This window comes from Mesoplodon mirus (assembly GCF_964341445.2).
Source record: "Mesoplodon mirus genome assembly, chromosome: 15".
Lineage (NCBI taxonomy): Eukaryota > Metazoa > Chordata > Mammalia > Artiodactyla > Ziphiidae > Mesoplodon > Mesoplodon mirus.
This window is the reverse complement of record NC_138991.1, coordinates 22,754,760-23,040,725: the sequence shown is the minus strand read 5'-3', so window position 1 is coordinate 23,040,725 and position 285,966 is coordinate 22,754,760. Positions and strand designations below refer to the sequence as shown.

General features: G+C 48.6%; 6 protein-coding genes across 21 annotated transcripts in view; 4 read left to right on the top strand and 2 right to left on the bottom strand.

Annotated features, from left to right (window-relative positions):
* Positions 1-47,835: 47,835 nt before the first annotated feature.
* DLGAP4 (DLG associated protein 4) lies at positions 47,836-148,081 on the top strand (the record flags this gene model as incomplete). Of its 8 annotated transcripts, none has more annotated exons than XM_082645043.1 (11): positions 47,836-48,834; positions 51,909-52,150; positions 54,856-54,970; positions 57,636-57,686; positions 60,727-60,967; positions 103,017-103,378; positions 105,857-105,945; positions 106,466-106,878; positions 144,661-144,752; positions 145,700-145,855; positions 146,706-148,081. In XM_082645043.1, the coding sequence occupies 11 exons, from the start codon at positions 47,836-47,838 to the stop codon at positions 146,922-146,924; spliced, it is 2,979 nt and encodes a 992-aa protein (XP_082501169.1). In that variant the 3' UTR covers positions 146,925-148,081. The 8 variants fall into 8 exon arrangements, with proteins under 8 accessions (XP_082501169.1, XP_082501171.1, XP_082501170.1 ...); XM_082645045.1 differs by lacking the exon at positions 105,857-105,945 and adding an exon at positions 105,523-105,602; XM_082645044.1 differs by lacking the exon at positions 57,636-57,686.
* Positions 148,082-160,512: 12,431 nt separating this feature from the next.
* On the top strand, positions 160,513-168,284 carry MYL9 (myosin light chain 9). The gene is made up of 4 exons (XM_082645066.1): positions 160,513-160,643; positions 163,796-164,005; positions 166,448-166,609; positions 167,503-168,284. The coding sequence occupies exons 2-4, from the start codon at positions 163,822-163,824 to the stop codon at positions 167,673-167,675; spliced, it is 519 nt and encodes a 172-aa protein (XP_082501192.1). The 5' UTR covers positions 160,513-160,643; positions 163,796-163,821; the 3' UTR covers positions 167,676-168,284.
* Positions 168,285-202,078: 33,794 nt separating this feature from the next.
* On the top strand, positions 202,079-218,903 carry TGIF2 (TGFB induced factor homeobox 2). Of its 5 annotated transcripts, none has more exons than XM_082645059.1 (3): positions 202,079-202,151; positions 205,861-206,086; positions 216,101-218,903. In XM_082645059.1, exons 2-3 carry the CDS (start codon positions 205,895-205,897, stop codon positions 216,620-216,622), a joined length of 714 nt encoding a protein of 237 aa, XP_082501185.1. In that variant the 5' UTR covers positions 202,079-202,151; positions 205,861-205,894; the 3' UTR covers positions 216,623-218,903. The 5 variants fall into 5 exon arrangements, with proteins under 5 accessions (XP_082501185.1, XP_082501184.1, XP_082501188.1 ...); XM_082645058.1 differs by lacking the exon at positions 202,079-202,151 and adding an exon at positions 202,220-202,373; XM_082645062.1 differs by lacking the exon at positions 202,079-202,151 and adding an exon at positions 202,229-202,280.
* A 9,202-nt stretch (positions 218,904-228,105) lies between these two features.
* Positions 228,106-237,630, top strand: RAB5IF (RAB5 interacting factor). Its single transcript, XM_082645065.1, has 4 exons — positions 228,106-228,440; positions 230,336-230,439; positions 235,500-235,629; positions 237,083-237,630. Exons 1-4 carry the CDS (start codon positions 228,327-228,329, stop codon positions 237,122-237,124), a joined length of 390 nt encoding a protein of 129 aa, XP_082501191.1. The 5' UTR covers positions 228,106-228,326; the 3' UTR covers positions 237,125-237,630.
* SLA2 (Src like adaptor 2) lies at positions 237,343-257,983 on the bottom strand (the record flags this gene model as incomplete). Its single annotated transcript, XM_082645057.1, has 7 exons — positions 237,343-238,804; positions 239,213-239,345; positions 240,106-240,255; positions 251,476-251,579; positions 253,315-253,401; positions 253,786-253,885; positions 257,893-257,983. The coding sequence occupies 7 exons, from the start codon at positions 257,981-257,983 to the stop codon at positions 238,639-238,641; spliced, it is 831 nt and encodes a 276-aa protein (XP_082501183.1). The 3' UTR covers positions 237,343-238,638.
* A 5,698-nt stretch (positions 257,984-263,681) lies between these two features.
* Positions 263,682-285,966, bottom strand: part of NDRG3 (NDRG family member 3) — an 87,298-nt gene continuing 65,013 nt past the window's right edge. For 2 of the 5 annotated variants that reach the window (XM_082644634.1, XM_082644635.1), the window contains 8 exons: positions 276,018-276,121; positions 274,803-274,868; positions 274,631-274,682; positions 270,898-270,945; positions 267,714-267,749; positions 267,577-267,628; positions 266,345-266,383; positions 263,682-265,266 (listed from right to left, as the gene is read on the bottom strand). In XM_082644634.1, coding sequence (XP_082500760.1) covers positions 265,085-265,266; positions 266,345-266,383; positions 267,577-267,628; positions 267,714-267,749; positions 270,898-270,945; positions 274,631-274,682; positions 274,803-274,868; positions 276,018-276,121 — 579 coding nt within the window. In that variant the 3' untranslated portion in view covers positions 263,682-265,084. The remainder of the gene's footprint in view (positions 265,267-266,344; positions 266,384-267,576; positions 267,629-267,713; positions 267,750-270,897; positions 270,946-274,630; positions 274,683-274,802; positions 274,869-276,017; positions 276,122-285,966) is intronic. The other 3 variants (XM_082644636.1, XM_082644638.1, XM_082644637.1) reach the window with 2 other exon arrangements.

Here is a 285,966-nt window from a genome sequence, read left to right as displayed (position 1 = left end):
CAGAGTAGCCACACATTCTTTCTTTTCATTTGTTTTCTATTATGAATAATGGTAACAGCACCATAAAAGCCTGCAAAAGGATAACCTTTGTGAAGAAAAGAGGATATAAGGATTGAGAGTGGGGCAGGAGGGGTTTCTGAGGGGTAAGCGGTGTTCGATTCATTGACCCAGGTGGCTCTGTGATCATTTATTGCAGTCAACATTTTTGCTTTGTGTACTTTTCTCTATGAATTAGGTTTCACAGTAGAAAGGCTGAAGAGCAGCGATAACAATAATAGTTAGTACTTCTTGAGCACTTACTAAATGCCAGGCTCTTTGCAAAACATTTTACCTTATTTCATCGAATTCTCACAGAGTCCATTATTCTACCCATTTTACAGAGGAGGAAAGTGAGGCTTAGAGGGGTAGAGTTATTTATCATGTTGTCGAAGAGCGCTCGGGTGGGAGAGATGGGATGAGAAACAGGACAGACTGACTCAGGCCGGCATCACTGTCCCGTGTTCGAGATTGGGGGCCAGGAAGTTCCCCCCAAAGGGCAGGGGATCCTCCATTTGTCTCTCAGATGTGTGTCGGCGCCACTGCGTTCTTAAGGCTTGGGAGGCCAGGCAGGTGTCTGTGGCCGTAACACATGAGGCATCTGAGAGTGTGACAAGGGGTCAGAGCAGAGCATTTAGCCATCTAATGTGTTGACGGATAGGAATGGGACCTCCCTAGGGACAGGCCAGGGGAAGAGGCCAGGGCTCACCCAGGAATCACTCAAGGTAAAAAGAGATCATCCAGGTGAGACAGGGTCAGACCCAACCTCTGAACTAACTGCACGTGGGGCCGACCTGCCATTTCCTGAGGACCCACTGTGTGCTAAGTATGTCCATTATCTTCCTCAGTCTTTAGAACAACCCTGAGGGTCAGTGGTATTGGCCCCATTTTATAGATGAGGGGACTGAGGCCTCCAGAGAGGAGATGACTGGCCCAAGTCCACACAGCCAGTGAGGGGTGGAGCTGCTCCACCAACTCTGCTGTCCCCAGGGCCCTGTGTCCTGTGTGTGCAGCAAGCACTGCTCGGGGCTGGGGTCCCGGCCCGGCAGGCACCTGGCACGGAAGCTCCAAGCAGCCATGACTGGAGTCAAGTTCTAAGGCAGACCTGTGGGTCCCCAAACTTGTGCTGGGAACATGGCCTGGAGGGTGGCACGGCAGAGGGTATCTCCAAGCCCCAAAGCAGAGGCGCCTGCTTTGCAGACGGCACCAGCCCCAGAGGCATTCCTGCATTCCCGGGACATTTACTGAGTGCTAGTCCCTGCTAGTCTGTGCCCCTTGCAGAGCACACAGCCTTAGGGAGGGACAGATATTATACAAACACCCCAGCAAATAAACTGAATACGCAGCGACTCCATCGGTGCTTCGAAGGAAATTAATGGTGACGTGATAAAGATGAAGGGGGAAGGGGGCCTGAGTGACACAGAACAAGCATCAGAGGGTGGTTGTGGTGCATCACTGAGTTAAAACACGTAGAGGGCTGGAACAGTCCCATTGTTGCATCACTGGTGGGTGGCTGCTTTCACCACTGTGACCTCCAGAGGTGACACCTACCTGCTGCGCGCTTGTCACGTCCTGCCAAGACCCTCAGTGCCAACTGGTCCCCCAGACTCGCCTTTCCCCTCGTTACTGAGAGTCAGACCCAGTTGGGGATGAGGCCCAGGGAGGAGGGCAGCTTAACTGGGTGCACATGGCTGGCTGGACCCCAGGCCAGCACCACCCCCCGCCCCCATCCCCAAGCCCCAGCTACATTCCCACCAACTCACTTGCGTCTTCCAATAAGCACTCTTGCCAGAAACACTGCTATGGAGACACCCTGGATTTGCTTTTTTTTGATAACCATTTACCCTGCCTGGGAAGACAGATGCTACCTTACAGACACTCAGAGAATCTTAATATCAGGCAGAGAAACTTATACTGGTGAAGTCAAACTCTTCCAATCACGGAATCTTAGTCATAAATAATCCAGCAAGAGCAAACATACGCGTTTTACAAGTAAGTTCACTGCACCTTTCCTGAAGACAGTGATAAATTAGAAACTATCCAATTATCTATCAGCAAGAGATGGTTAAATAAATTACGGTCCAGCCAGACAATGGTGTTCTCAGCGGCAGTGGAGGCAGCGCCATAGATCTATTCTTGTTGACATGGAAACACGTCCGTGGTGCATTGTTGAGAGAAAAATAGGAGGTTATAAAATGGTGTATGTTGTATGATCTCATTTTTGTTAGGAAATGTATATATAAATATATACATGCTCCTGCCCAGAAGGACAAACATTATACTGTTCGTAGCATTTTCCTCTGGATGGTGAGATATGGACAAGCTCTATTTTTATTTTTGCTTGTATCATTCAGGTACTTTTCAGGTACAAGTGACAGAAAACCCAACCCAGACTGGTTTAAACAAAAATGGAATTTATTGGCTCGTAAATGTAAAGTCCAGAGGCAAGTCCAGCCTTAGGCTCAGCTGGATCCAGGGGCTCAGACCTTGTCACCAGGACCTGATTTTTTTTTCTACCACTGTTTTTTTTTAAAGTTTATTATTATTATTATTATTATTATTATTATTTTGGGCACCCCGTGCAGCATGCGGGATCTTAGTTCCCCGACCAGGGATCAAACCCATGCCCCCTGCAGTGGAAGCATGGAGTCTTAACCACTGGACTGCCAGGGAAGTTCCTAGGACCTGATTTTTATTTTTTTTTTTAACACACTTTATTTTTTTTCTATTTTTATTTATTTTTTTTTTTTAATTTTTGGGTGCGTCGGGTCTTAGTTGCGGCACGCTAGATCTTCGTTGTGGCATGCGGGATCTTTCATTGCGGTGTGCAGTCTCCAGAGCGCGTGGGCTCTGTAGTTTGCGGCACACGGGCTCTCTACTTGAGGCATGCGGGCTCAGTAGCTGTGGTGCACGGGCTCAGTAGTTGTGGCGTGCGGGCTCAGTAGCTGTGGTGCGCGGGCTTAGTTGCCCCATGCACGGCATGTGGGATCTTAGTTCCTGGACCAGGAATCGAACCCGAGTCCCCCTGCATTGGAAGGAGGATTCTTAACCACCGGACCACCAGGGAAGTCCCCCCAGGACCTGATTTTTAGTCACTATTTCTCAACTCTGCTTTCTCTGGGTTGTTCCTGTGTTCTCATAGGGCTTTCTCATACAGGTGATAAGATGCCTGTCCAGAGGAACATGCAAGACTTCTTCCCAGATAGCTCAGACACAAGTCCCAGAACAGAGTCTTGGCACTGATTGGTCAAATTTATGGGCACGCCCATTCCTTAATCAAGTGCTCTGATTGACAGCCTGGGCCTATGTACCACCCCACAGCTGGAGGTGGAGTTGACACCCAGAACTTTACCAGTGGAAAGTGGGGAAGAGTAGCTTCCCCAAAGAAAATATAGGGCTGTGGCCTAAAGTAGACCCAACAATAGCCAAACACAGCAAATTCCCCCTCCTGTACTTATCTGAATTTCCCAAGATGTATAACTTTCATAATCAGAAAAAAACCATACAACTATTGAAAGGAGTCCTGATCCCAGACCTTACAATCAGAAGCTCCCTGAGGCAGCTTTAGACTCTCTTGGAATCAGAATGTCAGAATCTCTGAAGTGCCAGTTCAGCTCAGGAGACATCGGCTCTCTCTGTGTCAGAGTCCACTCTGGGCCCAAGGGGGAGGGGCGGGGGAGGGGAGCCGTCCTGGCCTCCAAAGGTCTTGTAGTCTTTGGAGGAGTGAGAGGAGCCCACAGATGATTCATCTGGAATGTGGGCGTGCATACCAGGGCTGAGGGAACACAAGGGCTAGCATGGGAGCAAAGAAGGCTTCCTGGAGGAGGTGACACCTAAGCTGAGTAGCCAAGAATACAGGAAGAACATTGTAGGTGGAAGAAACAATGAGGCATATAGAGGCACATGTGGTGGGAGAACAACCAGTGGGTGAGCAGCAGCAGGCCCTGATCACAGGGGCTTTGAATGCCAGGATAAGAGCTTGGCCTTGTTGCTGAAGGCAGTGGGGAGTGTTTGAAGGATGTTGTGGAAGGAGGAAAGTGTCAGCAAGCTCACTCTGGCTGGTGCTGAGAGTACAACTGTGGAGGGGTCAGGTTGAAGCTCCATGTGGGGAAGGAGAGAAGAGACCCAGTGGCCCCTTAAGAGGGGGCCTTAGATATCTACTGGTCTAAATTCCTCCCCACCCTGGGTCAGAATTCCTGTCCCGATGTCTCCAGCCACTGCTTGCATACCCCCAGAGATGGGGAGCTCACTCTCTGTTCCCTCCACCTCTAGTTAGAAAACCCCTGCACAGGATCAAGTCCACAATCCTGCCATTGCCTGAGGCACACCCAGAACACTGCCCACCCACCTGCCACTGAGGTCTTTCTCCCGAATGACCTGCTGGGAGGGCTGCCAGGGGCCTGCATTTTCAGACCAGAGGGTTCCAAAGCCATGGAGCCCTGAGTGTCTGCACAGCCTGCTGGGAGCTTGAAGAGGGACAGGCAGAAATTGTCACATCAGCCCGACAGCAGAGCAGTGTTTAGGCCTTTGGACGCACATCTGCCTCAGCAGTTCTCCAAATGCCCTTTGCATTTTACAAACAAGAAACTAGGCTCAGAGAGGCCAAGCCACTTATACAAAAGCACAGAGCAAGTAAGAGGCAGGTCTGGGACATGGACCTAGTCTCTTCCACCCCTGCCCCCTCCAGGGCCCTCCGACCATCCTCTGGGTGAGCCCTGGTTACTTCATCTACTTGGACAGCTTTTTTCTTGGAAGCTCCAGCTACCTCAGATTGTCCCCTGATACCCTTCTAAATTCGGAAGCAGCCAGCAAAATCTTCATTAACCAAAATTTTTGTGTCTGTTTATTTTGACAGCAGCAGTTTTTGTTCCTGATACATCAAAGCTGTGATACACATGAGCCATGTTTTATGGGTCGTCTCTAACACTTCATTGCGTCCCAGGGTCCCCATTTAATCATTCTCTCTCACACTCCACAGATATTTATTAGCACCTGCCATGTGCCAGGCACTGTACTAGACACCAGGCTACAAAGATGCATTAGAGCAGCCCCTGCCTGGTGGGGAGTTCACAGTTCAGACGAGGAGAGAGGCGCCTCCATCACCGATGGCAGGTGACACATGGCAGATCAGAGGGAGGTGCTGATCACTTGGGGATCTCTGGGGCCAGAGCAATTGATTCCGTCCCTCTGAGCGCAGAGTCTTGAAGGATGAATAAGCGTTCTTCATGAGAAACAACCGGGAAGGTTACACCAGATAGAGGAACTGGGCTACGCAAAGATCTCGCCAGCTTCCTGCTAAGCGTTTAGTCCACCGGGCATGAGGGGTTGGGGGGAGAAAGGGCTGGAGAGGTCAGCCCAGGCCAAAGCTTGGAAGGCCTCAGCTGTTGGGCCAGGGAGTTTGCATTTGATCCTTGGAGTAGAAGGGAGCCAAGGGCAGAGCAGGTTTGGGTGTTAGAAAAACCGGCACATTGGGCTGGTGACAGTTGGGGGTGACAAGAGGCTGGGCAGGACCATGGGAATTGCTCAGAAGGGCGCTTAGCAAGGAGGCTTAACAGGACTTGGGGACTTAGTGGGTGCTGCAGAAGGGGAGGGGGAGGGTTGAGTTCGATCCTGGGAGGGGGGTGGTGTGGGCTCAGGGGCCCTGTGGACCAGATTTGAGGGAAATCCTGGCAAAGTCTGGCTCAGTGTCAGTGAGAGGATCCCCAGGTGGGGCCAGCAGGAACCTCTTCCGCTTTCATGAGACTTAGAGCAGCAGCCCAGTGAGGCCTCCAGGGTCCCCATGTCCCCGCTGAATGACTGAGATAAGTCCCTTCCCCCCATGGAGCCTCATTTTGCTTCTCTGTAAAATGGGGTGATGATTCTACCTCCCCAGGAATTGTGGGGAGGGTCAGACTTTGCAGAGAACCTGGCACACATTAAGTGCTGGTGACTGGGGGCTGCTCTGGTTATCATGGTCACGGGTGCAGAGGTGGGCAAGGGAACTGGGGTGTGTCACCTGCAGAGGGGAAACCAGAGACCTTGAGGGGGCCTTGCTCCCTGCCTTTCTCTCTCTGTGGCGGAAGGCAAGGGTCTTCCAGACCCTTGGGTCTGGCACTCAGACCCAGGGGGAAAGCTCCAGGGAAGGAAATTCCAGCTAAGGCTAGGAAAACCATTTGGATACAAAGAATTCTCTGCAAATGGGCTAACTTGGTGATAATGAGCTCCCCATCACTGGGAGTATTCAAGCATCAACTGCATCACAACTTGACCAAAATGTCTATAGAGTATTTGTAATTCTGCTGAGAATCTGGAAGGTCCTTTCTAGTCCAGAGAGTCTTTGACTTCATGTTTTTCCTTCTCTGAGCCTCAGTTTTCTCATCTGTAATATAGGGAAAATAGCAGCCCCTGTCTTCGAGTTGATTGTAAAGTTTAAGTGAAATCATCCAACTAAAGTGCCTAACCCAGATTTGGCAGAGCAAGTGCTCTATGAGTGGTTTTCATCACTGTTGATGTTTTACTAAATTCCTGGGTGTGTCACTTCCATCTGAGGACCTCAGCTTGCTGTGTTTGTGGGTCAGATGCTCCTGCCCGCCCACCCTTCAGGAACCAGTCTCTGGCCTTCTCCTTGCCACTGTCTCTGTCTCCAGCTCCTCCCCTCCCCCCACCCCCCTGGAGGTGGTAGGAATTCCAGACCCTTCTGGGCCCCTTTTAGTTCCTGCTTGAGGGAGAGTTGGCAGGTTGGGGCGGCGGGCGCCATCCGCCTCCCATATGCTTCCTGCTATTTAGAGGAAAACTCTCCCCACGTTCCTGCAACCACACGGGCTGACATTTCCAGACAGACGCTGGAATCAGCTCTTCGGGGGAGTGGCAGATAAATTTGGCTCTGGCTGTTGGGAAAATCTTCAGTCTTACCGGGGAGGTGGAGCCCAGGCTCACTGACTTCCGTCCACCCCACGTCTCCTCAGGCCTGGCCCTTGGCGGGGCTAGAGCACTGTTCTACAGCCTTGCAGATTAGGGTAAGTCTTACCAGCCCAGCTCTCCCCCTGGAGAGCCCCAGGTCAGGAAGGGTGGCTTCCAGCTTTGCATTCAGAGGCAGCAATAGTTTGCAAGTGGAAGCAGTGCGTCCTCCCCTACGCCAAGGCTCCTGGGTGTTGCCAGATCAGCCTCACAGAGGAGCAGGTTTTGGTTTAGAGAGACCCGAACGCAAGACTACTTAGGGGCTTCCCTGGCAGTCCAGTGGTTAAGACTCTGTGCTTCTGCTGCAGGGGGCACGGGTTTGATCCCTGATCGGGGAACTAAGATCTGCATGCCTTGCGGCATGGCCAAAAAAAAAAAAGAAAGAAAAAGAAGACTACTTAAGTGTCTGTGACCTTGGACAGGTGGCTGTACCTCTCTGAACCTCTTTTTCTCCATCTGTAAAATGCGGATAATAACAACATCTGTCTGAGTAAAAGCCCTTAGGATGGTGTCAGACTCGTGCTAAGTGCTCAACAAGTACTAACTGCTGTCATCATCATCATCATCATCATCGTCGTCGTCGTCATCATTATTATTTGGCTTAGAACAACGCCTGGCACATAGTAGAGGCTTAGTAAACATTGCTGTTTTTCTCTTCTTCTTTCTTACAGTGGCAGCTACCTAGGGCATATCGGAGCGTTTCAAAAAGAGCTCCCATAGTGGTGACCAGAGGCAGAAATGCAAGAAAGGCACATACAGAGGCTGCCATATCCAGGGTAGAGTGTAGGTGGCCAGACACTCCAGCACGTATGCACATACACACACAAACACACACGCACGCACACACGCTCTCTGTCCCAAAGTTTCATTCACCCCCGCTGGAGTCTGGAATGCCCATCTGCTTGAATTCTGTTGGTGCTGAGATATAAGCAACATCCTGAGGACATGAGACACAGAACAGCTTGGTTTTGATGGACGGAAGGGAGAGGAAGGCCTGGCTGGAGGCGGAGTTGGGGGGAAGCTCTGGGCATTGACAGCAATAGGAGGGTTCAGGAAGCCTGAGTAGTGCTGTTCGGCTGGAGTAGAAAGGGGGAGGCGGGAAGGCGTGGGAAGCAAGTCTGAGCTCCATTCAGCACCTCCTGATTGAGCCTGAGTACTGGGCCTCATGCCAGGCATGGGGAAACGGGTGGAAAAGATGGGCCTGCTTCCTGCCCTCAAGAAGCTCTGGTTCTTGTGGGGATGGGGGGAGGTTGTAGATGGCAAACAGCAAACTAACAAGATTGTAGGCTGTGCTCAAATTGACCAAGGGGCTGAGAGAGGAGGTGGCATGGGCTGGTGGTGGTGGGTACCTACTCGAGGCAGGGTGGGCAGAGGGGGCCTCTCTGTGATCTGAAGTTGGAGCTGACCCTGCAAATGCTGGTCAGGGTAAAAGGACAGGGGGCAGAGGGAGTGTAGGGAAGGAGACAGGAGCTAGATCCTGGAGGCCTTGGATACCAGGTCCAGTCAGAACTGGTCTTGCGGACGGTCATTCTGGTGGCGGGGGCAGGAGCCCGGTGGGGAAGAGATGGGAACCAGGACACGCGTCTGCAAAGACTGATTGACAGCCCGCTATGCACACTGTTCTGGGCCAGGTAGAGGTGGGTGAGCAGAGAGGAGGGAGAGAGCAGTTCACTGGGGTCAGGAGATGAGCAGAACCCTGGGACTTGAGACAGGAACGTTTGCAAGGGAGGATCTGCACCTGGGTGTACTTGAGAGATGAAGTCAGGTGAGAGAGGAGACATGGGGGAACTTAAAGCCAGACGCCAGAGTGGTCAGGAAGAATCTTAGACGAGAGCCAAGTGCTGGGTGTGGGGTATCAGGCCCGGGACTGACAGCATACAGGTGAGGGAGTGGGCACAGGCTGAGGCACTTACCTGCACTAGACCTAGAGGCCAATTCCAGATCTGCTTACCTGCTGTGTGACTTTAGGAAAATCACTTGACTTCTCTGAGCCTCACTTGTTATAATACTGAATCCACTGGAATTGAATTTGGCTGCATTTAACAGAAGAAAAAAAGAAAAGAACAGTGATACAAACACCCAGGAGATTATTCTCATGTAACAAGGACCCCAGGGGCAGGCCAGGGCCAGTGCAGCACGTCAAGCAGGTGATCAAGGGCCCAAGCCTCTGTCATCCTTAGCGTATGTCTTTTGCTCTCATGGCTGCTCCACCTCCAGATGCATCTGAATTCCAGGTGGAACGAAGGAAGTAAAGACTGCACGCTTTCTGAATCTGCCCTTCTTAAAATCCGGAAAACAATAGATTTCCTAGAAGCCCCACTCAGTGGACTTTTGACTACATCTCATTTATCAGATGTGGTCACGTGGCCATCCTTGCTGCAAGGGCAGCTGGTGAGGTGAATATTTCTAACTGGACACTTCTGCTAATTAGGCAAAAAGAAACAACGGCTAGCAAGATAGCCAGCAGGATCCACTTTAAAGTGCCCACCTCACAGAGGCTGTTGGGAAGATGCTGTGAGATTATTAATGTGTATAAAATATTTAGCACCTGGAATAGAGCACCCTCTCAGCATACGGTGGCTTCCTTCATTATACTGCTCTACTGTATTCATTCACTCATTCATTGATTCAGCAAGCATATATTGTATTCTGGGCACCGTATACAGTCCTGGAGACATGACAGGGACAGTGTTTGCCCTTTCCACAAAAAGTAGGGAAAACAGGCAAGGAAACAGGCAGATTCACTGCAGTCCAATCAGTGTCACAGGAGGATTGGAATGTCCATTTACTTATGTCTGTTTTTTCTTACTGCTGTGGTCCCACAACCTAGAACAGTGCCTGATACACATTAAGCACTTAATAAAGAGTTCTGAATGAATGAAATCATTTAAGAAATACTCATTAGGGGCCTACTGTGTGCAAGGCTCTTTGGGCTGGATAGAGAAAGCGGGTGACACATCGCCCCTCCCCATAGGAGAAGTGGGGAAAGACAACTGCTGCAGGCCAGGCCTTGAGGTGGGTGCTGGGGACCTAGCAGTGAACAAGAGTGTTGTGGCTCCTGCCTCCATTGAGCCCACAGTCTAGGGTCAAGAGCGCTGGAGAAGGAGTCTGGAGTCCTGAGATCACATCTGTTCATGTATCCTGGAGTAAGTCCCGTCCCCTCCTTGGGCCTCAGTGTCCTCATCTGTATGACAAGCGTGAGGGGCCCTAGGTGGGATCTCAGTGATGCTGGGTATGTAGGCAATACGTAGGCAGGTGGGCTAGTGCCAGCTTGCCATGTTAGGAGAGGGTGGGGAGGGGACTGCATCTGAGCCCCTTGAAATCTGCTGGGGGCCTGAGAGGGCAAGGGGTTTGGGTTCTGCTTCCATCCTCACCTGCTCCAGTATCTGGGCCCAGCAGCTTGACAACAGCCAAGTAGCTGGGCATGGAGCTTCCAACATTGTATGTGGGCAGGTAGCAGATGGGCTGTGCTGAGTCCCCCAGGTGAGAAGTAGGATTGTAGTTATCAGAGATCTCCTGGAGGTAGGGGGAAGCAGCCTGGAGTTTGAGGGTGGAGATCTGGTTCTGTCATTTGGTTGGTTATGTGACCTTCGGCAGATTTCTTGACCGCTTTGAGCCTTGGTTTCCTTATCAACAAAATAGATATAATAATCCTTGCCTTTCCTGCCTCTGATGGCCTTGATCCAGCACCTGGCCTGTAGTAGGCACTTAATATTGGTAGTGATCATCATTACCATCATTATATTTTCCTTCTTGGGAAGGGGGAATGGACACTTACTAAGCCCCTATTGTACGCCAGGCTCAGTGTTGGACACACCACCTCATTTTATCACAACTCTGAGAAGGTGGCCTCCTTCCCGTTTATCAGAGGAGGGCACTGGTGTTCTTTTGTGGCCTCATCTTCCCCTTCTGCTGTCTCAGAAGGACTGAGTTTCTGGCTTTTCTTGGGTCCCTGCTGAACTGAAACCCTGCAGATCTTTGAAGAAGGGCCCGAGGCAGCTCATGATGCTTGCTCTGAGACCATGTAGGTGGCCTATGAGGTCAGAGATGGAGGTGGGTAGGGCAGGAATCTAGCCCTCATCAAATGGACAAGGAGCTCATAGAAGGTGACCTCAGAGATGAGTGATGGAGTGGGATCCATTCCACTCAGAAGTGCTTTTCCTCTTTATTCAGTATCTTGAGAGCAGATCAACGAGCCCAGCCCTTGAGATGAGGTGGCAATGGGCCTGGCCCTTGCTACCACCCTTGACCATGACACTCTGCCTGGTGGCCATCACTACTTGTGTCTGAAATGAGGCCAGGAGTGAAAAAAAGGAAAGGCTTGGGAGGCTCTCCTGGCCTAGGGAGATGGGTTTTCCCAGTCGAATACCCCTAGAAAGCCTTCCTGAGGTACCCCAATCACTGGGTGAGAAACAGGAAAACAGGCCATTGGCATACATGACTACAAATGGAAATAGAAAAAGAAGTAGCCTGTTCTGGGCCTTACAAATTCCGGAGCAGATAACAAGCTGGAAAACAGAGGCTTTCATTGCCACCCCAGCATGGGTGGTGGGGATTTTGTCACTGACCTTGGCACTGGGCTGTCTGGAGTGCATACGATATGGTTGCCTCGTCCCTGATATGGATGGCAGGAGTGTTGTCCGTGGTGCTGAAGAGAGGGGTTGGCCCTGTCCCAGCGTTTGGGGATGCTGTCCATGGTCCTGCCTTCAGAGAGTTCTCATGAATCATTTCCAGGACTGGTTTTCTGGGAGCCCAGTTGGGACATCAGAGGCTTTGGCCTTGGCATTGATAAAATCCAAGCAATATCTGAGGTAGGATTCGGGACCGTGTTATTGTCTACCAAGCACTCTTTTAAGAACTTAACTGTATTATGCTGTTTTATTTCTAAACATCAAACTGCAGGAAAGGTACTAATATGTATCCCCATTTCAGACGTGAGCTAACTGAATCCTAGAGGATTTAAGTGAGCTGAGGACTCTGTCTCCCTCTAGCCTCTGTTTCCTCAGTCACAATAGGAAGGTTGTTGGTAGCCCTACACAAGCTAATGGGTGGGGCTGGGCTTTGTAAACTGATGAGTGGATGGGGTGACCTTAGTCATACCCACAGAGGAAGGCAAGAAGGGATTGTTAAATATATGCTTTTAGAATCTTACGGGGTTTCCTTAAAGGTGTGAGATTTGAGCCAGATCTGAAAGAGGGTGTGAGGGGCTCAGGGACTGTATGGAAAAGAAGGGGATGCCCATTTACTGAGCACCTACTACGTGCCAGGCCCTGTGCTGGGCACTTGACAAACCCCCACAAGCACACCAGGGAGAAGTGACTGGTTCTATTTTACAGCTATAAAAGCAGAGAGGAGAGACTTCCCAAGATTACTTAGCTAGAAAGTGATACAGCTGCAAAAAGCCTTGAAGACCAGAAACCACACACTTGAACATCAAGGCTGGAAAGGATTCTGGGTGTCATCTGGTCCAGCCCAGAGAAGGGACGTGACCTGCTGGGGGCATAAGGTCGGCAGCAGGACTCAGATGATATTTGGCATCCTTTAGTGTCTTTCCTTTCCCGGGACTATGGCACCACCACCCTCCCCTCACCACTGGCCTAGGCTCCAGGGAGGGCATTGTGTCACAAACAGGGACTAGATGTCAAAGAGGCCCAGAACTCAAGTCCTGAATCTGCCATCTGTGAGCTGTGTGGCTTCAGATAAGTCATTTACCCTCTCTGGGCCTGTTTCTCCATTTTTAGCAGAGCAAAATAGTGCTGTAATCACTGCCCTACAGGGTGGTTTTGAGAATCAGAAGAGACAGTGGGTAGGAAAGGGCTGACAGGTTAGTTGTTAGTAGAAATTAGACCCAGAGAAGGGAGAGAAGCTCCCCCCGCCTCCAGGCAGCACAGCAAGTATCAGAAGATACTCACAGAGAAGGGCCTAGAACTGCCACCCCGAACCACCAGTGCTACTACCCAGCGGGACTGGCAGCCAGGCTGGGGCAGCACCTGGCAGCCCCAGCTGATGGACATTCCTTCAGGCAAGCAGACTCGAGCCCCAGAGCCAAGTGTCCCTGGGGGGTTCTGTGGCTGGGCCAGCTCTGGCTGTTCCTCCACCAGCCACCCTAACAGCTCCAAGCTTAATACACCCACAGGGCTGCCGTCATGCCCAATTAGTCCATCCTCCGCCACCCTCTCTCCAGGGCCCTATTGTGGCCATCTGAGGCCCTGGATGTGACCATGGCTGCTGTCCTTGGCACCTGTTTGGCTTTTGGGAAGAGGTGGCCACCTGCTCTTATGGCCACCTATGGCCTTAGGGATCTAATTCCCCAGCCCAGACAAAGAGGCATTTAGCTCCTAGGCCCAGAGATTTGGCTGCACCCTCCACCTACACCCTCCCCTGGCTCCAAGGCATTAAAGCAAATGAAGAAGGAAAGAAGGGAAAGATGCAGGAATAACAGAGGAGGACAAGGTGGTGGAGGAAGGGAGGCAAGAAACTTAGCACCGGGCTTCCCTGGTGGCGCAGTGGTTGAGAGTCTGCCTGCCGATGCAGGGGACACGGGTTCGTGCCCCGGTCCGGGAAGATCCCACATGCTGCGGAGCGGCTGGGCCCGTGAGCCGTGGCCGCTGGACCTGCGCATCCAGAGCCTGTGCTCCGCAGCGGGAGAGGCCGCAGCAGTGAGAGGCCCGCATACCACAAAAAATAAATAAATAAAATAATTAACTAATTAATTAAAAAAAAAAAGAAACTTAGCACCACCAGCCGCTCTCCTCGGTGACTCTGGTGTCAGCTGGTGCCCTTTATGAGACACAAGCCTGCCTCATCCACGCGCTCCTGTGAAGCTCTCAACAGCCTGGGAAACCAGCAGGGCGCAGGATCATGTCCATGTTACAGCCCCCGAGAGATGATGTGACATGGGGTCTGAGGTGAGGGTTTAGTCTGGGGCCAGGCTCAGGGGTCATGGTGGGATGCTTTTCATGGCAAGGGTACAACCTGGGGCCTTGGCCTCATCTCCAGCACCTGCCAGCACAGGGCAAGCATGTCAAGGGAAGGGAGGGAGGGAGGGATAAAAGAAGGAAAGAAGGAGGGAAGGAAGGAAGGAAGGGAAGAAGGGAGGGAGGGAGGGAGGGAGGGAGAAATGCTGAAAGTCTTCCCAGGTACTAGAGGGAGCTTTCACGGACCCAAACTCATGGGTGTTATTTGAATGATTTTCTTACATAAATTATGTCATAATAAGTGAATTATCTTTGCATTTTGCTTTTTTCATTGTCCATGTTTTTGACATCTATCCAAGTTCAAGTGTATCTGTAGTTCATTCATTCTTCTGCTGCGCAGGGTTCCATTATATGTTGTTTCCACATTTTGTCCATCCTCCTTCTGGTGGACATTTCAATGTTTCCAGCTCTTCACCTTAAGCAGTGTTGCCATGAACTTCCTTGTAGATGTGTGTTAATGTTTCTCTGGAAGCAGGATTTTCTGTTTTAGCAAACACTGCAAATTGCCCTCCGAGGTGGTTATGCCACTTTGCACTCCTGCTAGTGATGTATCTGAGTTCCCATTCCCTCAGCATCCATTGATTTTTCACTCTTCAATTTTGCCAATCTGCTGGAAGAAAACATCTCATCTTCATTAGCATCACCCGACTATCAGAGAGGCTGAGCTTCATTATATGTTTAACAGTCATCTGAATTTCCTCTTCTGCAAAATGCCTGTTCATATACTTTGCCCAGTTTTTTACGGGTCACTTATCTTTTTCTCATTAATTTGTTAAAGAGGTTTATGTATGTGAATCTCAGTCCTTGTTATGTTTGTTGCAAATATTTTCTCCCAGTGTGTTGCTTTTCTTTTAATTTTGTGTCTCTTTCATTCAGAAGTTTAAAATTTTGATGTAGCAAAGCATCATTTCCCCCTTTATTTGCTTTTGTTTACAACTCCCCCACCGAAGGTCAGAAAGATATGCTATATTTCCTTCTAATAATTTTAAAGTTGGTTTTTTTCGTGTTTCACATTGAGGTCTTTCATCTATATCTGGAATTTTATCTTTGCATGTGGTAGGAGGTAGAGAATCTAATTTCATGTTTATATGGATACCTTGTCCCAGCAGCCTTAGTGAAATACTCCATCCTTTTCTTGCTAACTTGAAATACCATCTCTGTTTAATGTTTAAGTGCCCATGTATTTATGAATCTATTTCTGGGAGCTCTGCTGTGTCTCATTGATCTCCTTGTCTACTCCTTTGTCTATTTTAATTCTACACTAATTACTGTATCCATTGTTTTTTTAACAGGGACTTGTTGGTATTTGGGGGTAGAACGATTCTCTTTGGGGGCTGGACTATCCTGCTCATTGTAGGTTCTTTAGGACCCCTGATCCAGTCCTCGGTACTCAACGCCAGTAGAACCTTCCCCTCGTCCCCCTCAGTCATTGTTACAACTGAAAATTCCCCGATCGTTTCCAAATATGCCCTGAGAGGGCAGTTCCACCCACTGTTGAGAACCACCGCAAATAGCTGTCTAATGTGGTTTGATATCTGATCGGACAAGCCCCTCCCCCACTTCTTGATTCTTCTTCTTTTTTTTTTTTTTTTGCGGTACGTGGGCCTCTCACTGTTGTGGCCTCTCCCGTTGCGGAGCACAGGCTCCGGACACGCAGGCTCAGTGGCCATGGCTCACGGGCCCAGCCGCTCCGTGGCATATGGGATCTTTCCGGACCGGGGCACGAACCCGTGTCCCCTGCATCAGCAGGCGGACTCTCAACCACTGCGCCACCAGGGAAGCCCTGATTCTTCTTTTTCATGATCTCTTTCCACTCTGCTTTGCTGTCAAGGATGGAATCCATAACATGACATTCTGTCAGGCACCTCTGGATTTTTGTTGGACACACTGGGTTAGAATTCCTGCCCTCCTACCTATTAGCTGTGTGACCCTGGGAAAGTCAGTTAACCTCTCTGTGCCCCATTTGTTAAATGGTGATAATAGGTCCTCCATTTCACAGGGTCACGAGAGATATAAATGATTAGAAGCATGACAAGTCCTGGGCCTGGTGGGACTGCTGAAGAAGTGATAACTGTTAACATCGTTCCTGTGATTATTCCTTCTCTGTGACTCTCATGATAGTCACTGTCCCATGCCCATCCATCAGGAGAGGTGCCCAGAGCTGAAAGGAGTACCTAGTTAGGCTCTGGCCAGGGCAAAGAACACCATTGCTTCCTCTGTCTGGGAAACGAGATGGCAGGATTTGCTGCTGGGCTCGTTGTGTGGATAACAAAGCAGAGTCAGGGCTGAATCCAAGGTTTGGGTCTGATCAATTAGGAGGGTAGAGCTACCAGCAACTGGGGTAGGGAGACTGTGGGGAGAGCAGGTTTGCGGGGTCAGCAGTGCAGGTTTGGACACGTCAAGTTAAAGATGCCAGTTAGACATCCAAATGGAGATGCTGCGTGGACAATTGGATACATGAGTCCAGAGTTCAGGGGAGGGATCCAAGCTAGAGATATAAAAAGACCTTCCTAGGTCTTTTTCACTGCAATTGCATAGATGTTTTATTTTGTGTGCTTTTCTCGTAAATGGAACCATGCTTTAATTGACCTACAGCCAGCTTTTTTCAGGTATCCTATGGTTTGGAGATTTCTTCTCGGGTCAGTACATAGAAATGGACCTTATTCTTTTTCATGGCTGCATAATATTCCACAGTATGGCTCAATGGAAATTATGTTCCCAGTCTCCTACTGTTGGACACTGGGTGTCTCTGCCATCTTTTCTCACTCACAGTACTGTAAGCAACCTCACAGAGGTCTCTTTGTGCAGGAAGGGTGGAATTGCTCTGGCTGGCCTCAGGGCTGTGGAGCTGCTGATGGCAGCTCCAGGCTTACCCATTTTTAATATTTGGCCACTACCCAACGGTTTATTTTTAAAGTTTCTTTGGAAAGTTTGAAAGCAAATATTTATTGAGTCAGGCCTTGAACTGGGCCTGAATTCACAGCTGTGGACACACCTGAGGACCCCTCCAACCTAGAGATCCCAGTGTTCTGTGGCTGGGGAGATAAGAAAACACAGTGGTTAAGCAGGCTGGTTTTACCTCTTCCTTATGGGAGTGGTGGGGATTGCAGGAGATAATGAATGCCAGGTCATGGGCTTCACTAAGGCCTGTCACGGGCAAAGCACTCTTACTGTATGAACTCAGTATTTATCATGTACAGCTATGAGTCTAAGCCGTGATCTCCCCGATTCATTCCTTTGTTCCTTTTCTTCCTCTCTTCTTTATTTTTTAAATTCCCTTGTATAAGTAAGAAAAAGAATAAATAAGAGATCAGATGAAGAGTAAATAGAGACAGAAATGAGATAATTCCAGGTTATACTTTGGAAATATCCAAAGTATAATTTTGGATAATTTTTATAGCAAAACTATAAATTTGCCTCTGAGCTTCTTAATAGACAAAAAAGAGAAATACAAGAAGTATCATGACTCACAGTGCCCTTGAAAGGGAAAGAAGGCAATTAATTGCTCAGGTGTGTGCAGAAGGACCAAGTCTGCAGTGCCATTCATACAGTAACAGTGGGAGCTGCTACAGCTCTAGTTTCCGAAGGAAACATGGGTATCCATGGGCAGGCCTCAAACCCGAGCACCCTGCCTCCCTGCCCAGGGCTAGTTCTCCCCCTCCCCACACCCTTACCCACCACGGCACCTTCTCTGGATTCTGGCTCGCCTCCTACAAGGTCTTTAACCACCTACTGCCTGTCACGTGGTGTCCCCTTATATTTAACTCCCACGCTGTGACTTACAGAGGCCTGGAATAGCAGCCCCAAAAGAGGGGGGCTACCTCCGCTGCCCTCCCCTCTAGTCTAACTGAACTTCTCACAGTCACAGCTCCTTCCCTAAGACAGAGCAGAGTCCTGGCTCCTGGGCCTCTGTGTCATTGCAAGAGAACTGACTTGTCCCTAAGTAAGATTCAGGTATCAGAGGTGAAGTACCCACCTGGGGAGTCCTGGATACACACTGAGGCCCAACTTTGATCCCAGTCTATATCCTGACCCTAGCCCCACACTGGGCCCTGACCCCACTCCAAGACTGAATCCTGATCCCTTCTCCAGGCTGAGCCCATCGATAGCTGGGGTTGGCCCTTCCCCCCGAAACTGCCAGAAACTCAGCTGAGGATACCCCCCCAATGAAGGCTAGTGGTTCCTGACTCAGACTGTGTCCTAAGGGTTCTGTCTCAAAGACCTGGCCCCCACTCCCTGGCCTTGGCCTCAGTGGCGTGGGCACCAGTATCCATGGGTAATGGACAAGCCATGCAGTCCCGCCTGCTCTGTGAACTCTGCACCCCCAAATGGGCTGTCAGCACAGCTGAAACCCTCCCTCCCCCTCATCCCAATTTGCCTCCAAGCTAATTCCCCATGCCATGTGATCCATGGTGAGGGCTGAGATATTTATAAAATCTGTGTCCTTCATGACAAAGCCAGCCCCAGGGACCAAGGCCAGAGCCACTCTATTCATCCTCTAAAGCCCCCAAAACTTCAAACCACATCCACCGCGAGGGCCCTCATCACAGTCCACCTGAAGCCACAGCTCCTGCATTTCGGAGCTGCCCCCTCTCTTGGGCCCTACCAGGCTTAGAACACTGTTCCCAGCAGCAACCAACCTTGGCAGAGCAGAAGGGGCCGGGCGTGGGGGGCGGGGAGCAACTCCCCTTCAGCCCGGGTGCACCTGCCAGTGAGTCACTACCCATCTCTAAGCGCAGGTCTCTTTGTCTTGCAACTAGAACAATGGCCCTTGTGTCTGTGGGCTGGGAGTGCGATTCAGTGAGGGGCAAAGTGCTCAGCACAGGCCTGACAGAGGGGGTCTTCTCGGTGTTAGAACTGTTCCCACCTTAACCAGTGCCACGTGAGCAAGTGGGCAGGCCCTACTATCCCTTTCCCACAGCCTGTCACAGGGCCTGAAGGTGCACCATTTGGGTTGTCTAGAAATCTCAGTTAAAATACAGATCGCCCCGGGAAGGAGGCAGCTTAAGGCTGTCCTTCCGATGAGTTGCAAAGGCTCCATGGTGGGCTTTAGGGCCTGGGTGATAGGCAGGGAGTGACTTGGGGTCATACCCCTGAACGGTCCCCTGTACTAACACCACCTTCACCAGTAGGTCAGAGACCTCAGAGGTCTTCCAGGCCACCTCTTCCTGGGGCAGAACCCCCTCCTCAAATTCTTCCAGCATTCCTCTGGCCTCTGCTTGCATTCAAGTTCACCATCTCTTGGGCAGCTCCTTGCACTGTTGGGATTTTTCTTAGATTGTGCCAAAATCTTTCTCCTTGTAATTTCTGCCCTCTTATCCCAATGCTTCTGCTTGGAACATTGATTGTTGAGCCCAGTCCTGTGTGCTGGGCTCTAAAGACCCAGAGGAAAAAAAGCCTAACGTGATCCCTGCTGTCTTCACATCCACTTTTAGAGTTAGATGGACTTGTATCCTAATCCCAACTCCACTTGTTATTTGCTGTGTCCTTAACCTATGTCCTCATCTGTAAAATGGGTTGCCGTGCAGATGATAAGAGGTAATACATGTGAGGCTCTGAGAACAGGGCCTGACGTGTGTTTGGAAAATGATGAATGGTTGGGTTGGAGGAAGCAGGCTGAGGGCAGCATGGCCCAGGGAAGGGAGAGTCAGCCCACGCTTGCTCAGGAGAACTGCTCTGAGAAGCTGGGGCAAGCCAGGATGTGATCAGCCAGGCAGACAGAGGGGAAGGCTCTCCTGGCAGTGGGCACTGCTGAGTAGAGGTCTGGAGGCTTGACGCCCACAGGCTGTCATGGTGTCAGAAGCCTGGGTGTGTAGTGGCAGTTGATGCTGGAGAAACTGCCTGAGTCACGTCACATGTAACACATGTCACGTGTTGTTATTGGGCCACAGAGTTTGGGCTGCACCCTGTGGCCACCATGGAGGCTATGGGGTGGTTGGGAGGCCTGACCAGGGGGGCATGGATTGAAGGGGCCGGGCTGCTGTGACCCTCCTGACAGGTGATGGTGGCCAGGTCCAGGGCTGAAGCAGCAGGGGTGGAAAGAAACAGGCAGAGTTGATAGTTGGCTCAGAGGTGGAACCACCAGACCTGGCCAGTGGGCTACAGGGAAGGGGGGCTATTGGAGTAAGAGAGGGGGAGCAGGGACACCGCAGCATCCAGCCCAGGTGCTGGAGGCTGGCCCTAGGATGGGGACACGGAAGGAACAGGTTTGCCAGAGGAGATCCGGATTCAGTTCAAATGTGTTGAGTCTCAGATGCCTGCCCACCCGCCCCTTCTCCCGAGCTCTGGTCACCGCCGTCACTTTCATCCATCTGTGTAGTTATGTTTATGACCTCTCATTCCCTGAGAGACTGGTTGTCCCTAAGGGTAGGGGCCACGTTTCTCCTGGTTTCTACGGAGCCTAATGCAGAATAGGGCCACTGGAGCTCTGACGGGGGAGTTGCCCAGCACCTCTGCCCTGTGCGGGTGTGGGGCTGCAGGGAAACAGAGGAGCCCTGGCCCTGCTGGTCCCCCTGGGCTCCCGTCCCCCATCCTCCTCCTAAGACAGACTCCAGGCCCCCATCTCCTCCGGGGCGTGACGTCAATCATTAATTGCTTCTGAGATGTGCTGGGATTGCGTGGGTTCCAGGGTACACGTGTGTGCACGTGGCCCTGGGTGCACATACGTGTGCACACGGGCCTCCGTGAGTAATTCCAGTGGTGCTTCCAAGTGCTGTCTCCATGGAGAGGCCTCCGCCACCGCCCCAGCCCAGGTGGGTTGCCTCTCCACCCCCGCCGGCTCCCCTCCTGGCTTCTCCATGACCCATATTCGACCCTCCCACATCCGCAGGGCTCTGGCTTCTGAAAGCTTGGGGTTCAGGGACCTTTCCCCAGACACGCCTCTCATTCAGGACCAGCCGCGCTCGTGGAGGCCATGTGGAGAGTGGGCGCTGGCCTGTGACTGCCTGGGCTGCAACCCGCTTCCTCCACCCTGGTGTGCGGCTGGAAGATAGTGGTGGCTCATCCGGGGGACCCAGTCACGGGACCCTGCAGGCTCTGGCGTCCTCGGCACACTCCGCCTCACTCCTGCGCCAGCCACGCTGGCTGCCTCACCGTAAGCCCCTCAGCCAGTACACACTCACGCGCTCTAACACCCACTCTCTTACACACTCATGTTCTGACACGCTCCCAAGTACTCACGGTCTCGCACACGCTCACACGCTCTCTCACACTCACAGCCCCAGCTGCACACCCGCTTAGGCACCTGCCATTCCTCTACCTGGAATATTCTTTCCCCAAGTATCCACAGGGCTCACCCCTCACTGCTGCCCAAACATTGCTTTTCCAGAAAGCCTGTCCTGACCACCCATCACACCTGTTCTTCTTCACCTGCTCTAATCTGCTTCCAAGTAGGTGTCCTTACCTGACGTTACATTATGTACATTTCTATGTTGTCTGCTCCCTATCCCCCGCCCAGAATGTGAGCTCTGTGAGGACAGGAGCTTGGTCTGTGCTTCTGTACCCCAGAGCCTTGATTGCCTGGCACATAGAAGGTGCTCAGTCAATATCTGTTAAAGGAACGAATGAATGAACCTACAGCCCATAGGCCAGAGCCCGGCCCCTGGTGGTGGGTACTGTAGTTCTCACGGTTGCTTCCATTCTTCACCCTGAGCGAATGTTAGTCAGCTCCGTGCTGGGCACGTCCACACACCTTATTGTCTGTGAGCCTCCCAGTCGGTCCCGGGAGGAAGGCACAGATATGATTATCCCCACTTTCTAGAGGAGGCTGTGAGGCTTCGTGAGTTGCCAGGGGTCCCTGAGGCTGGCCAGGCTGATGAAGTTGGAGCCCAGGCCTGCCTAGTCCCAGCTCCAAGCCAGTGCTTCCTGCCAGCTTCAAGATCACCACCTGCAAATGCAGCAATCTTGGGAGCCCCACTGATACAGTATCCTGGCAGCGGGCACTCCAGCCCACTGAGGAAGGAGGCGGCTCCGTGTCGGGAAGAAAGGTGGGCCCCAGAAATGGGAACCCCGAGCTCCCATCCCAGGTTGACTTCCTCGTTGCCAGGTGACCTTGGGCCAGCATCTGCCCCTCGGCACCCCGGGAGGTCACTCGGCCAGCTCGAGACCTCTTTCAAGTCTAAGAGAATGAACAGAAAGCCTGGGGCCAGGGGCCTCCCAGCCCTAATCCCCTCCTCCAGCACACACATGCGCACACACACACACACACACACTCACACTCACCCCAGGACCCCACGAGCAATAGGGACGGCGAGGTTTGACCTCCTTTGGGGGTAATTCCAGGGACCCATTGAAGACCATGCACCTCAAAGCCAGCCTTAATCAGCCTCAGTTTCTTCATCTGTAAAATAGGGACCCTAATAAGCACTGCCTGCCCTCCCCAGGCTGTTGTATTCAAATGATTCAGAGGAATGAGGACGGCCTTTGTGAGCCCTTTTTTTTTTTTTTTTAAATACTCTTCTGTAATGTGATTATTTATTTATTTATTTATTTATTTATTTATGGCTGTGTTGGGTCTTCGTTTCCGTGCGAGGGCTTTCTCTAGTTGTGGCAAGCGGGGGCCACTCTTCATCACGGTGCGCGGGCCTCTCACTGTCACGGCCTCTCTTGTTGTGGAGCACAGGCTCCAGACGCACAGGCTCAGTCGTTGTGGCTCACAGGCCTAGTTGCTCCGCGGCATGTGGGATCTTCCCGGACCGGGGCACGAACTCGTGTCCCCTGCATCGGCGGGCGGACTCTCAACCACTGCGCCACCAGGGAAGCCCCTGTGAGCCCTTTTGAAGAATGACAACTTACCAGCAGTAACCACGCCCTTCCCCACCCCACCCCAATCCCTACCCCACTGCCCCATGTTAGGAAATTGACCTGTGCCCCAGGGAAGATTTGTTAGGAAGAAAAATCCTGAGGCTCTGGAAGTGTAGGGAAGTAACCATCTTTATTCCCTTATTATAGGCAAGTAAACTGAGGCTCGGATTTGGGGCATGATTTCTCTAAAGTGGTATAGAGCAGGTTATGAAAACATCACTGGGTGGAGGGTCCTTAAGGGAAGAGCAGGTCCCCTTGACAGACACACCTGACCTCACATTTTTTCCTGAGGCTTCCCTGCTCTCCCTCACCTTGGGGCTCAAGGTCGATACACATGGGATTGCCCAAAAGCTTGTTAGGAAATGCAGGTTCTAGGGTCTCTGCTCATTTAGACTTGGGTGGGCCCAGGTGATCTGATGCAGTTTTCACGTTGGGAACCCAACCTGAAAAATACTGACACAGAAAATGGAATAGTGAGAAACTAAAACTGTTGTACCCACAGCATGCATTCAGCTGACACTTAATACAATCCTTCAACACGGAGCCCTGGGCCATCCTGTGCTGGGGACCCAGAGATGCCCCCCGTGTGATCAGGGGCACAGATGTGGACACTAGCAAGCATTCCCTCCCTTCCACCTTCTTTGGATTTATTCTGGTGTTCTTTCTCAGCTTCTCGAGTTGGATGTTCATCATACTATTTTCAGTCTTTTTTTCCTTTTCTAATATAAGCGCTTAAGCCTATACATGTCTCTCCAGGTACTGCTTTAGCTGTCTCCCACAAATTTGGTATATTGTATTTTCATTATCATTCAGTTCTAAATATTTTCTCATTTCCCTTTTGGTTTCTTCGTCAACCCATGAGTTATTTAGAAGTATGTATTTAAAAATTTTCAAACATACGGGTGATTTTAAGTTATCTTTTGTTATTGCTTTATGGTTTTTAAAAAATGTATGTATGATACTGTTTCTTTGGTACTTGTTGAGACTTGCTTTATGGCCTAAAACATAGCCAGTTTTTGTAAATGTTGCATACATGTTTGAAAAGAACATGTATTTTCTAATTATTCGGGTCAGAGTTTTCCACGTGTTCTAAAGGTTCAGTAGTAGTTCTGGTGCATTCGAGAGAAGAACTGGGGGTTGTGGGAGCCAAGAGGAAACTCCCGACGCAGCCTGTGTGTCTCAGTGAAAGCCTCCTGGAGGAGATGCTACGTAAAGATGTGTTAGCCTGGTAAGCAAGACAGGAAGAGCATTCCACCTAGAGGGAACAGCGCGGGCAAAGGAATGGAGGTAGGAAGTAACTTGCAGAAAAACATGGAGACACTGATAGAACGTGCTAGGAATCCAGGGGAGATAAGATGAATCTGGTTGCGGTGGCAGGGTCAGGGAGTGATGTTTCTTGGAGGACATATTTACCCTAGGATGGTGGGATGAGTCCAGTTTTAACTAACATAGACATGCAGAAGGGCATGTCCAGTGGCAGGAACTGTGAGAGTAATAATACTAATTCCGGTTGACATCTGTTGAGCTCTTACTACTTGCCCAGCACCATGCTAAAAGTTCTATATAAATTCACTCATTTAATCCTCTCAATAGCTCTGTGAAATACACACCATTATCATCTCCATTTTACAGATAAGAAAACAGAGGCCAGAGAGGTTAAGTAACTTGCCCCAGGTCACTCAGCTCCAAGTGGTAGAGCCAGGATTTGAAGCCAGCCAGATAGTCTGACTCTAGCTCCCATGCTCTTAGCCACTACACTGCTGTTTCCCAGGTATGATGGGGCTGTGGGGAAATGACCTGCGGCCCACTGTCACTGGGCTTGGATTACCTGAGACAGGATGGAGAGAAAAGCACAGGCTGGACAAGGTGAGGGTTTTACACTCATGAGAATGGGGTTCCATTGCTGACTACTTCCCGGCTCTGTGACCTTGGGCAAGTCACTTCCACTCAAAGAGCCTTGGTTTCCTTATCTATAAAATGGGCCTGCCCTCCTGCCCTGCCTGCCTCACAGTGATGTGTAAGGACCAAATAAGATCCTGTGTGCTTTGTAATCTCTAAAGTCCTCTGCACATGGATGTCATTGTTGAACCAACTCAGGGAGAACTTGAAATGTCAGGCCAAGGGAGCAGGGCTGTCTTCTGTCAGTGGTGGGAAGCCTTGGGTGGGCTTGGAGCTGGGGATGGGCAGGGAATGCTGAGCCTGAAGCTGAAAAGAACCTCTCAGATCCTCTATCCGGCTCTGTCAATTCAGTAAATATTTGTAAGAGCTGAAGGTATTTCTACGCTGAGCCAAGTTTCAGCTCATGAGCAAGTTCCAGTGGGTTGCACAGAGTGCCAATTTGAGGTTTCGGGGAGGAAGTGAGCTTTTGATTAGCCATGTCTGCCACGGGTGCAAGAAACAGCAGTGGCGGCAAAGCTTTATATCTGCCATTCAGGCTGTAGTCCAGAGGTTCTCAACGGGATGGCACTGCCCTTCAGGGACCATTTTTTTGTTACCACAGTAATTGGGCAGACACTACTAAGCACATAGACGGCAAAGACCTGGAATGCTCTGGCGAGCCCCTCACAATGAAGAATTGTCCCACGTGCATCCCACATGACTTTCAAATGTCCTACCAGTCATTCCAGCAGACAAAAAATCTGTTTCTAATTCCCCGAGCCTGTCCCCTCAGTATATTTCATATACATGCATGAAGTATTTTCTGCACAGTTTTAACATACCCTGAATTGTCCAGGAGCATAGCTATCACATATACAAAGGAAATGATAGGTTTTGCTTGTTTGTTCAGAACTTTACCAAGTGTTGGTTGCCGTTTTGGAAAAATCACACCCTCTTCTAACTTTTGGTTCTTGTGGTATTTGAGTAACTGATTCAACAGCACATCTCTGTCTGCATTCACAGCTGTCACTGACTATGTGTGTGTAGGGGCCAGCATCCGATTCCTTCATTATGCTTTCTAGTGGAGTTGTGGCCCAGCATTTATGCTTTATAATATACTCTATTATAAATTACTTGCCTTTCACTTCTCCATTATATTTCAGTTAGGGCATTGTATTTTTTTAAAATTATGTGTAGGTAGGTAATATTATCTATGAATTTCATTTCGGGATAGTAAAGGGGGACATTACCAAATATTTGCTATAAAAATGGGAATTGGAAGGAATTCCCTGGCAGTCCAGTGGCTGGGACTCGGCGGCGCATTCACTGCTGAGGGCGCGGGTTCAATCCCTGGTCAGGGAACTAAGATCCCACAAGCCGCGTGGTGTGGCCAAAAAAATAGGAATTGGGGTCTGATGGGTTTGGACGGGGTTGAGAATTACTGCTGGAGCCCAACCCCTTCCTTTCATGGGGAAACTGAGGTCCAAGGAGGGAAGAGCCTCGCCTTTGTTCATATGGCAAGTGGGAGGCAGAACTTGAAGCTTATGTTTTAGGAAGATTTGTCTCATCTTACAATGGGGGGAGCATGGAGGCAGGAGATCAATGAAGTGCCTGAGACAGAAGAATGGGGGTGAGAGGAGGGGTTGGCTGGGGCAGTGGGGATGAAAAGACGGTGCAGAGTTGGGAGATGAGTTGGAGGCCAGGCAGGCATGTGTCATAGGCCCTATGACATAGGGCACTGGGCGGGGGCGGGGGTGGGGAGTGGAGGGGGCATGTGCCTTTAGTTCTTTCTTGAGGAATTTCTCCCTTTGCTGGAAAAGCTGGCCATCTCTGGCTGGGAACATCAGAGGAAATCAGGCCACCCCACAGAGAGGCAAGACAGATCTCCTGCCATCCACGCCCAGAACAATCTGAGACTCAAACTGGGTCCAGCCAATCAGGCAGCCTGAGGCCAAACCAGCTCCCACCCAATCCTGGGTGGCAGAGGCTTCCGTTCCCTGGGAAAATGATGTGTCTGTTCCAAGAAATAAAATATCCTACAATGAGTTCAATTAGATTTCACAGGCACATGAAAACGCAATCCATCTCAAATAGCCTCTGCAAACCTCCAGCCACAGATAAATATTTTATTCCATTCCAAGCGGTCCCAGGCAGAATATCAAGCAGCATCTAGCCACCTCCCTGGTAGGTCCAGACAGTCCCGGCCAAGGAGGTGGTTCTGAGCAGAGAAACGGAGCCCTCAGTCTGTGCCGTGTGCTGCTGCTTTAGCCCTCAAGTGACCTTGAGCAGGTTGCTTTTCCTTCCTGGGAATTGCACAGCCTCACTTGCAAAATGGGTTTGCAAAAACTCCTGTCCTGCTTCTCTCCTCCCCACACAGTGCTGACCAAGGTGCTAGGCACACTGGAAGCTCATGTTCATCATCAAATAGTCACTAAGTAGCTGCTGTGGCCAGCATCGTGGTTGGTGTAGGGACACTCAAGACAGGCCAGTCCTCACCCTTGCAGAGCTCATGATCAGGGAGGAAATCAACACGTAAACAAAGACTGCTTTTGAAGGAGATGAGTTTTGCAAAGAACATAGGCTGCTATGTTGGAGAAAAACAGGGAGCACATACTGTAGACTGAAGGGTCAGGGCAGGTCTCCTAGAGGCCCAGATCTGAATTGGGAAGAGTATTCCCAACAGAGGGCTCAGCAAGTGCAAAGGCCCTGAGGTGGGAAACTTTCCTTGGTGAGTTTGAGGATCAGGAAAACCAGTGTGGCTGGAGCCAAGTGAGTGATGGGGAGAGAGGTATCAGGGCCATGCTACATCTCTGTTCAACAGATGAACTGTGAAACCGTTCACAACTGTGAATGAGCAGGGCCAGGAAGACACGCATCACCCCAGTGGGAAGAGCTCTGAGTCAGTGCGGTTCGGGTCCAGGTTCCCTGCTGCAGCTCTGCTGATGAGAACAGGCTGGCAGAGTGGAACTGGCCCTTACCCAGGATATCTCTCGACCTGGGCAGTTGTTTGGGGTTCAAATCTCAGCTCCACCACTTACCAGCTGGGCAAGTTACTTCACTTCTCTGGGCTTAGTTTCCTCTGAAAAAGGAGGCATGATCTCACCTCCCCTGCAGGACTGTTAAATGGGCTAATATGTGTCAAGGGTCTGGTGGATCACATGTGCCCAGTGAATGAAATAGTTGGTGTTATTATGCTGTCATCATCATTACATTACTCACATACTCCTCCTACTGACCCATGGTTACCCCAGAGTCCCCGAGGGGCACCAAGGTAGGCTGCAAGATGTTCCCCCAGAAGGCGTCATCCCTAAGCATCAGGCCACATCTTATGAGGCACAGCCAGAGTCCTAGGGGCACGTGGGCTGCAACTGGCGCATCCCTCTGCTCCCCCAAAAATCCCTCATAGATCAGATCCTATATCATCTGTCTCCTCTTCCAGTGCTCTTTTTCTGAAAGCTTCTCCAGAGAGATGGCATATGAGGGGGTGGAGCGGAGTGAGGGTTGCAGAGGGGATGGACATACGCAGATGGACATACGCAGATGGACATACGCAGATGGGGCTCTGTGACGTTGGCCTCCCCACGAGGCAGCTCTGCTGGTAAGCACTGGCCTAGCTCACAGGAGGTGTTTACAAATGTTTGTTGAATGAATGAATGAGCTACAAAAATGAGTACGCTGCCACCCCAACTTGTGGGGAGCCCCTGGTCCAGTGAGGACCCTGACAGCTCATTCCAGCACATGCAAGATGCTCCAGCAGCCTGGAGCAGGAGGTCCTGGAGGGAGAGACAGCTGACCGGCTGCAGACGAGAGGAGTGGTGGGTGAGCAGATCAGGGAGTGCCTCTGGAGGAGGTGATGTGTGAGCCAGGCCTTGCTCCAGGTCCAGGGGAAGGGAAGGGCATTCAAGGCTGAGGGAACAGCACACACAACAGCCTGGAAGGAGTGTGTCTTGGGAAGTGTGGATGGCGTGGGATGGAGATACTGCCGCAAAAGTGGGCAAGGACAGGTTTGCAGAGGGCCTTGAATGCCAGGGGAGCAGGCAGGGAAGGGTCTTTCTTTGGTAAAGGAGGATGTGATTGGAGTCAGGAAGACATGTAGAGTCATTAAGAGCAAGGATTCTGGACTTAGATGGCCTGGGTTCAAATCCCAACCCTACCACAGACAGGCTCTGTGACCTTGGGCAACTTCTCATCTGTAAAATAGAGATGCTGATAGTACTTAAGTGCCACGTGGGGCTGTCAGAGGTTAAAATGAGTTAGTATATGTGCTTAAAGTGCTTGAAACAGAGTCTTAACACATGATGAGGCTGTTTAAGGGTTCATTACTATAAGTATTATATACACATGTGAGAGAGACGTAGGCCATTTCTGAAAGACCGCATGAGAAATTCCTTGGGGAGGTCAGGTGGGAGGGAGACTTCCTAACTTTTGAACACATCCTGGGCATGTGCTATTTTAATAATGATGGTGGTGGGGGCTTCCCTGGTGGCGCAGTGGTTGAGAGTCCGCCTGCCGATGCAGGGGACACGGGTTCGTGCCCCGGTCCGGGAAGATCCCACATGCAGTGGAGTGGCTGGGCCCGTGAGCCATGGCCGCTGAGCCTGCGCAACCGGAGCCTGTGCTCCGCAACGGGAGACGCCACAGCAGTGAGAGGCCCACGTACCGCAAAAAAAAAAAAAAAAAAAAAAAAAAAAAATTGATGGTGGATGGGCCAGGGAGGCTGGAGGGGCCTGGGGATTGTTGGACCAGAGCTGATGAGTGTCTAGTCCTGCAGGGGATGTGGGGAGGGATGCAAGGGCTAGACTCGGGTGTTGGGTGCTGCCACCCTAGAACGGCCTGATGACCTGTTAAATGTGGCAGACAGGGAGAGGGTAGAGTGAGGGCACTCCAAGTTGGCACAGCCACGTTGGAACATCCAGACCCAAATGGACACCAGACCAAGGGCCTCCATGGAGGGGAGACCAAGAAGCCATGCCAGGCTGGTCCCTGAGAGAAGGGCCCAAGGCAAGAACAGTCCATGGGGCCCAGGGATGCTTCCTCGAAGGTGCTGAGAAAACGACCAAAGCAAATTATTGGTGTCCATGGGGAGGCTGGGGCCACTGGCCCAGGTCACGGAGGTCGCTATTGGGAGCTGGAACCACAGTGGGGAGCTCACCCCTTGTCCTACCTGTTCAGCCCCTCACCTTGGCGAGGGACTGGGTGGGGCTGAAAGGTTCACCACTGAAGTCATGTTGGATGAGTCACCTCTGCTCTGCAGGGTGCATATGCCCCGTTTCTCTTGGTCTCAGAGCTGGAAGGGGTGACGGGGCACCTATGGGGGGAGTATGGCTCATTGCAGGATGTTCGGATACCACAGATGGATGGTTCTTGACCCTGGAACACAGCTTTGTAATTACCAAGTCCTATACCTGACCCTCTCTTCCCATCCCTCCAAGAGGAGGGAACAGGGCTGAGTCCCCTTCACCCAGGGCAGCCAGCTGGCAGACACTAGAATCTCAGACTGTGAGCTGTAGAGACCTTGAAGACTTCCTATTCCAGCCAACCCCTGTGTTGCGCAGATGGAAAAACTGAGACCCAGAGGCCAGCAGGGGGCCAGCCTGAGCTCACATCGTGGGTTAAGAGCCCAGCCAGGACCAGGTGGCAGGCTCCGTGCTCCAGCTTGCTGGAGTTGAGGGGGGGCAGTGGAAATCCTTCAGGAGTCAAGTAGACCCCAGTTTGAATCCTAACTCTGCTACATACCAGACAAGCCCCTCACCTCTGAGCCCCAGTGTCCTCCTCTTTCAATCAGAATTAATGATGCCTCAGCCTTAGAGTGGTGGGAGACCCAAGGATACCATGTCTTAAAGAGGCTGGTGATAACAACAGGTCCGACAGTATAGCACATGGAACTATATTCAATATCTTATAATAAACTATAGGGGAAAAGAATATGAAAAAGAATACACACACACACACACACACACACACAACTGAATCAGTCTGCTGTACACCAGAAACTAACACAACATTGTAAATCAACTATACTTCAATAAAAAATATATATATTAAAAAAAAATTTTTAAGAGACTGGTGCACAGCAGGCCCTCAGTGAGTGCTGTTCCCCCTTAACATGTGGTCCTAAGTGGTTGTGCACTTCTTCCTGAATTGATCATTTATTACGCACCTGCTGTATACCAGGCTCTGGGAGGTAGGTCAGACTCAGGAGCATCTTTGCCCTCAAGGAGCTCACAGTGTGTAGGAGAGAGGAGTCCAGATTTGCTGGAGGGGTGACTAAAGCATCATGTGCCCAGAGGAGATGGCATTCGGACTGGGCCATTGGCATGAGCAGGAGTTTCCTGGGCAATCAGGGGCAGTGGGGGGACACTCCAGGCAGAGGAAACAGCAGGTGCAAAGTCGTGGACATCTGAACCTCTCGTGTTCGGGGAGCCCCAAAGGACCCTTTATGTGTGGCTTCCGGGCGGGAGGTACGGACTGGGGCACAGGCAGCCTAGGAATCAGGCCGAGGGGCTTGGGTTTTATCTCAGTTGGTGTTTTCCTGGAGATCTAGAGACAGGGATTGCAGGGAGATCTTTTGGGGGGTGATCCCAGGAAAGCCTCACTGGGGAGTGGAGAAGGGAAGAAAGGGGAGTCGGTAAAGGATTGCTATCTAGGCAGGTACTGCTGTGGACAACGGGGGAGCCTGGGAGACGGAGTAGAACACAGAACTCACAGTTACCAGCACCCAACGGCTAAGGAGGCTGGGGGGGTTATCCACTAGCTCCCCGTCCATCATGGGTTGAGGGCTACTTCTGGGGGCATCAGCTCCCGGATATTTCCTGCTTGCCTTGTGCCCGGGCTGAACTTGCTCCTATAGACAGAGTCACAGTCTTTGCAGGAGGCAGCCTTTGGTGGGTGGAGGTGAGTGTCCAGGGGATATGGGCAGGGCTCTGCCAGCATCTGCTACAGGTTTCGTCCTTCAGTTGTCTTTTGGGGAAAAGGAACCAGCAGATCCCTGTGCCGGGAAACCCAGTCCCTGTGTGCTGCTTGTACAGCCCCAGCTCACCTTCCCGCAGGCATCCAGTGCTGAGGCTCTGTCTGCTTACCCTGGGTCAGGTCATGCCAGCTCAGAAGCTTTCAAATGACTCCTAGGAGCTGCAGTTTATTATTGTTTTATAAACTTTTGGAATAGATAATATACTCGCCTGGATCAAAATTCTAAAGACTAAATGCAATGTGATATCCTGGATTGGATCCTGAAACAGAGAAAGGACATTAATGGAATTGGTGAACTACAAATAAGGAAGTCTGGAGTTTCATGACTAGTAATGTACCTACGCTGATTTCTTAGTTTTGACAAATGTACTATTGTTATGTAAAATGCTAACATTAGGGAAAACTGGGTGAAGATTATACAGGAACTCTCTGTACTCTCTTTGCAACCTGGAATAATCTAAAGTTATTCCAAAATAACAGGCTTATTTTTTCTTAATTCTAAAAAAACATAGTAGAAAGGTCCCCCTCCTACCCCGTCTTACATCCACCTCATTCCTAGAGTTTTGGTTACCCTTCCACAGATAAGCGAAGATGAATAATATTCTTTTGCCCCTTTTTCAGATGATTGGTACCCCTCTGTGGCAGATGCCATAGGGGCCCTTCCCTCACCTCACTGTCTTGTTCACGTCAACTGCTTCCTCCTGGAAACACCTGCACCTCTCCAGCTGAGGGATTTCTTTCAGCTTGCACAGGGAGGGCGGAAGTGCTGAGAGTTCATGCCCCCAGGCAGCCCTCAGCCTGTGCAGGAGGAGGTGGAAAGTAAACACCCCTGCTCCCTTGGCCCTTGGAGGGAAGACCCTGACGTGTGAGTTCTCCCTGCCGCGCAGAGCTCCCCCGTGGGCCTGAGCTCAGTTGCCCACAGCTCAGGAACGCATCCTTTATCGCCTTTCCTTGCTTCCCACTCCTTCACTGTGCTTCCTAGAATCACCTCCCAAATAGACCCAAATCACTGGCTAGGGGTCTTCTTCGGAGAGAACTCAAGCTAAGGCCCTTGCTGTTTCCACTTACTGGTGCATTTCAGAGCGGTTTTCATGTCAGTACTTAGAGCTGCCTCATTCTGCATGGTATTACATAGTGTGCTAGATCATAATTTGCTTATCCAGTCTCCTAATGGACATTTGAGTTGTCTTCAGGCTTTTGCCAGTACAAACAACGTTTCAAGAAGAACCCTGTGGGGAATTCCCTGTTGGTCCAGTGGTTAGGGCTCCGCTCTTTCACTGCCGAGGACCTGGGTTTGATCCCGGGTGAGGGAACTAAGATCCTGCAAGCCACATGGTGCGGCCAAAAAAAAAAACAAAGAAGAAGAAGAAGAACCCTGTGTACCACCCTCATTTCCTGTGCCTAAAGGTAGGCTGCTGGATAATTCCTGGAAGTGGAATTGCTGGTGGCAGTGGCCTTTGGGGCCCTGCTCTGTTTTTTGTTTTTTAATTTTAATTTTATTTTATTATTATTTTTTAACATCTTTATTGGAGTATAATTGCTTTACAATGGTGTATTAGTTTCTGCTTTATAACAAAGTGAATCAGCTATGCATATACATATATCCCCATATCTCCTCACCCTTGCGTCTTCCTCCCACCCTCCCTGTCCCACCCCTCTAGGTGGTCACAAAGCACCGAGCTGATCTCCCTGCGCTATGTGGCTGCTTCCCACTAGCCATCTATTTTACATTTGGTAGTGTATATATGTCCATGCCACTCTCTCACTTTGTCCCAGCTTACCCTTCCCCCTCACCGTATCCTCAAGTCTATTCTCTAGTAGGTCTGCATCTTTATTCCTGTCTTGTCCCTAGGTTCTTCAGAACCATTTTTTTTTTAGATTCCACATATATGTGTTAATATACGATATTTATTTTTCTCTTTCTGACCTACTTCACTCTGTATGACAGTCTCTAGGTCCATCTACCTCACTACAGATAACTCAGTTTCATTCCTTTTTATGGCTGAGTAATATTCCATTGTACATATGTGCCACACCTGCTCTGTTTTGGTGGCGGATGGTCTACAGTCTAAATCTAGAGTCCCTGGGGTTCACCAAGGCCCCCCATGATCTGGCCCCAGGCATCTGCCTCACCACCACACGGACAGCTTGCTGTTTCCAAGATTTGACTACGCTTTTCCCTTCTATGAAATGCTCTTTCCTAGTTTCATCTGTTGAAATCTTTCTGGTCCTCAGAGATCTGGCTGAAATGCCACCTCTTCCAGGGAGCCTTCTGGTGCCCCAGTGAGTATGAATCCCTCCTTTCACTGGGCTGTACACTCTGGCTGTGATGCTTCTTGGAATCTATTTTTGTGTTGTCTGATTGCCGTGTGTTTATGCCTCCTTGGCCACATGCTCTTTAGGGCTGGAACCGTCTGAGTCACAGAGCAGGCTCCATAAATGTTGAAGGAAGGTCCCTCAGCAGGGCCCAAAATGAAACAGGCTGAGGCAGGTGATCTCTGGGGCCCACCTGCCCACAGTCAGACCTCTGAGGCTGGAGAACAGGGCAGTGTGTCCCTTGGATGACCTTCCCCTAATAGACCTCTCCCAGGAGGGCCATGGTGAGCAGGCAATTAGAGGTTGTGTCCCCTGATCCAAGCTTGGGGTTCTGTGAGCTGGTGGCAGACAGGACGTTGTTACCTGAAAGCTGAGAGGTAGCCCAGGGAGGTGACCGGAGGCACAGGCTCTGGAGCTAAACTGCCTGGGTTCAGATCCCAGCTCCATCACATCCTACCTATGTGACCTTGGACAAGTCACTTCTTTCCGTGCCTCTGTAAAGTGGGACTAACAATGGGATGCCCTTCCTAGGGCTTACTTGAGGATCCAATGAGACAATTCATATAAAGTGCTTATGCATGTGTAGGAAGCACTTGATAAATAAGCTTCAGAAAGGTTTTGAAAGGCTTTGGTGGGGGTGGGGGTGTCCCTGTAACAAGCACCTACCAAAAACTTTCCTGGGTGCTCTGTGGCACGCTATTGCTGAAGCTCACACGTACCCTACAAGTGAAGTATCTTAATGTTTTGAATTGTGGTAGGATATACATAAAATTCACCATTTTAACCATTTAAGAGTGTACAATTCAGTGTCATTAAGTCCATCCACCATGTTGTACAGCCATCACCACTACCTATTTCTAAAACTCTTTCATCACCTCTAAGAAACATCTTGCACCCATTTAACAGTCACTCCTCACTCACCCCTCCTCCTAGCCACTGGCAACCACTAATCTACTTTCTGTCTCTATTAATTTACCTATTCTGGATATTTCATATAAATGGATTCATACAGTATGTGGGCTTTTGTGTCTTGCTCCTTTCATTTGGTATAATGTTTTCAAAGTTCATCCATGCTGGAACGTGTATCGGTACTTTGTTCTTTTTTTCTTTTTTTTTCTTTCTTTTTCCTTTTTTTTTTTTTTTTGCAGTACGCGGGCCTCTCACTGTTGTGGCCTCTCCTGTTGCGGAGCACAGGCTCCAGATGCGCAGGCTCAGCGGCCATGGCTCACGGGCCCAGCCGCTCTGCGTCATGTGGGATCTTCCCAGACCAGGGCACGAACCCGTGTCCCCTGCATCGGCAGGCGGACTCTCAACCACTGCACCACCAGGGAAGCCCAGTACTTTGTTCTTTTTATGGCTGAATAATATCCCATTGGATAGCAAGTGAAGTATCTTATCCATGCTTCCCAGGTGAAGAAACTGAAGCTTGGAGAGGCCAGCTGACCTGCATAAGGTCACACTGCTGGGAAGAGGTGGAGCCACATTCAAACTCAAGTCAGAGGGGATCCGACACCTGCTTTCTTCCTCTCTTAGCACCTCCTGGTGGACAAACGCTTTCCTATCCAACTAGTCCCATTTGGCCCTTCACAAGGGCCCTGCACAGTTGGGATAATCCTCTCCATTTTCCAAATGAGAAAACCGAGGTGGGGAAGGAAGGTGACGTGCCTGAGGTCACACAGTGAGTCAGCCAGGACTGAGGGTCCCAGCCCCAACGAGCACAAGTAATGCTTTGACATGACAGCCAAGGGGGTTATTGAGGTCCCTCCATACTCTGATAGAATGGGAAGGGGAGCCTTTGCCCCCTTCTTAGCCCTATAGTCATCCCAGAGTGACCTTGGGGGCTGTCCGTGGTGCTGATGGGCACCCTCTCTGCAGCTGTGGCCAGCTGTCCCCCGCCATCCATCCCTGAGTGGTTTTTCGGCTTTTGTTCATCAGCAAAAAAACCCATTTCTGTTGACCAGCACCTCAGTCAGACTGCTGACTGTCCCACCTGAGCAACAGGGTGCTGGGGCACAGCAAGTACAGAGTCAGGAGACCTGAGCCCCTGGAAGCTTCCACCTGCTGTGTGACCTTGGGTGAGTCCCAGCCCCTGCCTGAACCCAGTCAGCAAAGTGTATCATGATGAGGTTGGACCAGATATGACAGATTCAGTGCTGAACATGCCACGATTAGTAGGCTTTAGAGAGGCTTCCATGGGCACTGCAGAGGGCGAGACCCCATCCCTATCCCCCTCCAGTCCCAGGTAAGCATCATGGGCAACAACCACATGCAGTGATCCAGTTCCAGGCAGTGCCGTCCCAGCTGTCTGTGCTGGTGGAAATGGTCTCTATCTGCACTGTGCATATGGTAGCCACCAGCGAAATGTGGCCATTGAGCAGTGGAAATTTAGCTAGTGAGACTGAGAAGCTGAACTTTCATTTTGATTTAATTCTATTTAAGTTTAATTAAACGACTAGAGCTGGTCTAGACACTTGGGCTCTGGGGACACGAGGAAGGGAGAGGGCCACTCAGAAAGTGCCCACAGCACAGAACACACCCAGCCCTTGTTGGTTCTCGACCTCCAGAGTGCACTGGCTTAGGAGTCCAGAGGCCTGGGTTCAAATCACAGCTGCCACCAACATGCTGTGTGATCCAGGCCAAATCTCATTCCCTCTCTGAGCTTCTAAGTAGCTAAACATGGATGGTGTCCAGCCCCGTCTGCCTGTGGGTATGTCTTGTTGATAAGGATAGCAATAGTGAATGCCAGCTGTAGTGCCAGGCCATCTGGCTATATTAACTCAATTATCTCTCCCAACAACGCTTTTAGGATGCTGGACTCAGGGAGGTTCAGGAACCAGCTCAAGGTCACACAGCACCAAGATTCAAACTTAAGGAGTTTGCCTCCGGAGCCCACATTCTCAGCCTCCTTATTGCACTGCATGCAGGGGGAGGGCTGTACTCAGTCCTCCCTAGGGCCCCTGCAGGGAGTGGCTGGAGCAAGGCAGTGAGGCTTGGAGTGCCAAGTGGTAGCCCCCGGTGAGGCCTGGAGGTGGAGGGGAGGGGATAGTCATGACCATCACCCTCTCCTCTCCCCAGCTCAGGATTTTCCTAGGTGAGGGTGGGCTGACCTATTAATTCCCCTAGGATTGAGGGGGTCCTGGCTTGGAAATTTGGGGCAGAAGCTCAGATCAGACCTCATTTACTCCATCTCAGCCACAGACACCTCTTCCTTTGCCTGTGTCCCCATGTTCCCTCTTGCATGGGGTGAGCATATGATTCATCCTTTAAACCGTGACACTTATGAGAATGAAACAGGGACTGGCCATCAGAGATTTAGGATAACGGCTAGAATCCGAGTAAACCACGATGTATGTCATCCTCTTCATGCGTGAACATTTATGAGTGCCAGCTCTGTGTGGGGTCCTGCTTCTGGTACAGAGGAACACTCAGGACGGCCTGTGACTACTTAGGGTGGTGGCTCCCATCTTACCCCCCCCCCGCAAGGTCAGGGAGGACTTCCTGGAGGAAGAGCTGTCTCTTCTGAGCTTTGAGGATATCAACTAGGGAAGGAGGCTAGGGACAGAGCATTTTTCAGGAAGGTTCTAGGGAAGAGAAATGAGCCAGCCCATCTGGGACCCAGACATGGAGAAGAAGCAAGAAAGGGGAATGGGTTAGCCCAATAGTCGACTCCCTTCTCTCCCATTGGGCAGCTCCAGCTCTCTCCAGCTGCTCTCCCTCTGAGGCTCTGTCTATCCGACTACCTCATTCGTTTAGCAACTGCTTATTGTGCACCTGCTATGTGAGGATTCTGCCCTTGGTACTGGGGATACAGTTGAAAATGAAACAGACGTGGTCGTGCACCCATGTCTCAGAGCCCAGAGAGAATGGAGAGACAGATATTAATCAAGTACACAAGGCATCAAGCAGGATAACTGGAAGCCCTGTGAGTGCTTTGAAGGAAATCAAGAGGAGGGTCAAGAGAGAGGAGGGTGGGACACAGGAACCGTCTTGGACACAGGGGTCAGGGAAGGCCTCTGAGGAGGTGATGTTTGAGCAGAGATTCGAATCAACAGAAGTAGCCAGATATGTGAAGAATTGAAAGGAAAAATGTTCATTCAGAGGGAACAGCATGTGTAAGGCCCTGTGCCAGGAAAGAGCTGGGGGTGCCGGAGAAATGATGAATGAGGGGGCCAGTGTGGCTGAGTCAGGGTGCGGAGGATGGGGTTTTGCCTGAGGGCGAGGGGAGACCTTGAAGGGGTTTAAGGGAACTGGGTGAAGCGATTCTATTCTATTTGGGTTTCTGAAAGGATGACTCTGTGGTTCTGCCCCTGTAGTCCCTTTGCTCTGAGGGTCTGGGTCTGTTTCCTTCTACCTTTTCTGTGTCTGAGTGCTGAGTGGAGGGTGTGCCTGTGACCTCCAAAGCCCCTGCTGAGGACAGGCAGTTTAAATGGGGTGTGGTTTCAGAGAGGCCCGGGAAGCAGCCCTGTCTGCACAGAGCCCCACAGAGCCCCTCAGCCCGAAATCTGTGCCCCTTACCTCAGAGGAGCTGCAGGACCCGCATCCTGGGCCCCGTGTCCAGAGTTCACCAACAGGATGGGCAGCCCAGGAATTCAGCTTTGAGCAGAGGAGGGGGCCCAAGGTAGGGATAGTGTCAGCCACATGTCCTGAGCAGCCTGATCCAGGGGTGTCTGCTGGAGCCCTTGCCTGCTCTCTTGTTGACCAAACAACCCGTTGATTGAATGTCATGCTTTTCAGACAGTTGCTATGGACACAGACTTAGGCTGGAGACAATTCAGACCTTGAATCCATCAGGATAATGGAGGTGTCATAGATGGGAAGGATCCTGGAACCTCAGCCTGGAATGTGGGCTCAGGAGTCAGATTGATTTGCACCAGGCTCTGACCCCTACCAGCTGTGAGGCCTAGAGCATGTGACTTTAGCTATTTGAGCTTCTCTCTAACATGGTTGTATCCGTTACCGATTTCTGCATAAAAAAAATTTTTACCGAAACTTAGCAGTGGCTTAAAACAACAGACATGTATTCTCTCACACAGTTTCTGAGAGGCAGGAACCCAGGAACAGCCGCAGTGTGTGGTTCTGGCCCAGGGGCTCTCATGAGGTTATAGTCAAGTTGTCAGCTGGGGCTGAAGCCACCTGAAGTCCTAACTGGGGCTGGAGGATCCACTTCCACGTGGCTCCCTCATGCAGCTGGTAAAGGAATGCTGGCTGTCAGCAGACTGCCTCAGTTCCTCCCCACATGGACCTCTCCTTAGGGCTGCTTGAGTGTCCTCACAACATGGCGGCTGACTGCCCCCAGGGCCGATGATCCAAGAGAGCAAGAAAGAAGCTGCAGCGTCTGTTCTGACCTACCTCAAGTTATACTCGGTCATTTCCACAACATCCTGTTGGTTATACAGTCAACGCTGTTCATGACATGAATATCAGGAGGTGGTATCACTGGGCTGTATGTTGGAGGCTGGCTACCACAGTGGGCTCATCATCTCCACCAGGAAGAGCTGCAGTGAGGATTAAATGAGCTCACAAATGGGAAGTGCCTGGTATCCAGTAAGCACTCAAGAAAGGGTCACTTTGATTAGCGTGAGCTGAAAACGAACCACCCCGTGGCTGCCTCACTTTCTTCACTGTTTCTGGGCATCCCCAAGACCTTCTGCCACTCTTTCATTTAGCAAAAGCTTGATGAGTCTCTACTGAGTCCAGGCCCTCTGCTGGGTGCTAGTGACACAGCAGTGACAAAGACAGATCCTGTCCCTGCTATCCCAGGTTCCACTGGCATAAATCTGGGTGATACAGAAGAAAGGGCTGGCAGGTAAGGGGCTGCTTTGGACGGTGGTCAGGGCCGGCTTCTCTGCGGAGGCAGCCTGTGTTGCTGAGATCTGGATGAAGCGAAGGAGGAGACACGTGGTCAGAGGCGGGCAGAACATTTCAGGCAGATGCACCCGTAAGGGCAAAAGCCCCAAGATGGGAGTTAATGATCCGTGTTCAAGGAACAGAAGGGAGGCCCAAGGGAGTAGGGGCAGGAAATGAGGTCGGAAAAGCAAGAAGAAGTAAGAAGAGTAAAAAGATTGGCTTTGAGTCTAAGGGCCATGGGAGTTTAGATCGTCTTGGTGAGATCCAATGGGGGCCTGGCCCCGGGCAGGGCAGTGGAGGTGGGGAGAAGTGGTGGGATTGCGGGATATCTTGAAGGTGGAGTTGTTTTTGAAGGATTTGCTGTTGAATGGGATGAGGGGATGGGGTGAGAGAGGAGTCAAGTATGATTCCAAGGTTTCTCTTTTTTTTTTTTTTTTTTGGCCGCGCCACACAGCATGTGGGATCCTAGTTCCCCGACCTGGGATCGAACCTGTACCCCCTGCAGTGGAAGCGCGGGGTCTCAACCACTGGACCACCAGGGAAGTCCCGATTCCAAGGTTTCTGACCTCAGCAAGCAGGAGGATGGAGTTGTCACAAGCTGAATTGGGCCAGACTGTCAGAGGAACAGATCAGGGTGGGTGAGAGATCAGACATTCGATTTTGGACCCATCAGACCTCCAGCGCGAGATGTCAAGGAGGCGGTTAGAGATATGAGTCTGGTGTTTGAGACAGAGATAGGGCAGAAGCTGTAAATTTTGGAGTTGTCAGATATAGGTGGTGTTTACAGCCACGAGTCTGGATGCAATCAGCAGGAGAGGGTGTGTAGAAAGAAGCAAGGAGCACCCAGCTCCTCTAGCATTTAGAGGTCAGAGGAAGGGAAGCCAGCAAGAGATAGAGCACGTGTGGCAAGAGAGGTGGGAGGAGAATGGGAGGGTTACCCAGAGGTGAAGTCACAGTGTAACACAGCCTGACTCTCTCTACCTCCACCCCTACCCCAGGTAGCGTCAAGGTCCTGGAGGCCCCACAGAGCCCGTCCTTCCCTTCCACACATCATCCCTTCAGAGGCCTAAGGCAGTGCCTCTACCCTCCACAGACTTCTGTTTGGCCAGAATGTTCGGCCATACCACCCACATCACTGCCAGCCTTTCATCACTCCACTCACTGTCCCATGTCCCACTCTAGCTGTCTCTCTCTCTCTCTTAACAGCAGGGCTCAGCATTGAACAGGACTATCCCCTCCTTTCATTTAGACTCTTTCTCTGTTAATGCGACCTTAGACAAAACCAGCCTTTTGGGTAGCACCAAATTCAGATATAGGTAAGAAATAGTAAGAGATCTGGGCTGGTTAAAGGGAGGGGCTGCGAAGAAGGGAAATGGGATTGGTAATGTCTGAAAAGGGGTTTCAGCTTAGATCAGCAAAGGGTCTTGAATTAATCGCCACACCAAGGAGTGTGGACTGAGGAGGGAAGAGGATCCAGAGAAAGTTCTAGATTAGGGAAATGGCTCAATCAAGTGAGTTTTGCTTCAGGAGGGGCCACGCTGGGTTGTGTTCTTGACCTTGACCCTGATTAGTTCTCCCATGCTCACTGGCCAACTCTGGCTCCAGGATGAGCTGGCGTAGGGCAGGGAGGCCCCGCTCTGTGCAGATGGGGGTCGCGGCTGCAGACACAGAGGCTCCGTGGAGCTGGGAGGGCTCTTGGGGAGGCAGCTGCTGGGCTGGTTCCTCCACGTTTCCATGAGGGCAATGAGGCCTATATTAATGAGAGGTAATTATGGGCACCCGGCTGGGCCTAAGTATAGCTCAGAGACAAAGACAGTGCAAGGCAGCCAGCTGCTTCCCCTGCAAGGCTGAGGCCTGCCTATTTTAAGATTTCCCCAAGGTGAGGCTCCTGCCACCGCTGGGTGTTGGGTGACTTAGGGGTTGTCACCCAGAGTTCTAGGAATCCTGACCGAGAGAGCTCAGAGGGCATCTGTGTAGCCAGATGCCCAGACCACCCTCATGCAGACCCTCTACCGCCTAGAGGTGGAAACTGAGAGGGAACAGAGAGAGGGACCAGTCCAAGGTCACAGCAAGTACAGAGCAGAGCCAGAGTTTGAATCCAGGTGCAGTTGCATGCACTTTCCACTAAGCTGTGCAGCATCCTACACTGGACACCTTGGTCTGCCCCCAAGAAGCACAGTGAGGTGAGGACTGGAGCATGACTGATATTTATCTAAAGGCTTTCTGTATGACGTCACAATTCATCCTCATCATAATCTTGAAAAGTAAAGATCCTCATACCCACGTTATAGAAGAAGAAACTGAGGCTTGGGAGGAGTAATTAAATCACCGAATGTCCCACAGTAAGGAGAGAGAGAAGTAGAACCCAGTTACACCCTGTCTTAGGGTCAGATTCCCCAGGAAACAGACTCTGAGGTTTGCATGGGAAGTCTCTTGGGAACACCTGTGACAGGTGAGGAGTGCAGGATCGGGCAGGGGGAGGAGATGAACGGAGATGCAGTTACAACAAAGGCCTCAGTAAATCCCAGGGGAAGCTCTGGAGCTGGGATGGCCCTTTTTTTTTTTTTTTTTGCGGTACGCGAGCCTCACTGCCGTGGCCTCTCCCGTTGCGGAGCACAGGCTCCGGACGCACAGGCCCAGCGGCCATGGCTCACGGGCCCAGCTGCTCTGCGGCATGTGGGATCCTCCCGGACCGGGGCACCAACCCGTGTCCCCTGCATCGGCAGGTGGACTCCCAACCACTGCGCCACCAGGGAAGCCCGGGATGGCCCATTTGTTCTGAATTGGACAAGGAGGCCAGACCTTGGGGCTGCACATCAATCAATTACTAGACACAGGCTGCCCCTGGGAAGAAGCGTCACCTTGGGTGAGGCATCTTCCTTTGGCTGAGAGCAAGTCTTAACAGGTACCCGGCTGTGAACTGTCAGCAGCCAGTGCCCTTGGCAGCTGGAGACGTGAGTGCCTCAGTCCTGAAGCGAGGCTGAGGCTGGAGAAGCTGGCAGAAACCAGAGCACGCTGGGTCTTTTGGACCTCCACTCTTCCCTGAGGCACCTCTTCATGCTGCCCCACCCTCCTCACCCTCTACTCCTCAGCTGGCAACGCAGCCCCAACGTGGTCCCCTTCCTTTGCACACCCTCTAGTTCAGGAGGGCCAGCGGGGTTAAGAGCCCTGGGTTCCAGGCTGGAGCGACCTTGCTGTGAGGCCTCGTGCTGTCCCTTCGCCAGGATGACACTCTTTGTCTCGCAGTTCCTTTAGCTCCAGTAGGCCATGTGGCTGGAGCTGAAGTTTAGAGGTCTGCAGAGACCAGCTCCCCAATGGCCTTGAATGCCAGGCTCAGAGTCGAGCGTTCGTCCCAAAAGCCACGGAAAGCCACGGAAGGAAAGAACACTATTGCTTTGGCATTTTAGAAATATCACTGCAGCTGCAATTTGCAAGCCGGATTGTAAGGGTCTTAGAGTGGATGCAGAGAGACCAGGCTGAAGGCTGGTGTGATTTTCCAGGTGAGCAGTGGGAGTGACATAGGCAGAGGGTACAGAGAGGGGATGGCATCAGGAAATATAACTGAGGCAGAATCGCTGTGGCTGTCATAGTTGGGGTTCCTCAGAAGCATGACCAAGATAAAGATTCAAGTGCAAGTACTTTATTTGGGAACAGGCAGCACGGTGTGGGAGGGGGGAGATAAGGCAGGGAAGGGAGGTGGCCAATGGAGGGAACATTATCAGGCGAGTGATCTCTGCATAACTGGGGCTCCATCCCACTGAGGACTGTAGAGCCCACTCCTCAGTTGTCCCACCTAAGGGGGGAAGACCTGGGGTATTTATACACAAACTCCCCAACAGTCAGTGGCTGAGAGCTGCAGCCTGATGGCATGGGGCAGATGGGTAGGGTGGGTAATTCTCTGGCAGTTCCTGCCAGCCACGTGTGAGCAGAGCACACTCCAGCTGCTACAGAAAGCACCCCCTCCCTCCGGCAGGGATGCAGGTGGTGACAGTTGGAAGTCAGCCTGTTGGGCCCTGCAGTGATGAGGCCACAGGAGATATGGGTGGGGTACCCACAGCCACTGCTGTAGTGACCAATTGGACATGAGGTCTGTATCAGGCTCTTGTTGAAAGACACAGAAGCCAAACTCAGACTTAAGCAAAAAGTCTCTTAACTCTCATGTCGGAGACGTCAGGCAATATCTTGACAGAGGACTCAAGGCTGACACTCAGACAAAGATAGCAGCCCTAACAGGAAGGAGGGCACTTCTTTCCCAAGAGTTCAGCCATAATCCCAGGGCCGACTCTCATTGGCTAACAACGATCCTGTTCCCATCTCTGAGCCAGTCAGTGCTCAGGGATGCAGGGCTCTGATTGGCCAGGCCTGGGTCATATGTCTACCCCTGGGCTCTGGCATAGGACTGGCTCCACCTGGACCACAGGAACTGAGCCTGAATCATTTTCCAGGCACAGTGGGAGCTGTTACGAGGGGAAAGACAAGGAAGGTCAGGAGAGGGAAGAATTCATGGAGGTGCCAAGGTGTCTGGCTTGAGCCCCTGCTGGGCGACATTGAAGCATTTTACTGATAGGGGGATACTATGGGCCTTCTCAGAGCCCTGGGACGCACGGCATTCAAGGTGGAGTAGAAGGATAGACACGCAGGGCCCCAGAAGTCAGAGACTATTTTAACAATGAGGATCCAGTCCCAGGAAGAAAAGCGGGGTCGTGTGAGGTCATTAAAGTTTCTAGCTGGTATCTAGAGGTCTCCCTGAGGCTGGCAGCCCCCACTCGCCCTCCTTTAATCCCAGAGGCACCTCCAAGGCAGGGGCCTGTCTAACTCTTCCCCCCACACGCCAGGCAAGGGACCTCATCATCAAGACCACCAGGACTGAGGGCAGGGTTTGTCCCCCAGGGAATGAGGATATGCCAGCACCTCACAGTTCACCAAGCACTTTCCTACCCCCTTCCTCACTTCCTCCTTTGGCCCCAGTTGGCAGATGCATAGTCTGAGGCTCAGGGCCCAGGTTCCCATGGTCCTCCTGGGTCAGCTCTGGATTCCTGGGGTCGGGAGTGCCTGGCATATGAAATGGAAGCCAGCTTCTCCCTGGGAGGGCTGGAGAAGGTGCCCCGGTCTGGGAGGAGAAGTGTTGTGTGCACTTCTGGGGCAGGGCTCTGCAGCTATCTTCTGCTCCTGGGCACCAGCCCTCTCCACCTCTGGTATTTCTAGGGAGTCAGGCCCCTGCCAAGCCAGCGAGCCAGAGGGCTGTGTTTGCAAACTCTTCTGAGTTTTCAGTATCGTTGGCCTTACTTGAGTGGGCATCAAGGACATACTGCTGCACACACAGTTCTCCAGCTGGAGAGCCAAGGAGGCTGGCCTCTGAGTCCAGGGACACAGCAGCCCTGAGGGGATGCAAGGAGGCCAAGAAAAGGCCAGGAGCAGGAGAGATATGAGGGTGGTTTTGCATTTGCCTGAAATTGTCTTCAAGAAGAGGTTTGCCCAGAGGGAGCTGCTGCGGGCTGGAGTGGAGGAGGATACTTGACAGTCTGGGACACTGACAGGGTGGCTGAAGTCTGAGTTACCTATTTCACCTTGGCTAGAACTGCTTCTCTCAGGCTCAGTTTCTCCATCTGTAAAATGGAGATAATGGTCCCCCACCACGTGTGGCTGTTGTAATGAAGGTAAAAATGTGAGTCGGCAGACTCCCTCTCCGGGCTGGGGATAAATGCTCTGACAAGTCGCCTGGTGGAAGCAGAGATGCTTCCGATGTGGCTGTTCAGCTACAAGGACCATTGCTAAAATGCTGTGGACTTCAGGAGTGGGGTCCATCAGGCTCCCAGGGACAGGGAGAGGCTCTGGCAGAGAAGGGGGAGAATTCCAGCCAGTGGACTCTGCAGAAGTCTCAGGGCTTAGGAAGCCTTGGGGCACATTTGGTCATGAAAACGTCTAGGTCCAAGGAAGTAATCCTCAGATCCCTGAGGGTCTTAGGGCCAGCAAGCTCCAGGTGATAGTTGCAAGGCAGCTGTGCAGAGGGGTAGGAAGAGCTGTGGGTCTCAGCCCCGCCTCAGCTACTGAACCCACTATGTGATCTTGGGTAAGTTCGTCCCCTCAGAGGGCCTCAGTTTCCCCATCTATAACATGGGGGTTTCACCTAGGCCAGTCTTTTTTATGCAGTGTTTGGTGGGGTCTGGGCTTTGCCTTAAGAGCTGCCCTGTGGGGTGGGAGGGTGTCTCAGACACCTAAACTTATGCTTGGTGTATGAGTTTCCTATTGCTGCTGTAACAAATTACCACAAACTTAGTGGCTTAAAACACACAGGTTTATTATCTTACAGTTCTAGAGATCAGAAGTCTAAAATGGGTCGCAGGGCTGCATTCCTTCTGGAGGCTCTAGGGGAGAATCTGACTCCTTGCCTCTTCCAGCTTCTAAAGGCTGCCCACATTCCTCGGCTCATGACCCCACATCACTCTGACCTCTGCTTCCGTCATCACATCTCCCTCTTTGACTCTGACCCTCATGCCTCCCTCTGACGAGGACCCATGTGATTAGGTTGTGCCCCTCCAGATAATCCAGGAAATCTCCCCATCTCAAGATCCTTAACCATATCTGCAGTGTCCTGTTTAACATGTAAAGTATCATAATCACAGGTTCTGAGGATTAGGACTGGGCATCTTGGGAGCCATCATTCTGCCTCCCGTACCTGGCTTCAGCCAGAGCCTGTCCACTCTGGCCCAGCCCCTCTGAGATATCCTCTGTCCCCAGTGCCCTTGGCCTCACTTGCTCTGTTCCAGCTGTACCACCAACTCCTTGCATATCCTCAGCACACCAGGCACACAGGCCAGACCAATCCTTGGGACTCCTCCAAGCATGAGTAGTGGGGTCCAGGGCTAAGAAAGCTTGCTGACCTCCCCCTCTGCCCCATGGTACAGATGGGAAGACTGAGGCCCAGAAAGGAAAGGGACTTGCCTAAGTTTGAGACTGGCATTTCCAGGATGGTTCTGGCTGGAAGGCCCATTTTACAGTAGAGAAACTGAGGCACAATGGCTCCACCTACACGCCATCCTAAGGCTATGCTTCTGCTATTGACTTGCTGGGAACTCTGTCCCAGGCCAGGTGTCATTGATTCATCCCAGTAGGAAAGGATGGGCTGATGGGCTTGTTGGCCTGTCTGATGGCTGCAACCCCCAGCCTCTAGCCCAGGGGTCACACTCAGTAGACTTTTGTTGAGGACAGAGTGGGTTTTTACAGAGGGTTTACATCTGACGTAAGGATTCTTCTGCTAAAATAGAGTTGGACAGTACTGCCCTCAGACCTGGGGAAGAGGGGCCCCGGCCCCAGGCCCCACTCTTTAGAAGGCCTCTCTGGCCCTCTCTCAACCTTGTTGTACCCCTCGAGGCAAGGAATGTTCAGAGGCCAAGGGAATATGCCCACCCAGAGCCTACATCCCCCTTTCGACCACACTCTGCACCCTGGGCACACCCCAGCCTGGAATTCCCTGCCCCAAAGACCCCAGGCCTGCCTCCAGGGCCAGCACAGACCCTCCCATGGTGGCCTACACTGCCAGTGGGACCAGCCCTAGGGCTGAGGGGTGGCTGTTTGGGGGGCATGTGGAGTGAGCTGGGGGTGCACGCATGGGTGGGGCTTCTCGTGGCGAGGAACAGAGACAGGAGGAAAATGGAGGGCAGGCAGCTTCCCCCTGACCACGTGCTGCCATGGAATTCGGAGGAGACCAAGAAGTCTGAGTTCGAACCTGGCTTTCCAGGTTATTGTGAAAATATGTTCGTCAAGGTAGGAGAGTAGAACATACTTTGTTTAAAGTCTCGCTAGCCTGAAATGTTGCTTTTATTTATCCGTATGGTATGTGGGTCTCCATTTGTACTCGTGATTCCCGACCCACAGTGTTAAGGGCAGGCCAGGAGTCTTCAGAAATCCTTCCAACCTTGAGATCTGCGGGGGTCTGGCTGACCTTCCCAGCATCCTATCCCTTCCAAATCCAGCTGACGCCTGTCTGTCTTCTCTCCCCAGATTAGCTGCTGCCCGGGAGAGGAGACCCGGGCAACGCGCTAGGGCGACGGCCCCTGCCCCGAGGGCCGGGATCATGAAAGGCCTCGGTGACAGCCGCCCCCGCCACCTGTCCGACAGCCTGGACCCACCACACGAGCCCCTGTTCGCAGGGCCTGATCGCAACCCCTACCTGCTATCGCCCACGGAGGCCTTTGCCCGCGAGGCTCGCTTCCCCGGGCAGAATGCTCTGCCAGGGGACGGGCTTTTCCCGCTCAACAACCAGCTGCCACCACCGAGCAGCACCTTCCCCCGCATCCACTACAACTCCCACTTCGAGGTGCCAGAGGAGAGCCCCTTCCCCAGCCACGCCCAGGCCACCAAGATCAACCGGCTGCCCGCCAACCTCCTGGACCAGTTTGAGAAGCAGCTGCCTATCCACCGCGATGGCTTCAGCACTCTCCAGTTCCCCCGCGGGGAGGCCAAGGCCCGGGGCGAGAGTCCTGGCCGCATCCGCCACCTGGTCCACTCAGTCCAGCGGCTCTTCTTCACCAAGGCGCCCTCCCTGGAGGGCACGGCAGGCAAGGTCGGCGGCAATGGCGGCAAGAAAGGTGGCCTGGAGGACGGCAAGGGCCGGAGGGCCAAGAGCAAGGAGCGGGCCAAGGCTGGGGAGCCCAAGCGGCGCAGCCGTTCCAACATCTCGGGCTGGTGGAGCTCCGACGACAACTTGGATGGTGAGGGTGGCGCCTTCCGCAGCAGTGGCCCAGCCTCTGGACTGATGACACTAGGCCGCCAGACAGAACGCAGCCAGCCACGCTACTTCACGCACGCCTACAACACCATCAGTGGGCACATGCTCAGAGCCACCAAGAACAACACCGCCGAGCTGACCGCCCCACCACCTCCGCCGGCACCCCCGGCCACCTGCCCCAGCCTTGGGGTGGGCGCTGACACCAACTATGTCAAGCGGGGCTCCTGGTCCACTCTGACCCTCAGCCACGCCCATGAGGTCTGCCAGAAGACCTCAGCCACCTTGGATAAGAGCCTGCTAAAGTCCAAATCCTGCCACCAGGGTCTTGCCTACCATTACCTGCAGGTGGGTCCCTGCCAGGGTCAGGGTAGGGTGAGGGATGGTGGGGAAGGCACCAGTTTGAGGCCCAGCTCTGTCACAGATTGACTTGGAAAGTTGTTTCACTCAGGCCTCTGTTGACTTGCCTAGGAAATGGGTGGCTGATGGTATCTTGCTAGTAAGAGGATTCCTTCCACTGGTCATGCTCTCAGCAGACATTGATTAGGACCCTTTTGAGACCGGCCCTGAGTAGGGACCAAAACACGTCCCTTCCCTTTAGAAGAAAAATATGGAAGCTGTGCCTTCTATCCCCTCCGAGGACCAATTGCATGGCATTCTGCTTGCCAGCCCCCAGACTGGGGGCTCCTTGAGGATAGGGACCATATCTGGTGCAGCTCTGTGTCCCCAGGGCCCAAGACAGGGTCTGTCATACAGGAAGTGCTCAAGAAACATGAGAGGAGAGAAGGGTAGATGAACAGATGGACCCTTGAATGAATAGAGTGAGAAATAAATGACATAATCCTGATTATCAGGATGCTGGGAGAGAAAGACACATGAGCAGACATTCCTGTCAGCATGAGCGGAATGTGATGGAGATGAGCAGGGGGACTGCAGGAGCCCCGAGGCCCTAAATCGGTTTGGGGGACTAGCTTTTTTCTTTCAAACACTAATGTTTATTGAGGCACTTATTATGCACCAAGGCTGCACTCCTGGAAAGTGGCAGAAGGCTCAGAGACATCTCTGCTGCTACACTTGTGCTGGGTCTCTCAAGGGCAGGGTGAGTGGCTGAGAACTGGATGGCTCCCGGGACCAGAGCCCAAGCTGTGGGTGAAAGTTACAGGAAGTAGATTTCGGTTCACCTGCAGATGGAAGGGGCTGCTTCAGTAGGTAGTGAGTCCCTCATCCTGGAGGGCGTGTCAGCACAGGCCTGGCCAGCCTTTGGGAACACATGAGATGCATTTTTTTTTTTTTTTTTTGTACACGGGCCTCTCACTGTTGTGGCCTCTCCCGTTGCGGAGCACAGGCTCCGGATGCGCAGGCTCAGCGGCCATGGCTCACGGGCCCAGCCGCTCCGCGGCATGTGGGATCTTCCTGGACCGGGGCACGAACCTGTGTCCCCTGCATCGGCAGGCGGACTCTCAACCACTGCGCCACCAGAGAAGCCCCATTAGATGCATTTTGAACCAGATGAACATCAAAGTCTGACCTGAGTTCTTGTCATTCCATATAAAATTCCAAAGACAGTGAGACTATGGGGGGAGAAGGCTGTTTTTTTCAATAGGAGGGAAATGAAATCTAGGCAGTGTTTTATATATTTAAGGCTTTTGTGGCTCTCAATCTACTTCCTTTGCTTAGAAACATCAGAGGGGGTGGGGTGTGACCTAGCTCCCTCTCAAATGATATGGTTTGGTCTGATCACGTGAAAATGCTTCAGAAACACGGTGAAACGGTGGCCCTGCAGGCCCTGGAGTGGTGCTGCCTGCTTGCTCAACAGGAAGTAGGTGGGTAAGGGCTGGGGAAGCAACAGATGTTGAGCAGGGATATACAAAGCCACCTTCCCAAGGGACAGGTGGAGGTAGGAAGGGTGGACTAGCAAATGGTTTGGGGTGGAATGTGCAGGTCCTGGTGACTGGCTGGGCAGTCAGTTGGGGAGGAAGGTGTTAATGGGAAAGCTGCAGGCGGGGGGGACCTGGGATGGGAATCCCAGGCAGGGACCCTCCCTCAGCCAAGAATCAGCCACTGGCAACGTGGGAACTGAGAAGAACGTGGTCTCTCTGCAGGCGTGGTGATTTGGGGGGTGTAGTGTGCATGGCGAAGAATGGGTGTGCTGTGTACACTGAGAAACGTGTGCCTGGGTGTCCGCGGTGACATAGACCCAGTGAAGGTGTGTGCTCTGTATGTGTTGAGGCGGGGACACGGTGAGGAGGGGCAAGTTGAGATGTGTCCGTGGCGCAGTGGTGGCTGGTGTGCACGTGAGGAGGTGTGTACGCTCTGTGTTCACATCGTGCACTCACTGAGGGGCGGGCACATGATGAAGTGGCTGGGGTGCATCCCTGGGGACAGGGGTGTGTCCTTGGGGAGAGGGGTGTGCGGGGAAAGGGTATGCTTGCTCTCTGAGGTGCATGTACATGGCACAGAGTGTTCACCCTGTGCTCGGGCTGAGGTACGTGTGAGTGCTGAGATGAGCATACTCCATAAGGAGGTGAATATCCACTGCGTGGACACATCGGTGGGTGTCAAGTGAACAAGAGTGTAGACAGTGTGTGCTGCCCCAGAGCAGCTGGCAGAACCTGGCCTCAGAAGGGCAGGGGAGGTCCCCTCAGTTGGTCTCTGCCACTGTAACCACTGAGGACCAGGGCTGCCCTCACAGCTGTGACCTTACTTACCCTTATCACAGCCCCCTTCCACAGATGGGGTCCCTGGAGTCCAGATGGGAACACTGAGCCCTTTTTCCAGCTCACCACATGGCTGCCAGACCCCACAAAGCCCTAGTGCTCTCTGTATCTCAGTTTACCCACCTGTAGGATGAGGAATATTGTTTGGCCCCAAAGACCTCACCTCCGTACTGATGTGCTAGGGTCCCCTGACTCATCCTCCCCCACCATCCTAGGGTCCAGGGACCTCTCTCAAGCCTGCTGTTCTTATCTGGGCAGTGGGATCATAAGCCATCCACTGAGATAGCAGGGGAAGTAATGGGAACACAGGGGTTGCTCAGAAGGGTAGCTGCAGTGGAAGCCATTGTGATCCTTCTGTCTGGGCGGTTTTGCTGGGGCACACTCAGCCTGGGATCCACGGAGATCTGAGGCTGGAGAAGGCCACATAGTGAAGCTGCGGCAGAACTGGCTCTGGAACCCAGGTATCCTTCTCAGCCCCGGCTCTGCTGATGGGTGCTGATGGATGCCTTTAGTGGCAGTACCCAGCACCGAAGGCCGAATTCCCCGAAGTGGGCAGCGAGAGAGCTTCAGGGTCCTGGAGATGGGGGTTCTAGCGTGCAGCTCACGCCTCAGGTGATGAGCCCGAGGCTGGATGGCCGGCGGCGCGCTGGGGGTGTGCGCTGCCCCCCGAGCCACCCTTGCTGATAGCTGTCCGCCCATCCCCAGGTTCCCGGAGGCGGCGGCGAATGGACCACCTCGCTGCTGTCCCCGCGCGAGGCGGACTCCACGGGCGAGGGCCCCATCCCGTGCCGGCGAATGCGCAGCGGCAGCTACATCAAGGCCATGGGCGACGAGGACAGTGACGAGTCCGCCGGCAGCCCCAAGCCCTCCCCCAAGACGGCGGCGCGGCGCCAGAGCTACCTGAGGGCCACGCAGCAGTCGCTGGGAGAGCAGAGCAACCCCCGCAGGTGAGCGCACAGTCCCGCCCCCTAGAGTCGCGCCCGCAGGCCAGCCCTGCCCCCAGAAGCCCCACCGTGGGAGAGCCTCTCCGAAGTCCAAGTCCCGCCCCAGGAAGCCTCTGCTCACCAGTGAGTCCTGCCCTCTGGGAACCCCGCACCAGAAGCCCTGGTCACCTGTGAGTTGTGCTCCCTAAGGGGACCACTCCCTTAAAATGAGCCACGCCCGCAGGCTTACCCAGCTCCACTGGGGCCCCGCCCACTTGCGAGCGCTCCTCTGGGAAAGCCTCTTTACACTCGTACCGCCCTGGCTCACAGGCAAGCTTTGCCCTCTAGGTGAGCCCCTCACAGGTATGTCCCACCCCTGGGAACCTCGCCTTCCTCCTCTTCAGCCGCCCGCCCGGAGATCCCAGCCCCACAGATGAATCCTGCCCTCCAGCCTCAGACCCAGGTGAAGCCCCGCCCCCAATGATCCAGGCCCCCTAGGTGAACCCTCCTTCCGGTTAGCCCCCTTCCTGAGCTCTTCGTCCTTAGGTTGGCCCCTGCACTTTGATGAGTTGACTCCGGAGAGCCCCGCCATTTGGTGAACCCACCCCATAAGCCCCCCACAGCTTAAGTCCTCACCACAGGTGAGCCTTATCCTTTGGTAAATCATAAGGGGAGTCTCTCCGGAGTGATTGGCCCAGGTAAACCCCGCCCACGGGAGCTACACCCCCAGATGATTTCCACTCGTACAGGGGAACTGCCCCAGGAGACCCTCTTCTTCAGGTTAGAGAACCCTGCCCTTAGTGAGCCCACCCCTTGTGCCAGCACTGCCCAGGGAAGGCCAGAGCCCCCTCTGCCAGTGCCCCTGTAATTGACCCCTGAGTTGAGCTCCGAGATTGGGGATGAGGGAGGATCCAGAAGTCAAAGGGAGATAGACAGCCTTCACCTGTCCCATCACCCGGCCCGGCATTCCACCAATGGAGCCCCATCCTGTTGCTTTAAGACTGGGAAGAGTTAGTGAAAGTGTGAAAAATGAAACACGTGCACACAGGAAGCAACAATTAACATGTTAGAGAGAGAAGTGAGCCTTTCACATGCAGAAGTCACTGTGGGGATTAGAACAGAAAAGAACGAGTGCAAAACAGGTGAAAGTTGGTATAGGTGATGCAGAACCCACTGAGGAAGAGAAACAAAAGCAAGTCAGAAACAGACAAAGGACTTGGAAGAGTTAAAGGAAACCAGCTTAGTCCTAGTTCTTCTACTCCTGGGGGCAAGAGCCAAAGCTTCACTGGAGGAGGTAGCCTGGGAGGACTGCAGCAGAGGGAATAGAGCAGGGCAGGTGACAGTAGGCTGAGGCAGGGAGTCTCACTGGCTGGGACAGAGGCAGGAAATGGCCTCCAGGTGGGAATTCAGGACACCACCAGCCATTCCTAGGTCTCACCCTCTCTGAGCCTCAGTTTCCCTAGCTTTAAGTGAAGGGGGCTGAGCTAGATGATCTCTAAGACTGCTTCTCCTCCTGAGATCCTGCAATTCCTTGAATGACCTGTGGGCATGGAGGTGGGAGAGGTGGGCAGGACCAGGGCCCAGGCCTTGAATAAGAGGGAATTGATAATAGTAGTACAGGCATACCTCAGACCACTGCAATAAAGTGGATATGGCAATAAAGTGAGTCACACGAAATGTTTTTGTTTTCCAGTGCATGTAAAAGTTATGTTTACACTATAGTCTAAGTGTGCAATAACATTATGTCTTTTAAAAAGTACATACCTTAATTTTAAAATGCTTTATTGCTGAAAAATGCTAGCCATCACCTGACAACTCCGGGTTGACACAAACCTTCAATTTGTTAAAAAGAATAGAAAAGAAAAACCAAAAAAAGAATATCTGCAGAACGCAGCAAAGTGAAGTGCAATAAAAGGAGTATTCCTGTAGTAACAGTTGGGGGCCATCTGTTAGCCATTGCTGCGCTCTGGGCTCTCTGCCTGCCCCAGTGCCCTTGAATCTGCATCACTGAAACCTCCTTACAGCCCCAGCAGGCAGGCACAGTGACATCCCCCACTTTATAGGTGAGGAGACTGAGAGTTAAGGGGTGACGACTTGCCCAGGGTCACCCAGTGAGGAAGCTGGATTCCAATCCAAGTTTGTCTATGTCAAGACCCTGAGCTATTGGAGGCTTGGACCTTATTTCCAGAGCGGGGGAGTTGGGGAGGCGGAGGCCCAGGGTCAGGTAGATGTGAGAAAGATTGAAGAGCCAGGGCTATGGGGAGAAGTGGTGAGTCTTCAGGGGCCTGGTGGAGGCTACCTGGACATTGTGTCAAAACTGATGACCTTTGGGCAGCCCTGGCCGGAGGTCAAGGCTGTGGGCCTTGACCCATCTCCTCTGTCCAGCCCCTGGAATTGCCCCAGGCCTGCAGAGGAGGGGGCTGTAGAATTGAGCTGGTGTCGCCCACCCCTGGTTTGAAACAGTCAAGAGCAAGCTTGTGCTGCCACCTCACGGTTGCAGTGGACATAACAGGTGAGGGCCACCGGCACCCTCCAGACTCACAAGGCCTCCAAAAGCTGGGAGCAGCTCTCCCCTTGCTCATCACCCCCGCTACGACCCGGGATGGCAGTGACTTCCATTTTACCCTCTGCCGCTGGATAACCTTGGCCCATTTTTCCCCCTCTGGGCCTCAGTTTCCCATGCTGAACAAAGGGTGGGCTGAGCCCCATCTGCTCCCCATCCCCACCAGGAGTCTGGACCGCCTGGATTCAGTGGACATGCTGCTGCCCTCCAAGTGTCCGAGCTGGGAGGAGGACTACAACCCCGTCAGCGACAGCCTCAACGACTCCAGTTGCATCAGCCAGGTAAGGGTGGCAGGCAGCCAGAAGGTCAGTGGGCTTGGGAGAGCCGCAACTCCCACCCAGGAAAAGGACAGATGTCCAGGCCCAGCCTCTGTTGAGTGGTCCCTGAATATCTGCCCTGTGCTTCTGTTCGGTCTTTGGTCCTGAAGCTGCCTGTGTGTGTCTCTTCCCCACTGACTGTCCTGCGGCTGGAGAACAGTCACAGGGCCTCACGTTGATGGCCTAAGCTGTGGGCCCAGAAGAAGGGGCCATACCACTGCCTTAGACCCAGGAGCCCTGAGGATAGGGTACTGGGGACCTGGGTTTGAGTCCCAGTCTTGTCACTGACAGTATGAACCCAGGACAAAACACCCCCTCCCTGAGCCTCAGTTTCCTGATTTACCACCGGAGGGTGATAATTCCTGTTTCAAAGGGTTGTGAGGAATCAGTGAGATAACAAACATAATGTGCTCAGCAAAGGGTGGCTCCCTTGATGGTTAGCATTGTCATCTTGCTGTGTGACTTCGGGCAAGTTGCTTCTCCACTCTGGATCTCCATGTCCCACCTGATCAGTGGATAGTTGGACTTCCAGTGCCCAGCCAGCTCTGCCACTAACAGCGGTAAACATGCTGTGCTATACTATTAATTCTCTCAACCATCAGCTAGCTCCTTGATCCCTCACAGCCACCCCCAGAGGGGGCCTTATCATCCATATCCCCATTTCATAGATGAGGAAACTGAGGCCCAGATAGGTGGGGTCACAACAGCTAGGAAGAGGCAACAGCTAGGAAGAGGCAAAGCTGGGCAGAGATCTAGGGCTGTCAGACCCAGACCTGGACCTCAGCCCCTACCGTCTTGTGCGCAGTACTTTACAGTTTGCAAAGGGACGACCAGTCAAGGCTTGAGGGCTCCCCCCATGGTGTGGATGGGGAGACGAGGCCCAGAGAGGGCAGACATCTGCCAATAGTAGCACAGTGAGGCAGTAGAGGCAGCCAGGTGCAGACCCAGCCACCTCTCTGGGCAGGAACAGACCCCAGGTCCCACCGTCTGCAGCCCCACGGCCTGGGCTAACGGACTGCTTAAAACTTTCGGATCCCAGCTCCTCACCACCCCATATTCCTGGCCCGGCCAAGCCCCCACACCCCAGCCCCCATCCTCAGCACTGTCGTTCCCACGCTCCAAGGAGATTGACCTCAGATGTGGGGAGAGGGAGAGCCCCCCACCCCCGGCCAGGGGACCCTCCACCCCACCATCCTCATCCAGGCCCCACCAAGTCTCACCTGTACCGTTGTCCTGGCCTCCGTGCCTGCCACCCTCCAATCTCTTCTCAGCGGCCAGAGGGAGCTTGTAAAAGACAGAAGTCAAATCACGTCACCTGCTCCAAAGCCTCCCATGGCTCCTGCCTCGCCCTAGTGGAAGCCAGACCTGTGAAGCCCGGCCTCCCTCTCAGATGTGCTCCCCGACTTGCTCTGTCACTCACTCTGCTCCAGCCACTCTGGCCCCCTTTTGCCCCTCACACACCTCATTCCTGCCCCAGGCCCCCTGCATTTGCTCCTGCCTCTCCCAGGAGCATCTTCTCTCAGATCTTTGCACAGCTGGTTCTTCTCCGTGTCCCAGGTCTTGGCTCAAATGTCACCTCAGAGGGACCTGCCCTATTACTTGCCTCAGGGGGTCCCCGGGGCCCTGTTTCCTTACTCTGCTTAATTTTTTTGACAGCACTTCTCACTATCTGGAATTATACTTGTTAGTTGATGTCTGTCTCACTCTTAAGACTGGGAGTTCCCTACAGACGGGGACCTTGCTGTCTTGTCCCCACAGAGTCCCCAGCACATGGCACAGGGCACGTAGGTTTGCTGAATGGACGGCGTCCCTCCCTGTCTCTCCCATCCTGCCTGTTCTCTCATCCCTCAGTCTCCCTGTCGGTCTGTGTCTGTCTCCCTCTGTTTTGCTCTCCCCTCATTCACATTTTTCTCTGATTCTCTCCAGTGTGTCTCATTTCCATGTTTCTCTCTGGGTCTGTCTGTCTCTCTCACACCCACTGTCTCTATCCCCTGCCTGGCCCTGGCACCTGGAACAATTTTGTCCTTTGGCTACACGAAAAGGTACACGGAATCAGCCAGGCTGGGGACCCCAGCAGGTCTCTCCCACTACCCCCTGCCCAGCCCCAGCTCTCCCCTAGCCCAGGGTCCTCTGAACCCCCAAACCCTCATCCCATGAAGCTTGAGTGACCTGAGCCACATATGTCGCCCCAAAGTCAGAGATGTCCAGCTCTGTCTGTGTCTCTGAGGCCTCAACTCCTGCCAGAAGAAACCCCACTCCCACCAGGCACTGGACTGTGTAAGCCCTGACCAGGGAAGAGAAGTCTCTGGGCTCTGTCCCTAATCTGTACATCCTGGGAGCTGCCTGCCCAGGTGAGAGGCAGCAGACAGGACATCCATGGTCCCAGAAGCCAACCCAGGAGAAAGACTTATAAACAGCAGATTAGAAGTCTGCAAGAACACCCGGCCCCAGAAGGAGTGAGCCTCCCACCCCTGGAGGAAGCCAAGACCTCCCAGCAACTGGGCCTCAGCCCGTCTGGGGAGGAGGTTAGACCAGCCAGCCACAAGTTCTCTTGCAGCCGGGCCTGAATACCCAACCCTAGCCCCCAGCCTCGGTCTCCCCATAACCCTCCCCCATCTCTTTCCTGCAGATTTTTGGACAGGCCTCCCTGATCCCCCAGTTGTTTGGCCACGAGCAGCAGGTCAGTATGTTTGCCATTCTCTTGTCCCCCAATCCCAGAGGCCAGGGCTGTGTCTCAGGCACCTCAGTGGTGCTGGCCCCTGAGCTGGGCAGATGTAAGCAGAGCCAGCACCAGGAAAGCCCCCTGCAGTGAAGATGGTGTCAGGGATCACGTTGGTGCCTGGACCTTCCACTCTTTGGCCCTATCGCTTCACTTCTCTGTGCCTCAGTTTCCTCTTCTCAAAAATGGAAAAGAATGAGCTAGGATCTAGGGATGGGGCAAGAATAACCCCAGGATATTGGCATAACATTGTAAATCAACTATACTTGAATTAAAAAAAATGGTTTTTTAAAGAATAACCCCAAGGTAAAGGAAGGTGTACCCTGAGAGCTTCTAGCTCCCTCCTTCCTCTCATCCCCCAAAGCCTGGGAAAGGCCTGGGGAGACTGTTCCATTTGGACAGATCAGGGGCTGGGGGCATTGGCCTTCACATCCCAGCCCCCAGATCCCCTGACTTATCTCCTTTCTTGGGTTCCAATAAGACCTTTAAGGATGTTAGGGTTCTGGAATGAATGCAGAGACTTTTCAAGCTTACCAAAGGTGGTGAAGATGACGCCAGTCCTGGCACTGTCTGCCTGTCCTAAGGGTGCCCCATCCCACGCACACCCATCCTGCCCCTGGAGGTGGTCCTCTCCTCCCCCCCAGGCCCCAGCCCCGAGGCCAGATAGAGAGGCAGGGAAGGTGCTCTGGGCCCAGGTCCTCATTGTGGCCAGGAGTGGCAAGGGACTGATCCAAGGCCACACGGCCTACAGGGCAGAACTGTGACTGGCTCCACATCTCCTGATTCCAGCCACGGATGCCTCATGTGCCTCCCACCTTCATATCATAATTTTTCTTGAGCACATTGTTGCAGAGGGTCTTTGGGGAGCCCACAGTGGGCCAGGTGACCTCTTCCTTCCTTCAGCAGCCTCATGATAAGGGTGTGATATGTTCACATGTAAAACCCCCAGGGCAGTTCCCTGCACATAGTACATCCTCAATGATATACATACCAACAGCACTAACCAGCTGGCCTCTCCCTGGGAGCTTGGGAGCATATTAACTGACACTGACAAATCTTTGCACTTGCCCCATAAAGTTGCCTGTAATAACAGGTACAGGTTATCAGGTGCTTAGTGATTAAGCATGTGATTATGAATGATCTCATTTCATCTTGATCACAGTCCTGTGAAATCTGGTCTCTAATTAGCCCCCATTTTACAGATGGGGAAACTGAGGCACAGAGCAGTTAAGTGACTTGCCCATATTACTCTTGTGAGAAAATGATGGAGCCGGGAATGAAACTCTGGCAGTCTAGCTCCAGAGGTGGGCCATTACCGTGCAGTCCCTAATCAAGGCCTCATCGCCCTTGGCAATCACAGGGGCCTCTCAATATACCTCAGGTTGCAGCTTTGGAGGATAAACACCTATCTCTTTAATACCCTCTCCAAGTGAATTTTGGGTATGTCACATGGCCTACGTTTTAATTTATCAGTGCTGTCTGATAGAATTTTCTGTGATGATTGGAAGTGTTCTATAATCCATGCTGTCCAATAAGGTAACATGAGCAAGTGAAATGTGGCTAGTGTGACTAAGGAACTGAATTTTGTTTATTTTAATTAATTTAAACCTAAATAGCCACGCATGGTTAGTTGCTACCATATTGAACAGAGCAAATTTAGACCTTTCCAAACATATACTCCAAATTGGGTGATGATCAGGAATTCCCTGGCAGTCCAGTGTTCAGGACTCCGCGCTCTCACTGCCGAGGGCCCGGGTTCAATCCCTGGTCGGGGAACTAAGATACCACAAGCTGTGCGGTGCAGCCAGAAAAAAAATTGGGTGATGATCCATTCAGTCATTTTACCTGATGCAGTGCCAGACGAGTCCACAGGCATTCTATTCCATTTAGATAGGGAAACACTGATCCAGGGGATAGTGCTGGCCTGCCTGAGGTCACACAGCCAGGTCCAGGGCACAGTGGCCCCATATCCAGCTTCATCTTTTCCTCCACATGGTGCTCAGTCAACTTTTGCCCCATCCCGTGTAGCCCAGGTGTCTTCCCGGACCCCCACCCAGTGTCCATCTTTAGCCAGCTGACTCCTCAGCTTATACTCTGTGATCCCCAGGTACCAAGATGGCCTGAGACATGGGTCAGACAGACCCTTCCAGAACCATTGGAGAGTGTATGTATGGTGAGCCCCCTCTACACTCACACCCCCAGCTGCAGATTTGTAGGATCTTGTTTCTAGAGGGACACTTAGAAACCATCCAGATGAGGTTGAACTAGACGTGAGATGGCAAATAGCATATATACCTCCATTCTCCATACTGTCCATGGCAGATGTGACTAATCAGTCCTCACTGCCACTACCCTCATTCCAGTATTATTTTCTCTCACCAGACTATTGCATCAGCTTCATCTCTGGCCTCTGCCTCCATTCCAGACCCTATATCCCACATCCATTCTGTACACCAGGGCTAGATTAATCTTCCTTAAATATACATTTGGAGTATTGATTCTGCTACTTCTTCACTGGGTACAACTGGCAAGTATCTTCCCCTCAGTAGCCCTCAGTTTCTTTGCTTGTAAAAATGAAGGAATTGGACCATAAGATGGTAAATATGTAACACACCTACTGCCACCTCCCCATTCCAACCTTCAGGGCAGACGTTACTGATTATAGCCTTCTTTCTGGCTGAATTCAGATATGACCTCAAAATCTATTAGTTAATCATTCTGGACACACAAGATATAACCTAGCTAACATCCTAGAAAGTATGTTTACTAGTTTCTCCTCCATTGTAGAGATGGGAAAATTGAGGCCCAAAGAGGTGAGAGAGTCTGTATATTTCTTAAGGGCTCCATCTGCCCGTCCTGTGTCCTGAGTGAGACGGGAGCAGGAGGGTGGGCCGAGGTGAGGCCCCACAGACTCCAGCTCTGCAGCTGAGCTGACCACCAAGCACCCCATCCCTCCCCAGTGGGCACAGCCGGCCCCTGATGCCTGCTTTTGCCCTGACAGGTACGGGAGGCAGATCTGAGCGACCAGTACGAGGCAGCCTGCGAGTCGGCCTGCAGTGAAGCAGAGTCGACCGCGGCAGAGGCTCTAGACTTGCCGCTGCCCAGCTACTTCCGCTCCCGCAGCCACAGCTACCTGCGCGCCATCCAGGCGGGCTGCTCACAGGAGGAGGACAGTGTTTCCCTGCAGTCCCTTTCCCCCCCTCCCAGCACCGGCAGCCTCAGCAATAGTCGCACGCTTCCGAGTGAGTACCGAGATGGGGGACCCCTGGGACCGTTCCTGGTGGACCGGAGGTGGGGAGGAATCCATGGTTGGTGAGCCAGGATTGGAGGGGTGGCTAGCAAAAGTAGGAGGCCTTGGGGCTGGACTTCCCACCAACTGGTGAACTGGAGTTCAAATGGCAGCAGTGGGGTGGGGGTGGGGCTGTCACAGAGGCAGAAGTCAACACTCGGGGTGGGGTGAGGGGGTCGTGAGGGCTGGAGCTTGTGAGATACTTGGTTGCCCCTGACTCTCTAGACCCTGGCTCTTACTGAAGCCCTACTTACCTGTTAGGATTAGTTCAGGTAGGCAAACCTGTGGGGAGGGTGGGCCCCTGCAGGGAAGAGGATGGGATCTGCATTGAGCCTTCTCAAAGGGGTGGGTTTGCAGGTTTCTCTCATATTCACAGTCAGGGACAACCTATCCTTTCTGATACTTGTTCTAAGTTCTCTGACAATAACCCAGGCATGATGAGAGAAAAAGGGGACCCTGTGTCCCAGAGCAAGCCATGACCATCAAGACCCAGGAAGATCATAGCACAATTTCTGGCTTAGTAGAGAGAACCTTGATCTCACTCTGACTAAAGAGTTTTCCTCCCTGAGCCTCAGTTTCCCCATGTGTAAATTGAGGCATAAGCCAGACCCCAGAGAGCTCTTGGGGGAGATGAAATAAGGCTGTGCCTGGAGAGGTTTAGGCGGGCCCTTGCACATGGTAGGAGCTGACAAGTGTAGCTGTTATTACTGGTTCTCAGACTTGACTCTGAGCCTCCTGACAATCAAAGGCATTGAGGTTGGATTATTGTAGGAAAACCACGTGTTTCAAGCGCTCAGTTGGTGTTTGATATAAGTAACTGAGCCTGAATCTTATGGATATTCTATACACAAGAAACCAACTTGTTGGCTGAATGAACTGCAAAGGCAGGGGGCAGAGCAAGAAGCCACTTTGTGTCACTATTGCCTTTCAAATCGTGGCTGGTATCTGGGCAGATCCCCGAGCTTTTCCAGTCATTTTGACACCTTAAGGAACAGTCTCATTTTCAGGTCTTGAGAGTCTGGTCTCATTTCAAAACATCAGTCTCATCTACTTCAGACCTCACGCACCTGCAGCTAGGGCCTGACTGGGCTCAGAAGCCCACAGTGGGGAGCTGGGCGTGGTGGTGTCTTCTCTGTCCCTTGTTCATCAGTGGCCATTTCTGGTTCCTCCCGTGGGAGGGGAAGGTCGCTATGTTGTCTGGCATCAGGAGTATCTGTGTGACACATGCCACTTGCTAGCTCTTTCTCTTAGGTGGTGCTTTCAGAGTTTCTCCTATCTTGCAGGGCCCTTGTGGTGTCTTCTTTCCTAGCATGGGCAATCCCCCTCCAGGCCACTGCTGCTTATTCTGCTTCAGCTTCTCCAACCAGTGGTCCCCCTCCTCCGCACTCAGCCTCTGTTTGCCAGGGGACCTGGCCCTGCCAGGCAGGCATCTCGGGCAGACTCCTCTGATGACGACTCCAGCCGTACTGTCTCCCTCAGCTCCCGCTTCACCCATGTGAAAACGAGGCCTGTGCCTTGCAGAACTCTGAAAGTATAGGCTGGTCTGCTACAGCCTTCCTTCTAGACCTGCTGTCACAGCTAAGCCTGCCAGCCTCTCCACGTTAGAAGTCTCCAAAGCAGGTGTCGGGGTCCAGTTTCTTTGGCCTCCAAATCCAGGGTATCCCTGCCAGGCTCTCCCAGGCACTCTGTTACAGTCTTATAAGAGTCTCAGGTAAAGGATCAGATTCCCCACGTCATCAGGCCCAAGGAAAGTTCTCTAAGCAGGAGGTGGGCCTGGGGAATCAGATAGCACGTCAACAATTTTCTTCAAATAAACCTTCACTCACCAATCTCCCCTGACCCCAGTCACTCATGAATGGACTGAAGATGGGTGGTGGGCTACACGTCCCAGAACCGTCTGGGTCCCTGTATTGGTCAGCTATTGCTACAAGAGTGCTGCAAAGCAAACAACTACAAAATCAATGTAACAACAAGTAACGTTTATTTCTTGCTCCCAAGTTTGTGGATCAGCTGGAATGGCTCTGTTCCACGTGTTTCTCACCCTCCTCCTGGGACCAAAGTGTCCTCCTGGGAGCAGTGGCTTTAGCAGGGCATGTTCTTCTCATGTTGATGGCAGAAGCACAGAGAGCAAGCCTAAGTACACAGGTACATTTCAAGGTCCCTGCTTGCATAATATCTGCTAAAATCCTATTAGTTAGAGGAAGTCATAGCTCAGAAACAAGGGATGGGGAACTCTCCTCCCACCGTGTGGACAGAGGAAGGGGTGAAGAATCAGGGTCAGTAATTCAGTTTACTGTGGTCCACGTTCTTGGCCACATTGATTTGTGTCCCTCTCACAGAAAATACCCTTATCCCAAAGATCCTGAAAAGACTCATCAATCATAACATCAGGATCTCATGGTACACCTGAAACGAATATAATATTGTAAATCAACTCTCCTTGAGTAATAAATAAATACATAAATACATGCATACATACATACATTTTTTAAAAAGGAAAAAAATATCTCATGATCTGTGTCAGATAGGGATGTGGCTCCTCTTGATCAAGCAACCTAAAATCTAAAATTAAAAAAAAAAGATATCTACCTCCCACCTCCCAACCCCCCCCACACACACCCAGCATACATTGGTAAAATAGGACTGCAGTCCACACTCCAGAAAGAGGGAGAAGGGGTTCAGAGACTTACTGATCCATGGCCATTCTGAAGTCCTTCTGGGCAGATGTTGGGCAGATACTCTGGGAAAGGGAATGTCTCTTGACTAGGCCCAAGCTCTACGCTCTGGGGTCGATTCCCTAAGCCATGGTTTTCCGTAGCTCTTGGCTCTGCTCTCTGAAAGCCCTTCCTTTTCCATTAGCCTTGTTGGCCACGTCTAAAGAAAGCATTGGAGAATAGGCCTTTGGGCAGCCAAAGAGCCTTCTTTGTCTGCTTCCTGCCTGAAGAAAGTTAGGGACCCAGTGGTCTTTTTACATCTTGAGTGGTCTCAGTCCCTTGAGCCTAAGCTGATCATAGTTTTGGCCACATACCTCCCTCAAACACTTTATGGGTTTTCTATGTATTTGATTCCACTTAACCCCATGTACCAAAAAGCACACCCACAATTATTTTTGAGTCACGTCAGTCTCTCTCAACTCAATTATGATGACTTTGGGTGCATCAGGCTTCTGTGGGGCCATGCTCTTAAGCTTTCTAGAAGCTCTTTTGAGCAGCTGAGAGCATCTACTGAATGGTACCTTATTATTTTAGAGTATTAATAAAAGATGCTGTAACCACATCCTCGAGTTGATCTGACCCACACGCTGTATCTTAAGGCCATGACCTTGGTCTGATCTTTGTCCCCAGACTGTATATTAATTTGAAACTGATTTACTGGCTGGAGAAGCTGGAGTTGACTGATCTCTTGTCCAACTCAGCGAGTTCTGGGCTCTCTGTATTCCCTCTAAACACTCCCTGTGACACTCCCTGTTTCTTTTATGAATTCCTCTTTCTTCTAAGTCCTTATCAAATTCAGCCCAAAGGAGCCAGCTCTTGCTTTCAACATTTTACCTGGAAACTCTCTTGCCCAAATCCATTGGTTCTCTTCAAGTTACTGTAGATTGACAGTTTTACCAAGCATTTTGTCTCTGCAGAGTATGGGTAACCTTTTTTCAAGCCTCCTCTAACAGTTTGCTCACTGCTCAGCACTTGGTCCCAGAGCCAATGCTACATATTTTTGTTTTTGTTGCTTATACACGCCACTCTTGGTACCAATTTCTGTATCTATCAACTATTATCACAATAATGCCGTGTAACAAACAAGCACATCTAATTTCAGAGGCACACAATAATGCGCATTTGTTCTCATTCATGAGTTTTTTGGTTGTCTGGTTCTGCTCTGCATGTCCTATATTCTCCTCCTGGAACCAAAGCACACTCCTGGAATCAGTGCCCTAGCCAAGGCATGTACTTCTCATGGTGGTGGCAGAAGTATAAGAGGGCAAATCCCATGGTACAAGCTCATTTCAAGTCTCTGTGTCACACCTGTGAACATCTGGTTGGTCAAAGCAAGTCACATGAGCCCAAAGCCAAGGTCCAGGGAAATACACTCAACCTTTTGTGGGAGAAACTGCAGTTACATTGCAAAGGGCATGAACACGGGGAAGGGTTGAGAATTGAGGCCAAATATTCAATAATGAATAATCCAGCATTTCTGGCTTTAAATGTAGGGATGTGGGGCTCCAATTATTCTCAGTTTGGGGGCTTAAGCCCAAACCAGGATACTCAAGAAAGTACTGGTAGCAACATCTGACACCTACCCAGACATGTGTGCACATATATACCTACTTATGGACATATATTCTGTACCCTTAGACCTCTCTCTCTGAAAACATATAAAAACACATGCACACTGATATTCTCACATGCACAAACATACACCTAATCTCTACATACAGTTGCACATGGTCTCATATATGTGTGTGTCTCCTCCAAGGCTCATGCCACCTCCACACCTGTGAGGAAATCATGCCCCTAACAGACTGGAGCCACCAAAACAATTCCCCCTACCCCATGTTTCCCCACTCAGCCCTCCTTCCAGGTCTCCATAGTGACCACTACATACGTGCTCCTCTCTCCTCCAACCCCTGATCCCCTCATGCTCAGCAGGTAAACTCACCTGCCTTGCAGGGAAAACCAAAGCCACCAGATTTTTCAGACCTGTGCCCAGAGCTGCAGTTGGTCCCTACAGTACCTTAGTGCTGGGTTAGGAAAGACACTTAACTGTCATCTATTGGAAAATTATTATGATGCACAATTTTTATTCGAATAATGTCCTTTACTGCCATCTGCTGCAGATGTGTCATAATAAATATACAATTCGATTATGTCTGTGTTGTGAACAGCACCCCCCTTATACGTGGCACCCTTCATCAGTGTAAAGCTTGCACCACCATCTATGGCATTCTGGCCCGTAACCACCTCCCTCCTCACAGACACACCCCACCACCCACAGGTACACCCTCCCTCAGACACTGTCTCCCTGCAGGGGTCGCCCCTGCTCAGAAGGCTGCCCCCTGTCCTCAGCATATGTCTCCAAGAAGTGAGCAGTCTGGGGCCTGTCCCCCACCTAGGGCTGTTCTGAGCCCCCAGTCACTGAGGGGCATGAAAGCTCTTTGTCACCCTCACACGGGTACATATGCTCTCAGGTCATATGCCAGCAGGTGGGTGGATGTGGAGGCCACTTACTGAGATGGTGAGAGCCTGGGAGGGGCGGGCCCCTCCGGAGTGGCCCTGGGCAGGGCATGGAGCTTGCCCACCCCCCACCCGCTTGCTGGGGGCTGGCCAGCTTCCCAGCTGTCAGCACCCCCTCTGTCCCTCCCCTTCTCTGACCCAGATTCCACATTCCAGAAATAGCTCTGGCAGGTGACTGGCAGGCAGGGTCAGCCCCAGCCGGGATGGCGGGGGAAACAGAAGCTTCGCTACATACACATGCCCCTCCCCAGCCAAAGGACCTACCTGGGAGGGCCCACGGGGGTGCCATTACCCCCTCAGTCTGCCCCATCCTGCCCCCTATCTCTCCACTTCTGAGAAAGAAAAGAAACAGAGAACGCGCTCGTCCCACTCCTCCCTTCTCCGACGCTGCCCATCCCCCATTAGCGCTCATTCTCCTCTTCTCCCTCCCTTCCTCCATCCCTTTCTTCCAGCTTCCCCTCCCCTCCATCATCTTAGCCTTCTGTCTGCCTGTCACCCTCAGTCCCGTTTCTCCCCGCCACCAGCCTCTCTCCCTTTCTTTCTTCTCAATTTCTGGCCCTTCTCCCTCCCCAGCCTCCCTTTCTGTGTCTCTCCCACTCACTCTGACTCACAAGGGAGGCTGTGACAACACCTAGGAGCGGTGGCTGCTGGGTGGTACCTGCCACCTACCCCTGCCCAGCACCAACTGCATTCCCTGCAGCTGCACATGGGTACACGTGTGTACACGCGCACATGTGCACACGCGCACATGTGCACACACCTGGAGTCACTCTCTGGCAGTGCTTGGGATAGGTTTCTGGACTGGGAAACACCCTTGCTCCTTGCTCAGGGGCCCTGAGTTCTAGATTCAGCTGTGCTGTGTCACTCTGGGTGGGTCCTGACCCCTCCCTGCGCCTCAAATTCTCCATCTATGTTGTGAGGCTTGGGTTTGGGGACCCCCAAACACCTCCTATCTGAGTCACAGAATGCTCTGTCCTCCCTTCTTTGTCCCCTCTCCCCTCCCCCAGAACTCTCCCAGTTTCTTCTCCGATTTACTCTCTCCTCCATAGACACAGGAAGGGAGGCTGACAAAATTCCAGTAAGCAGCCAACCTTCCAGGCAGCCTTGTCCCCCAAGCCCTTTCCCAGGCCTAACCCTCCACAATCTCCGGTTATTACACTACAGGTTCCTTTCAGGTTGGACAGTCCAATCCCCAGAATATCAGGGCTGAGAGGAACCTGAAAGACCATCATGTCCAGAGATGCAAATAGACTTCAACTCACATGTCATCTCTGATCCCTGGAGCTCAGGACTGAGATTGGGTTAAGCAGAGAAATGTGCCACCATCAATTAGTGATGGCTGCTTTGTCCAGGAATGTTGCACTTATCTGACGGTCCTTATTTAGCCCAGTTAAACACACACACACACACATATACACGTTTACAGATATTTTACAAAGAAACTGTAGCCTAGAGGAGGTGAGTGTCAAGTCAGGGTCACCCAGTTAGAAGGTCAAGGAGCTGTTTCCCACCTCGGTCTGCCTGGCTTGAGTTCCCCATTATCCTGTGTTGGGGGGGCCATCCAAGGTCCTGGTAAAGAGATGCAGTGTGGTCACAGGAGTTTCAGGGAGAATTATCTGGCCACATGGGCAGGATGGATTGGAAGTTGTGCAGTGGTCCAGGCAAGGCACAGTGAGGCCTGGGCAGGGGCCATAGAGTCAGAGAGTAATGGGAGGGTCCAGGAGGCCTTCCTAGAGTGAGTGATGAGGAGCCAGAATTCCCACCTCCTGAAATAGGCACCTCTCCACAGAGGGCACTGGGCAGAAGGTGGGCTTCCTCCCACAGCCCTACCCAGCCGTGGACCAGGAAGTTCCTGGTTAACTGAGTTACTCTCCTAAGTCCCATTTTTAGGCAGACCCACTGAGCCTTCTGGGGGAAATAGTGATTGGGCTTAAGAACTGGTGGGCAGGCTGGGAACCCCAGCTTTGAGATTCTTGAACAAGAATAATTCCTTACTCGGGGGTAGAGAGGTCAGGCCAAAGGAGGAGAGACTAAGGTGCTTAAGTTGAATCTCGGAGGCCCTGAGGCCATGGTTAAGGGCAAGAGCCTTGCAGTGAGGCAGCCCTTTCATTGAATAGATGCTTACTGATCACCTCAGTGGGCCAGGCTCTGCTCTAGGCACCAGGGACACATCAGTGAACACAAGGGAAACCTCTGCCTTCACAGAGACTACATACTTTTGGGGGGGGGCATATGGGGGGAGGCAGACAAAACAATAAGCATAAATAACTCAAGTAAGTATATGGTTTATTGGCAAGTAGTGTAGGGCGAGGAGTACTGGGAGTGCCAGCAGCAGGAGAAGGGTGCTGCGGCATAAACAGGGTACCACGATAGAACTCATTGAGACAGATGTTTGAGCAGGCACTTGAAGGAAGTGAGGGAAGGAGTAGTGCTGGGGAGGTACTCCAGGCAGGGAGAAGAGTGGTACAAAGGCCCTGAGGCAGGAGGGTGCCTAGTGCATTGGAGGAGGAGCAGGGCTGGTGTGGTTGGGATGGAGCAAGACAGAGTCAGGCATGTGCTTTGGGGCTTCCTGAATTTTCCTAAGTAATCAATCTAAAGATAAAGACTAAGTGAATGGTATAGGTGTAGCATAGTGACTGTGAGAAGGGCAAAGTAAGCTAATATTTTCAAAGTGCTTAGTACAGTGCCTGGCATCAAGAAAAGGCTCAATAGCCCTCAGTTGCTTTTGTTACTATTATACCTTTATGCAAGACAGTGGTATTGGAAAGACTGTATCATCTTCTTGAGTAAGATGCTTTTTTAAAAAAAATTAATTTTGTAATTTATATTTTTGGTTGCGTTGGGTCTTCGTTGCTGCGCGTGGGCTAGAGAAACTAGTTGTGGCGAGCGGGGGCTACTCTTCGTTGCGGTGTGCGGGCTTCTCATTGTGGCGGCTTCTCTTGTGGAGCACGGGCTTCAGTAGATGGGGCACGCGGGCTCAGTAGTTGTTGCACATGGGCTTAGTTGCTCCGCGGCATGTGGGATCTTCCCCAACCAGGGATTGAACCCGTGTTCCCTGCACTGGCAGGCAGATCGTTAACCACTGCGCCACCAGGGAAGTCCCTTGAGTAAGATTCTTTTCTCCACTTTACATTTGGAAAAGAGCTGGAGAAGGGAAGGGACTTGCCTAGGTCACCCAGCAAGGCAGGTGGGGGAGCAGAAGCTGGATCTGCAGGTAGGCGCAGATGAGGGATGAGACCCCAAGGACCAGGACTGTGAGTAAGGGGACTCGCAGGGGAGAAGTGGGGAACTGGGAAGGCCATGAGCCGTGAAGGGAGTGACATTAATTTAGGCAGCTCCTACTGCACTTGGCTCTCCAAGGCATCCTGGATGTGATGGTTTTTACTACGGAGGAAACGAAGGCTTAGGAGGTTGAATGAGTATCTTGTCCAAGGTCACACAGCCCTCCGGAGGCTGAGCAGGGATTCTAACCCAACCCGGAGGACCTCAGGTGAGCACAGCAAAGCGAGGATGGAGTAGAGAGGACAACCAGAAACACTTAGGACGTACAGTCGATAGTACCTGGGGGGCTAATTTGACCACACAGAGATGAGAAGACCACCTCAGACTGCTTGTTCTGAGCCTCAGTTTCTCCCGGGAACAGCGAGGTGACGCCACGGTAAACTGGTGCAGACTCTCCTGGTCCCTCTCTCGTCAGGGAGCATGCGTCTGGTTCCAGCTGGAACCGGTTTGGTGGGGGCGGCTAGAGGGGCGGAGTCCCCCGTGCCTAGGCATGCGCGTGCTGACGTGGGCGCGCGCTCCCTCTCGGGGTCGGGCGGCCTGGGCGTAGGCTGGACTGAGCGCCCCGCGCGCTTGCGCACCCGCCCCTCCGCGCGCGCTACGGCCACGTGCCGAGAGGGCTGCGCGCGCCCCCGCTCGTCCCGGGAGTCCCGAGCGACGAGCGCGCGCGTGACGTGAGGGGCGGGGCGGGGCGGGGCCGGCGTGGGGCTTTAACCCAGAGGCCCCGCCCCTCGGGCTTACAAAACCGGAGCCTCGGGCCGGGCCGCGTGAGGGAGGAGGGTGAGTGCCCGCCGCTGGCCGCAGCTGCCGCCAGCCCGTCCGTCACTTCGTCGGTCTGTCCGGTCCACGTCGTCGCCGCCGCCTCCTCAGCCCGGACGCCTGGGGCCCGCCCAGCGCCGCCCGGAGCAGCCGCGGCCCCGCGAGGAGACGGGCGCCGCCCCCGCCCGGCCCTGCCCTGCCCCCGCCCTCCTCCCCTTCTGTCCGTCCGTCCGTCCGTCCGTTCCCCCGCCCGCTCGCGCTTCCGTCCTTCTGTCCGGCCACCAGCCCTCGGGCCCGTAGCCCCGCTCCGCCCGCTTTGTCTCTCCCTGGCTCGCTGTCTCTTTGTCTCTGCCCTCGCGCTGCCTCCCAGCCCCTCCCTCGCTCCCCGATCTCGGGTCCCCCTCAAGGCGCTCGTCTCATCCCTCAGAGCCTACCCCCTCTGAGCGCCCCTCATCTTTGGGGACCTTTTTTTTCAGAACACCTTCCACACTCCCCCAAGGCTCTCCTCTGAGCTTCCCGCACATCCCTTGAGGGTCCTCCCTTCCATCTGTCCCCCCAAATCCCGGGGGTCTTGCCTCCTCTTAGCCCTCATTTCTTCAGGGTTTTCCCTCTTTTGGTGTCCCCCGTATACGCTGATACCTCCTAGATCCCTTGGGGTCTCTCCTTGGGACCCCCAAAGCTCCCCAGCTCCCAGACTTAAGCGCCCCTCCCTGCCTTCCCTTGGTTTGTCCCCTGTCGCTGTCTCTCCTTGTTCTCTCTCGGGCCTCCGCGCTCCTCATTCCTCTGGGTCGGGGGCCCCTGCTTTGCTCTCCCTGCCTCACTCTGCCCCCGCATCTGTCTTGCTGGTGTCACCACTCGATGTCTCTTGCGCTGCAGACCCCCTTTTAAGGCGACTCCTTTGCCAGGGCTCTTGCCGCTCCCCCTTGCTTTCTCTGCCCCGGTCCCCTGTCTCCCCTTCTCTCTGCTCCTGTGTCTCTCCCTCTCCCCTTTTCTGTCTTTGCCGGTCTCTGGGTCTCTGACCCCCATCCGGCCCTCATGGCTTTGTGTCTGGAGCTCTTGAAGCAATGTGAGTGGTGGGGTGTCCGGGTCTGGCTGGAGTCCGCCCGCAGGCTGGCCGCGGCCGAGGCTCCATGGGGTTGGCGCTGGGGCGAGGGCTGGCGCTGGGGCAGGAGGCTCTGGGGCCTCCCCACAAAGGGGGCAAGGAGGGAGGGGCCAGGCTGTCTGGCAGAGGTGGGAGTGGGGAGCCTTCCTGCTCTGAGGCTTCTGCTTTAGTTGCTTGTGTGTGTGGACGGTGCCACGGGCTGGGCATCCCTGCCCGCTTGGCCCTGCATGGCCTGGCATTTTGTGATTGCTTGTGGGCAGGCCTGGGCTATTTTGGAGCCAGCAGGATGTGATATCACTTGGGCGTTTATTTAGACCCGATTGGGGGTGGGGACTGCGTTCTTGCCAACTTGAGTAATCAAATTTTGCAGGGGGCGGGGTGCGGCCTCCTAGGCAGCTGGGCTGTAAGGTTTGTGGCCAGAACTTTGCCAGCCACCAGACTGGGCAGGTGAACCAGGGTCTGTGCTGCCTTGGTCTTGCTGAGACTGTCAATCAGGGTGAGGGGAGAGAGGGGTTGTTTTTAACCTGACCACCCTTGAGGATTGGGTTTGGTGGTCTAAGACCTCTGCGGCCAGCCTCAAGCTGTGTGACCTTGAATGAGACCTTCAACCTTTCCAAGTCTCAGTTTCTCCATCTGTAAAAAGGGAATAATTATGGCAGCCTCACAAGGTTGTCGTGACAATCAAATGAAATATCTGTAAAGACACTTCGGGAACTGTCAGCCTGTCCTTAAACTGAGCCTCACAGAGGGAAAGCAGCTTGCCCGGGGCACACAGGCTAGTTCATGGCAGAGTTGGGACAGGGATCCAGGCCTGGGACTCCCCAGCCCAGAGTTCTTTACCCTCCCCCCCACTCCATTGCCACCTGGTTGTTCAGAAATGCACCTGCCCTTCCAATAGGGCAGGGGGCAGGCTGCCCCTTTTTATGCCCCCATTCCTGGTTGCTCTTTGCCAGTTTGTAAAGATAGGTGGGTGTGCCCAGCTGGATGTCTGTGCGGGAGACAGTTGGATTTTCCATGTTCCATCCCATTGTTGTTTAAGGGTGGGCCCTGCTTGGCCAGTGGCACTTGGGAATAAAGTCTGTCAGTTTGTAGTTGTGAGCCCCACCTGCTTTTCCAGCTTCCTGTAGAGTGGGGGAACACAGGCTCCAGCTGAGAGATGCTCCACAGACAGCTGGGGTCTGCTGTCAAGGAGCCTCAGATGTCCCAGAACTTTGGAGCAGGAGATAAGATCAGCTATTTTAGCCCCCTCGTCTTACAGACAGGGTCCAGAGAGACCAGGGACCCACAGAGGATTTCAGCCAGGACTCCTGTGTCCTCTGCCGTAGCACTGCCTCTGAGGAGGTTGCTCTCTGGCTGGTGTCACCTGCCCACTGGTGTATAATGACAATTTCCAACATCCGTTGACCTTTTACTGTGGGCCCTGAGCTTGACACGCTACACAGACTACTTGCAGCAGGGAGGAGAAAGGGCTTGGTCTCTGGCCTGAAAGTGGAGGGAATCAGGGTTGTGGTCACCACATCTTACCTCTCAGGGAGGCTGCTTTCGCCTGGGCTTCAGCTTCCTTATCTGTAAAGTGGGAATGATAATCCTTGTCCTAAGGCTGATTCTGAAATCATGGAATCCCTAAAGAAATTCTGTGAGGCAGAATGCCAAGGTTCTATTCTCGGCTCTGATGCTAAGATGCTGTGTGACTTCAGACAAGTGTCTTCCTCTGTCTGTATTTTTCCTTCGAAAAAATGAGGAAGCTGGTTGTTGTGCTCTCTTAGGTGCTTCCGGCCCTGACATTTGAGGATTTTAAGGTAACTGAAATGCCACCTATTTGCACCTACATCTCATTTCACCTGTTAAAAAAGTGTGCTTGATCACAAAATAAGAGGCAGAATGTGTTGAGTGCTGCCAGATGTGTGCTGATAATGTGCTGTGGGGTTTCATCGGAGACATATCTTGTCCGGGCAAAGGGATCAAAAAGGCTTCCAGAAGGAGGCAGTGCTTGAGCTGGGCCCCTATACCAGACATGTTCTGCCTCTTATACAAACTGTTCCAGAGAAAGAGTTCGGGTTTTCGGGCCGCAGACACCTGGTCTTAGTTGGTCTGCATCACTCGCTGCCTGTGTAATCTTGGGCTAGTTACTTTCTTTGAGCTTCAGTTTCCTCGTCTGGACGCAAGATAATCATAATTACACTGCAGGGTTGTGGTGAGGATTAAGTGAGATTCTACATTAAAAAATAACTGGTACACAGTAGGCGTTTAATAAATGTGAACTTTCACCTCCAGATAATATCTGGATCCCTTTTTGCTTTGTGGGAACAAGGCAGAGGCCCAGCCTCTCCCTCTACCCGCTGTGGCTGGGGTTCAGGTAGCAAGAAAAGCACCTCCTGGCTGTTCTAATATGTAACAGCAGTGATCCTCTAACCTCTCGCTTGCTGTGTGGGACATTGTGTAATCTGCCAGGCTCTTTCCTTTCATAATCTGCCAGGCTCTTTCCTTTCCATTGTTCCTCACAACAGCCCTGGGAGGAAGTCAGAAGCCTGTGGAGTTCTCCCTGTTTCACGGGTGAATGAAGAATAGGGGCCCAGGGAGGGCTTGCACCCAGGCCTCTTGACTTGGCTCCCCCTGCAACCCACAGCGTTGCTCCACATTTATTGCTGCTGCCCGGTAGCCTACCGCTCGGGCTGCCTTCTCTGGATCCGGCGTCTGTTCTGCAAGGAGGGTTTGTTTGGCATTTCCCCAGCCTCTGAGCTCATCTCAAATTTAAATAGGACTAGCTTGAGGTTGGGTGGGGACTGAGTCACCACCTTCCCTGGCTTTCTCATCCTGAGCAGCAGCCAGTCACACCCAGAGGGCCACTGCCGTAGACCTGCTGGTTGTAGACCCTGCACACAACAGGCTTTCCTCCCAGAAGCTCGGATGGCTCAGGAATGTCTCCCTCTGGGCTCTCAGGGGAAGGCGGCAGTGGTGGCTCCATATGTATTTCTTCACCTCAGGGATCTGGAAGCACAAGCCACACTGAGCTGTTGTTGCCTGGCCTCTCCTGCTCCAAGCCTTTATTTGTGCTGTACTGTCCCCCGTGGTGCCGTCTCTTCCCTTTGAGGCCCACATTGTCAAATGCCACCTCTTCCAGGAAGTCTCTGATTGCTGCCTCTGGAGTCAGACTGTGAATTCGGTCCCAGGTCCATACTTGCTGAAAGTGTGACCTTGGAGATCACTTTACCTCTCTGTGCCTCAGTTTCCTCATATATAAAAATTAGGCTCCTCATCTTTACAAAGTTCAGGTTCCTGAGCTCTATCCCCAAAGATTCTCATTTGGCAGGTCTGGGGGCAGGAATCAGCTTTTTAAACCAGCCCTCTGGAGGAGTCTGATGCTGAAAGCCTGTGGGCCGCACTCTGGGTAAAGCTGAACTGAGAGTTTCTTGGGTTGGTGTCACAGTTTGGCTTGTCCCTGCTGTGTGACCTTGGATTGATCGACTTTCTGCACCTCAGTTTTCTTCCCTGTCAGACTGGGATGGAAATGCCTTCCTCACAGATTGCTCTGAGGATGCAGACTCGTGTCGTAAAGGCCCCTCAAGAAATGGGAACCTGTCTGCTACACTGCCGTTCACTGGGTGTCGGGGACTGTGCTAAGCACTTTCTGGCATTATCCCACTGCACTATTGCAACAATCCTATGATACAGGTCCCAATATTATCCCCATTTTACAGGTGAGGAGACTGGCCCCTCATCATGGTCTTTGTTTCAGGCAGGATTGGTTGTTTCCAGAAGCAGATTACCCTTCCCCTGCGCAGTCCCAGCAGCAGACACTGTCAGACCTGGCCAGGGTGAGGGCTGTGGAATTGAACATCTGGGCAGGAATGCAATCCAGTCGTCAACAGGAATTTAATGAGGCTATCGAGGTGTGCGGTGTGAGTGCCTCTCAGGTTCCCAGGTTTCCCCGTCCTGGCTGTGGCTGCCTCGCCTCCCTCAGCCTGTGTTGGAATCAGCTGATTCCTCACCCACCCACTCCTGGGAACCAGGGCTACCTTAAAGACAAATAAAATCCATATTCTAGAGCTAAAAGGTTATTGTTTCTTGTCTCACTATAAGAAGCGTGCTAAGGGAGGAAAAGGGACAGGGATGTGCCTCGGATCCCAGAAGAAGACCATGTCAGGGCCAGGTGAGAGCCATAGCGCTGTCTCCCCACCCAGGTCTCCCTCATTTCTCTGTCCCTGGCCTGGGTCACCCTGGGGAGAGCTGGTGCATGGAGGTCTGGTTTGGCCAGTGAATAGGACAAAAGCAAGAAAAGTGGTCCCAAGTGGTTGGAGCTGGACTTGGCTCAGCTTGGAGCTGAACTGGGCTTGGAAAACACTTTCTGTCCAGGGGCCTGCCCTCTCAGCCCTGGGCCAGGCTCTGAGAGGATGGGAGAGATCAGACAGACAGGGCCTCTGCCCCTGGGAACTTAGGATCTGACAAGGGAGACAAGGCCTACAATTATGAGAGACTGTGTGACAGTCTGTAATTAAGCATCTGCTGAAGGAAAGCATCGTCTGAGAAGGAAGAAGTGAGCATGAGCCAGAGGAAACAAGAGCCCTTTTGAGGGGGGCTGGATTCACAGAGGCCGACATTGGGGCTGATGTTCCTGGGAATGGTTTCTGCAGAGGCACAGGTGTGGAGGCTAGACAGGGTAAGTGCATATTATGGAAACAGTGAGTAGACTAGTTTTGCTGATGCATCAGGGCTCGGGGAGGAGCCAGGAGATTGTAGGCAGCATAGAACGTGAGCTGAAGAGCAGAGGCTTTGGAGAGCCATGGAAGGTTTTAGAGCCGGGATGGCACAGCTGGAGGATTTTTTCAAGATGAGTCAGGCTGGGTGAATTGGAATGAATGAAAGTGACAACAGGGAGGAGCTTTGTAGGCAACTCGGAGAAGGGAGAGGGCAGGGTTCGGGTGGGGCCCGTGCGAGTGGGAAGGGCCAGTTGGGGTAGCAGAGGATGTTGTGTTCCCTGAGGAGAGCCTGACTGGGGGGCCTGATGGGCCAGCGGGAAAGATGTTGGGTGTTGCTACTTGGAGCAGGAAGTAACAGTCTGAGCACACTGCTCGCACACCTGCTCTATGCCAGGCTCTGTGCCAGGGCCTCCATGGATGCTCTCATGAAATCCTTACAGCAAGCCCGAGGCAGGTGGACTTAACCGTCCCCATTTTACAGATAAGGAACATGTGGCTCAGACCCAAAGCTGACTGTCTGCAAATGCTGGCTCTTCCCACAGTTCAGCTCTGCTTCTTGGAAAGGAACCTCCTACTGTTAGGGTCCCAGGAATCTGAGCCTTCTTGCCCCTTGGATTGGGGGCACCTAATACATCCCCTAAAGGCCAGAACCCCCTACTTTCTAAAGACCTGGAAGATTGGGGCTGGGTACCAGCTCAGAATTTCCTCAAGGTGGGAGAGTCAGGGAATTGAGGGGCCTTCACATCAGCAGTTTTACTCGCCAGGCTGTGAGCAGCCTCCAGAGCTGGGCCTCGTGTGTGTCTAGTGCAACAGTGGGCATGTCCATGACTGGGCCCACTGGGATTCTCAGCCAGCCCCCACCGGAGAGGGTGGGCCCTGGCCCAGCCACAGAGGCAGGGAGGGACTTGTCTGAGGTGCTCTCAGCACAGGAGAGCCAGGTGATGAAGCCTATTTCCCAGGCTGCAGCCAGGGATAGCCACTGGGCAGAGGGAAGGGGAAGGGGACTGGTGCTTAAGAGCGGCTAGCGGGGGAGGCAGCAATGGTTGGCGGCGGTGTGCAGCTAGGAAACGTGGCCAGTCATTCTCGGTGTGCCGCCCTGAGCAGGGCCTTGTCCTGGGGTCGTGAGGCCACATGACAGGCACAGCCTCTGTGTTCCGCTCACCCCACTCCTCCCTTGTCTCCAATAAACACCCCCAGGATCCTTCTGCCAGTCTGCTTTGGCAAATTCATACCAAAATCAGGACAAAGGTTTTGATGAGGGATTTTTGTGCTCCTTTGGAACAGACACAGCCTGAGAAATGTTCGGCTATCGGAACAGTGAACTAGACTGACCTGTGCTGTCCCTTTCAATTGTAGCTATTCACTTGATTAATGCTTTACCGTTTGCCAGGTGCTTTCTTGTAAATGTGATCATTCTCATACGTATTCATTCTTTTCATTTCGTTTTTAGCACATTGTTTCTGGATCCTTAATATTTGTGTAGCCTGTTTTTTAATTTCAAAGCACTTACATCTACTTTATCTCAGTAGGTTCTTATACAACCCTAAGAGGATTGCTATTCTTGTCATCATCATTTTCCAGAAAGTGACTCACCCAGGGTCACTCTGGGATTCACTGGCTGAGCTGTTGTTCACTTATTCAACAAATATTTGTTAAGTGCCTGCTGTGTGCCAGGCGATGAGCTGGCCCTGGGGATACAGTGGCAAGCAGAGCCGTCTTAGAGACTTAGCTTCTGACCTCCCAGAGTCCACAGAATCATCAAGGTCTAGCCAGGATCCACCCTAGCGCTCCTGACCCCCATCTTGGGCTCTTTCCACTGCAGACCCCTGGAGTTTGGGCCTGAGGCTTAGATCTAGACTGTTGTAGCCTGTGAGCCTTCAGCCTGGAGCATCACGGTAAAGCAAGCCAAGGCAGCAAGTGTCTGCAAACTGAACTTCAAAAGTGACAGAAGAGGTCTTCGGTAATGACTTAATTATTAACGAGAAGGTGAGGAAGGGCATCTCTACAGAAGGCCATCTGCTCCTCCCCAGGGGGGAGGAAGTCGCGCAAGGGCTGCTGTACCTAAGATCCGGGCCTGAATTTTCTGCAGGCTCCAAATATTTGATTACAGTCTGCACAGGTGTGGAGCCCTGTGGCCATGTGCTAAGCTGGGGACCCTCCTTGCTTCCTTTAATATTAAATGAGATGAAATAAAGGCATATCTTAGGATATCAGTCTGGAAAGGACTCTCCCAGCCCCCTCACTTCCCATGAGTGGGAACCAAGTATTGGAGGGGACGGGATCCCATATTGAGAGAGACATTATTCTTTCCCTTCCCCTGTCTTACCAGCCTGACTTAATTTCCCCAGTCCTTCCTGTAGGAACCCTCCCCGCTCAGCTGTACCTACTGAGCATTCAAAGCCCTCTTGAAATCCTTCTTATGCCGTAAGGCCAAGTTTTTCTGAGTCTTCCCTGCTACTTTCTGCCCTGCCCAGAGGCCTGTGCTGTCCAGGCTGCCTCCATCTACTGTCAGAGGCTGACCACCTGTTCTGCAAGACCAGACCAGCAGCCCTTGAGGAGACTTCAAAATCCAGGTGTCTGGGCCTTGCCTCCAGGGAGTCTGATGCCTGAGACCTAGAGGGAAGCTTCTTTGGGTGCATTTTGCTGGAGTTATTTTTTTATGTGCAGAAATTATGCTTTTATTGAGAAAGCAATACATGTATGTGGTTAAACATTTCAAACTTTGTAGGAGAAAAAAGGGGTCCAGTGAAAAATTAGTCTCTCTCCCACCTAGGCTCCTAGATAATGACTGTGAACAGCCTTGATGTTTCCTTCCAGAGATACTCTGCATACACGGGCAGCTGTGTCAGTACATCCCTTTTTATTACCCACTGCCTGTTGTTCTGTACCTTGTCTTCTTCATACAAGGATGTCTCTTGTCGGTATTCCCTGTGGGCACACACATGGCTGTGTGGCAGTCCACTGACAGATGGACCACCCGTTGTTTGTCCAGTCCTCTGCTCAGGGACATTTAGGTGGTTCCCAGCCTTGCTGCTACGAGCAGCGCTGTAGCCAGCACCCTTCCCACCTGGCTGTATACATGTGGGTAAGCATCACTGTAGGAGCCATTCCTTCCTGCAAGTGAAATTGCTCTTTTGAAGAATCTGTGCACCTAAAAGTTTGTTACCTTCTTTTGCATTCTGAAAATCTATATGTATATATTTTAACATCTTTATTGGAGTATAATTGCTTTACAATGGTGTGTTAGTTTCTGCTTTATAACAAAGTGAATCAGCTATGCATATACATATATCCCCATATCTCTTCCTTCTCGCATCTCCCTCCCTCCCACCCTCCCTCCCTACCCCACCCCTCTAGGTGGTCACAAAGCACGGAGCTGATCTTCCTGTGCTATGCAGCTGCTTCCCACTAGCCATCCATTTTACATTTGGTAGTGTATACGTGTCCACGCCACTCTCTCACTTTGTCCCAGCTTACCCTTCCCCCTCCCCATGTCCTCAAGTCCATTCTCTACGTCTGCGTCTTTATTCCTGTCCTGCCCCTAGGTTCTGAAGAACTTTTTTTTTTTTTTCAGATTCCATATATATGTGTTAGCGTACGGTATTTGTTTTTCTGACTTCACTCTGTATTGACAGACTCTAGATCCATCCACCTCACTACAAATAACTCAATTTCGTTTCTTTTTATGGCTGAGTAATATTCCATTGTATATATGTGCCACATCTTCTTTATTCATTCATCTGTCGATGGACACTTAGGTTGCTTCCATGTCCTGGCTATTGTAAATAGAGCTGCAGTGAACATTGTGGTACATGACTCTTTTTGAATTGTGGTTTTCTCAGGGTATATGCCCAGTAGTGGGATTGCTGGGTCGTAGTGGCTGTATCAATTTACATTCCCACCAACAGTGCAAGAGGGTTCCCTTTTCTCCACACCCTCTCCAGCATTTATTGTTTGTAGATTTTTTGATGATGGCCATTCTGACTGGTGTGAGGTGATACCTCATTGTAGTTTTGATTTGCATTTCTCTAATGATTAGCGATGTTGAGCATCCTTTCATGTGTTTGTTGGCAATCTGTATATCTTCTTTGGAGAAATGTCTGTTTAGGTATTTTGCCCATTTTTGGATTGGGTTGTTTGTTTTTTTGATATTGAGCTGCATGAGCTGCTTGTAAATTTTGGAGATTAATCCTTTGTCAGTTGCTTCACTTGCAAATATTTTCTCCCATTCTGAAGGTTGTCTTTTTGTCTTGTTTGTGGTTTCCTTTGCTGTACAAAAGCTTTGAAGTTTCATTAGGTCCCATTTGTTTATTTTTGTTTTTATTTCCATTTCTCTAGGAGGTGGGTCCAAAAGGATCTTGCTGTGATTTATGTCATAGAGTGTTCTGCCTATGTTTTCCTCTAAGAGTTTGATAGTGTCTGGCCTTACATTTAGGTCTTTAATCCATTTTGAGTTTATTTTTGTGTATGGTGTTAGGGACTGTTCTCATTTCATTCTTTTACATGTAGCTGTCCAGTTTTCCCAGCACCACTTACTGAAGAGGCTGTGTTTTCTCCATTGTATATTCTTGCCTCCTTTATCAAAAATAAGGTGTAGGGCTTCCCTGGTGGCACAGTGGTTGAGAGTCTGCCTGCTGATGCAGGGGACACGGGTTCGTGCCCCGGTCCGGGAAGATCCCACAGGCTGCGGAGCGGCTGGGCCCGTGAGCCATGGCCGCTGAGCTTGCGCGTCCGGAGCCTGTGCTCTGCAACGGGAGAGGCCACAACGGTGAGAGGCCCGCGTACCACAAAAAAAAAAAAAAAAAAAAGGTGTATTTTTTTTTCCAGGGCTACTGATTTTTTTTTTAATTTTTTAAAAATTTTATTTATTCATTTTTGGCTGCGTTGGGTCTTAATTGCTGCACAAGGGCTTTTCTCTAGTTGCGACGAGCGGGGACTACTCTTCGTTGCAGTGCGTGGGCTTCTCACCGCGGTGGCTCCTCTTGTTGCAGAGCACAGGCTCTAGGCACACGGGCTTCAGTAGTTGTGGCACACGGGCTCAGTAGTTGTGGCTCACGGGCTCTAGAGCGCAGGCTCAGTAGGTGTGGCACACGGGCTTAGTTGCTCCGTGGCATGTGGGATCTTCCCCGACCAGGGCTGGAACCCATGTCCCCTGCATTTGGCAGGTGGATTCTTAACCACTGTTCCACCAGGGAAGCCCAAGGTGTATATATTTTTAAAAGCACCTTGCCCCCACCCCTGGATTCAAATTCCTTTCCTTGGTTAAGTACTGACAGTACTAATACAGCCCAGCTGAGAGAGGGGAAGGAGGCTGGCCAGTCTTTGCTCAGAAGCCCTCAGCCAATGAGATCTCTCCAGAGTAAGGTGCAGATGGGAGGAAGTGAGGGATGAAGGGAAGAAATGGGCTGGAGGAACATCAGGAGTGGAGCCAGGACTGGGGGGAGGGGATTCTGTTACAGGTACCTGGGGACCTGTTTGTGACTTGGTCTCCAGGGAGGGATGCCCCCCCCCCACACACACACACATACACTGTGTCCTCCTTCCTGTGCTTCTCAGGTGTGTGCCGCACCTGCTTGGCAACGGCTGGGCCATTGAGCTCATTCATCCAGCAAATATTTACTGAGCTCCTGAACCCAGTGCTGGCTTGGCCACAATGTCCCTGTGCCTTTCCTAGCCTCAGTTTTCCTCATCTGAGAGGTGGGGAGGCTCATCCCTGCCTCTCTCATGTCACCAGCCTAGAGGAGAGATTTGGTAAACCAGCCAGTGGGTAAACACCATAAAACAGATTACAGTGGTCTTAGCTAGACTGTGCCAGGCACCCTGGGGTCAGCAGAGAGTGAAGTTTGGACCAGTCCCGGGTGGGATGCTGTCTTAGTCCTGGGTCTTAGCAGATGGCCTGGTCGGCCCTCAGGCGGGGAGTTTTCAGGCAGCTGTTGGTGGCTCCTCTTGCTGTGCTAAGACCAGATCAAGCTCATCCCTGTGGTCTTCCTGAATTTTCTCTGCCCCAGGGGCTGCTCAGGATAAAGGAGTTGAGTTGACAGGCTGGGGAGAGGTAGTTAGAGAGACCAGGAAGGTCTCCACACAGCGGCCAGAGTTTGCCTCGTCCTCCAAGCCAACAGGAAGGCCCTTTTGGGTCCCCCTCTGGTCATTTCTGCAGCTCCTTTTTAGTCCTCAGTGGTGGCAGGGATGAGGAAGGGGAAGTTCCATCATTTTTCTAATTTAAAATGACACTTTAAAGCACTAGCCGAATTCCTCCCTCCTATTTTATCAATGGAGAGACTGAGGCAGGGGGTTGAGGGCCTCCTCCCACGTTTCCCAGCGAATCAGCAGCCTCACTGGGATGAGAAGCCAGGTGTTCAGGCCTTAACTCTCACCATCTTTCCCACATCGTCCCAGTCTTTAGTTTCACTTTGGGGTTAAAAACCAAAGTGAAAGAAAAAGGTAAAGCAGGAAGCAGCCGCTTCAGACCCAGCCCAGGCTGGGGTGGGCCCTAGGGACCTCACTAGGCCTCACTAGGAGAGGAGCAGGCCTCTTCCCCACCGGCTCCCACCCTTGTTCTGGAGGCCTGGCTGGGGTCGGGGCCGGGTGGGACCCCGCAGGGAGAGGCGCCAGGCTGCAGACCGGCGGTGGCCTTCTGGCTCGGCCTGCCCCTGTGTGGGAGACAGCCAGTTCCACGGGTTCCCCGGTAAAGTCAGCCTCACCTGGGTGTGGCCCCAGGTGGGGAGCTACTGCCTTTGAAATTCCTGTCCTTCTGGGGCAGGGCTGGGCTGGAGGTGGACCTGTGTTGGCCTGGGACATCAACCCTGGCTTCCCGAATCCAGCTTTCACAGAACAGTTCCACTCTCCCTGAAGGTAAGAGCTAACGTCCTGTCTCCACTGAGAAAACTTTTAAACTTTCTGTCACTGTAGGCACTTACCTCACCCCCTGGCGGTTTCTTCTTAAGGACGCAGATGGCCTGAAAGCCTTCTGTCCTGGTTGCAGTCCCAGGGTCTTGGAGAGCACAGGGCGTAAGGGAACCGGAGCCGTGCTTCTCCAGTTGATAGGTGGCCTCCGACAAGCTCCTTCCCGGCTCTGGACCTCAATCCCCATTTGTTTCTTGGCAGGAGCTCTAGCTCCTTCTAGCTCTGCTGTTCAGCCGAATAGACTTTGGTCCCCCAGTGAGACCAAAATCATAACACACGTTTGGTTCGCCTGTGTACTTCAAAGACTAGCCGTTGCCTAACTAGCTGGAGTCTCAAGTTCCCGTTTCTCTGTGCTTTTTCTAAGGAAATTCTCAGCCTTGCCAAAGCAGATAATGGTAGCAATTTTGTTGCTTCAATGAATAGGATTTTCGTCTATCTCTCCTCTGCTCTACATAATCCCAAGGTCCCCAGGCGCAGAGCTGTGTTCGTTCAAGTCCACTCCCTGACGGCACATGCTGAACACACAGTAGGTGATCTGGAAGTTGTGGCTGAGTGACTGCACTGATGATCCACACCTAGCCACGCTGCTCCCCTGGGGGGCAGAACCTGGCACTTACAAAGCCCGACTGTGTACGAAAGCCCACACACCAATGGTCAGGCAGCCCCGTAGTTAAGAGCATAGCCCTGGAGTCATGCTGCCGGGGTTCAGATCCTGAGCTGCCACCTGGAGCTGTGAGGCTTTAGCAAGTTGCCTAACCTCTCTGGGCCTCCGTTTCTTCACCTGCAAAATAGAAGTGATGATATTACCTGAGTCACTGTGCGAGGACAAGAGAGAGAATGTGTGTGTGTAAAGCACTCAGGACAGTGCCAGGCACAGAGGAAGCACTTAAGAAATGTTTGCCCCTGCTCTTCTTGATATCCAAGGGGAGACAGAAGACTTGAAATATTTAAAGACTGTGCATGTCCCATGTCTGGCAAGATGCAGGTGCACTTGGTATTTGGAGAGGAGTTAATCATTCGCTGGCTCTTTGTTGAGTGTGGGGCTCTGATGGGGAAGATGCAGCGAATCAAGGCAGGCTTTAGAGAGGAGGTGACCTTCAGGACCTCAAAAGCTGGGTAGGCTCCAAGTGGATGGAGATTTTTAGGGGAGGCTTCCCTGGAGACGGGAGGGGAGGCAGGGGCTGGTTGTCCAGGGGCCTGGGGAGCTGAGATCAGGCTAGAGAAGCCTGCCCAGGGCCGTCAGAGTCCACCAGGCACTCAGAGTCAGGGTTTATCTCGGCAGGGTCATCACTACCTTGGGCAGTATCCTGCTGGGGACTGCAGTGAAGAGTCCGCTCTTGAGTGTGTTGTGAATACAGAAATAGTTCAAGGCTCTCCTGGAACTTTCTTGCCTTCCCAAGCTTCCCACGCTTCATGACGTGCCTGTTGGCCCTGCACAGAGCATGGTAGCAGTGAGGAGGTGTTTGCCTGTGGGGTAGGGGGAGCGGGGCTTGTCTGACAGCACCTGTAAAGGCAGGGCTGCCACTGCTACTGCTGCCCCAGCAGTCTTCTCAAAGGGGGTGCACGCCGCAGTGCGTGGGAACAGCCCAGGGGAAGAGGACTTGGGTTCATCCGCCAGCTCATCCCCACCCCGCCTCCACTTTCTTCCCAAACAATCAGCCATTCATCCCCGGTGCTGAGCCAGGGGAAGGAGAGGGAACAAGACAAACCTGGTCTCTTTCCTCATGGAGCTTGGAGACCTCATCCAGCTTGGAGACCCCATTCAAGCAGGTACAGACACACAGCATACTGTCTAATTGGGATGAGTCCTGGAGGAAACGTAGTTGCCGAGAGGGACTTTATTCGGAGAAGATGGGGAAGGCATCTCAGGGAAGGTGGGGTGGGGGGTGGGAAGGAGGCAGTTAAGGCAGACTGGGAACAGCAGGGGGCAAGACCCTGAGGTATAAAGTGTTTGGTGTATTTAGGGAACTGGGAGAGGTTCGGCTTATGTCTGGAAGGGTCTGCAAGGTCAGGCAGGGCCTGGCTGGGCTTGGTGAGCCTGGGGAGGTCTGAGGCCAACAGCTTTGCTCACCCAGAGGTGTGATAACGAAAGTATTACAAGTGATTTTTGTTTTAAAATTAACATCAGAGCTTCTGAATACTTACATCATCATCATTATTATTATTATCATCATCATCATCGGGTTTTCATACTGATCATTAGTCATCAAGAAAAGGCTTATTCAGCACTCCCTACTTATTGCTAATGCCCTTTCACATACTACTTCACAATTCACAAAGCCCTGTTGCTTCTGTTGCTGAGGGAGGCGGGTTGCAGTTATTACTGCTGTTTTTAGAAATGATGGAACAGAGAGGTAAAGTGACTTGTCCAGGGTCACACAGCTTAATCAAGATTTGAAGTCCTGATTCACTACTCTTTCTGTTCTACCAACTGCTTTTGTTTAAGAACGCCAATGCAGAAGTTGCTATTTCTTTTTAGCCAGATTGCCATTCCAAAATGATGACAGTTTAAAAGTTTGGGTATAGAATGATGTAACAGTAATTGTGTTAGGGCAGTGGGATTAAAATCACTTTTTAACTGTTTTCTATAATGTTATACAATATATTTATAGTTCTTTTTTAAGTTTTAATTTTTTTAACCTCCACACAATCTCCCATCCAACTCCCTTCCAAGGTTCTAACACATCCATTTCTACCCTTGTAGACCTCCAGTCTTTGTGATTTTCTATTTGAATTCTTTCTTTTTCTTTTATTTCTATTCCCTGAATCTCAGGAAAGAGATTGTAGCAGATTATAAATCAGCCCCTGCTCACAAATACATTTAAGTCAAACCAGAAATCAAAAAATTCATGCTTAAAGTAGCTTTCAATATTTTATTTTGTGACTTCTGGATTTGGGGTGAACAATCAGTTTAATAGCTGGGGCTCGTTTGTAGAGAGTTCCTCAGTAGACTCCGCACTAGCCCATTTTTTTAAACACCGTGTTAAAGTGCACATAAAAATTTACCACATGGACTTCCCTGGTTGTCCAGTAGTAAAGGATCTGCTTTCCACTGCAGGGTTCGATCCCTGGTTGGGGAAGTAAGATCCCGCATGTTGCATGGCATGGCCCCCCAAAAAATTACCACTTATACTATTTTTAAGTGTGCAGTTCAGTGGTATTAAGTACACTCACATTGTTTTACAACTATCACCACCCTCCATCTCCAGAACTCTTTTCATCTTGCAAAACTGAAACTCTGTATCTATTAAACAACTTCCCATTCCCTCCTCCCCCACCCCCTGGAAACCACCCTTCTACTTTCTGTCTGTATGAATGTAACTACTCCAGGTAACTCATTCATTAGTCCATTTTAAGGAGGTATATTTGAAAGGGAGAGTAGGTTTCATCTGTAAATAATGAACTCTTGGTTAACTCTCCCCCAAGTTAATGCACACTGCAACTCTCAGCTTTATGTGGCTGTGTTCCAGCAGAGTTTTTAAAAGGCTGCTCATCTCCCAGGAGGGCTTTTCCCACAGAGGCAGTGTTGGTTCCAGCACCCATGGTGGCTGCGTGGAGCCTGGACACAGCTTCAGGATCCTTCTTAACACAGGCAGGTACTACCAATTAACCAGAAGTAGCACACCTGTTGGAACCTGTGCCGTCCACAACCTAGTGCAGTGCCCAACTTTTACAGATGGGTGTCAGTCCTAGGAGGGGAAGGGACCATTTGAGGGGCAAGTGATGTCACAGGTCTCTTTGTGAGAGAGGAAAAGGGCCTGGTAGGACAGCCCGAAGCCTGGGGAGGTGATCAGTATGCTTATAAAAACATCAGGGGCTTCCCTGGTGGCGCAGTGGTTGGGAGTCCGCCTGCCGATGCAGGGGACGCGGGTTCGTGCCCCGGTCCGGGAGGATCCCACATGCCGTGGAGCGACTGGGCCCGTGAGCCATGGCCGCTGGGCCTGCGCGTCCGGAGCCTGTGCTCTGCAACGGGAGAGGCCACAGCAGTGAGAGACCCGCGTACCGCAAAAAAAATAAATAAATAAAAATAAAGTGTGGCACAAATTGTAAGCGATCCTAAATAAACTGGGGGAATGGAATGTTTTAAAAAATAATAATAATAAAATAAAATAAAATAAAAACATCAGGGCAGAGCAGCTCCCAGAGGGGTAGAAGTTGTCAAGGTAAAGTCCGCTTTCTTCAGATGCTCTTTGGGATGCTGGCTTGGGCTTGAGGTCTTTTCTAGGGCTTCCCTGGTGGCGCAGTGGTTGAGAGTCCGCCTGCCGATGCAGGGGACACGGGTTCGTGCCCCGGTCCGGGAAGATCCCACATGCCGCGGAGCGGCTGGCCCCGTGAGCCATGGCCGCTGAGCCTGCGCGTCCGGGGCCTGTGCTCCGCAACGGGAGAGGCCACAACAGTGAGAGGCCCGCGTACCGCAAAAAAAAAAAAAAAAAGTGTATTCTAGTCAGAGTCTGCCAGCAGAAGGGAGAGACCAAATTTGTCTTTCTATGGTGATTTCTAAGCTTTGTAGGAATGTGTGTGTCAGCCTCCTTGTCAGCCAACTTGTATTTTTGTTGTGAGACTGGATGCTGTGAAGGTTGGGTTCTGGAGACTGAAACCTGGAAGGTTTGCACTCACTTAGCAGATAGAACACTTGCTGTGTGACGCTGAACAGATCCCTCAAACTCTCTGAGCCTCCATTTCCTCAGCAGCACAAGGGGCGATGGTGAAAACATCTCCTTGTGGGGATCAAATATAAGGACCTCGGACAGTGACTGGGCCAGGTCAGTAGCCAGCGATGCCTGAGCAGGCAATAAACGCCGGTAACTATGACGATTAGTCGCTAATATTCAGCGAGTCCTTACAGTTGCGGGGTGCTGGTGACTTTCCCTTGGGGAGGTCTTCCTTTAAAAAGATCTTCCCAAATGTCACCGTGTGTGCTTTTAGAGGTGGTTGGGAGAAAACTCGAGTATGGAGGGTATGGAGGCGTGAGGGGTAGGCCTATAGTCCCTGCTTGTCCCTGCACCTCTGTCTTTTGCTTGCCAGGTCGCCCCTCACAGACTTCCCTACTGCTGCATTCTCAAGTCTTCCAGGGGAAGGCCCTGCAGACCTGTCTCACTTTTGGGGTGAAGTCAGAGACAGGGTCCCACGTCGTAAGTGGCAGGAGGCATTTGCCTGGGCACCCCTTCTGGGTGCCACAGGCATGGGAACCTTGCAGTCACTGCCTTCAGGGGACTCAGGGTCTAAACGGAGAAGGAGAAGAGTAAACAGACCTGTAAAACAGTGTGACGACAGGGGCCTGTGGTACCTCTAAACCTGGGGCGTGACCCAGTGAGGACAGTCAGGGAAGGCTTGGAGGGAGTAATGCTGGAACGGAGACCCGGGAGAGGCGGTGGGATTAGGGAGGAGGAGGGGCATTGCAGGCAGGGAGCAGCCTTGCAAAGACCCGGGTGCTGGAAACATGGGGCGTTGCCATGAAGAGGGTGGCACAGAGAAGTTAGAGGGGTGCTTGGCAAGGCAGGGACACCAGAGGTCACTACCCTAAAATATTAGAATAGTGATACAGATGCGGCATGGGGTGGGGGTTGGCTGCGGTCCCCAGGGCACTGAACTTTCCTCACCTGCCCCAGGCCAGAAACCCCCAGCTTCTGGCGCGTGGAGTCCTTGGAAGGCCTAGAATTAGGCAGCTGCTCTGTGCGCCCCTTGCTCAGATATTTGGGCCCCTCAAGTGACTGTAATGATAGTTCCTCACCTGCCAAGCCCTTTCCCGCCTGTCTTCCCAAGAGAGTCTCACAGCAGCCCTAGGGCAGTGAACAGGGTGAGTCAGTATTGTTCCCATCTTACAGATGGGTGAGAGTGAGGCCCAGGGAGCCTTAGTCATACAGTGAGTGAGTGCAGGAACAGTGCTCACTCTCAGGGCCTCCTGACCTACAGGCCACTTCTGTAACTCAGCAGCAGGTACGGCGGGGGGCGGGGCGGAAGGGAAGCCAGTGTCAGCTGGTCTCTTGTTCTGAGGATGGGTTTATCATCTCAGGTGGGAGCTCTGTGCTGCCTGACTGTCCAGAGGAAGGTGTGTCAAGCCCTGACCGTGCTGCCTTCGACCTTAGAGTTAGTCCTCCCGTCATTTCCCCGGTAGCTAGGCCGTTTGAACCTCCTCCTCCCTCTCCTCTGCTAGTTGGTAACGATTCTCTGGAGGCAAAAAAAAAAAAAAAAAGAAAGAAAGAAATTGAACTGTGAATGTCACACACACAAAAATGATGTCTGATGTCACCTCCATTACTGAGTGTGAAGTAGGAAGGCAGAGAAAGAGCAAACATCTCAGGCCTGGAAGGAATCTTAAAGGTCACCCGCGGGGGCTTGAGTCCCTCCCTGCATCCGTCGTGCCTGTGTCTAGCCTAGCTGATCGCCTCCTAGGCAGCTCTGCCCCTTAGAAACTGCCTCCTTATAATGAGGCAAAACCTGCTCCCCCTTAACCCCCACTTTCCTGTCCCCCCTCTGGTTGTGCTGTAATGACCTGGACCACATGGACAATGTATGTGACAGTCTCCTAGGTATTTGAAGACAGTAGCCATGCCCTTCTGAATCCCCTCTTTTCCAGGCTACTACTCCAGTCTCTCTAAGCACCTCCTCCCTTGTGTTAGACTAGGCACGGCTCATGGCGCACGCGTGTCACACCCCATCTGTGGCAAATCTGTGACAGACGTCACCAATCAGTCGCAGCACTCTTGTTCAGTCAGTCCCAGGCTTTCTCCTGCAGTAGTCTATGCGGCTATGCCCAGTTGGTGGAGTTTTACTTTATTGTGAGTTTCTTGAGGTCTGAGGACTACGAACACTGGCTGGGTCCCTAGTGCCCACCCAGAGCCCAGTGTGTGGCCTACTTGTCGTAGTGGGAGGATGGATTAGAGACTTCTCCCTGTGCGACTGCCCCTTGTCATCGGGCTCCAGTTTGGCAGTGTCCCTTGTCCAGAATCGCCAACAGTACCCACATCATTGTCCAGAGTTCAGCGGGGCTGCCCCCTCCCTGGTCCTGCACCTTCTCTGTCAGTGTAGCCTCAGACCGTGTCTGTGATCAACTAGAGTCGCTAAGACATTTTCCCACGTGTCTGTTTTCTGTGTAGTTGTCCAAGTTGGGATCCTGAACTCAAAATCTTAATATAAGCTCTGAGGACGGGGCCCTTGTCCCTGTCCCCAGGCCTGGCACCAGGGAAGGCGGCCTGTCCTGTGCTGACCTGAGCTGAACTCACGGCTTTCCCCATTCACTTCTGCTCTGTTCATTTCAAACCATCTCTTGGCCGCGCAGGGTTCTTGGCTCCAGGTTCTGACACCTGATATGCCACCTGTCACTGCAGGCACAGTGAATGAGCCTGTTAACACCGTCTTTCTATTCTGGGATCCGCTTGGTCATTCACAACAATGAAAGAGGCCAGCAATCGAGGTGCACAGGGCCTGGCAGTGTCTGGATGTGGGCCCCTGTGACAGCTTGTAAAAAGCCAGGCTTTTGTGACCCATTACTAGGGTTTGACATCAGCCCTCCAGAAGGGAGGGTGGTTTTTGAGGCTCTTTCTTCGAAGTAGTGCTTCCCAGGCTGGGCTCCTGGCACCTTAGGGCTTTGGAAAGACCACAACAAGGTCCACATGCTAGAGCCAGTATTTGAAAAGCCAAATCTTGGATTCTCCACCCCCGCCCCCCACTCCTCCACCAAGCCAGACAGGAGCTGTACACGTCAAGTTTTTGTGCTGGACTGGAACCACCGTAACAACCCTGTAACTCTGGCCATCTTCTCCTCATCAGCTCTCCTTAGTAGTGTTTATAGCTTTAATGTACGAGAAAATCATGATTCAGGAACTGCTGCTTGGAAGCTGGCGTCTCTTTCAAGCTTGGACTCCCAGGGGTGGTGGTACTAAGGTATCCTGAGGGGTAGGGTAGGGGCCTCAGCAGAGCTGCCGGCAGAGTTGGCTCTGCCGGCAGGTCTCTGGGGATAAGTAAAAGGACATTTGCAGCAGATTCCAGCACAGGACGGGCGGCGAGGGGTGAATGTTGCCTGACAGGTTGCTTACTGGATATGGTTGCAGTATTCGTGGAAATGTTTTTTGAGAAACAGCATGCCGTCTGGGGTCCCCTGGTCAGGGGCTGGAGGAGGTGGGGCTCAGCCACAGGTGGGTGCCTCCCTGAATGCCTGGAGCTGGTGGTCTCCAGGCTGGGAGTCAGGGGGGCAGAGGGAACACACCCACACTCAGAGCCCCAGGCAAGGTCCCTGCTTGCCACCTGATCCTCAGGGAGTATACATTTGCCTTTCTGATCCTCAGTTTCCTCATTTGTACTATGAGGAGGTTGAATTAGTCTAGTGGATCCCAAAATACCATATGGAGGGAAAAAAAGAAAATGGAGGTGCTCTGAGGGCCCTGGCGGGGAGTAGGAGTCAAAAAGCCTCCCCAGGCCCTCTTGAGGGCCCCCCGAACCTGGTTTGAAAGTCACTGGAATTACTATCTCCTCGGACCCTAGAATTCGGAGGTTTTCACATCCTCGTTCCAGTCCCAGTATGCCATCAGCCAGCTGTGTGACCTGGGACAAGTGGCCTCACCTCTTTGGGCTCTGCCTTGAGGCTGCAGTGAGATTTAGCCAAACTGGGGAAGTCCTGAGTTACTGGGAAACCACGTCAGGGGTTCTGGTGTTTCTGGTGGAGGGTTAGAATGTCCAGAACTGCACATCCAGAAGAGAAGGGCCTGAGGAAGGGCGGTGGGTGGCAGTGATCACAGGCAGGGCGGGCCGCCTTTTTCTTCCACGTGCTGGGGTTCTGGTCCAGGGGCACCAGGCCTCTGACCCCATGGCCAGCAGAGCCAGAGGCAGCCACCATCTAACCCACTCAGAGGATATCGCCAAACCCTGCGTGAGGACCCAAGATTAGGGTCCTGACTGGGGAACTGGCCTGGCCAGAATCTCAGCCAGGCCCTGCTAAGTGCACCTAACTCCAGCCCTGGTCAGTGCGGTGAAGCAGCAGCTACAAGTGCTGGCTCTGGAATCAGAAAGCCTGAGCTCAAATCCTGGCTGTGTGACCTGGGGCTGTTCACTTCTCTCTGGGCCTCACTTTTTTCCTCTTTGAAGTGGGAGTGATAGGCCTGGTGAAGAGTTGATGAGCCAATACAGTTCAAGCTTTTCATGCTAGGCCATTTCACGGCCAGCCCTCAGTCAGGGGAGATGCCCGGGAGCTTGTGAAGTCTCCTGACCGGCAGCTTCCTGTCCTCAGAGAATCAGCTGACCTGAACTGTGGGTCTGGAGGGCATTGCTTAACCCCGTCCTCCAGCACCTCTGGCCTGAACGTGTCAGGACAGAGCCACCTCATACCTTTGACCCCAACTGGTGTGTGAACAGGGCTTCTAAGGAGCAGCTGTCTCTGGAGGGGGTGAAGGGTGTTGTCCCAGCAGCCAAGCTGGTCCCTCTCAGGCAGCTGCTCCAGGCCCATGACGGGGGGCGGCCATCTGTGCTCTGGATGGGGCTCTTCCACCACCTGCGCCCTGGTGCCAAGAGCCTGCAAGCAGAACTGGCCTGCCGACCAGAAGGGGCTTCCCTGCTTTTGCCCAACAGACCTGAGACACCACCAGAAGGGCCTCCTGCTGCCTCAATTTCAAGGTTCCCAAGGGTCTCCTGCCTTTCCAAGGGGGGGGGGTTCTTGTGGACCGGCTTCCTGGGGAGCAGGGGGAGAGGGTCTGGAGCTTCAGAAGGAGCAAGGAGGTCTGAGGACAGCTGTTCCAGCAATCACAAACCTGTGTGCCATGGGCCACGTTAGCAGGCAGGCACGTACCTGCCCAGTGTTTTTTAAAACTTAGAATTAACTAACTCCACTTTTAAATTTAGAGGTTTTATTTATTTATTTATTTTTTTTTTTTTTTTTTTTTTTTTTTTTTCCCGGTATGCGGGCCTCTCACTGTTGTGGCCTCCCCCGTTGCGGAGCACAGGCTCCGGATGCGCAGGCCCAGCGGCCATGGCTCACGGGCCCAGCCGCTCCGCGGCATATGGGATCCTCCCAGACCGGGGCACGAACCCGTATCCCCTGCATCGGCAGGCGGACTCTCAACCACTGCGCCACCAGGGAGGCCCTATTTATTTATTTTTAAGGCCAGATTTCTGGCTTCTCTCACCCAGGTCTCCACATGACAGCTGTGGGCCAGAGGGGTTAGATGCATGGTCTCCTGTAGACACTTAAACTCGTGACGCCCATTCAAGGCCAACCCACTTAGCTGGGGAAACTAAGACCCAGAAAGGATTAGACCCTGTGCAAGGTACACAGTCGACCACAGCCTCACAGAGCACGGCCACTGTTAAAAGCTAAAAGCCTGTTCTCTCATCTATAAAACATCAGTGATGATTATCTCCCCTCCCAGGCCTGTGTCTGGAATAAAGTAGTACCTGGCCCAGGACTCACTCAGTCATGATTCCTTTAAATCTGTACATATGATATGCCTTGCCTGAAGATGTTGCCGGAAGCACTGCTTACTTTCTTTCTCTGCCACCTTTCAGAAATGGTTATTTTTCAAATTGTTTCTGATTTATTGAGCTCTCTCGTTCCCACAGCTTCATTGCTGAACTTCAAGCAGAGCTGCTCCAAGCTCTACCTCCTACCAGATTATGCTCCTATAGAGAGAGAGAGAGAGAGAGAGTGTGTGTCTGTGTGTGTGTGTGTGTCTGTGTCTGTGTGTGTGTGTGTGTGTGTGTGTGTGTGTGTCTGTGTGTTGGAGGCTGACCTGAGGGAGCTTTTCAAAGCGCCATTAGATTCCGACTCAGAGTCAGGAGTAAATCATTCTTCCCTGAGCTTCAGTCTACCCAACTGTCGAATAGGGGGTTGTTCATTAATTCAATAAATACTTACTGAGCCCAGTCATGTATCGGGCCTGGTGCTGGGAAAGCATCTTAATTCTATAAGGTATTCAGGATCCCCACCCTCAGGAATCTATATTAGATACTCAGGATCTCTGTCTGGTAGGGGAGAGAGACAAAAGACAAGTGAACCAGTAAGTTGATCAGTGCTCGATGAAATAAACAGGATCCTCAAAGGAAGAACAGCAACTTTAGACAGGGTGGTCTGGGAGGCCCTCATTGAGGACATGACCCCTGAGCCGAGACCTGAGTGGGAAGCAGAGATGAGAGCAGGATGGGAAGGAGTAGGTGTCAGAGGTGGGGGTGGGGATCATCTCAGACAGGGAAACAGCAGGTTCAAAGGCCCTGAGGTCTGCGCATGCTTGGAGTGTTTGAGGAATAGCAGTGTGACTGGAATGGAATCAACAAGGGGAAAGTGCAGGAACTGAGGCTGGAGAAGGGGGCAGTGCCTGTAGTAGGCCAAGGTGGGCAACTTCATGGAGTGGGGAGCCTTTGAAAAGCTTTAGAAAAGGGAAGCATTAATCCAATTTGTACTTTTAAAAAACTCCTCTGGCTGCTTTCTGGAGAGTGATTGTGGGTGAGTTGGGTCACCGACAAAGCAGGGAGGCCAGAGGGTAGAGAGTGGAAACCTAGACCAGGGTGGTGGGGTAGAGAGAAGCCCGGCTCTGTGACATGCGCTTTTGGGGGGGAGGGGCAAAGCCTTACAGATGGGGGAGGCCTGGGAAGCAGGGGGCAGGACTCCCCAGGCTTCTGGAGTGTGTAATGGAGTGCATGGGGATCCCCTCTCTAGGAGAGCAAGGCCGACGGTGGGGAGGAGAGGCTCAGATTCATTCTGGACACACTGAGCTTGAGATGGCCTTGGCACTTCACGCAGAGCTGCCTGGTGTGCTGGGCTATTGAGAAAGGAGGCGATACGCCCTTCCAGCTGCAGTCAGGTCTGCGCGCTGTAAATCCTCTGACTGCAGGCCAGTTTGGAGGGACTTTGTGAGGGATGCTGTGGGCAGGAAGAAGATACCACCGTTCCTGGTGTCCAAGCGGCCCCAGGAAGCCACGGACCCTGTCCGAGAGGAGGCAGCCCTCTCTCAGGCCTCCCTGGCTTCCCTTCACGAGCTAAATTACCTAAATGGCCACTTTGCCAAGCCATGCCCTGCTCAAATCTGTCCTCCCGTGCCTTGGGCTGTGCTGCCTTGCTCCTTTGCTCGGAGCGTCCCTCCACTTGAAAGCCCTGCATTTCCTTGCCCCTCAGTGACTCTGGTCCATCCTGCTGGACCCAGTCAACCTTCATGTCTTCCAGAAAGGTCCCTAGCTGTCCCCCAAAAGGTGATCACTCTCTCCTTCATCGAGAAACCGTGGTAAATGGAATCATAGGGGCCACCCCAGGATTACAAACATCTTCATGTCTGCCATCTCTTTGAATTCTACCCAGAGCACATTGGGAGTCACACCCCATTTTCTGGGTGAAACAGTTGACATGTTCAAGGCTGTTGCCTCTACATGACCCTTATGGAGTTGGCACAGTGGGTGGGGCATAGGGTAGGGGTCAGGCTTCAGGCAGCCTGGGTTCAAGCCCTGGCCCCAACACTGCCTGGCTAGAAGGTGAGCTTGGGCGAGTCTCCCCACCTCTCTGAGCCTCATCTGGAAAACAGGGCAATGAGAAACCTACCTCACACATCTGTTCTGAGGGTTCATTTGGCCAAAGTACAATCCATTCTCGTTATTCACGGTGCTTACATCCATAATGTCTCACAGACACTGAATTAGCGAATACTGAACCATTGCTCCTATGGGAAATGCAGAGTCACTGCGTTTCCACCCGCTACCAGCACAAACCACCAAGGTTTCTGTTAAAGATACCTTATTTAATATATTGTTGATTTATTAACACTGATCTAGGCACTGTAACTCAAGCCCGAGCAAAGCTTATCTGACACACGTGTTTTCTCCATAAGGCACATCACAACCTTCTTGCACTTAGGAACACTGGACAACACTTCAGCACTATACTTGGGGGCCATTTCAAGCAGAGAAGTCACCACCAACAAAAAAACACACAAAAATGTGAAAGCACAGCACTAAATAGACCAGGAAAAGGGTGCTTGTTTACAGTATGAGCTGAAACAAGAAGGCAGTGTTGCCTTGTTCAGCCTCAGCTGGGAACCTGTGTGTTGGGAAACTCAGATTTTCAGGTTCTGCTCATGTCTGCAAGTGGCTGCAAAAAAAGCCCCACGAGTATGAGTCTTAGTAAGTAGGCAAATTCGCAGATACAGAATCATGAAGAATGAGGGCTGAGTGTAGCTGGAGTGCTTGCTCAGTAGCACTGTTAACTTTGGCACTGATACCAACAGGAGGGCATCCCGAGGGCACCCCTTCTGGGCAGGGCTCCAAGGGTGTGGCCGGACTCCCTGAGCTTTGTGGCTTTGTCTTTCCCAGACACCTTTGTAACCTCTTGGCTCCTATGGACTTCGGGGTCTGAGGCAGGTGCAGATTCTGGAAGCCCTGAGTGCCCCCACTGAAGGGCTTGTTCCACTTCCACTGGGTGGGTGGTGGCACCATCGGAAGGTTTCAATGCAGTGGCGTGATTGGATTCCTCAAGTGGCCCATTGGCCAGGGTGGAAGAGGGACAGGAAAGGTAAGATAGGAGGGTGAGGGGCCAGGGAGCAGCGGTGTGGGGCGTCTAGGGGAGGCTGGCTCTAGAGGAGGGGAGAAGGGAAGGATGGGGAGGCAGGTAGGGAGCCCCTGGTTGTGGGCAGTGGGGAGGAGCCCCAGGAGGATGCTGGGGTAAGAGGTGCTGCCAGTCTCTCTTGCTGGCGTTTGAAATTGAAGTTTGATGTTGTTACTCTTTTTTTCCATAATTTTCTTTTTTTTATTTATTTATTTGTTTGTTTTTATTTATGGCTGTGTTGGGTCTTGGTTTCTGTGTGAGGGCTTTCTCTAGCTGTGGCAAGCGGGGGCCACTCTTCATCGCGGTGCACGGGCCTCTCACTATCGCGGCCTCTCTTGTTGCGTAGCACAGGCTCCAGACGCGCAGGCTCAGTAATTGTGGCTCACGGGCCCAGTTGCTCTGCGGCATGTGGGATCTTCCCAGACCAGGGCTCAAACCCGTGTCCCCTGCATTGGCAGGCAGATTCTCAACCACTGCGCCACCAGGGAAGCCCCCTGATGTTGTTACTCTTAAGGTACAGTGAGGGCGGTGGGTTCCAGGCTGGCAGAGGGGGAAAGTAGAGGGCACATGGGCCGTCAGCAGGAAAGTGGCTCTGAGAGGTCAGTCTGTCCCCGATCCTGACTTAGCTGCTTGGAATTCTCTCCCAGCTTCCCCTGCTTTGGGGGAAGAAACAGGGAAGGAGGGAGGAATTTGAGGCTAGGTGGGCGGGAGCCGTGAGTTCTGCTTTAACCGTAGCACACAAGTGAGCTCCCCGATTTAGCTGCGTGGTTTGACAGGTTACTTGTCAGGTGAGAGAAGGAGGGCTCTTATAGGCTCTCAGCCCTTCCTCCGACAAGCCGGGCAGAGCCAGCAAAGGAGTTTAGGGGGTTCTGGCTCTGAGGCCAGCTCCATTCACGTGGGGTCTTGCATGGGTCCGCTGCCTCTTTTGTAAAGCCTGCAGCCATGGCTCATACACTGTTTAGGCCGCTTCTCCTTCAGCACCCCTGCCAAGCTCGGGCCCTTGGGAGCCAGCAGACGTGAGGACTGGGCTGGGCCTCCAAGGCACTTGCAGGAGGCTAGCATGCTGGGGCTGCTGGGGAAATGGAGCCACAGCCAGTACTCTGAGCACCTGAAGCTCTGATTGGCCATCTTACACACCTTGACATTAAAAAAACAAGATGTGGAAACCAATGCATTCTGACCTGAAAAATAGAGTTTGCAGGATAAAATCTAGGGCAGAAGACGGAAATGAGACAAAGGGAGCTTCTACTTAGAAGAAGCAAGGACTTGTGCACAGTGGGGCAGGGAGGCTGGGCTGGATGTCTGGGGCCGGGGGCAGGTGGCATCACACAACCAGCTTCTGTCTGAGCCTTGGCGTGAGGGACCGGCATGGCCAAGGTGAGGGCAGAGAAGCACGCGGCCCCCGGGCACAGCTGTGCAGTGTGCAGACAATGCTTTGTCTCAGCGATGTTTCACTCAGGATCTTTAAAAATATGCACAAGGACCAGCTGGAGGAGACAGTCACCCTGGAGTGACTGTCACCCCCAAGCTTCCTGGGCAAATCCGAAAGTTTTCCAAGAGTGATTGGACAAAGAATTGGACCCATATGCCATTTTGGTGTAAATTGTGGCACATAGAATGTCTCCCCAGGGCAGGGAGGACCACAGTTACATCCTGGCCGGGCCAAAATCTTGGGTCTCGGGGGCACTTGCTTCCCTCTAAGGTTTAATTGGCAAATGATGGTTGTGCACCCTCCAGACTGGGGACCGGCTGCTGACCTGCATGGGACACACGCTCGGTCGGAGACCTGGCCACAGCCCTGAGTGCTCCAGAGGAGAGGGTCAGACTGTGCCTGGGCCAGAAAGGGCTGAGAGTGGAGGGACTGGCCGGAGGACGGGAAGCATGAAGGATGCACGGAGGGGTTCTGGCAGGAACGGTGCATGTGCAAAGGCTTTGGCGCCTGAAGAGTGTGGTGTGTTTGCACAGGGTGTGTGGGTTCTGTGAAGCTGGAAGGGGCATGCTGAGCGGGTGGGAGGGCAGGAGGTGAGGCTACAGGGATGGGTGGGTGGGACCAAGCAGAAAGGGCTCCACATTTGAGATGGGACTAGAACCTTGGGTTCTAAAGTGCTGGGAGCCTTCACTATGGCTAAATCTTGATTTTTGGCAACCGAGGGGTTTTTGTAACAATGATGAGGTTCTTCTTCTTATTCAACAGATATTTATTGAGAGCTTTCTATGCTTGAGATATTACCCTGGGCCCGGGACACGACCTGCTGTGCCAAGACAGACAGAGCCCCCAGCCGCCTCAGGCCTGTAACCATCAGCAAGTAAACGCCTCGCTGAGCTGATGACAAATGTGATGGGCGCTCTGATGGAGATCCTGGGTGATGGGAGAGTAGGGAGCAGTCAGGGGAGGCCTCCTAGAGGAAGTGACACTTGAAACATGTGAGGTGCTGAGAGAAGCCTTCCAGGCAGAAAGAACAGCTTGGGTAAAGGCCCCGAGGTGGGAGGAAGTGTGGTGGGCGTGAGGAACACAGACTGCCTGGATTGCCACGTTGGAAGGGGCTGGGGGAGGTGTTGGCCTATATTTCTTGGCATTTCATGCCTGTGAAATGAGAGCTGTCCTGTAGATTTGGGCCCCATCCCCCTGCCCTGGGGGGGACAGTGCTTATAGCTGAGAGATGCCCCAAAATGCTCTCCATTAGTCACACCACTTGTCTGGCTGTCACCTGTGCCCCAGGAGACATAGAGAATCCAAGATGAGTTCACTTTTTCTTCTTTCACATCTGGCCATCTGGCCAGGCCTCCCTCTAGTTCACTTTCTCTCTAATGAGTGGCTGCGTCAGCAGGACTCTGGCCTACACAACCCTGAGAGAGAGGCTGGAGGGTCAGTCCTCTGTCCAGGCCCTTGGACAGTCCCATTATCTCCTGGGTGGGGCAGGTCCCTGCACAGACTGACTCCTCCAGGCCAGTGTTAGCCCCACCACAGGTGGGGACAAGGACCCTGACTGGGGTCACACGGGCTCTGCCAGGCTTAGAGCCCAATTCTGGGTCCTCATGCTCACTGCCACCCCCTTTAGGGGCATATTCCCCCACTTAAACATTTTGAGCAGATTAGGACTTCACTTTTCTGATCTGGGGCAGAAGACTGCACTGAAGCTTTCTTGGGATATTTAGGCCAAACAAACAACCAAATCCTGAAATCCCCAATGAGTCGTGTCTCTGCTGGGCTCTGGTGGTCATGGGCTTCAATGGGCTGCTCTACGTGTCCAGCTCTTGGGGGAGACTGCCCCTGGCTGGTCAGAGAACCAGTCCAGCCTCCCCACCAGTGGCTGGGGAGTGTTAAAATTTTGGCTCACCCCCTGTTCTCCAGGCCTGTCTCCCTCTGTACCAGAAACTAGTCAGAGCCATGCCAGCACTGGGCTGTCTGAGCCTTGACCTCTGTGATGTAGCCTATGTAATCACTCCCTGTGGCCACACAACTGGTATATGACAGAGCTGGGGTCTAAACTCAGGCTTGTCTGGTTCTCTGCTGCCTTCTGGCTTTTGGATCCTCACTACCAAAGGAATGACTCTCAAATGGTAGAATTTCAGGCAATGGGGAGGAGGGATTCCTAGCAGGAGTCTCCCTTTCAGTCACAGTGAGGGGAGCCTCCATACTTACCCTTAAATGAGAGCATAAATGGGAAAATGCTTTGAGTTAGTCAAGAGCTATGTGAATACGGTGTGCTGTTAGAACTCCTCCACCCCCACTGAACAGATAAAGGTACTAAAAAGTTCACTGGGGGACAGGGACTTCGGTGAGGCATTGTCGGGGCCTGGAAGCCAGGCCTCTGCCTTTAGTCTAGGCCTCTCCTCCTCCAGCAGTCAGGCCTCAGCTTGGATGTGCCCCTGCACACTGGCACCAGAGTCCAGCAGGATGCTGAGGGGCACAGTGGTCAGTGAAAGCCTCAGACACCTGCAGCCCCAGCCCAGCAAGGGGGCGGGCCTGAGGCCTGGGGAGTGGAGTGTGGTGGGCTGTGCAGCCGAACAGATGTGGTTGTCACTTGCTGTTAGCAACTCTGGGCAAGTTTTCTAACTTTCTGAGCCTTGCGTGCCACATCTTTAAAATGGGCACAATCATATCCCCACCTCACAGAGTCACCGTGGGGTGTAAGTTACAAAGCCATAAAGCTGCTGAGCACAGCTCAGTAAGCCGCCCAGCTTTCGGCTGTCAGCCTGTGCCTTACAACCAGCTGAACACAGGAGCTCATCTTCCAGAGCAGGCCTGTCCCTTTCCACGGGGCAGGGCCCTGGAGGGTCCTCCCACAGACCGAAGCCCCGCCTCCTGCCCCTGCACCACCCTTCTTGGGTTGGGGAGTCAGAGACTGTGGGTGTGTCTGTCTGGGGGGATCCCTGAGCAGAACTGGGAAATTTTGAACAGAGGAAGAACAGTGCTCTGAGCTCCCAGAGCAGTTAGTCACCTAGACTAGGTCAAGCACAAGACACGGCTCCCAGCTCCCGGGCTTTTTCTACTGTGGCCTCTATTGCTGTTGAAGTAGTTGTGTCACGGCTGTTCCTCTGCTGATGGGGGCTCCTAGCTTTCCTGGACCCCAGTACAGGGCCTGGCTTAATACATGTCTATCAGGTGAACAGACAGACGGATGGGCTTTTTATATTACATTTTTTATTGTTAGGTAATTGTATATAATTTACATACAGTTGTAGGAAGTAATACAGAGGGATCCTGTGTACCGTTTACCCAGTTTCCCTCAATGGTAAAATCTTGCAAAACTGTAGTATAATTATCATAACCCGAATATTGACATAGGTACAACCCACCAGTCTTACTCAGATTTCACCATTTTCACTTGTATCACCTTGTGGTTTTTTAGTTTGATGCGGTTTCACTGCATGTGTAGGTTCATGAATCCACCACCACAGTCAAGATATAGAATTCCCATCACTTTGTACACACTGGGGTCCTCCCTGTCGCCCCTGTATAACCAAGTCCCTCCAGCCTCCCCATCACTCTCTCCCCCTAGTCTCCCCACCAACCACTAATGTGTTTCCATCTCTATAATTAGGTCATTTCAAGAATGCTTTATAAATAGAATCATGTGGTTTGTAACTTTTTGAGATTGCTTTTTCCCTCCTCGTAATTCACTTGAGATTCATCCAAGTAGTTGCTTGTATCAGTGGTTCATTTCTTTTTGTTTCTGAGTGGTGTTCCGTGGTCTGGGCGCACCACAGCCATTCACCCATTGAGTGGTAGGTCTCTCGGTGAGCTTGTTTCCACTTTTGGCTTATATCAAATAAAGCTGCCATGAACATTCCTGTATAAGTTTTTTGTGAATGTGTTATCATTTCTATGGAATAAATGCCCAAGGTGCACTTGTTGGGTTGTATGGTAATTGCACGTTTAGTTTTCCATGGTTGTATCATTGTATATTCCCACCAGCCATGAATGAGTGATTCCATTTTTCCACATCCTCGCCAACATTTGGTGTTGTCACCGGTTTTTATTTTGGTCATTCTGATGTTTGTGTAGTGATATCTCACAGGAGCAGATGAACGGATTCTGCTGTGCCTTGTCACTGCCCCTGTGGCACTGGGCCTCATTTTGAGGGTTTCCATTGAGCCATCACCGTCACCGTGATTGGCAGTCCCTTGAAGGCAAGGCTTAAAGCCACTCCTCTGGCTCCTCTTCAGGCCCGGGCCTCAGCCGGGGAGAGGCTCGTTTCAGTCCTCACTGGGGAAAGGGCAGTTGGAGTTAAGATGCTGAGAAAAGCCGCTGGATGTGACCCAGCCCCTCACAGCAAGTAGCTGCTGCTGTTTGAAAAGCACCTCCTGTTTCAGAACAAAAAGTTCAGCGTTTACGAAGCCAGCTTTGAGCCAGCCCTGGGACAGATTCAGAATGGGACTCTGAGACACCAACTCCCACCTGTGGCGGGTCCTGGTTCCCTGAATCGTGGTGGAGAACAGAGAGTCTAACTGGGCGTGATGGAGTCTTGGGGGAGGTAGACTGGTGTGTGGGGTTTTCGCATAACAAGGTGAGGGGTGGGGTGGGAATGGCAAGATGTGGGGAAGGACAGCTGAGCCCTGAAGGATGTGTTGGTCTCTGACCAGACAGGGAGAGGGCATCCAGGCAGAGGAAGCAAGGGTGGAGGGAAGGTAGGGAAGGAGGAAAAGACCTGGGCAGGGGAGTGGTAGGTCTCTCGGTGAGCTTGAGGACAAGTGAGGTTAACCGTTCCTTAGCTGTCCTGACCGTCACCATCCAGCCCATGCCCCGGATGGATACGACCTTTGTGTGGGACTCAGGTGGAGGGTGGTGGGCATCCCCCACTAGACTTGGCCTTGGCTCACCATGAAGGTGGGCAGGGCCTGTGTCTGTCTGTCTTGGTCATTGCTGTGTCTGACCCCCATTCTCCTGCTCCAGAAATCCTCACCGACACCTAGGCCAGAGCTAGGGTCGGGTCAGGTAGGGCCTCAGCCCTGAAAGGGGCTCGAGAGGGCTGGGGCCTCACCTTCTCCCCTGCCCTCCTCTCACCCATCTGCAGGTTCATCATGCCTAGTGGCATATAAGAAGACCCCGCCACCGGTCCCTCCTCGCACCACATCGAAGCCGTTCATCTCTGTCACGGTCCAGAGCAGCACCGAGTCTGCCCAGGACACCTACCTGGACAGCCAGGACCACAAGAGCGAAGTGACGAGCCAGTCTGGCCTGAGCAACTCGTCAGACAGCCTGGACAGCAGTACCCGACCGCCCAGTGTGACACGGGGCGGAGTCACCCCAGCCCCCGAGGCCCCTGAGCCACCCCCAAAACATGCAGCTTTGAAGAGCGAACAAGGGACGCTGACCAGCTCCGAATCCCACCCTGAGGCCATTCCCAAAAGGAAACTGTCATCTATAGGAATACAAGTAGGGGCCCCTTTCGCACTCTGTCCTCGGCCCACGCCGTGCACCTGCCTGCGTGTAATTACATCTGGTGGAGGCCCACTAGGTCTCTTGGGCAAAGGTGGTTTGTCTGTTTTGGGGGGTCGGCCCCAAGTGGCCAGACCAAATTCCACCCGTAGTCACGTCTTCCTCACGTTTGCCCAAATATGCTGTGGGCTCTGCAGCTGCGGGCAGGTGTCCCTGCTCCAACGATGGGTTGTCCCAGTGAATGTAGTTACACTCAGCCAGCCATCTCCTGTCCACTGTTTGCCTGTCCACTGTCTGTCTGTTCACTCCACCCTTTGCCCTGGCAGCCGACGCGTGGGAGGCGGGACTGGCCTAACAGTTCTCTGATCCAAGGTCAGCTCCGGTGCGGAGGCCACAGCCCCGCCTGGCGGTGGGAGCAGCATGGAGCGTAGACGCCGAGGGCCAAGGGCCCAGGACTCAGGGCCCTGGAGCCTTGGGGGTTGCTCAAGGGGAACTTTGCCCAGAGCCCTCTCGGGCCTTGGGGACAGGTAGGTTGCTTGAGGTGCCAGGCCCATGTCAAATTGAGAAGTGGGATGTCGGTCCCAATGCATCCCTCTGTGAGAAAGGATCCAGGCAGATAATTCCCTGGGACCAAGTGGCCAAAGCCAGCAGACCCTTCAGGAAGCCAGGCTCACTGTGCGCCCATGGCCGGGGCACACAGCAGGGCAGGGTGCGCCAGCTTCCCCTCCACTGCTTCACTGCACCTCCTGCATGCACTTAACCTCAGTAATCTGTCTGCTGTTAGCTGAGCGGGGAGAACTTGGGCCCTGCCTTGCAGCTTTCAAGAGTTGCTCTAGATCTAGACTAAAGTGGAGCATACTCAGGGCAGGGAGGGAGGGCAGCTACAGTGAGCTAAGAGCCTGGGGGAGGCAGAGCCCCTCCAAACCCAGAGGGCGATCAAGGAGGTCCGGGTGGTGTGCATTGTGGCTTAGATCGGACAGGATCTCCGTTTCCCCAGCCACCCCTGCGCAGTTGGGCATGGCTGAGTACATGACAAAGCACCAAAATTACAGAAGGAACATGGGACTCAAAGGGGGGCAGAATGGACCAGAGATGGCTCACTGGCCGATTTCTTGCACTTGCCTCTTGGAGAGGAAAAATTTTGGCACATATACAAGAAGAAAGTCGGCCAGGAGACTATTCTGTTTTCTGGGCTCCTTCATAAGGGGTCCAGCCCCTGTCCTGTACAGCTCTCAGGAGAGATTCTAAGGAATACAGAAAATAGTCTAGTCTCGAGGTCTTTGTTTGGGCAGCCCCTCCCTCTCCTTGGCCAAACCGGATGTTCTTATCTTTCCAGAAGACCTGAGAGAGAGTTAGACTCACCCTGATCCTTTCACTCAGAAGTTCACACGGGGCTGAGTACTCTGGCTCTTGGGCCCATCCAGGCTTCTCCCCCGGGTTCACCCCACCCCCACTCCATGCTCTCCAGGCAGCTTCTTGAGATCCGGTGATGCTATATCCTCTGAGCTGGGTCTTGCTGAAAGAGAAATGCAGTTGCACCCCCATGGCAAGGAGGAGCCTGGTGCTCAGTTCCTACCGGGGAAAGCCTCCCTGGCCTCTGTGAAGCCAAGAGACGAGAGTCTCCTATTTCCAAGGACACCCCTACAACTCTCGTCCCACCCCTTGGTGCCTCGAGCCCTGGGTCAAGTGTGTGTTCTCCCTCATTCATGAGTGGTGGCGGAGGGGCTGACCTGGCTGCTCCGTGGCCACGTACCTCTGTCCCAGAAAAGGAAGATAGGCCCAGGGCATCACTGGTATAGAGAAAGAGTGCCAGCTTTGCACGTGGCTCCCCTGGCCCACCCAGTGCCGAAGGTAACCTCAGCCAAGTGTGATCGAGGCCCAGGGCTGGCATCCCATAGGGCCCAGGGACTTGGCCAGCTCTTGCCTTGGTTGCAGCTTTCACATTCAGAACTGCTGTCCAAGGTTTGCCCGTAGTGCAGGCGCCTCCAGCCTGCCCTTCACCTGCAGGGTTGGGGGAGTGACCTTTGCCTCGAGACAGCCCCGCTTCAACTACACCAGATAACGGCTGTGGCTTTGTGTGTGTGTGTTTTCTTTCTCTTTCGTTGTCCTTTTTTTTTTTCTTCTCTCTGATGCGTGTGAAGGAGAGGACTAGAAGGAACGATTCCCACCTCTCGGAGGACAACGGACCCAAAGCGATCGATGTGATGGCACCCTCCTCAGAGTAGGGAAAGCCAGTCATCTCCACCCCATCCCACCTCCCACCCACCTGCCCGCCCGCCTCCGCGCGAATGAGCAGTGCCCGGCTTAACCTGGTCCGGCCTCGGGCCCACGTGCAGTGTCCGCATGCCTCGTGTCTATCTGTCCACACGTCCGTTTGCGTCGTCCCACTAATGTGAATTTCAGCAGCAAGTGTGGTGTTTGTTCTTTATTTTTGTCTTTGTCTCCGTGCCGTTGCTGTCGTTGTCCTTCAATAAGGTTGACTGCATTCAGCCAGTGCCAAAAGAGGAGCCCAGTCCCGCTACCAAATTCCAGTCCATCGGGGTTCAGGTAGAGGACGACTGGCGGTAAGTGGCACCGAGGTGTTGGCTGCCTCTCCCCTCTCCTCTCCCTCCCTCTGCTCTCCCCTCTCCTGCGCCTTCTCCTCCTGCTCTCCCTAACCCACTTCTCCTTGCTGGATTTCTAGTAACCGAGCTGGGTTTGGGGTGCGGGCACTGGCCCAGGTGTGGGAGGCTGGGCGGGCGGGCGTGCTCAACGAGCGCTTGCTCTGTGAGATTAATCAGCCGCGGGGGCCGAGGCCGGGTGGAGACATGGCCTGGCACCCCGACGTTGGTGGGCGTCCTGGCCCCAGTGCAGTAAACAGGCAACCTTATGACCTTGTCTGTGTGTGCGTGTGCGTGTGGGCGGGGCGGGGGCTGAGCAGAGAATGAGACGGGGGCTGTGGGACCCGCTTCAGGCGCATGGTGAGCAGATGATGCATCCGTTTCTCTGTCTCCCGTGTGTCCGGGTCGGGGTGGCCTCTGGTCTCTGGCCCTCTGGGTGACTCACCCCTTACTGTCCCCACCCCACTCCACCCCGCACCCATAGAAGCAGCGCCCCCTCTCACAGCATGTCCTCCCGACGGGACACCGACTCGGATACCCAGGATGCCAACGACTCGAGCTGTAAGTCATCTGAGAGGAGCCTCCCGGACTGCACCCCACACCCCGACTCCATCAGCATCGATGCCGGCCCCCGGCAGACCCCCAGGATTGCCCAGATCAAGCGCAACCTCTCCTATGGAGACGACAGCGACCCTGCCTTAGAGGCATCCTCGCTGCCCCCGCCCGACCCCTGGCTGGAGACGTCCTCCAGCTCCCCTGCGGAGCCAGCACAGCCAGGGGCCTGCCGCCGGGACGGCTACTGGTTCTTGAAGCTGCTTCAGGCAGAAACGGAGCGGCTGGAAGGCTGGTGCTGCCAGATGGACAAGGAGACCAAAGAGAACAGCCTCTCTGAAGAAGGTGGGTGCTGTGAGGCCGGCCCCGGGGGCGGGGCGGGAGGGGTGCGGGTGCCAGCCCCAGCCTCCGAGGTGGGGGTGGGGGGTTCTTAGGTTCTCTTCCTGGGTCGGTTGTGATTCCACCCCTTACTCTCATTCTTTCCTTTCTTCCATCCATGCACCGACCTAACCAAACCTTTTTCCAGAAAGGATTTACGGCAGCAGCTGCTAGTTGCACTGGCTGTGGGGTCAGCAGCCCCCGGGTTTGAATCCCAGCTCTTCCCTTACTAGTGAAGTGACCTTGGGCAGGTTCCTTGAGCCTCAGTTTCCTTACCTGTAACGTGGAGATAATCCTACCCTCTGATGCGGCGGTGCATGTTCAGGGCCCGACGAAGTGCCAGACACAGAAAGTTGGCACCATAATTATGCCTTTGGCGGCTCCTTATTGAGCATCTACTGTGTGCCAAGCACCAGGGATCTTAACTGTGAACCTCAGCAGGGTGTGAAGAACTATGAATGGGTTAGAAGTCATCTACTTTCCCACTTAGGCTTCCTGTTTCCAAAAATTCCCCCAAGAAATTAGAGAATAGTTCTAGAAAGAGCTAGAAATATGTAGGGAGCTTAGATTCACAGGTGTTTGATACAGGGGAGGGGTGGTTTGGAGGCAGGCCCCTGGGAAGCTCCGGCCCCTAGATGGCTCCCCTTCACAGACCGTGCAGGAAGGACAGGTCTCCGGAGTATCCAGAAGGGATGGAGCCAGCATCCCACCGACCCCTGGTGGGGCAGGGCCTGAGGAAGCCACCCCTTGATGACTCAGAGGCCCTGTTTTCACTCTCTCTAGGCCAGTCCCCAGCTTTGATGTCACACCCACTGGTGTGCAGGGCACTGTTGTGAGGTATATACCTAATAACCTTTTACAATACTAGTATTTACAAAATCAGAACAGAGGCAAGGATCAGAGAGAGCACTAAATGGCTTCTAACAGAAACCACCCGGCCTTCTGCCCTTCCTCAGCCTTCCCCACTGGCAGCTCTCATCAACGGTGTATTCTGGTATTTACCTTCATGTTTCTTTTTCATTTTTAAATGGGATTACCTTTTATTTCCTCTCAAATTAATCATCACTATGTATTGATCTCTACTATAATAGCTCAGTATTTAGCTCTGTCACCTCCACTTCCTGTGCCCCACCCTCCGTATATTACATCAGTTTGGGGTTAAAAAACAACCAACATTTCTGTTTGCTATGAGTATGTAAATGATGTTCACTGCAGAGCCTTGTAGTATATTAATGATTTCATTTTCTTATACATTTTGTTTTTCCTAGAATGAATGGCTGCCTCATTTTTTTTATACACTTTATTTTCTAAGCCCTTATTTGTAATTTTTTTCACATGCTCCACCAGATCGGCCAGCCCCTCATCAATATTATTTTCCAGGTGTGCAAACGTATCAGATAATGTCATGATCTCCTATTTTTCCTGGTGCCCTCTGCCCTCTGCCCTGATCTGGCCAGCTTGCTTTCTGGGCCTGCTGCCAGGCTGCTGTCCAGCGACTTCCCTTTTCGTCACCTGGGACTGCCCTTGGCTACTTTACTGTGATGGACACCCTGCTTTTTTGGACAACATGGTCTTCCGCTTTCCTGGTTTGTTTTTTTTTTTTTTTTTTTTTTTTTTTGCGGTACGCGGGCCTCTCACTGTTGTAGCCTCTCCCGTTGCGGAGCACAGGCTCTGGAAGCGCAGGCTCAGCGGCCATGGCTCAAGGGCCCAGCCGCTCCGCGGCATGTGGGATCTTCCCGGACCGGGGCACGAACCCGTGTCCCCGGCATTGGCAGGCGGACTCTCAACCACGGCGCCACCAGGGAAGCCCTGCGCTTTCCTGGTTTTAGCCCCTCACTTTACGGGAGCACACCTTCAGTTGGAGATAAATTTTTGGAAACTGTATGTCTTTATTCAGACCTCATATAGTTTGGCTGGGTGTAAAGTTGAAAATAGTAAATACAAATTATTTTTGTATATAAATATAGATATAATTTATATATAAATATTAAAATAAAGTTGAAAGTAACTTTCCCTCAGAATCTTAAAGAGGCCGTATTATGTTTAGCTTCCATTACTTGTGCTGAAAAGTTTGAGGCCATTCTAGGTCTCAGTCCTTTGTATTATTTTATCTCTGGAAGCTGTTAGGATCTGTTAGAATCTTCACTTTACCTCTCTTACGAAATTTCTCAGTGATGTGCCCTGGAATGGGTCTTTGTGCCAGTAGTTAATAGGCCACTTTTATGTGGAGACTCAGGTCTTTTGTTTCTTGCAGAAATAGTCTTGCATTAATTTTTAAAAATAATTTCCTCACTGCCACTTGTTCTGTTTTCTCTCTCTGAAATTCCTGTCACTCACATGTTGGATCTGCTGAGTTGATCCTGTCTCTGATCTTTTCTTTCTCTTATCTTTTTTTTGTCTCTCTTTCTGGAAGGCTTTCTTTCTTTTTTTTTTTTTTTTTTTTTTTGATCCTGTCTCTGATCTTTTCGTTGTCTCTCTTTCTGGAAGGCTTTCTTTCTTTTTTTTTTTTTTTTCTTTTCTTTTTTTTCCACGCTATAACAACTTTATTGAGATATAATTCACATGCCATAAAATTTACCCTTTTAAAGTGTACAGTTCCGTGGCAGTTCATACACTCATAATGTTGTGCAACCATCACTGTTATCTAAATTCAGAACATTTTCATCACTCCAAAAAGAAACCCCATGACCATAAGTAGTCACTCCTCATCCCCTCCTCCCCACTAGCTCTTAGCAACCACTAATTCTGTCTCCGTGGATTTGCCTATTCTGGACATTTATGTAAATGGAGTCATACAGTGTGATTGTATGACAGGTCTTTTGTGTCTGGCTTCTTTTGCTGCATGTTTTTAAGGTTCATCCATGTTGTAGCATGTATCAGTTCTTCATTCCTTATTGTGGAGTAATATTCCATTTTATGGATAATACTACATTTTATTTATACATTTATCTGTTGATGGACATTTGAATTGTTTCCACTTTGGGGCTAGTATGAATAATGCTGCTGTGCACATTTGTGTACAAGTTTTTGTGTGGATCTATGTTCATTTCCTTTGGGTATATAAGTAGGAGTGGAATTGCTGGGTCATGTGATAATTCTGTGTTTAACTTTTTGAGGAACCTGCTAAACTCTTCCACAGTGGCTGCACCATTTCACATTCCCACCAGCAGCACACGAGGGTTCTGATTTCTCCACATCCTCACCAACACTTGTAATTATTGCTCTTTTTGATTATAGCCATCATGGTGGGTATAGTAGTACCTCACTGTGGTTTTTTTTGTTTGTTTGTTTTTTGCGGTACGCGGGCCTCCCCGTTGTTGCCTCTCCCGTTGCGGAGCACAGGCTCCAGACGCGCAGGCTCAGCGGCCGTGGCTCACGGGCCCAGGGGCTCCGCGGCATGTGGGGTCCTCCCGGACCGGGGCACAAACCCGCCTCCCCTGCATCGGCAGGCGGACTCCCAACCACTGCGCCACCAGGGAAGCCCCTCACTGTGGTTTTGATTTGAGTTTCCATGGTGGCTAGTAAAGTATAGCATCTTTGCAAGTGCTATTTGTGTATCTCTTTTTTTTGGAGAAATCTGTTGAGTTTGGGAGGTTTTCTTGACTTTATCTCTAAACACTGTATGTCAAATGTTTACTACAGCTATTCGTATAAGAGCTCTTTCTTACTTTGTTCCTTTTTTCATAATATTTTGTCCTTGTTTTATGGATAGAGTATCTTCTCCTACCTTTCTAAGATTTACATATATATTTAAGTTTTCATGTGTCTCTGTGTTGTCTCTATTTCCTTTAGGCTCCGTTTTTCGATGTGTCTTTTTGGGTTGGAGTCTTTCCTGGAATGTCCAGTGATCTTCAGTTATTTATTCATATTAAAAGTGAGGAACTAACTCAGGGGTAGGAAGGGATGGAGTAGAAGATTTCTGGTTTTGTTGTAAGCCTAGTCGTTCCACTTTCTGTTTTTTAATTTTATGATTTAATTTAAAATAAAACTTTGGAATTCCCTGGCAGTCCAGTGGTTAGGACTCAGCGCTTTCGCTGCTGTGGCCCAGATTCAATCCCTGGTTGGGGAGCTAAGATCCCGCAAGCTGTGCGGCGCAGCCAAAAAGTTAAAATTAAAATTAAATAAAGGACTTACCTGGTGGTGCAGTGGTTAAGAATCCGCCTGCCAATGCAGGGGACACGGGTTCGAGCCCTAGTCTGGGAAGATCCCACATGCTGTGGAGCAGCTAAGCCCGTGTGCCACAACTACTGAGCCCACATGCCACAACTACTACAGCCCGTGCTCTGCAACAAGAGAAGCCACTGCAATGAGAAGCCCACGCACCACAACGAAGAGTAACCCCCATCACCGCAACTAGAGAAAGCCCACGTGCAGCAGCGAAGACCCAAAGCAGCCAAAAATAAATAAATAAAATAAATTTATAAATTGCATGTTATGTTCTTTTGAAAAAAATTAAATATAATAAAATAAAACTTAATTTTAGAGTTAGCAAAAGCAAACTATATAATATAAAAATAGCAAAAGTCATGGTAATATACTGGTATGTTGATAATATATGGTAATAACATCAAAGATGAAGAAATAATTATTTAGCTATCATGATAAAAACTTTCTGGGACTTCCCTGGTGGCGCAGTGGTGAAGAACCTGCCTGCTAATGCAGGGGACACAGGTTCGAGCCCTGGTCCGGGAAGATCCCACATGCTGTGGAGCAACTAAGCCCGTGCGCCACAACTACTGAGCCTGCACTCTACAGCCTGTGAGCCACAACTACTGAAGCCCACACGCCTAGAGTCTGTGCTCCGCAACAAGAGAAGCCACCACAATGAGAAGTGCGCGCACCTCAACGAAGAGCAGCCCCCGCTCACCTCAACTAGAGGAAGCCTGCGCAGAGCAACGAAGACCCAATGCAGCCAAAAATAAATAAATAAACAAACAAATAAATAAAATTTATAAGGAAATAAAGAATAGCATTATTAAAAAAAACCTTTAATAGCAGAATAAAACTCATAATGTACAAGATTTTGTTTGAATACCTCTGTTCAAGTCTTTTGAGTATATACATAGGAGTGGAATTGCTGGATCATGTGGTAATTCTATGTTTAACTTTTTTCCATTTTTTTATTGTGGTAAAATATATATAACATAAAATTTGCCATTCTAATCACTTTTAAGTGCATAATTCAGTGGCATTCCTTATATTCACGATGTTGTATATTACCAACATCTATTTCCAAAACTTTTTTTATCACCCCAAATTGAGATTCTGTACCCGTTAAGCAATAATTCCCCATTCCCTTCTCCATCCAGTCCCTGGTAACCTCTAATCTACTTTCTGTCTCTATGAATTTCCCTATTCTAGGTCTTTCATGTAAGTGGGAAGATACAGTGTTTGTCCTTTTGTGTCTGGCATGTTTTCAAGGTACATCCATGTTGTAGCATATCAGAACTTTATTCCTTTTCACAGCTGAATAATATTCCATTGTATGTAAATACCACATTTGTTTGGTCCATTCATCTGTTGATGGACACTTGGGTTATTTCCACCTTTCAGCTACTGTGAATAATGCTACAGTGAACACGATATGAGAATCTGTTTCAGTCCTATTTTCAGTTATTTTGGGTTTAAACCTAAGAATGGAATTGCTGGGTCTCGTGGTAATTAATTCTATGTCTAGCTTTTTGAGGAATTGCCAATGTTTTCCACAGCAGATGCACCATTTTACATTCCCACCGGCAATGCATAAGGGTTCCCATTTCTGTATATCTTTGCTAACACTTGTTATTTTCTGTCTTTTAAAAAAAATTATAGCCATCCTAGTAAGTATAAAATGGTATCTCATTGTCATTTTTTAAAAATATTTTATTTATTTTTAAATTATTATTTTTTTACGGCTGTGTCGGGTCTTAGTTGTGGCATGCGGGATCTTTCATTGCAGCACACGGGCTGTTCGTTGCAGTGTGCGGGCTTCTCTCTAGTTGTTTCTTGCGGGTTTTTTCTTCTCTAGTTGTGATGTGTGGGCTCTGTAGTTTGCGGCTTGTGGGCTCTAGTTGAGGTGCTGGAGCTCAGTAGTTGTGGCACGGGATTAGTTGCCCTTCAGCATGTGGGATCTTAGTTCCCCGACCAGGGATTGAACCCACATCCCCTGCACTGGAAGGTGGATTCTTAACCACTGGACCACCAGGAAAGTCCCCATTGTCATTTTGATTTGCATTTCCCTAATGACGATGCTGAGCCTCTTTTCATGTTCTTATTGGTCATTTGTATATCTTCGGAGAAATATCTATTCAGTCTATTTAATTGAGTTGTTTGTCTTTTTGTTGTGGAGTTTAGGAGTTCTTTACATATTCTTGATAATAGGCCCTTGTCAGATATATGATTTGTAAATATTTTCTCCCATTCTGTAGGTTGTCTTTTTACTTTCTTCATAGTGTCCTTTGATGTGCAAGTCTTTAATTTCGATAAAGTCCAATTTATCTATTTTTCATTTATTGCTGTGCTTCCATTTATTTTTAAAACTATGAGTATATATTAATTTAATAAAAATTAAAATTAGGACAAAAAAACAGTTGAAGCAATGAGAGACTAACTGGCAGCTCTGTGGGCAGGGCCCGTTGAAAGGTAGGCTTCTGTAGACACCTTTTCAGAATACTGGTTTTAAATAACATACAGTAAAAATTATACCCAGGGCTTCTCTGGTGGCGCAGTGGTTAAGAATCTGCCTGCCAATGCAGGGGGGACAGGTTCGAGCCCTGGTCCGGGCAGATCCCACATGCCGCGGAGCAACTAAGCCCGTGCGCCACAACTACTGAGCCTGTGCTCTAGAGCCCACAAGCCACAACTACTGAGCCCACGCACCACAACTACTGAAGCCCACACGCCTAGAGCCTGTGCTCTGCAACAAGAGAAGCCACCCAACGAGAAGCCTACGCATCGTAACGAAGAGTAGCCCCCACTCGCCACAACTAGAGAAAAGCCCGCGTGCAGCAACAAAGACCGAACACAGCCAAAAATAAAAATAATTAATTAAAAAAAATTATATCGGGGATTCCCTGGTGGCGCAGTGGTTAAGAATCCGCCTGCCAATGCAGGGGACACGGGTTCGAGCCCTGGGCCGGGAGGATCCCACATGCCACGGAGCAACTAAGCCCATGTACCACACTACTGAGCCTGAGCTCTAGAACCCATGTGCCACAACTGCTGAAGTCCGCCTGCCTAGAGCCCTGTGCTCCTCAACAAGAGAAGTCACCACAATGAGAAGCCCGCGCACCGCAATGAAGACCCAATGCAGCCAAAAATTAATTAATTAATTAATTTTAAAAAATTATATCAAGATAACAAAGGGAACCAATTACATTAATATACAGTTTCTAAAATAGTGAATAAATTTGTGATATGGTAATACTATATATACGTCTTTGTTAAGGCATTAAGTAATACAGTCTAGCAGTCAGTCTAAAATTACTATAATTTTAAAGTAATGATGACAGTAAACATTATTTCAAGATAACTGACCACTGTAATGTGATATGAAATTATCTTTGATTTCTATTGGTGACAATGTGACAGGTTCTGCTGACATTGAACTGAAGTGGTTTGTTGCCCATCTAAGTTTAAGGCTGTCCTGCTTTAGGGTGATTGGGTGACAAACTGGCCTTTGCCTTAGAAGATCTTGAAATGTCAGTATCTTTTCTCTAGAATCCTTCAGAATCTTCTTCAGAAAAGAATCCTCTAGTTTCTTCGGGGACATGTGTCTGGTTGCTGGCATTCCAGGTGCAGGGTACAGGGAGGGAGTTCGCAGACTATCATTCACTCTATGCAGTCTGCCATTGACCCTGCCTGGTGGCCTAGGGTCAGAGCATCTAGAGCAGCGCTATTTGGTAAAAATATAATGCGAGCCATGTGCTTTAAATGTTCTAGGAGCTGCATTTAAAAAGCAAAAAGAAATAAGTGAAATTAATTTTTGTAAGTTATCTTACACAGTATGTCCAAAATAGTAGCGTTTCAACATACAGAATTATTGAGGTGTTACATTCCTTTTCATGCTAAGTACTTAAAATCCAGTGTATATTTTACTTTATCGTACATCTCAATCCAGACAAACAACATTGCCGGTGCTCGCTTGCTGCAAATGGCCGGGGGCCGTTGTATTGGACGGCACAGATGAGGAGAATAAGCCTGGGTGGGCGTGCGCGGATACCTTAGTGATTCAGTGTTGGTGCAGCAGGTTAAACTTTTCTGTACTACACTTAATTCTAATTCTTTCTGGATTGAGAAGATGCTTACCTGCTAAGCATATGTCACGCCAAACAGTATTGGTGTTACCTTCCTGTAATATTATGGGGGGAGGGGTGCTCTTTCAAATGATGACATTTCTTTTTTTTTTTTTTTGTAGTTCTTGAGTACATATAATTTATTTTTACAAAAAAATACTATACATTCTGTATTTCACTTTGAAGAGTTTTCTTTTTAAACTTTAATTTTCATGATTTTTTCAAACATTCAGAGACTCAAATACCTATCATCCAAATTTAACAAATGTTGCCATCTTCCTATATTTTCTTCAAAGTATTCTCTCATTTATTAAACAATTGTATTTACAGATATCATTTAAACACCATTCTTAATAACTATACCCTGCTTCTTAGAGTTGACCATTATTTGGAAATTAGAGGGTATCATTCCCATAACTACTGTCAATCTGTCTTCTTTTTTTTTTATTCTTGCTTTATAACAAATTTAATCAGTTATACATATGTTCCCATATCCCCTCCCTTTTGCGTTTCCCTCCCACCCTCCCTATCCCACCCCTCCAGGCGGTCACAAAGCACCGAGCTGATCTCCCTGTGCTATGCGGCTGCTTCCCACTAGCTATCTACCTTACGTTTGGTAGTGTATATATGTCCATGCCGCTCTTTCACTTTGTCACAGCTTACCCTTCCCCCTCCCCATATCCTCAAGTCCATTCTCTAGTAGGTCTGTGTCTTTATTCCTGTCTTGCCCCTGTGTTCTTCATGACATTTTTTTTTCTTAAATTCCGTATATATGTGTCAGCATACAGTATTTGTCTTTCTCTTTCTGACTTACTTCACTCTGTATGACAGACTCTAGGTCCATCCACCTCATTACAAATAGCTCAATTTCGTTTCTTTTTATGGCTGAGTAATATTCCATTGTATATATGTGCCACATCTTCTTTATCCATTCATCCAATGATGGACACTTAGGTTGTTTCCATCTCCAGGCTATTGTAAATAGGGCTGCTATGAACATTTTGCTACATGACTCTTTTTGAATTATGGTTTTCTCAGGGTATATGCCCAGTAGTGGGATTGCTGGGTCATATGGTAGTTCTATTTGTAGTTTTTTAAGGAACCTCCATACCGTTCTCCATAGCAGCTGTACCAATTCACATTCCCACCAGCAGTGCAAGAGTGTTCCCTTTTTTCCACACCCTCTCCAGCATTTATTGTTTCTAGATTTTTGGATGATGGCCATTCTGACTGGTGTGAGATGATATCTCATTGTAGTTTTGATTTGCATTTCTCTAATGAGTAACGATGTTGAGCATCCTTTCATGTGTTTGTTGGCAGTCTGTATATCTTCTGTGGAGAAATGTCTGTTTGGGTCTTCTGCCCATTTTTGGATTGGGTTGTTTGTTTCTTTGTTATTGAGCTGCATGAGCTGCTTATAAATTTTGGAGATTAATCCTTTGTCAGTTGCTTCATTTGCAAATATTTTCTCCCATTCTGAGGGTTGTCTTTTGGTCTTGTTTATGGTTTCCTTTGCTGTGCAAAAGCTTTGAAGTTTCACTAGGTCCCATGTGTTTATTTTTGTCTTTATTTCCATTACTCTAGGAGGTGGGTCAAAAAGGATCTTGCTGTGATTTATGTCATAGAGTGTTCTGCCTATGTTTTCCTCTAAGAGTTTGATAGTGTCTGGCCTTACATTTAGGTCTTTAATCCATTTTGAGTTTATTTTTGTGTATGGTGTTAGGGAGTGATCTAATCTCATACTTTTACATGTCCCTATCCAGTTTTCCCAGCACCACTTATTGAAGAGACTGTCCTTTCTCCACTGTACATTCCTGCCTCCTTTATCAAAGATAAGGTGACCATATGTCCGTGGGTTTATCTCTGGGCTTTCTATCCTGTTCCATTGATCTATCTTTCTGTTTTTGTGCCAGTACCATACTGTCTTGATTACTGTAGCTTTGTAGTATAGTCTGAAGTCAGGGAGCCTGATTCCTCCAGCTCCGTTTTTCGTTCTCAAGATTGCTTTGGCTATTCGGGGTCTTTTGTGTTTCCAAACAAATTGTGAAATTTTTTGCTCTAGTTCTGTGAAAAATACCAGTGGTAGTTTGATAGGGATTGCATTGAATCTGTAGATTGCTTTGGGTAGTAGAGTCATTTTCACAATGTTGATTCTTCCAATCCAAGAACATGGTACATCTCTCCATCTATTTGTATCATCTGTAATTTCTTTCATCAGTGTCTTATAATTTTTTGCATACAGGTCTTTTGTCTCCTTAGGTAGGTTTATTCCTAGATATTTTATTCTTTTTGTTGCAATGGTAAATGGGAGTGTTTCCTTGATTTCACTTTCAGATTTTTCATCATTAGTATATAGGAATGCCAGAGATTTCTGTGCATTAATTTTGTATCCTGCAACTTTACCAAATTCATTGATTAGCTCTATTAGTTTTCTGGTAGCATCTTTAGGATTCTCTATGTATAGTATCATGTCATCTGCAAACAGTGACAGCTTTACTTCTTCTTTTCCGATTTGGATTCCTTTTATTTCCTTTTCTTCTCTGATTGCTGTGGCTAAAACTTCCAAAACTATGTTGAATAAGAGTGGTGAGCGTGGGCAACCTTGTCTTGTTCCTGATCTTAGTGGAAATGGTTTCAGTTTTTCACCATTGAGGACGATGCTGGCTGTGGGTTTGTCATATATGGCCTTTATTATGTCGACGAAAGTTCCCTCTATGCCTACTTTCTGCAGGGTTTTTATCATAAATGGGTGTTGAATTTTGTCGAAAGCTTTCTCTGCATCGATTGAGATGATCATATGGTTTTTCTCCTTCAATTTGTTAATATGGTGTATCACGTTGATTGATTTGCGTATATTGAAGAATCCTTGCATTCCTGGAATAAACCCCACTTGATCATGGTGTATGATCCTTTTAATGTGCTGTTGGATTCTGTTTGCTAGTATTTTGTTGAGGATTTTTGCATCTATGTTCATCAGTGATATTGGCCTGTAGTTTTCTTTCTTTGTGACCTCCTTGTCTGGTTTTGGTATCAAGGTGATGGTGGCCTCGTAGAATGAGTTTGGGAGTGTTCCTCCCTCTGCTATATTTTGGAAGAGTTTGAGAAGGATAGGTGTTAGCTCTTCTCTAAATGCTTGATAGAATTCACCTGTGAAGCCATCTGGTCCTGGGCTTTTTTTTGTTGGAAGATTTGTAATCACAGTTTCAATTTCAGTGCTTGTGATTGGTCTGTTCATATTTTCTATTTCTTCCTGATTCAGTCTTGGCAGGTTGTGCATTTCTAAGAATTTGTCCATTTCTTCCAGGTTGTCCATTTTATTGGCATAGAGTTGCTTGTAGTAATCTCTCATGATCTTTTGTATTTCTGCAGTGTCAGTTGTTACTTCTCCTTTTTCATTTCTAATTCTATTGATTTGAGTCTTCTCCCTTTTTTTCTTGATGAGTCTGGCTAATGGTTTATCAATTTTGTTTATCTTCTCAAAGAACCAGCTTTTAGTTTTATTGATCTTTGCTATCGTTTCCTTCATTTCTTTTTCATTTATTTCTGATCTGATTTTTATGATTTCTTTCCTTCTGCTAACTTTGGGATGTTTTTGTTCTTCTTTCTCTAATTGCTTTAGGTGCAAGGTTAGGTTGTGTATTCGAGATGTTTCCTGTTTCTTAAGGTGGGATTGTATTGCTATAAATTTCCCTCTTAGAACTGCTTTTGCTGCATCCCATAGGTTTTGGGTCGTCGTGTCTCCATTGTCATTTGTTTCTAGGTATTTTTTAATTTCCTCTTTGATTTCTTCAGTGATCACTTTGTTATTAAGTAGTGTATTGTTTAGTCTCCATGTGTTTGTATTTTTTACAGCTCTTTTCCTGTAATTGATATCTAGTCTCATAGCATTGTGGTCGGAAAAGATACTTGATACAATTTCAATTTTCTTAAATTTACCAAGGCTTGATTTGTGACCCAAGATATGATCTATCCTGGAGAATGTTCCATGAGCACTTGAGAAAAATGTGTATTCTGTTGTTTTTGGATGGAATGTCCTATAAATATCAACTAAGTCCATCTTGTTTAATGTATCATTTAAAGCTTGTGTTTCCTTATTTATTTTCATTTTGGATGATCTGTCCATTGGTGAAAGTGGGGTGTTAAAGTCCCCTACTATGATTGTGTTACTGTCGATTTCCCCTTTTATGGCTGTTAGTATTTGCCTTATGTATTGAGGCGCTCCTATGTTGGGTGCATAAATATTTACAATTGTTATATCTTCTTCTTGGATCGATCCCTTGATCATTATGTAGTGTCCTTCTTTGTCTCTTCTAGTAGTCTTTATTTTAAAGTCTATTTTGTCTGATATGAGAATTGCTACTCCAGCTTTCTTTTGGTTTCCATTTGCATGGAATATCTTTTTCCATCCCCTTACTTTCAATCTGTATGTGTCTCTAGGTCTGAAGTGGGTCTCTTGTAGACAGCATATATATGGGTCTTGTTTTTGTATCCATTCAGCCAATCTGTGTCTTTTGGTGGGAGCATTTAGTCCATTTACATTTAAGGTAATTATCAATATGTATGTTCCTATTCCCATTTTCTTAATTGTTTTGGGTTCGTTATTGTAGGTCTTTTCCTTCTGTTGTGTTTCTTGCCTAGAGAAGTTCCTTTAGCATTTGTTGTAAAGCTGGTTTGGTGGTGCTGAACTCTCTCAGCTTTTGCTTGTCTGTAAACGTTTTAATTTCTCCATCAAATCTGAATGAGATCCTTGCTGGGTAGAGTAATCTTGGTTGCAGGTTTTTCTCCTTCATCAGTTTAATTATGTCCTGCCACTCCCTTCTGGCTTGTAGAGTTTCTGCTGAGAGATCAGCTGTTATCCTGATGGGGATTCCCTTGTGTGTTATTTGTTGTTTTTCCCTTGCTGCTTTTAATATGATTTCTTTGTGTTTAATTTTTGACAGTTTGATTAATATGTGTCTTGGCGTATTTCTCCTTGGATTTATTCTGTATGGGACTCTCTGTGCCTCTTGGACTTGATTAACTATTTCCTTTCCCATATTAGGGAAGTTTTCAACTATAATCTCTTCAAATATTTTCTCAGTCCCTTTCTTTTTCTCTTCTTCTTCTGGAACCCCTATAATTCGAATGTTGGTGCGTTTAATGTTGTCCCAGAGGTCTCTGAGACTGTCCTCTGTTCTTTTCATTCTTTTTTCTTTATTTTGCTCTGCAGCAGTTATTTCCACTATTTTATCTTCCACCTCACTTATCCGTTCTTCTGCCTCAGTTATTCTGCTATTGATCCCATCTAGAGTATTTTTTATTTCATTTATTGTGTTTTTAATTGATGCTTGATTCATCTTTAGTTCTTCTAGGTCCTTGTTAACTGTTTCTTGCATTTTGTCTATTCTATTTCCAAGATTTTGGATCTGGGAAATAGAATCTTGGATCATCTTTACCATCATTATTCTGAATTCTTTTTCAGGTAGACTGCCTATTACCTCTTCATTTGTTAGGTCTGGTGGGTTTTTATCTTGCTCCTTCTCCTGCTGTGTGTTTTTCTGTCTTCTCATTTTTCTTATGTTACTGTGTTTGGGGTCTCCTTTTTGCAGGCTGCAGGTTCGTAGTTCCCGTTGTTTTTGGTGTCTGTCCCCAGTGGCTAAGGTTGGTTTAGTGGGTTGTGTAGGCTTCCTGGTGGAGGGGACTAGTGCCTGTGTTCTGGTGGATGAGGCTGGATCTTGTCTTTCTGGTGGGCAGGTCCACGTCTGGTGGTGTGTTTTGGGGTGTCTGTGGACTTTTTATGATTTTAGGCCACCTCTCTGCTAATGGGTGGCGTTGTGTTCCTGTCTTGCTAGTTGTTTGGCATAGGGTGTCCAGCACTGTAGCTTGCTGGTCGTTGAGTGAAGCTGGGTGCTGGTGTTGAGATGGAGACCTCTGGAAGATTTTCGCCGTTTGATATTATGTGGAGCTGGGAGGTCTCTTGTGGACCAGTGTCCTGAAGTTGGCTCTCCCACCTCAGAGGCAAAGCACTGACTCCTGGCTCCTCAATTTGGGATGATTTGTTGTCCATTCATGTATTCCACAGATGCAGAGTACATCAAGTTGATTGTGGAGCTTTAATCCACTGCTTCTGAGGCTGCTGGGAGAGGTTTCCCTTTCTCTTCTTTGTTCTCACAGCTCCTGGGTCTCAGCTTTGGATTTGGCCCCGCCTCTGCGTGTAGGTCGCCGGAGGGCGTCTGTTCTTCACTCAGACAGGACAGGGTTAAAGGAGCAGCCTCTTCGGGGACTCTGGCTCACTCAGGCCGGGCGGGAGGGAGGGGCACGGAGTGCGGGGCGAGCCTGCAGCTGCAGAGGTCGGCGTGATGTTGCACCAGCCCGAGGCGCGCCGTGCGTTCTCCCAGGGAAGCCGCCCCTGGATCCCGGGACCCCGGCAGTGGCGGGCTGCACAGGCTCCCGGAAGGGCGGTGTGGACAGTGACCTGCGCTCGCACACAGGCTTCTTGGCGGCGGCAGCAGCAGCCCCAGCGTCCCACGCCCGTCACTGGGCTCCACGCCTTCAGTCGTGACTCGCGCCCGTCTGTGGAGCCCCTTTAAGCAGCGCTCTTAATCCCCTCTCCTCGCGCACCAGGAAACCAAGAGGGAAGAAAAAGTCTCTTGCCTCTTCGGCAGCTCCAGAGTTTTCCTGGACTCCCTGCCGGCTAGCTGTGGCACATTAGCCCCCTTCAGGCTGAGTTCTCGCCGCCAGCCCCAGTCCTCTCCCTGCGCTCTGACCGAAGCCCGAGCCTCAGCTTCCAGCGCCGCCCGCCCCGGCGGGCGAGCAGACAAGCCTCTCGGGCTGGTGAGTGCCACTCGGCACCGATCCTCTGTGCGGGAATCTCTCCGCTTTGCCCTACCCAGGTATGTGGGGAGTTTCTTGCCTTTTGGGAGGTCTGGGGTCTTCTGCCAGCGTTCAGTAGGTGTTCTGTAGGAGTTGTTCCACGTGTAGCTGTATTTCTGGTGTATCCGTGGGGAGGAAGGTGATCTCCGCATCTTACTCTTCCGCCATCTTACCCGGAAGTTCGATGACATTTCTTAATAAGCAGCCCTCAGCCCCTGCTGTTGAACCCAACCTCTGGATGGAGCCCTTTCCACAGCCCTACATCAGTGACTATAACTTAAAAATAGATGTAGTCACGTTGCTCTGTCCCTTAGATTCAAGATAAATATTCTGACTGCTCAGGTGAATCAGTAACGCCCATGCAGGTGGCTGCGTCTCTTGAGTGGATTTTGTGTTATACCACCATCCATCTCCAGAACTTTTCATCTTCCCAAACTGACACTCTGTACCTATTAAATGCTAACTCCCCATTCTCCCTCTCCCAGCCCCTGGCAACCACCATTCTACTTTCTGTCTCTGAATTTGACTACTCTGGGTCCCTCATATAAGTGGAGTCATACGGTCTTTGTCCTTCTGTGACTGGCTTGTTTCACTTAGCATAATATCCTCAAGATTCATTCATGTTACAGCTTGTATCAGAATTCCGTTCCTTTTTAAGGCTGAGTCATATTCTATTGTATGGAGAGACCACATTTTGCTTAGCCATTCATGTGGATCCATCCATGTCCGTGGATGCTTGGATTGCTTCCATCTTTTGTCATTTGTGAATAATGACATTTCCTACCTCTTAGGACCACAGTTCTTCATTGACACCACCATGCTTTCTGATCAAATTGTGTACGTCCACTCAAGGCCCTGTCTGACTTATGGCCACAAGTTCTAATGTCACTGTTCTTACATATGTGGAAGAGCTTCACCAAGGAGGTGCCTCAAGGAGACCATGATACCTTCATATCGTGCAGAAGCTTGGAGGATATTTACAGGCAGGGGGAGAGGACAGGGATTCCAGATGGAGGGAGTAGCACGTGCAAAGGCACAGAAGCAGGAAGGGCAGGGCAGGTCCAGGGATTACAACTGAAAAGAAAGGGGTGTGAAGAGGGGGGATGGTGGGTCACAAGAGTAGGAAGCTGACTGAGAAGGGCCTCAAATATCAGATCAAAGTATTGGGCCTTACCCTCCAGGCAGGGGAGAGCAGCTAGGGGATCTGAAGCAACAGTGAGGTGGTCAGATTTTCTTTTTAGAAAGATCACCCTTGATTGCTGTGTGGAAAAAGCTTTGGAAACAGGGAGACCAGGGCGGTGGGGTGGAAGAGGAAGGAATGGATAAACAAGAAATTTTCTGAATGTTCTAAATGGACAGGCTAAAGGGGCACAGGGTCCTCCAGCTTCCCTGGTTTGGGCCACAGGTGGATGGAGAGGTCATTAACTTGAAAGAGGGAGGCAGAGGCAGGGCGTGCTTGGCTGGATAAGGAGGGGCTCTTGGGGAAGCAGGATTACAGAGGTCAAGTTGTGCAGCTGTCTTTCTTGCTGTTGAAGGAGATGCGGATGAAATGAACGCTTCAACGTAGTCTGTGGGAACTCCTGTGGCCAGGGGGGTGGTCAGGATCGTTCCAGAGGGAGTGGAGAATCAGAGAGCCTTGAACGCTGTGCGGCCTCCCATGAGCCAGCACTCGGCATTCATGTCTTGTTTACTCGCGGCTATCCAGTGAGGTTGGAGCTATTAGAATCGTGCCTTGAAGAAGAAACAAACAAATGGAGGTGAAGGGCTCTGCCACTCAACAGCTGTGTGACCTTGGGCACATCTGAGCCTGCTTCCCCCCATCGTTCAGTGGCACTAATGACCCCACCCTCAGCCTACGGTGGGGGTAAGATGAGACCCTGTGTATGCGGAGTGCTTGGTGGTGAATGGCAGCAGCCGTGCCTGCTGCACCTGCTGTCACCATCATCCTAACTTGTGGATAGACGCAGCCCAGGCCAGGAGCTGAAAAGACCACGCCTCTAGCCTCACTGCTGGGAGATGAGAGGTGAACAAGGGTAGACATAGAGCTAGCAGCCTGAGGGAAGGGGCCTGCCATCCCATTTCCCCAGCTCTGGCAAGGAAGGAAACTAAGAGACCTTGGGTGAGTCACCTCAGTTCTCCAGGCCTCCACTTCCTCACCTGTGAATTGGGTGGACCAATACCAACCCCACAGGACTGTGTATTAATGTAAGATTAGAAACACAAAGCCCTTGGCAAGAACCCAAGAGGTGGTAGCATTTATTACAGTTGTCGTCGTTAATGTTGATATTAGTATTACTAGAGGCAGGCATTGTAGCCTCCTCCACTTTCACCAGTGGGCAGTTCTGAGTGCAGGTCTCCTTTTTAGGACCTCCCCTAAAGAACTAGTTTGTGTGTAGAGGCGTATACAAGGATGTCTTTGCTGTATTATTTGTAATAAAGCAGGCCCCTCACTGCCTATCACTAAGCGTTCAGTTACCTTTGTTGCATAAAAAGTGATCTCAAACTTAGTGACGTAAAACAACCAGCATTTTATTATGGTTATGGCTATAACAGTAGGTCAGCAATTCAGCAGGAGCATGGCAAGAACATCTCATCTCTACTCCAAGATGTCTGTGGCCTCAGCTGGGATGACTCAGGGCCTGATATCCGAGGGAAGGAATTACCTGAAGGTAGTTCACTCACATGCCTGGTGCCTAGACCAGAGTGACCTGAAGACCAGGACTGCTTGCCGGGGCCCCTGTGTATGTCTTCTCCACGGGACTTTGCTCCCTCACAGGCAGCCTCGGGGCAGTCAGACTTCTTACCTGTTGGCTCCGGGCTCCAGGCTAACAAGGCTGCCTTGCCTTTGATGACCTCGCCTCAGAAGTCACCTGGGATCTCTACCACTGTATTTTACTGGCTACAAGAAGTCACAAGCCCACCCAGATTCAAGGATGGGGAGAATTAGACCCCGCCTCTTGATAGGGGAGTGTCAGGGTTCTAGAAGAACTCGAGAGACAGGAGACACTGCTGGGGTCATCTTTGGAAAGTACAGTCTGCCACAACACAGAACCAGTTCAATCTAATACGCAGCAGTTACAAAGAGCGCTTTTACTGCTGAACAGTATGTTGTGAAGTTCTGTCTAGTTTGACACATACAGATCTGCTTCAGTTTGGTTAAATTCTGTGAAGTGTTCAGTGAGGTACGTGAAGTACTGCATTTTCTTTGCCCACGTTCCTGATGATGGGTGTTTAGGTGTTTTCAGGGTTTTATCAGCATCTTGGCATACGTCTTTCTTGGCATCATATGTGAGAGAATCTCTCTAGGACACTTACCTTGGACAGAATTGCTGGATGGATGGAAACACATTTTGTATTTTAATCAGTTCTGCCTGATCGGTCTCCAAAGAGGTTATACCAGTGTATCCTTACACCAACAGTGTTGGAAAATTTCCATTTCTCTGATCCTCACTGATGCTTGATCCTGTCAGACTCTAAATTAAGTATTTGGTAAGTGGAAAAGTATATCTGGTTGATTTATTTTGTATTTACTTTGTTATTAGAGAAGCTATGCATATTTTCTTTTTTTTTTTTTTTTTTGTGGTACGTGGGCCTCTCACTGTTGTGGCCTCTCCCATTGCGGAGAGCACAGGCTCCGGATGCACAGGCTCAGCGGCCATGGCTCACGGGCCTAGCCGCTCCGCGGCATGTGGGATCTTCCCGGACCGGGGCACGAACCCATGTCCCCTGCATTGGCAGGCGGACTCTCAACCACTGCGCCACCAGGGAAGCCCTATGCATATTTTCATTAATTTATTGGCTCTTTCAACTTTTTCTCTTGTGAATTGCCCAGATAGTTAATTTTTCTATTATTGCATTGTCAGTGTTTTTAAAATTGATTTGTAGTTCTTTATATATGTGGATACTTAATACTATGTCATATATATATTGTTTTATTTTATATATTTATATATATACGTATATGCATGCTTGTGGAATCTTAGTTCCCCAACCATGGATTGAACCTGGGCCCCCTGCAGTGAAAGCACCGAGTCCTAACCACTGGACCATCAGGGAATTCCTAAAATTAATGATGTCTTTATCACTTTTTTTTACTTGTTTTTTTGGCCATGCCACGCAGCTTGCGGGATCTTAGTTCCCTGACCAGGGATCAAAACCTGGCCCCCTGCAGTGGACCACCAGTGAATTCCCGAAATTAATGATGTTTTTATCACTATTATTTTTAATTTTAAGTTCATATCTTTAAATCTTCTGCACTTTTGATTTTTTTATTGTCGTAAAATTTATCATCTTAACCATTTTTAAGTGTCCAGTTCAGTGGTATTAAGTGCGTTCACATTGTTGTACAGCCATCACCACTATCCATCTCCATAACTCTTTTCATCTTGTAAAACTGAAACTCTATACCCACTACACTATAACTCCCTATTCTCCCCTCCACCCCCGACAACCACCATTATACTTTGTCTTTATGATTTCGACTTATAAAAATAGTATCATATTTGTCTTTTTGTGATTGGTTTATTTCACTTGGCGTAATGTCCTCAAGGTTATTCCATGTTATACCATATATCAGAACTTCATTCCTTTTTATGGCTGAATAATATTCCATTGCATGTATATACCACATTTTGCTTATCCTTCATCCATCAGTGGGCATTTGGGTTGCTTCCACATTTCAGCTACTACTGTGAATAATGAACATGGTCCACAAATATCTCTTCGGGTCCCTGCTTTTAATTCTTTTGGGTATGTACCCAGAAGTGGAATTGCTGGATCATATGGTAATTCTATTTTTAGTTTTTTGAAGAACCACCATACTGTTTTCCACAGCAGCTGTGCTATTTTACATTCCTGCCAATAGTGCACAAGAATTCCAGTTTCTCCACATCCCTGCCAACACTTGCTGTTTTGTTGTTTTGTTTTTTTTTTTGATAGTGGCCTTCCTAATGCGTATGAGGTGGTATCTCATCGTAGTTTTATTTTTAATTTTTATTAGAGTATAGTTTATTTACAATGTTGTGTTTCAGGTGTACAGCAACGTGAATCAGTTTTACATATACATATATCCACTTTTTTAATATTCTTTTCCCATATAGGTCATTACAGAGTATTGGGTAGAGTTCCCTGTGCTATACAGTAGGTCCTATTAGTTAGCTATTTTATATACAGTAGTGTATGTCAATCCCAATCTCCCAATTTATCCCTTCCCCCCTTCCCCCCGGTAACCATAGGTTTGTTTTCTACATCTGTGACTCTATTTCTGTTTTGTAAATAAGTTCATTTGTACCATTTTTTTAGATTCCACATATAAGTGATACTGTATGATATTTGTCTTTGACTACTTCACTCAGTGTGACAGTCTCTAGGTCCATCCATGTTGCTGCAAACGGCATTATTTCATTCTTTTTTATGGCTGAGTAATATTCCATTGTATATATATACCACATCTTCTTTATCCACTCCTCTGTCAATGGACATTTATGTTGTTTCCATGTCTTGACTACTGTAAATAGCACTGTAATGAACATTGGGGTGCATGTATCTGCGTTACGGTTTTCTCCAATATATGCCCAAGGAGTGGGATTGCTGAATCAAAGGGCAACTCTATTTATAGTTTTTTAAGGAAAAAATTTACATTCCCACCAACAGTGTAGGAGGGTTGCCTTTTGTCCACACCCTCTCCAACATTTATTGTTTGTAGAATATTTTTTTTGCATAGTTCTCTGTATGTTTATTATACATCTTTAACACTTTTACTAAAAAAATTTGAAATGGACCTAAATAACAATGTCACAACAGCGGCGCAACCATCAGAGAAAAACATAACTTTATAACACAGTAACTTGGGCTTCTCTGGTGGCGCAGTGGTTGAGAGTCCGCCTGCCGATGCAGGGGACACGGGTTCGTGCCCCAGTCCAGGAGGATCCCACATGCCGCGGAGCGGCTAGGCCCGTGAGCCATGGCCGCTGAGCCTGCGCGTCCAGAGCCTGTGCTCTGGAAAAAGTCTTTCCAGAAGTGCTTAAAGATTACCCTGGATTATCTGGATGGGTCCATTACAAGTGTCATTCTGTTCCACTCTTATCAGCATAAGGAAACGAAGCTCATAAGGTAGGAACTGTGGCGAAACAGGGACGAGCCGCCATCTTGGTAAAGGAGAAGAGGCTATGCTTGACCTCTTCCCCACCCCCGGCCTCTATGTGGCCAACCGCCCTGGGAGGGGCACGGCGCCTGCGCCTAGAATTTTTGATGATAGCCATTCTGACCGGTGTGAGGTGATACCTCATTGTAGTTTTGATTTGCATTTCTCTAATAATTATTCACGTTGAGCATCTTGTCATGTTTGTTGGCCATTTGATTTTTTTTTTTTTGGAGAAATGTGTGTTGAAGTCATTTGCCCATTTTTGAATCAGGTTGGGGGTTTTTTGGTTGTTGTTTAAGTTTTAGGAGTTCTCTATATATTCTGAATATTAATCCCTCATCCAGATATATGACTTGCAAATATTTTCTTCTGTGAGTTACCCTTTTACTCTGTACATAATGACTTTTAATGAACAAAATTTTTAAATTTTCAAGAAGTCCAGTTTTTCTATTTTTTCATTGTTTCCCTGTGCCTTTGGTGTTAGAGCTAAGAAATTGTTCCCAAATCCAATGTCCTGAAGCTTTTGTCCTATATTTTCTTCCAAGAATTTTGTTGTTTTAGGTTTTAAATTTAGGTTCTTGATCCATTTTGAGTTATGATATCACATAACAATCTAACTTCACTTTTTTGCATGTGGATATCCAGTTTTCTCCACACCATTTGTTGAAAATATTGTTCTTTCCCCATTGAATGGGCTTGGTACCCTTGTCAAAAATCATTTGATCATGTTTGCAAAGGTTTACTTCAGGGCGGCTATTTTATTCCATTGATCTATATGTCTGTCTTTAGGCCAAGGCCAGTACCACGCTGATTTGATTATTGTGGCTTTGTAGTAAGTTCTGAAATGAGGATGTATGAATCCTCCTGTTTTATTCTTTTTTAAGATTGTTTTTAATGTTTGGGATGCCCTGAGATTCCATATGAATTTTGAGATGGATTTTTCTATTTCTGCAAAAAACATTATTGGAATTTTGATAGGAATTGTATTGAATCTGAATATTGCTTTGGGTAGTATTGACTTTTTTTTTTTTTTTTTTTGTGGTACGCGGGCCTCTCACTGCTGTGGCCTCTCCTGTCACGGAGCACAGGGTCCAGAAGCGCAGGCTCAGCGGCCATGGCTCACAGGCCCAGCCCCTCTGCGGCATGTGGGATCTTCCCAGACCGGGGCACAAACCCATGTCCCCTGCATCGGCAGGCGGACCCTCAACCACTGCGCCACCCGGGAAGCCCAGTATTGACTTTTTAACAGTATTAAGTCTTACAGTTCATGAACATGGGACTTGTTTCCATTTATCATATCTTAATAACTACAAAACAGCAGTGTTTTGTAGTTTTCATTGTGTAAGTCTGTCACCTCCTTAATTAGTTAATTCCTAAATATTTTATTCTTTCTGATGCTATTGTAAATGGAATCGTTTTTGTAATTTCCTTTTCAGGTTGTTTATTGTTAGTATTAGAAATGCAACTGATTTTTGTGTGTTGACTTTGTATTCTGCCTACTTTGCTGAATTCATTTATTAGTTCTATCGGGGGTTTTTTGGTGGAATCTTTTGGGTTTTCTACGTATAAGATCGTCTCATCTACAGAGCTAATTTTACTTCTTCCTTTCCAATTTGGATGCCTTCTATTTCTTTTTCTTGACTAACTGCTCTGGCTAGAACTTCCAGTCCTATGTTGAGGTGAAGTGATGAATGTGGGCATCCTTGCTTATCCTCGATCTTAGAGAAAACACCCTGGAGTATGATGTTCGCTGTGGGTTTTTCATGTATGGCTTTTATTTTGTTGAGGTAGTTTCATTCTGTTCCTGGTTTGTTGAGTGTTTTTCTCATGAAAGAGTGTTGAATTTTGTCAGATGCTTTTCCTGCATCAACTGAGATTTTTGTGTGGTTTTTCCCCTTCATTTTGTTGATGTGGCATATTACACTGATCAGCTTTCATATGTTGAACCATCCTTATAATAAATCCCACTTGGTCATATGTATAATCCTTTTAATATACTGCTGAATCCTGTTTGCTAATATTTTGTTGAGGATTTTTGCATCAGTGTACATAAGGGATAATGGTCTCTAGTTTTCTTGTAGTGTTTTTTTCTAGCTTTGGTATCAAGGTAATGCTGGATTCATAGAATGAGTTAGGAAGTGTTTCCTCCTCTTCAGTTTTTTGGAAAAATTTGAGAAGGAGTGGTGTTAGTCATCTTTAAATGTTTGGTAGAATTCAGCAGTGAAACCACTGGGTCCAGAGCTTTTCTTTGTTGGGAAATTTTTGATTACTGATTCAAAACTATTCAGATTTTCTATCTTTTCATGATTTAGTCTTGGTAGGCTTTGTGTTTCTATGAATTTGTCCATTTCATCTAGGTTATCCAATTTGTTGGTGCACAGTTGTTCTAGTACTCCCTTATAATCTTTTTTATTTCTGTAGAATTGGTAGTAATGTCCCCACTTTCATTTTTTATTTTAGTATTTGAGTCTTTTCTTTTTTTCTTAGTCTATCTAGTTAAAGTTTTGTCAGTTTTGTTGATCTTTTTGAAGAACCAACTTTTGTTTTTTTGATTTTTCTCTGTTTCCCTAGTCTCTATTTCATTTAGCTCTGTTCTAATCTTTATTATTTCCTTCCTTCTGCTAGCATTAGGGTAGTTTGTTCTTTTTCAATTTCTTAGGTTGTAAAGTTAGGTTGCTGATTTGAGATCTTTCCTAAGTTTTTTTTTTTTAAAGGGTACATAGTGGTGACTTTTTTTTTTTTTTTTTTTTTAAGCTGCATTGCGTTTTCATTGCTGCGTGCAGGCCTTTTCTAGTTACAGCTTGCAGGGGCTACTCTTTGTTGTGGTGTACGGGCTTCTCCTTGTGGTGGCTTCTCTTTGTTGTGGAGCACAGGCTCTCGGCACGTGGGCTTCAGTAGTTGTGGCATGCAGGCTCAGTAGTTGTAGCTTGCGGGCTCAAGAGCGCAGGATCAGTAGTTGTGGCACACAGACCTAGTTGCTCCACGGCATGTGGGATGCTCCCGGACCAGGGCTCACTGAAGAGACGTTTTGAAGTCTCTGCTTTCCTCACTGATTAGTGATGCCAGTCAGTCATAACCACTGCCAGATTACTACACACACAGGGTTGTGTTTCTCAGTTCTATTCTGTTCTGCTGCCCTTTTGTCTATCTCTGTGTTAATACAACTTTTAATTGCCATAGCTTTTTAACATGCCTTGGCATCTGATAGGGCGAATCCCCTTCCTTATTCTTTTTGTTCAGAAAGAAAAAGTTTATATCTTCATTTTTCCAATACCAATTTTAGAATTAGTATATCAAGTTCCTCAGAAGAATTTTCCTGGGTCGCTGACTAGAAATAGAGTTTATAGATTACTTTGGGAAAAACTGATACCTGAGAAATATTGAGTCTTCTTAGCTATGAATGAAGTTTATCTCTCCATTTATTCAGATCTCCATTTTATATCCTTCTATTCAAGTTTGATTAATATATCTAGGAAGGCCTTATGTATTTTTATTAGATTTATTCCTTGGTACTTTCTAGTTTTTGTTTTGGTAGTAAAATGAATTTTTATATTTGCATACTCTAATTAGTTATGTTGAGACTTCTACATTGATCTTGCGTCCAGCAACCTTGTACAACTCTCAGTCCTCTTAGAGTCGCATCATAAATGATTGTATTATTTGCTCTAGTGGCAATTTTATGTCTTTTTTAAGATTTATTTTATTTATTTTATTTTTGGCTGCATTGGGTCTTTGTTGCTGCACGCAGGCTTTGTCTAGTTGCAGCAAGTGGGGGCTACTCTTCATTGCGGTGCGTGGGCTTCTCATTGCGGTAGCCTCTCATTGCAGAGCTTGGGCTCTAGGCACGTAGGCTTCAGTAGTTGTGGTGCGTGGGCTCAACAGTTGTGGCTTGTGGGCTCTAGAGCACAGGCTCAGTAGTTGTGGCACACAGGCTTAGTTGCTCCACAGCATGTGGGATCTTCCCGAACCAGGGCTCGAACCCATGTCCCCTGCATTAGCAGGTGGATTCTTAACCACTGCGCCACCAGGGAAGCCCTGTGTTTCTCTTTCTAATCTTACTGTGTCTCATGCATATCTTGTCTAACTGCAAGAGTGTCAGGACGCTGTGCGATAGTGGGAAGAAAGCAGCATCCCTCCCTTGGTCCTGACCTTCATTCATTCAGTGAGTATTTACTGAGTGACTACCGTATACAGGCACTATTCTAGCTTCTGGGGATGTAGCAGAACAACACAAGGTCCCTGCCCTCATGGAGCTTACATTCTCATGGGGAGAGACAGAAAATAACCAACTAAACATATAATATGCAAGATGGTTAGACATGCAACAGAGAAAACAAAGCACAGTAAGAGCAGGATGAAGAGTGCTGCCTGGCTGGGGGCAGTGTTGCTGTCCCACATAGTGTGGTCAGCGAAGGCCTCCCAGATAAGGTGACCTTGGAGCAGAAACCTGAAGGAAGGAAGAGAGAAGTCTTAGAGCTCTGGAGATCAGAGAACTCCAGTGGTGGGCAAGCGCTTGACGTGTTCTAGGGCTGGGGAAGGTGGCCAGTGTAGCTGCAGGAGTGAGCAGTGAGAGGTGGGGGGTGGAGTCCGTGTGGTGGGGCCTCAGAGGTGTCAAAGGCTTGGCTTTGACTCCCAAAAGAGAATGTGTTGGAGAGTGCAATGTGACATTCTTTTTTACAGGATTAATCTAGTTTCTCTGTTCAGAAGAGAGTGGGGGGAGGGGCACAAGTGGAAGCTGGGAAATGAGTTAGGAGGAAGTAACGTAATCTGGGAAAGAGGAGATGGTGCTGGCCATGGAGCATTTAAGGGAGGGGTCAGATTCTGGGTATACTTGGAAGGCAGAGCAGGATTTCCTGATGGATTGGATATGGAGTAAGAGTGAAAGGAGTCCAAAATGGTTTGGAGTCTGAGTGACAGAAAGGATGGCGTTGCCACTGCGATAGGGAAGACTAGTGTAGATGTTAGGAGAAATGTCAGGAGTTCAGTTTTGGACATGTTTAATTTGATACACATTATTAGGTATCAGAGTGGAGAAGTGAAGCAGGCAGTTGGTATATGAGTCTGGGGAGAGGTCCAGGTTGGAGATCATATTTGGGAGTCATCAAAGTACAGGCAGTTCCAAAATGAGATGAGAATTCTCAAGTAGAGAGAATCAGCTGTGTCAAATGCTTTTCTGAAGGACACAGCAGGTCAGACTTAGACATGCAAGGTCATTACAGACTTGAAGAGCTGGTCTGCTTTGGAGATGGTGGGGAGCAGAGGGAGGGACAGCCTGATTGGAGAAGGGTTAAGAGAAAATAGGAGTGACTGGAAGACCACAAGTATAGACAACTCCATTGATGAATTTTTCTGTATGGGAGCACAGAAATGAAGGGATATACGGGGCAAAGGGGGAGGGCTGGAGTTTTTGTTGTTCTTTTTATTTTTAAATGGAATGATACAAAGCAGGTTTCTGTATTGTTGAGAATGAACTTGTAGGGAAGGGGAAATTCATCATGCAGTAGAGAAAGGGGATAACTGTTGAGTGATATTCTTAGGTAGGTGAGAAGGAACCGAATTAATGCCCAAGTAGAGAATACATAGTTCCTCCATAGTGATAGGAGGAAGGTGTTTGGGGAGAACTCCAGCGGGAGAGCAGAGTTATCACCGCAGAGTGAGAAAGTGGGAGGGGGCATTGGGAGGTTTAAGGAGCATCTGAAATGGTCGTCTAGGAGACAGTCATCTAGGAGAGCGCAGGGGCCACTGGGATGAGGCTATAGAGGGAGAACTGGGCAGGGGAGTGTTAATCTAAAAGATTAGCTTGTTTTTATTTTGTCATCAATGTAATTGTGTTATATTTAGGGAATGTGTATCACAGCACTTTCTGTAAAATGGTGAATTTGTCCATATCTCCTTAAAATTCTGTCACATTTTGCTTTATATTATTTTGAAGATATCTTAGACGCATCAAGTCTAGAATGTAATATTCCTGGTGAATGTTTAGTGATCCATTCTCCCTATTTTTCTGGATGTCTGTTTGTGTTTTGCCTCAAAGTCTTATTTTATGCGTTGTAAGTATTGCTGTACCAGCTTTCCTTTGGTTAGTGTTCATCTGGTATACCGCTTTTCATCCTTTTACTTTCAATTTTCATGTGCGTCATAATGTCTCTTATAATCAGCATATACCTGGATTTTGTGTTTTGTTCAGTGTGTTGATTTTTATTTCAGAAGTAGAAAATGTCATCCATTTACAATGGGATTTCACTCTCTGGATTTATTCCTACCATGTTATTTTGTGCTCTTCATTCTACTTTTTTTGTTTAATTTATTATTTATTTTTGGCTGCATTGGGTCTTTGTTGCTGTGCACGGGCTTCCTCTAGTTGCGGCAAGCGGGGCTACTCTTTGTTGCGGTGCGCGGGCTCCTCATTGTGGTGGCTTCTCTTGTGGAACACGGGCTTTAGGTGCGTGGGCTTCAGTAGTTGTGGCACGCAGGCTCAGTAGCTGTGGCTTGTGGGCTCTAGAGTGCAGGTTCAGTAGTCGTGGTGCACAAGCTTAGTTGCTCCGCGGCATGTGGGATCTTCCCAGACCAGGTCTCGAACCTGTGTCCCCTGCATTGGCAGACGGGTTCTTAACCACTGTGCCACCAGGGAAGACCCATTCTACTTCTTTGAGGTTTCTATTTTTCCTCTCTCTTTTCTTGCTTTCTTCTGCATTAACACACCTCTCTCCATTTCCTTTGCTATTTTGAGGCTGTGTTAATTGGGATTAGGTTTGCCTATAAATAACATTTAAAAAAAAAGAAAAAAGTGGTTTGAATAAGACTATTTATTTCTCTCACATTCAAGAATGTCTGAGATAGTAATGCTGGAGCTCCAGGCTTCTTTCTTCTTGAGGTTTGATGTCATAATTGGCTTCCATTCACAAGATCTTTTCATTTTTCCAAGTGGCTGCTGGATTCCAGAACCCCAAGTGCATTCCAGCAGCAAAAGAACCAGTTGCAAAAAAGAGCAAGCCGGCCCTGCACACCACTTCCACTTCCCCCTCTTTGACCAAGCTACTCACAGCTTGTTGCAAGGGTAGCCTAGGAAATGCCTGAGTTCGGGCTGCCATGTGCCCAAGTTAAAAACCACAGGTCCCCACAGATCACTTGTTTTCAGATGCCTGTGCAGTGCTTGGTAGACAGAGTGTGCACATTATAGAGACAGGACATCACACTAACAGCAGAAGTCCTTATTCCAGTCCTGATGCTATAGTGTAACTTGTTCTGTGACTCTAATACTTTGCATACCATACCTCATATTTTCCATTTGACAATACTTTGTCCTGGAAAATTCACAGTATGCCTGAGAAATTTCTGTGTTTTATTTCTTCTGAAAAAAGTTGCTATTTGACACGAAGAAAATAAAAGGTTCTACTTCTGAGGGAGAAGGAGAAACAAACACTGGGGACAACTAGCCATATCTGCCACAGAAGTTGCACACTGTATTTCTGTTCTTTGAACCCTTAAAACTTTAAGTTACTCAACATCTTTACCTTTCTCCCAAACAACGCAAGAACCTTAAAATATGATTTATCTAATTGTTTTCTTATGGCTTAAAACCTCACAAATTATTATATAATTTTCAATTATATAATTACAGATAAATGTAAATAAATACATGTATAAATAATAATTATCATATGTTTATCATTTTCTTTGCTCACCCTTTCTTATCTCAGATCTTCCTTCTTGGATCATTTTCTTCTTTGCTGAGTTCATCCTTTACAACTTTATTTAGTGAGAACCTGATTAACTCTGTTTTTATTTATCTGAAAAATCTTTATTTTGCTCTCATTCTTCTTCTTAACCTTTATTTTCTTTGTGAAATATACATGCAAAGAGTCAACAGAGTAAAGAAAAATAATAAAAGAACACTCCCGTACCCACCAACTAGTTTACAAAATGGAATATTACCAGTGTCTTTGAACCCAGTGAGACATCACCTTCTTTCTGCCATGGCAGAATGCACTATCCTGAATTTTGTGTTAATTATACCCTTGCTTTTTTTTATACTTGTACCACATATATGTGTGACCCTAAGGAATATGCTGTTTAGTTTTGCCTGTTTTTGAAATTTATATTAATAGAAGCACAGTGTATGTATTCTACTGAGGCTTGCCTTTTTTGATGCAGCCTTGTTTTTGAGATCCATCCATATTAGTGCGTGTACCTGTAGTTCATTCTTTTCATTGATATGTCACATTCCACTGTATGAATATACCATTGCTTATCCATTCCACTGATGAACACTTGAGTTGTTTCTAGTTTTTGGTTGTGAATAATTTTTTATAACAGTATTGAGCTGTAATTTATATACCATAAAATTCACCCCTTTAAAGTATACAAAACAGCTAAAGTGGTTTTTAGCACATCCACAGAGTTGTGCAACCATCCCTGCTACCTAATTTTAGAACATTTTCATCACCCCAAAAAGAAACCTTGTACCCATTTAGCCATCATGCTGTATCCGTCTAAAACACTAATCTGCTTCATTCGCTATAGATTTGCCCATTCTGAACATTTCATATACATGGAATCATACAATATGTGGTCTTTTATGTATGGATTCTTTCACTTTGCATAATGTTTTTGAAGTTTATCCATGTTGTAGCATGTTTCAGCACTTCACTCCTTTTTATTGCTGAATAATACTCCGTTGTATGGATATATTGCATTTTGCTTATCCATTCATCAGTTGTTTCCACTTCTTGGCTATTATGTATTCTTTGAAACACAGCAGTTTAATTTTAGTGAAGTTCAATTGTTTTTTTTTCTTTTGTTGCTTGTCATTTGGTGTCAATTCTAAGAAGCCATTGCTAATCCAGTATTGTAAAGATTTACTCCTGTTTGCCTTCAAGAGTTTTATAGCTTTAGCTGTTACATTTAGGTCTGTGATCCATTTTGAGTTAAATTTTGTATATGGTGTGAGGTATTGGTCCACCTTCATTCTTTTACATTTGGATATCCAGTCGTCCCAGCACCATTTGTTAGGGAGATTGTTCTTTCCCCATTGAATGGTCTTGGTACCCTTGTCAAATATCAGTTGACCATAAATGTAATTTGACCATATGTTATTTATGGTCAACTGATTTATTTAAGGGTTTATTTCTGGACGCAGTTCTAATCCATTGCATTGATGTACATGTGTATACTTATGCCAGTACCACACTGTCGTAATTACTGTAGCTTTGTAATAAGCTTTGAAATTGGAAAGTGTGAGTCCTCCAGCTTTACTTTTTCAATAAAAATAAAAGAAGTTTATTGCCAGCTCTCAGGTTCTCACTAAAGGAAGTTCTAAAGTTCATACTTCGTTCTTGCATTTCCATATGAATTTTAGAATCAGCTTGTCGGTTTCCACAAAAAAGGCAGCTGGGATTTTAATAGGGATTGTGTTAAATCAGTAATTCAATTTGATGAGTGTTGCCATCTTACTTTAACAAGCCCATGAACATGGGCTATCTTTCCATTTACTTAGGTTTTTGACATTTTCTTTCAATACTGTTTTGTAATTTTCAGTGGACAAGTCCTACATTTCTTCTGTTAAATTTATTCCTAAGTATTTTATTCTGTCTGATGGCATTGCAAATGACATTGTTTTCTTAGTTTCATTTTCAGATGTTTACTGTTACTACATAGACAGTCAATTGACTTCTGTATGTTGATCTGGTATGCTGTAACCTCACTGTTTTTGGGGGAATTCTTCAGAGTTTTTTACATACAAGAGCATTTAATCTGAGAATAGAGATTGTTTTACTTTTTTCTTTCCAGCCTGGATTGCTTTTATTTTGTTTTTTGCCTAATGGCCCTGGCTCCAACACAAAGTTGAACAGATGTGGCAAGAGCAGGGGCATCCTTGTTTTTGTCTCATTCCTGCTCTCAGGGATAAATTATTCAGTCTCACACTATTAAGTTGATATAAACTGTGGGTTATTAGGAACATATTTGACCATGTCTCCTCTACAAGAGTTCTCTAAGGTATATACTGGGAAACATTTGGGTCACAGAGTATGCCTGTGTTCAGATTTATAAGAAATGCCAAATTGTTCTCCACAGTGATTACACCAATTTATTAGTCCCTCAGCACTGTGTGAAAGTACCCATTGCTCTACATCGTTGCTTACACTTAGTATGTAATAGGTTTTTTTCTTTCCCCTAATCCACAGTTATAAAATAGTGGTTATAATTTGCATTTCATTGGTTACTAATGGCATTGAGCATCTTTTCACATATTAGCCATTTATGTTTCCTCCTCTGTGAAATGCCTGTTCATATGTTTTGCTCATTTTTCTATTAAGTGGTCTTTTTCTTATTGCCTCATCGGTGATCATTACATATCTAGATTCTGGAACCTTTGTCAGTTATATGTATTGTAAATGTCTTCTCCCAGTTTGCAACTCATCTTTTCATTTTCTTTATGGTATCTTTTGAATGAATGGATACTTTTAATTTTAATGTAAATTTATCAATCTTTTCCTTTATGGTTTATACTTTTTTGTATGTTAAGAAATCCACCCTTCTCCCAAAGTCAAAAAGATATTTTACTGTTTACTTGTAACAGTTTTCGAGTTGTCTTCCACATTTAAGTCCTTGATCCCTTGGAATTAATTTGTCTGCATGGAGTGAGATAAGGCTCTATGTTAATTTTTTCTCATTGGATAATAATGTATTAAAATGTTCATCCTTATCCTGTTGATATGCAGTACAGCCCTGACAAATATCAGGTTTCCTATATGTGTTGATCTATTTCTGAGCTTTCTATTCTGTTCATTAGTCTATCCCTAGGCCCAAATCTAACTATCTTCATTGTTATAACTGTCTAATGAATCTTGATAACTGGAAAGACAAGTTCCCCCAACCTATTCTTCAGGAGTATCTGGCATACGCTCTTTGCTTTTCCATATAAATTGTAAGACTCAGCTTTTCAAGGTCCATATTGAGGTTTTGATTGGAATTATATTAAATGTGTAGATCAGTTTGGTGGGAAGTTGACATGTTTATGAATAATTCTTTTCTATCCAACATGATTATGTCTCTCCATTTATTTAGGTCTTCTTTAGTGTCTTTCATTTAAATTTTATATTTTCCACATAAAAGTTTTACATATTTTTTGAAGATTTGTTAGAGTAGTATTTTAATTTTGGAGGGATGTAAGTGGTATTTTTTGTTACTGTATTTTCTGTTTATTGTTGATGAAATGCTCTTGGCCTTTCTATTGATCTTATATCTAGAAATCTTGCTGTATTCTTACTCTATTTGTAAATAAGGATTTGCTTTTAACCTTGTACCATTGAGTATGATGTTTACTATAGGTCTGTTGTAGATACGCTTATTCTGGTTAAGAAAATTGTTGAATTTAATGAAATTTAGTATATCTATTTAGATAATTTTTAATCTGTAATGTGGTAAATTTCATTGATAGTTTTTTCTCCTTTCTTGCTTTCTTTTTGGATTAATCAAGTATTTATTTCCACTTTTTTCATGTTAGCTTATTATTCTTTTAACAGTTACTCTAAAGATTACAACCTGCATCCCTGACTTTGTAAAGACTAAATTAGTACATTTACCACTTCACAGATGATGCAAGGACCTTAGATCACTTTTATCCCCCTCCTAACCTGTGTACTATTGCTGTTAAGTATTTCAGTTCTATATATATGTTCTAAATGCCACAAGACATTATTTTTTGTTTTATACAATCAGTATTTACTTACCCACATATTTACTCTTTCTGGTACTCTTCTCTCCTTTATTTCTTTGCTTCTAGTTAGGATCATTTTCCTTCTGCCTGAAGAACTCCCTTAAGTATTTATTTTAATGCAGTATTTGTCTCAAAATGTCTGTATTTTTCCTTTTTTTTTTTTTTTTTTTTGCAGTATGCGGGCCTCTCACTGTTGTGGCCTCTCCCGTTGCGGAGCACAGGCTCCGGACACGCAGGCTCAGCAGCCATGGCTCACGGGCCCAGCCGCTCCGCGGCATGTGGGATCTTCCCAGACCGGGGCATGAACCCGTGTCCCATGCATCGGCAGGCAGATTCTCAACCACTGCGCCACCAGGGAAGCCCTCCCTCTTTTTTTGAACAGTATTTTTTTAAAACTGCCCTCCAGGAGGCAGGCTTTTGTTTCTTATTATTTTTAAATTTATTTTATTTACTCTTTTGGCCGCACCACGTGGCATGTGGGATCTTAGTTCCCCGACCAGGGATCAAACCCATGTGCCCCCTGCAGTGGAAGTGCAGAGTCTTTAACAATTGGACTGCCAGGGAAGTCCCTGAACAGTATTTTTGCTAAGTATAGAATAATAAGTACGTATTGATCTTCTTTCAATACTTTATAAATATGTCTTTATGTCCTGGTTTCCAGCCTTTCTATTGAAAAGTCAACTGTCAGTCTTCCTGCTGCTTCTTTGAAGAAGAATTTGTTTCGCCCCTTTGTCTGCTTTTAAGATTTTTTTCTCCTGTGTTTGAGTTTTATCCATTTTACTGTGATACCTAGGTATGGTTTTCTTTGTATTTTTCCAGCTTGATGCTCACAGGGTTTCTTGAATCTGCAGCCTTAATAACTCTCATCAGTTTCAGAAAAGTCTTGGCCATCATTTCCTCAAATTTCTGCTCCATGTTATTTCTTCTCTACTTGTGGACTCCAATTACACATATTTTAGACTGCCACATCTTGTGCTTCTTCATTCTCTCTTCTGTATTTTCCTTTTTTTTTTTTTCCTTCCTCTGGACCTCAGTCTGGATATTTTCTACTGGATTATTTTATAGTTCATCTATAACCAATCTATTAAACCTATCTATTGCAGTCTTAATTTCAGTTACTCTACTTTTTAGTTCTAGAATTTCCATTTGATTCTTTTTGATAGATTTCTGGTTCTTTGCTGAAATTCCTCATCATGTCATATATTTTCTGGGACATATTCACAGTCATTTTAAAGCCCTGGTCCAATACCTCTAGTACCTACATCCCCTATAGTTCTTTTACGTTTTGCTGATTTTTCTCTTTTGGTGTGCAGTCATTTGGTCCTACCTCGTGGCATGCTTGGTAATTTTTATTAAATGCCAGAAACTGTATACGAAAACTACAGAGAGAACTTGAAGCTCAGGATGGTTTTTTCTTTTTTTTTTTGAAGACGATTTTCTATTCTTTGGGAACGAATTTACTTTTGCTTCTTGCAGACAGAGTAGGGCCAGACTAACTTAATCTAATTTCGGATTGAGCTGATTCAGAGCTGGGTTTTGTGACAGCCTGCAGTATTTCCAAGCCCTTTGTCCTTGGCAGACACTGAGCTCCAATTTTTGTTTCTCCCCCATCTTAAGACTGCTGGAAGCTCTGCTCAGCTTGATGTGCTTTCCCCCAAGTCCTGTCTGCTCTGGTAGCTCCGAATTCCAGTTTTGGCCTCTCTGTCCCCGTGGAACTGCCACAAGTTCTGCTTAGCTTCTCAGACTCTGAACCACCACTTTCTGCTTGGCTTCTTAGCCCCTCAGCCTTGTGCTGCTTATAAACTGGGAGATGCCTTGGGGTAGAAGGCAGTACAGAATATCAGACTTGACTGAACATAGTTTCCGTTCTCACTGACATCTTAGCCTCTCAAATTCTGTTGCTTTGGTAATTTTTTAATACCCTGAAAGAGATTTTTTTGTTGTTTTTGGTATTTTATTTAGTTTTTTTTAAATTTTTCTTGGTGGGGAGGGTTCAGTTTGTCTGATAGTAACTGGTTTTTCATAGCCAGAATCAGAAGTCATTAGAATTTTCTAATGTTGAATCAGTCTTGTATTACCAGAATAAACCCAGCTGAGTTATATTATTTTAGTACAGTGTTGTACTTTTGTTAATATCTGATTTAATAATTTTGCCTTTCTTCAAAGGCAGAATTACTTGGCTGGTAATTTTCCTTTCTCATCCTTGTCCTGTTTTAGTATCAAGGTTATCTAGCTTCATAAAATGAGTTTGGGATGGTTCGTTTATTCATATTCTGAATCATCTCTCTGAATAAATTTTCTTCTATTCTCTCTCTGTCCTTTTAGAGCTCTGATAGATGTATTTTAAGTCTCCCTCTCTCCTCCATGTCTCTCAGTCACTTTTTTTAAAATAGTCTCATCTAATACATCTAGTTGCTTCTTTTATTTCTTAAAAAATAAGGTACCTAAGTGCAGTCTTAGGTTAGGTTAGGAATTCTCAGGAGAGACTTTTCCTTTTATTCCCATCCTACTTTTTTTTTAAATTAATTTATTTTATTTTTGGCTGCATTGGGTCTTTGTTGCTGCGCGTGGGCTTTTCTCTAGTTGCAGTGAGCAGAGGCTAGTCTTCATTGCCATGCGCTGGCTTCTCACTGCTGTGGCTTCTCTTGTTGCAGAGCACAGCCTCTAGGTGCGCAGGTTCCAGTAGTTGTGGCACACGGGCTTCAGTAGTTGTGGCTCACGGGCTCTAGAGCACAGGCTCAGTGGTTGTGGCACACGGGCCTAGTTGCTTCGCGGCATGTGGGGTCCTCCCAGACCAGGGCTCAAACCCATGTCCCCTGCATTGGCAGGTGGATTCTTAACCACTGCGCCACCAGGGAAGCCCTCCCATCCTACTTTAGACCAAGCCAGGCACATATACCCACTACCTTCTGCAGGTGGGGGGTCATTTTATCCCCAGCAGCTTAGCTATTCATTTAAGACGTCTTGTTAATCTAGCAGTGTAAGTGTTTTGCGCCAGGAGCTTTTTCACTCCTGTCCTCCTTGTCCTTATTGGTTTTCATCAGGGTTTATTCTTAGTGCTGTGTCCACCATGGCCCTTGTTTCTGTGATGCCTGATTTTTCTCTTGCACTAGTTCCAGAGCTCATGTTTTATCCCCTTCCAATGTCTTGCATCTCTTTTCAGAGCACCTTATCTCTGCTTTGAACGACTGTTTAAATATTTGTGGCTAAATGTCACACTTTTCATCTGTTCTCTGGCAACAACTTTCTGGTGAATGTTCATCTGCCATTTACTGCTCCTATAACATGTTTAGCTCCTGTGTTGGTTCCTTTTTAATAACTAATTTCTGAATGAGGTGAAATTCCTCCTTCATGAGCTGCTGTAAGTAGACCACTGTGGGAGAGGAGCCAGGACTGTGTCCCAGGCTGGCAGGAATTCCTCAGGCATGGTGATGGGTGCAGGGTGCGTTCTTCAGCCTGGTCTTCTCCCCAGGCAGCTAGAGGGCAGTTACCATGCAGTGTCGTCCTCGTCCCCCTGCCCCCCACCTTTGGTGCTGAACCAGGTTCAGGAACGCTCCTGCTGCAGTCCACACCCCCTTTTTTTTTTTCACACCCCCTTTTTATTTCAAATAAGAGATTATTGGCTTCTCTTCTCAAGTTATGCTACTTTTGAGAACTCAGAACTGCCACCTTTATCTGAGCCTTTCAACCCCAAGAATCCTCCTTGTGTGGCTATCACTGCATGTGGCAGCCTTCCTCATATACTACGTTCGAGAGTTCTGTCAGGAGACAGTTTGCATTTTGATTTCTTGTTTATACTCTGTTTTGCTTTTCAGTGATTTCTAAGGGGGTTAGGAGGTAGTACCGTCTTCCTGCCACCACTTTAAAACTGGAAATCACACTAAAAGATTTCAACCTTGTATTCCTGGGCTAAACACTTCATGGTGAACTCTTCTGTTGGATTCTCTTTGCTTTAAGACTTTTATGTTCATAATGAAAGTGCCCTATTCTTGGCATGTCCTATGTTCTCTCAGGGCTCCTGAAATTTGCTGTCATTTTCTGTTTATTTACTCTCAGGAAGAATTTGTTTTTGTTTTTGTTTTTGGTTTTTTTTTTTGCGGTACGCGGGCCTCTCACTGTTGTGGCCTCTCCCGTTGCGGAGCACAGGCTCCGGATGCGCAGGCTCAGCGGCCATGGCTCACGGGCCCAGCCACTCCGCGGCATGTGGGATCTTCCCGGACTGGGGCACGAACCCGCGTCCCCTGCATCGGCAGGCGGACTCTCAACCACTGCGCCACCAGGGAAGCCCATCTCAGGAAGAATTTGAATGTATAAAACAGGGATTATCTATTCCCGAAAGGTTTTGTAAAACCTCACTGTAAAACTACATAGGCCTGGTTCTTTTTTCTGGGGAAGATTTGTAACTCCTGCTTCAGTTTTTTAAAACAGTTATTGGCCTAATCAGATTTTCTATTTCTTCTTGAGTCTATGATAGCAATTTATGTTTTCCTGAAAATTTTTTCCATTTAAACTTAGTTTTTAAATTTATTGCCATAAAATATCCTTAGCAACTAGGGGATGGGGCTTACTTTATGTGTCTGGTTTGCATTTTTCACAGTGAGAGTGGGTTAATGTGTAAATAAAATGAAGACTGACTGCCATCACCAAATAATGATTGGTATCCTAAGGCGGGGAGGGGAGGTGAAAGCCATGACCCTGATCCTGTGTTCCACCCCAGCAGACCTTGTGCTCTGCTCAGTCTTTTTCCACCTTCTCTTTCTCAGTCTTAGGGAAAGTCCTCAGTGCTGTGGGCAGTGCCCAGTTACTGATGTCGCAGAAATTCCAGCAGTTCCGGGGCCTCTGTGAGCAAAACTTGGTGAGTGTGATTCTTCTTCCTCCACAGTGGGTCTTCTAGCCAGGTCCCCCAGCTGGATTAGCCTCTAAGCCTCTGTGACCTCCCTAACATGGAGAAGGTGCTGCTTCCTCATGGCATTGGAAAGATGACAGTGGTGCATGTCAGTGCCTAGCACAGCAAAAGGGCCAGGAATGGTCCTTTCAGATCTCTACTACCTTCTGAAATAGAAAAGTGAACTCTATGTAAAAACAGCCACATGGAAGTTAAAAATCAGTTAGCACTGATTTATTTATATACAACATAACATTCTATATCTAAGAAGACAGTCAAGGTAAGAACTAAAGAAATAACCACCATGAGGCTTGGTGGGTTTCCCTCTCCTTCACCCTCGCCGCTAGGCAGCAGCTTTTCCTGTGGAAGCCTCTCTCCATCTGGCAGGGGTGGTGTACCCCCAGGGGTGGAGGACAGTGGCGAGTGTTTGTCTCTCGGACCCATAGGGGTTTGGGCGTTCACTGGGGAAGTCCTGATGAGGAATGTGCTGTCAGAGAACAGAATGATGGGCTAGAAACCACACGGATTCTGGAATCACACCCACCTGGGAGTGATCCTGCCTCCTCCCTGTAAAATGAGACGAGTTGCCTGCCTGGCATACGCTGAGGCCATGAGGGCCTTCCTCACTGTAGCCCTACAGTGGTGGCGAAGGCCTCAGTCCCCATGTGTGTGCAGGACCCACTCTCGTGATAGGACTGTCTCTCCCTCCCAAAGCTCTCCACCATCAGGGCCAGCAGTAATCAGGAACTGGGTTCATTCGCTCATACAGATACTGACCCGACCCTGGGAACAGGAGAGTAAGACCAGGCCTCAAGAGAACCCAACCAGGGCTGGCAGAGCTAGGAGACAGTACTTGGGATGGGGTGCAGGACAAGCCTCTGCCCTGCTTGCCCCACTGATCCCCATCTGTCCCACAGAACCCTGATGCCAACCCACGTCCAACAGCCCAGGACCTGGCAGGGTTCTGGGACCTGCTGCAGCTGTCCATTGAGGACATCAGCATGAAGTTCGATGAGCTCTACCACCTCAAGGCCAACAGCTGGCAGCTGGCGGAGACCCCCGAGAAGAGGAAGGTGAGCATGGAGCAGTGCGGAGGGGAAGTCCAGGGACAAATTCCTGGTCGGCAATAACGCTGGCCACATCGGTCAGTGCTGCTTGGCTCCCTTCTCTGTGTGTCGTCTTTGAGCTGGGGGCTCACGTCCATCAGTGTGCGGGGTCCATGCTCGGCGCTCGTCCAGCATGCCACTCGCTCTGTGTAGTTGAGGCTGCCACCTCCCCCCGCAGCATGCCTTCCTGCCCTGCATGTTCAGAAAGCGGGAGACACATGCCCACAGGCCAGAGCAGTAGCATAGACACGGCCGTTGGAACCCTGGAGGTAGAAAAATGGTCCTTCTCCTAGGACCACGCTGCCAGGAGTACAGGGGTCTGGACCCGATTCTGCCTCCTGGGCCAGCCTCTTCCCTGAGGCTCAGGCTTCCATCTGTAAAACAGTGGCACCCAGTGACCCCTTTGGTTATTGGTTACCGGACTGTGGCCCTTGTGAGTTCTGATCCCCTAGAATAGCATGTGAAATGTGACCTGGGAGTCGGAGGCCCTGAATTTAAATCCCATCTCTGGCTATATGATTCCTGCGTGAATTTCAGGTCCTCAGTGGTTCAAAGCAGGGGTGGGAAGAGGTGATCTGTCTGTCCCTTCCTTCGAGAACATTCTAGGATTGTAAGCTTGCTTTTTGCTCCTATGCCTTGTGCTATTCCCACCATCATCGCTTCTTGTGGCTTTCTGATTCCAAATGTGTGTTGCTTGTGCCCGATGCGGGGAAGCTGGGGTGGAGGCTCCAGCTGCCAGCATACGGTGGGTGGTAGCGCCACACAAAAGGTGGCACCTTTATTTTATTTTTCTTCTCTCCTCACTGTCTCACTAAAGGAAGAGAAGAAACTACCCCCTCCGGTCCCAAAGAAGCCGGCCAAATCCAAGCCGGCAGTGAGCCGCGACAAGGCCTCTGATGCTGGGGACAAGCAGCGTCAGGAGGCCCGCAAGAGGCTCCTGGCGGCCAAGCGGGCAGCTTCCGTGCGGCAGAACTCAGCCACGGAGAGCGCGGACAGCATCGAGATTTATGTCCCTGAGGCCCAGACCCGGCTCTGAGACCAGGAAGCAGGAAGCAAACAATTTTAAGTCATTAAAAAAAGAAACCTACCAACTAAATGGGAAAGGAACAAAATTTTCTCAACCTTTAGTATGGTTATTCTGTCTAGAGACCCTGAGCCAACTTTCAAATTGACGCATACAAGGGCTCACAATTTGGCTTTTTTGGGTCCCTCCCAGCTTTAGGTTATGAAGACTTCACACAAAAAAATCAACAGAAACACAAAACTATAAAACTTTTTTTTCCTCTTGCTGGCCGTGGTGGACTAGATAGATGGACTTCAGCAACGCCCCGGCCCAGCCTCCAGACTACGGTCTTTTTACTTGCTCTATCTAATGAGAACTTAAACTAGCTTGTTTACAAGATGACGACAGCCCAAGGGCAGCCTTGGGCACCTGCCATGTCCTTCCTCCTTTTCCTGGCTACCCCAGCTCTGACCTTGGAGTTTTCATTCTTATGTTTTTCTCTTTTCCCTTAAGAGCTCACACAGGGGTCACCATCCTGACTATCGGCTTTCTGGTTCTCAGCCCTTTTTGGGGGTGAGCCCAGAGGACAGAGAGATGGACACGCGTCCCCTCCCCCACGGAGTGCTCACACACGCGCGCGCACGCGCGCGCACACACACACACACAGATATAGGTTCCTCTCAGCAGAAGCAGCCCTCCCACTGTGATCTGCCAGCCCTAGGCAGCGTCAGGTGGGTGACTCGCCTCTCTGAGACCATGAGGAGGGCTGAAGTCTTTGGTGGGGGGGAGGGTGGGAATGAGATAAAAACCACAGCTTACCACACTCCAGACTCCCGGCTTTTTCTTCTCTCCAGCCCCTTCTTCCTTCAGCAAAATGTATGACCTAGAGTGACTTGCAGGGGCCACTCAAGAGAGGGACCCCATTTTCCAGGGGTCATGTGTCCCTGGCCGAGCCTGTGTACAGTACCCGAGGGGCGGGCGGCTGTGTCTGTACGTATGTGTACATATGCACATAGACCTTAGAGTGTATATTTAACAAACGCCCCTCTGCTCACCCATGCCCACCAGCGCCACCGCTGGCTCTCGGGGGCACCTGGCAGGAGGCGGGTGTGTGAATAGCATATATTTTTACATGTACTATATCTAGGTGTGTGTACAAGTGTGTGTAAAAATATATACCTTGTGTGTAAGCAGCCCCCCCTTTTTTTGTCTCTCACCTGCCCCCCCCACTCCCCGGCCATAGGCCCATCTGCCTGGCCTCTGAGTTTTCTATTTTTTTACCCCGGTCATCCTCCTCTCTCCCTTGCCCCCCAGCCCCACTCCCAGGGTGTCATGAGCCCTGAGCTGCAATGGCCCAGGCCTGCAGGGTGAGGTGGGGGGCAGGGAGGGAGAGGGCGAGGCCAGGCCCGCAGCAAGCTCCGTGCACGACAGCTGCTCTCCTGTGGCCACGGCTGCGGCACTGGAGACGTCCTCGTGTCCAGCACCTGCCACAGGGGCCCCGGGTGAACTGCGGGCCTGCTCTAGGGCCCGTTCCAGCTTGGCCGCCGTCTGTGACCTTGGGCAAGTCACTTGACCTCTGTGTGCCTCAACTTCCTCCTCTGTAAAATGGGGACAGTCCCCGCCCCTCCCTACCTCACAGGCATGTTGTGAGAATAAATGAGGTAACGTGCACCACGGGCTCATGGTGTTATTGCAGCGGGACGGGCCAGGCTGGATGAGGCGGGTGGAGTAGATGCCCCAGGAGACAGCCAGACCCCTTCCAAGTGGCAGCTCCTTGGAGACAGGCTGACGAGTGCAAACTGTAATGCCAGTGCTCTCATGCACCAGCTCTGTGACCCCCGGCAAGAAAACTAAGCTCGCGGTTCCCTTCCCGAAAGATGAGTGTGTAACATCTGCCTGACCAGCTTCCTCCAGAGAAATAAATGCTTCATCGTTGCTCTATGGGAGCTGAGATGGGCTGCCCACGCTGACAACTCACGCCCCCTCCGTAGACCCCGACTCTGCATGTGCTTCACCCAGGACGGGGCACTTGGTACCCCAGCAGCTGCCTGCACCCTGACAGTTAGTTACATGCACTGGATGCACTTGCTGAGCACCTACCCTGCTCATAGAGCTCACGCCCCGGTGGGGGAGACACGGAACATGCCATAGGTGAGTTCCAGTCTGCAGCAGATGGTAGAGAAAGAGATGCAGCACAGGGAGGCTGTGGGAACCCATGACAGCTCCGCCAAAGCCAGGTCAAGGCTGAAGGCCGGTGGGTATTAACCAGCTTCAGGAGATGGGGATGGGATGCAGGGGAGAGCAGGAGGAACAGTAGGTGCCCACGTCTGGTGGTAAGAACATGGGTTTCAGAAAGTTCTTGGGCCCAGCCGAGCTGCAGGCACCTACCTGGTCTCCTCCCTTGGCACAATGCAGCGGAGCTGCTGGTGACCTCAAGCCCAGGGGAACTACCGTCCCAGGAACTTGGTTCGGGCGGCCCTGCCTTCCCCAGAGGGGCCGCTCGTGAGCTCACCTGAAGCCTGCGGGCCAGACCCCCTGTGCTGGGACTGCTGTGCCCTCACGTCTAGATCCTGGTAGTGGCGGCTGAGCGTCCAGTGACCATGGATGGCTCAGAGTAACTCCTGGGGCTGCCACCTTGCTGGACCTACCCCTGCCCTGAGACATGGCTGAGGGTGACTCGAAGGTAAGTGAACGTGTTTCAAGTTGCCTGGGCACTGAGCCAGATACTCAGAGGTGTGAGTGAACACGGGAGGCAGCCACGCTGGACTTGACCAGCGAGCAGCCCAGCTCTACTGACGGGCCTCGGGGAACTGGGTGGACCCTTACCCCTTCAGAGCCTGAGTGTTTCTGCGGCAGCAGGGGAGGGGCCTTGAGGGTTAGATCAGGGTCTCAGGGAGGGTCCTGCGCTCCCTGTATCATAGTACCTGGGCCCCCTCTCCCCGCCCTGCTGGTGAAGCAGAGGAGAGGCCCGCCCTCCCCAAGTTGAAAGAATAGTTTAATGTCCTTTACCCAGAATCACCAACTGTCAAGATTTTGCCATATTTGCATTGCTCCGCCCAGGGACATACACAAACATCCCCCTCACCTTGAGCCATTTAAAAATAAGCTGCACATACCGTGCTGCTTCACCTCCAAATACACCAGGCGACACCTAAGAATAAGGACATTCCTACATGAGCACAATACCACTATTACTCCAATTTAACAAACGAGTGACCCTCGAGCACCTCCCTTACCCAGGATGGCACTCAGTGCCCAGACATTAATACCAGCTAAAGCAGGGCCATACTCCAAGTGCCCAAGCAATGTCCTCCATGGCTTTTACTTTGTATCCATCCAGGATCCAGTGAAGGATCATTGGCTGCTTTCAGTTACCATGTCTCTTTAGTCTCGCTGAATCAGAAAGTTTCCCCACTTTTTTTTTTCATGACATTGCCATTTTTTAAGTATCCAAGCATCTTAGAGAATGTTACATAATCTGGATTTCTGTTTTCTCATGACTCAGATTAAACAGTCTGAACAAGAAGATGGCTTAGATGATGTCCCATCTCCTGTACTCTGTTCTATCAGGGAGGCATTTGTCATTTCAGGGAAAGGCCGACAGCAGCTTCCTTGAGAAGCTGGGAGTGAGTCCTCAGTTTCTGCATTTCCAAAGCACAATCCTTGAGGGAACGGGGCCAAACAGAGACAGAAAGCACCCTCCTGAAGGCTGCAGGGTGCTGGGGAAGAGGAAAGGGAGCAGAGAAGGAGACTGTTCACCGTCCCTGGGTCCCTGAGAACCACCCAGAGGCTGCAGGTCAGAGGGCAGGGAGGCCCAGGCTCCCCTGTAAACCTCCTGCTCCCCAAAAGTTTGTGGGTCTCCAAGCATTTTGGAGTCCCCACCCCACAGCCTGAGAGCAGAGAAAGAAGGCTCAGCCGTAGCCAGGAGCAGCACAGGGCTCAGGGTCCTTGTGGCCAGGCCAGCAGGGCAAAGCCATTGTCACCAGTGGCCTGAGATCCAGAGACCATGAGGACCCCCAGACCAACTGAGATGAAGTTCCTACCACCAGCACTGGAATGGGGTTTAGAAAAGAAACTTAAAATGAAGTTGTACCAGGACTTCTCTGGTGGTCCAGTGGGTAAGACTCTGCACTCCCAATGCAGGGGACCCAGTTTCGATCCCTGGTTGGGGAACTAGGTGCTGCACACATGCCGCAACTAAGAGTCCACATGTCGCAACTAAGAAGTCTGCATACCGCAACTGAGAGATGCCATGCCACATCTAAGACCTGGCACTAAAAAAATAAATAAATAGATAGATAGATAGATAAATAAATAAAAATCTAAACAAAAAAATGAAGTTGTATCTCCTACTGATATGAATCTGGCTGATGTGAAAAATCAATGTGGTCCACACTGCCTCTTCCTTTCCAGAGGGACTCCTCGAAAATCCCCCTCTGCTCAGGACCCTTTGAAGCCTTCCCAGTACCAGCAAGAGAAAATCCAGCCTCCTCACCTTGGCCTTGGAGGCCTATGCCCACCTTTCTAGGTACATCTCCCATGGGAGCCCATCCCCTGCCCTCTGCCTTCCAGCCTCACCTCAGGCCTTGCACAGGGAGCCATGGCTCCCCCACCAATGCATCTATCCTTTCCCCTCAGCTCTCAGGCCAACTGGCATTTCTGCAGTGAAACCTTCCCAAAGCACCTCAGCCAGGCCAGGTTGGTGCAAACCCCCTGCTCTAACTCTCGGAGCTGGACAGTCACTTCACTTACCTTGCTTTGTTGCTGTCACTGATGCTTAGATCTGTGAGATTACTTATGAATATCTGTCTCCACCAGGAAACAATGGGCTCCCTGAGGGCAGGAATAGAGTTTTTTTTTACTAGTCTCAGTGCCTAGCACAGAGGAGAGCCTCAAGAACTGTTTTCTAAATGAATGACCTTGTTGCGGGGAGTAGAGGTGGGACTTCACAGAGAAGGTAACGTTTGAGCTGGGCTTTGAAGGATGAGCAGGAGTTCCCCCCCAGCTGTGGCAGTGAAGGCCACAGCAAGCAGAGGCAGAAGTGTAAGACTGTGCTGCTGCTCAGGGAAGGGGAGGTGCTGGACAAACCTTGAATGCCAGGTTAAGCAGTAAGGGCTTTTACCAGCTTTGAACAGAGCAAGGACACTTCCTTCCACAGAACCCAGCTTCCCATAAGACAGGAGCCCCCAGTCCCAGCCTCCATGGAGCCATGGTACTCTGGTGACCCAGTCAGCACCAGGGTTTGTCTCTAAAACATGTCAGCGGACCCCAGGCCTGGTGAAGCCCTGTGACCAACAGGGGACATGGGCCCTTGGAGACCCTCAACTGCTAATGGCTTTAACCTTCTACAGACTGACAACTCCTACATCTAAATCTACAACCTGTACCTTTCCTTGAACTTTGCACTTCCCACTCACCACCTCCACTTAGAGGTCTAACAGGTAATCTCAAAGTTAACACGTCCACCAACCAGTAAAAGGAAGTGAGAATGGTTAGAAAAATCACCCACTTGACAACCATCATAGTAACAACTGGATCATCAGTGCGTGTTAAAAGCCATGGGTAAGTTTGATGAGGAACTGAATATTTAGTCTCAAAGGAGCACCCCACAGATTACCTATTAATGAACATATTAATTACAAAAGGGAAAAATAGTGATTTTCTGATGAATAAATCTGGCAGACACTAGATGGCCACAGTTAATGTTTCCCATCACTGGTAATAATAACACCATACGTGTTTCCTGATAAGATGCACTGGGAAGAATACAGCATCACTTCTGTGATATTCCTGTCAAAAATCCATACCCTGGGGCTTCCCTGGTGGCGCAGTGGTTGAGAGTCCGCCTGCTGATGCAGGGGACACGGGTTCGTGCCCCGGTCCAGGAAGATCCCACATGCCGCGGAGCGGCTGGGCCCGTAAGCTATGGCCGCTGAGCCTGGGCGTCCGAGTCTGTGCTCCGCAACGGGAGAGGCCACAACAGTGAGAGGCCCGTGTACCGCAAAAAAAAAAAAAAAAAAAAAAATCCATAGCCTGAAGCTAATCATGAGGGAGCACCAAGAAACTGGCTGGGACTCTCCAAAAATGTCAGTGCATGAAAGACATAGAAAAGCTAAAGGACAGTTCTAAGGGACAGAGATTAAAGACATTTCAATAGATGCAGAATGAACATTTGATAAAACCCAACACCCTTTCATGATAAAAACGCTCAACAAATTAGAACATCCTCAAGCTGATAACGGACATCCAAAAAAAAAAAAAAATCCACAGCTAACGTGTTTAATGGTGAAAGACTGAAAGCTTTCCCCTCAAGATAAGGAACAAGATGAAGAGGTTCACTCTTGCCACTTCTACTCAATATCGTACAGTAGGTTCCAGCCAGGGCCTTTAGGCAAGAATAAATAAATGAATGAATGGAAGGCATCTAAATTGGAAAGAAAGAAGTTAAACTACCTGTCTTTGCAGATAACATGATCTTTCATATAGAAAACCCTAAGGTATCCACAAAAAAATTATCAGAGTTAATAAATTAGTTCAGCAGTGTTCCTGGAAGCAAGATCAATATACAAAAACCAATCGTGGGCTTCCCTGGTGGCACAGTGGTTGAGAGTCTGCCTGCCGATGCAGGGGACACGGGTTCGTGCCCCGGTCCGGGAAGATCCCACATGCCGCGGAGCGGCTGGGCCCATGAGCCATGGCCACTGAGCCTGCGCGTCCGGAGCCTGTGCTCTGCAACAGGAGAGGCCACAACAGTGAGAGGCCCGCGTACCGCAAAAAAAAAAAAAAAAAACCAATCGTATCTCTACTGTGATATAATAAATAATAAATATTTGGTCTTTGTCCCTAGTTCCTGGTACACAGCTCCTGAAACCCTTGGACTCTCTGGAGTGATGAGAACCTTTTGTATGCTAATGGCAGGACTGGTGGCTGGGGGCCCCTAGATAGCTTCAGGATGGGGACTGGTTGCTAGAAAGACCAAGGCATGTTTAGAGGGTTAGAAATTTCAGCCTCATTCCCCAACTTCCAGGGAGGGAAGAGGGGCTGGAGATTAAGTCAGTCATAATGGCCAAAGATTTAATCATGCCTCTGTAATGAAACCTCCGTAAAAACCCCTACACAACAGAGTTTGGAGTGCTTCCAGGCTGGTGAACACTTCAAGGTGCTGAGAAGATGGCATCCCTGGAGAGGGCATGGAAGCTCCCCCCTTCCCCTGCCCCCACTTTATCCTGTGCATCTCTTCCATTTGGCTGTTCCTGAGTTGTATCCTTTATAGTAAACTGATAATAGTAATTAAACTGCTTTCCTGAGTTCTATGAGCAGTTCTAAGAAATCATTTATCCTAGTGTTTGAGTGTCAGACAAGAGCCTGCTCTCGGGCCCCGGAAGGGGACCCCTTCCTGCAGAGATGAACTGTCCAAGGAGACACACATGTGCTGACAAAGCAAAAGAATTTATTGGGAAGGGGCGCCCAGGCAGAGAGCGGTAGGGTAAGGGAACCCAGGAGAACGGCTCTGCCACATGGCTCCAAGTCTCAGGGTTTATGGTAATGGGATTCGTTTCCGGGTTGTCTCTGGCCAATCATCTTGCTTGGCCCATAGTCTCACTCGGGATCCTTCCTGGTGGCATGCTCATCTCTCAGCCAAGATGGATTCCAGTCCTTATCGGGACTTCCTGTTGTGAGACAACTCAGGCAAGCGAGCCTGGCTAAGGCTGGTGGTTTTGGTCAACAGTTCCCTAACACTGGCGGGGAGGGATGTGTAGTAATCCGCAATTTGTAGTCAAGTTGGACAAAAGTAGGGGTAACCTGGGTCTGATGTGAGGGAAATCTTGTGGGACTGAGCCCTTAAACCTGTGGAGTCTGACACTAACTCCAGGTAATTAGGGTTAGAATTGAACCGAATAGTAGGACATCCAATTGGTGTCCAGAGAGTTGGAGAATTGACTGGTGTGAGGAAAATACCCACATATTTGGTGTCAGAAGTATCGTGAGTAAAAACAGTTCAACTACCAGACTTTTCAGACTTGTAAACTGAAAACTACAAAACATCATTAAGAGAAATTTTAGGGCCTCCCTGGTGGCGCAGTGGTTGAGAGTCCGCCTGCCGATGCAGGGGATACGGGTTCGTGCCCCGGTCTGGGAGGATCCCATATGCCGCGGAGCGGCTGGGCCCGTGAGCCATGGCCGCTGAGCCTGTGCGTCCGGAGCCTGTGCTCCGCAACGGGAGAGGCCACAACAGTGAGAGGCCCGCGTACAGCAAAAAAAAAAAAAAAAAAAAAAAAGAGAAATTTTAAAAGATCTAAGTAAAAGGAAAGGCACTTCATGTTCATGGATCAGAAGACTTAATATTGTTAAGATGGCAATACTCCCCCAAATTAACCTACAGGTTCAGCACAATCTCTATCAAAATCCCAGCTGCCTTTTCTGTAGAAATTGACAGGCTGATCTTAATTGATATGGAAATGCAAGAGACTCTGAATAGCCAAGCAATAGTGAAAAAGAAGAACAAGGTTGGATGAAACACTTCCTGATTACAAAACTAAAGTAATCAAGATTGTGTGGTACTGCCATAAAGGTAGACATGTGTATCAATGAAGTAGAATTGAGAGTCCAGAAATAACCCATACATTTATGGACAACTGATTTTCAACAAGAGAGCCAAGAAAATTCAATGAAGAAAGAATAGTCTTTTCAGCAAATGGTGCTGCGACAACTGGATATCCACATGCAAAAGAAGGAAGTTAGACCCTTACCTCACTCCATATACAAAATTAACTTAAAGTGAATTAGAGACCTAAACTGAAGAGTTAAAACTACAAAACTCTTAGGATAAAACATAGGTATAAATATTTACAACCTTGGATTAGGCAATAGTTTCATGGATATGATAAAAAAAGGCACAAGAAACCAAAGAAAAAATAAACTTCATCAAAGTTAAAAACATTTATGCATCTTTAAACAAACCAAAAAATGAAAAGATAACCCACAGAATGGGAGAGAAGATTTGAAAATCATATACCTGGTAAGGGTGTAATAGCTAGACTATACAAAGCACCTTTGCAACCCAACAACAAAAAAAGAAATTTTAAAATGGGCAAAATATCTGAATAATCATTTCTTCAAAGAAGATATACAAATGTCCAATCAGCACGTGAAGAGGTGTTTAAGATAACAAGTCTTTAGGGAAATGCTAATCAAAACCACAATGAGATACCACTTCACACGCAATAGGATGACTAGAAGACTAGTGTTAGTGAGGATGTGGAGAAACTGGAACCCTCACACATTTTTGGTGGCAATGTAAAACAACGCAGCACTGAGGAAAACAGTTTGTTAGTCCCTCAAAAGTTTAAACATAGAGTTAACAGATGACCCAGCAATTCCACTCTTAGATATATATCCAAAAAATCCACACATAAACTTATACACCAATATTCATAGTAGCATTATGTATAATAGTCAAAAAGTGGAAACAACCCAAATATCCATCAACTGATAAATATATAAACAAAATGTGGTATAGCAATAGAATGGAATACTATTCAGCAATAAAAAGAATGAAGTACTGATACATGTTATAACATAGATGGACCTTGAAAACATTATGCTAAGTGAAAGAAGGCAGTCACAAAAGGCCACATACTATATGATTCCATTTACATTAAATTTCCAGAGTAAACAAATCCGGAGACAGAAGGTAGATTAGTGTTTGCCAGGGGATGAGGGGAAGGGGAAGTGGGGAGTGACTGCTAATGAGTATGTTGATTCTTGGGGGATGATAAAATGTTCTGGAATTACATGGTGGTGATGGTTGTATAACTCTGTGAGTATTCTAAAACCACTGAATTGTACACTTGAAAAGGGTGAATTTTATGGTATATAAAAATTATATAAATTTTTAAAATTATTTTAAACAGAGAAGTCCACAGAATGGAAGAAAATTTTTGCAAATCATATTATCTGATAAGGGATTAATATCCAGAATATATTAAAAAACTCTTACAACTCAACAACAAAAAAACAACCTGATTTTTTTCTGGGGGGGTGGGTCATGTCATGTGGCACGCGGGATCCTAGTTCCCTGACCAGGGATCGAACCCGTGCCCCCTGCAGTGGAAGCATGGAGTCTTAACCACTGGACCACCAGGCAAGTCCAACAACCTGATTTTTTAAATGGGCAAAGAATTTGAATAGACATTTCTCCAAAGAAGATACACAAATGGTCAATAAGCACATGAAAAGATACTTAACATTAGTTATTATGGAAATACAAATCAAAACCACAACGAGGTATCACTTCACACCCATTAGGATGACTATTATTAAAAAGAAAGGAAGGAAGGAAGGAAGGAAAGAAGGAAGGAAGGAAGAAAGAAGAACAGAAAATAACAAGTGTTGGCGAGGATGTAGAGAAATTACATCCCTTGCGCACTGTTGGTGGGAAGGTAAAATGGTACAGCTTCGGTGGAAAAGAGTATGGCGGGTCCTCAAAAAATTTAAAAACAGAATTACCATATAATCCTGCAATATATACCCCCAAAGAATAAAAAGCAGGGACATGAAAAGATATTTGTACTACACCCATGTTAACAGCAGCATTATTCACAACAGCCAAAAGGTGGAAAGAACCACATGTCTGGTGACAGATGAATGGATAAGCAATGTGGTCTCCCCACACACTGGAATATTATTTAGCCTTAAAAAGGAAAACAGGGCTTCCCTGGTGGCACAGTGGTTGAGAGTCCGCCTGCCAATGCAGGGGACACGGGTTCGTGCCCTGGTCCGGGAAGATCCCACATGCCGCGGAGCGGCTGGGTCTGTGAGCCATGGCCGCTGAGCCTGTGCGTCTGGAGCCTGTGCTCCGCAATGGGAGAGGCCACAACAGTGAGAGGCCCGCGTACTGCAAAAAAAAAAAAAAATTGTGAATCACTATATTGTACACACCTGTAACTTATAACACTGTACATCAACTATATTTCAATAAAAATTTTTTCCTGATTTTAATCACTGTATTATGGATATGTAATATAATCTCCTTTTTAGGAGATACTCACTGAAGTATTTCGGGGTAAAAGGGCTTGATGTGTGCAACTTACTCTCAAATGGTTGGGGAGGAGGACACACACACACACACACGGAAGACAGTATAATAAAGCCAAATGTTAACGATTAGAGAACCTGGGTGAAGGTATATAGGAGCTCTTTGTACAGTTCTTATAACTTTACTGTAAGTTTGAAACTATTTCAAAGTAAAGTTTTTAAAATTTAATATGTCCAAAACAGAACTTCTGATCTCTCATCAAACCTTCTCCTTCCATAAGAGACTCATTTTAGAAAATGTTAGCTCTTTCTTTCCAGCTGCTCAGACCAGAACCCTTGGAGTCTTCAAGTCTTCCTTGACCCTCACACACATACCAATCTATGTGAAAATCCTACTGGATTCAACTTCAAAATATGTCCAGATGGGAATTCCCTGGTGATCCAGTGGTTAAGACTCCACGCTTTCACTGCCGAGGGCCCAGGTTTGATCCCTGGTCGGGGAAATAAGATCCTACAAGCCGCACTGCATGGCCACCCTCCCTCCCGAGCCAAAACAATATGTCCAGAATCCCATCACTTCTCCCACTGCTACCACACTAGTCTGGACACCTCATCCTGTTGAATAGCTCCTCACTGGTCTCCCTGCTTCCCCCTCCCCAACCCCAAAGGGGATTCAGTTAGAACATAAGCCAGATCATGCCACCCTTCTGCTCAGAACTCTCTGATGTCTTACAGCGGCCTACGAGTGTAAGCAGGTAAATTAAGGGGTCCCTGGAGAAAGAGAACCAGGAATGGCTTTCTTGACATAAGAGAAGCCATTTTGGCCTAAGTCATTTTGTGATCGAAGCCTGACCACAATGCTTGCCCTTGAACAGGTCTCAGTAATTAATGATCTTAAGAGAACAAAGCAATGCAGGAACAGAGAAAAGGCAGTCAAACAACAGTGCACTGATAAAGCAGAGTCCTAGCTCCCCCTCAAGGGATAGACATAATAACTTGTCTTTGCGCTCTTCAGGGACTAAGACCGCCCCCCCCAGGTGGAGGACAGAATGATGATGCTGACCCTCCTGACTTCAGCTAAAGCTTGGACCTTGGCCCCATTTCCATGCGGATTTCTCCTCTGCTCAAGCCCCTTCATGAATATGCATGTACCCTTAGCTTAAAACTTCCCCAGTTTTGCTGTTCAGGGAAACACTGCTTTGGGAAAGATCACCAGTAGGATTCTCCTTACTGGCTGCAAGTAATAATAAATCCTTCCTTCTCCTGATCTTTGGCTTGTTAGTGTCTATTGGCTTGACACCCACCAAGAGGCAAACCCAGTTTTTGGGTAACACAAGGATCCCCGGGCTAGGTCCCTAGTGCTTCTCAGACCTCCTCTCCCACCCCCCTCCCCTCAGTCACACTGACCTCCCGCTGCTCCTTGACCGTGACCTGGGCAAGCTCCCCCTACTGGGCTTCTGCCTCAGAGGCTCAGCGGGCTGGCTCACTCCCTCACATCCTTCAGCGCTGCCCAAATGTCACTTCCTGGGAGGCAGCCCCACCTCCTGTTACTCTCTCTCCCCTCACCTAGTTTTATTCTCCCTCAAGGCATTTATTTCTAGCCTCCAAGCCATGGAGCTACTTGTTCATGGTATTTCCCTCCACAAGAACAAATGCTTCCTGGGTGCAATTACTTGAGTATTTACCCCAGCACCCAAGCACAGTGCCCGGCAGGTAGCAGGTGTCAGTTAATATTTACAGAGCAAGTAACGGGGCGTTGAAAAGTTCCCTTGGGAACGTCCGTGTTGGATCAAAGGGGAGAGAGAGCAGGGCGGGAGTCCAGGTGGGGGGCTGATGGGTAAGGTGTTCCTTCACGGGTCAAAATGATGGACCTGATGCCCGATGGCAGAGCGGATGGGTCTGTCCTTCCAGACTCCATCCTCCAACTCAGGCCAACAAGAGAGGGACAGGGGGTGCAGCCCCTTTGGCAACGATGCTCCGGGGGTCCGCTAGCCCCTGCTCCTCTCGCTGGCTCCCCAGGGTCTACGTGGGTCTTTCTGGCCACTCTTTCACTGAATTCTCACCACCACACTCCCATTTTACAGGTAAGGAAACTGAGGGCACCTAGAGAGAAGAATGACTTGGCTGAGGTGGGCTGTCCCCAGTGCGTTCCCACCCAACTTTCATGTGCGCCCCACACCCCAGGAGGCTGACTGCTGGCTCGGTATGAGGATAGTGGGCTCTCTCTGACACGCCTCTTCTCTGGGACTGGAAAAAAGCCATACTTGGCCTGGTGGAAGGAGGCCCTCCCCCGGGAATGGGCCGGGCAGCGCGCCTTTGGGGGAAAGATGGGGGTAGGGTCTGAGGACTAGAGGCCTCTCTGGATGTTCTGCCGGCCTCGCAGGGCCGGCCCAGATAAACCCCCTTCCCCGGGCAGTCCAGGCCCCCTACTCACCCCCATCACCTCCCCGGTCCACGATGGGGAAGGCCCTGGCAGCCTGGGGGTTCACCCGGGAACACCCCACCTCCCGGGCCCGTGGGTCAAGGCCAAATAAGGCCGGGCTGCCGCGGCCCCGCCCCCGTCCCGCCGCCGCCGCACATTCTTCTGCCTTGTAAGGCCCGGCGCCGCGCCCCGCCCCGCGCCCCCGCCGCGCCCAGCCCGGACCCCAGCGACGGGCCGCCAGCCCCGGCTCCGCACCCGCTCCGCGCACCGAGCCAGCGCCTTCTCCGCACCAGGTGGGAGCCCGGCGGCCCGGGTGGTCTAGCGTGGGCGGTGTGACGGCCGCGGCCCGAACTTGGGAACGCAGGGAGGTGTCAGAGGGCCCCTGTGCAGGGACAGCTCGTGGGCCTGGCTGGGGCTGCGATGTTGCTCGGTCTGACGGGGATTCTGGCTGGGTCTGGGCAGCAGGGAGACTGTTCCCGGCTCTGGGAACCAGTGGGCCTATGGCCAGGGAAGACTGTCCGGGCCCTGCCCCTTTGCTGTGCAGTTAGAGGTGCCAAGCACCTCCCAGGACTCGGGATGCCCGGGAGGACGGGAGGGCGTTGTGGCTGCCGGTGTTCCCTGCCCTAGGGGACCCATGTGTGTCCTCCAGAGCGTCCGTGTCCCATCCCCCATCTCCTGGGGCAGGAGAGAGGGATGGAGACCGGAGTAACCCCCGCCCACACACACACGGAGGCTGTGTGCCGCGCCCTGGGGCTTGCCCACTCTGAGCCATCTGCCCACCTGGGCCTGCCGGGTGGGGAAGTTGCGCCAGGGGCCCTCTGCGGGCTCACCCCGCCCCCCGGCTGGACAAGGACCTGGGCTTCAGGACCTGGTCCCTGCTCCTCCCCAGCCCTCCAGCTGCTCTGGCTACTCTGAGGAAAGGGTCAGATAACTGCCTCAGATGAGGTGAGTTTACCAGCAAGGCATCTGGCACTGCCAGCCATAGGGACCATGAGGTAATGGGGGACACGGGCCTTGTCTTTGCTGTTACGGTGGGATTTCGGGCACCAGAAAGGGGGAGGTGGCACCTAGTTGCAGCAGGCCAAGTACCCGCTATATCGGATCGCTGGTGCCTAGGGTCCCCAGGAGGAGGAGGGGACGGCTCCAGGGCTAAGAGGCCAGCCTGTCTCTGACCCCAGTCCCTCAACCAAGACTGGAAACTGCCTCTGGTCACAAAGAGTCCTCAGCCCCTCAGGAGCCATCCGCCCACCATGAAAGGCCATCTGCCACCCCCAGACCCACCCCTAGCCCAGGGGTCCTGGCTTCCAGTTGGACTCTACCCCTCTCATGGACACACCACTTCTCGGGCCTCAGTTCTTTTAATTGCACAGTGAGGGGCACCCCACTCTCCCCACCCTGCTTCCCAAGACTGCTGGGATGGACAAACTGTACAGTTCAGTGCTCCAAGCCCTGTCACGGCCCCTCAGCACAAGAGGGCGGGGATGGGGTGGCCAGGGAGGCAGGGGAGCCCAGCTAGTATCAGAGCAGTGGGTGAGCTCTTGGCCGCTCCCGCCTCTGGTCGTGGCTTTCTCCCTCATCCTGCCATGTCTGCCCTAGAACTTTAGGGGGGGCAGGGGGAGTGGGGGGAGTGACAGTGATGATAACCATCACGGCCTCTGCTGGGCCCAATGGACTTCTTCTTGGCTGTGGGTGCCATGAGTCAAAGTCCCCAGAGAACATCTGGCTCAGGGAAGGAGTGGGCCCCTCAAAGCACTAACCACAGGACAGCACCATCCCACTCCCACCCAGGTCAAGGGTGGGAAAGGCTTTTGTCTACGCACCCTGAACCACAGGAGAAACCCTGAGGGCCAGGTGTGTCAGTCCAGTGGGACCCAGTGGGACAGTCTATAACTATAGGCAGCTGTGGCTCTGGGGAAGGGCTGGGGCTGGCCAGTGTCCCAGCTCAGGGTTTAAGATCTCAAAGGCCAAAGACGGCAAATGGCTTGAACAGGGTCATGAGATAAAGGCCTGGCGACAGATCGAGGAGCACTTAAGGCTTCCTGCAGATCCTCGACAAAGGGACTCAGGGCAGAGGAAAGAGGGAGGCGAGCAGTCTTGGGGCCTCGGCCAGGCCCACAACTGCCCCAGCTGAGGGGCACATGGCCCTAGGTCTTCAGGGGCACAGTCCCCACTAGCCATGACAAGTGTTCAGGGAAAGAGCCCTTGCTGGGCCTCAGTTTCCCCATCTGTACAGTGGGGCCAGCAGACTGGCTGCAGTTGCCTTCACAGTCATTCATTAAACAAGCATCTATGAGCACCACCGTGGCTTAGCTTTAAATCGGGGGACTTACACCAGCCCTGATTGATTGTGAGGGAGACAGACCTTTAAGTGCTTACTGTCAAAGCCAGGGTGGGGGGACTGCTCCCCAAGGGCTGTCTGAAGAACTGGGCTGGAGAAGGAAGGGCATTCCAGGGGGAAGGACCAAGAAGGAAAGTCGGGGGGGGGGGTGTCTGGGGAGCAGACATAGATGGCAGGAGGGACGCCATGAGGGATGCCATGGCCAGTCAGAGAGCAGGGCAGGAGGGGTTCACACAGGGCCTTTGATGCCAGGCTGAGGGGCCAAGACTTGCTAGGGGAGGGGAGGGGATGGCAGGAACCCTCAAGGGTTTCAAGGTGAAGTATCTGGGTCTGTATGCAATGGGTGAGACAGGCTGGAGGCTCGGAGACCAGGTCTAAACAAGGGTGACAGGAAGCTGGGGTTCTGAGCCCGGGGGGGAGCTTTATGCTCCTATACGCACTGAGGAGTGAGAACAAGGAGTAGGGCCCAAATCAGGTCTATCTCCCACCCTAAGGGGCTGGTCAAGTGTGGACAGGTGGGGGGAAGGGAGACTGCCCAGAGCACTGGCCTTCCAGAACCTCCAGAGGAGGGAGGGCAGAGGGATGGGGAGGAGGAGAGGATGAGGAATGTCAGGAATGCAGGGCCGCTGACCCAGCTCCTTCCTGCTGGTGGGGGCAGGGAGCCTCAGAGCCTCTTACGAGGCAACCCACCTTGTAAGCTGGAGAGAGATGGACAGTGTAAATGCTATTAAGGCTTAAAGGAGATAAAGCACGGAAATGGTTGGCACTGAACCCAATCCTAAGTGTCTTACCCAAACAGTTACAGCAAAAATAGCTTCCTCTGTGCTGGGCACCATGCCAGGGGCTTCTTGGGCACTAAGTCAATTAATCCCTTCGGCTGGGCACTCCTATCCCATTCCCAGATGAGTATACTCAGAGAGGTAGAGGAAGTTGTTTCAGATCACACAGGGCCAACTCTGTATGCTTCTGTGATGAGCTGAGTGGCAGGAGCCCCAGGCCTATGGGAGCACGAAGACCGGCCCAGGCGCTGACAGCCGAGCAGGGGCAGGCCAGAAGATTCTCTGGCCCGGGGTCACAGGCTCTCCCACTTAAACCCACTGCCTACAGGAAAGCCCCACACGCCCGCAGCCAAGATGTCCAGTAAACGGGCCAAGGCCAAGACCACCAAGAAGCGGCCACAGCGGGCCACATCCAACGTCTTCGCGATGTTTGACCAGTCCCAGATCCAGGAGTTTAAGGAGGCCTTCAACATGATTGACCAGAACCGAGACGGCTTCATTGACAAGGAGGACTTGCATGACATGCTGGCCTCACTGGGTGAGCAGGGGCGGGGTGTGGGAGTCCAAGTGGGCCCAGCAAGGGCTGCAGCTGGAGCAGGCGGTGGGGCTGCTCATCCCTTACGGGACACTTCCTGTGCACTGACATGAGGCACCCACCCTGGAGAGTAGCTGCCATCACTTTCTCCATTTAGCAGGTAGGGAAACTGAGGCACAGAGCAGTTCGCCACTGGACTTGAACCCAGACAGGCCCACTCCAGGGCAGGACTGCCTCAAGCAGATTTGTGGATTGGGCTGCCCGGTACCATTTAATTTAAAGAAAGGGATCCGCAACTACAAGCAAGTTTGAACTGCATGGACTTTCCATTGTACAATGGGGAAACTGAGGCCTTAGAAGGGAGGCCAGGGTATCTGCCCCCCTCCTTTAGAGGTCACCTGTGTCAGGCTCTGAGAGGCTGACTCCAGCGATTTCCCGAGAATCAGAATCAGAGCTGAAAGGGCTCAGGAATCTAGTGCATCTCACCATTGCTCAGATGGGGAAACTGAGGCCCAGAGGCCAGGCCTCCAGACACCAGCCCCCAGCCTGTGGCTCTGCTTCCACATCCCTCCCCATGTGCTAGCCACAGACAACCACCCTCGACCCAAGTTCCTGGTGCCCCCTTCATCCAGGTGAGAGCACCTCAGCCAGACACTGGCTGGGGGAAGGGGTGGTCTCTGGCAGTAGAGGCGGCAGCCTATGGCCAGATAGGCCTGAGTCAGTCCCTGGCATTGCCCCTCACAGCTGGGCAGTCCCGCTCTGTGCCAGTTTCCCCTCCTGTGCAATGGTGACCCTTGTGTGCACCCCAGGGTGTCTGGTGGGAGGAGCAAGCAATGTAGAGGGAGCAGGAGGGCTGACATCACACACTGCCCCCACCCTCGGCACCACACCCCTCCCAGCTTCAGGCCAGACTCACCTGAAGGCTCCCTCCCTGAGGAGGTCACCAGCAGGAAGGAGGACTGAGGCCTGGCGAGGGGAGGAGCTGTGAGTCCCAATGTCACAGCTCTTCAGGCCTCGGCCATCCCATGGGGACAGAGCAGAGTGTGTGAGGCTCAGAGGAGACAGGGACACGAAGACTCCTTCCATTTATGAGGGAGCGCCTGCACCCAAGGCCCTCAACCTCAGAGACTTGATGACAGTCCTGGGCATCTACCCAGAAAAATCCTCACTCCTGTTTGTAGCTCATGTCAGTGAGTCCACAGATCAATCATGGCCTCTGGTTAAGAACATCAGCCTCTGGGAATTCCCTGGCAGTCCAGTGCTTAGGACTCCACAATTCCACTGCAGGGGGCATGGGTTGGATCCCTGGTCGGGGAACTCAGATCCTGCATGCCGCACCGGCATGCCCAAAAACAACAAAAAAAGGAACATCATCCTGAGGTTAAAAAACAAGAGCAGCAGGGCTTCCCTGGTGGCGCAGTGGTTGAGAGTCCGCCTGCCGATGCAGGGGACACGGGTTCGTGCCCCAGTCTGGGAGGATCCCGCATGCCGCGGAGCGGCTGGGCCCGTGAGCCATGGCCGCTGAGCCTGTGCGTCCAGAGCCTGTGCTCCACAACGGGAGAGGCCACAGCAGTGAGAGGCCCGCGTACCGCAAAAAAAAAAAAAAAAAAAAAAAAAACACAAAAAAAACAAGAGCAGCAAATAATAAAATAATAACATGAAGCAGCTCTGCAGGTATTATCTTAAATCTCAAAGCAATCCTATTAGGTAGGTGTGATTATCATTCCCACTTTATAAATGAGGAAACAGAGGCTCAGAGAAGTTAAGTAATCTGCCCAAGGTCACACAGCTACGAAGTGGTAGTGTTGGGATTTGAACCAGCAGTCGATTCAAATCCATAGGGCCAATGCCAATCATCGTTCTGCCCATTTTACAGCCATTGCCTTCTTCACCTTCACAATCCTCCTCAGAGGCAGGGGAAACAGGCATAGAGCTGGGATTCAAACCCTGGCCTCTGTGGCACCAAAGCTCACTGGTTTAACTACTTTCAAAACTGTGCCTGGGACCTGGGGTCTGGCTGCCTGGCTTCAAATGCTGGCTCTACCCCTGACCCGCTGTGTGACTAAGGACAAGTCCTAACCTCTGGGCCTCAGGTCCCACCCCTGTGAAGGGGGATAAGAATGCTGACCTCACCGGTGGTGAAAGTTAAAGCGATAAGGCACATGGAGCACGGGACGCAGTAAGCGGTCAGCAGATGGGGGCCCTTATACTTCAGTGAGCATTACCCATGGCGGACATCCAGACCCCAGACCTGAGGAGGAAAGTGGTCAAGGCCACCTGCCAGGAGAGCGGGGAGGGAGCAGTCAGAGAGCCGGCCGTCCCAGAGAGATGCTTTACAGTTTACAAAACGTACTGTCTCCTGTCTGTGGGGCCATGAAGGGAGGGGACAGGGAGGAGGGAGGGGACGGGAGGTGACAGCAGGCACAAATGGCCCTCCCACCACAGGGAAGAACCCCACGGACGAGTACCTGGAGGGCATGATGAGCGAGGCCCCGGGGCCCATCAACTTCACCATGTTCCTCACCATGTTTGGGGAGAAGCTGAACGGCACGGACCCCGAGGACGTGATCCGCAACGCCTTCGCCTGCTTTGACGAGGAGGCCTCAGGTCGGCAGCCTCTGGATGGAGGCCTGGACAGGGCTGGGCCTGCACACCTCCCCCAGGGCACCCCCGCGTATGCCGGGGGGACCCAGCCACGCTGGGACTTCAGGGCCCCTTGCCCCCAAAGGCCAGAACAGAAATCACCCATTTCTGTTGCCAGAACTATAAACGCTATGCTACTTTCTGGTTTTCTCCCCCAAATGCGAGACGAAAACAGCCCACATCCACCAAGCTTTCCCATTTCCTAGTTCACCTGTTGGCCCAACACACTAGGCCTCTGCTTTCTACCCTTCCAGGCACCAAACCATTTCAGGCCCTCTGGCCAACGAAGTACAGAAACCAGCCCCCATCCTCAAATCTTCCAAAGGGCTTCTATCTCACAGCTGGTTTCTCCCAGGGACAGGCCAGAGCGACGCTGGCAGTAGTTGTTTCAGCAGTTTCTCAGGGGTCACAGGCACACCACTGGTCTAAGCATGTTCGAACATTTTCCTGACTGCCATCACAGTCCCCTACCAGGTTGGCATATTTTCATCCCCATTTTCCAGATCAAACAGGCAAAGAGAGGTTAAGTAACTTGCCCAAGGTCACACAGCTAGAAAGAAGTGGTGGGGATCAGCATTCAAACTCAGGCAGTGGAACTCTGGGGCTCAGGCTCTTAAAGCAGGACATAGCCAGCACCGCCCCACAGCCCCAGGTCCCCTGCAGAAACACCTCCGACAGTCCCATGGGGGAACTCTTCCCTATGGGCCCTAGCGACCTTGAACTGAACAGAGACCAGGGCTGTGGCTTTTCCTGGCCCCTCCGGGGTCTGAAAGGGCTGGTGGGGGCCCCGGGGATAGAGGGTGTTAGGTGTGTCCTGGCCCGAGTCCCTGTCTCATGGCCCTGGCCCTGCCCTGCAGGTTTCATCCACGAGGACCACCTCCGGGAGCTGCTCACCACCATGGGCGACCGCTTCACAGATGAGGAAGTGGATGAGATGTACCGCGAGGCGCCCATCGATAAGAAAGGCAACTTCAACTACGTGGAGTTCACCCGCATCCTCAAACATGGCGCCAAAGACAAAGACGACTAGGCCAGCCCAGCTCCCCTGTGCCCAGGCCCGCGTCCCAGTCACCCGCTCCCTCAGACACTGTCTGCACCGGCTCTGCCCACAAACCCGCGAGCCCACAGGCCCCTCTCAGAGGACCCTCCCTCTGAGGGGTTAGGGTCCCAGCTTCCAGTGGAGGAAACGGGCTGAGAGAGTGCAGTGCCAGGCAAGGGGCAGAGCCAACGTGAGGAGGGGGCTCCCCCCGTGACCCTCCAAGGAAACCCCATCTTCTTGGGACCTGGGCCAGAGGCTGGACCTGGAGGCACCAGGGGAAGGCCCCTCAAGAGAGCCCAGGCCTCGGCTGTCGCCCGCCCACTCCCAGGCTGCTCCCCACGGGCAGGGCCCTGCGTCCTGGTCTGGGACACCACTGCACGTGCAACCCTGTGCAGGGCATGAAAGCCCTTCCCCAGCCACTGCCGCAAGCACGCGAACCTCACCCAGGCCCCCTCTCAGAGGACAGGATGCCAGTCCTGTCCCCTACACCCTGCCCAGCCACCAGAACACACGCCACCCCGCCGGGAGTGCGCTCCAGATGAATGTAGGGTGGGCGTTTGTCTCGGTGAGACAGAATGTCTAATAGAAGGCTGAGCACTGCCTTGAGTCTGTGTGTCTGTGACTGGGGTGAAATAAAGGAGCCCCTATGCCCCAAACACCCTCCCACCCTCTCCTTCCATCCCCCAGGGCTGCCCCGATCTCTCCAACCCGGCCCCTGGCCCAGGGGAGGCTCAGCTGAGACCAGACCAGCAGTGGGGAGCAGACAGGTGCTGAGGGGAAAAGCCCTCCTGGCAGAGAGAGGGCAGAGTGGGGAGGACCCACAGGAATCACCACAGCAAATCCCAGGGGGGGGTCTGGGCCTCTGAGGGGGCAGCGGTCAAGGTCACAGCGTTCAGGACCAGAGCCTGGATCTCCAGGGTCACCTCAATGCTCCTGGAAAGTCAGGTGGTCCTGGAAGAACAGGGAGGCTTTGGGAACAGTGAGAAGGGCTCATCCCATTAGCTCAGGATGGAGATGAGAATGAACGGATTTCTCGCGGGCAGCTCCAGGCAGCTACCAGGTGTGTTCTGAGCTGCACCCGCCACATGACCAGCAGCACAGCAAGCCAGAGCTTTTCACATCCCACATGTGCAAGAGACGGGCAGGACGGGATCCCTGTTACATCTGAACGATGGGGACACTGACCGCGGTGCCTGGAGCATAAGGGGAGGGGAAATAATGGCTGAATGAACAGAGAGTCAATAGCGACAGGGACTGCCTGAGGTCACCCAGTGGGTCTGGGGCAGAAAGAGCTGGACCTTGGCCTCTGGACCTTCCATGGGGCTCAGGCCAGGGCTGGACACATCCCACCCGACCCCAGCAGGGAGCAGGTGCTGGGCCCCTCTTGGTCCCGCTGCCTTCCCTAAGGGTCACCCAGAGCCAGCCAGCCACAGTGTACGACAAAGGTCTGAGATCAGAGCCAAGGGAGCACTGAGCACTAAGGTGATCCTGCACTGGCCCAGGAGGCCTAACCTCCCACAGGTCTCTGGCCCTATCGGGGCTCCAGGCCCCTTCCAGCCAAGCCCTGGTCAGAGCCCCATGAAACCCCTCCTCTTGCCTCCAAATTGAGCCCCACAAGTCCTTGAGCTCAACTTTAGACGGAGCCAGCCCCAACCAGGCACAAACACTCCCCAGACTCAGTCCCAACCACACCGCACCCTTGACCCTGACCCCAGACTGTGGGCCCCGAGCGACCCTCGCCCCAACCCCACGCTGAGTCTGGCCACCCACTCACTGCAGCCAGCTCCCAGGACTCCCAGAGCACTGGCCACGCATGCCAGACACCAGGGTCACAGATCACTCGGCGGGGCCACTGTGGCACCAAAGGCCTTCCTGGAAGAAGGCAGGGACATGCGGTCAGAAACAAACCTCCTCGATCCCAACCCCCAGTTTTGTCACAAGCCTACTCTCCCTCCACCCCAGAGAGAGAAGGCTTCACACTCAGGTGTGGGTGGGACAGAACCAGTGCAGCCTCCCTGGTTCCAGAGCTGGCCTGGGGCTCACGGGACCCAGCGGATGGGAAAGGGGAAGTGTTCTGTGTGGAAGGGCAGGCCAGCAGGCCAGGGGGAATCTGCAGGAGGTGCTAAGAGGGAAAGGGTGTTGCAGGGAATGGAAATGGCCTGAACAAAAGTCTGGGAGCAGGAGTGCATGTGGCACATACTCAGGAGCCAGGGGGAAGGCAGTTTTTCACTCATTAATTTATTAACATCTCACAGCAGCTTTTTAGAAAAGCAGCAGCAGCAGCTAGTGTTTTATTTCTCACAGGCAACATTTAGAGGTAACAGTGAAGCACCCCCAGAACTTTCAAAGTCTGGCACAAAACTCAGAAGACACACACACACACACAAAGACCAGTGGATTTAAATGCATGAAGACTAAATGCTTCTATAGGGCTAAAGAAACCATAAGCAAAGTTAAAACCAAATACAGATCGGGAGAAAATATTTGTAGCGTGATTAATAAAAAATATCAATGACACTATCCTATAAAAAGAGCTTCAACCATTCAATATGAAAAAGGCAGGGAGTCCCCTGGCAGTCCAGTGGTTAGGACCCGGTCAGGGCAGCCAAAAAAGAAAAGACAATGGTAGGAAAAAATGGGCAAATAATATGAAAAGAGAATCTCAGAAGAAATATAAACACTTAATAAACATGTTTTATTTTATTTTATTTTTTGGCCATGCCACACGGCTTGTGGGATCTCAGTTCCCTGACCAGGGATTGAACCCAGGCCATGGCAGTGAAAGGCTGGAATCCTAAACACTAGGCCATCAGGGAACTCCCTTTTTTTCTTTTTTTTAAATAAGCATTTTTTAAGTGTTCAATATCATCATATAATTGTAAAAATATTCTATTTTTCCTAGTTTTTTCTAGTTTTAATTCTTATACTTAGATCTTTGATGAAAGTGCCTGGGTCTCTGACAATTATATTCCCAGGAACAATAGTTCTATCTGGAAAAAGTTGTGTGACCTCAGACAACTCACATGATTGTATTACTTTTTGTTTGTTTGTTTTTTTCTTAATTAAAAAAGTTTTTAATTGTGATAAAATACACACAACGTAGAATTTGCCATCTCAGCCATTTTTACATGTCAAGTATATTCACATTATTGTGTAACCATCACCACCATCTCCAGAACATTTTCATCTTCCCCAACTGACACGCTATTCCCATTAAACGCTGAGTCCACATTCCCCATCCCCTCAGGTCCAGGCAACCACCAGTGTACTGTCTGTCTCTATGACTTTGACTACTCTAGGTACCTCATTTAAGTGGAATCATAGAGTATCTGTCCTTGTGTGCCTGGCTTACTTCACTTAGCATAATGTCCTCAAGGTTCATCCATGTTGTAACAGGTGTCAGAATGCCCTTCCTTTTTAAGGGTGAATAATATTCCATTGTGTGTATATACCACATTTTGCTTTTCCATTCATCTGCCCATGAATGTTTGGGTTGTTTCCACCTTCTGGCTGTTGTGAATGATGCTGCTATGAACATGGGTGTTGATTAGGTTTTTAATATATGTAGAGCACCTACTATGTGCCAGGCACATAATAAGCACTGGAGCTCTCAAATGGACAAATCACAGTTCTGATATTAAAGGAGTTCACAGGGTCATGGGGAGACTGTCCAGAAACCAGAGAGCACTGATTAGTTCAGTGTGACAGGATCACAGAACAGGGATGCCCTCAGGTGGGAAAGCAGGCAAGGATCCAGGAGAAGGTGAGAAGTGAGGCATAAATCAGGCCAGGTTCCCTCAGGCAGAGGAAATCACTGATGCAGAAGGCTGAGGTCACAGCTAAAGGGCCTCTAGCACCGAACAAGGAGAAAGAGCCAGGCTGTGGCTCCCTTCACCACCAACCCAGAGACTCCAAGCAAGCCAGAGGGAGGTTAAGGGAACTGTCAACACCACCCCAAAACAAAGAGTCCTGTGGGACCATGGTTGGGCTGCAATGGATGAGGTGGGGATGTGTAAGAGAAGAAGGGTAAAGAGCAGCCCAAAGCAGAACGGGGATTCTGGGAGGGGTGGAAGTCTCTGGGCTGCGATTTTTTTGCCTCCACCATTTATCCCGAGCGTCAGGGTAACCTTGGGACAAAGACTGGAGACCACCCGAGTCCCTAGGCTTTCCTCTTGTTCCCATGAAGAAGACAGCACTTGAAAAAGAACTGCGCCAGGGTGGAGCTAAGACTAACACCGAGGCAAAGAAGAATTAATGAACCAAGACCAAGAATTTATTCGTATTGTTAACAACTATAGTACAAGCCAACAATTCTTTTTTAAATATTTATTTATTTATTTTGGCTGCACCAGTCTTAGTTGCGGCATGCAGGCTCTTAGTTGCGGCATGCGGGATCTAGTTCCCTGACCAGGGATTGAACCCAGGGCCCCTGCATTGGGAGTGAGAAGTCTTAACCACTGGACCACTAGGGAAGTCCCTCCATGCCAACAATTTTGAAAACCTAAACAAGTGAACAAATTCCTAGAACAGAGCCTTAGAAATGGCTCAGAAAGAAATAAGAGTTATAATAAAACATTTAAAAATAGGAAAAAAGTTAAAAGAGAGCCTGAGTTTTCTTCTAAGTATTGGTAAAATAGAAGCAGTGGTTAAAAATCTTCCCACAGCAACTAAGAACCGACACAGCCAAAATAAGAAAAGAAAAAGAAAGAAAGAAAAGGAACATTAAATTGAATTAAAACAAAATCTTCCCACAAAGATGACATTGGGCCCAGATAATGTTATAGGCATGCTCTGCCAAACTCAAGGAACAGATCATCCTGACTGTTCTAGCATAACTACGACACCAAAAGCAGAAAAAATATTACCAGAAGAGAAAATAACAGATCGAAGAAAATAAATAAATAAATAAAATGAATTAAGAAAAAATTGTTTTTGATTTTTTAAAAAATGTTTTAAGAAAAAAAAACAGATCAGTTTCATTCACGAATATAGATGTAAAACTCTCATACAAAATATTAGCAAGCCAAATGTAACCATGTATTTTTAAAAAAAATAATAAATAATGACTTAGTTGAATTTATTCCAGGTATTCAAGGATGGTAATGTAATTCACACTAACAGATTAGAAGAAAATAAAAACACATATGATTATTCAAGGATGGTAATGTAATTCACATTAACAGATTAGAAGAAAATAAAAATACATATGATTCTTTTTAGAGTGTAATTAGGTGTTTACTTATTTTTTTAATTGGAGTTGATTTACAATGCTATGCCAATCTCTGCTGTACAGCAAAGTGACTCAGTTACACACATACATACAATCTTTAAAAACACATATGATTATAGCAATAAATGAAAAAAAAAACCCTGATTTTAAATGATTTTTTAAAAATCAACTCCTATTCATGTTAAAATTTCTTAGTAAATTAGAACAGAGGAGAATATCCTTAACTGGATTAAGAATATCTATGAAAAACAAGCTGGATCAGGGGCTTCCCTCGTGGTGCAGTGGTTAGGAATCCGCCTGCCAATGCAGGGGACACAGGTTCGAGCCCTGGTCCGGGAAGATCCCACATGCCGCAGAGCAACTAAGCCCGTGTGCCACAACTACTGAGCCTGTGCTCTAGAGCCCGCAAGCCACAACTCCTGAAGCCCGGGTGCCTAAACCCCATGCTCTGCAACAAGAGGAGCCACCGCAATGAGAAGCCCATGCACCGCAACAAAGAGTAGCCCCCCCTCGCCGCAACTAGAGAAAGCCCTCATGCAGCAACAAAGACCCAACGCAGCCAAAAGTTAAAAAAAAAAAAACAAAAAAACTTTATCAAGATGATTCTAAAATTTATATGGAAGAATAAAGGGCCACAAATTACCAGATAATTGTGAAAAAGAAGAGTGAAGAAAAGTTGTGCCTTCTAGATTTCAGGGCTTAGTATGAAGCTATAGTAAACATGATGGTGTGATATTGGTGGAGGGATAGACAAAACGATCAATGGAATAGAATAGAGAGCCCAGGAACAGACCCACACATTCATGAAACTTGTTATATGACATAGGTGGCAGATCAGTGGGGAAAGGAGGGACTCAATAAATGGAGCTGACACTCATCAAAGGGGCTACAATGAAAAAAACTCTCAATACTACACATAGATGATGGTAAGAACGGGGAGCAACTAGAATTCTCACAAAGTACAGGAGAGAGTGTAACAGGTATAATCTCTTTGGAAAACTGTCTGGCAGCATCTATTAAAGCTGAACAGGGCTTCCCTGGTGGCGCAGTGGTTGAGAGTCCACCTGTCGATGCAGGGGACATGGGTTCGTGCCCCAGTCCGGGAAGATCCCACATGCCGCGGAGCGGCTGGGCCTGTGAGCCATGGCCGCTGAGCCTGCGCGTTGGAGCCTGTGCTCCACACAACGGGAGAGGCCACAACAGTGAGAGGCCCGCGTACCACCAAAAAAAAAAAAAAAAAAAAAGCTGAACATACATCTGCCCCATGACTCAGCAGTTCCACTCCGAGGTATGTTCATACCCAACAGAAATGTGGGCACTTGTTCACCAAAAGAGAGATGCAAGAATGTTCACAGCAGCACCACTGTAATAGCCCCATACTAGAAACAACCCAATCTGCCCACAAACAAAATGGACAAAGAAATGACAATGAACTACAGCTACATGCATCAATGTGGATAAATCTCACAAATATCAAGTCAAGCCAGAAAAAAAAAAGAAAACAGACACAAAGGGGTACACATTTGTATCAGTCAGGATTCAGTCAGGGGGACAGAAACCACACTGGTTATTTCAACAGAGATTATTTGATACAAATAATTGTTAACTACGTATAAAGTTTAATTAAGTAACTGAAAGGTTGAAAAGAGAACTCAAGAAATTTGCAAATATGGGTGAATTTTTTTTCTGAGGAAGTACAAGAAAGAACAGAAAATTTCAATAGAGTGATTCATATCAAGAAAATGAAAATAAGGGAATTCCCTGGTGGTCCAGTGGTTAGGACTCTGCGCTTCCACTGCAGGGGGCGTGGGTTTGATCCCTGGTTAGGGAAATAAGATCCCACATAAAAAAAAAAAAAGAAAACGAAAATAAAAGAGAAAATACCTGCAAATCATATATCTGATAAGGACTTGTATATAAAGAATTCTCACAACTTAATAAAAAGATAACAATCCAATTGTAAAATGGGCAAAATATGAATAGACATTTCTCCAAATAAGATAGGCACACAGTCAATAAACAAATATAAAGATGCTCAACATCATTAGGGAAATGGACTGTAATAATAATAATAAAAACAAACAATAACAAGAGTTGGAGAGGAGGCAGATGTAGAGGCATTAGAACCTTCATTCGCTCCTGGAGGAAACGGAAAATAATGCAGCTGCTCTGGAAAATAGTCTGTAGTTCCTCAAAAGGTTAAACACAGGTACCACATGACCCAGCAGTTCCACTCCTAGTACATACTGAAGACAATGAAAACATCCACACAAAAACTTGAACACCAATCTTCACAGCAGCGTTATTCAAAAGAGTCAAAAAACAGTAACAACCAAGACGGCCGTCAACTGATGAATGGATAAATAAATGTGGTATATCCATGCACTGGAATTTTTTTTTAACATCTTTATTGGAGTATAGTTCCTCTACAGTGCTGTATTAGCTTCTACTGTATAACAAAGTGAATCAGCTATATGTATACATACATCCCCATATCCCCTCCCTCTTGCATCTCCCTCCCACCCTCCCTATCCCACCCCTCGACGTGGTCACAAAGCACGAGCTGATCTCCCTGTGCTATGTGGCTGCTTCCCACTAGCTATGTTTTACATTTGGAAGTGTATATATGTCCCTGCCACTCTCTCACTTCGTCCCACCTTACCCTTCCCCCTCCCCGTGTCCTCAAGTCCATTCTCTACGTCTGTGTCTTTATTCCTGTCCTGCCCCTAGGTTCTTCAGAACTATTTTTTTTTAGATTCCATATATATGTGTTAGCATACGGTATTTGTTTTTCTCTTTCTGACTTCACTCTGTATGACAGACTCTAGGTCCATCTAGCTCACTACAAATAACTCAATTTCTTTTCTTTTTATGGCCATGCACTGGAATGTTATTCAGCAATAAAAAGAATGAAGTACTGATTCATGCTACAACATGGATATACCTCAAAAAAATTACACTAAATGAAACAAGTCCATAACAAAAGACCACATATTGCATGATTCTATTTACATGAAATGTCCAAAATAGGCAAATCTACAGAGAGAATAAGGTAGATTGGTGCCAGCCTAGGGCTGGGGTAAGGAGGGTGCAGAAGGAGAGTGAAATTACAGATTATGCTGACGTTGTACAGCTCTCTAAATCTACTAAAATTAATTGAGCTGTATACTTTAAATGGGTGAATTTTATGATATGTAAATTATATAGCAATAAAGCTGTTAAAACAAATAACTAGTCAAAAAAAACCCTCTTGGGCTTCCCTGGTGGTGCAGTGGTTGAGAGTCTGCCTGCCGATGCAGGGGACACGGGTTCGTGCCCCAGTCTGGGAAGATCCCACATGCCGCGGAGCAACTGGGCCCGTGAGCCATGGCCGCTGAGCCTGCACGTCCGGAGCCTGTGCTCCGCGACAAGAGAGGCCGCGATAGTGAGAGGCCCGCACACCGAGATGAAGAGTGGCCCCCGCTCTCCACAACTAGAGAAAGCCCTCGCACAGAAACGAAGACCCAACACAGCCAAAAATAAATAAATAAATAAAGCAAACTGTCAACAAGTAAAAATAAACACTATTATATTTAAAAAAAAAAAACCCTCTTAAGCTAACATTTTTGTAAAGCTTAGTTGTTGTTGTTTTTCTCTTCAAAGGCTAGCACATCTAAACTGCTAAACTTCCATTTCTTTATTTTCTTGAAATTTTTGTATTTCCTTATATTTATGTAAGCCCCATTAGCTCTGATAAACCTTCTTAAATTTAAGAAGTATAATTTGACCTATTAATTAACATTCTGTGGAGGTAATAAAATATTTCAGACTCATAGAGAAACACTGAAAACTTTCAGCTTCAGTTCAACAATCTCAGCCATGTGCCAAAATAAACCAAAAAAACACAAAAACTCACTGGCCTGTATCTCAGTGGGCTGCTCCTTTCAATGCTTTCTATTTCTCTCAGTATTTTCTTAACCGATTTGAGCTCACAAATAATAAGCAACCTATCAAAAAAAAAAAAAAAGACTAACAAATCAGATTCTCCCTCTTTTCCCACTGGATAGAGAATAGACCCCCAGTGTCCTGACAGAGATCAACAAACAGACCATAAAACCAACTGTCAATCATTGCTGGCCACCATGAGAATAGCCTGAACTAAAATAAAACACAGAGTCAGAAAAAAAGCAACCAAGAAAAAAGAAAGTTAAAAAAAAAAAAGAGATGGTATGAGGGGAGAAACAGAGTCAGTGAAGGTAAAGTTTTATTGACGCTTAAAATTCACTCCAGGCGCCAGAAAAAAGGTGTGCCTTAAACAATCCACGAAACCCCCTTCACAGACAACAGCTTAATTGGCTCTGGCAGGTAAGTTAAGTCCACAGAGCATCACAGTGGGATGCCCTGCAAAACTCAAAGGATAGTGTTCAAGAAGTTAGACATTGGGGCTTCCCTGGTGGCACGGTGGTTAAGAGTCCACCTGCCAATGCAGGTGACACGGGTTCATGCCCCAGTCCGGGAGGATCCCACATGCCGCGCAGCGGCTGGGCCCATGAGCCATGGCCGCTCAGCCTGCGCGTCCGGAGCCTGTGCTCCGCGAAGGGAGAGGCCACAACAGTGAGAGGCCCGCATACCGCAAAAAAAAAAAGAAGTTAGACATTGCACAGAATACCTGATCAGGACTACTCAAAACTGTCAAGGTCATCAAAATCAAACTGACACATTTGGAAACAGTCCAAATATCCTTTAAACAATAATCGGGGACTTCCCTGGTGGTGCAGTGGTTAAGAATCCGCCTGCCAATGCAGGGGACACGGGTTCAATCCCTGGTCCAGGAAGATCCCACATGCAGCAGAGAAACTAAGCCCATGAGCCACAACTACTGAGCCTGCGCTTTAGAGCCTGTGAGCCACACTACTGAGCACGCGCACCTAGAGCCGGTGCTCCACAAGAGAAGCCACCGCAATGAGAAGCCCGCTCACCACAACTAGAGAAAGCCCACATGCAGCAACGAAGACCCAACGCAGCCAAAAATTAAAAAAATAAAACTAAAACAATAATTGGATAAACAAAATGTGGGTTGTTCATCCAATGTAATGCTATTCATTAATAAGAAGGAACAAACTGCCTACTGATACACACACAACAGAGAAATGAACCTCAGATGCATTATGCTCAAAGGAAGAAGCAGATTCAAAAGGCTTCCCTGGTGGTCCAGTGGTTAAGACTCAGTGCTCCCAATGCACGGGGCCCTGGTTCGATCCCTGGTCAGGGAACTAGATCCCACATGCCGCAACTAAGACCTGGCACAGCCAAATAATTTTTTTTTTAAGGCTATATACTATATGATTCCACTTGTATGACAGTCTGAATATGACAAAATTATAAGACAGAAAACAGCTTAGCAACTGCCAGAAGCTAGGGGTGGGAAGAGAGACTGACTGTAAAAGGGACGTCAGGGAATTCTGGAGGTGGGGTGGGGGTGGGGACGATGGAACTGTTCTCTGTCTTGATTATGGTGGTGATTATATGATTGTTTATGTTTGTTAAAACTCATTTTTTAACTAACACAATATTGTAAATCAACTATACTCCATTAAAAATTAATTTTAGAAAACTCATTTTTTATTTTTAAATTTTTCTTAATTTTTATTTTATATTGGACTAGAGTTGATTTATCAATACAATGTTGTGTTAGTAAAACTCATTTTTTAGAAAGGGTGAATTTTTACTATATTAAAATGAAACAAGGAATTAATATCTAAAATATTACAAGAAAAAGTTATAGAATCTAATAGGCGAATGAGCAAAGTGTATAAACAGGAGACTCATAAAAGGGGAATTTCAACTAACAAGAACAATACATCAGTCTCACTGGTGTCCAGAAAGCAAAAGCAAGAGACCACTGTATAGTCATCAGATCGCCAATCAGAGAGATGGATAACACTGAACATTGGCAAAGATGGAGACAAAGGGGAATTCTCCTACGCTGGGTGATCAGGGATGGGCTGATCCCCCATGCGGGACGGCACTTGCCAGTACTTGTGAACAGGTAAAGCGCCTCCGGCTCAGCAACTCCACACCTGGAAACATCTCCCAGGGAAACAGGGCAAAAGCCCAGAAGAGGCAGGACAACGTGTCCACTGCCAGCAGTACTGCTGGTACCAGGGTGTCGGAGGGAACCCCTTGCCTGTCACAAGGAGAATGAGCACGTGGAATGTGAGGATGCATGCGGTGGGATACCATGCAGCACCCTGATGCCATGAACTCAGTGTTCCTGCATCAACATAAACAGTATTAAAGACAATGCGGGGGCGGGGCGCAGAAACAGAATGAGAGCTATCGCCTAACAACTTAAATGTAATGTTAAAACGTGCGTAAGATTTTAAAACCAGCTTAGGATTGTTCAAGGGACTGTTTGGACATTACCCAAGGACCCAAAGAAAACATTTTAGAGGGGATTTGTAGGGTGGGGGAGGGGCACAGGAGACAGGGAGGAAAAGGAGGTGGGAGTCACCTGGATTGGGGAAAGAGAAACAGAGTGAGACAGGAAAGAGCACCTGAAATTAACAGGGTGCTACCTGATGGATAAATGATAAATCTCCACAAGGACAGGCATGCAATGATATGTACACAAGAAACGAGTGAGGTTAATCTGAAGTTCAGAAGGAAGCTTGGTCAACTTAACTGAGAAATAAAGCAAGTCAAACAGGGGAAGTGACTTTGCCCACAGTATCAGTGCTGGAGCGTGAGGCAGGGTGGGGAGAAAGACGCAGAGCCAGACCTGAAAGGACCTGAATGTGAGGTGAGAGCGTTTGGTTTTTCCTCCTGCCCCCAGAGCACCAAGGAGTCTTTGATGCATCTGAAGCAGGACAGAGCTTGATCAGATTTGCTCAAGAAAGACCAATGTGGATGTAGGCGAGGGGCCTCTACTGGAGATTGGATACCAGGTACAACAAGCATCTATTTAGAGCCTATTATGGGAGGTTGCAGGTGCTGGGAGATTCCACAGTGAACAAAACAGTTTACCGTTGAGCAGGGGAGAAAGAGAGAGACAATAAACAACAAAACTAACCATCACCAACTAGGTTAAGTGTGATGTAGGAAAGAGATTAATGGGGGGAAGGGAGTCCTGAGTGGTCAGGGACAGCCTTCCTGATGAGGTGACATTTAAGCTGAAATCAGAGGAAACAACAAGAGGTTAAAAACAAAATAAAACAAAACAAAAAACAAACAAGGGACTTCCCTGGTGGTCCAGTGGTTAAGAATCCACCCTCCAATGCAGGGGACGCATGTTTGATCCCTGGTCGGGGAACCAAAATCCCACATGTCACAGAGCAACTAAGCCCACGCACCACAACTAGAGAGAAGCTCACGTGCCACAACAAAGAGCCCGCGTGCCGCAATGAAAGATCCTGTGCACCGCAACTAAGACCCGATGCAGCCAAAAATAAATAAATAAAAATAAAAAATCTTAAAAAGAATGGTCTTGATGTTCAAAAAAAAACCCCACTGTGTACATATGAACTTGGCATAAAGAAAGTGGGGTTGAGGCTGGTATGAGAGAAGGGGCCAAGATGGCAGAGGCCAAGTGATGAATTCAGAGTCTTCTAGGACCCTGCAGGAGTTTGGATAGGACTATAAATGCCACGGGAACCACTGGAAGGTTTCAAGCAAGGACAGACTTTCATTTTTATTGGACACTTACTATGGGCCATGTGGCAAGCTCTACATTTTACATGGACAATCACATTTTATTCTGTACAACTCCCCCATAAAGACGGGCTGTTATTAACCCAATCCACACCCAGGAAACTGAGGCAGGAAAGAGTTAAGTGACCTATTCAAGTCAAGGTCACACAACTAGTAAGACCCACACTCAATCACTGTATAAGATGTTGCTTAATAAATAATGGCTGGGCTTCCCTGGTGGCACAGTGATTAAGAATCCACCTGCCAGTGCAGGGGTCATGGGTTCAAGCCCTGGTCTGGGAAGATCCCACATGCCGTGGAGCAACTAAGCCCGTGTGCCACAACTACTGAGCCCACATGCCACAACTACTGAAGCCCGTGCACCTAGAGCCCATGCTCCACACAAGAGAAGCCACCAAAATGAGAAGCCCATGCACCACAACCAAGAGTAGGCCCCGCTCGCTGCAATTAGAGAAAGGCCGCGCACAGCAACAAAGACCCAATGCAGCCAAAAATAAATACATAAATAAATTTATTAAAAAAAAAAAATTCTGAGTAAAAGCAACATGTGAATAAAATAACTTTAAAAATAATGGCCCACACTTAATGAGCAATTACTATATTTAGGTAGTCTGATTTCAGGGGTGAAAGGGATCTTTTTAAGAATTCCTCTGGCTGTAAAATTATATGGGCAAATCTGGGTCTCAGCATCCTCACACATAAAATGGAAATGTTGGACTTGTATCATGGGACACCATAGCTAGATGGACCTCCAGTATCCTAGCTGTGGCCCAGAGTAGGGTGGAGGCAAGCACAAGGTTGCCCAGATAAATTTGGGACAAAGAACTTGGAATTCAAGCAATAATACTCCAATAAAGATGTTAAAAAAAAAGAACTTGGAATTCCCAGCCCAGTCTGCTATCCTGATGTTAGCTGCCTCTAAAGGACCTCCAAGGTCCCTCCAGGTCTAACATGTTAGGATCCCTCCTCAATGAGCCAGCAGTCTAGGCCCATGGAGCCCGCAAGAGCCTCTGGCTGGCTCTTGGACACTCAGGCTGAACAGTCCCTTTCTTCAAAGCTAGCACTCAAGGTGGGGCAGCAATGGCCAAAGGCAATGACTATAGCAGCAACCAGAAAGGACATCACAAGGACTAGAGTCTCACCCACCCATAGCCTCGCCTGATTCCCACTCACATTCATGAGTCACCTGGGAAAAACCATTGACCCCCTTTCCCACCACATCTGCCAAATAAAGGAAAACAAGAGAACCAGCTGCATCAGTCATCGTGAAGTTAGGAATTACTTTATATCACCTCTTAAGGTGGGACTTAATTCTAATAAGAAATTACCAGCAATTACCATAGAAATTACCATAGAAAGAAATTACCATAGAAATTATCAGCAATTTTCCCCTGGCTAGAAATTAACTTCCAGGAGAGGTAAGGTGGGGATGTTCATTAGAGCTAGTCTTCCCTTCATCCCCAGGACATTTATGGGAGGACCACTGTGTGTAAAATCCTGTTCTAGGCTTGGGGGCGGTATATGCCAGACCTTCTTTGTGCATCAAAATGGATCTGAGGGGGCTTCCCTGGTGGCGCAGTGGTTGAGAATCTGCCTGCCAATGCAGGGGACACGGGTTCGAGCCCTGGTCTGGGAAGATCTCACATGCTGCGGAGCAACTAGGCCCGTGAGCCACAACTACTGAGCCTGCGCGTCTGGAGCTTGTGCTCCGCAACAAGAGAGGCCGCGATAGTGAGAGGCCCGCACACCGCGATAAAGAGTGGTCCTCGCTTGCCACAACTAGGGGAAGCCCTCACACAGAAACGAAGACCCAACACAGCAAAAATAAATAATTAATAAACTCCTACCCCCAACATCTTCTTTAAAAAAAAAAACATGGATCTGAGGAAGGAAATATAAGTGTAAATAAATCAAACCTTAAAACAACTCATGGGCTTCCCTGGTGGCGCAGTGGTTGAGAGTCCGCCTGCCGATGCAGGGGACACGGGTTCGTTCCCCGGTCCGGGAAGATCCCACATGCAACGGAGCAGCTGGGTCCGTGAGCCATGGCCGCTGAGCCTGCGCGTCCGGAGCCTGTGCTCCGCAACAGGAGAGGCCACAACAGTGAGGCCCGCGTACCTCAAAAAAAAAAAAAAAAAAAAAAAAAAAAAAAACTCATATAATTCTTCACATGCCCACCCCCATTTTACAGATGAGGCCTAGGGGACTTGGGGTCACTCACTGTGAAGAGGAACTGAGGCTCAGACTTGAGGTTAAGTTGGATTAAGTCCAGCTGTTAGTACCATCTTTATTGGTTTATAAGATACACGAGTACATAAGATGCATACCAATTTTACATGGAAAGCTTTGCAGAAATAATTTTGAGGTCACAGGTAACACAGGAGAATAATTAAGAGAACAAAATTAGGTTGCAATCCTGGTTCTGCCATTTATTAGCAGCATGAACTTGAGCCCGTTATTTAACCTCTCTGAGGCTCTGTTTCTCAACTATTAAGAGGATAATAACATTCACCCTCATAGAGTTATTATGGGAATTAAATAAGTTTATAGTTATAAAGTACACAGAACAGTGCCTGGTAAGCAGAAAGTGCTACTTTTTAAAAAAGCTATTACATAAAATGAATTTTTAAATACATGCATTGAATGTGATCTTAAAATGGTTTTATAGGAGAAAACACTTTTGTTATGTAAATACAGTTCAGAGGATCCTAGTAGGAATTCACAAGCTCTGAAAAGGACAAAAATCCCAAAAGCTAAGGAAAAAATGACATCAGTAACAAGGTATACTAGATTTGTCAGTAAACGAAAGCCCCTTCCATACATACATTGGTGTAACTGAGAACACAGGGCTGAATCCAAGTGAATAAAAAGCAAGCCACAATGCAAAAATACACTGACGGAATTTCTACCTGGGACCTGCAGCAAAAGCATGTATTTTCAGCAAAATCTGGTACAAAGCTGCAAAACCCACCCTTGCAGGCGTGTCGTGTGTTGTCACACTTCTCCACTAGAGGTCGCCCAAGGTCACCCAGAGAGTTCGAGGCAGAGAAGTCAATTCCCAGCCCCCTCTGCCTTCCGACATGCCTGCTGCCTCCCCAGAGCTGCCTTCTGTTCTAAGACGCTCAAGGGACTGGTGGCCCCAGGCCCATGGAGCCCTCAGGAGCTTAAATAAAGGAATTCTTCACCCAGGTAACCAAGAACCACCCTTTGCACCATCCCCGTCCATCTACGATATGAGCACATTACAAGGCAACAGGGAAATTGCAAATTGCATTTTCCTGGGGAAAACGGGGCAAAAGTCATATGCGAGCAAATAAGGTATTATCCTCATTTTACAAGTGAGGAAACTGAGGCTCAAAAATGTTAAGCAACCTGTCCAGGGTCACATAGCTAGGGAACTTCAGAACTAGAATTCACACCCAGGTGGGTCAGACCCTTGTCACGTGGTCACTAATCCCCCACCCTCAGATCTGGGAGGCAAATGAAGGAGGGGTCATAAAGGGACGTCTACTTCCTCCCCCAAGTCCCTCCATGCCTTCCCCAACCGGCCCAAGAAGGCTGTCCCCTTTCCCCACTGAGCCATGACACTCGAGGATGGGGTCTAGGTCTTCTCTCGGCTCCATCCTAGCAGAATCCGAGAGCTACAAAGTAAGTTTATTCACTCAGCCAGGGCCCCTGAGACCCGCTCAGAAATGCTCATCTTCAGTGCTCAAATATGACCTGGGTTCCTCCCTCTCCTGGTCCCCCATTCCTCCCCCAGTGCTTTCTCTCAGTTTCCCAACCTCTCCTCAAACCCTGTCAGCTCTACAATCAGAATCCCACTTCAGTCCCTAGACTTGTCCCACTGCTCTCAGACTGGCCTGGAGCCCCTTTCTCTGGCCACTGGACTTCATGTGGACTACTGCAACAGTCTTTTCTTCTCATTTTTTAAAAAACTGAATACATATATAATTTATATATAGAAAAATGCATACATTTGAAGCGTACGGCTCCATGAACTGTTCCAGCCTCTTAAGCGGCCTTCCTGATTCTCCCCCCACGTGCCTCTCATCCATCCTCCACAGGGCAGTTTCCAGTTGCTCTTTCCAAGTATATGGGACCAGGTCACTGCCCTGACCGAAACCCGCCAGCACGTCCCCCCTGCTCTAAGGATAGAGACCTACAGAAACAGAATATAAGTGTTCCTCACCTCTGAGAAAGAAAAATATGAAGTCAGATATAAATCCTCCCTTAAGAAAGAAATTCACCTCAGCTAAAGGGAAACCGTCAGGCACAAGGTATTTGGATCTTAAAGGATTTTGTTTATCCAGACGCTGAGCTGTAAAATGTCCCCAACTGGGATGATGAGAAAGTAAATTTACAACCAAGTGAACAAAGAGCATGTATGTAAGCTGTTGATCAACTTAAATTTATTTATTTATTTTTTGGCTGAGCCACACATCTTTTAGGATCTTAGTTTCCCGACCCGGGATCGAACCCACATCCTCAGCAGTGAAAGCACGGAGTCCCAACCACTGGATCGCCAGGGAATTCTCAACTTAAAATGTTTTTTTAAAATATTTATTTAGGGGCTTCCCTAGTGGCGCAGTGGTTGAGAGTCCGCCTGCCGATGCAGGGGACACGAGTTTGTGCCCCGGTCCGGGAGGATCCCACGTGCCGCGGATCAGCTGGGCCCGTGAGCCATGGCCACCGAGCCTGTGTGTCCGGAGCCTGTGCTCCACAGCGGGAGAAGCCACAGCAGTGAGAGGCCCGCGTACCACAAAAAAAAAAAAAAAAAAATTATTTATTTATTTGACTGCACTGGGTCTTAGTTGCAGCATGCGGGATCTTCATTGTGGCATGTGGGATCTTTAGCTGTGGCATGCAAACTCTTAGTTGCGGCATGTGGAATCTAGTTCCCTGACCAGGGATCGAACCCCGGCCCCCTGCATTGGGAGCTCAGAGTCTTAGCCACTGGACTGCCAGGGAAGTCCCCCAACTTAAATTTAATGTATGATTAAATTTAAACGTTTATTGTTGTTGCATTTGTTTCTCTTTACTATTGCTTTTTCTGTGTCCCATTTGTTTTTTTTTTAATTTTAAATAAAACTTATCCACTTTAAATGCAAAATGAAATTCGTTTTGGCAAATGTTTGTTCATTCCCCTTTTTGGTTGAGCCCTTCTTCCTATCTCTCAGTTCATGCAACCACTGATCTACCTTTTATAGATTTCTCTGCCTTTTCTAGAATTTTAAATGAGTAGGTCATACAATGCTTACTCTTTTGTGCCTGGCTCCTTTCACTTGGCATTTTTTTTTTTTTTGCGGTATGTGGGCCTCTCACTGTTGTAGCCTCTCCCGTTGCAGAGCACAGGCTCTGGACGCGCAGGCTCAGCAGCCATGGCTCACGGGCCCAGCCGCTCTGCAGCATGTGGGATTTTCCCGGACCGGGGCACAAACCCGTGTCCCCTGCATCGGCAGGTGGACTCTCAACCACTGCGCCACCAGGGAAGCCCCACTTGGCATATTTTTGACATTCATTTCTGTTACTGCATGTACCTGTGGTTCCTTTTCAATGCTGAGTAGTATTCCATTGTAAGGATATAACACAATTTATCCTTTCACCAGTTGATAAACATTTGGGTTGCCTACAATTTGGGGCTATTATGAATAAGGCTGCCATGAACATTCATGCACAAATTTTTGTGTGGACATATACTTTGCTCTTTACCAAAAATAACAGCTTTCTCTGTGGTGCTTCCTGCCATTCCGTGCAAAAAGTAAGTATTCTCTTGCTATGGATTTCCTGCAGAAGCCTGTCTTGCCCATATGAAACACATACACACTGATTTGTGAAACAGATTAGAAAATTGTCAGAAGTCATAGAATGTAACTAAGTGAAAATTTTTTGTGTAACTTTCCCTTGCTATTTGCCAAGCATTAGGCAGAGCATGACATAAGCATTTTGTCATTTATCTCACAATAGTCTTGGGACGAGACAGTGCTCTTATTCCCATTTCCCATATGGGAAGTTGGGCTCAGGGATGGGAAGGGAATGACCCAAGGTACATCCAGCATCAAGGTCCACCAGGGTCAAGGTACATCCCAGGGCTGGGGCTTGAGGACTGGCTCCACCACTAACTTGCTGTAGGCGCTCCCTGGGCCTCAGACTGATGATTCACTCAGCATCACAGATCTCGAGACTCTTCTGAAAACTCCTGGCTTCAAATATTCTGCTCCGACAAATAATCAAAATGTCCAGGAAATGCCAACATTTCACCCAACCACAGCAGAAAGACAGGACAATAAACCCAGCAAAGCCAGGTGGAAAGTTTTCTTATCTAACTGCTGGCCCCACAATACTCTTTTTTTTTTAGTATACATATATATATTTTTTCTTTTTTAATTTATTTATTTAGCTAGCTGCACTGGGTCTTAGTTGCAGCATGTGAACTCTTCGTTGTGGCATATCAGATCTAGATCCCTGACCAGGGATTGAACCCAGGCCCCCTGCATTGGAAGCACGGAGTCTTAGCCACTGGACCACCGGGGAGGTCCCTCCCACTACTCTTAAGTTAGTCTGGGTTTAGGGAAATTCCTTAAGGGGCTCAACCAAAGCAGACAAAGCCTGACCCTTGAGAATCCAAAGAAACAGAGACAACAAAAGCACCCATTAAGTCACTCTGCAGAAAGCAGAAAGGGAAATTTGTTTTTGCTACAGAGAGGAAGGGGGTGAGGGGAGAGAGAAGAAGGACCTCGAAATAGAAGGGAGAGGAGACCAGAGCCTGGGGCAGGTGATGGAAGGCGGGATACTGCTGGGTCATGACAAATCTTCCAGGAGCTGAGGCACCAGAGGATGCCCGTGGATGGAGAACATGGAAATGGAAGTCCTCTGTGTTTCTGTAAAGTACGCCTTCCCTCTCACCCTCCTACAGTAAATGGCTTACTCCACCTGTGTAAGCAAGGTTTGGTGAGGGATGGGGAGACTGAGGGGAGACACTGGGAGAGGTGAAGGCGAAAGTGATTGAACCGTGAAGACTCTACAGAACCAGGGCATGCTCGTGGGCAAGCAGGCTCCAGGGCCCAAGATGAAGAGTGAAAACGTCTAGTAATCTGCAGGCATCCTGGGAAGGGTTTGGGACTTGTCCAGAGTACAGAATGGAATTTCAGCTGTCTTATTAAGACCCAGGGCAGGAAGATCCAGCTGACATAGAACACTTGGGTGAGTCTGGAATGACTGAGAACATAAGAGCTGGAGGAATAGCTGAAGATGCACCTTCCAGAAGCAGGACAATTGGTAGGAGGTTAGGAACATGGGCTTGAGAATCACACTGACTGGGTTTAAGATACTATCCCCTAGGGAACTCCCTGGCGGTCCAGTGGTTAGGACTCCATGCTTTCACTGCCGAGGGCCTGGGTTCAATCCCTGGTCAGGGAACTAAGATTCCATAAGCTGCATGGCTAGGCCAAAAAAAAAAAAAAAGAAGAATATTATCCTCTACTAGTGATAAAGAAGGACATTTTATAATGATAAAAGGGTCAATCCATCAGGGAGATATAAGAATTTTACACATATATGTACCTGACAACAGAGCACCAAAATACATGAAGCAAAAACTGACAGAAATGAAGGGAGAAGAAGACAATAAAAGTTGGGCACTTCAATACCCAGCTTTCAATAATGTATGGAGGGAATTCCCTGGTGGTCCAGTGGTTAAAACTCCACACTTCCACTGCAGGGGGCATAGGTTCAATCCCTGGTCAGGGAACTAAGATCCTACAAGCCATGTGGCACAGCCAAAAAGAAAAAAGAGAGGATGGAATAGCTAGGCAAAAGATCAACAAGGAAATAGAAGACTTGCACAATACCATAAACCACCTAGACCTGACAGACATCTATAGAACTCTCCACCCAACATCACGATACACATTCTTCTCTTGTGCACATGTAACATTCTCCAGGATAGACTACATGCTTGGCCATAAAACAAACCTCAATAGACTTAAAAGTGCTGAAATAACACAAAGTATGTTCTCTGAGCACAACGCAATGAAATTAGAATAACAAAAAGACATTTGGGAAAATCACAAATATATGGAAACCAAACATATTCCTAAATAACCAATAAATGAGGGACTTCCCTGGTGGTCCAGTGGTTAAGCCTCCGTGTTCCCAATGCAGGGGGCCCGGATTTGATCCCTGGTCACGGAACTAGATCCTGCATGCCACAACTAAAGATCCTGCGTGCAGCAACAAAGATCCTGCATGTTGCAACTAAGACCTGGTGCAGCCAAATAAATAATTATTTTTAAAAATAACCAATAAATGATGCAAAGAAGAAATAATAAGGGAAATTAGAAAATACTATGAAATGAACGAAAATATCAAAACTTATGGGATGTAGCTAAAGCACTGCTTGAATGAAAATTCATAGCTGTAAAGGCTTATTTTTTGAAAAAGAAGAAAGACTTCAAATCAAAAACCTAACCTTCGAGAGAGTGGCATGGACATATATACATTACCAAATGTAAAACCGATAGCTAGTAGGAAGCAGCCACATAGCACAGGGAGATCAGCTCGGTGCTTTGTGACCACCTAGAGGGGTGGGATAGGGAGGGTGGGAGGGAAGGAGACACAAGAGGGGAGAGATATGGGGATATATGTATATGTATAGCTGATTCACTTTGTTATAAAGCGGAAACTAACACACCATTGTAAAGCAATCGTACTCCAATAAAGATGTTAAAAAAAAAAACCTAACCTTCTACCTTAAGACACTAGAAAAGAGGAAAGAGGAGAAAATTAAACCTAAATCAAACAGGAGAAAATAAATAAAGATTAGAGCAGAAATTAATGAAATAGAGGACAGAAAAACATTAGAGAAAATTAACAAAACCAAAAGTGGGTTCTTTGAAAAGCTTGTAAAAACTGACAAATCCTCAGCTAGACTGACCAAGACAAAAAGGGAGAAGACTCAACTACTACAATCAGAAAGAGAAGGGACATTACTACTGACCTTACAGAAATAAAATCCTATCTCCTCCAATGACCAGAGTATAGTCACAGGCAGGTTACTTAAACTATCCGTATCTCCTTTCCCTCTACTCTTCAAAAAGGTACCATTTGTCTCAAAGGGTTATTTTGTTTATTTATTTTTGGCTGCGTTGGGTCTTTGCTGCTGCGTGCGGGCTTTCTCTAGTTGCAGCGAGCAGGGGCTACTCTTTGTTGTGATGAGCGGGCTTCTCATTGCGGTGGCTTCTCTTGTTGTAGAGCTCGGGCTCTAGGTGCGCAGGCTTCAGTAGTTATGGCATGCGGGCTCAGTAGTTGTGGCGCACAGGTTTAGTTGCTCTGCAGCATGTGGGATATTCCTGGACCAGGGCTCGAACCCGTGTCCCCTGCATTGGCATGTGGATTCTTAACCACTGTGCCACCAGGGAAGCCCCTCTCAAAGGGTTATGAAGAGTAAACGAAAGGATTTGTGTTGAGCACCTAGTCAAGCTCAATCACTGCAGCTCCGCTAGTTGATAAGGTCAATCTTTTCCTTTCCACCCATATCCAGTCCTTCAGCCCACCTGTTCTGTTGGCTCTACCTTCAGAATATATTCCAGAACCAATAGCTTCTCACCTGTCCACCCCACCTCCCGTTAGTCCAAGGCACCTCTGTCTCAGCAGGTTAGGACAATAGCCCAACTGTTGCCACTCCTGCCTCCTCCCCGAAGTCTGTTCTCTGCACAACCACCACAGCCTTGTTTTTAACATGTAATGATGCCTATGTCTCCATTCTGTTCTCAACACTAAAATGACTTCCCGTTGTGTGTGGAATAAAATACACACTTTTGGCCACAGCCTACCAGGCCCTGCAAAATCTGGCCCCAGGTACCACTTCCCCCTTTGCCTGCAGGGCTCCAGCCACGACTGTTCTTGTTATTCCTCAAACTCACCCAGCTCATTTCTTTTTCTTTTTTCCTTTTTTGGCCACATGGCATGCGTGATCTTAGTTCCCCGAGCAGGGATTGAACCCACGCCCCCTGCAGTGGAAGCGCGGAGTCTTAACCACTGGACCGCCAGGGAAGTCCCTCACCCAGCTCATTTCTGTCTCAGGGTCTTTGCTCTGGGTATTTCCTCTGCTCGTGACACCCCCCTCTCTAAAGATCCATGCATGGCTGAAGTTTCCCATTTATAACGATCCTATTCATCATCACCTCCTGAGATGGCACTCCTCTGTTGGTATCTATAGTAGCTCAACCTCTCACTCTCTATGCCTTACTCTATTTTTCTTCCTAGTACTTACCATTACCTGACATTATTTATTGCCTGTCTCCCTTCACTAGAATGTAATCTCCAGGAGGCGGAGGTTGTACTTTATACACTGCTTTTATCTCCAGTGCCTAGATCACAGCCTGGCCTAGATCAGAGTCTGGCACATAGAATATGCTCAATAAAGACCTGTTGAAACAGAAGACAAAGCTCAGTAATAGGATCCACAGACAAATGGGACCTGCTATTTGGTGTAGGATAAGGCTGGCATCTCAACCCAGAGGAAGAAAGGTAGACTACTCAACACAAGGGTGTTGGGACCATTGGGAAGCCATGTGGGAAAAAAATTAAGTTGAAGATGGTAGATGTATCACAGGTATGTAATGTGGCTCCCTTTTGTAACTCTACTTTCAAAATGCATAAACCCACAAGAAAGAGGAGAATGGGAGAGGGGAGCACTACAGAACTGTTGAGGGTAGAAAGTAAATGGACAAGGGGACTTCCCTGGTGGACCAGTGGTTAAGAAGCCGCCTTCCAATGCAGGGAACACGGGTTCGATCCCTGGTTGGGGAACTAAGATCCCACATGCCTCGGGGCAACTAAGCCCACGCGCCACAGCTACTGAGCTCACACACCTCAACTAAAGAAACTGCGTGCTGCAAACTACAGAGCCCACGTGCTCTGGAGCCCCCGCGCCACAACTAGAGAAGAGGAAAACCCCCGCGCCACAACTAGAGAGAAGCCCATGCGTGTGCTGCAGTTAAGAGCCCGCAGGCTGCAATGAAAGATCTCACATGCCGCAACAAAGATCCCGCGTGCCACAACCAAGACCGGATGCAGCCAAAAATAAATAAATAAATAAAATTAAAAAAAAAAAAAAGAATATGGTCTCTGCTTAAAAAAAAAAGTAAATGGACAAGTACTATCAGATGGCAAAACTAAGCAGGCAATAAGGAAAGGTGAAAATTTAACCTGATTTATACCACAGAATCCTCAAAAAACTCAGAAATCAGTGGCACCTCTAGAAGGGGGCATGAAGGTGAGGTTGGGGGAGGGGCTGCTATAGCAAGGACGATGGGCAGAAGAGGGCTTAAAAAGCTGCCTAAATATAAACTAATATGGCTTCCCTGGCGGCGCAGTGGTTACGAATCTGCCTGCCAATGCAGGGGACACGGGTTCGAGCCCTGGTCCAGGAGGATCCCACACACTGCGGAGAAACTAAGCCCTTGCGCCACAACTACTGAGCCTGTGCTCTAGAGCGTGTGAGCCACAACTACTGAAGCTCGCATGCCTAGAGCCTGTGCTCTACAACAAGAGAAGCCACTGCGATGAGAAGCCTGCACACAGCAATGAAAAGTAGCCCCCGCTCGCCACAACTAGAGAAAGCCCTCATGCAGCAACAAAGACCCAATGCAGCCAAAAATAAATAAATAAATAAAAATACTTTCAAAAATATATACATATAAAATAACAGACTCTTAGATCCCTTTCCTTACATTACTCCCCACCCACCATGGCTGCAACCCAGACCCTGGCAGATCAGAAGTTTATTTTTAGGAGAAGGTAGAAGAACGTCCCTGGGCAAGTACCCATCAGGCACAGGAGACAGAGAAGATACCAACAAGGGGATTATACGAAAGTTCATGTAGTAACTCTTGAAGATGTCCAGACCCTCAGCCCTCTTCCTCCGCTCAGCTCTGGGAACACTGCCAGTGAGGCACAGAGCTCATAATACTAAATGGTGAGACCCTCCCACCCCCACCCACCTGGCTTTCACCCCACTCTTGACTCCCAGAACTCTCAGCAATAGGGGAAAAAACAGACTCATATCAGGACATATCATCAAGAAATTCCAGTTCACTAAGGATTCGAGAACATTCTAGAAATTTCTAGAGAAGAAAAAGTAGGTCATATACAAAGTATCAGTATTCAGAATGACTTGGGATTTCCCAACTGCAATACTAAAAGCTGAGAGACAGCAGAGTAACGCCTTCAAAATCTGATGAAACTTCTGGGTATCTACCCAAAAGCACTGAAAACAGGAACTCAATGGATTTCTGCACATCCATGTTCATAGGAGCTATTCCCAATAGCCAAAAGGTGGAAACAACCCAAGCTTCCAAGGACAGATGAATGGATAAGCAAAACATGGTATGCATATACAGCAAAATATCATTCAGCCTTTAAAAAAAAAAAAGGACATTCTGACACAGGCTCCAACATGGATGCACCTTGAGGACATTACTCTAAGTGAAATAAGTGAGACACAAAAAGACAAATACTGTATGATTACACTTTTATGAGGTATCTAGAGTAATCAAATTTATGGATACAAAAAGTAAAATGATGGTTGCTGGGGGCTAGGGAAAGTGGGGAACAGGGAGTTACTATTTATGGTACAGGGTTTCAGTTGGAGAAGATGAAGAAATTCTGGAGATGGACGGTGGTGATGGTTGTACAACAGTGTGAATGTACTTAATACCACTGGACTGTACACCTGAAAATGGTTAAAATGGTAAGTTTTATGTTATGTATATTTTTCCACAATAAAAAAATCTGAAGAAAAATTTTTTCCAACTTAAACTTTTCTCATACACTCATGGGAAGACAAATCCTGAAAATTTATCCTACGACTGTACTCTGTGAAATGACAGATGTATAAGGTTACTTACTGCAGCACTGTTCGTGATAGTAATACTGGAATCAACCTACATGACAATCCACGGGTCAGCAGTAAGATAAATGTGGTATATCCATACCAAGAAGTAAGAGGTGATTGCTGAAAGGAACAGGGAAGTTCTTCACATATGAAGAGAAAGGCCTCTAAGATATACTGTTAAGTGAAAAAGGCAAGGTGAAGAACAGAATACATAAAATATCATTCACTTAATGACCCCTTTAAAAGTTTTATTTCCGTGTCAAAATCAGAGTAAAGGGCAAGAAATTTCATTTCCAAAGGGCCAGAGGGGACAAATTATAACCAGAGCTTCTTAAGGGGTAAGGCTTAATCTTTACCAATATATTCATCCTAAGGGTTGAAGGCAGACCCAGGTTTTGTGGGAACTGAAACATATAATTTGGAGGGTGGCTTCATTAAGAAAAAAAATGTAAAATTAAATATATAAAATTTGGCACAAATGTGACTCTTTATTCAACATGAGAAAAAAAAGATAGCAAACTACAAACTACATATTTTAAAAAAACTAACATATATCACAAAAATCACAAAATCCAGAAAAATAACATAGTATTTTTATTAATTAACTGCCTGAAACACCTCTCCAAGTATTTTTTCCTACTTTTGGGGGCATTTTCTTTGACCTTATATGATACTAGTTTCATAATATGATTTTATAGAGAAAAATAAAGATGATTCAGTCTTTCTTATGATGTGTACATTTATAATTGTGTACACTGCATTATCAAGTACATTCTTGGAAGAAGAAAAGTTCCTTTTTTTTTCCAATTTAATTTAATTTTATTTTTTGTCCACACCACACGGCTTGTGGGATCTTAGTTCCCCGACCAGGGACTGAACCCAGGCCCTTGGCTGTGAAAGTGCAGAGTCCTAACCACTGGACTGCCAGGGAATTCCCGAAAAGTTCCACTTTTAATAAGTGATGGTAAAAACTGAGCCCTCGGGACTTCCCTGGTGGTGCAGTGGTTAAGAATCTGCCTGCCAAGGCAGGGGACACGGGTTCGAGCCCTGGTCCGGGAAGATCCCACATGCCGCGGAGCAACTAAGCCTGTGCACCACAACTACTGAGCCTGAGCTCTAGAGCCCGCAAGCCTGCGTGCCACAACTACTGAAGCCCGCGTGCCTAGAGCCTGTGCTCCACAACAAGAGAAGCCACCTCAATGAGAAGCACGCGCACCGCAACGAAGAGTAGACACCGCTCGCCGCAACTAGAGAAAGCCCGCACGCAGCAACGAAGACCCAACACAGCCAAAAATAAATTTAAAAAAACAAAAAACAAAAACTGGGTCCTCTGCTTCCATTTTTACAATCTTCATGATTGGAAGAATTTGCCACAGACCAGCTTCTGATCCATGTTTCCAACCTTGTTTATCTCCTTTTACTTATAGACTTCTGGTGTGGATGCTATAGGACACCTTTATATGGTGCCACTACCTCTGTTCCTGCAACTTTGTGTCAGGAAAGGCTTTCCTCTACCAGGACAGTTGTCAGTATTTGAACTGTTGGTGGAGGTGACTACAAGCTACATAAATAGATAAACCCAACCTAAATGCATTCTAACTCAACCCTTAGCCAGATCCAAAAAAATGTCCAGAGCCAACAGAAGGCCAGTTAGCAGGAGGGGAACAGTGAGGAGGGAAGTCATAGTGGAATAAGACAGTGGTCTTAAGTGATTACAATGACAATTTCTTAATTTGTACGTTTTATGAAAACATATGACCTCTTCCAGGGCCTTGGAAGAGACAGGGGCAGGTAAGGGTCCTTAAAGCCCAAACATCATTAGCTTCACAGAGGAGAATCTGTCTCCACTACAGAAATTCAAAGGCTTTCCTTCCCTGGCCAAAATCTGTCTTTTCATCATCTAAAGTAGTAGTCTCAAGATACCCCCTCCTTGGGATATACCATGAAAAACAGTGTAATAACTCAATGTCTTAGAAGAAGTGGCATCGCACATAAGGAAAGATGATAAAAAATCGTGTGCCATTAAGAAAAAAGATGTATTGGGATTCTTACGTCACACTGTAAATCAAAATAAACTCCAGATGCAGCAAAGGGTTAAGTGTTAAAAATTAAACCTTAAGAAACAAAATCAACAAGAAAGTCTAGGTGAATATCCTTGGATCACTGATATTCTTTCTGAGCCTAAAAGCAATGGGCAACATCACAAAGACTGACATTTGACCAAACGAGAAGTTTAAAAAAAAAAAAACAAAGGAAAAAAAGCTTACAAAAGTCTTAGAAAAAAAGCAAACAATAATACTGGGGGAAAAAACTACCTGCAACCAATAGGACAAACAAGGATTAAGTATCCTTACTACTAGAAAACTTCCAGGTCAGAAAAAAAAACTCATAATGACCTGAAAAGATGTGGAGATAATTCACAGGTGACAAATGTCCAATAATTATGAAATTTTAAGATATCCAATCTCAGTACTTGCCTGGTGGTGCAGTGGTTAAGAATCCACCTGCCAATGCAGGGAACACGGGTTTGAGCCCCGGCCCGGGAAGATCTCACATGCCATGGAGCAACTAAGCCCATGCGCCACAACTACTGAGCCTATGCTCTAGAGCTCGCGAGCCACAACTACTGAGCCTGCGTGCCACAACTACTGAAGCCCACGCGCCTAGAGCCCGTGCTCCGCAACAAGAGAAGCCACCACAATGAGAAGTCCGTGCATCACAACAAAGAGTAGCCCCCACAAGCCACAACTAGAGGAAGCCTGCACACAGCAACGAAAACCCAACATAGCCAAAAAAAATAAATTAATTAAAAAAAAAAGATAACCAATCTCACCAATAATAATAAGAAATGCACATTAAAAGAACCAAAGGCGATTCTTCAGCCAGCAAATGAGCAAAGATTAACATAAAACTGCTAACACTTGATGTGGCTAAGGACGGGGCAAGACAAGCACTCAAACACTATAAATGCTGTCATGGAGAGCACTTTGGTAACAGGCCTTACAAATATTCATTCTTACTCTTTGTCCCAGTAATCCCACTTCAGAGAATCTATTTCAGGAAATTCTCAGAATTGCAAACATCTTTATATAGGAAATGTTATTTGCAATAGTTGAAAATTAGGAAAAAATGTAAATAAGAGGGAGGAGAGAAAACACCTCTCAGGATGTGTGTATATATTTGCATGTGTTTATATGAACATGGAGAAAGGTGAGGAAGAATACATACCTGTTATCACTGCTAATGCTGAAAGGTGGGAATGATGGGGGGAGGTTATTCACTTTTCTTTATATGCTTTTGCATTGTTTAACTTGCCATAATTAACAGTGTATTTCCTTTTGTAATTTAAAAAGTACTCCAGGGGACTTCCCTGGTGGCACAGTGGTTAAGAATCCGCCTGCCAATGCAGGGGACACAGGTTTGATCCCTGGTCCGGGAAGATCCCACATGCCGCGGAGCAACTAAGCCCGTGCGCCACAACTACTGAGCCTGCGCTCTAGAGCCCACGAGCCACAACTACTGAAGGCTGTGTGCCTGGAGCCCACGCTCTGCAACAAGAGAAGCCATTGCAATGAGAAGCCTGCGCACCGCAACCAAGAGTAGCCTCGGCTCTCCGCAGCTAGAGAGAACCCGCATGAAGCAACAAAGACCCAACGCAGCCAAAAATTAATACATTAATTTAAAAAATAAAAATAATTTAAAAGTACTCCAGGAGGTAAAAAAGTTCCCACATATAAAAAAGATGAAACCATGCCAAACAGAATCTGATCTCCCACTGTCCTATCACCTGGGATCCTAATAAAAAGAATGAAGAAAAATACAGTCATTAAATCTCCCAGGCCCCACAATAGCCAGTTCTGACAGCTGAGTTCTATGGCTGTGATTCCAAGTACCAGTACCCAGTGGTTTACAGGTAGGACAGCAGACTATCAGAAAAATCGAAAGGGATTTTTTTCAATCCCCGAATTAAAAGCACAACACTCACTAATTAATCTGTCTAGAAGCCAGAAGGCATCAAGAGAAGAGACTGTGGTATCTCTACCTGCAGGTCACTGCCCATCCCTGCCACACGGACATCCCTAAGTTAAAGTGCTATAACTTGGGGCCCATTTGAAATGTAAACTGCACAGGAAGAAAATCAGATAATCAAGTGTAACTAGAAAGCTATTTAAGAAAGCCATGCAGACAGATACAATTTTAGGTAATAGTCCTCACCACTTAACCCAGAAAAGATAAAATTTTAAAAAGATTTTTTGGGACATCCCCTGCAGTCCAGTGGTTAAGACTCTGACTTCCAATGCAGGAGGTGTGGGTTCAATCCCTGGTTGGGGAACTAAGATCCCACGTGCCATGGGGTGCGGACAAAAACTTAAAAAAAAAAAAGATTTTAAAATCTTAATCCAGTGTTTTAGTCTTTAACCCAGTGTTGCCTAAACTGGGCAGACAGACATTTATATATACAATACGTTGCTTTCAAAAACATTTAAGCCTTAGATGGTAGAATGCCAAAGAAGGAAGAGACCTTTAGGACTATCTTTCAACACTGTCATTTCTCAGATGAAGAGAAAGAAACGGGAACTGGATTGTCAAATGCCACACAGCTATTAGAAGCAGAGCTAAGACACCCTGATAATGGTATCTGCTGTTCTATAAACGCTGAATGCTATTCACAAACGGTTTTTACACAGCCTTTATTTCCTCTGACCCCCACCAAAGCCAGATGTTTCCACAGATGAGAAAGCTGAGGTTCAGTGTGTTTGGATAACTTGCCTCCATCACCTGGCTAGTAGCTCCAAATCCCAAATCCCATATCCTTTCCACCACCGGGCACTGTAGCCCAAACCCCCCAGCTTCAAGCACACAGCCTGTCAAGCACTGGGCACTCAAAAATTAGATGAATGAGTGCATATCCAACAACTAGGAGAAAGCTAAGCAAATTGTAGCTGATCAACAAAATACTAGGGACTTCCCTGGTGGCGCAGTGGTTAAGAATCCGCCTGCCAATGCAGGGGACATGGGTTAGATTCCTGGTCCGGGAAGATCTCACATGCCATGGAGCAATTAAGCCTGTGCGCCGCAACTACTCAGCCTGCGCTCTAGAGCCCACCAGCCACAACTACTGAGCCCGTGTGCCACAACTACTGAAGCCCACATGCCTAGAGCCCCTGCTCTGCAACAAGAGAAGCCACCACAATGCGAAGCCTGTGCACCACAACGAAGAGTAGCCCCCGCTCACCGCAACTGCAAAAAGCCCGTGCGCAGCAACGAAGACCCAACAGAGCCAAAAATCAATAAATAAACAAATAAATGTATTTAAAAAAAAATACTACAAGACTTTTAAATAAGATGTTGATAAACTGAAATCCATATTAGATGAAAATGCACAACCTCACGGAAGAGAGCTACAAATCTCCTAGACTTCAGAGACAGGTCTCCATCTGTTTGGTCTCAATTACCCAGAGCTGCCTCACCTGATCACCCTACCTCCAGTCTCTTCCCACCTCTCCTCAGCCACTGTCTCAGCAGCCCTGCAGGGGCTCCCTACTACCCCACACTGCCAAATCCAAATTCTTCACTTCAGCCTTCAAGGCCCTCAGCTGATCAAATCCAGCTTTTTCCTGAATTACTGACTGACCCTGGCCTTTGCTGGATTCTCCCCTCTGCCTCCCAGAACCCTATCTCCTTTGTGCCTACTGGATCTCGCCTTGGCTCCTGTTGGAAGCCAAGGGAATATAGTGAATATCAGTCTCTTTCCCCATTTCCACCAACCCCAGGTAAAAAGAGTAACGGCTGGCCTTTTTTTTTTCCCAATGAAAATAGATTTGCATAACATTCATTTGAACCTATGCAGGCAATAACCAAGTTCACTAGAAACAGGCACAATCAAGAGAGAGCCCATCATCAGGAGCCTCTAATTTGGGTTTTCAGGTACAGAGGAGGAATTGCCTCATGCAGTCTATCCAGTCCCTTTTCTGCCCTGAGGGATCTTGAGTTCCTGGGACTCTTCCTAAAATGGCCTCCTGGCGGCCACCAGGTTTGCATGGGCTCTGATGCCACGCCCACCTCTCCTTCCCCTCCAAGCCCCACCCCAGATCTGTGCCAGGAGTCAGGACCCCAGGCAGATCATGGGGCAAGTCCCTTCTTCTCTCAGGGACCCAGTTTTTTCATCTGTGAAAAAGAGATGGGGGGGTGCAAAACTGGATGAGAGAAAAATGACAATAAGAATAACTTCCCAGTTGGAAAAAGTTTTCCCACGAAAGTTCTCACCAGATATACCCAAAGCCCCTTCTTGCTAGGACACTGCAAAGTGTCATAATAAATATTCCTTGGCCATCTCCTAGGTAGTGCTCACAGACTTACCCCATTACAACATCCCGCTGTGCAGAGGTCCCAGAGTGCCTGTAAGCAGTCAGCTCCTGCTGAGGGGCATGCAGCTGTTTGAAATTTTCCAGCAAAATAAATAGGGCTGCAAAGAACAATCTTGTGTAAGCATTCATCTTTGTTCTGCAATTATTTCTCGATATAGATTACTAGAAGTACACTTACTGGCTTTTAAAGGATGCACATATTTTAAATTCTGATAACTTACAGTTGAGAAACACGCGGTAAGTCTCAAATTTGTTTACAGTGCACAATCTAGACATACTACCAGCCTCCCCTCTACCTCCCAACTCTCCCCCTCCCCCTCCAGGAAGTCTGGGGAGGGGCTCCTGAAGCTGCTTTGTTATCGGCTCTCAGGTGGCTCCACTGCAGGCTAAAAGCAGGACAGAAGTGCTCTCTTCCATTTGCCCCATGCACCTCGTCTAGCATAAGACGCGCAAAGCACTGGCCTAGGGGGCTGCTGCCGGCTGAATTTGCCGGGAGGTCTCTGGGCTGCAGCCCAGGTCCCCTGTGGCTTCCCCCAAACGGGCAGAGTCTGGCTCTCATGCACTGACACCAAGTGCTGGGAACCGTCGCATCAACAGGCTTACCTGGCTGCACCCGTTTTCCCTTCCAGGCTCCCCCTTATGTAGGCCCCCATCCCACACATGTTCTATGATCCTAGGGACCAGGGTCTGGAGGTTTTTAAAAAAATTTTTTTTAATTTTACTTATTTTTTATACAGCAGGTTCTCATTAGTTATCCATTTTATACATATTAGTGTATATATGTTAATCCCAATCTCCCAATTCATCCCCTGCAACTTTCCCCCCTCGGTGTCTATACCTTTGTTCTCTACATCTGCGTCTCTATTTCTGCAGGGCCCAGAGGTTTTACCTTTTTTACCTGAGACTCCCCAAGCCTCCCTTTTTCTCTCATAAGGCTGTGGACAGAGCGCTCCAAGAAACTGGGGCCTCCACTCTGGGCTCTGGTTTCCCCGTCTGTGTCATGGAGAGCGTTGGGCTGCAGCACTGACACTCTGGCTACCGCTGTGAGGAAAGCAGTGTGGCCAACTAGCTTCTAAGCATTTGCAGGTTAGTCTGGCTTCAGTGGGGAGTCCAGGTGCACCTTAACAGTCATTTAATCAGCATTCTGATTGGCTTAGGGTCTGGGGAGCAAACTAGATCTTTGTTCTGAGTTCTCCATAGCTAAAGGGCAATTAAGACCAAAAACCATTGCAAAGCTGCTGATTTCCAAGCTCGAGGGTCCTACATATCTGAGACCAGATGAGGAACCAGAGGCCTAGAAAAGGCCTTACCCAAAAGGCCTTACCCATTTCTAGGCTGACTCTGTGCTAGGCTCTGCGGGGCACAAAGTCTCCCCAGAAGGCCAAAAGGTTGGTCAGCAGGTATTTTACAGTACGTGCAACAGAGAGCAAAGAGCAGGGAAGAGAGTACTGGCAGGGTTGGGGAAGACCAAGGGAAACGTCCTGGAGTTCGGTGTTGAGGGCAGAGGAAAAAGAAACCAGGGAGCGCTGAGAGCTCTTAGACGGTGATCTGCCTCCTTCAAGGGCCCGTCTCAATCAGATAAGCGCTCGGCCTCCCGCTATCGGACCCACCTGGGCTGAATGACACTGGTTGACTGTGTGACAAGGAGCAAAGTCAAGAACAGCTCATGGGCAAGCCAGGGACTGACATATATAACAGGACCTACCCCATAACCCGAGAGTGATACACACGCTTAACGTCACTGCCTTATAAACACTCCTTAAACTTTGGCTATTTTTACCTCTGGCTGCCCCTGTGTTACAGACCCTGGGGCTACGTGCTTTGGGGCTGTGTCCGAGGGAGACTTCTACCCGACTCTACGCGACCTTGAGGCCAGAACAGGCGCCGCATTCAGACCCCAGTCCTTACCAGCTGGGGGTAAATCCCCGGACTAACTGGGCCTCAGTTTCCTCTCCGGAGATTTGACTAACAAACATCGGTATTTGCATTATTTCTCCTCTCGGTAACGACCCCCACCCCCTGCTTGGAGCACACAGTAGGCGCTCCGGAAATGCTCTCCGAAAGGAGGAGCGGGCCACTTCCTGCCCCCAAGCGCACTATCCCGATCCGGGTTCCCACCACTCCTCTTCGGAGGCCATGTGGCATTCCTGAGGGTGGGGGTGGGCGCAGGAAGAAGGTGCCCTCCCGGCTCCGCCCCCTCCGGGCGCGGTGGGCGGGGCGAAGCCCCCAGCCGCCGCTGGCCCGCCCCGCGGGGGGTGGGCGTCGCTCGCAGCGCTTCTCACAAAGTTTGTTTTCTCCCTCCGGGCGGGTGGGGGAGGGCGAGGAGATCGCGGAGGGGAGGAGAGGGGATCTGACGTCAGGCCGCGAGGTGCTTTCCAGCCGCGAGCTGTCAGGCCGAGTGTCAGGCCCGGCAGGTACGCGGCGCGCTCCCCCGGCGCCTCCCGCCCCCTGCCGGGACGCCCAGGACCGAGCCCTAGGCCGCGTGGACGGAAAAGCTGCTGGGAAAAGTCAGTGAGGGGCGCAGGAGGGGGGCAGATGGGGGCGGGGGGCGCGCGGACAACTTGGAAAGTTTCTTTTTCTCGGCCGGGCGGGGGAGGGGGCGTCGTCCAAGCGCGTGCGATTGTGGATGGGCGACCTCGGGTGTGTTTCTGAGTCCCGACTGCGGTGTGCTGACTGGGACCGGCGGGGGGGGCTGTCCCACCCCCCCGGAAAAAGTTCGCTCGCGGCCCTTTTGGGGGACCCAACTCCCTAGGAGCCCACCCCGGTAGAGGGCCGCCCCTGCCCCGCGCCGGGGTGAGCGCGCGGGGGGCGGGTTTGTTTGGTTTCAAAAGTGCACGTTGCTAACCGCCGGTAGCCCCCCACGCCCCGCCGCGGCCGAGCCGGGGAGGGGCCCCCCGAGAGTGACAGCTGCGGGTGGGGGCAGCCGGAAGGTCTCGGAGCTGGGGGAGCCGGGGAGCCCGCGCGAGTTCCCTTTTCCTTTGGAACAAAGGAAAGTCTGTCTCGGAGGCATCTGTCACTCCCAGGCGAGCCAAGGAAGCGGGGCGCGTGGGGCCGGCGACCCGAAGAAAGTTTGTGCGCGCCGGGTCCCTCGGGCAGGCCGAGCCTGAGCCGAACCTCCCGCGGGCGAAGCGCGCAGTCTCCGGGGCAGGGGGCGGCCAACATGGAGTCTGGGCGCAGGATTGGGGGGGCGGTGCGGAGGTGGGAGCCCAGCCCCCTCCCCTCCCCCTCCGGGCCGAGTTCGGAGCACAAAGCCGAGCGCGCAGGCTCGGCCAGCCCCGCGCCCCGAAGAGTCAGGAGCGCCGAGCGGCGGGGGAAGGGGGTGGGAACCAAACTTTTTCCTGCCCCGGGACAGACACGTGAGTTTTCTTTCTTCCAGAGCCCCCGCCCCACCCGGATTGCAGGCCCGCGGGGGAACAGAAGCGCCGAGTCTGACGCGGGTGGGGGGCTGAGGGGTGCAGGCGCCCCGAGCGCAGGCCGATTCCCCGCCGCCCCGGGAGCCATGTGCTCCGACTCGGGTCTGGGCCGCGGGGGAGGCTGCGCGCTTTGTGTGAACTGCTGGGAATGCAGCGTGAGTGTTCGGCCCGGGGGAGTGTCGGGCAGAGCTGGGGAAGTTGTCAGAAAGTTGGCGCGGGACTGGTTGCAGGTCAGCGTCGTGGCGTGTGTAGGAGGGTGCCCTGGGTGTTATGTCGAGAGGGTGCTACCACAGGCCAGTTAGGGTAAGAACTGACCCTTAGTCTGATGTCGTCGAGAGTTGTCCCAGTCTGAGAGATCGTGGGTGGGCGTATATCCAGGAATTGGTTGTGTGGTACCAGTTGTTCGTGCTAGACGTGGGATTTGTAAACTGTGTGTCTGTTGAATTTGTCGGTGAAAGTCCTGGGGGTTCCAGGGGCTGAGTGATGGGTTGGTGCCAGTTATCTGAGTGCTCGTAGAGAGTTAGTTGCCTGGTGTGAGGCTGGGTGGGAGTGTGGGGTGTGTGTGTTGGGGGGGAGCCTCCTGGATTGGGATTTGTAAACTGTCTGCTGTATTTGTCGGTGAATATCATGGCTGGAGTGCAGGACACTGCGGTAGAGAGGTCTGTGTAGATTGAGGGGGTCACCTCCACACGCCACCCACTGGAACCCTGCAGACTGGGACTTGACTGGCAGCCAGGGTGGAATCTGTACAGATAACCTTGAGTAAACTTCTCACAGCCTGCCAGGGCTGCATCCCTGCCTGAGCTCAGATCCCAGCTGCCCTGGCCAGCTAAACCTCAGAAACCTGACCTCAGAAAGCAGCCTGCTGTTGCTGCTCTCTGAGGAGTGGCACCTCTAACCAATGCCTGTCTCACCTCCAGGTGGCCCGGCTGGGAGGGTAGACCCTTCCCTCGAAAGCCTGGCCTAGCCAGCCCGGATATCTGGGCTCAGGCCCAAGTCGAGGAAACAAAACCTGGGAGATGCCAGAGTCTGTTGGCCCAGCCTGCTAGGGAGCTGTTAAAAGGCTGAGGAGGGAGGGGCCTTAAGATTCTGGCATCAGCTTGTCCTGGAACTTTTGGTTTTAAAATGTATAATATCTCTTTTGCGTGTGCGAACAAGAAGTTTGTCAGGGGGATAAGCAACTGAGTTGGATTGTCTAGGGAAACACCTTCCTTCAATTAACAGATGAAGAGGAGGCTCAAGCCCAGAGAGGGAAGGATGCTTGCCCAAGGTCACACAGCCAAGTTGGAGGAACTAGAGCCCAGCCTTGCTTATTTATCTGGATTTTTGAGGCACTGATTCTGGGACCAGGCCAGGGGCTAGATGACAAAGGAGAGACAACCAGGAAGGATAACTCAGCATTTCTGTAGGGTATACATAGTAGGTACACAGTAAATGTTACATGGATTGCTGTAGGACTGTGGAGATTGATAGGGTTTCCAGACTCCTCACTGGGTCCTGGGAGACCCTGGAAGCAAGATGGGATGGGGGTGGAGGATGGGGCAAGCTATCTGGGTCCAAACCCTACTTCCATACCATATCCTGGAGGTGAGATTTTTTTATATATATATATATATATATATAACAGCTTTATTGAGATATAATTCACATACCATACAACTTACTCTTTTAAAGCAAACCAGTGTTTTTTTCACCAGTTTTTTTCACTGTATATTCACAATTATGCAACCATCACCACAATCAATTTTAGAACATTTTTATCACCTGGAAAAGAAACTTCATACCCTTTATCACTCTTCTATCCCCTCCAGCCCATTCTGGACATTTCATAAAAATGGAATCATATAGTATGTGTTTTTTGTGACTTGCTTCTTTCACTTAGCATAATAGTTGCAAGGTTCATCCGTATTATAGCATGGATCGGAACTTCCTTTTTATGGCTGAATAATATTCTACTCTATTATGGATACGCCACATTTTGTTTAACCATTCATCTGTTGGAGGACACTTGGGTTGCTTCCACCTTTGACTATTATGAATAATGTTACTATAAACATTTTTGTACAAGGTTTTGTGTGGACATGGGTTTTCATTCCTCTTCGTAGCTTAGCTACCTTAGGAGTGAAATTACTGGGTCACATGGTAACTGTTTAACAGCCAGAGTATCTTGGGTGACTTTCTGAATCTCTCTGGGCCTTGGTTTTTCTCATCTGTAAAATGATGATGATATTGGTGTCTCCCTTACAAGGGCATTTGTGAGGACTGAATGAGATAATAAAGGTGAAATGCTCAGTACAGAGCATGGAAAACAGGCCTCAGTGGTAGCTGTAATTCTAGTCTGGTTCTGCTTATTAATGATCTGCCATTTATTTCAGTAGTTATCTACCGGCCTGATGAAATAGAGGCATTTTGGACCCTTCCTTCTACCTTGCCCAGGCTTTGGTATGGCCTGAGACTTTGAATTCCGATTACCCCGTTTCTGGTGTCCTAGGCTCTAGTAATGTTGTGCTGGAAGACTAGGGAAAGGGTCAAAGGCACCGCACGGTAATAATGTTCCCCTCCCCTTTGTCACCTGTTTTAGGCTTGCCTGAGGTCCAGCGTAGCCTCTCGACACCATGTCAGACAGTGACCTGGGTGAGGATGAAGGCCTCCTCTCCCTGGCAGGCAAGAGGAAGCGCAGAGGGAACCTGCCCAAGGAGTCGGTGAAGATCCTCCGGGACTGGCTGTACCTGCACCGCTACAACGCCTACCCCTCAGAGCAGGAGAAGCTGAGCCTTTCTGGACAGACCAACCTGTCGGTGCTGCAGGTAAGGAGCGGGTAGCAGGAGACCTGGATTCTGGTCCTGTCCCAGCTCTGTCACTGACTCAACTATGTGACCTTGGGCTGGTCACTTCCCCTCTCCGGGCCTCAGTTTCTTTGTAGGTCAGATGAGAATACCCACCCTCTCTGCCTCAAGGGAAGACAATTGCATGAAGTCATTGCAGCTAGATTTCAGATTTTGGAGAGCTATGAAGAGGCAAGGAATTGTTTGTTATTAATGCCTAGGTGTCGTCATTAACACTGGAGGCTGGGAGAGGGTGAGGAGGCATTGAGTGTCTGGGATTTGGCCTTTAGCCCCAGATTGGTACTTGGATGGCAGTTTGGTTTCACGGGGCAGCTGGTGATCTGCAGAGTGGTTAAAAATGAGTTGGAGTCACGGTTAAGGAAAGGGCAGAAGTCAGAGGTTCTGGGGTCGAAACCCCATTCTGCCACGCAGGAGTTGTAAACCACATCTTGATTTCCCATCTGTTAAAGTGGGATTAGACTGCCTGACTGAACCGTTGGGAGGAATAGATTCAGAACTGGATGTGAAAGTGCTCTGTGAACCACGAACATGAACACGCTCAGAAGATCATGTTATCCACTTTTTTTTTTTTTTTTGTGGTACGCGGGCCCCTCACTGTTGTGGCCTCTTTTTTTTTTTTTTGTGGTACGCGGGCCCCTCACTGTTGTGGCCTCTCCCGTTGCGGAGCACAGGCTCCGGACGCGCAGGCTCAGCAGCCATGGCTCACGGGCCCAGCCGTTCCGCGGCATGTGGGATCCTCCCGGACCGGGGCACGAACCCATGTCCCCTGCATCAGCAGGCGGACTCTCAACCACTGCGCCACCAGGGAAGCCCATGTTATCCACTTTTGGTCAGAGTGAGAGGTATTACCCCCTTTGAATTGCCCCAGTTGCTGACCTACAGGTGTTTTTGTTCTGTTTTCCTGATGCTGAGGTGAGACCCCCAGGACTGCCGCTGCCTTGCCTCCAGTTGGGCTCTCACCTACCTGGGAGACACAGAACAGGCCCCCAGCCTAGCAAAGGCCCACCCTCTGCCCCACTGGCGCCCCACTCCCCCCCCCCCACCCCCTGCCGCCTCCCCTTCCACCTCTGTTCTTTCCTGGCCCACTACTCCGATCCCTGGCACCGTCTCTCTTTCCCTTACCCTACTCTGAACCCCCCACCTCTTCCAGCTGCGCCCTCTTCCACGAAGCCTCATGGTGAGTATTCGCCCCTCAGAATTCCTGTCACCTGACTTTATACTCGCTGGGCAGTGGCTGATCGGAGTCTGTCTGTGAGAAAGGCTCTAGAGCTACTGACCCTGACTCGGATCCCACCTTCTCCACAAGAGAAAGCCTGGACATTGGCCAAGTCACTGCCTCCTCTCTGAGCTTCGTGTTTCCTCACCTGAAAAGAGGGCTGATGGTAGCACTTTCCTGGCATGTAAAGATTGGGGGGCAGGACTGAGAAGAGTTCAAGGCCCGCTGTGAGGTGTTGGGAACAGCGTGGGCGCTTCTTCCTCTCCCTTTCATCCTCATCTCTCCTAGATCATAGGTCTCGCCTAGCAGTTCCTAGAACCTCAGGAGTTTACCGACAAGCGCTGCACTATGCCCAGCTCTATGCGGGGCAGGGTTGGGATCCCAGAGAGGATCCAGGCACATTCCTACCCTAGGGAGTGTCTAGTCTGGGATGGGAAAGCAGGGGAAGACCTGGCCACTGATGTTTGCAAAAAGTGATCCCCGCTGGGACAGATGGCAGCAGAGACTCAGGGCAGGGCTTCTGAGCAGGCCTGGAGCCCCAGAAGGCCTCCCAGAAGAGGTGGCCTTGAACTCACAGGATGCAGAACAGCACAAGCCAAAGTCTTGGTGCCTAAGAGCCAGGATTACCTAGATAGCCTCTTTGTTAATCTTACCGCCTGCAGCCTAGTTCTACCTGTCTCTGGGGCCCCTGAACGCCCAGCCCTCCGGGCCTTCTCCCTTGGTTTCTTGACCTCTCTGAGCCTGGCTCACTCTGTTTAAGCATTTTCTCATGAAAGCATTCTCTGATTCCCCCAGCTGTGTATTCCAGTGTGCCTCTTACCTGTGCAACCAAACCATTCCACACTGTATTGAAATTGCCTTTTATCAGGGACACTTTCTCAAGTCTGAATAATGTACTGACTCCTCTTAAAGAAAATCTTTTTCACGGACTTGCCTCCCTCACAATGTACACTTGAATAATTTTTATCACGTCACTTAAGCATGTACAGACATAAAACTGGGTAAAAAAACCTCTTGCTTTTGCTCTTATACACAACTGTGAAATAACCAAACAGTTTTCCAAAGTAAATAGATGTAAAACGAATGAGATTCCATCTAACTGCATTAATAACAAATGGTGGATGGTGTTTTGTTGACTGCACTATGATGTGTAGTATGACAGAGGCACTGGCCCAGAGTTGAGCAAACCTGTGTTGCCAGAGGCCACGGCACTCCTACTCATGAACAAATTGGAAACACAAAACCAAAACATTCTTGTGGGGAACTAGTGGGCCCCTAGGACGGCATATCCCCAGATGCCACTTACAGAAATGTAGGTCTGGGGCTACAGCTAATCCGTTTCAGGATTAGCTGCTGGAGACTTCTGAGGAAGGGCTGGCTGGATCCTGGCATCCCCTGGTGGAAGGGGTTCCACTGGTGGCCACCCTGTTCTAGAGGCTGCTGAGAGTTAAGGAGCGGTGGGGGGGCTTCCCTGGTGGTCCAGTGGTTAAGACTCCACATGGGTTTGATCCCTGGTCTGGTCAGGGAACTAAGATCCCACCTGCTGCACAGTGTGGCCAAAAAAAAAAAAAAAGGAGCAGTGGGGACCATCTAGTGCTCCTTGATGGAAACTGTACCATGAATTCCAAGCAGCACCAGCCATACATCTGTGCTTGAAGGTCTCACAGGCACCCCAGACTTCCTGACTGATAACAGGTAGTTTGTCCAAGCTGGGTCCTTCCCTTTCTAAGGGGCTCCCCTTGATAGCCCTTTCTCAGCTCCTTTGGTCTCACCAATTCCTATACATTTACCCCTTAAATATTTCCGGAATATAGCTTCTTTCCTACCCTAGTCCAACCTATCATCATCTGATCACGTCACTCCCCTACTTAAAACCCTTCAGTGGCTCCTGCCGACCTGTTGACAACACCATCTTTCCCAATCTGTGCAGTGGGCCTCATCCCTGGCCCCCCATGTTGCTGCCACACTGATAGATACCCCCCACCGCTTTGCTCCCAGCCCTGACCAGGGAGACTCCTGACCCCTAGAGGAGCTCTGTGCTCCCACAGCACCGGGACTGGGTCAGCATTTGGACTTGACCGATTGCTTTTTAGAACACACTAAACTCCAGAGGCCTAGACTTATTTATCACTACATCCTCAGTGTTAGCTCAATGCCAGGTGTCTGGTGGGTGCTCAGTAAATAATTGTTGAAGTGACAAAATGAAGATAAAAGTGCTAGAGGGAATTCCCTGGTGGTCCAGTGGTTAGGACTCTGAACTTTCACCGCCGAGTGCCCTGGGTTCAATCCCTGGTCGTGGAACTGAGATCCTGCAAGCCGCGCGTGGGGCCCAAAATAAAAAAAGAAAACAAAAGTGTTGGAAATGTCAATAGGCAGGGCCTCAGAAATAAAGGAAATGTAGTGGCTCCTCAATCTGGAAAAGCTGGTTTAAGTCAGTCCCCGGAGGCATCTCTTTTTCCTGTATTGAATTTTAAAAATTTCCATTGCTTATTAGGAACGTTTGCAGATAACCGCAAAAGTAAGAGAATATTATAACGCACCCCTGGCACCAGTCACCTGGCTCCAGCAAGCATCAACATTTTGCCAAGTTTGTTTTCTCTCTCCCTGGGGACCTCCCTTTCGATTGTCTTCTTTAACCGGCCCAGGAGCAATCTCATTAGCAAGTCAATGAGTTATTTAACTAACTGGTTAGCTGGTAGTTGCCCGGGGCGAGGCAGTTGGGAGGGTAAAACCAGAAAGTCATTTGTGAAGGATTTTCACAGGTCCCAGTGACACCCTGTAAGCCCACTTTATTGCTGTGGTTTCTGTTCTGAGGGGCTGCCAGTTGGGCAGGGGAGGTAAGTGTGGCGGGGACGGTTCGTGCCCATTCCTTCTCTGTGTAATATTGATTGGGGGTGTGCTCTGTGCCAGACCCAGTGCTGTGCGCTGGGAACAACACAACAGTAGAACTGGCACTGTACCCCCTGGGGGAGGGAAGACATCGAAAGGACTGAGAAGTCAGTGTAATTAGTTACCCGTGTGTGTCAGCTGAGCTGCCCTGGTAGGCGAGGCTTCTCCGGAAGCTGTATATGAATGGAATCCTGACGGACTTGAAGGATTGGCGAGGTGGGGAGCAGCAGTCTCTCTGGTACTTGTACTGGGCAAGAAAGGAGCCTGGTGCAGAAGCTGTAGCGGCCTGCTGTGTGGTGAGGGCGTGGCCTGGCTGCTGTCCTTACTCTGGCTCCACAGATTGCTGCCTCCCGCTTCTTCCTCCTGGTAACCCGTCTCCCCACCTTAAGGCCTTTCATTTGTATATTTTTTGAGCTTTTGTGTAAGCTTTTTTGCTTAAGTAAAGAGTTTGGCCCGCACGGACAAGTTAAACCAGTGGCTTAAACCATTGATTGGTTCCTAAGCTTGGGTGGCAGAACTCTGGAGAGCTTGTTTAAACACACATTCCTGATTCCACCCAGCCCTCTCCCCTGCCCCCCATCTATGAAGCAGATGAGACCGAGCAGTTTTTTTAAATCACCCTCAAGGTTATTCTCATACAGCCAGCAGCCTTTAGGAGCACCTGGATACGGGTGGTCACAACGCAGGTTGAGGGACCGTGATGTTTGGGAAAGGTCTCTCCATGCCCTCCCTCTCCCCTCTTTTGCTTCTGTCTTTCACAGTTGAAAAGACATTACAATTAAAGCACTTGTGTCGCCTTCAAAAGCCCTGCTCTGGTCCTCAGGGCCTTTATCTGCTCCCCAGGGCCCCTCCCACTCCCATTTGCCACAGTGATTCCTCCCGTGTCCTTCATCTCAGCCACTGATTAAAAAAAAAAAGAAACTACTGACAGGGCAGCAGCTTTTCAGATAGAGCCCTGTTTTATGGTAGAGACAGGCTTTCAGGCACCCAGCCTGTGTTTTGCCGAATCAATCGCAGAATTCACCTTGGCATTCTCCTACCCCCTCCCCAAGGACCTTGAATTGGGGCGAGTCACATGCTTTTTTCCTGACTTAGGCGTGGGTCAGGCTGCCGGAAGGGGCTACAGACAGTCCGCAGAGCCCATTATCACAGCTGGCACTGGTGGCGCACTCGGGCCATGTGCCCTTGCCCGGCTGCCCTCAGCTGTGCATTTCTATCGGATGAGAAGGCAAAACAGTAAGTAGGCTGCCAAGTTTTCTGTGGACCAGGGTGAGCACGTGGGGGGGGTGTTTTTCTGCTGTTCTCTTCTCAGAATTAGAAGCCAAAATGGGAGGTGCAACTAGAGGCTAAGTGCCCACGCATCTGCTAGTAAACACCAGGCTCCCCTCCCCAGGACTGCTCTCAGCAAAAGCACTAGTCCCTACTCCTCTTGACCCAGGTCACGATTCCCCTGCGTCCTGGGCTGAGGTGGAGAGGTGTAGTGCTCTCCTGTAGCGCAGGTAGCCAAGGAGGCAGCTGTAGGATGGAGAGATGGAAGCATCTGAACAAGGAGAAAAGACCTCAGGCTGACTCTCCTCCGTCTCTTATCTTCACCTGACAGCGGTAGTAGCCTGGAATCAGGCTGTCTGGATCACATCCTAGCCTTTGCCCTTGTGCCCTTGAGCAAGTTACTGAATCTCTCTGATCAGGGCCTCTGTTTCTTCAGTGGTTCACATAAAATGGAGATCATCACAGAACCTGTCTCATAGGCTGTTGAAGATTAAATGAGCTAGTTAGATGGGAAATGTTCAGAACAGCACCTGATATGTTTTGTGTTCAGCCAGAGTCTGCTTTTAGGATTATGGTGATGCCTTGCAGCTGTCCATTTTGTTCCTCTTTTGGTAAGACAGCAGACCAGAATGAGAACAGCAGCAGGAGACCTGAGTTTGAATCCCAGCTCTGTACTCGGAGGCTGTGTGACTTTGGGCAGGTTCTCTCATCTCTGAGTTCCAGGTCTCTCTGTAGTACTTTGGGGACACTGCTTACTACCGTCCAGGCTGTCATGCAGATTAAACATAATGCAAGTGAGATGGTTGGCGTGATACCTTGTGTCAAAGATCCTTAGTTCCTTCGTCCACTCAGCTGTTCAGTCTTACTTCTCCCTTGGGGCTCCCCTGCAGCTCCAGCCAGGATTGGAGTGAGCAGCTCAAACAGTGTCAGCTGATGCCTGCAGGCGCGCGCACGCACGCACGTGTGTGTGTGTGTGTGTGTGTGTGTGTGTACGTGTACACTGAGAGGACCGGAGAGGTAAAGGGGTAAATGAGAACCCCAGAAGCAGGGTCCTTCCAGGCTGGAATGGAAAGGGAGAGAAGCCCCAAGAAGGCTCTGGCTCTGCCCTGCCCATGAGCTTTCCCAGCCTGACAGGACCTGGAGCATGGTGCTATCCTTGGGTCACCTGTGGAACAGGTACAGCTGCAGGCTGCTGGGCAAGGAGCCATGCCAACTCCAGGCGCCCGCTCTTGTCATAGGTGGCCATCCCTTTGGGTAGTGGTACTCAAGGCCTTGCCCAGGTGTCAGCTAAGGAAGGTGATAGGCAGGGGTAGAAACTGGTGTGGGAGCCCTGAGGAGAGTTGGGCCTTTGATCCAGTCACCCATTAGAGGAATGTTAGGCATTGCTGCAGCCCGCACAGTTCCTGGCCTCTCAGCACAGGACGGGTGTGCGGGAGGGGTTCCTTTCATTTCTTCCCCTACAGCAGCTACTACGTGCTCTGTAAGTTTCCGTTGATGAACTAAGAGGAGAGAAAAGACAGGACCAGGAGAAGGACGTACAGTTTGAAAACTAGCTTAAGCCACTGTTTAGGCCCCTTTGGTGGTTAACCATGGTGTTCTGGCCTAGTGGGATCAGCCCTGCCTGCTTTCTGTCTGTTCCTTAAACCAAACCCTTTCCTGCCTCAGGACCTTGACATTTACTGTTCCCTCTGTCTAGAACACTCTTCCCTCAGCTTTCTGTGTGGCTGGCTCTTTCTTATCTGTTAGGTCTCAGCCTTCCCAGACCCCTTATCTACGGAGGTCTCCCTTATCTTTATATACTATCTTTTTATTCCTGTCTGTTTCCTTCCTGGCACTTCTTGTTGCTATAGTGATGTTCGTTCATTGCCAGTCTCCACAACTAGACGGACTATAAGCTCCACAAGGCAGAGTGCATATCTATTTAATTCACAGAAGCATCCCCAGCACCGAGAACTGGCCTGGCACATAGCAAGCATCAATAAATATTATTTGAGTGAGCACGAAGCCTTGAAAGGGAGAGCAACAGGAAGGTGAGAAGTTCTAACTTGACCATTCTAGTGAGTAAAATAAGCTGGGCTCTGGGGTCCTGTGATAGTCTGAGAGAAAGATTCAGAGAGTAGGGGTTCTCGTTCCTCCAGATCCAAAGGTCCAGGCTTGGGGATCCTTGGCTAGAGGTAGAATCCTGCCTGACTTCTCCAGGCTCAGCTTTATATATGTTCGTCAGTAAAATGGGAGCTGATCAAACTCACAGGGCTGATAAAACTGTTAGAAGAAAATTGCGTAGATGTACAGTGCTTAGTAAACGGCAGCTATTGGTAAAGCTTCTCAACGAAGGCTCCCAGAAAGATGCCTAGATATGTGGAGGCATACCATGCCACACCCAGGCGTCATCACCAACACACTCCCACAGTTTGTTTCTTCTCTCCAGCTACTTTTCTGTTAGCAAGAAAGTTTAGGCAACTTTTCCCCTGTGGCAGCTCCTCCAGTGGAGGGCAAGAGGGAGAAAGACATGGAAAAAATGATAAAGGGTTGTATTTGCCTATTTAAGGAAAAACGGGTTTTGTATTTATGAGCTTACACCAGCCATGCAGCTAAGAAACTGTTCTCTAGTCTAATCCATAACTTTTAAAATAATGCCCAGGTGAGCTTGTTAAAGGACTGGTCTTGTCACATCTCCAGGCTGTTAGGAGTAAATGAAAGGAAGGAGGGGGTAAGTGGCTGGTCTTTTAGCTGATCAGTAATGATGCCATGATTAGGTGCCTTCTCTGGGGTGTGCAGAAACTATTCACACTCTTCCTGAACAGTTATCTACCCTCATGGTGTTATTCATTCAAGTATGAAAAGAAACTGCCAGGCCCTACAGCAGCTGTAGGTGAGGAGAGATGTTTTGAAACCATTTCCTCTGCCTCAGCCCAGTCTCTAATATCTTAGATCAGCCAAGACTTAGAATAGTAGGCATTCTCCAGGTAGAGAAGAGGGTGTTCCAGAAAGAAGGAATGTGATGTGCAAAAGGCATGGAGTTGTGTTTTGTTTTTTAAAGCACAGGGCCTCAAAGAGGGCTGGTGAGCAATTTCACATGAAGAAGAATATAGGGACTTCCCTGGTGGCACAGTGGTTGAGAATCCACCTGCCCGTGCAGGGCGACATGGGTTCAAGCCCTGGTCCGGGAAGATCCCACATGCTGCAGAGCAACTAAGCCCGTGCACCACAACTACTGAGACTGAGCTTTAGAGCACACAAGCCACAAGTACTGAAGCCCATGCGCCTAGAGCCCATGTTCTGCACCGAGAAGCCACTGCAATGAGAAGCCCACACGCAGCAACAAAGACCCAACGCAGCCAAAAATAAATAAATAAATGAAGAAGAAGAAGAATACAAGGGCTGGAAAGATAGGCCATGAACAGGGGAGGCTTTTACCACCCAGGCCCAAGAGTCTGGAGTTGTTCCTATAGGCAGTAGGAGACAAATGGCAGTTTTTTAGAACAGGAATAACAGTACTGCATTTTAGAAAGTGAGTGACAACCAGTGACGAGGCTGGATTGGAGAGCTGTGAATCTGGAGGCTATTATAAAGGGTCCAGACAAATATAGGATGGGTGCTAGATATGCCTTGGTTTTGCAGCAGACCACTTAACAGTAAGAAATGTCATGCCTCAGGCATAGGCCCAAGAGGATCGATCTAAACAATCAGCTGGACAGGAATGGGGTCACGGTTAATGGTAGCTTTCTCAGCAGCATATAGGAAAAAAGGATTTAAGGATGTTGGTTGAATGCACATTCAACCACTGACCTTGGTTTTGCTTGGAAACAATAACTTTTCTTCTACCTGAGAGTCCCTTTAGTGTCTTTGTGGCTCTTTCCCTGGCATACAGCAAGACTCTCTTCTAGAATCTTAGGAGTGAATGACCCTTGGCCCCATCCCCTCTCCTCTCACACACCCATATCCAACTGGGCACCAGGTCCTGTCATTTCCAGTTTCCCAGACAGATCAAACGTTTGTCATCTCCTCATCTCCCTTAACCTAACTTGAACTACTAACCTTGCACTCTGCTTGCACTCTGTTCTCCACATAGCATTTTTAGCATTCTTTGCCTAAAACCCTCCTGCGGCTCCCCATCGTCCTTAGAGTAAAGAACCAGATCCCCACCACGAGAGGTAACCTCTAGTTACCACTCTGAACTCCATCCAGACGGGACTTCCTTCTCTGAGCTCGTCGTAGGCACTTCTCAGGTGTTGACCCTTCTCAGTCGAATGCTCTCCCCTCCGGCCTCCCACCTAACCTACTGCTTATCCTCCAGATCTCAATTCGCAAGCCGCTTCCTCAGAGAATACGACCCCGCGTCCACGAAGACTGGATTGGGTCTTCCCATTACTGTGTCCAACAGCACCGACGTACCTTCCCTTCATTGGCTGGATCACAGTTGCAGTTTATTTTCAACGATATGATTTCTTCTTTAACTCTCTCTGCCCAACATAAATCTGAGGGCTGCGACTGTGCCTGAATTGTTTGCTGATGTGTTTCTGGGGCCAGGAATGCAGGTGCTTTGCAGCCGGTATTGAGAGAGTAAACTGATCAGTCTCTCGAACTCATTCTCATTCCAGATTTGTAACTGGTTCATCAACGCCCGGCGGCGGCTTCTCCCAGACATGCTTCGGAAGGACGGCAAAGACCCCAACCAGTACACCATTTCCCGCCGTGGGGGCAAAGCCTCCGATGTGGCCCTCCCCCGAGGCGGCAGCCCCTCAGTGCTGGCTGTGTCTGTGCCGGCCCCCACCAGTGTGCTTTCCTTGTCCGTGTGCTCCATGCCGCTCCGCTCAGGCCAGGGAGACAAGCCGGCAGCCACCTTCCCACAAGGCGAGCTGGAGCCCCCCAAGCCCCTGGTGACCCCTGGTAGCACACTCACCCTGCTGACCAGGGCTGAAGCTGGAAGCCCCACGGGTGGACTCTTCAACACACCACCGCCCACACCCCCAGAGCAGGACAAGGAGGACTTCAGCAGCTTCCAGCTGCTGGTGGAGGTGGCGCTCCAGAGGGCTGCTGAGATGGAGCTCCAGAAGCAGCAGGACCCGTCACCCCCATTGCTGCGCACTCCCATTTCTTTTGTCTCTGAAAACCCCAAGTAGGCATCTGCCAACAGGGGTGCTCGAGGCTCGAGCCAGCTGTCCTGGGTTTCCGTTTTGGTTCCCCTTCCTACAGAGGGTTTTCTTTGGATCACTGCCAAACATCGGGATCATCTCCTCTGTCCAGAGGTCTTCAGCAGGAAGACGCCAGCTGGTGTCACTGCACTGTGATGGGACCTCTCCTCTGCTGACTCTGCCGTTTCTCCAGGCCTCCTCAGTGATGAGACCAAGAGACTGGAGACAGGCATGGTGCTGCTGCTGCAGAGAATCCCCGGGACCCCTTTGTTCCACCTGCTTTCCTGGGCTGGGCACAGGAAACCTGCCAAGTTCACTCACACCTGTGCTGGGTCCCAGTTGCCCCTGACAGGGCCTCTTTTTGTTAAGTGTGGACATTCCAGGTTCATAAGTGTGAACAGAAGAAAAAGAGGAGCCCAGCAGATGTAACAGAACCGACTCCGGTTGAATGTTTAGGTTTTTGCTAAACTTTGTGTTTATTTTTCCCTTTGCTGTGGTTTGCATTAACAGGAGTAGTTAGCCCAGGTGTGGGGAATGAGAGTGCATTGCTTGGTGGAGTCTGATGAACTGAGAAGAATCCACCACTGCAATTGGTGATTGTTTTACAAGGAAGGAGTATTTTCATTTGGGGGACCAGCTAAATTTCTGCAAAATTCCAAATGGTTGTTTTATTGTTGGTTTGGTTTACAAAAAAAAAAAAAAAGTTAGAAAAAAACTTTTATGGGCTTTGGCTTTTCTGCATCATGCACAGAAGGGAGAAGGGGATAAAGGCACAGCCAGAGAGAGGGTCCAACAAATCTGACCAAACCTTCTAGGTGCAGAGCGGAGAAGGATGATAGAGGTGTTTTTCTGGTTGGTTGGTGGTTGTTTTTACTGTATTGTGGGGGAGGGGAGGGGGAGGTAAGCTAGGCTGAGCAGTGGGGTGGTGTTTTTTTTTTCTCTTTCATGTTTTCCCCTTCTTTATCTTTGAAAGCTTCACCCCACGGCCTGAGTTCTGAATTACTTCTAGGAACTTGGCTTAGTGGGGCCAGAATGTCAAAAGCTCCCTGTTGCTCCTACTTGGAGAGAAGTGAGCCATCTAGTGGTCAGGAAGGCCTTTTCGCTGATCCAGACGGGCAGCTTTTCCCATGATGGTGGCCGGAAACTGTTCCTGGAGGAAACCTGGAATAGTTCCCCCAGCTGCCTGTGGAACTGCCCCGGGAGGAGGCTGGGGCTGGGAATCGGTCACGAAGCCTGTTCACTGTGAGTGTCTTTCTGTTGCACCTCTCTTTAAATTGGAGTTGCAGAAGCCCCTGCCCTGAACTTCACAGTGAAACGGATCACAGTTAGTCTTATTCTCCTCCCGCCTCCCCCCGCCGGGCCCCACTTTTTTTTTTTTTTTTTTTTTTTGCTGTTTCATTGCTGATAGCATTCAACAGCAATATACCCCATCTTTCTAGTATATCCTAAGAAACACTAATCCTAGGTTATTAGCTGAAATATTTTTGTTCTGAATAACATTGTTACTGGGCCAAAAGACAGGTCAGGATCCTCAGCCTGTAGTTTCCTGAAGTTGCCATGCTGGGCACAGGGGGAGAGTTCCTGGGTATTGGCTGACGTGGGTGGGCTTGGCTGGGAGAAAGGCAGCAACATGTGTTCTATCCTTTCTGGGATGATCCCTGAAGACTTCAGGGAGGCTCCCCAACTTCTGAGTGGCTTGGCCCACCCATTGCTGTGGGAGTGGGGATTGGTTATTTAAGAGAGGGGGCTTTGCTCTCTGTTAGTGGGCAGGCTTTCTAGGCTCTCTCTTCTGCCTCCTCCCCTCTCTGTGCCCTCTCCTGGCATGCCCCGGGGGGGATCAGGGACCCTCACCCTCCTGAGGCCCAGCTGGGGAAGAATGAACACGGCAGCTTCAAGATCAGTTGAAGCTGCTGCTTGCCCGGCCTCTTGCACCCCACCCATGTCTCTGAGCCCAGGTCTGTTGTCACTGTTGCAGGACTCTTGGCAGCAGGGGACTGTGGAAGCGTGTGGGGCTGGGGTGGGAATTTCCCTCCCACAGTGCACTGAGCAGTGGAGGGTGGTGAGGGGTCAGGGAGCCATGCTGCTGAATTATGGTTGGCACTCCCCCCCTTGTACAAGACGGGGAGGCTGGGGGCGGGGCAGCCTCTGCTTGGTTCGGTTCTGAGGTAACCCTGGAAGCACAGTTATCCCGTTGGGTTATTTGAGCAAAAAACTACTGTAAATAACTTTGGTTTTTGTCTTTTGTCAAATAAAGTTTTTTTGTTTTTTGGTTTTGGTTTTGTTTTTCAAAGCAGAAGGACTGATCCACTATGACCCTGGGCCCAGCCTGGAGACAGGACAATTGCTGAGTTCTTACTCTGCCTTACCTCTTTCACCCTCCCTCTAGTAGCTGCCTGTGAGTGTTGTGTACTCTGCATCCCTATTTCCTGGGCCTCACGAGTATTCCACATCCTCTTCATCACAGTGTGCAGGGGGCATATGTATCCCAAGCTGGACCAGTCTTCCTTTGTGTCAGCAGTCAAGCTTTGGAGTTGCTAAGTGGTAAGGGGACTTAGTGAGCTGGTAACTTTGTCCCCCCCCTCTCTCCTAATGAGGAAGGAGCATGACTACAGGATGAAGCCAGCACAGAAAGAAGCAGAGATGTTATATGGATACTCTAGACATGTCTGAAACCAGTACCGTCTCTGGACTTCCCTATTATGTAAGCTAGTAAATTCCCCTTTTTGCTTAAGCTACTTGTAGCATTTCTGTTGAAATGACTGTACATTGTAATTGCAGCCCAAACATTATCTCTTAACTTTTGTACACACATTCACCAAAAAAAAAAAAAAAGAAAAAGAAAAAAAGAAAAGAGAGGGCTTCCCTGGTGGTGCAGTGGTTAAGAATCGACCTGCCAGTGCAGGGGACACAGGTTCAAGCCCTGGTCCAGGAAGATCCCACATGCCGCGGAGCAACTAAGCCCGTGCACCACAGCTACTGAGCCTGTGCTCTAGAGCCCGTGAGCCACAACTACTGAGCCCACGTGCCACAACTACTGAAGCCTGTGCGCCTAGAGCCTGTGCTCCACAACAAGAGAAGCCACGACAATGAGAAGCCTGTGCACCGCAATGAAGAGTAGCCCCCGCTCACCGCAACTAGAGAAAGCCTGCGCCCAGCAACAAAGACCCAGCACAGCCATAAATAAATAAATAAAATTTTTTTAAAAGAAGAAATATAGCAACACTCTATAATAACACATTCATTTATTATTATTTTTTTTTTAAAAAAAAGAATCCCTAGGGATTCAGGACTCTGGATTATTTATTTATTTATTTATTTAGGCTGCTCCGGGTCTTAGTTGCAGCACACAGGATCTTTAGTTGCGGCATGTGGACCTCTTAGTTGCAGCATGCATGTGGGATCTAGTTCCCCGACCAGGATTGAGCCCAGGCCCCCTGCACTGGGAGCACAGAGTCTTACCCACTGACCACCAGGGAAGTCCCTGGATTTTAAAACTACACGCTAGGGACTTCACTGGTGGCACAGTGGTTAAGACTCTGCGCTCCCAATGCTGTGGGAGGGGGTGGGGAGGGTTCAATCCCTGGTCAGGGAACTAGATCCCGCACGCTGCAAAGATGATCCCGTGTGCTGCAACTAAGACCTGGCGCAGCCAAATAAATGTTTTTTTTAAAAATCACTTGCCCAATACCACACAGCTTTTAAGTGGGAGAACCCAGAGAAGTAGTTCTCATGCATCAGGAGAGCTTACAAAAATGCAAATTCCCAGACCTTACCCCCAGAGAGTCCAGGAATCTGCACACTTCACTGATGCCACAGGAGATTCTCATGCTATTGCTCCAGAGACCTGATCATTTATAATCAGGACACTGACTTATCCCCAGGAAACTGCTGAGTTGGGAAGACAGCACCTCATCTTTCAAAGTTACAAGGTGAAAGACAAATACCGTATGCTAACACATATATATGGAATTTAAGGAAAAAACATGTCATGAAGAACCTAGGGGTAAGACAGGAATAGACACAGACCTACTAGACAATGGACTTGAGGATATGGGGAGGGGGAAGGGTAAGCTGTGACAAAGCGAGAGAGAGGCATGGACATATATACACTACCAAACGTAAAATAGCTAGCTAGTGGGAAGCAGCCGCATAGCACGGGGAGATCAGCTCAGCTCGGTGCTTTGTGACCGCCTGGAGGGGTGGGATAGGGAGGGTGGGAGGGAGGGAGACGCAAGAGGGAAGAGATACGGGAACATATGTATATGTAAAACTGATTCACTTTGTTATAAAGCAGAAACTAACACACCATTGTAAAGCAATTATACTCCAATAAAGATGTAAAAAAAAAAAAAGTTACAAGGTGAGAGGAAGACTGCCACCAAGTAGTCCCCCAAGACCATTTGACTTCCCTCGGCTCCTAGGAGTTTATAATGTCCTGAAGGTCGAGTGTAGCCTTCCTGAGGTTGTCATTTTAATTACATAAGTAGTCAACATTCACTATAGAAAAATTTTAAGTAAAGGTACAGTAGTCCTTTCACTTTCTGCAGTTTCAGTTACCCATGGTCAACCTCAGTCCAAAAATATTAACTGGAAAGTTCCAGAAATAAACAGTTCATAAGTTTTAAATTGCATGCTGTTCTGAGTAGCATAATGAAACCTCCCACCCTTCGGCCCGGGAACGTGAATCATCCCTTTGTTCCACTTATCCATGCTGTAGGTGCTCCCCACCCCGCCTATTCGTCACTTAGGAGACTGCTCTGTTATCAGATCCAGTGTTGTTATACTTCAGTGCTTGTGATCAAGTAACCCTTATTTTACTTAATCATGGCCCCAAAATGCAAGAGTAGTGATGCTGGCGATTCACATATTCTCTTACTGTGCCTAACTTATAAATTAAACTTTATCATAGGTTACGTACACATAGGAAAAAAACATAGTATACATAGAATTTGCTACTATCCATGGTTTCATGCATCCACTGAGGGTCTTGGAACATGTACCCTGTGGATAAAGGAGGGACTACTGTAAAAGGAGAGGAGTTCAGTACAGTGACTAAGAGCCCAGCCAGCTTTTGGAGACAAATGTATGAAAAACATTTAGTAAAGTTGGGACCTGGTAAGGGCTCAATAATGCTAGTAAAATATTTCTTGTGGGCAAAAAGAAGAGGACCAGGGCTTCCCTGGTGGCGCAGTGGTTGAGAGTCCGCCTGCCGATGCAGGGGACACGGGTTCGTGCCCCGGTCCGGGAAGATCCCACGTGCCGCGGAGCGGCTGGGCCCGTAAGCTATGGCCGCCGAGCCTGCGCGTCCGGAGCCTGTGCTCCGCAATGGGAGAGGCCACACAGTGAGAGGCCCGCGTACCGCAAAAAAAAAAAAAAAAAAGAAGAGGACCAGCATACAAACTCAGACCTCTACTTCACAACCAGTGCTCTTTCCACAGCTCCTTGGTTTTCCCCCACATGGCTCCTGATTTCTGTGATTCCATCTATCTCTGTCTGAGGCCACAATCTTACCCCTCAGAGCACACCTTCCTCCAAACCCTGCTACAGGCAGCTGGCAGTGGTATAGGGGCATTCAACTGGAAGGGACACCCTCAGGCCCAAGACTGACATCATATGTTTAATTGGTGCTAAAAAGCCCCAACCTCACAAAGGCAACATTTCCCCTACTTCCAAATCTGTCTCTCCCACTTCCAAATCTGACTCTTCATTAAGTTCTTTTCCATCTTAGACCACCCAAGACGTTTATTTTAACCAGATGGATGCACTGGGTTTCAGCCAAATTCCCCACTTCCTAAGATAAGGAAAGCTTTGGGTAAAGGCAGAAAGGGAACACGTCTCAGTCCCATGAATACCTTCTCGGCAAGGGCTTTCCAGGCTGCCAGCTTGGCTTTGTCTGCTCCTAGAAAGCTAAGAGGAGGGACACAGATGAGGTTTCAGATGCCTGTTGGACCTCTAACTTTGCTGTGTGACCTTGGGCAGGATCTAAGCACCCTTCCAAATACAACTTTCTGTGACACTCTCCTCTCCTCCCATGTAAACACAAACTTACAGAATCTTGGAGTTAATAGCAGAGCTTCAAAATATGATACAATATGACATACAAAGAATTAACTTTTGCGGGGGGGGAGGCGGAGAAATAAATTTATCTCTGTTTGCACGTATGATCGGATATGTAGAAAACCCTAATGATTCCACACAAAAAACTGTTGAACTAACAAACGGATTCGGCAAAGGTGCAGGATACAAAAATCAGCACACAAAAAGCAACTCTGTTTCTGCAATGAAAAATCTGAAAAGGAAAATAAGAAAAGGATTCCATTTACAATAGCATCAAAAAGAATAAAATACTTAGGAATTAACCAAGGAAGTGAAAGACTTATATGTCGAAAACTACAAAACATCACTGAATGAAATTAAAGAACATACAAATAAATAGAAAAACATTTCATGCTCATGGATTAGAAGACTTGATATTGTTACTACCAATGCAATCTACAGATTCACTGCAATCTCTATCAAAATCCCAATAGCTTTATTTTTTTCAGAAATGGAAAAACTCATTCTAAAATTCATATGGAATCTCTAGGGATCCCCAATAACCAAAACAATCTTGAAAAATAAGAACAAAGTTGGAGGACTCACGTTTCCTGATTTCAAAGCTTACTACAAAGCTACAGTAATCAAAAGAGTGGTACTGGCATAAAGACAGACAAACAGACCAATGGAATAAAAGAGACGGCCCTGAAATAAACCCTTGCATATATGGTCAAATGATGGTGCCAAAACCATTCAATGGGGAAAGTAGAGTCTTTAACAAATGGTGCTGGGAAAACTGGATATCCACATGTTGAAAGAATGAAGGTGGACCCTTACCTAACACCATATAAAAAAATTAACTCAAAATGAATCAAAGACCTAAACATAAGAGCTAAAATTATAAAACACTTAGAACGTAGAAAAACTTGATGACATTGGACTTGACAATGATTTCTTGAATGTGGCACCAAAGGCACAGGAAACAACAACAAAAAATAGACAAATTTCACTTCATTAACATTTAAAACTTTTGTATATTAAAGGACACTATCAACAGAGTAAAACGGCAACCCACAGGACAGAGAGGTATTTGCAAATTACATATATGATAAGGAATTAATATCTAGAGTATACACAGAACTCCTAAAACTCAACAACAAAAAACCAAAAGACTAGACTCAAAAACAGGTAAAGGTCTGGAATGGACATTTCTCCAAAAGAGATATACAAATGGTCAGCAAGCAAGTGAAAAGATGCTCAACATCACTAATCATTAGGGAAATGCAAATCAAAAACAATGAGTTACCACTTCACACCCATTAGGTTGGCTGTTATAAGAAGAAAAAAAAAACCCCAGAAAACAGGTGTTGATGAGGATGTGGAGAAACTGGAACTCTTGTGCAATGTTGGAATGTAAAATGGTACAACTGCTACGGAAAATGGTATGGCTATTCCTCAAAAAATTAAAAACAGTATTATCATATGATCCAGCAATTCCATTCTGGGTATATACCCAAAAGAACTGAAAGCAGAGGCATGAACAGATATTTGTACACCCTTGTTCACTGTAGCATTATTCACAATAGCAAAAAGGTGGAAGCAGCCCAAGTGTCCAGTAACAGATGAATGGATAAATAAAATGTATATACCGTGGACACTTAACAAAGCTATTATTCAGCCTTACAAAGGAAGGAAATTCTGACATGCCATGACATAGATGAACCTTGAAGATGGTGTGCTAAGTGAAATAAGCCAATGAGAAAAAGACAACACTGTGATTACAGTCTTATGAGGAACTCAGTCAAATTCAGAGACAGAAAGTAGAATGGTAATTGCCAGGTGCTGAGGGGAGGGGAGAACGGGGAGTTAATAGTTTAATGGGCACCAAGTTTCAGTTTTGTAAGATGAAAGTGTTCTTAAAATGGATAGTAGTGATGGCCACACTACAAAGTAAATGTACTTCACTGTGTCACAGAACTATAGACTTAAAAACAGCAAATTTTGTTATGTATATTTTAGAGCAAAATTTTTTAATTTTTTTACGTTTTAAAAAAGAATTAACTTTTATTATTTTAATAATAAAACTTTAATAATTAATAAATTTATTATTTAAATTTAATAATAAAATTATTAAATTTAATAATTATTAATAATAATTATCATTATTTATTATAAGTTTTATTCCAATTTTCTCCATCTTCACTGCCCCCACCAAATTTCACCTGGGTAAACTAGTCTCCCAGGGCTTCCCTGGTGGCCCAGTGGTTAAGAATCTGCCTGCCAATGCAAGGGACATGGGTTCGAGCCCTGGTCCGGGAAGATCCCACATGCCGCAGAGCAACGAAGCCCGTGCGCCACAACTACTGAGGCCCGCACGCCTAGAGCCTGAGCTACGCAACGAGACGCCACTGCAATAAGCCCGCGCACCACAGCGCAGAGCAGCGCCCCCCTCGCCGCAACTAGAGAAGGCCCGCGCAGTAACAAAGACCCAACGCAGCCAATAAAAAGAGAGAAAAAAAAATCTTATCTAAAAACTAGTCTCCCACTGTGATCCAGTCCTTCAAATAGCAGCCAGGGTGATTTTGTCAAGATGCAAACCTGAAAAGTGAAGTGTTCCCTGCTGAAATCCTTTCTGTGGCTTCCTCCACGCTTGGGATAAAAACAAATTCTTCATGGCCATCATCAAAAAGACAAGAAATAACAAATACCGGCGTGGTTGTGGAGAAAAGGGAATCCTTGTGCACTGTTGGTGGGATTGTAAATTGGAACAGTCACTGTGGAAAACACTGTAGAGGATCCTTAAAAAAATAAAAATAGAACTACCATACGATCCAGCAATTCCACTTCTGAGAATATACCCAAAGGAAATGAAAACACGAATTCAAAAAGATATTTGCACCCCCATTTTCATAGCAATATTATGTACAATAGCCAAGACATGAAAACAACCTAAGTGTCCATCGATGGATGAATGGATAAAGAAGTTGTGAGATACATACATACACACATACACGAATATTATTCAGCCATAAAAAAGAGAACATCCTACCATTTGCCACATCATGGATGGAACCTGAAGGCATTATGCTAAGTGAAATAAGTCAGACAGAGAAAGCCAAATACTGTATGACCTCACTTACATGTGGAATCTTTAAGTATAATAACATTTTAAAACTCGTAGCAAAAGCGATCAGACTTGTGGTTATCAGAGGCAGAGGGTGAGGGGAGAGGGAAGTGGAGAAAGGTGGTCCAAAGATACAAACTTTCAGTTAAAAGATAAATAAGTACTAGGGATGTAACATACAACATGATGACTATAGCTAACACTCTGCCATACAATGTATAGTAAAGTTAAGAGAGTAAATCCTAAGAGTTCTCAGGACAGGAGAATTTTTTTTTTCCTTTTTCAGATTCTTCTTTCTTTTCTTTTTATTGTATCTATCTGAGAAGGTGGAGGTTAGCTGATCTTACTGTGGTAATCATTTCACAATATATGTAAGTCAAATCATCATGCTGTAGACCTTAAACTTATACAGTGATGTACATCAATTATTTTTCTATACCACTGGAAAAAAATTATTCAGCATGATTCTCCTCGTCCTTCCCCAACTTGTGGCTTTATACCTCACCATTAGCCGACATGGTTTCATCTCCTGGAATGCCCTCTTCCCTTCCCCTCCCTCTCCCTCTTCTTAACTCCTATTCTTCCCTCAGAGTTCAGTCTTCCCTAACCCCCCAGATCAAATTCCCCATTACAAACCTTTGCCACCAGACCCAGCAGACTAAAAACTTACCTCTTCTGTCTTTGACTCCAGGCTAGGTATTTTCCCAACATTCTATGACAGAATGATCTGTCTGTCTCCAGCACTGCATGCCACCAGGGAGTCTATAAAATAGGCTTTATATCAGTGGTGCACATCCAAACTGGAGTGAGCTGGTTAGGCTTTACCACAGTTTTGCATATGGGAGAGAAACTGTTCAGAGAAGGGAGGGCTGATAAGAACAAGATCCACGGGAAAGTTAGTACTAAAGTTGTACGTCCATGTCAGGTATATGGCTGTCCCACCAGGTCCAGACAAAGTAATGTCTGTTGAAGTGTGTATCATCTTTGGGGTCCAGCCCCACTCAGCCTACTGAAACAGGATCTTGGGATTGGGCTGTGGGAGAAAACAACAGCTATGGTATTCTGAAAAAGTTTCCTAGGAGATGCCACTGTTCACCTAAGGTGGAGAACTACATCTGAATGTTGACAGGTATGCAAAGGATGTTCTGACCTTATTGATATTCCTTAAGACTTCAAGTGTAAGATTAAGAGTGCGGATTTAAAAAAAAAAAAAAAAAAAAAGGGGCGGATTTTCCTCTTTTTTTTTTGGCCTCGCCGCCCCGGCTTGCAAGATCTTAGTTCCCTGACCAGGGATTGAACCTGGGGCCATGGCAGTGAAAGTGCGCGGGGCCCCAACCACTGGACCGCCAGGGAACTCCCCAGAGTGCAGATTTTGAAGTCAGACAGACCCAGGTAACAGTCGAGTGATTCTGAGTAAGTTTCTTTGCCTATAGAAACCCACCATGTAGGATGATGGGCCTTGCTACATAGCACAGTGCGCATGACACCACCTGGAGGGCTTACTGAAACGCTGATTATGGGCCCCACCCACAGAATTTCTGATTCAGTAGGTCTGGGATGGGGATCTCAGAATTTGAATCTCTAATCAAGTTCCCAGGTGATGCAGCTGCTGCTGGTCCAGAAACACACTGTGAGAACCACTAACCAAGTCCATAGCGAGGCCACGATAGATAAATACCCAGATCTTCTGATAGCCAATAAAGTACTCTCACAACTTTACTCCCCCGAGGAGTCCTCAGCTGGTTCCAACATGCTATACAGCCTTAGAAAATCACTTCCCCTTTTTGGATCTCCGAGCTCACATTTGTCAAGAGGGTGCTAGGCATGAGGAGACACTAAGTTATTACAGAAAAGAGTTAACTCTGTGAACAAGGTCCTACGGGACTTGAAGGGTTAGGGGAGAAAACGAGCAAGGGCTAAATCCTGAGGGGCAACTTGTGGCTTCCGGGGAGCAAGGTTTGGGCTCGAAAGGACGCCTCGGGGAAGGTAGCGCCGCGTTCTGCCCCGCTGCTCGACGGGACAAGCTGTGGTGGATTGGACGACGCTCCTGTCCCAACCTCTGCTTTCGCCTCAGCCACCGTTCTTCAGTCTCCGCAGCACCTCCTCGAGCTCGTGTCGCCGTCCCTACCAAGATTGTCCCTTCCCGCTCACTCTACCGCGGGGCTGGCGGAAGCGTCCCGTCACTTCCCCGCGCGTAGAGCGCTTGCGCCGAAGCGGCGGTTGCTCTTCCGCGTAGATGGCTGTGCGGCCACCGATTGGCTGCGTGGGCACGTCGGCGGGAGGACGCGCGGCGCTGCGTTGTTCCGCCCTCCGCGCTCCTGGTCTCGGCCGAGCTAGCAGAGCCAGGGTGTTTGGGTAAGTGGGGGCAGTCGCAGGCGCGCCGCCGAGCCGATTCGTTGAGCCTGTTGCTGCCCGCTGCCGCCGCCGCCGCCACCGCCACACCCCGTGCGCCGTGACCCGCGACCCGCGACCCCGACCTCTTTTAGATCGGCCCGCGCGCCCCAGGCTCGGCCCGGGCGGCGCGACGGGAGGATGAGCGGCGGGCGGCGGAAGGAGGAGCCGCTTCAGCCGCAGCTGGCTAACGGGGCCCTCAAAGTCTCCGTCTGGAGCAAGGTGTTGCGGAGCGACGCGGCCTGGGAGGACAAGGTGCGGTGGGGCCTGGCGAGGGCGCACGTTCGAGGAGCCGGCTGGGACTCGGGGACGAATAGACAGGCCCGAGCCTGCCCCTGCCCCCGTCTGGGCGCTGCCGAGTGTTCGGGTTGGTGGGGCGGGTGGCCCAAGGGTGTCGGGGCGAACTCGGAGGGCCCGGCTGTCGGGCTCCGGGCTCACTACGGAGTGGCCTAAGAGTGAAGTCGCCCTGGTCAAGGAGGGGGTGGAGGTGTTGCCACCCCACGGGCAGGTCGGGTGTCTGAACGGCGAGAGCGAGCTGAATTCGATTCGATCTCCGCCTTTTACTCCCAGTAGGATCTTGAGTAAGTGACTTACCTTGTCGAATTAACTATTTATCCTCGTGGTTAGCACGAACAGTAACGGTAACAGACTTCTACTGAGTACTTGCTGTGTGTTGTGCGCCCTCTGTGCGTCATCTCACTCAAGTCTCCGAACAACTCTGAAGTGGGGTACCGTGGTGCGGTAAAGCATTTAGCACATGGTGAGGCTCACTAAAGTTGAGCTGCCAGTGCTTTACTGCTGAATGAGAAAACAGAATAAGTGTGAGAGTTGAGAGGGGAGAATGAGACCACCTTTCAGGGGTGCGTGTGTGGTGTGTGTGTGTGTGTGTGTGTGTGTACACGCGAGGGAGTGGGAGAGAAACCACCAAATGTGTGTGAGGAATGGTTGGGGGACTTCAAGATGTCCTTACTAGTCACGCTCATTCAGAAGATCTGAGTGTAAGCACTTCCCCAACTCTGGCCCATCGCGTGGAAGGAACCATCACAAATAGCTTGATTCCAGTTGGCCTGAAAAGAATGTTAGATTTGCAGTCTTCCCCCCCCCCCTTTTTTTTTTGGACTGATGAAGTAGTTTTTCATCAGTTACTTTCATCAGAAGTAGTTTTTCCTAGAGTTCCTGTAAAGGGGGGGATGGGAGGTACTTCCTGAAGGTGCCCTTGTCCTGCCCATAGTGCTGCCCAGCTGTTGTAAAATCTTTCTGATTTGCTGTGTCATTTCTTTCCTTCCTTGTGTAAGGACTGGTTTCTGCAGTCCGGGGCAGGTCAGAAACCTGAGTCTTCCGTGTTCTTGTATGAAAATTAGATATGCTGGCACCTGCCTCCTGCACTTTTGTTTCTAATCTCTTTTCTCTTTTGTGAATTACTCAAAATTCAGAGTTTGGGAAGGTGGTACTGAATTGGTTAACAGTCAGCCCTTCTGCCTGTGGGTAGTCTGTTCATGTCTCTCCAGGTCAGATAACTGGCCAGTAGCTCAGTTACTATCACAGCAATTTCATTTTTGTAGCTTCTGAAAAAATAAAGTAAATGATTTTTCTAAAGATTTTTATGTAGAGCACAACGCCCTGGAAGCCATCACTTAAGATAACTAAATGCATCATTTTTTAAATTTATTTTATTTATTTATTTATTTTATTTTTTTGGCTGTGTTGGGTCTTCGTTTCTGTGCGAGGGCTTTCTCTAGTGGTGGCAAGCGGGGGCCACTCTTCATCGCGGTGTGCGGGCCTCTCACTGTCGTGGCCTCTCGTTGCGGAGCACAGGCTCCAGACGCGCAGGCTCAGTAGTTGTAGCTCACGGGCCTAGCCGCTCCGCGGCATGTGGGATCTTCCCAGACCAGGGCTCGAACCCGTGTCCCCTGCATTAGCAGGCAGACTCCCAACCACTGCGCCACCAGGGAAGCCCAAATGCATCATTTTTTAACCACATTTTAGTATAAGAAGATGTGGAGATTCAAGAACCATATACCATTGCTTTTGGGGAAAATTCCTCTGGAAGATGAGTTTAGCAGAAAGCTTTTCTGTTCCTCACCTATCACAAGAGGCTCTCTTGTGGCACCCACTCCAGATGATGCACACATTCTCTCTCTTTTCTACAGGATGAATTTTTAGATGTGATCTACTGGTTCCGACAGATCATTGCTGTGGTCCTAGGTGTCATTTGGGGAGTGTTACCATTGCGAGGTTTCTTGGGAATAGCAGGGTAAGTCTTGGGTTTTTTGTTTTGTTTTGTTTGGTTGGTTTTTTTCCCTGTGTGTGTGTGTGTGTGTGTGTGTGTGTGTAATGACTAAATCAAAAAACTGGCCCCATGATGGCACTCCTGGGTCTGATACAGCACTCGTCAATTCCACAGGCTTGGGAGCAGCTTGGGTCAGGCATGTTACCTTTATGAAGATCCGGGTTAGTTTATTCATTCATGGGTCCATAGTGACCTCATGCAAGAGGTTGCCATATTGCCTGTTGGCAGCAGGCATCTAGTTCTGACATGACCTTTGTTGTCTGTGGAAGAGCTTCTAATACTTGATGACCACTCCCTTGTGCACTGTGCTGGATGTCCTGAATCTTGGACTTGGCAGAAGTTGTTTTAGGTCCCTCCTTTTTTTTTTTGGCCACGTCTTGCAGCATGCGGGATCTTTAGTTCCCTGAACAGGGATGGAACCCGTGCCCCTTGCAGTGGAAGCGCGGAGTCCTAACCACTGGACCGCCCGGGAAGTCCCAGGTGCCTACATTTTAAAGGCAGTGAAAAGTAGGAGATGAAGCCCTCAGTGTTTTATTGTGTGCCTGTGGTAGCAGTTGACACCAGCTCCCGGTCGTGGCTCAGCTTGTTAACCAGTCACTGAGAGCAAGTCCGGATGCCCGCCAGGTTGACTTAATAGGATCTGTGGAAATTGTCTTTTTCTTTCTTTTTAAGATGTATTTATTTATTTTTGGCTGCATCGGGTCTTAGTTGCAGCACGCAGGATCTTCGTTGAGGCATGTGGGATCTTTTGTTGCGGTGCGCGGGCTCTTCGTCGTGGCGTGCGGGTTTTCTCTTCTCTAGTTGTGGCGCGCAGGCTCCAGAGCATGTGAGCTCTGTAGTTTGCGGCACGTGGGCTCTCGTGTTGAGGCGCACGAGCTTAGTAGTTGTGGCGTGCGGGCTTAGTTGCCCCATGGCACGTGGGATCTTAGTTCCCCAACCAGCGATTGAACCCAAATCCCCTGCATTATAAGGTGGATTCTTTACCACTGGACCACCAGGAAAGTCCCGGAATTGTCTTAGGATAGGAGTTGTGGGCAAGTTATAGTAGAAATGGACAGGCAGGCCTCTGGGAATACAAACTGTCATACTCACCCATGGAAAATCACATATATTGTTTTAACCGTGATCACATACATCTCTTATTCCTTACTCTGGGGTGAAAAGTGTGACATCGTTTCAAACTCATTGGAGTTGCCTGTTTTTTCAGAAGATAACCCAAAGGAATGTACAGTCCCCTCTCCTAACTAAAGAGTTGTTGTTGTATTTATGTATGTATGTATGTATGTATGTAAGTACGTATGGCTGCGTCGCGTCTTCGTTGTTGAGCGCAGGCTTAGTTGTGGCGAGAGGGGACTACTCTTCATTGCGGTGCGCGGGCTTCTCATTGCAGTGGCTTCTCTTGTTGTGGAGCACGGGCTCTAGGCACGCAGGCTTCAGTAGTTGTGATACACGGGCTCAGTAGTTGTGTCTCGAGGGCTCTAGAGTGCAGGCTCCGTAGTTGTGGCACATGGGGCTTAGTTGATCCGCGGCATGTGGGATCTTCCCAGACCAGGGCTCGAACCCGTGTCCCCTGCATTGGCAGGCAGATCCTTAACCATTGCACCACCAGAGAAGTCCCTAAAGAAGTTTTCGATTTATGATGCTGAGCTTCATTTGTCCAAGGAAACTGTAAGAGTTTATCCTCTGACTGACTTTGAGTGGACATTTGATGAGGACTCATTGAGGGTCATGAGACACAGGCAGGACCTGGCGTTCACAGAGGTCTTCTCAGGGTGGAAGTGGTATGTAGATACATTTTTAGAATGTTGGTCACCCAGTTTTAGCTTTCTATGAGAAAAAAAAAAAAAAGGCAGATATAAGGAAAATGCCAGAGAAGGCAGAAGGCAATCTAAAGGCAAAAGGTAGTCTCCTGTCTTCCCCAGATCACTTTTCTAGGAGAGGATGACACTGGTTCAAACCCCCAGCACCTATCTCGTCTTGTAGGAGTCCTACGGGATTTTTCTGAAGTCACCCAATCTGGAAATAATATAGCAAAGACTAGAGCTGGTCTAGTATCCTTCCCACTGTGGCAAATGAGTAAGGCTGCCCAAACAGATTTTTTTTTTAAACTTTCTAGAGAGCTCTGGATTCAAGTTCCAGCTCTGCCACTTTCAAGCTACATAATTTGGAGCTCACTTTCTGAGACTCAGTTTCCTTATTATAATGGGGGCAATAAAGAAGTGCCTTCCCCATGAGATTGATGTGTGAATTAAATGAGATGATACAAGTAAATTGCTAAGTGTAGGGCTTAGTACATCGTAGGTACTCCATAAGTGGTTCACTGCAATCATATGATTAGCTTTACAAAGAGTGATAAAATATGGCTGGCTATTGAGAAAGCAAGAAACAGGGTGTTTGCAGTGAATTCACCTTGGAGTGGCTTACCCATCATGCCACTTTCTCAGGACTGCCTGTTTTCTAGGGTTCAGTCCCACACTGTCCTGCCAGAGCCAGTTTCTCTCACTCCAAAGGAATCCCTTCCCTCCTTTGGTTGGCACCTTTTTCCCAGCTCTTGGAAAGTGCCCAAGGACATTGATTTTTCCACACACACCCACCCCCTTTCCTCCATCTGTCTGACTCAGCTGCCTGGTGCTCAGTTGTGGTGACTGTCTCCTCCCCACTTCCCGCCTCCGCTGCCCTCTGTCTGGACCCCCACTTGACTTCTCTTCATTTCTGGTGTGGCCACCAGCTAGGGCCTATTAAGGTAAAGCCATTTCCTTGGGTCTCATTACTTAAAATTTGCCTGGGAACTGAGTGTGATGGTTCTGCTCTGTCTGCCGAGGTTTTACATTATTGGAGAGGGGTTCTGTTCATCCCTTTCTGCCTCTCTGTCTCTCATAGAGCTTGGCACATGATTAAGAGGTGCTCAGTGGATGCTTGTTAAAATTTTTGAAAAGCTGAAATGAGTTCCCATTGACCCTTGGAAGCAGAGTCATATATTACCTTCCAGCCCTGAAGTCAGTATTTGTTAGAGATTCATTATTTTGTTAAGACTGGAGTTTTTAAGATAGAATTGTTAAAAATCCATTTGAGAGTCAGTCTTTTTTTTTTTTTTGCTGCCCCATGCGGCATGCAGGATGTTAGTTTCCCCACCAGGGATCGAACCCCTGCCCACCTGCAGTGGAAGCCAGAGTCTTAACCACTGGACTGCCAGGGAAGTCCCCAGTATGTTCATTTCTTTGTCCACCCATTTGCTATGTCATTCTCTCCCATTTCCAATACAGAATTTATGCCCATCCTTAAAGCTCAGTGTGAGCCTTTCCAGTCCTTTTCCTGACCCCTCCCCCTTGTACACTAGACTTTTAAATGCCTTTGTGTCTGTGAATTCATTTTCTACTTAATGTGTGCCCCTTGGAAGGCAGGGCCTCTGTCAGCCCTTTTCTCTCTCCCGTCATCCTTTATTTATCTCTTTCTCTTATATTTCCCTTTCTCATCTCACTAAGCAACCACCTCACAGCTGGAGACTGTCAGTGAGTCTCCATTCACTGTCCAGCCCTAGCTTATTAGCTGAGCCCCAGAGTGACACTGCTAAGTCCTGATAGTAGGCTCTGTCTAGAGCCACTAACTCAGCCTGTCCAAAATGGAACGCCTGTCAGGGGGAGGTGGCCAGATTGGCTGGGTCCCGCGATTTCTAGTAGACGATCAGGATATGGCCATGACATAGCCAAGCCAAGGACTGTATTTCGTGTGAAATCCAAGAAAAACGATCTGTCCTTCCTGACTCCCTGCTTCTGTTACTGGACCCATGGTTCTCCCAGGTCCTTAGGCTTGAAGCCTTTGCTGATTCTTGCCTCCCCATTCAGCCGTTTTCCCAGTCCCTGTCCTTAAACTTTATTTGTACTTACGTCCTGAAACAGGTCTAAACCAGCCTCCTAGCTCCTTTTCCTTCCACTCACGAGAAAGCCCATACTCTTGACTACTCACAAACTAGACTTCCTGGTGTATGTACACCCTACCTCCTTGTTACCTTGCTCAGACAGCCTCAGGGTCTGTTCCCTGCCCCGCCCCCCCAAATACCGATTTACACTCATCGCCATCATACTGCCCTGCCCTACACCAGCCCACACTTAACTGCTAGGAGGAACCTGTTCTCTTTGCATTTTCTACTGCAGCCTTCAGAAGGCATGTGGCCTAAGGCTTATAGTCCCCCATTGGATTAGATGCCGTAACTGGAAAGGTCATAAAGAGAGTTTTGATCACTTTATGAATATTACTTTTACATAGTGACAGTTCCAAGAGATCAGTAGAGCAGAGTGACGTGTTACTACTCACAAAATGTTACGTACGCATACAGTAGAACATTACTTGGCCATAAGGGTATTCTGATTCCTGCATCAGTTAAATCATATGTGATAGGGGTCAAAGACCTTCCTGGAAGTGCTCACAAACCTCTGGTTTCAATTCCACTCTGACTGCTGTTTCTGGCCCCTAATAGGTGGTGAGCTGAGGGCAGGAACTGTCGTGTTCACCTCTGCATCAAGTGCAGTAGCAGACAGTGGACATTCAGAAATGGTCTCCCGTTGGGAATTTTGCAGAGGCTGCTTTACTGTGCCCTTGCTTGCTCAACTAGGCCATGAAGCAGCAGCTTAACATGTGGTTTCCCCATGCCCCCCCACCCCCACCCCCCGAGCTGGAGCTACCTGGAGGCCCATGTCAGGTACTGGACCTATTTGGGGTTGTTCAGCAAGCAGCCTTCTGTCATACTTCAAGGGGACTTGGAGAACTTATATGTGCTTTATTTTTATTTTATTTTCTGCTTTTGCTGGTCAGCTGAAAAGAGTTGCTCCTTTTTTTAAGTCTCTAGCACAAGCAAGTGGGCAGCTCCATTGAGGGCCTAGGCGTTTTTATGTATGATTTCATTTGCCCCCATAATAGAGTTAACTGTGCAACGGCAAGTGCCCTGATAGAGCTGGACCATGTTGGTGGGAGTTCTCAGTCTTCCAAGCTCACAGTTTATGTTTGGTGCTTGTCCTCCCTTGCTCCAGATTCTGCCTGATCAATGCAGGTGTCCTGTACCTCTACTTCAGCAACTACCTACAGATAGATGAGGAAGAGTATGGCGGCACGTGGGAGCTCACAAAGGAAGGGTTTATGACATCGTTTGCCTTGTTCATGGTATGTGTAGCTGATAATTTCACAGCAGGTTTTGTCATTTCCTGAGATGTCAGTTATTCAGGGGGAGCCCCTTGATTGAGTTACAATGTGTGATTTGGGTACCATTTTTCTAGACTCCCGAGGCTGGAGGGCGTGTCCTTTCTTGAGTTAATGTCCCAAAAGATGTGGTGTGATACACTGTATAGTCTCCCTGTGGTGAGAGCTCATTGTCAGTTTCTACATCTAATTCTCAACTCTGGCTGCATATTGAAAACTGGAAAACATTTAAAAATATATTCATAACAGCCAAAAAATGCAAACAGCCGTCACCCGATGAATGGCTAGATAAAATGTTATATACCCGTACAGTGGAATATTACTTGGCCATAAAGAGGAATGAAGAACTGGTACGTGCTACAAGGATGAACCCTGAAAACATTATGCTACGTGAAAGAATCCAGACACAGAAGACCTCACGTTGTATGAGTCCATTTATGTGAAATGTCCAGAATAGGCAAATCCGTATGGATAAAAAGTAGATTAATGGTTGCCAGTGGCAGGGGTGGGAGGGGAAATGGGAAGTAACTGATAATGGGAATAGATTGATTTTTTTTTTTTTTTTTTTTTTTTGCGGTATGCGGGCCTCTCGCTGTTGTGGCCTCTCCCGCTGCGGAGCACAGGCTCCGGACGCACAGGCTCAGCGGCCATAGCTCACGGGCCCAGCCGCTCCGCGGCACGTGGGATCCTCCCAGACCGGGGCACGAACCCGTGTCCCCTGCATCTGCAGGCGGACTCTCAACCACTGCGCCACCAGGGAAGCCCGGGAATAGATTTTGTCTTCAGGGTGACGCAAATGCTCCAAAATGTTTTCGCAACTCTGAATATACTAAAAAACCTCTGAATTGTATCCTTTAAAAGGGTAAACTTCATGAAATATGAATTATACCTCAAAGTTATTTTTTAAAAATTATAGAACCTAGCCCAAACAACGAAATGAGAACCTCTGGGAGGTGGCGCCCAGGCATCTCTCTGTAGGTTTGTAAAGAGCCCACAAGATTGCAAAGGCGAGTCAGGTTTGAGAACCTCTGCTTTATTTGATATGAAGCTGACAGGGTATGATGTAGTTTTGTTTTCACGTTTGTTGCTAATGCTAACACTTACTAGCGGTACAGTTTGCTTTACCTGTATCATTTCCACACCTATAACTCTAAGCCCTCACACTCTGGTCTCTGTTTGGCAGGGGGAGAGACTTGTCCAGGGTCCCTTTGGGAGCACAGGACGGTGGTCCTGGGCTCTATTAGAGACAGCTTGATTTCAGTGAAATTATGTAAGCCCCCAGGCAGCTTATGCATTGGATAGCCCCCGGGAAGTACACTGTGCGCACATTCTTAGGATGCTTTTGATTTGTGGAATGGGAGCCTATGTTGACCCTGTTGGTGAGGGAGCCCATGAACATTGCTTGTTTCCTCTCTAGGTCATTTGGATCATCTTTTACACTGCCATCCACTATGACTGACGGTGCACAGTCCCCACCTGCTCCCTGTCTGGTCCAAAGGACCCTCTTAGTTACACCACAGAAGCACGATTGTTGGGGGGCACCCCAGCCACGCGGAACCTGGAAGACCCGTGTTTCCTGGACCGAGAATCAGTGTGTGGGGCGTCAGTGTTTTCTGCAAGGGTTGTGACCTGAAACTTTTTAAAGAACCATCCACCTTTTGGGGAAGCTTTTCTGAATTGTCCATCACCAACCGTTTCTTCTTGGATACCATCATGAAACACCTGTTTGCCGATTGGAGCTGTCCTTCAATTTGGTGCACCTCTGGATCTGGATGAAACATTAAATTGTCTTCCTTTTCCATCAGGTGTATGGTTTTTAAACTATATCAAACATTGGCATTTCAAGTCTCCTGAAAACAGTATGGCAGTACGTGCGTGGTCCATAGCACAGTACAAGCAGCATCTAATAACAGTTTTCGTTGTAGAATGTTTTCGGATACTTGAATAAATCAGATCTTTAATTGAGCCCCTGTTGGTGATACCTGATGAAGCCTTTCCCACCTCACCTCTAGCCTCAGAACCCAATAGGAGCAATAGAGGTGGTGCCCTCCCATCCCCTTCCCTCTTCCCCCTTCCCTTTTCCTCCTCTCCCTGCTCCCTTAACACCTCTATCCAGGCTTCTTTCCCTTAATGTGCAGCAGGGAAATCCAGGGCTGGAGTTGGTGTAGGCTGTGGCCTTGACTTTGTGGAGGGAGGGCTTACCGCCTTCTGATGCCCTGATGCTCCCGCTCAGCACTGAGACGTGACTAAGCTCACCGCAGTGTGCTGGGCTCAGATGGTGTCCTTTGCATTTGGCTACAAGACGGCAAGGCTGTTGTAGCTGAGAAAGCTTAGCCAGGTTCAAATGATGAGCCACAAAATGAAAGATCTGAGAGCTAGGACTGTCCAGAGAAGGGGCTTAATGGGGACGTGGAGGGACCCGGACTGTCAGAGGTCCTGCTCTTTGCCGTGGCGGTCAGGTGGAAGCTGGAGAGCCCAGGTTCTGCTGCCGTTTAAGCCACCCATCCCCTCTTCCTTTCTGTCCCTTCTAGGCCGTAGTTCTACCTTCTGAGGTGTGGTGGCATTCTGAGTGAGACTGGTCAGTTTTCCTTAAATGATGGTTTTTTTCTCCTTGATGCCAGTGGGCATTCTCTGCCTCGTGGGAGTGGTTGTGGGGATGTAGAATGAGACTCGACAGGCAGAGGGAGGAAGGTGGTACTGGGGCTCCCAAACTCGGGAACTGGCTGGGTCACACCAAGGACATCTAGTCTCCCTGGAGTCCTGGCCCTGTTCTTAACTGGTCTTTACTTGAACTAGAGGCTGTAGGTCAGGTCATGGCACTGGGAGGAGGTTAGGTGACTTCTTAGGGCTGAGAGAGGAAGGAACAGAGGATAGAGGTGGGACTCTGGCCGTGCCTCTGTGTCCCAGCCCTCCCCTCACTCTGCACAGTCTTTGCCTCTGGGGTGCTCGGTCAGGCTGAGCTGAGTTGGGGTTCTAGGTGCTGCAGCGTTGGTTCCCCTTTTGGCCTCTGCTTTGGGCCTTGGCATCGTCCAAGGAGATGTCATCAGTCAGGCTGATGTAGGAGCTAAGGGCCTCCCGGAGTCCCTCACTGAGGGGGGACTCCTCCCCTGTGGCAGATGCTTTGGAGAACAGGAGAGAGCTGTGGAGAGGGGGAAGGAGTTGCATCAGGGAGCCTCACCCTCCTCCCTGCACCTACCACATGGTTCCCTGTTCTCAAAACCTGCTGAAAAACTCACAGTGGTTCCCTGTTCCCTGTCAGATCAAACTCTCCTTGACTTCACTCAGGACTGGTGCTCTCTGTTGGACCCCATCTTGTCTGACCTTCCATCCTGGCCACCGTGGTGCCCAGGCATGCCCCATATCCATGCCTACTTTGGCCTCCCTGCTAGTCCCCCCAGCAGACCTGCTGAGCCTGGGCTGGCCTGAGTTCAGTCAACGCTTATTGGCTCCCAGGTGTCCCTGAAGGTGACAAGCCCATTCTGGGTTCCCAGGGGTGGGTCCTTCTAACTCTCCTTTGTTCTGCCTTCACGTTCCAGGGGCTCCTCACCTGTCCAGCTCTTTCCAATTGAGTGGTGTCCTCTGCACAGTCACAGGTAGAGGTATGGACTTGCCAGGGGGTGAGCCGGCCCTCCGCAGGGCACAGGGCTTCTTGAGTAGGCAGCAGATGTCATCCGCCAGCTCTGAGGAAGAGACCTAGACCCTTGACATGGCTGGCTCCAGCCCTGCCTTCCTCCCCAACAACTCCACCCTCACCCTGACAGCTTTCCACACTTGGCAGGTGGGAGCATGAGCCCCAAGCTGTTAATCTGGAAGCTGACATGCAGTCAAAGGTCATTCTGGGCTAGGTTTCGGGAGACGTAATTTACCGTGTGATTTCGGGTAAGTTGATGAACCTCTTTGAGCCCCAGTTTCTGGTTAGAAAAGTGCTTTGGAAAGAAGAAAGCTAAGGGATGATCAGTCTCTACTTGTTCTGTCAGTATCTGCTGCATGGAATGACTGTCCTGAAATCCCCCGATCAGTTTTCCCAGTAGCAGTCTTTCCTCTCTGCTTCTCTGACACTCTGCTGGAGTGGCTGCAGTGCCTGTTACAGAACAGGCACCAGAAAATGCTGAGAATCAACTGAATTCCACGATAGCAACAGCTCTGGGCCTAGTTCCTGTGGAGAGAACCGTGCCAGCCATTGGGGACTTTGACTCAGAACCACAGTGGTGGGTGAGGCACTGGCCTGCACTAACACGGGACACCTCCGTGGCTCTGTTGGCACGAGATGAACTTGGGGCTTCCGGGCTGTGTTTCTTGGCACAGGGACTGGCATGGAGAGAGGGGAGGTCCCTCTTCTGCCTAGATATTCTCCAGCAGGCAAAGTGTCCGAGGGTATGACTAACTTCCCCACAGACCCACACCCCACTCTGCTCTCATGGAGGTAGGGGATGGCCATACCAGAGTAATGGTCCACCAGGGCCTGGAGTGAGGGGAAGGTGAGGCGCGGTGAGATGTACAGCCAGCCATTGTCAAGGCGTTGGATCCTGTAGTGTCTGATCCGGTCCCAGGATGCAGGGCGGCTGAGGCGGACCGACAGGGAGTAACAGCCTGAGAAGGAAAGGGTCCAGGGTGGGATTAAGGCTATGCTGGGACCAAGCCCAGCCCAGAGTGGAAGAAGGAAGACATGAAATGGCCACAGAGAGTGGGCACTGGGCCCAGACGAGGGAAGGGGGAAGGGAGGGACAAAGACTTGCTCCCTTGCTCATAAGTGACAACACACTTATCATAGCTAGGGCTCTCATGAGGATGAAACAAGACCACGCACACAGTGCCCAGAACAGGGCCTGCCACAGTTTAAGTGAGCATTAAGTGTTGGCTGTTCTTATAAAGACTCAAGTGGGCAGAAGTGTTAGGATGTGAAAATGTGTCAGGAGATGTCAGCAAGGATGTGGAGAAAGGAATTCTTACCCTGCTGGTGGAGAGAGAAATTGTACAAGCCACTTTGGAAACAGTTGGCATTATCTAGTAGAGTTGAACATGCTCATACCTCACAACCCAGCCGTTCCATCCCAGCACGATGCCTTGCAAATACATGAACAAAAATATTCATAGCAGCATTGTTCAGAAAAGCCCCGGACTGCAAACAGCCCATATGGACTCAAGAGAATGGTAGGTTCTAGAATGTTACACTATTCAGCAGTAAAAGTTAATAACCACTACACACATAAGCATAGATAAATGTTTAAAATAATGAGCAGAAACAGCAAGTCACAGAAGCATACGTTCAGTATGATTCTATTTAAATAAAGTTCAGAGGCAGCCAAGACTACTGCATAGAGACGCATGTATGGCAAAACTATGAAGAAGGGGCTTCCCTGGTGGCACAATGGTTAAGAATCCGCCTCCCAATGCGGGGGAAGCGGGTTCAGTCCCCGGTCAGGGAACTAGATCCCACATGCATGCCACAACTCACAGTTTGCATGCCACAGCTAAGGATCACGTGTGCCGCAACTATAAGGAACTGGTGAGCTGCAACTAAGGAGCCCACCTGCCGCAACTAAGGAACCCACCTGCCTCAACTAAGACCCGGCAAAACCAGGAAAAGAAAAAATTGTGAAGAAAAGTAACTGATTAACACAATGAAGCAGGCAAAGGGCTTCAAAGGGACCGTTGCACAATTTCTTAAGCTGGTAAGTGGGCATATGGATGTTGGTTTTATTATTAGTCTTTTTTTTTTTGGCTGTACCACACGGCATTTGGGATCTTAGTTCCCCAACCAGGGATCAAACCCATACTGCCTGCAGTGAAAGCACAGAGTCTTAGCCACTTGGACTGCCAGGGAAGTCCCTGTTATTAGTCTTAAACCTATACATGAATATTATATTCACTGATGCAAGTGACAGAATTTTTCCAGTTTAGTTTTAGTTTTTTTTTTTTTTTTCGGCCGTGCTGCGTGGCTTGTGGGATCTCAGTTCCCAGACCAGGATTGAACCCAGGCCTTGGCAGTGAAAGCCCAGGATCCTCACAACTAGGCCACCAGGGAACTCCCTGTTTTAGTTTTTTAAATCAACTTTATTGAGGTATAATTTATATAAAATAAAATGCATATGTTTAAAGTGTACAGTTTGATAGGTTTCAACGAAAATTTGAAAGATAACTGGCTAGAAGAGGAAAAGCACATGGTTGAAAAATGAATAGAGAGAAAAGACTATATAAAATCATAACTATATAACTATATAAAATCAGGCCTCCAGCAGTAGTTTCCAGCAGAGGAGGTTGCATATGAGTGCTCTTTATAACTGTAAAGTGGGATTCATTTCTAACACTTCATCAAAGCCAAATGGGAAGAGGGTGCTTAGTGGAATAATAGTAATAACCTATTATTACTATCTAATTCTTTAAAGCTATCTGTAGCTTTCATTTATTTAAGTGCTTACTGTGCACTTTTTATATGGATTATCTCGTCTAATTCTCATAACCACCCTGTGAGGTAGGTACAGTTATCCCCAGTTTACAGATGAGAAAACTGGCACAGAGAACCTGGAGGAAGAGCCAGTGACCCTCTCACTTCACCTTTCCCTGTGGAATGCCAACAAAATGCAGGAGTGACTTTCCCAAACCACAGGCAGTGCTCAGTTTTAGGAAGCTTTTACTTTGAGGAAGTGGTCTAAATACTCCATTAAAAGGCAGAGATTTTCAAACTGTATTTTAAAAAGCAAGACCCAACTACATGATAAACACACTTTGAATATTAAAACACAGGCTAAAAGTAAATATGTATCATGCATACATTAATCATAGGAAAACTGGAGTGATTATATTAATATCAGAAAAGTAGAACTCAAGACCAAGGGTATTACCAGAGATAAGAGGATGTCCTGAATTTCTATGCACCAGTTACAGAGATTCAAAATATAGAAGCAAAGCCAACAGTATTAACAGAAAAAATAGATGTCCATAATTATAACTGGAGATTTCAACACTCCTCTCTTAGTACTTGATAGGATAGAAATCAACAGGCATATAGAAGAGTTGAACAATGCAGTCAGCCCATTTGATTTAATTAACAAACCTTGGGCCCAACAAGAGCACATGGAATATTCAAGGCAGACTAGACTGGGCTGTAAAAACAAATTTAAAAGGATTGAAATAATTAAAGGTATGTTTTCTGACCACACAGAATTATGAATTAATAATAAAAAGACATATGGAAAATCCCCAGATGCTTGGAAATAACCCAGGGATCAAAGAAGAAGTCATAAGCAAAATTAGAAAATATTTTTAACTAAATAAATAAATTTAAATAAATTTGTGAGCTCAGCTAAATCAGGACTTAAAGGTATATTTTTAGCTTTAAATCTTACACTCGAAGAAAAGAAGGCATAAAGTTTCTACTTTAAAAAGCTAGAAAAAATAAATTTAAGTGGAAGGAAATAAAAATAAAATAGAAGACAATGGAGAAAAATCAAATGCTGATTCTTTGAAAAGGTTGATAAAATTGATAAAGCTCAAACTAGACTGATGAAAGAAAAAGAAAAACACCACACAAATTACCAACATCAGGAATGAAGAGGGGACATCGCTACAGATCCTACACACACTAAAAGGATAAGGGCATGTTGTGAACAACTTTATGCCAATAAATTCTACAACTTAGATGAAATGGACAAATTCCTTAAAAGACACAAATTACCAAAACTGACACAAGAAATAGAAAATTTGAATAGACCCATATCTATTGCAGAAATTGATTCATAATTTTAAAACTTCCTGAAAAGATAACTCTGGGTCCAGATGGCTTCACTGGTGAGTTCTATCAAACATTTAAAGAAGAAATAATATCAATTTTATACAAACTCTTTAAGAAAATAGAGAAGATAACATTTCCCCACCCATTTTATGAAGCCAGCAATTAACTTGCTAAAAAAAAACAGACAAAAACATTATGAGAAAACTATAGACCAATATACCTCATATATGTAGACACAAAAAATCTTTAACACACGGTTAGCAAATTGAATCCAGCAATATATAAAAAAGATAATATATTATGACTAAATTGGCTTTATCCCAGGAGTACAAGTTGATTTAAAAATTGAGGGACTTCCCTGGTGGCCCAGTGGGTAAGACTCCACACTCCCAATGTAGGGGGCCCAGGTTCAATCCCTGATCAGGGAACTAGATCCCACATGTTGCAACTAAAACGAAACAAAACAAAACAACAACAAAAAAAACAGATCCCGCATGCCACAACTAAGATCCAGTGCAGCCAAATAAATAAATATTTAAAGGGGCTTCCCTGGTGGCGCAGTGGTTGAGAGTCCACCTGCCGATGCAGGGGACGCGGGTTCATGCCCCGGTCCGGGAGGATCCCACATGCCGCGGAGCGGCTGGGCCCGTGAGCCATGGCCGCTGGGCCTGCGTGTTGGGAGCCTGTGCTCCGCAATGGGAGAGGCCACAACAGTGAGAGGCCCGCGTACCGCAAAAAAAATAAATAAATTAAAAAATAAATAAATAAATAAAAATAAAAATTGAACGTCAGGGCTTCCCTGGTGGCGCAGTGGTTGAGAGTCCGCCTGCCGATAAAGGGGACACAGGTTCGTTCCCAGGTCTGGGAGGATCCCACATGCCGCGGAGCGGCTGGGTCCGTGCGCCGTGGCTGCTGGGCCTGCGCGTCTGGAGCCTGTGCTCCGCGGCGGAAGGGGCCACGGCAGTGAGAGGCCCGCGTACCGCAAAAAAAAAAAAAAAAAAAAAAAAAAATTGAATGTCAGTGTTAGCTCACTAAGTTAGTAGAATAGAGGAGAAAAAGCATGATCACCTGCAGAAATGTAGAAAAATAATTTGACAACATTCAACACGCATCATGATTTTTAAAAAACAAAAAGAAAACTACAAATAGAAGGTGTAATAATTTCCTATTGCTGCTATAACAAATTACCATATATATAGTGGTTTAAAACAACAAAAAATGTGTTATCTTACAATTCTGGGGGTCATAAATCTAAAATGGGTTTCACTAAACTAAAATCAAGGTATCAGCAGGCCTGTACTTCTTCTGCAGGCTCTAGAGGAATGTCTATTTCTTTGCCTTTTCAGTTCCTAGAAGCCCCCTGCATTCCTTAGCTCATGGCCCCTTACTCCATCTTCAAAGCCAGCAGCATAGCATCTTCCAATCTCTCAAACTCTTACCCTCTTGCCTCCATCTTGTAAAGACCCTTGTGATTTCACTGGGCTCATCTGGATAATCCACGATAAACTTCCTATCTCAAAATCCTTAATCATGTCTACGAACTCTCTTTTGCAATGTAAGGTAAGTCATATTCACATGTTTCAGGGATTACGACCTGAACATCGTTTTGGGGGCTAGTCTGCCTACCACAGAAGGGTACTTCCTCTTAACCTGACATAAAGCATCTGTGAAAAATCTATAAGTAACATCATAGTTAATGGGAAAGACTGCATTTTTCCTTCTAAGAACAAAGCAAGAATGTTCTTCCCACTTTACTTGTTATACTAGAGGTCCAGTGCAGTAAAGCAAGGGAAAAAAAAAAAGGTATATGAATTAGAAAATAAGTAGTTAAACTATATTTATAGATAATGTGTGATCATAGATGTAGAAAATCCTAAGGAACCTACAAAAAAGCGACGAGAACTAATAAGTGAATTTAGCAAGGCTACAGGATACAAAGTCAATATACTTTGAGAAGTATGGAGTAAGGTCCTTGCTTCCTTTTCGTTGTTTTCTACCTGACTCTGGAGACCCCTTGACTCTGTACCTTTAAGAAGAATCTCTTCTGGAGCTGTGCTGTGACCCTGAAAAAGCTCTGTGGTTGGGAAAGGGATACATATCTGAAACTAGGCCCTGGAAGCCAACCAACCAGCTGAACTAAGTGACCAAGTCCCTCTATGGGGCCTGGTTCTCCAGCCACCCCACCCTGGCCACTGTCATCACAGTTACTAGACCCAGGAGGGATCCTCACAGCTACACTGAGGATGTGACTGGTAGACTCAGAGATAACAAGCAAGCTCTGCCAAGCCCATGTGGGGTTGTCTACCCTGCTGTGGGGACAGGTCACCTACCAAGGCCACCTTCGACTACCCTGTGTGCCTGCTATCCTGCTGTTTCTTCTCACTGCTGCTCAGCCAGCCCCAGATATCTGCGGCTGGCTCCCAGTTCCAGGACGTCTTTTTTTTTTTTTTTTTTTTAAGAAGATGTTGGGGGTAGGAGTTTTTATTAATTAATTTATTTATTTTTGCTGTGTTGCATCTTCATTTCTGTGTGAGGGCTTTCTCTAGTTGTGGCAAGCGGGGGCCACTCTTCATCGCGGTGCGCGGGCCTCTCACTATCGCAGCCTCTTGTTGCGGAGCACAGGCTCCAGACGCGCAGGCTCAGTAGTCGTGGCTCACGGGCCTAGTTGCTCCGCGGCATGTGGGATCCTCCCGGACCAGGGCTCGAACCCGTGTCCCCTGCATTAGCAGGCAGATTCTCAACCACTGCGCCACCAGGGAAGCCCTCCAGGACGTCTTTTAAACTCAGACTCCCTGGTTTCATATCCCACCCAGAGTCACACACTATAACACCCCTACATCCTATAACCCTAGCTGTGTCTCTAAGACACATTATTTGACTTCTCAGATCTGTTTCTTCCTCTCTAAAGGGGGATAATAATTGTCCCCGCCTCAATAGATTGCCACAAAGATGCAGGTGGTAAAGTAGGTAAAGCACTTAGCAGTGTCTGGCGCATAGCAAGCATCCAGTGCTCCGTATCAGTTCCCTGGTTCTTTGTTCACGCTGTTCCTTTTATATGGAACACTCTTCCACCTGCGTAACCGCCAGCCTTCCTTTGACGACTCAGTTCCTACTCAGACAACTCCTCTCCAGAACACCTTCTCTGCCTGGTAGAAACCCCAGCTCTAGGCTGCCCAGACACAAGTGCTAGCTAGCATCAAAGGTGCTACTCTCCCATCGCCTGTCCCTCAACACTACCCCACCCCACCATATAACCAACTGTGAGCCTCACAAGGGATTGTCCTAAGGTATCTGCCCACCGTCTTCCCATCTCAGAAAACAGCAGCACAACCCACTCACTACTAAGCTCCTAACCCCGGCATCATCCCCGGCAGCTCCCATTCTCCCTCACCTCCCATCCAGCCCCACAGAAAACCCTACTGGCTACATTCAGAACATATCCGGAATCTAACCACTTCTTTTTTTTTTTTTTTTTTTTTTTTGCTGTACGCGGGCCTCTCACTTGTTGTGGCCTCTCCCGTTGCGGAGCACAGGCTCCGGACGCACAGGCTCAGCAGCCATGGCTCACGGGCCCAGCCGCTCCGCGGCATATGGGATCCTCCCAGACCGGGGCACGAACCCGTATCCCCTGCATCGGCAGGCGGACTCTCAACCACTGCGCCACCAGGGAGGCCCCTAACCACTTCTTAGCCTGCAATAACTTCCCATGTGGCTTCCCACTTCCGCCTCATCCCCTGCCAAATCCTCTCTTTGCACCGTAGAGGGATCAGATCATGTCACTCTCCTGCTTAGAACCCTCCCTGAAGCTCTCACCCTGGAAAGGCCTTGCATGACCTGACTTCCGGTGACCTTGGATCTGCTCCAGGCACACCTGCCTCCTGCTGAGGATGCAGCTGTTTACTCTGTTCCTCTTAACTGTCGCTTGATTGTTTCTTTGTGGCACTTGCCGTGATCAGTTGCTCAATTACTATTTGTTCACTATGCACATTGCCAACTGGATTGTGGGCAGGGAATTTGCTTTTTTCTTTAACCTCTTTATTGGTGCTTTTTATATTGTTGAATCCCCAGCACTTAGAACAGTGGCTGGCCCAGAGTCACCATGCAATATTTATTTGTTGAATGAATTACTGAGTCTCTGTGATAAACACTGGACACGGCCATGATTACAAGCAGACTTGAAGAGTCCTCGCCACCATTTGCACTCCTACCGCTGTGAGCACAGATGGTGTTGGGGGTCAGTCTACCCTACCCCAGGCTCTTCATCCTCTCTCCTCCCCTCAACGTACATGCATGCACTCCTTCACTCATCCATTTATACAGTAAACATCTGTTGAACACTTGCTACAAGCTGGCACTGCACTAGCCCCAGACACAGGTAATCAGATCTTCATACTCTGGGGAAAGAAGTACTGTCCCTCAGCACATCCCTCAGCCAGAATTTTCCTTTATGGTCCTCATCTCAAGTATTTAGTTCCCCTGCTGTTAGACCACATACCCTGACTTTGTTTTAAGAAATGTTTATTGCGGCTACAGAAGAGGTCTTTTCAGGATGCTGTGGGAGTTGAGAGCAAAGAGTGACAAATAACCTGGGGAAATGGCATTGCCATGCATCGAGAAGGATCAGTGTGGATTGGCCAAGTGGAGGACTGGAGGAGAGGGCTTTCCAGGCCCTGAGGGAGGCTCGTGTGCAAGGATGCAGCAGTAGAAAGAACAGGTGTGTTCATTCGTGGAGTGTCCTGGTGGGCAGTGGGCCAGAAGGTGGGCTGTGGGAAGGAATGGTAGGAGCTATGGCTGGGTGCAGGGCCTGGAGAGAGACCCACTGGGAAAAAGGCAAGGAAAGTATGAGGTCCCGGATTCCAGAAAGCTCCAGCAGGCTGAGCCAGTGTCACACCCTGGCCTGCAGTGACCCGTGGGCTCAGGAGCCATGTTCTCCCAGGTGTTCTGATGATGATGCCGGGAGGAGGGGAGGGGTCCACAGTGGTGTGAGGGAGCACATTAAAACCTGTTTGGGGGACGCAGGTCTAGCAGGACCCTCTGAACTTCTTCTGAGACCTCTAAGAAGCTGATAGCCTCGAGGACCCTTGACTGCACCCTGGACCCTTGACTGTGTGAAGCCTGAGGGCAGGAATCACAACTTATCAGGCCTGACTCAGAGGACATGCTTTTAAGTGTTTCTCGGCTGTCAGAAATCACAGAGGTGAGTCCCTCAGGGGCAGGAAGCATGTCTTGCTCATCAGTCTCTCTTGCAATGCTCAACACAGTATAGACACATAGTAGGACAGTAGGAAGGCAAGAGGGTGACACTCTTGGGGTCTGGCCCTGGCGCTGACCTCTCGAGCAGTCCTGGGACCTCCACAAACTCTTTGTGCCCCTTCACACACCAAGGTTTTCGGCCTGACTTGGGCCCTGTCGTGGCTCCCCCCAGGCCTAGAACACAACCAGGTATGCCAGAGGGACTCTGGGGAAGATGGGGGGGTCTTCCCCTCCCCTTCCAGACTCTTGAGTAGTGTTCTTGGGAGCTCAGTGGCCCCAGGCCTTCCTCCGTGGTCCACCCACAGGCTCAAAGCCCCTACAGAATTCCCTTCCCAGAGGTACGTCTGGATCTTGGGCCAAAGAAAAGCTGATCCTGATATCACTCACTCACTTGGTCAACAGTTAATTACTGTTATATATGACAAGATGCATTATGTAAACATGAAAAACATTGTCTCTCATTACTTAATTTTGGGTTCCCTAGATCGGAACTGTGTTTTCAAACTTAAAAGAACATGAGAACCATCCGGAGAGCTTGTGAAGGAAGCAGATTTCTGACCTCTGTACCCAACCGTCTGATTTGGCAGGTCTGCGGCCGGGCCTAAGAGTGCATCGGCAAGACGATACCCTGACAATTCCTGTACACTCAAGTCTGAGAACCACCATCTTGTGGCGTCACTCGGGCCCGTACAGATTTAGTGTCAAACTTCTTTTGACCACAAACCACATATGAAATTTTACAGTGACCCAGGACACACTTAAAATTATCGAAAACAAAAAGTTTGGTGAAGCAATGGAAAAAGTTTTGGTGAAGCTTCCTCTCCAAAAGGAAGCCCAGGATGAGAGATTAGAAATCAGTACTGGGAAACTGTTGCCTTTCCTGCAGAATTGGCAGATTCTTCCTTTTTCGATAATGAGAGCTGCATCCTGATCTATCCCTTTTTGGTGTTGCTATGGGGAACCTCAGAGTCAAATCTAACCTTAATCCCAGCAATTTTGTGGATCCTTAAAGATCCTATGGATTCTTTACACCTTAAACTTATGCAGTGCTGTGTATCAATTATGTCTCAATAAAACTGCAAGGAAAAAAAAAAGATCCTATGGATTCTTATCTGCTTTCTCCTTTATTTCTCCACCAGTTCCTCTTGGATATGTGCCTTCTTAGAAAAGGGCAATGAAGAGTGGCCCCCACTTGCCACAACTAGAGAAAGCCCTCACACAGAAATGAAGACCCAACACAGCAAAAATAAATAAATAAATAAATAAATAAATAAACTAGAAAAGGGGCTCAGAGAGGCAATAAGTTTCGGTCACTATGCTCTTCGGGTTGAACCAGGCCAGAGGAGGGGTGTGGGAAGGGCAGCTGAGCACGGAGCACTTCCTGTGACTTCTCACGCTCACTGGGGCCCAGTCTACAGTGCCCCTGCCCCCAACAGCACCGCTATGGTTTCCTGTTTGTAGCTGTTGCACTTGAGCCAGCCCCCAACCCTGGCCTGCCTGTGGGTGTATGTGAGGGATGCTGGCGCTGCCTGGAAAATAGTAGGAGGGGCTGGGGAGAGGTCAACCCAGGGGGCTCCCAAAGGAAGGGAAGGAGAGGCAAAGATGCACTGGAAGGGGCCCCAGGAGGGAGACTGAGTAGAGCGCAAAGGACCCTGACGCCGCATCAACGTGAGTTCAGTTAAGGGAAGCACAGGCAGCCCGTCCTCACTCCTGAATAGCTTCTCCCTGGTCTGCCCGTGCTTGGAATGCTGCCATCACTGTCACAGGTGGGCCTCTCCTGGGTGTCTGAAGTGCGATGAACCTCAGCGGGGTCTGAATCCCAGCTCTGCACTTATTAGCTGTGTCTCCCCAGGCAAATCACTTCTCTTCCCCCAAATCTCCAGTTCCTCATCTGTAAAATGCGGACATTGGAAGTACAATCCCCACAGGGTTGTTTGAAGGCATTTAAAGAGCTAACATAAACGAGGGCACTGCCACTCCTTCAATGTCCCTCTCTGTCCCTGCTGTAAGGGACTCAGGGCAGCTCAGAGAGAAGCAGGGGCATCAGAGACAGACTCAACTTCGTGTTTCATTTGCACCTGGGGTGGGAGAAGTCCCATATGAACGTGCAGTGTGACATGTCCCTATCCCTCTGTGGGCCTCTGTTTCCCCATCTGCACAGCACAGAGAGGAAGATCATGAGGTGACTCCTAGTGGGTTTTCTGGCTCCGACTGGCTGGTGACCCAAAGCACAGAGACCTTGTCAAGAGATCAGGGTCATGTTGTGTCTTGAGGAGGGAGAAATCACTGCTGGTCAAGGCAGAGAAATCCTGTGACTATACTCTGTTACAAGTCCTGGTTGCTGAAGTGTTGGCTGAGCTGGATCCCTCCTGTGGGCAATTCACACCACTTTTAGAAATGCAGGTTATTGCCCCATTGTTGTTTTTTTTGTTTTTTTGTTTTTTTTTTTTTTCCTGCGGTACGCAGGCCTCTCACTGTTGTGGCTTCTCCCGCTGCGGAGCACAGGCTCCGGACGCGCAGGCCCAGCGGCCATGGCTCATGGGCCCAGCCACTCTGCGGCATGTGGGATCTTCCTGGACCAGGGCACGAACCCATGTCCCCTGCATCGGCAGGCGGACTCTCAACCACTGCGCCACCAGGGAAGCCCTACCCCATTGTCGATAGGCTCTCACAGCAGCAACAAGTGGTCAGTCAGCCAGACTGCCCGACTCCAAGGCCAGGTCTCCAGCCCTCCACATGTGGCCTCCTACCTCTACCCCCAAGTCACATCACATCTGGCTCTTGGCATGAAAGGGAAAAGCCCATGGCAGGCTGAGCTTACCCACCTCTCCTGGTCTGGCTCTCCCGGATGAGGAAGGCCCCTCCTGGGTTTCCAGGCAACAGCAGAAGTTCCTCAGCTTTCTCCCGGCTCAGGCCCTCATATAACCACCTGGGAGTAGGGAGATGAGCAGAGAGAGGGTCAAGGGTCAGCCTGGGGGTGGGTGGCCCAAGACTCTCCTGGAACCTCTCTTCCCTCTGTGGGCCTCAGACTTCCAAACGTCCCATGAAGAGCTGGCCTCAGGTCTCTCAGGGCTCCCAGCTTTGTCCTTGTCCTCTGAGGCCCCTGGAGCCAGGACCATCTCATGGGGTCAGCCCCAGCCTTTTCTAACTGAAGAGCTCATTCCCAAGTGGCCAGGGTCTGGGGGCAGGTGAGGTGATCCCAGACCCTCTCCTGTCACTGCCCAGTTCCCCCAGCACCCCTACACCATCCACTCACCTGTCTAAGCCTTCACCTCTCCAAGAATTGCCTCTCTTATTTTTTTAATTTTAGTAAATATTTTATTTCAACAGTTTAAAGTTTAACTCTGTAGCCAAAAGGTATGCAGGTGAACATTTACTCATTATCACTGAAATCTAACTTCCACTGTAGCTTATTTGTGGGTAGAAAGTTTGGAACTGGAATGTTCAAGACATTCTAAAATTTTGAAAAAATTCACATAGCCCATCAATAGCCATACGTGCCTCTTCCAATGCTGGGATTGTTGATAACTCTGAGTCCACACCTTCCTTTTCTCTCTTCACTTAATCCCTCACCTATGTATGTCCATGAAGGACTTCACTGCAGTGAAAAGTTCAAGGAGTCGTGCAGGAATTTTTTGGCTTACAGTCCATCAGCTTCTTACTGTCCCCAGAGACATGTCCAGGGGTCCCAGGCAAAGCCTCCAGAAGCCAATTTGATGGAAATGGTTGCCTCCCTGTCATTTTGTGAAATGCCAGAGTCAGGGTTGAGTTGATTCCAAGTAAATAAAGTAGAGAAGCTGTGATTGTCTTGGGGCCAGCAGCAAACTGAGCCTAGTTTTATAGTAAATAAAATACACCATTCACACGACTTAGGAAAATCGAGGCTATAAATGAAGCAGAGGCAAGGAAAGGGGCCTCTTAGAGGTAGTCGGTGTTTCCTCTGTTTAAACTTCACGCCAGGCTGTGGAGGCAAAACCCTGCCCAGCAGGCCCAGGCCGCTGGGAGACGCGAGCTGATTCTATGATGTGTCCACATGTCTCAGGATCCTATGCTGCTCTCCTCAGAGCCAGACATACCACGAGCTTCAGAAAGGAAGGCCATCCAGTGTGGGGGCCGTGCTTTGCCTCAGAACTGAAGCGTGGCTGTCACAGCACACACAGCGACACAGGGACATGTCCCTGGCTCCAGGTTATTCACTGCCTTTCTCTCTCGACATAGAATTTGCTCTGGAGTCGGTCTGCCCCTTACTCTGGGCAAGGGGTGGCTCACACTTTTTGAGAGACCCTGCGTCCCCGAGTCCAGCCCTCCTGAGGAAGTGCCTCCTGGAAGGGCAGCCCGAGGAGGCTCTCTGGGGACATTGATGCAGGCTGCCCCCACCTCCTGCAAGTCCCTTCCAGCATTCTCCACCACCAGATTCCCGGCCACCCTCCAAAGCCCAGGTGCCACATCTCCATGAGGCCTTGCCGAGCCCTCTCCTCTGGGCTCCCAAGTCTCACAGGCTGACCTGAGACAGTCAGTCGTCAGCTCCTCTGGAGGGCAGGGTCTGGGCCTGATTTTCCCCTGACCCCAGCTTTGCTCAGCATAACACTGGGCGTAAAGAACTACACTTGTGGGAGGAGAAAGCAGGAAGCTCCCCGGAGGCAGGGCCTGGGGTGTGAACTCACCCATGGGAGATTTTGGCCACGTGGATGCTGGGGATGATGTACTCTCTGCCTGAGATGTCCGACAGCACCGTCCACCAGTCTCCATCCCTGGAGAGAGAAGGGCGAGGGGACCCCTCTCAGAAGGGCCAAGGCCCTGGGCACCGCTCATGTGGGATTCACAAGGACCCTCCAGGTGAGGTCCTGCGGCCACCTATCCCACCTGAGTTTCCCAGGTTTCCTTGCACCAGCCAGTCTGGGTACCTCCTGGGCAGTGAATGGCCTGATTCAGGGCCCCCCTCAAGGCCCTACCCACCCGCTGCTTTTCCCTACAGGTGTGTCAAGCCGCCTAAAATCCCATTAGAGTGCTGTGTGAGCTCAGCACAAAAGTCCATGCTCTTTTCTCCTGGAAGGGGCCCCTCCTCCCACTAGTGCATCTTCGGGGATCGGGGGAGGGGAGAGAGCACCCCACCCAGTGCCCTCAGAGGGACTTACTCAGAGACGATGGTCAGTGGCTCCCCCAGTCTCAGAGACAGCTCTGCCTGCTCGCCTACCGGGAAACTGCCCAAGGCCACAGCTTTGGCCTTGCTCCTCTCTGGATGGAGGGACAGAGATGGTCACCCTCTGGCCAGACATGAGTTCCAGTGGAGGCTGGGCTCCCACCATCAATCCTCCCACGGGCACCCTAGGGCGGCATGTCTGCTGGGATCCCGGGATGGCAACCTGGAATCTGATGCTTTTCCATAGGGCTCTGCAGAGCCCTGGGGGTGCCCAGACATCTCTTGGGGGCCCCTCGGGGAAAGGATTGGTGTGGCAAGAGGAAGTGGGGTTCCTGGCTACAATCCCATTTTTTATACAGATCATCACAGGAGATTCTGATAAAGGAATTCAGCAAACTTAAAGCCGACAGCTCTAAGCAGGTATCAGCCTGGATCTCTGAGCTCAGCTTCTGAAAGGCACCGATGAGGTGGCCACCAGATGGACTAGATTTGAGGGGCTGGGAGGTGGCCACGGGATGGGGAGGGCTCCTGGAGGGGCCCAGGAAATCACTGACCTGGACGGGCTTTGTAACTCTGGAGTGCCGTGCACGTGGGCAGAGTGGCTCTCCCGTGACCTCTGTCCAGAGCGACAGGCGTAGGTCTGTGCTGCCCCCTCAGAAGAGGTGCAGCCCCAGGGCCCACTGGGACAGGCCTGGCCCAGAGCAGACGCCCGGCAGGAATGTGTGTCTCAGCCAAGTGTCCTGGTCACACACCTGCCATCTCTTCCTGAGCACCTGCTCTGTGTCAGGGCCTGACGGGTGCTGTATGTGTCATCTCCATTCAGCCCCATTACACAGCAAGGTAACTGAGGCTCCACGGAGCAGTCTGCTGGGGAGGGCGGGCACAGCTCCTATGCCACATCACCCTGTCCCTGTCCTCCCATGGGCCCAGGGTGGGGGGACTGGGCTGGACAGCAGCAGCACGTCTCTGAAAGGCCCAGACTCTCCGGGAGGCTGGCATTCAGAGAGGGAGTCACTGAGACAGGACACCAAGCCGCCGCACCCCACCCCATCACACCAGGACTGGTCCTGAGCACGTGGTGGCCTTGAGGCCCAATTCTGAGGTTGGACAGCAGGCGGCCAGCGGCTCCCTTAGCACAGGACGCTCATCCCCTCGTCCCCCACTCAGGGACCAGCCTGCCCCGACCATCTAGACCTCCTGATGCCTGTCCAGGCCTACTCGTCCTGAAAACACACGGGCTGCAGAGCGCCCTTCACCCACACCCCAGCGCCCTCCCTTCTCTTCCTCCTACCCCATCTCAGTAGGGGTCTCTGCATGAAGCTATGAGAAGCAGTGAGGTCAGCAAAAAAGGTTTATGTGCCTCACAGATGCTCCTCAGAGGCTGAGAGGCCTCTGTGAGGCCCTCTAGACAGAGCTGGGGCCCCAGGAAGTGAGGGAGGGAGAGCAGAGGACAGACAAGGACCCAGGGGATGGGTGGGACAGACACAGAGCTGGACGCTATGCGGGCTGAGGGCCTCTGGGACATGAGCAGAATGAGACTGTGGTTCTGGAAATGCACCAGTTCCTACATGTCCTCCCAGACACACATGGAGCCCCCCGTGGTGAGCCCAGACAGGAGCTCCTCAGAACGCAGGGCCTGGCCGTCCCCCGGTGCAGGGAAATGCCTGCCTGATGCCCGAATACACGGTGCAGGTAAGTCTGGGGAGGGTGTCCTCTGACAAGAACAGAGCCAGGTGGCCAGAAGGGCCCCTCACCCTCCTGGAAGCCCTGGCCTTGCGCCCCAGGAGCCACTGAGCTGCACATGCTGTCCCCCTGATGGGTCCCCTCCGGTGGCTGAGTCACCTTCATCCTTCACTCCTTGGATGAAACGTCCCTTCCCTGATGAGACCCTCAGCACACACTCTTGGTCAGAGTCCCTTAAAACACTGTCATCAAAATCTAACACAGTTGTAATTGACTACTGGTTTAGCACCTGTCCCTAAGGTTTGACTGTTCCTGAACCCAGGGACTGTATCCGTCTTGCCCACTACTGTGTACCCCGGTCCTGGCACAAGGCCTGGCATGGGGTAGAGCCTTGGTAGATTTTGGATGGATGCAAGGCTGATGGACAAAGGAGTTGCCCAGAATCCATGCTCCTGCTGGGACCAGGGGTAGAAGTACTGAGAGAAGCCCATTCGTCCCCTGGAGACCCTGACAGAGAGGGGAACACAGTGCCCCTCAGTTCCCACAGGCAAGGAAGGCCCCAGAACACCTGCCAGGGGGTCACCCCCTCAGCATCCTGGGCATGACTCAGAGCAGGCTCGGGGCCGCTGCCTGTGGCTAGATTCAGAGGAAATGAGGTGGGGGTCTGTGTGGTTTCCAGATCTCTTCCTGCAGGGCCTGCTGGGCCCCAGGCTCTCGGCGCACACTGCGTGGCTAGAAGGAGGCAACTGCCTCCCCAGCAGGAGTCTACAGGGTCCAGGGTGCCGATCGATGACCAAGGGGACTAGGGGAGGCTGCTGTTAAAGAGAGGAGGAGGACATTGGGGCTTCCCTGGCCGTCCAGTAGTTAAGACTCCACGCTTCCAACACGGGGGTGCGGGTTCGATCCTGGGTCAGGGAACTAAGATCCCACGTGCTGTGCAGCGTGGCCAAAAAGAAAAAAAAATAATAAAAAATAAGAGTATTTAAGAAAAAGAAAGGTGGATATTGGGGATGGGGGCTGAGGAGCAGAAAGGAAGCCCCAGCCATTGCAGAGGTCTTTTCAGTTTGGGGGAGAGCCTGCCAAACACAGAGAGCCAGTGTGGCTCTGCAGTCTTCTACCTCTGTTTAACTGTGTGTGTGTGTGTGTCCTTCCTCCTAGAAGTGCTGCTTGGTTTAGAGTCATCTTGTTATCTCTGATGGCTGATTTTATGTGTCAACGTGGCTAGCCCACAGTACCCAGATATTTGGTCAAACACCAGTCTAGATGTTGTTGTGACACTATTTTTGAGACAAGATTAACATTTAAATCAGTAGACTTTGAATAAAGCAGATTACCCTTCACAATGTGAGTGGGCCTTAACCAGTCGGTTGAAGATTTTAAGAGAAAAAGACTGAGGTCCTTTAAGGAATCTGAGGATCCTGCCTCCAGACTCCACTGTGGAATTCTGCAGCATCAACTCTTCCCTGGGTCTCCAGCCCTCTGGCCTGCCCTACAGACTTCAGACTGGCCACCCCACAGCTGCGTGAGCCAACTTCTTAAAATAAATTCTCTCTTACACACACGCACACACACATTCTACTGGTTCTGTCTCTCTGGGGAGCCCTGACAAATACATTATCAAAACCCCAAATCAGAATGTGATTTGAGAAAGGATTTGTGAGCTGTTTCAGGGAACAAGAAACAAACTGGGGCTGTAGCTGTGACATCAAAGTACTAGATATTGCAAGATACTTTGATTGTCTAATCGTCCTAAAAACTGGTGTTTTTTAGTCAGGACTGCCTCAGAAAACCACAATTACAGGTTCAGCCCATGCATTGCATGAACTCATTTTTTCCAATCATCATAGCTCTATTTTGCTTCAAGTATTTCACAGCACCTCTCAGGATAAGAGCATTTCTGTCCAGTAGGACTTTCTGTGATAATGGAAATGTTCTATAATTGTATTGCCCAATAAGGTAGCCACTAGCTTCATATGGCTGGAGAGCACTTAAAATATGGCTGGTGTTACTGAGGAGCTGAATACTTAATTTAATTTTATTTTAATTAACTTCAGTTTAAACTGAAATAGCTACATAAGGCTAGTGGCTATCATAATGGACGGTGCAGCTTTGGAGAGCTATGGATGTGGGTTGGTCTTAGGGTTGCAGCTCAGGCTCTGGATAAACTGGTTTAGGAGGAGGGAAGCCATGGGAGATGCCTGGGGGACCATCACACGCTCCTGGTTAGTTCTGGTCACCCTCACATTTTCTAGTTTATCTGGTTTAATGTTCTGACCACTAATATGTAAGCTTCCTAAGAGCAGGGACCCTGGCTGTGTGGTTCATGGGGAGGGCCTGGTATACAGCAGGTCCTCATTGATACTTGAGGCTGGAGTGGCTGCTCAGGAAGGGCCTGGCTGCCCTGGGGCCCTCGGCCTACCTGCTTGCATGGGCTCAGGACCCTGGCCTTGCACACAGGGCCTCAGGCTTGGGCTTGGAAGGGCTTTCCCCCTGCTGGGCTGACTTCCCATCGTTCCTCAGCAGAACACTCAGAAGTGCATCACCAAGAGAAATCTGAAAGAGATGCTGTGATGGGCACAGAGCCATGGTTCCCAGCCTGGTGCCCAGACACCCTCCCTCCCCAGCTCAGCCCTGCTGACCTCCTTGCTGACACAAGCAAATGAGATCCCTCCCATCAGGACCAGGTTCCAGCCCCTCCACCAGACTGTTAAGGCTTTCTGCAAACCGGACCCTGTTTTCTTTGCCTCCCATCTCTTCTACACTGTAGCCGTGCTCCATTCTTTGTTCCTGGGCCTTTGCGTGTGTGAAGCCCCCTCCCATTACTGGAAGACCCTTTTTCCACTTAGGGCCTGTCTGGATCCCACCCTTCTCCAGGAAGCTTTCCCCGAATCCCCCAGCCCTAGCTGATCATTCCTATGGCTCCTCAGAACCACTGCCTGACCTGGGATCACATTCTGCCACTGGGTGGCAGGGGCCAGTGACAGGACAGAGTTCACTCTAGGCACACCAGGACCCACGGCTAGGTGGGCAAGGGGGATCTGAGGGGGCTTGGGAGCTGGCTGGCATGTCTCACGCGCTAAGGTGACACTGAGCACACTGTTACTGGTGTCACAGGGCAAAGTAAGACGCCTGGGAGACTGTATGACACAGTGATGACTTGCAAGCCTTTACAGGATTGGTTGTCGAACCACTTCCCTCTCTTTGCCTCCATTTCTCCATCTGAAAAATGGGGATAACGGTACCCACCATACGGGTCTGAGAGATAACGCATGTGAAGAGCCAGGTCAGGGCCTGCTTTTCCTTTTTCACGCTCCAAGTGTCACTTCCCCAGAGGCCATTCCTGGGGACCTTCCCTTTTCTCCCTCTCGGGGCTCCCTGCTGTGCTCCTCCCAAGTTTTAATTATTCACGTACTAGGGTGCTTGTTTAATGAGCCATTATTCTAGAGCTTGTTGAGAACAAGGACCTCTCTGCCCATTTCCTCAGCATTTTCACCCACACAAGTGGATCACCCACACTTGATACACATTATCTAAATGCACGAAGTGATTATTAGCTCTTTGGACAGGTGTCTTATCCTTAGAATAATTTAAATTCCCAGGTTTCCAGGGTAATGCCGTTTTTTCAAACACTATATGTATTAAGATGTTGTGGGGAGACAGTTTCATTCTTTCAGATGGTTTTCAGTCTCTTCGTTAGAGACAAGGCATAATTATACCCGTTTAGGGACATAGCAGGCTCCGTCCTTGCCTTTGACCCTTTTCCCACACCTGGGTGAAGACAGGTGTCCGTCATGATGGTGGAGTGACTCCCATGGCCTCACGGGCCTTCCTGTCCGAGGAGCAAGGATCCGGCCCTGGAAGATGGAACAGCCGTCTGTAGTCTCATGCCATCCACGTGCGGATGACGGCCTGTTTGCTCCTGCCTCCCGGGGGAGCTCCGTATTCATGGGACAGGAGAGCTCTCTACCACAAACAGGCCCACCGTTCGGGAATGGCTCCCGGCAGCCACCTCCTGCTCCGACTGTGGGGTCCTGAAGCCTTGGCAGCCCGAGATGGCACTGCTACCTCCGGGGGTCTCCGCTTCCCTCAATGCCATGGCACCCCTTCAGGCCAGGTTTTCAATAGTCCTTTCCCCGTGGGTATGGGGCACGTGCTCTGTGCTTAACTGTGCAGACAGACGGGTCCAGAAAATCCCTGGGAGAGATCATTCCTGGGGAGCACGAGTGATTCAGACCAACCAAGCTCGAGCTGTGTGACCTCAGGCAAAGCGTGTAACTTCTCTGAGTCTCACTGGTGCATCTGGGATAATACTGACTCCATGGGGCTGTGAGGAGAAGCTGAGGGGCCCGGCACGGAGTGTGTGCTCAGTAGAGGTTAGTCTCCTTTCCCCTGCTTCAACAAGACAGTCACCAACCACACTGAACCGAGACTTCTCCCCAGTGCAGGTGGTGCCGGGGGCTGGGCCCATGAGGCCGGAGAACCCTGCACTCAGGCCGGCAGAGCCCCCAGCACTCTGCCAGCTCCCTTCACCTGGTCCCGTCAACGTCAGGCCTTCTAGGGGCAAAATGAAGACGGTGGGTGGGCAGACCTACGAGGGGGAGATGGTACTGGCCCGAACTTTTAAGAATCTAATCATAATTGTCTAAGTATTTGAACAACTTACTACATGTTAGGTAGGCGCTTTCTAGGGGACCCAGGCATGGGCGGAAGCAAAGAGTTAAAGGCAGCCGCGGTCAGCATGTGGAACATCTGGTGTTTTGACCATAGTACTTGACCCTTTGAGAGGTCGGCAGGGTTTGAATGCCATTCAAAACAAGGACCAGGGCCCAGGGAGAGCAACGTCGTGCTCACTGCTCGTAGCTGGTTAGTGCAGAGCTGGATCTACAATCCGCGTCTTTTGTGTTTTTCTGAAGATAATTTTCTGCAGATAATTTCTCAGTGGCGGCGTAAGTGATAAATTTGGATTGAGCTGAAGGGTGACCTCCCTCCCTTTCAACTGAGAAAGATCACCCTTTTAAGAATTGTAGACTCTAGAGCTGAACGTGACTTCAGAAGTTATAATCGAGACTCCTCTTAGCCACTGACACTGTGTCCCAATCGTAAAGCCCACTCCCAGTCTTGAGGGGACCATCCTTCCACACAGTTCCAAGGCCATCGGAAAACAAAAAACAAGCGTACTTACTGTTTTCCTGTCATCAGAGGCTTGGGGCAGGGGCTCGGCTAGGACGTATGCTTTAGCTGAAGAGGTTAGGGCTTTGGGGGGCCCCTTCTGGAAGTCTGCCAATGTCCTTAGTCCTAGGTCACCCGGGACCCTCTCAGCCTGGGAGTCTTCAGGGAGAGGCTCTTGATATTGCTTTGGGGAGCTTGGCATCTGCCTGTGGTCAGCAGTCTGTACCCCAGGGATGGGACAGGAGCCCCATGCTCCTTAGAGACCTCCAACTGGCTGGCCCTCCCAAGCACAGCCAGGCCAGGACGCAGGCTCAGGGCTCTTCAAGCTCTGTCACAGGGTCCTTGGAGCTCCCAGCTCACATCTGCAGGCTCTGTGGTTCTCACAACCACCCGTTTCCTCTGACGGCATCACAGACCATCGAGGAGCCACCTTCCCCAAGTTCCTGTTTATGGGGGAGAAGCAGCTGCCTCATCATGATCCTGGAGGGAGAGGTTTCTCTCTGACTTTGTGGCTCGGTCTGATCCAAGGAACACAGAACCAAGCTAAATGAGCAGGAGTTTCCCATGCTTACCTGGTCATAATAATCACCTGAGGGGCTTGTTAGTATCAGATTCCTGGGATCTCCCCACATCTTCTGAATCCAAGTCACCAGAGGAGCAGCCCAAAAATGTGAATCTTAAACACTCCAAGAGATTCCTTTGACTAGCGCGTATGGGAAGCACTGCCTTGGAGTGTCCCCACCATTAATGTGCATAGGAATCCCCTGGGGATCTGGTTAAACAGATTCTGGTTCGGTGGGGTTCAAGATTCTGCATTGCTAACAACTCCCAGGCGATACCCATGTTGCTGGTTTGGGAACCACACTTTGCGTAGCAGGACCTGGACAGTGGTTCTTCAAGTGCGGTCCCTAGGCCGGCAGCCTCAGTATCATCTGGAAATTTGTTAGACATGCCAGTTCTCAGGCTCCATCTCTCATCTACCCAATCAGAAACTCCATGGTAGGGGGCCAGTAACCTGTTTTCACAAGCCCTCCAGGTGATTCTGATGTACACCCTAAACTTAAGAACCACTCGGCTAGCCCTTTGATTGGTATGTTTAAATCAGTCATTAAAATTTAAATTTAGGGAATTCCCTGGTTGTCTAGTAGTGAGGACTCCACGCTGCCACTGCTGAGGGCCCGGGTTCCATCCCTGGTTGGGGAACTAAGATCCCACAAGCCGTGTGGCGTGGCCAAAAAAAAAATTTTTTTTTGAATTTAAATTAATAAAAATCTCAGCTCATTAGTATCTAAATAACCACCCATTCACTGCCTCCCCATTAGGGCTTAGCAATCCTGGAGACAGATGCTTTTAACATGAAACCGCTATTTCACAGACAATGCAGCCTTTTCTGGGGCCTTGAGCACACCTGGGCTCTCGTTCTCCCTTTCTCCCGGGGACGGCTGGTTTGAGATTTAACTCCTGCGGCACCTGGCGTGGAGAGCTGAGGGAGCCAGAGTGGAGGTTCTAACCAGGATGTTAGGGTGGGTGACGGCCACTCAAGGATATGGCCTGTGGCTGGGAGGGAACTGATCACAGGCCCACCCTCCTGCTCTTGCCCCCACACCACCACGATGTCCACCTTTTCATCTGACAGGCAGACTTTTGGACTGGCCTTAAGGAGAGGCCCATGAACGAGGAAGGAAGTGGGGAATGACCATCTATGGTCTCAAAAAAAATCCTACCATATCCTCTCCCGTTCCACTCAGGGAGGCACCTGAGAATTAGAGAGTTTAAAGCCTACATCTGCTGCTTTGTTAGTTTTTTGACCATTTGTAAATTGGTTACCTCTAGGCCTGTTTTCTCATCCACAAAACTGGAATAGGGTCTCACTGGCTCAGTAGGAGGAACATTCAGGAAGGTGTAAGGGCGTGGCCTGTAGTTAATAAAATACTAAAATGCATCGATTTTGGAAGAACTGGGAACTTTTTCTAGCTAGATGTCCTTGGCCAAATCACTTAACTTTCCTCAGCTGTTCTTTGTCTGTAAAACACACTGCCACTTTGCAGAGTTGCCATGAGAACTGGGTGAGACAATTTATACGGAGAAGCTTCACACAATCATCTTGGGTAGGTAGCATCGACCTGGCCACTTCCTTGCCTCTCACAAAGCAGGTACCCCAACCTGCTTTTTTTATTTTTTTTATTTTTGGAATACATTGAATAGGAAGAAAGGAAATGAAAATGAGAAGAGGATGAGTGTGGTAAGGACCAGCCAGTTGGGGCCCGAGTCCACGCACACAGCCAAGGTGGGAAACAGGCAACCATCCCTGCCGATGTGTAGCCAAGGCAGCTGGAGCAAGGTGGGTTCGTAGAGCAACTGTGCCCATGAGACCACCTCCAGCTCTGGAACTCTGCTTTTGCCTGTTTTGTAAAGACCTCAGCACAGTCACCTGTATCGGCCCACATGCATTTGTTTCCTGTCCTCTACCAGGATGGACAGGGTCGAGTCATTTTACAAGTATCTGCCACAGACACAGCAACGTCGATGTAGTGGTAGCTGCAGCCCCTGGACCATTCAAAACTGACCTGAGATGGCTGCCTCCTGGAATTATCCTTGGTGGGTATGAAGACAGCCCCTTCTGGCAAAATACAGTTTGGTCTGTTGGAGGAGCCCTGGCAGGTGGCTGCAGATTACTACATGAGGGGTGGGAGGTGGCAACTGCACAAAGAGGGCAGAGCTGAGACGCAGAATGCCTTTCCAAGAGCTCGGCTTCTCCCGCATCACCTCACGGTCAGGCTGCTCACGGTCAGGTTTTCGGTTTGAGAGGAATATAGGTGTGTCAGATGGACTCAGGGCTCAGTCTCGGCTGGCTTACTGGTATGACCTCGGGCAAATGATTTATCCTGGGTCTTGGTTTCCTCACTTTAAATGGACAGTGTTGCTGGGTGGATAATCATCAGGTATGTGAGTACACCCAGCGCGGAGCCCACACGCAGTCACTCAGTACCCCCCCGAGCCCCAGGAAGTGGCTTGAGAGAAGTCACACCAACCGCCAGGTAACAATGAGACATATACAGCTTTATTTCACCATCCGTAAAAAGTTGTACTCTGACAGAGTAACGCATTCCGTATCTCAGCAGAAAGCAAATGCTACATCTGAAAAGCCCCTTCCTAAGATCAGAACTGTGTAACCCTTCTCTACGTAACATCTCAATGCCCTCAAAGCTGGGCCCTTACTGGGTGGCAGTTGCTTTCACCCTCCTCCTGGTGATACTCTGTGACTGTGACTGTGACTCCCTCACATAGCAGCGGACTGAACAAAATTCTACCCGGACAGGCTGCCCTTACAGATTGGTCCCTTCCCTCCTACAAAAGGGAGTTCACAGGAATAACTTCCTGAGAAATGGGTTCTATCTGAATTTCATTTAGCTTCCATTAAGTCTGCTGAAATCAAGTCGATACTGTTCCTCTCTCCCCAGCCATTTCCTCATCATCTACATAATTTTCAGGCTATAATACCTCTCCCTTCTGGGGCAATCGAGGGATGGAGAGTGTTCCTCCTGGGAGGTGCTTCCTGCAGACGTCTGGTATGTGGTATCAGACACTGCAGAGACTCAGTTTTGTTCTGACAGAGCAGAGGCCTGGAATTTCGTTTTCCCCTGTGCTAAAAAAGTCCAGTGATTAAGCCACACTCACTCCTCGGGAAAAACTCCATGTTGCATCAGAACCTCATTATTCATGGGCCTCTAAGAGAACATATCCCTCCCTTTTATTCACAGAAGAGTATATGTGAATTCATTTGGAGAGGAGAAGGTGGCTGGCCACCCGGCCTGCTTCTCTATGTAACAGGCTCCCTTCTGTTGGTCACAGTCAACAATCCAAACAGGAATTATGATCTTCCACATTCCTCAGAACTGCTCTCCTGAAGTCACTTTGCAGATCTTGTTGACCAATATGGAAGCGAAAGGGAATGCAATGGCCTACCCAACCTAGAAACCTGTTCTGCATATTTCCCCTAAAAACACCACTGAAAATGCAAAAAAAGAGTCCCTTTTTTTTGTTTTTTGCAGAAGCTCTACAAGAAAGCCTGTCTAAAATCACAGAACTATGCACACACAAACACAGACACGCGTGCTCACACACATACATCAGGATCAAACAATCTTAGCTACATAGTTGGGAAAGCACAGGGAAAAGCTGGCAAGAGAAGATATGGAGATCTGACCAGCTGAAGATGTTGGAATGCTACAGTAATGGCATGGAAGTGGTTCTTGGTACATACAAAAAGGGGGGTGGGCAGGCAGAGAGGATGATTAATCCAGGATACCAGAAAGAGAGAGTCAGTGGCCATGCAAGACTTAAAGATAGATAAGATGCCAGTTTGCTGGATGAAGTGTTATATTATGGAGTGCTTGTTTGAAGGGGGGTGGACTTGCATGGTCCAGGGGAGGAGCATCTGCTTAGCAGGACACCTCCATGGTCTGGTGTCTGTCCAGAACATCAGGAGACTCAGAGGATTCTTGAGCTCCATCTGAGTGATTGCTGGTGACAGATCGGCTGAAGGCACTTTCTCCAGAGCCGATGCTACTTGAGGTGGAGTGGGTCCGTGATCGGGCGAGCCGGGTCATGCTGGCAGATGGGACTGTAAGAAAGAACCAAGAGGACTATAGGAAGGAGCCCTGGTTCAACTCAGCTAATCTAGAAGTTTCACCAAAAGCTTTACATTTCGCTTTCCCAACCCATTTAAGGTGACACCAGGACAAGACAGAGCCATCCCCACTTTGCATTATTGGCTCTAGGTGAGGGGCTATAGGCAAGGCTGCTTTAATCCTCCGGTTCTGGCTGGAATCTCAGCTGATTCTAGTCCACAGCAGAACAAGGGGAAACCTAAGTCCAGAGTATAGCCTCTTAGCTGTGCCCATGCCATTCATAAGGTGATTAGGAAGCAGGCTTTGGGAACCCAAGCAGGTAACCAAAACCTGCAGTGCATGCAAGACTAAACCAAAGAAAGACAAACCACACCACACAAGTAGGAAGGTGTTTCACAAACACAGTGCAAGCCCGATACAACAAGACTACCATCCGTGTCCACAGGCGACCCTTGCTACCTGGGGAGGAGACATGGAGGAAGATGAGGTGTAGGGAGGGCAGGCAGGCCTGGAGCTGGTCTCTGCACAGGGGGTGAGGTACAGGCTGCCTGTGAGGAACAGCACTGGAGGTGGCTGTTTAACTCAGACTCCTGCCTACTGCCACTGCTTTGTCTGTAAGGTCCTTCCAGCTTGGCCAGGAAAGGGCCTTACCCGGCATACCCCCCTGCCTATCTTTCTGAGACACGAGCCACTCCCCCAGCTGCCGTTTCAACGCTGGGGTCCGAAGATGCCATCACCTGCAGTTCTCCGGGCACAGGCTCTGACGCTCCTAACTGAGAATCCAGTGTCTGGGCTTTAACTCAAGGGATCAGTAAGTAGGTGGTGGTGGAGGAGGGGCCCTGCCTATAAAGTTTCAGCTGCTGCTGTGACCCTGGCTGTTACAACCCGCTCCTTTCCTCCTGGGGGACCAGGGCGGGACCTGGAGGCTAACTCGCTCAGGGCACAACGAACGAGCCACGTTCTATCGGGCTCTCACCGCACAGGAAAACCACGGACATGCTGCGGGCAGCCAATGCAGCCAGGAGAGCATGGCTGGGAGGCGGGGGCAGGGCCCAGCGTAGAGAAAGGTACCTGACTCGGTGCTCAGGTGACTGAGCTGCACATACGGGACTGGAAGCAGGATGGACACAGGAAAAGGCAGGTTAGTGACCCGACAGTGCCAAGCGGCAACCTTGGCTGCCTAGCAGACACTGACAGAACACTCTAAGCCAGGGGTGAAGTTTTATTTTAAGGGCCCAGAAAGGAGGTGAGGCCAATTGATGCTTCAATTACATCTCAGATGTTACTTCTCTCAACTAGTCAAAGGTTTTCTCCTTCACTATAAATAGCCAACCTGCTTGGATCAGAAATGGATCCAACAGCTGGAAGATCAGCTGCTTCCTAGGAAAGGAGAGGGACTTTTGCTCCTCCCAGAGGGATATGGGTGTGGGCTCGGTTGGTAGTGGCTCACAGACGGGGATGACACAGCCACTCTAGACGAGACATACACGAGCTGCCTGCCAGGTACAGGGCTGTACCCAGGGGCCCAGCTGCTGCCCAGAGCAGCTGCCCAATCGTCATTAATCACACTGATACCAAAGACAGGAGAAAAATCACCCTACTGGATAAAGAGCTCTGTACCTGGGTAGAAGAGTTTTCCTTTTTATAACTCCAAGAAAGGAGCAAGTGTGGATATTCTGTGACAAATGAGAAAGCTCAGGGGTCTCACAATACAAGAGACCAGGACAGTGGCACATGATATGGACACATCCTTGGATTCACTCTAAAATACTCTGCAAATTCATCTCCTGTGGTGGAGCAGACTTAACTGATTTAACTCCTTTTCTTCTGGAGTCTCCATTTTGTTTCTCTAGTCCAGGAGTCATTAACCAGTTGAGTTCAGATGCAAATAACAACTTCAGATTCATAGCTAGGTCTGGCTAAGCTTCAGTGGTTGAAAATGTGGGCTCTGGAGTCAGACTGCCAGGGTTTGAATCATGGCTCTGCAGCTGAATTGTTACCCTGGGAAAGGTGCTTAGCCTCTTTGAGCCTCAGTTTCCTTTTCTATAAAATGGGACTAATGACAGAACTTACCTCTCAAGGTTAAGAATATAGAGTGCCTGGCACAAAGTAAGTGCTTAATAAGCATTAGCTCATCTTTATATATATGCACAGATGAATGTTCCATAAACATTTTGGTTTCTACTTGATTTCAGGCTGGCTAGCACAGAGGTTAAGCCCTGAGAATTGAGTACTCATCAGATGCCGAAATGACCCCATTATCAATAAATCTTTGGTAGAATAGAAAGCTGTGTACTACTCACTGTAGCCCATTCCCTGCAAAAAGTACTTGAAGGCCTCGGTGAGCTTCCCGGGCTAGGGGGACAAAATAAGAAGGCATTAATCTTTGCACAGTCAGAGAGCTGGAATCAAATGGGTGCTTTTATAAAAATCTCCTTACCTGAACTACTTGGGGTAGTCCACCACAGTCTGCCATCTAGAAGAGGAAAAATATGTAAGTCAGATGAGACTTACACTTAAGGGAAATGCTCTGAACATCCATGGGTCCTTTCAAACAGGACAGGATCAAATTTTAGGTTCCTTAACTTAATGTTTAACTACATCCAAGTGTCCATCTCCTCAATGCACTCTTTTTTTTTTTTTTAATAAATTTATTTATTTATTTATTTATTTTTGGCTGTGTTGGGTCTTCGTTGTTGCACGCGGGCTTTCTCTAGTTGCGGCAAGCGGGGGCTACTCTTCATTGCAGTGCGCTTGCTTCTCATTGCAGTGGTTTCTCATTGTGGGGCCTGAGCTCTAGGCGTGCGGGCTTCAGTAGTTGTGGCACATGGGCTCAGCAGTTGTGGCTCGCAGGCTCTAGAGCACAGGCTCAGTAGTTGTGGCGCACGGGCTTAGTTGCTCCGCAGCATGTGGGATCTTCCCGGACCAAGGCTTGAACCCGTGTCCCCTGCATTGGCAAGCGGATTCTTAACCACTGCACCACCAGGGAAGTCCCCCTCAATGCACTCTTACACAAAGACTTAAATCCTAGCAATAACCTTGGATGTAATTTTGAAGGATTATTCAACATTAATGAGGAGTGCAGGGTCTAACTTCCAGGCCCATGTCGGGAACTTTCCATTTGGGTGACAGTGAAGTTAACCACTACCTTCAACCATGGTTCTGCCTCCACCTGGAGAACGTTACTTTCAGAGTCCTCAAATAGTGTGATCCTAACTTCTCAGGGTACCACACTTTTAAGGTTTCCTCTCAACTCTACATTGTCTTCACTTCACGACTAAGGGGATGTCTCCAGTCAGGCACTGAGGCTGAATTCAGACAACCTACTTGGTCAGCCACTTTCATTTCATAGTTGGATTTGGTAAGGCTGTCTCTCAATTCATAAATCTTTACAGTTGGTTATTCTCACCTGTGCAAAGATTTCTAGAGTAGGGTTTTATTAGCATGCATTGGAATTACCAGGAGGACTTAAAACTCAGATTCTTGAGTTCCTGCCCTAGAGATTCTTTTTTTTTTTTTTTAATATTTATTTATTTTGCGGCACATGGGATCTTCATTGCCCTGTGCAGGATGTTTAGTTGTGGCGTGTGGGTTCTTTAGCTGCAGCATGTGGGATCTTTTAGTTGCAGCATGTGTGATCTAGTTCCCTGACCAGGGATCAAACCTGGGCGCCCTGCATTGGGAGCACGGAGTCCTAACCGCGGGACCACCAGGGAAGTCCCTAGAGATTCTTATTTAATAGGTTTGGAGCAGGTCTCAAGAACTTGCATTTCTAACAAGCCAGGTGATGCATATTCTGCCAATCCGCAGAGAACACTGCTTCTAGGGCATGATGGCCAACCATGAGGCCACCCTCCTCCTTCCAGCTGTTATGCATTCCATACTCAGATAGTAGCCTATTCAGGCTGACTGGCATTTTTTAAAAAAGAGACATGAACCCCATGGTCTCCCTTCACTAACATGAAAACTTTCTTTGAGGGTGGACTGTTATTCAGCAGATGGGATGCCACAGGAGACACAGGAATTTGAGGTTAATAAGAACAGTTCCCTGAAAATTCTACGTGTAAGATCAGGAACAAATATTTAACCTGAATAAGTATCAAATAGACCTAAATGGCCCAGGCTGTATTTTCATGAAGGTTAGGAGTCAAAGTCTGATTAGAACTGCAAAACAGTTCCCGTATGCAGAGAGAATACTGGGAAAGACTGTTTCCAAGCTTGATACCTATCAAACAGAGAATCAGTTCCATCATGCTGTTGTGGATGGGCATTTTTGCCCAGAAATAAGCACATCTATGGCTACTGTAAAGTTGTTTTGCGCTTTTGGAAAACTGATTCAAACCTGCAACAAAAGCTCATTTGAAACCACATGCTTTAAAAAAAAAATTCAAATTTTAGACTAGTTCATCAATCACCTGGACCCCAGAACACTCTAAGTTTTGTCACCACAGAGCATTAACCTCATGTTATATTTCCAGGAACTATGGGCTGCTTCTGGTGGCAGCACTTCCCTTTTAATCTCACTTCAAAGAGAAAGGGAAGAAAGCAGAGGTCTTTCAGGCTGAGAAACAGTGAGAAGCATAAGATCAGTACTTAAATCTACTGTAATCCAAATTCAAACCAGGAGGTCAGGCCCTTAAATATGTCACTAGAGGCTCCAGAAAATGTAAGCCTGGGGTACAATCAAAATGGGGAGAAGCTAGATATATATATTTTTTAAAGTCATGGATTTTATAGTGTTTATTTATTTTTACTTGTTGACAGTTTTTTGCTTTATTTATTTATTTATTTATGGCTGTGTTGGCTCTTCATTTCTGTGCGAGGGCTTTCTCTAGTTGTGGCAAGCGGGGGCCACTCTTCATCGCGGTGCGCGGTCTCTCACTATCGCAGCCTCTCTTGTTGCGGAGCACAGGCTCCGGATGCGCAAGCTCAGTAGTTGTGGCTCACGGGCCCAGTTGCTCCGTGGCATGTGGGATCCTCCCAGACCAGGGCTCGAACCCGTGTCCCCTGCATTAGCAGGCAGATTCTCAACCACTGCGCCACCAGGGAAACCCGAAGCTAGATATTAACCCTAGAAATTTAGTACAAGAGTTACTCTCTATTTGCCCTAAGAGAAAGAAAAAATGCATTTACCCTTATCATAAGAATGTTATTGGAAGCTTCCTTATCCATACAAGGGGATTTAGCATGTAAATAATTTCCATTCATTATCTAATTTCTCACAATATTAAATAATGCTTATGACATTTTTAGTGACACGGGAAGATGTTTATATGTCAAAAAGTTGAGGAAAACAGACACAGGGCGATCAACAGCCTATGATCTTAATGATGTAAAATGTATAGGAAAAAGACTGATATTTTTACCAGAAGGTTACCTTTGGGTGGCAGGATTAGGGTAATTTTTATTTTATTCTTTTTTATATTTCCATTTTTTTCCTATTTTCCAATTTTCTACAATGAGAATATATTCAAGAAAAGAAAATTTTTTTAAGAGAATGAGAGAATCAGACAGAGAAAGAGAAGCTTTCCTTCTTTCTGGGCAACTATTCCAGAAATAAAGTAATTTGAACCACGTATAATTTACTCACTAATGGTTGGCAATGAGGAAAGAAGACACATTACCTTTAGCAAAGTTGTATTTACAGGATTCAGGCGAGAATTGCATTCAACCTTAAAAAAGAGAGAGAGAGAGAGAGACAATTTTATGAACTGCTAGAAAAATCAGAAATAGCTTGGCATGAGATTGATCTTCCAAGATCAATGGCTCATTTGGAGATGGCTGAATCAGCCAAATTACCAAAATACAGAGTGGGAGACATATTTATATGAAGTACTTTATATCTTGTATTTCTTAGTAGATCTAAAAATCTGGCAAAGTTCATTTTCTGAATCCGTTACGAGTAGAGTCTTTAAAGGACTACATGTTGAATCTAATTCCTCCTACCCGCTACATAACATGGGGACAAGTTACCTACTTTAAAAAGTGAACTGGACCGTGGCCCGCACCTGCTGGGGTCTTGATTTCCCAGCGCAACCGGCCCTTATGACTGGCCCTTATACCCCTCCCCTGCCCATTTCTCACCCCTTTCCCGTGCCCTGGAGGTAGTGGGTTTGCCACTCCTTACACCCTGACTCTCTTCTACCTCAAGATCTTTGGCTATCCCACAGAAAGTTGAACTCTCTATGGTTTTTCTCTCACTGTAGCCATTACAATTAAGAATTACAACCTTGTATGTTTACATGTATCGTATCTCATACCTTTGTTATCCACAAAGGCAGGGACCTCAAAGAAAATGTTCTGGGGAGATAATCTCCAGGTTCAACAATGTTTTATGGTTAACTTGATTAACTGGATCTCTTCTTTACACATGCTTGCCCAAGCACACATATAAAACACTGTGCTAAGAGCATGGAATCTAGTGGGGTGGAAATGTAATAATGTAATATGAGGCAGAATGAGATCACTTGAAAATTTCACTTCTGAGCTGAGTGAGAATAGAAGAATGAGTAGAATTTCTATAGCTAGAGTAAGAAGGGGTGGGCGTCTGAAGGCTTCCAGAGTCAGGGGGAAAGCATAAGCAAAGACCCAGGGGATGCGAAGTGAGTGCGCAGGGCATGCGTGGCGTTACAGAGACAAGCATGGCGTGAGGGTGCACTGTGGGGAGAGGTTGGAAAGACTTGAACTGACTGTGGAAGGCAAAAAGCCACAGAGGGTTTCTGGGGTGACAGGATGTGAGTTGTTTTAGGAAAATAACCAGCCGTGGTCTGTATGACAGACTGCAGAGGCAGCGAGCCAGTTAGGGAGTTATTAAAATTACCTAGGCAAGAACCAGTAACCCAGCTGAACGTTTACTCTGGGGATTGCTGATGGGTAGGTATTCAAAACTCTTCTAAAATCACAGGATGATCTAAAAGCCAGAATCACCAAATGAAAGTTTTTGCTCTATACAAATGACAATGCAGGCAGTGACAAACAAATGTACCCGTTTACTTACTATAGAAGGTGCTCTAAAGGGCAGAATGTAAAAACCGGATCCCTAACTGCCAGGCACAATGCTGAGAACACAGTAGATATACAATAAATATTTTCTGGAAGAATGAACTCCCAAGTCTGTATTTAATATAATAAAGCATGCTTTCCTTGGTTCACCACTTTGTAATTTCTGTAACTTTATAAGAAGTCTCAGTTTCTGGTAGGCCAAGAACAACAGTTGGTTTTTGACACGTCTACTCTCTCCCCAGCTCCAAGTGCAGAGACTCCGTCTTATTCATTTTTGTATTCTCCACAGCATCGAGAGAATAGGAGATGCTCAAAAAATGATGCTGAATGAATGTGAGCAAGAATAGCTAGCAACAGGGCTTCCCTGGTGGTGCAGTGGTTGAGAGTCCGCCTGCTGATGCAGGGGATACGGGTTCGTGTCCCGGTCCGGGAAGATCCCACATGCCACAGAGCGGCTGGGCCCGTGAGCCACGGCCGCTGAGCCTGCACGTCCGGAGCCTGTGCTCCGCAACGGGAGAGGCCACAACAGTGACAGGCCTGTGTACCGTAAAAAAAAAAAAAAAAAGAATAGCTAGCAACAGTGACCAGAATTTGTGGAGTTTCTTCCTGCTCTTCCATGCAAGGATATAGCCCTTGAATCCCTACCAACTTATAGGATAAAAGGCTCTGGCAGGGGAGCTGGTTTTGAATGCGTCTGGAAGAGCATCTAGTTTGTGGCACAGATGGGGTTCCTGAAGTTCTTCTCTATAAACACTGAAGGTGTGGAAATCAGAAAGAGAAAAAGATCTTATCTGTATTGGCCAACTTACACAGTCTTGAAAAATAATTGGTAATGTTGCTTTAAGTCCAAGTAATTTCCAAAAGGCAACTCAGCATGATTAGAGAATTCTGATTAAGGGTATTTTCTGTAAACGATACTATTTTCATAAACACATGTTTATGAAAAAATGGTTTTGATAGATATTTTGTAGCACGTATCTCTACCTTTTTAGCCAAAAAAGACTGACCTTTACAAAACTCCTTCTTGATGAGATCTTCACTATAACTTTATTACCTTTGGGGATTTTTTTTTTTTTTTGAGTTGAGAGTTATTTGCCTCTGTGCTCAAGCCACACTATGTATTTTACACTAGACACAGAATGTTTTACAGGGTAATTCAGGGAAGTGTGAATATACTCTATTGTCACACCTATCTCACCCTACCAACACTCCCCCTGCCCACCAACCTTCTCATCTATGTCTGCATCTCTGATTAATTATTAGATTCCCTTTCTAAAAGCTTTACTTCCTTATGTTTTGCTATAGGGTAGAAGTGAAGTAGGCCAAAGAAAACCAGATAATTTCACGCAGATACTTAAGTTATATATGCTGTGGGAAAGACAAGCAAGTGATAACAGACTTATGAAAAACTGTCAGCTTCATCTGTAATTATAGAAGTGCAAATTAAAACAGTGGGAGACCATTTTTAATCAAATTAACTACTAATGAAATTTAAAAGTCCAATGCTGAACAGCATGCTGTGAAACAGGCACTCTCATACACAGGCAGTGGCAACACACTGTTATGTCTTTTCTGGAAAGGAATCTGGCAAAACGCATTAAAAACCTTACAGAGGTTTATGATTTTTGACACATTATTTCCATCTCATCCCAGGGAAACGATCAAAGATTCAGGCAAAGATTCTATAAGGATGTTCAACAGCAACATTATTAACGGTGCAAAATCAGAAATAATCAACAGGAGAATGAGGTTACATAAACAAGGGTATATTTATAAGACTGACTATTATACAGACATCCTGACTTTATAGTATGGAAAAATGCTCTCAACAGTGCTAAGTCATGAGGTCCCAAAACACTGTATAGCTAATATCATCCTATCTATTGTAAAGAAAAACATAATGGCTTGTCTTTGAGTAATGGGATCATGACTTCTCCTCCTGTTCTCCTATTTACCAATTTTCTACAATGAGCACATATTTTTTTTGCCAGTGTGCTACGTGCTTGAGGAAAGTATACAGGCTCCCAGCAGCCTTCTCTATCTGTGGTGGCTGCAGAAGGCCAAGGCTGTCAGAAGTCTAACGATAAGCCAGTGGCCTTTACCTGTACTGCTTGCTACAGAGCGAGCTCCACCACCCAAAGCACTCAAGGACAGTCCTGATCCCTTCTGATGAAACACAGTGATCAACGAGGAATTCCTCCTCCAAACTGGGTAACAAAGTACAAACCCTGGTCTGTGTAATGAGAAATCACAAAAACTAGTACCTACCAACTGTTTCGAGTGCGTCAGCAGTGTGTTACACACAATTTATTGCATTTCATCTTATTCACCTTCACAACATCAGGACGTACTTACCACAGCCTCAACTGCAGGTGAATTGTCACCTACCACCAATAAAGTAGAACACCTGGGGAAAGGGAAAATAAGAGGACACTCAGCAAGCAGCACATATACTCCACTGAAAATGACTCTGTCTATGAAAGGCAAAGATGTTGAGCAACGTAGTGGGGGAGACTGAGGGACTTACTTTAATGTCTTTGATTTGGTATCATTTTGTCCCAGAATGGGTCTTTCGATCTCCAGGTCTCTGCGTCTAGCAAAACACAAAGGAATCAATGCACTTTTCAGGTAAAATCATGGCAACTCAGGTTACTTCCTGGTTGTGAAAGACAAAATGTATCAAGAAATCTGAAAACTATCTTTCTTTCACACAGATGAGGGATGGGGCCCTTGTGCACTTTGTTCAGTGGCATCCTGAGTGGTACAGAGCAGGAAAAAGGGACTCTGCAGGATGCTAAAAGGAGGCAACTTCAAAACTCAATAGCAATGCTGTTGAAATACTCAAGTCTTAAGTGTTCAACTTTCCAACTAGTTTATAGGAATAATTTCTTAAGGGGAACTTTTTTCTCTTTTTTTTTGGCCAAACCACATGGCATGCAGGATCTTCCCCAACCAGGGATCCAACCCGTGCCCCCTGCATTGGGAGCACAGAATCTTTAAGCACTGGACCGCCATGGAGGTCCAAGGGGAACTTTTTTGGGGGAACATTCTCCTGGTAACTAACAGTTCAGTGCAGTACTTAATAACCTTTCTGATTTCAACGAAAAATAAGGAGGCTTTGTTACACAGAGGAAGGAGCTAGAGAGACTGGGTTCAAAACCTGGCTTTGCTCCTGACCGGCTGTGTGACTCTGGGTTAAGTTACAGCTGACGCATTTCCTCAATCTTTTTCCATGTACCCAGAAAGCTAGAAGGAGCTAACATTTTCACCTTGGAGAAGCTGGTCCCAAGATAAGAATTAAGCTTCTCTCCGTGTGTGATAAGAATTAAGCTTCTCTCCGTGTGTCACTTCTGCATGATGACAGGACACCAGCAGAGAGACTGAATTGGGGCCCAAGACTTCTATTCTTTGCCTCCTCTACATGCATCTTTCTGTGCCACCTCAATTTGTGTGTTTTGTGTGTGTACATAACTTTAGGTACTTCTGGTCTCAAAACATCTTAAAAGTACAACTGGTAGTTGAACATGCCTGAAACAGCCTTCAATTCATGCATTGTTCTTGAAAGCTGTCTTCATTTCTGTCTGAAAGCCCTTCCCCTTCTACTGTGGTAAAAAGTACGAAAGCAATCCCATCACACAACACTGGAAGAAGTAGTTTATTTCCTCTTCTCCTTCTCTCTTAAATATCCGTTATCTTCTTAGACCTAGTCTGCATTTAAGTGAAGGAACAGAAACAACTGTACCCATTATAGGAACCCAGGAAGAGCTGCAGGTTTTCTTGGTTGATATCTTGGGCAATATGCAGCCTGTAGGTTTGAATCAGGTCCAGGTTGGCCTGCAACTCCTCCTAGAACAATGAAAAGAAGACACAGGTGAACTTCTGAGCTACAGTACAAGTCTATCTTGTTTGGTTTGCATTCTCAATGCCCAAAGCCAAAGCTCCCTGCCCATGATGGGAGATGGGGCAGAGCCTGGGGGGCCTACTTATGTACTGGGAGGCTGAATGGCTTCTTTTTTATTTGCATCAGACTGGTTCAGTGCCATATTCTGTGTTGAATGAGGGCACCAAAGAAGCTATGATGGAAAAGGTCGGTAATCAACTCCAAATCAAGCACAAAAACTTGGGGATATGCTCTGAATACCCTTCTCTGCAGCACAGAGGAAGCTGCACTAAACTTGGATTTGAGTACTAGATGTGAAACTTAGGTGACCTAACCATTCGGAAGCCTAGTTTCCTTATTTGTGTCTTATTCATGTTCTGCCATTCTCATAAAAATAGAGTGTCTGTAAAATAAAGATAATAACCAGCTACCTGCCAGGGCTGTTTTAAAAATTAAATAAGAAAAGTTATATGGACTGTAATGTATAAAATAAGTGGAAAGTAACATTTCTCTTATTAGCCATAAATCTGCATAATTAACTTATCTGTATCTTCGTCAATATAACGGGTATAATATCTATTTATATACTATCATTTAATAATATACATTGTAGTATTATATATTACATTCCATTTATAATACTTTATTAAGTCAATTTATCATTTATTTATTCTTATTACCAATACTATTTTTTGTTGTTGAGGTAGGACTGATTTATAATATAATATTAGTTTCAGTTGTACCACACAGTGATTCAAAATTTTTATAGATTATATTCCATTTAAAGTTATTACAAAATATTGGCTATATTCCCTGTATAAAATTCAAGAGAAACAAAATGGTCTATCAGTAAAAAGAGAATCTCCCTCCCCACTACCCATTGTCCAGCGGTCCCTATCTTGCTGGTCTTCTTGGAGGCCACCAGAACGAGTTGCTAGGTTTTTGTGTACATAAGCATGTATGTACATATATGTATACACACACACACACACCCCCCAGTAAATAGTTTTAAGCAGAACAGAAAATGTTTACACTGGAGGAAAGAAATGTATCAGGGATAGTGAGAGTCAGTAAATCTAAAGCAGTGTGTAAAGGTCACCACCAGCAAGCCTTGTAGAGAAACAGAGATAAGGAGAACGTGTATTTGCATTCTCACTACTATATGGGTTAAGTGAGCCAAGAATACAGTAGGAAACTTACCAACTGGATCAGAGGCTACCTGAAACTAAAGGGCACTGGAGCCATTCCAAAGAAACGTGATAAATGCTGAAGATACTAAGAAAAGTGAACAACAAATGAACCACATGGCAATTAGAGATGAAATGACCTATCCAGCTCCCCCTTGAAAGTCTGAAGGGGAACTTGAGCAGCAAAGTTTGAGATAAAAAAAAGAGAAGGAATGATATTGGTATAAAAGGGGTAAAACTGGCTTAAGTGCTAATGGAACTTCCCAGGAAAAGCTGTTACGTATAAATTGCACCCCCCACTCACATTTTTTTAAAACACAAAGTGTAGTCTGCTACACGTACCGTTCTACACTGTGCTTTTCCACTTAAAAGTATGGCAGAGGTCGTCATTCCTTATCAGGATATATGGAGCCATCTCATTTATTTATTCTACCTGTTTTCCCACAGGCTTGCTAGTACAAATGATCACTTTTGATTTTTGCTAACTTGATAGATAAGAAAGGGGATATCACTGTGGGTTTTTTTTCTTATTAGAGAAGATGAGATTATTAACGTTTAGAAAACTTATTTGCTTTCATTTCAAAGCAATAAGAGCAATACAAGCATTTGTTTGCTTAAATTTTATTTATTTTTATTTTTTATTTAACATCTTTATTAGAGTATAATTGCTTTACAGGTTGTGCTAGTTTCTGCTGTACAACAAAGTGAATCAGCTATACATATACATATATCCCCATATCCCCCCCACCCCGTCTTGCCTCTCCCTCCCACCCTCCCTATCCCACCCCTCTAGGTGGTCACAAAGCACCGAGCTGATCTCCCTGTGCTATGCAGCTGCTTCCTACTGGCTATCTATTTACATTTGGTAGTGTATATATGTCAATGCTACTCTCTCCCAGCTTACCCTTCCCCCTCCCCGTGTCCTCAAGTCCATTCTCTACCTCTGCGTCTTTATTCCTGTCCTGCCCCTAGGTTCATTAGAACCTTTTTTTTTTTTTTTTTTTTAGATTCCATATACATGTGTTTGCTGGCTTAAATTTTAAATGAACTCTTCAGCCTTGTGACAACCCACTGTCTCTGACCTCACACATTTTTAATTAAACACACATTATATATATGTTGTGAGGCTGTTCTTACTTTACAAAAATCATTAAAATTCTCTCCCCTATTCCAATGCAAACACCTCAGGGCCTCACTCCTCCAGGTCAGGCGCTGTTTTGGCAATTAACCTCCCGCAGGTATCCTACACTAAGTCTACCACCAGGTTATTGAAAACCCCCAAATGCATCTTATAATTCCTTCCTCTTTGGCTTTTGAACACACTATTCCCCCTTCCTGGAATGATCCCCTTCCCCCCAAAATCTGAAATGTTGAATTTTATCCACCCTTCAAGGCCCAGCTGGGATGCCTCCACCTTGAAGCCTTCCTTGATGCTCTCCTGCTTTTGAATTCCTCTAGGTCCCTAACGGGGCCTCTCCTAAGATACCCTGACATGGTAGAAAGAGGAAAGCTTCAGAGTTAGACACACGTGGCTTCAAATCTCCCTTGATATGTTATTAGCTGCTCGCCTTGTATAAAACAATTCATTCTTCACCTGGAAAGTGGGACTAATACAATTCCCATTATGAGATTATTAGATTGAATTGTCTAACGTACATAACACGTCTGTCTGAAATCTGTAGACGTTCAATGAAAGGTATCAATAGTTCTTATTACTTATCCCTTTTTACATGTGCCATAGCAGTATTTCTGTACATCTCATCTCTCCACAGAGTGAGCTCCTGGAGAAGAAGGGCCATATCTTATATACATTTGTCTCTCCCAGAGCACTTAGCATGGAATTTTGTAAATTCTGTGAACTGGTTTTTAAGGTCTACAGTCAAAACCAAGCATCCTTTGTCTTCAGGAAAGTACCCACTCTACCTAGCACTATGCAGTGGAAAGATCATGGTCTTTGAAACTTCCAATTAAAGATCCTGGATTAAAATACAGCTTTACTCCTTCCAGAAAAATCATAAAAATAACAGTAAATTTTTTTCTTTATAAGCCATAAACTCATAAGGACAAAGACAACAAAGAAAAGTGACAACAGCAATAACATTTTGAAAGTGGGAAAGCAGAAGGAAGACTGTAATCACTCATTTAACAGACTCAATAAGGCTGCTAGGCTGGCAGTGGGGAAAGTGAAAAAAGTAAGTGATCATGTACCAAGGAGCCTGAAAAGGCCCAAGATTTGTCTGCACCAGTTCTCTCTGTAAGCAGAGGGTAAACATGGTACAAAGGATGATTGGTTGAAAGTCCTGTTTAATAAAGACGTAACATCCGGGACTTCCCTGGTGGCGCAGTGATTAAGGCTCTACGCTCCCAATGCAGGCGGCCCAGGTTCACTCCCTGGTCAGGGAACTAGATCCCACATGCGTGTCACAACTAAGAGCTCACATGCCACAGCTAAGGAGCCGGCGAGCCACAAGTAAGGAGCCCGCCTGCTGCAACTAAGACCCAGCAAAACCAAATAAATAAATAAATAAATATTTTAAAAAAAGACATAACATCAGGAAGACATAACAATGAAAACAGATGAAGCAAAATGAAACAGAATTGAAGAGAGAAATAGAATATTCAACAACAACAGTTTGCAACTTTAATACCCCACTTTCAATTAAGGATAGAATAATGAGGCAGAAGATCACAAGGAAATAGAAGAAATGAACAACACTATAAACCACCAGACCTAACAGACATCTACACAACACTCCACTTAACAGCAGTAGAATGAATACATTTTCTTCTCAGTGTACATGGAACATTCTCTGGGATAGACCATGTTAGGACATAAAACAAGTCTCAATAAATGTGAAAAGGAATGAAATACTAAGAATATCCCCTGACCACAGTGGAATGAATTAAAAATCAATAACAGAAGGAAATGTGGGAAACTAAACAACATACTCCTAAATAATAATGGATCAAAGCAGAAATCACAAGGAAATTAGAAAATACTTTGAAATGAATGAAAATACCTTATAGGATGCAGCTATGTTAATATTTAGAAGGAAATTTACAGCTGTAAATTCCTGTATTAAAAAAGAAGAAAGATCTCAAATTCATAGCTAGCCTTCCACCTTAAGAAACTAGAAAAAGGAGAGGAAACTTAAAGCAAGCAGAAGGAAGGAAGTAATAAAGATGAGAGTGGAAATAAATGAAAGAGAGAATAGAAAAAGAATGGGGAAAATCAATAAAATCGAAAATTAGCTAGACTAACCAAGAAAAACAAAGATAAAACTCAAAATTACTAAAAACAGGAATGAGAGAGGAGACATCACTATCAGCTTTACAGAAACAGAAATAATTATAAGGGAATATTATGAATAATTATATGCCAACAAATTAGATAACCTACATGAAATGGACCAGTTCCTAAAAAGATGCAAACCACCTAAAGTGTCTCAAGAAGAAACAAAGATTAAATTAGTAATATAAAAACTTTCCATAAAGAAAAACTTTGGCCCAGATGGCTTCACTGTGAATTCTGCCAAACATTTAAAGAATTAACAGCAATCTTTCCAAAATTCTTACAAAAAATAAAAGGGAGAATACTTCTCAACTCATTCTCTGAGGCCAAGTATTACCTTAATACCAAAACCGCACAAAGACAACATAAGAAACTTAAAGACTAATATCTCTTATGAATATGGACACAAAAATCCTTAACAAAATACTAGGAAACCAAATGCAACAACATATAAAAAGGATTACACACCATGAGCAAGTGGAATTTATCCAGAGAATGCAAGGCTGGTTCAACATACAAAAATCAATAAATGTAATACACCATATTAAAAGAATAAAGAACATAAGTCACACATACATTTCAATAGATACAGAAAAAGCATCTGACAGAATCCAACACGATTTCATGATAAAAGTGCTCAACAAACTAGGAACAGGAGAGAGCTTCCTCTACCTGATGAAGGACATCTATGAACAATCCACAGCTAACATCATACTTAATGATGAAACACTGAATGGCTTCCCCTAAGATCAGAAACAAGATGAGGATGTCCACTTATCACTTCTATTCAACACTATACCAGAGGCTCTATCCAGGGCCTAGAAAGCTCTGCTTAGGCAAGAAAAAGAAATAAAACAGCCAGCCTGGACAGGAAGAAGTAAAACTATGTCTGTTGCAGATGACATGATCTTGTATGTAGAAAATCCTAAGGATCCACAAAAAAACAATTAGAGCTAATAAATTAGTTCGGCAAGGTTGAAGGATACAAGATCAATATACAAAACTTAACTGTATTTCTATACATTAGCAATAAACAATTCAAAAATGAAATTAAGAAAGCTTTCCATTTATAATAGCACCCCCAAAATAAAATACTTAGGAAAAAATATAACAAAAGAAGTGGGAAGACTTCACTACAAAGCGTTGCTGAAAGAAATTTTAAAAGACCCGAATAACTGGACAGGCACTCCATGTGCATGGATTGAAACAGTATTGTTAAGATAGCAATGCTGGGCTTCCCTGGTGGCGCAGTGGTTGAGAGTCCGCCTGCCGATGCAGGGGACACGGGTTCGTGCCCTGGTCCGGGAAGATCCCACATGCCGCGGAGCGGCTGGGCCCGTGAGCCATGGCCGCTGAGCCTGCGCGTCCGGAGCCTGTGCTCCGCAACGGGAGAGGCCACAACAGTGAGAGGTCCGCGTACCGCAAAAAAAAAAAAAAAAAAAAAAGATAGCAATGCTCCCTAAATTGATCTACAGATTCAACACAATCCTTATCAAAATCCCAGTTAGGTCTTTTGCAGAAATGGATGAGCTGACCCTAAAATTCATATGGAAATGGAAGGAATCCAAAACAGCCAAAACAATCTTGGTAAAGAACAAAGTTGGAGGACTCACACGTCCCTATTTCAAACCTTACTACAAAGATACAGTAATCAAGACACTGTGATACTGGCATAAGGCTAGACAAATATCAATAGGATAAAAAGGAGCCTTCCAAAATAAACCCTTACATTTATGGTCAACTTGTTTTCAACAAGGGAGCCCAGACAATTCACTGGACACAGAAGTCTTTTTTAAAATGGCACTGGGACAACTGGATTTTCACACATAAAAGAACGAACTGGTACTGCAACCGTACACCATGTACAAACAATTAGCTCAAAATAGACCACAGACCTAAACGTTAAGAGCTAAAACTATAAAAATCTTACGAGAAAGGATAGGAGTAAATCTTCATGACTTTGGATTAAGCAATGGTTTCTTAGATATGACACTAAAAGTGCAAGCAACAAAAGGAAAAATAGATGGGATTTCATCAAAATTAAAACTTTTGTGCGTCATGCAGAAAATAAACTTATGGTTACTGGGGGGGGTAAGTTGGGGGAGGAAGAAGGTGGAAGACTGGGATTGACACATACGCAATACTACATATAAAATAGATAACTAATGAGGACCTACTATATAGCTCAGGGAATTCTACTCAATACTCTGTAATGGCCTATATGGGAAAAGAATCTAAAAGAGTGGATATATGTATAACAGACTCACTTTGCTGTACACCTGAAACTACCACAACATTGTAAATCAACACTATACCCCAATAAAATGTAAACAAAACAAAAAAAGATGCTTTCATTAGGTTAAACGAACAAAAATAAATAAATAAATAGATAAATAAAAACTTTTGTGCTTCAAAGGACACCATCAAGAAAGTTAAAGACAACCCACAAAATGCAAGAAACTATTTGCATTTCATATATCTAAAGATCTGTATCAAGAACGTATAAAGAAATCTTCAACTTCATACTAAAATGATAAATAACTCAACTAGAGACTGGGTAAACGATTTTAACGGACACTTCTCCAAAGAAGATTAAAAACATGCAAATCAAAACCATAATGGGACACTAGTGCACACCCACTAGGGTGGCTACAATCAAAAGGACAGACAACATCTAATGTTGGCAAGGATGTGGAGAAGCCGGAACTCTCATGTTTTGCTGGTATGACTGTAAATGGTGCAGCCACTTTGGAAAACAGTCTGGCAGTTGCTCAAAATGTTAAACACAGCTACCATGTGACCCAGCAATTCCACTCTTAGGTATATACTCAAGAAAACCGAAAACATATGTCCATGTAAAAACTGGTATATGAATGTTCATAGCAACATTTTTCGTAATAGCCCAAAGGTGGAAAACACCTAAATGTCCATCAACTAATAAACCGAATGTGGTGTATCCATACACCGAAATATTATTCAGCCATAAAAAGGAATGAAGTATTGCTACATGCTGTAACATGGATGAACTTCAAAAACATGCTAAGTGAAAGGAGTCAGACACAAATGCCACATATTACATGATTCCATTTAAGAAATGTCCAGAATAGGCAAATCCACAGAGACAGAAAGTAGGCTAGTGGTTGTCAGGTACAGGGGGAAGGAGAATAGGGAGTGACTGTTAAGAGGTATGGTGTTTCTTTTTGGGGTGATGGAAATGTTCTGAAATGAGATAGTGCAATGTTACACAACTCCATAAATATACTAAAAACCACTAAACCTTAAAAGTCTGAATTTTATGATATATGAACACTTAAGCCCCAGCAATTCCACTCCTAAACTTACACCCAAGATGGATTTTTGTACGAATAAAGCAGGAGGCATATACAAAACTGTTCACAGTCATCCAGCAGTAATGTGGATAAATCTTGGCAATTTTAAGTGAAAAAAGTTTCCCAAATTACATCAGCATAATATCCTTTTATAATTAGAAATATGTACATAATGTAAAAGAACACATATAAATTCAGTAACACTATCATAAAGGAAAACAAAGGACTGACAAAAGATGATGGTTTCCTCAGGGTGAGAAAAGCAGGGGGACAGGTTAATTCAGAGTATCATTTGGTTAGATGCAGGTTACTGTCAAACCCTAGCTTTTGCTTTGGGTGGTAATATCTTGGGTGCTTATTACATTATTAAAAATAACTAGCTAATTAACTAAATAAAAGTGGGTTATGTGCATGACCAATGAATGATGAGGGTGTATTACAAACCAGACTATGATCATTCTAATTATCTGCACCTGTGGTCCAATGGGAACAAAGCATAAAGCAGCCGGAGCTCCAGATCCCTCCCCTGCATTCTGGGGGACTTCCCTTTTCCCACCTCAGAAGAAGACTGAAGGTCTGTTCTCTGGAAACAATAAAACACAAGGTCTTTGATCTGGAAGACCACAGGCCCAGATGGGTAGATACACCATACTGAAAAGTGAAAGTTTAAAGCCTGAATGTTGAGGCTCTCTGTCTTTTTCTGAACTTGGCTCCAAGAATACTAACATTAGTGTCTGGTGTGTAACCTCAAAGCTTATCTGGGGAATCTGACCAGTCCCAGAGAAAAGACCTAAAGCTGCTGACATCAGGGGCTCCCCAAGGAAATGGCCCAGTCTAATCACCCAAGGGATAAGCCTCACCTGGTGCACACAGGCCTTTCAGTGATCCACCCTTATAAAATTCGGACAGACAGGGATCACTAGCCATTGGGCAAAGAACCTGGGCCAGTTATCCTCAGCCTCAGATCCACTGGTCTCTGTAGTACTGGAGCTAGAATGCATAAACATTTTCCGTTTGCCAGTCCCTTTTTAAAATTTAGCACAGGAGCCACTGGCTCAAGGTGTCAGGAATTCTCGTAGAAAAGATGTAGCTGCACCCTAGGCCCAGGTTCTCCCCAATCCAGCTGCAGCTTCTGGAGCTTCTGCAGCTGTTCAGACCTTATTTTAGACAAATGTCTCCCTCATCTGGTGAGTGGCTCTATGGACCAGTTACAGCCCTCACCCTCTGGCAAGTTTTTTCACTCCTGCCCGGTTGTACTTTCTGTGGAAACCTTACCTTCCTTGAAGAGGCATGACTGTCAGGCTTGGTGGGGGTGGGCCCAACTAAGTCCACAGTTCCCTGAGTGTCCACATGCACTCTACCTAGGAGTAGCTGCTGGTTTCCACCTGCTACTTTTAGACACCTGAGAGTCCTCTTTCACCTCTTTGAGAAGGAAGCAACCTTCTACTAGTTAACAATATTCTATGTTAAATTTTCTCAACTCAAAGTGTGTGGTTTCTGTCTCCTGACTGGACCCTGGAAACAGCCCACAGGATGGAGAAAGTGTGACCTGAAGACTGCTGAGACGAGTGTCACCAGGGCTTCTGTATGGCAAGCCCTGATTCTTGGGCTAAATTTTTTTTTTTAATATATTTTTGGCTGTGTTGGGTCTTCGTTGCTGTGCGCGGCTTTCTCTAGTTGCGGCGAGCGGGGGTTACTCTTCATTGCAGTGTGGGGGCTCCTCACTGCAGTGGCTTCTCTTGTTGTGGAGCACGGGCTCTAAGCACGTGGGCTCAGTAGTTGTGGCTCATGGGCTCTAGAGCGCAGGCTCAGTAGTTGTAGAACAAAGGCTTATCTGCTCCGAGGCATGTGGGATCTTCCCGGACCGGGGCTCAAACCCATGTCCCCTGCACTGGCAGGCGGATCCTTAACCACTGTGCCACCAGGGGAGTCTTAAATTTTTTTTAAAAAGGAAAGGAAGTGCCTTCCTGCCACTATCACCTTGCAGTGTCCCCCCAGTGGCC

Excerpts from the sequence above, each read along its gene's own strand:
- MYL9 (XM_082645066.1), top strand. The coding sequence starts at position 163,822 with ATGTCCAGTAAACGGGCCAAGGCCAAGACCACCAAGAAGCGGCCACAG. Across the intron at positions 164,006-166,447 it reads TGACATGCTGGCCTCACTGG|GGAAGAACCCCACGGACGAG; the intron begins GTGAGCAGGGGC and ends CTCCCACCACAG. Across the intron at positions 166,610-167,502 it reads CTTTGACGAGGAGGCCTCAG|GTTTCATCCACGAGGACCAC; the intron begins GTCGGCAGCCTC and ends CCTGCCCTGCAG.
- TGIF2 (XM_082645059.1), top strand. The coding sequence starts at position 205,895 with ATGTCAGACAGTGACCTGGGTGAGGATGAAGGCCTCCTCTCCCTGGCA. Across the intron at positions 206,087-216,100 it reads CCAACCTGTCGGTGCTGCAG|ATTTGTAACTGGTTCATCAA; the intron begins GTAAGGAGCGGG and ends TTCTCATTCCAG.
- RAB5IF (XM_082645065.1), top strand. The coding sequence starts at position 228,327 with ATGAGCGGCGGGCGGCGGAAGGAGGAGCCGCTTCAGCCGCAGCTGGCT. Across the intron at positions 230,440-235,499 it reads GGTTTCTTGGGAATAGCAGG|ATTCTGCCTGATCAATGCAG; the intron begins GTAAGTCTTGGG and ends CCCTTGCTCCAG. Across the intron at positions 235,630-237,082 it reads CATCGTTTGCCTTGTTCATG|GTCATTTGGATCATCTTTTA; the intron begins GTATGTGTAGCT and ends TTTCCTCTCTAG.